Raw genomic sequence first — 287,277 nt, forward strand, 5'->3', positions numbered from 1 at the left:
TAAATTTTTATGCACCAACACGAGCCTTGCGAGTACGGAATTTGTTCAAACCAACTTCATTTCGAACTTTATATGTTATGAATGGTCCACTTAATAGAATGATGAGAACATACAATAAGTACAGTAATGTAATTGATATGACAATGACGAATAAATTATTGAAAGAGTCATTGACTAGAAGATCATTGTATTCGTGAATTACAGTTTTGTCATATATGTTTGCTGCGTCGTAATTCATTATTAATACAAAAGACATGATACCTTTAATAATTGATTTTCATAAATATAGCTATAAATTATTCATTAAGTATATTGTAATTGTAATATACAGTGTGTAATTATTGTCTACTATAGTTTGACGAAATAAAGAAATATAATGTTAAGTCAAATTAAAAATAATAAAATTGAAAATTTCTAGTTATTGATTGCAATAGGTTAAGAATTTCGTGAGCTAAATACCATGTTTATCATGTTTGGAAAATCACGCGTACAGTAGAAATAACGTATCGAAATTGTTTTGTATGCTCTACGGAAACCCCTTATTGCACCAAACTTCATGTTCGCGTTTTTCGAAATAATAAAAATGTCACATGGTCCGGTCTGCCTTCACGCCGACTAATATACCCTAAACATCTCAACAATCATTGATTTAATTTGATTTAATATGAACATTTTACTAATGTTTGCATTACCAAAGGTTTGGTATCTTCTTTTACCAAGGATTTATATAGGTGTGGCTATACATCTTGCGTTACGTGAGGGGGAATTGGTTCTGAAATCTACATTTTTAGCGTTACGTCATTTGTGCATGGCGCTTATGATGGACAGTAATAAGTATGTGATGGATTCACTTGGTTTATTCCTTAGATATACCTTGCGTCTCTGTATGGAATTACAATCAATTACTGGTCAATGATGAACTAGATGTAGTGGGAATGACGACTCATTCGAATTCTTTGGAAACCAGTAAGGATATAAATGTAAAGTGCATGGGTAATCATGGATGGCTTATTTCAACCAAATATGTTGAAAACGGGCAGAAACGAATGTATCAGTTGCTCCTTATTGACAGCTTTGTTCGAGAATGCACACAAATCGGTACAACAAATGTATGGGAAAATGAGAATCCAGTTAACATTAAATTAAACTGTGTACGCATTAGTGGATTGTACTGTATAGTATATCAAACGAATCTTAGAAAATTTCCGATTCCATTGGTGTACAAAGTATCAGAATCTGTTCGCTGTGAAAATAGTTATTGACGTTAACTTTATTTCACAAAAACGTGACTTGTTTTCTGATTTGGCACCCTTCCTGAAAGACGAAGTTCTACGTCGGAAAAACCGAATATGCTGCTTTGAAAAAGGCAATCAGCAAGAAGAAAACTGCCGCTACTATAAAAAGTTTTTCAACCATCCATCGGTGGACGACATGGTAATGGCCGTAATCAAAACGCTGAAGGAACACAACGATTCATCGCTGCAGGTCATTGAGCAACCTGCAAGGTTGATGTGGTGAAGCTAACTTCATTCAGCAAGCGGGTTTGTGCAAACGATGGGCTCTGGTATGTCGTGTTCATTCAAGTCGGCGATGAAGGCGACTAACAAGAAGAATGCTGTTGCTACTGCCGGTACAGCTGTACCGGTGCACAGAAGTCTAGAATGTCGGAGTCAAAGAAATCACCTACGTGAGAGATTTAGTTTTGTTTCGTTTTCAGCAAATCAAATATAAAATAGTTCTTCTCAGAATTCTAAATTTCTTCAAAGTGAAATCTTTTATCGAATACTATGATCAGATATATTCTTTTTGTAATTTCTTCAATCAAGTGCGAAAGACGTAAAATTATGTCTTTCGGAAACTCATTGAGAGAAAGACAATTGATTCCCGCTCGACACTCGCTGGCAAACGATGTTCACTCAACAATTTCTCAAACGGAAAGTGAGTGTTTTGAAGAAGGGCAGAGTAAGCGCAAAATTAATGTAGACTGATTGTAAGTGACATATATTTTGTCTATTGGAAATGGTAGCCTATACAACACACACAAAGGGAGGATTTTTTTTTAGAATTAGTGCCAAGCTTGTATAGGGCAAACATGAGAAAACGGAGAATAAATAATGCACCAGTCTTCTTCTGTTGGATATTTTGCCTTCGCTACACACAAATTAATCGTAGACGTTGTGCACAAAGCGAACGGCAGTCTTGCTTTTCTAGCCGTGTCTTCATCACCCGTATTTTAATCATGACTGAGATGAAATTTCAAGTAGAAATTTCAAAATTGTCTTCGTACGACTTTTAGAGCTTATCAAGACCAACATTTTGCGATACAGAACTTGTCAATATCTTAGGCCTACTCAATGTTATTGATGGTTTTTCACCCAATAACTCATGATTTATCTCAACTTTAATTTACTCTAACACAAAAAAATAACATAGTTTTAAAAAATCAACATTATGTAGAGTGAAATATGCAAACAGATGAAGAGAGTTAGATGGGAGGCGATTTGGCGTAGAGGTAACATCCATACCTCTCACGCAGAGATCACAAGTTCACTCGCTCCCGACATTCTTCAAAAAATACTAGAATCACTAGAATAGAGATAAAAATGAAGAGAGCGTATTTTTTCGGGAAGAAATATCAATAACTTTGAGTAGAGTTGAGATATTGACAAGTTCTGCATCGCAAAATGTTTGTATTAGTATTTTCTAAAAGTCTTTCGAAGACAGTTTGCATGCAAAATTTGAAACATAAAAGTTAGAGCTAAAACAGTTTTTTTTTCATGGTGAGCCTAATGAAACTTAAAAAAAGCGCTATATTGTTTATTCCGAGCGATAGAAAAACTTTGTTATACAAAGTTGTCTCAAATGACTAGGACTACAACATGGTCGTACTATGTTTACCCTTATCTATAAAGTTAGGAAAGTTATATTTTTTATTTGAACGAAATTTTTGGTCACCCTATTTTTGACAACATGAAAATGGGCGCTCTATCATATGTAACAACTTTGTCGAAGACAGTTTTTGTCTAGAGAAAAACTGACGAACTCTAGATGCTAATTTCCACTTAGATGTGCCTCCTGGGCCATTGTGCAATGATATTTCCGAGGGTTCAATATTGGTCAGTTTACCCTATTTTATCTTTTGGAAAGAACATGATTTCAATCATACAATCGTAGTTCTTCTCAACCTGTTTGTCTCACCTCCCTTTCACCTAATTTACACGCAAATTATGTTAAAAACATTCACCCATTCGGCGTTACTCAGCTACATATTGAGTGCTCCCTCCAGCGAAAATCTTCCCTCCTATCACTCGCTCTTCGCCCGTTGGGTACCCTGATTGTGTCATTCCGAAGAACTTACTCGAAACTCGAGCGGCGGCCAAAATCAACCGACCGTGAACTCGGGGCTGCAATTAAAAGCTCTTTTTGTCAGTAATCTCCTTCTCCCCTTTCGCGGTCGGCACCACATGGCTGCCGGGCGACGACGACGATCATTAGCAACACTCGGTCTAACCTCCGAGAGGGGTTAGTCGATCGTCGTTGCTGATGACGATGACGATCGTCACGTTGCTGCTACACACCGCCATCTCTCGCGGCGCCACTCTCTCCGGAACGCCGTCAGCGCGCGCTCAAATTTCACTGCTTTCTTCGGTCGATCTTGAGTTGGCTGGTTGGCTGGTTGACTGGTTGGCCCTCGCGTTCCACGTTCGCTGGTTTTATTTGGCTGGTGAAATCGTTCGAAGAAGCACGCGCGCGCGCATATCGACTACTACCGCAGGCCAACCGTATCGGGGCCATTGATGCTGCGAACTAGAAGGACTTGCTTCACCGCCAAGCGGACGTAAGAATTGGTGGGTTATCAACGTCTTCGTTGGATGCATATGTTGTGACTGAGGAACCGGAAGTGCATAGTGATTTTGATAGAACGTGACAGTTTCCGTTGAGCGGATTTCTTCCCAGCTATTGTGGATTGGCGAGGGGAAATTTTCATGGATAATTTCCGAGCTGGTGACGAGACGTCGGAATTTTGTGCATTTGGTGAAACTTGTGGTGCCCCTGTGATTAATACGATTGTTGTACGGAGGGCATTCGATCGATTGCATTGCTAATTGTGAGTGAAAGGATTGTGCGGCGGAGAAATTTCATTGCTAAATTCGTTTGTTGGTTGGCGGTGCGAAGAAAAGGTGAATGTACAAAACACAAAGTGAGCGAGGAACGAATTGATCGCTGCGTTGTAATTGATAGCTGGAAAGTCTGGTCAACAGCGTTGCGGTTCGGATATTTGATTCAAAAACTAATCCCATGTGTGGTTAAAGGTAATTTGGCATTAAGCGTATTGTTTAATTACATGAATTATTTCAACACGGGAAAGTGGATTTGCGGAAGTGTGGCGAACAAAGCCAAATGGGAGTAATAACATTTGAACAACATGCCTGACCTCTCATTGTGTATTACTTATTGGTGTATTTCGGTTACACTTTTACCTTGATTTTCCTTTCGGTTTCTAATCACTTCACGATTATAATAAGACACTAGCTGACCCGGCAAACGTTGTACTGTAATAAACATAATTTTTAGTGAATATTTTGATTATGAAATAAATAATAATCCTGACCCTAACTTAACTATTTTTTCTATACATCTGCTTGCATCCATAATATTAAATCATTACTAGAGATAGTTTTCGTTAGAGATTTCTCCCCACATGCAGAGAATGTGTTATTCTGTTACTCAGAATACATATTAGGGTAGAATACATCCAGAAACATATGGAACTGAATACGTGTAGCAGAGGTGGGGGTTAAACGGACATGTTAAAAAGAACTTCAATTATATCTTTGGAAACTCATGTTTCCCAAAACTGATGCAGTTTCTTCCAATTCAATATACTGTTTTTCTACCTAATTGGCTAAATATTTTACAAAAAAGTGCTTTTCAATGTTTTTTACTGAAATTAAAACAAACTAAAAAGTAAAACATTTTTTTCATTGCGGGTTAATATGGACAGATTTGTAATATATGAAGCGTAGAGGTTTATCGATCGCGAGGGGAATAATTTTATTCAGCCAAGATCCGAACTCATCACGAATGTCCGTTAAGTGATGAAAAAATCGAATCAATCCACCTAGAAGTGATATCGTGCTTTTCAGCAGGATGAACGGACAGACCCTCAACTATTTTGCTTTCGGTTCCAGTCAGCTTCTAAACAGTCAACATTTGACGAATTGATTTCCATTTATAGACGCAGGACATTCCATAGGAATATATTAAACAGACTTTTCACAGTCCATCTCACTCCCACTGGCAACTGTTCGTTTTACCCCACCAGTACAATTATTTCAATAATAATTTTCCACTCAAAAATGAATTTAATTTTCCGTACATACCTGATATCGCTTCTCTGTTAATCCATAAACCGAAATATAGAATATAGGTTTTAGGTTTTAGGAAATGAACGATTCTATGGTGGTTAGATATTTATCCCTCTCTTAGGGTGGGCTGTCATACAAATGAAAAACAAATTTCTGCATAACTCGAAAACTAATCAAGCAAATGGAGCCAAATTTGGCATATTAAGATTTTAGGGGGCACGAAACGTTGCTATGGTTAATAGACACTCCTCCCCTCTCTCTAAAAGGGAGAAGAGGGAGGGGTCTGTGTCTGAAAATAATCTGATATTATAATGATGAGTTTTGGTAGAAGTACTAGGAATTTTGTAGTAAAAGGTAAATTCAACGGGGTCGATTAGAAGATCAATCGATGAACAGTTCTGCGATTGGATTCATGAACTTGCGCTTAGTAAGAAAACCTGAATGTTTGAAGGTAGTGATAACAAATAACAAATTTTGGGCGGGACGAAGTTTGCCGGGTCAGCTAGTGTAACTATACAAATCAACCACCTGTCCATATTACCCCCACTGTCCGTATCACCCGCGGTTCCCCTAATGTTGTAATGAAGCTCTTTAAAAACTTATTTTTTTGTTTGAATACACGTACTGTAATATCATAACAAAATACGCGTTCTGGCCTGGAAGTAGCAAAGGCTGTGTCGTTGTTGCTCATGATAGCATCTCGCAAGTGAATGTATTCTTCCTCAAGTCGTTTCTGTTGATTGTGTCATAGAAATCACAGTCGTTCGCTCTCTACTTTTGCGTACATGTAAGCTATGAATTGTTGGCACGGTTTAAGATATCGTAGAATGACGTTATGCCGAACGCGTCGAATCACTAACGATACACATAGAAATCCATCGAGCGCACTATGTTGGTTGTTTTTCTTCTCTAACCATATGTTCATGAACATAGATTCAAAATTAGTAATGATGTTTACAGTGCCGGGATCTCGTTGCTTGATGTTTGTACACTATTCGTGTTATCTCTTCAGAACGGACGGGGGATTTTTGCACTGTGGTCGCAAATATTGTTGAGCTTGTCACTCAGAATACACTTGGCACAGAAATTTCCACTAAGTATTGATAAAAATGACGCAAATAATACTATGTTGAGACGGCGAACGTTGTAAACGTTAGGAACGTTAGTACAATTGAAGAAGAAGATAGAGGGCGTCGTTTGAACGGTGTGTGTCGACGATGAACTGCAGATTTATTTCTCGCGTCGCTGTACAGTCACCCAGCATGATTCCTGCAATGTATTTAATAACTTGCGCATTGGATCTACGAACGTGCTCTTCAGCTTGTGTTTTATCCTTGCAATTCGAGAATGTATGATTTGAAGAATGATCATTGTGTTCATTCGAAAAAACTTGAAGCTCGCCGGCGAGGTTATTGAGCTTATTTGTGCATGTGTGGATGAAAGCTCGATGAAGCAGTCGTATCAACATCTGTCACTTAACAACGTAAATAAATTCGTTCTGTTTGAAAAACGAACGACTGTTAGATTATTGGATATTATTGATAAAAAAAAAATACTAAAATCGCTAAGAAAAATAGAAGATGGGAGTAACAATTTGAGGTTATATGTATTTTTAAAACCAAATTTTAGAAAATATACAAAAAAGTAGAAGGGTCTGAGCCTAGGGGCACAGACGGAAGTTTGACGTAGGACTGTGATTGTTCAGAACAGTTGTTTTATCAAATGTAATTCTTTTCATTGTTCAGAAATCTGTTAGTTTAACTCCTTTAAAACTTGAGTTAAACTTGATGTTGTACGGGAAAGGGTTAAGGATCGCAAAGAAATCTGTAAGACATACACCTGGGACCGCACGTTTTGGGGTAAACTTGTACGCTCCATTTGATCGGATTCTACGAATGAAATCGTTTCCTTCGGTGTGGATGAGGCAAAGTCGAGCCATCGGTAGGCCTTGTTAGATTCTTGGCAGACCAAGTATTTACCCATCAAGTGTAGAAAACACGGGTTATTTTGTGGTACATCCGTAACGCGAGATAGAACGCAAAACACGAGAAAACTCGTGAGCAGTCCGCAACAGATGAGACAAGAGACACGAGAAAACTCGTGACCGGTCCTTATTGTTTAAGATGTTCGCCATTACGTTACTCACTTGTTTTATTATTTCCACTGCTGATGTTTCAGGTGAAAAAGTTGCTATATATTACAACATATATCATAAAAACGATTCTGCGTAATATGCATTTGAAAATTCATAATAAACGTTACGTTTTTCATAGAGTGACTCCCCTATATACGAGGGCCGTTCAAAGAATAAGTTTCAGTGCCTCAGAAATCGCGGAAAAATAAAGTTAGGACAAAAAACTAGAAGAGGGTAATATATTTGATATAACCGCAAAGTGGACGTGGAACTAACGTTGACTTAGCAATAAATAAGTAACAAGCATATAAATCTCAGACATTTCATCTCTTAGACATATCACTTCGTTTAGCCGGAAAAGAATTATTAACGCTAAAAGGGTGCATCGATTCCTCCTCGGAAATACCCAGCGCAAATAGTACCCAGTCCCCAAGCCCCGACAATTGGAATCATCGTTGATCCGGGGCAGGATTATTAACACCTGAGAAGGAATGGATTCCTCCTCGGAATTACATAGTAAAAATAAGACCCCCTTCCCAACAATTCCAACTTCTCAATAACGACGAACGTTTGCAGCATTCGTAAACAAATATTTATATGTAATATAATATCCACTACACCATATCATATCGTGTTCTTCACTATCAAATCCATAGTCAATGGCACCCATCGGTATCGAATTATCATCGAAACCTCAATTTTCGCTAAATGCTCTGTTAGGTCCAACTGCAGAGGAGAAACGGAATTGAAAAACGACAAACGGGAGAAAGAGATGTTGGAAGTTGAAAGGAGATTGGCAGAAAACTTTTGCATTTTATCTTTCGAATAATGTGATTCTCATACCACTTCGTTTTGCCAGAAAGAGATTATGAATGCTCAAAGGAGGAATCGAGTCCTCCGAGGAAATACCCAGCGCAAATTAGAATCGACTATCGTTTGTGGCATTCGTACACAAATAATTTTGTAACGCAGCTTTCATCAAAGTGATTTTTTCGATATGGTGAAATATCCACTATCACAAATTTCATATTCTTCATTATCAAATCCATAGTCAATGGCACCCATCTGTATCGAATTATAATCGACACCACGATTTTCGCTAAATTCTCCTTTCAGTTCGGCCTGCAAAAACTTTTCTGAACTCTAATCCATCAAATTTGGTGTCCCTGAAAAAGGCCGTTGAATATACGCTGAGGTAATAGCACGCTCTCCTCGGATACGATGGACCCGCTGGATGTCCTTGGGCATGATGTGACGTGTTCTGAGTGGCTTAGCACACAAATTGGTGTCTTCGAACAGGCCGACTAAATATGCCTCGCTTGCCTCCTGCATTGCCATAACCGCAGAACATTGAAGGGTAAATCAGTTTTGAAGTCCTGGGTAATTCTACGAACCAAACGCTGCAAAGGTAGCTTGCGTATCAGCAATTCGGTCGACTTCTGATAGCGACGAATTTCACGCAAAGCGACGGTTCCTGGTCGGTAGCGATGTGGTTTCTTCACACTTCCTGCGGCAGGTGCGCTTTTCCGAGCTGCTTTCGTGGTGCTTGGTCCCGATAAAACGAACTCTCGCGGTGCGAGTGTAGAGGTAGAAATGAACGAAAGCAAGGGAAGCGTCATGTTTTATAGCCAACCGTTCGATTCAAATGCCAAGGAGAAATTAATTTGGAAAAGAAGACCATAATGCATAGGCGTCTGAGTGCGACCGTCCTCTTCTCACATCGCGGCATCAACTGAATGGATTTCCAGAGCGTATGTGAGTTTATATACATTTATATACTAAACAAGTTTGAAGCTATTGAAATAAGTTTTCGGGTCAATAATTAACAATCATATAACTCGTGGACATTTTGTCTTTTGAATTAAATGATTATCATACCACTCCGTTCAGCCGGAAAAGAGATATTGACGTTTAAAACCTTGCAGTCCAGCGTCATTCTCTCGTTTTCGGAACCTGGAACTTACACCCCGGTACAGAAATGGAAGACGTAGTCCTACGTCAAAACAAGGTGATTTTTGTAATCTTCTTCTTCTTCTTCAATGGCACTAACGTTCCTAGAGGAACTTCACCGTCTCAACGTAGTATTACTTGCGTCATTTTTATTAGTACTTAGTTGAGATTTCTATGCCAAATAACACGCCTTGAATGCATTCTGAGTGGCAAGCTCTAGAATACGCGTGATCACAGTGCAAGTCGGAGGAAATTTCTTTGACGAAAAACTCCCCCGACCAGAACGGGAATCGAACCCGAACACCCGGCATGTTAGTTATGACGCTAACCACTCGGCCACGGGAGCACGTGGCCGAGTGGTTACGTTTATTTAATAAGAAATAAAACGTAATCTACGTTTTATTTCTTATTTTTCTACATAAATACCCAGCATAGCGTGGCACGAGTATTTTTCTATTCCGAGCGCGAATTGCGTAGCGTCCAACTTTTTGAAGTGCGGTGTAACTGGGTCACGAATTTCTTCAGTGTTATCGAATCGTTGACCGCCGAACGCCGAACGTTACATCGTACTTCAAAAAATTGGACGCTACGCAATTCGCGCTCGGAATAGAAAAAACTCGTGCCACGCTATGGAAAATGCCTCGAACGTTACGGCGATTATGTAGAAAAATAGAAAATAAAACGTAGAATATGAAAATCATCTTGTTTTTTGTACTAACTTTATTTTTCCGCGATTTCTGAGGCACTGAACTTATTTTTTGAACGACCCTCGTAGAAATCAAAAACCTAGTCCTACGTCAAAAAAATCAGGAAAATTATACTTTTCTACATAGAATAACACTGATAGGTATCAAACATAAGGTAATCTGTATCCTAGCTGTATATATATTCTTCAACCTAAATCCCTTCAAGGGCAATACACTTGGTATACCAAGTTTCTAAAATATCGTTTCTCTTTCTGTAGTACGAACGTCTAAGTCTTCGAAATATGCCTCAATTTCTGCAATGACTTCCTTATTTGATGTTAATTCCTTTCCCTGGAGCCACCGGTTGAGGTTTGGGAACATGTAGTAGTCGCTGAGCGTCAAGTCTGGAGGATATGGTGGGTGAGCAACCAATTGAAACCATAATTGGTTCAATTTGGCCATCGATTCAAGGGCGTCTGCGACGGTGCGTTGTCGTGACGGTACAGAACTCTTTTCTTCGTTATATGGGTCCTTTTTTTTTATTTCGTCGTTCGGTTTGTCCAAAAACGCTTTGGTAAATGTTTTTTTCCTACACCCAAACTAACTTTGGCAGAAATAATGCCATTTCGTGTGCTGGAGGGTCAAATGCGCAAGTAATGAGCTGTTTTAATAGCTTAAAAAAGGTTTGTATGTATGGGAGCAAACATCTCTTTCTTTTTTCTTTCTTCATTTCATTTGGAATTGTGCCAAAAAAAATCCACACGACGTCAATGGAGATCGAACGAAGGCTGGCTGGAATGCAAAGCTACTTGTGATGTTGCAATGCATGCAATATCTACTTGTGATGTTATATAAAAGCGTGATAATATTACACCTCATCATAAAATGATGTTGGAAAATGTTTACTAAGAGGAAAAAGAAAAGCATGAACGAGAATAGATATGTTTCTCTGCCTGGACCATGTATTTGGTAAACTATGTTTCGCCTGTGTCGCTCGCTCATATTGGCTCATATTGGGTCTAGCATATATATTATACAAATGATATACACGTATTGGGGAGTAGATCATTTTCTGTTATTTTTCGGCTCATTTAATGTAATAACATGTGCTAAAAATTAACTTTGGGTGTACCAAAATGAACCAATTACGATTCCAATCGGTTGCTCACCCACCATATCCTCCAGACTTGGCCCCCAGCGACTACTATGTTTCCAAGCCTCAACCGGTGACTCCAGCGAAAGTGATTCACATCGAATTAGAAAGTCATCGCAGACACTGAGGAATATTTCAAAAACTTAGACGTTTCGTATTACAGAAAGGGAATCTAAATGTTGGAAACAAGATATACCAAGTGCATTGCCCTGGAAGGAAAGTATGTTGAGGAATAAATACAACTTTGCCCAAAAAAAAAAAAGAAATGTTTTCATTAAAAATCCCGAAACTTCTCAGCCCATGTAGTATATGTCATAAAGTTAGAACTACTAATTTTATTTTAAATTTTCAGCTATATGTAAAAGCTTGGTTGAAATGGAGTATGTAGTGTAGCATATAATAACTACCTTCGTTTATAAGACTGGCCATTTGAATATTATTGTTTTGTTCAGGAGCGAAACATTCACAAAAAAACAAAGACGCAAGTGTTTCATAACTCTAGAACAAAAATGGAAAAACTCTCACTTCTTTACAAAGCTAACATCAACTTCGCATGAATTACAAAAAGTTTCTGATTCGCAGGTCATATTTAGTTCTCAATCAGTTCAAATAACCTATTCGGGGTGACTTCGACCAAGCTGCGGCAGCGATCCCGAACAAAACAATAAAGTTCAAATGGCCAGTCTGATAAACAAATATAGTTATTATATCCTACACTATGTGCTTCATTTTAACCGAGCTCTTACATATCTCTGGATACCTAAAACATTGAGTGGTTCTATCGGTATAACACGTAGTGTAGAACAAATGCGGGTCAAATGAACAGGGGGTGGTAAAATCAACCTGTGCTTAAATTTCGATAATTTAACTAAAAACAGGAAGTGGGTTATATCTATGGTATAACCTCAAGGGTGACGTAGGACTATCGTTGATTTAGAGATCATTTGTTTGAAGTTGAATCTAAATCCATTCTGAATAAATGAATAAATGAATATTTGGGGGACTTCGAAAACTAGAGCGTTACGGTGGAGGCACAAGGTTTTATGCATCCAATATAGGATACGAAAAACCTTGTTCTGAAGAATAGTCTTCAAAAGCTTCTCTGCTAACTGCACTTGATTGACAAATCACAAAACCAAAGGTATTATATGGATATTTTATGGATAGAAAACATTAAAATAAACTCTTTCATTTGAATGTAATTTTCAATTCCAAGGGGAACTGGCAGATTATTTTCCAGCAACGATTAGATATTTCCACATTTTCCTCGATACTGGAAGCCTACCAGTAGTTAATACTAACTCGATAACCACCTGTTAATAGCACTTTATTGAAAAATATTTGGTCAGTGTTACATGGATAGAAAACATTAAAATAAACTCTTTCACATGAATGTATTTTTAAATTCCCAGAGGAACTGGCAGATTATTTCCCAGCAATGATTAGATCTTTCCGGAACTTTCTCGATGCTGAATCACATACACGCGCGGAAAGAATTCCGCGCGTGTATGTGTCGATCCTTAGCCGTCCACCTCCTCCAGCACGTTAGGCAACGATGTTGTCTTGTCGATGTCCTCACGAAAAATAAATGCGTCTCACCACCATAATATCGCTTAAGTATGTTTTTTGTGTGTGATTGAATCGACAGAAGGTGTGGTTTACGATGGCAATTTGGAAGGCAAACTAGAGGGCGATGAACTCTCTGAGCTCGAAACTTTCGGCGACTGAGCAGTAATCGATTGCGTGCGCATACAATATTGGATACGGAAATATCCTACTGATGGGGAAGAATAATCTTCAGAAGCTTTCCTGCTAATTACACTTAGTTGAAAAATTACAAAATCAAATGTATTTGGTCGCTGTGTTATTTGGTTAGAAAACATTAAAATAAACTCTTTCACATGAATGTATTTTTAAATTCCCAGAGGAACTGGCAGATTATATTCCAGAAGTGATTAGATCTTTCCGGAACTTTCTCGATGCTGAATGGCATCCAAACGGAAAGAATTCCGCGCTTGTATGTGTGTGTGTGTAGCGATGTCTTCCCGGGGAACCGTTTGTGGCATCACTCTCCTCCTGATGGATTCCCTTCTGGCCTAAGGTGCACAAACAGGCTCTTGGTGACACCGTTCATCCGCGCTTTCATGATAAATGAAGAGCTTCACCACAACAGCGACAACATGCTCCAATCGCTGTTCAATTAGAACTGAGTGGATTTCCGAGCGGCGTTCGCTTATATACCGATTGGTGACTTCAATAGCCTGTTTTGAGAACAATTTTAAGGCTATTGAAACAAGTTTTTGGATCAAAAAGTAACAAGTATATAACGCGTAGACATTTTATCTTTCGAATGAAGTGTTTACCATACCATTTCGTTCAGTTGTTTAGGAGCTATTAACGCTCAAAATCTCGGTCTCCGGCGTAACGCTTTCGGTTTCGAAACTTTGATTTTACACCCCGGTATAGAAATGAAAGACGTAGTCCTACGTCAAAACCAATTGATACTTCATGACCACCCCATTCTTCGAACATATGAAGATATTCGAGACAGTTTGTTTTGAATGAAGCTGTCAAATGTTGAAAATAATAAAGATAACCAAAATGTGGGTCATATGCGTATTATTCTATACATGTACCTACCTACTATTTCAACATTGTTTTAAACAAATTTCGACAAGAAACAACGCATAAATGTATGCCATTTAAATAAATGTATCCCATGAAAGTGTTTTTTTTCCACCACCAGATGATGATTCTAACCTCGATTTCACAATATTACAACTTTTTTCTTTTAATAAAAAGCATACAATTTTTTTAATAAAAAATATACTATTTTTATTTTTTAATAAAAATGGTACAATATCTTGAGCAACAGTTAGTTAAGCTACTACATTCTACGACGAACGCGGATTAGAGCAGTATGTGGACGCTGTAAATGGGCTTATTCCTTAGGGTGTTCATTTTACCTCCCCTACCCCTATATAGTCACTAACTTATTTTTGTGTTTGTCATGGTGGGATAATTCCTTAAATAAGATATATGTTTTTTAAATTCCGAATGATATACGTAATCTGAAAGCCTATTCCTGGAGAAGAAACTTTTTCCAACGACTTAGCAGATTTTCTCACTGTATGAAAACAAAATCAATATAGAATGAAAAACAAACAAACATTGTTATTAAATTGTGAACCATTCTCGACATTAAGTGGGTGTGCTGTACAGAATCCAATCACCGGACGGTATTGGCCAGCGGCATCACATCGAACCAGATTTGCAGATCGCTTTTTGCGATGCCGATAACGCATCAAGTGTGAAATCGAGAACATTTCAGAAAACACAGAACAAAAATCCTATATACTTTCTTTCTTCCGCCTAACACGCTCAACTCTAGGGTGAGGGTTCCACAATTTACGCTTCTGTTCGTTTTCGAGCCATAGTCTGGGTGTAGCGATGGGCGTTTCGATTGCTCTGCGATCCAAATTCCTACACGAAGATAGTGAAGAGCAAAGTGACCATTCGAGCGTACAAAAACGTACACATTATGCGGCTAGAGTATGAAAGTCGTTGTTTGGCTTTGGCGCTGACTGTTTGCATTTCGAATGCTGCTTGGGGGGAAAAGTCAAACGCCTGTTGCATGGTAATCTGGGTCGAACTAGAAAACGAACAAGACTAATTCATCTAGGATTGTCATTTGAAGGAGCAATGATGCATGCATGCGTGTGCATGCGACACATGCAGATGAGCAGTAATCAGGTGGCGACGGATGCTTTCATTGGAAATCACAGGCATTAGTTCGGATGCCCTCAATCGTATCGATGATGGTGCATATGATTGAATTTGCTCCATAATCGATGTACAACATAGATCACGTATGTTTAACATACATCGGTTGGTTTAACATCATCAGAGGATTGTTCAAGCTTGAATTCATTCTGGGTTACAACGTGATCTTTCTCTGTTATATGGGATTATGATGGGGAGATATGATGAAGCAGACGAATTATGGGATTATTTCTATCGTTGCTGCTAACATGATTCAGGCAACAAATGCTGTATAATTTCCCCATCCCGATCTGCTTACCTATTCATTTTGGAGATAATTGAGTGAATTGTTCGTACATTGGTTTATTTATTTAAAACAACAGTACTGCCGTTCTACTCTACGCATAGTTGTCCCATGTTATTTTTTTTGTCAATTTTCTCTTTTCTCTATAAAACGATGTTTGCATGCCTAATCTTCCGGAAAAACACAAAAACAGTTAATGTTTGTTCCCAGCTTTAAAAAAAAACAACAGACGTTCAATTGTTCCATGTTGATATTCTAGGTTATACAGTCCCACCATGAATTGTTAAGCCCGTAATCAAGCTTGATTGATTCAAGTGAGGGGTATGGTTCCAGAGGTCGGTTCTGGAACCATACCATGAGATTGTCTTATTAAAATATTGACTCTAATCGAAATGGATATCGATATGGAGTTTCTTATTTTGCGGGAAAGACGTATTACCTAAATTCAATCTAATTAATTTATCTTATATCTATAAAAATGGATTTCTGTCTGTCTTTCTGATTCTTATGGATTCGGAAACTACTGAACCGATCGACATGAACATTGGTATGTAGGGGTTTTTGGGGTCGGGGAAGGTTCTTATGATAGTTCGAGACCCCTCCCCTCTCTCTAAGGGTGGGCTGCCATACAAATTAAACACAAATTTCTACATCACTTGAGAATTAATCAAGCTAATGAAACTAAATTTGGCATGTGGCATGGTGGTTAGATACTCCTCCCCCCCTCTCTTAGGGGGGCTGCCATGCAAATGAAACACAAATTTCTGCAAAACTCAAGAACTAATCGAGGCAAACGGAAATTTGTCATATGGAGGTTTTAGAGAGCACGATACTGTTCTATGGTGTTTCGATGCTTCTCCCTCCTCTCCAAGAGGGGGAGGTCACATGACTCGAGAAGTAAACAAGCAAACAGAGCCAAATTTGGCATATGTAGGTTTTAAGGGACAAGAAATATTTTTATTGTGGTGCGACACTCCTTTGCTCTCTTTAAGGGGAGGCTGTCATACAAATGAAACATAATTTTTTGCATATCCCGAGAACTTATCAAACAAAGGGGTAATCACAAAACTAGAAGAAACAATCGTCATATTTGAGATGTCATAATTTTAGTATATTTTCTGTATCAAATATGTATTCCATGTAAGATAGAAATATGTTATTTGCAAGTGATTGAAAAAAAGCGTTCAACGCTAATTGTGTCTGAAAATAATTTTATATTACAATGACGAGTTTTGGTAGAAGTACTAGGAAATTTAAAGTGAAAGGAAATTGTAAAGGGTCAATTTGAAGATCAATCAATCAAACGTTCACTTAGCAAGAAAACGTGAATGTTTGAAGGTATTGATAACAAAAAAATCCATTTTGAGCGGAATGAAGTTTGCCGTGTCAGCTAGTGAGATATAAAAGCAATTACCGAAATCGATTCAAATCTCTTCTGTCTGATTCTTATGGATTCGGAAACTACTGGACCGATCGACATGAAAATTTGTATGTAGGGGTTTTTGAGGTCGGGGAAGGTTCTTATGATAGTTCGAAAACTCTCCCCCCTCTCTAAGGGGGACTGCCATACAAATGAAACACAAATTTCTGCATTACGCGGCACTTAATCAAGCAAACGAAACCAAACTTGTGGTGATTTTAGGGTGCAATAAATGTTTCTAATGTAGTTAGACAGAATGTTTCTATGTTAGTTAGCCATACAAATGAAACACAAAGGGCCTGGCCGGGTAAGAGAGTAAAAAGTGCCCCAAACCAAATCACTAGCTGTATGGCAAATATTGTATAGGATATTAAATAAGAAATTTTGACGGTTTATTTGAACCCCTATGTGGTTTAACATAGGATCTATAGTGAAAAACGTACTTTTTATTTTATTTCACGCCATCCTCTAAAGCTTCGAGATAAAAATTTGAAAAAAAAATACTGAATGTGCATCTTACTACGGTGTATCAAGAAAAATTATCAAAAAAATTTCATCAAAAATTTAGGTACTAAAAAAAAATATTGAAATTTTGAATTTTTTTTTTTTGGATTTAGCGACTCAGTACTACTCTAATTCATATTTAAATGTGTTCCTATGGCTTTTCTAGATATTTGTGATTTTTTTTCAGACTTTTTTCGGAGTTGCGTGACACAAAAAATTTTTTATATATCTCCAAAGAGTCTGGCTGAGTAAGGGAGTAAAAAGTCCCCCAAACCAAATCGCCCACTGTATGGAAAATATTGTGTAGGGTACTAAATAAAACATTTTGGCAGTAGTACCATATATTTGAGTCCTTATATGGTACACCATAAGATCTATGGTGAAAACTGCTCCTTTTCGTTTTGACGTAGGACTACGTCTTTCATTTCTATACCGGGGTGTAAAATCAAAGTTTCGAAAATGAAAGCGTTACGCCGGAGACCGAGATTTTGAGTGTTAATAGCTCCTAAACAACTGAACGAAATGGTATGATAAACACTTCATTCGAAAGATAAAATGTCTACGCGTTCTATACTTGTTACTTTCTGATCCAAAAACTTGTTTCAATAGTCTTAAATTTTCTTTCAAAATAGGCTATTGAAATCACCAATCGGTATATAAGCGAGCGCCGCTCGGAAGTCCACTCAGTTCTAATTGAACAGCGATTGGAGCATGTTGTCGCTGTTGTGGTGAAGCTCTTCATTTATCATGAAAGCGCGGATGAACGGTGTCACCAAGAGCCTGTTTGTGCACCTTAGGCCAGAAGGGAATCCATCAGGAGGAGAGTGATGCTACAAACGGTTCCCCGGGAAGATCTCGAAGCAGCCGCTACACACACACACACATACACGCACGGAATTCTTTCCGTTTGGATCGAGAAAGATCCGGAAAATAATCTGCCAGTTCCTCTAGGAATTTAAAAATACATTCATGTGAAAGAGTTTATTTGAATGTTTTCTATCCATGTAACACTGTGACCAAATATGTTTCAATCAAGTGCTATTAACAGATGGTTATCGAGTTAGCATTAACCACTGGTGGGCTTCCAGTATCGAGGAAAATGTGGAAATATCTAATCGTTACTGAAAATAATCTGCCAGTTCCTCTGGGAATTTAAAATTACATTCATATGAAAGAGTTTATTTTAATGTTTTCTATCCATGTAACACTGTGACCAAATACATTAGGTTTTGTGATTTTTCAATCAATCGCAATCAACAGGATAGCTTCTGAAGATTATTCTTCCCCATCAGTAGGATATTTCCGTATCCAATGCATAAAACCTTGTGCCTCCAACGTAACGCTCTCGTTTTCGAAGTTCTCCAAATATTCATTCATTCAGAATGAATTCAGATTCAACTTCATACAAATGATCTCTAAATCAACGATAGTCCTACGTCACCCTTGCGGTTATACCATAGATATAACCCACTTCCTGTTTTTTTCACGCCATTCTCAATAGCTTTGAGACAAAAATATGAAAAAAAAACCGAAAGTACATCTTACTAAGGTGTATCGATCAATATTTTCAAACAAATTTTTCATCAGAAAATCAAACACTAGAACAATTTTAAATAATTTAAATTATTTTTTTTTATTTTGAGATTCAGTACTACTCTAGTTTATATTCAAATTACGTCTATTTTAGGTATATGTGAATTTTTTTTCAGATTTTTTAGAGCGTTTTTGGCGGTACAAAAAAAAATATATATTTATTGTTTTTTTTATCCCATTTATTTATTTATTAGGCTCATTAGCATTTTAGCTGTAACAGAGCCGGGTTTTAATCGTGTACATGTACATATGTTTATGTTTCTATAAACTGTAAATTACACTGTAGTTAGTAGTAGCCATTTAGGCGTTAAGTTTTCTGTTCCATTACATTATGGTAAATTACACAGTAGTAGCCATTTCGGCGTAAGGGTATTCTTTCTGTTCTTCCATTGTTCAGCAGACCGGACAGCGGAGACAGTTGATATTGATCATTGTTGGGTTATTTATAGAACAGCAGCCCGATGTTTCTTGCACAGCAGATCAGTTGTATGGATGAATCGATCTATTTTCGACCGTGGATCGATCTCCATCGATGATGATGTTTGAGTGGACGTAGTTATTCTATAACAACACAAAGATGGTCAATTGAGGGCCCTGAGTTTGAACTAACGACCGATCGCTTAGTAAGCGAACGCGTAACCAAGTGGCTACGAAGACCCCCAAATATATATATAAAAAAATATATATATAAAAAAAAGTTAAAAAAGTCCTGCGGTATTTTTTTTTAAATTTTCATTTGTTCATAAAATTAGTTACAATCATCTGTTTTAAGTCAAATATGCGCCGTTTTGTTCGATGACTTGTTCACAACGAGATGCCAACTTCATAATACCCCTGTTAGAAAAAAAGCTCGCTTCCTTATTGGCAAAAACTCGGATAGCCAATTTTCACAGGCCTCTTTTGTGGCTCAAAGATGGCCTCTTCTTCATGAGTGCTACCTTCAAGCGGTCCAGTTGTTGACAGTACAGGTCCGAATTGAGCGTTTGGCCATAGGGAAGCAGCTCATAATAGATTATTCCTTGACAATCCCACCAAACACACAGCAGAACCTTCCTGGCCGTTAATGAGGGCTTGGCCACCGTCTGAGCCGCTTCAGTGGGCTTCGACCACGACCGTTTGCGCTTCACGTTGTCGTAAGTGACCCACTTTTCATCGCCAGTCACCAGATTCACATGCGTCGATACGGTCAAAGATGTTTTTTTGCGTCAACGTGTGTGGCACCCATACATCGAGCTTCTTTGTGAATCCAAGCTTCTTCAAATGGTTAATAACGGTTTGATGACTTATCCCCAGCTCTTGGCCGATGCTACGGCTGCTACTATACCGGTCTTTCTCGGCTAATTCAGCGATTTTGTCGCAATTTTCGACGACATGCCTTCCGGAGCGTGGCGCATCTTCGACGACCTCTACACCAGAACGAAAACGTTGAAACCATCGTTGTGCGGTGGAAATGGAAACTGTATCGGGTCCATAAACTGCTTAAATTTAGAGACCCGTTACTGTTCAAATATTTTTTAGATTTTGTTTTTCATTTGTTCAAATTTTGTCGATATAGCGCTGTACAAAGATTTTTTTTTCTCGAATCTTAAAATATATGAAATTATCTTTACATTGGATTTAGATGGTTTTGCAAATTCATAGGAGTCAGCAGTACGATAGAGCTCTGTGAGAAAAAAATTAAGTCTTTGTGGAAAGTCATTCGAATTAATGACACTTTTAATTAATTAATAAACACTTGAAAAATCCAAATTATTTTTCTTTTTCTTATTTTAATCTTTCAATTGAAAACCACGAATACAATGAAATAATCTATTTCAAGAAAATAAAATTAAATGCCATACAAATGAAAGCAAATTTGGCATATTGAGGTTTTAGGGTGCAATAAATGTTTCTATGATGGTTAGACTCTCCACCTCCATCTCTAAGGGTGGCCTGTCATACAAATGGAACACAAATTTCTGCATAACTCGAAAGTTAATCAAGCACGATTTGGGATGTGAGGGTTTTTTAGTATGAGAAATGTTTCTATGGTGGTATGACCCTCCTCCCTCCTCTGGAATGGAGAGGGTGTCCCATAAAAATATTACACATATTTCAACCAAAAATATTCCAGCTAAACATGACAATTGAAAATTTTCGGAAAACTCTGCAGGAAAAAGGGGTAAATTCGGAAAATTAAATTCCCATATGTTCTACAATTACATATTGACAAGCGTTATTAGTCCATTTGATGCGCTAGCGAAATTGATCTTTGTTCGAAACTGGAAATGGATTTTAATGTGATGAAACGCACTCCTATATCTTCTCCTATCTATACAAAAAAAATGAATCGCCAGATGTGTTGACAAAAGCAGAACTCGAGGAAGAAATTGTCCGATTTAGGGCTATCTTTATTCTATAATATTTTCTGTATAAAAAAAATTATTCCATGTAACGGAGAAACATGTTATTTATAAGTGGTTGAAAAATCTTGAACGAGAGCTGTGTCTGGGAATAATCTGATATTATAATGATGAGTTTTGTTAGAAATACTAGGAATTTTATAGTAAAATATTAAATTCTACGGAGGCAAATAGAAGATCAATCAATGAACAGTTCTGCGATTAGACCCATGAACTTGCTCATAGTAAGAAAACGTGAATGTTTGAAGGTATTGATAACGAAAAACAAATTTTTGGCGGGACGAAGTTTGCCGGGTCAGCTGGTGATCTATATATATATATATATATATATATATATATATATATATATATATATATATATATATATATATATATATATATATATATATATATATATATATATATATATATATATATATATATATATATATATATATATAAATGGAGTGATGTCTGTCTGTCTGTCTGATTCTTATAGACTCGGAAACTACTGAACCGATCGACATGAAAATTGGTATGTAGGGGTTTTTGGGGCCGGGGAAGGTTTTCGTGATATTTTGAGACCCCTCCCCCCTCTCTAAGGGGGGGCTGCCATACAAATAAAACACAAATTTCTGCATTACTCGGAAATTAACCAAGCAAACGAAACCAAAGTTGGCATGTGAAAGTTTTAGGGTGCAATAAATGTTTCTATGATGGTTAGACAGTCCTTCCCCCACTCAAAGGGGGGGCTGCCATACAAATGAAACACAAATTTCTGCATTACTCGAGAATTAATCAAGCAAATGAAACCAAATTTGGCATGTGGAGGTTTTAGGATGCAATAAATGTTTCTATGGTGATAAGATACTCCTTCCCCCTCTCTTAGAGGGGGCTGCCATACAAATGAAACACAATTTTTTGCATTACTCGGAAATTAATCAATCAAACGAAACCAAAGTTGGCATGTGAAAGTTTTAGGGTGCAATAAATGTTTCTATGATGGTTAGACAGTCCTTCCCCCACTCAAAGGGGGGGCTGCCATACAAATGAAACACAAATTTCTGCATTACTCGAGAATTAATCAAGCAAATGAAACCAAATTTGGCATGTGGAGGTTTTAGGATGCAATAAATGTTTCTATGGTGTTAAGATACTCCTTCCCCCTCTCTTAGAGGGGGCTGCCGTACAAATGAAACACAGTTTTTGCATTACCCGAGAATTAATCAAGCAAATTAAACCAAATTAGGCATATGGAAACTTTAGGGTGCAATGAATGTTTCTATGGTGGTTAGATACCCCTCCCCCCTCTCTTAGGGGTGGCTGCCATACAAATAAAACACAAATTTCTGCATTACTCGAGAATTAATCAAGTAAATGGGCGGGACGAAGTTTGCCGGGTTAGCTAGTATATAAATAAAAATGGATCGCCAAATGTGTTGATAAGAGCAAAACTCGAGAAAGGAATTGTCCGATTCAAGGCTGTCTTTATTCTATCATATTTTTGGTATCAAACATTTATTCCATGTAACGGAGAAACATGTTATTTGCAAGTGGATGAAAAATCTTGAATTGTGTCTGAAAATAATTTGATATTATAATGAATAGTTTTGGTAGAAGTACTAGGAATTTTATAGTAAAAAATACCTTCAAAGGGTAGATTAGAAAATCAATCAATGAGCAGTTCTGCGATTGAATCCGTGAACGTGCGCTTAATAAGAAAACATGGATGTGAAACGAAAAAAAAAAATTGAGCGGACGAAGTTTGCTCAATGTAAAATTATTCTACGATATGAATCACTTCCGGACGAATAATAGCCGACTTTTTTGCGAGTCCAAGAACGCACATGAAATCTTTTGTTGAAATGAGCACATAAAAAAAGCATCACATCGACAAACAAACACGAATACACAAACAAAAATAAAGACTAACAGCCTCGTAACCTTCAAAAGACAATTTAGTTAATTTAATGTAACCCCTAAAGCCAAGATTCAACTGAGGGAACTTTTAAGCAGGTAACGTTCACTACCCACAGTCATTCCATCGAAACAACACGATGCGTTAATCCAATATTCCTAGACAATTGACGTCATGTTGTTTTCTTTCTGACAGCTAACGGTGCGGCTTGCCGTTCAGTGGAATCTTCGGCTTTAAACTCAACAAATTTTGTTGAATGAAAAGTGGAAAGCGGAGCCCAAGTTATGATTATTTCACTTAACATTCCTTTGCTGCTCTGTTTCTGCGCGCCTCTGCGCGCCTCTGCACTGAGCTGGCTTCGTGCATATTCTGAGACTACCTTCTACAGCAAACAACTTTGCACGTCCGTTCAGCATTATAGCCAACAATAAATTGTCGATTTGTCGCAGCAGTATTTATTAAATTATATTTTCTTTTTTTACCTTGGATAGAATGATGCACGATGGCTAGCTAAGATTGTTTTCGCAATGGTATTGATGTATTCATATTGTTCCACGCTGCTATGATCGTCTGTACTGTTTGAGGAGCACAGAAAGGATTAATCAGAACATGGAAATTTCGTTTATATAATGCTTGAAGTTTTCAACCCTGCAATAGTTTGTTTGCAACAAAGTTATAATTTTATTCATTGTTATAGATGTATAGAGATATTTCCAATCGATGGATGCAAATATATCTGATGTCTATCAAGAAATGGTTGAGTCATAATTTATCGAAATCTTTCACAATTTCGAGTCTCTTTTTATATTTTTATTGTACATTATACTCATTGTACAGAACTAAGTGAGAGAAATGAATCGAATTTATTGTCTTCCAAAGTCCAATCTGCAATTCTCCATGCAATCGAATTGCATTAATTTGATGGAAGGGTTATAAACTTTTTTAGTTTTATAGAATCAGAGAATCCTATTAGGAAATACTTTAAAAGTGGAACATTCACAATCAGATAGGATAATGAATCTATGAATCAATCATAATGAATCATCTTTTCAATATGAGAAGCGTTGACCGCAAACTGCACGCCATTTCCGAAAATATTCTAATGGAAAGACAGGAAAATGTTACCATTTCGTCCGGACAATGCAGTAAAATATTTCGGGAGGATCATTTCCTTTTTCGGAAGCATCCTAATTTGACTAGACAAAATACCCAAAAAATCTTCAGGTAAAAATTGGAAAATTGATTAAAACAAGGTAAAAGTTACAATGGGGGATATTTTGAATACATAGTTCTTTCAATTCATAGAAAAGCTACCGGAGTTCAATTCACAAATAATAATGGAATCATATTTGTACACCCGATATAAAACAACAAAACCTAAACTTGGTAGCAAACACAAAGCCACCCAGGTTGAAGCTGGGCCAAAGTGATTGGAACGTTTGCAATTTCCTGCCGATTAAAAAAAAAAGCATCTCAGCATGAATTTCCGATCATTGCAATGGTAGATTTTAGACAACTTCCAGCAAACTAGTCTAGTTTGCCATCTATCAGTTGCACCCATCATCCGGAACCAGTTGCAACGTAATACATTCGCCTTCAAGCATTTCAGTAGTCCACACGATTCCCACATTTGCTGTCTATCTTCATCGTGGGGTGGAATAGTTTTCGTTGCGAACTGATCCCCGGGCAGACGACAATACTTTTGTCCATCTGGCTGCTTGCATTTCATTCCACCCTACTGACCCACACCGTTGCGTTGAGTGAGCGCTACGGTCAATCAACACGAATGCAGCAGTAGATGCACCAACATAAAGTTCATGGTAGAGGGAAAAAAATATGAAGCTATGAGACCGTACCCCATTATGAGTAGCAAGGTAGAGCGTTGGTAAGACTCTGCTGGAGCAAACGCACAACGGAACATCTATTTCGACTGAGTGGTACTTGCGAGGGGGACGAAATGTAATTACATACTTCTCAACATCTTCCAACATTGCACAATGACAGTGTCATAAGAGCTCTGGTCGGATGGTGGATGATGTTGTAATTAGAGAAAAAAAGTTTATCGGAAATTTCTAGTTTCCGATTAGAAGTTCAGAAACTGTAGATCGAACCATATGATGCTTGTAGAGCATGTAATTCGCAAAACATTAGATCGAATATTTATGATGACCTGCCAAGTACATCTTCCACACCTTACAAGAAAAAAAAATCGATCCGATGAATGTCGTTTTTATCGATGACAAGTCCAGCGGTCATAACCAGTGCATGAAAAGGAAAGTCATCTCGAGGCCGTTGCTGCGACCATTTCGACACAAACATGCCCTTCGCCTATGACGTTCCACGCAGATACCGCAACAGATAATCCCCGCAGACGATTAGGATGCTATATAAAGTAAACGCATCTTGAACGAGGTTTAATTCATTGACGCTCGGATGCACGCTGCAAGCAAATAATACTACCGTTCGAACCATAACCAATGAATATAACCGGTCCTTCGCTTACACTTATAGGTTCCGAAAGAGAACATAAAAAAATGCAAACTTTCCTTTGCAGCAGGTTTTCATGCGGCTGCACAGATGAACCAACTTTTCAGCGTATTGGACGCCATACCGGGGAACGAGTTTGCTTCCGTTCCATCGCGGGGAGAAACTCAGTCAGTGTGTTTCGAACTCATCTCGTTCATCGTCAACAGCATACCGGAATGTTGCATACTGACTGCATATATGCATATATGTGTCTAGCATAAGTGTCAGTGTTTGTTCATTTTTTCCGCGAAATTGCCGAAGCAAGGTTGACCCAAACATTGAACCCTATTGCGTTATGTTTATAGCAATAAGTACAGCTATTCAACTAAGTATTATACGTTTCTCAAATTTGGATTTATTACATAAAAAATTTAATGACATGTTTCTAATCAGGTTTTGTCATTCGATAAAAGTAAAAAAGAAATCACTTTTATTATTCAATAAAATCCCCCTAATGCAAGCTATCTTCATATTCATTCATTCATTCAAATCATTGACCTTCGCGATGTTCTTTGTGCGGTGGAAGAGGGTGTGTGATTTTGTTAAAAACCTTAAAAACCGGATAGGGACTAGCCTAGCTATGACGCAGACCGCTTCTGTTGATATGGTTCTGTACGCACTCGCGACTCGCATCGCCATGAGCCGGTACGTACTATTCAGCCTTCTCGTGTTCCGCTGAGTTTCTAACGCCGCGATCCAGGCTGGACCCCCGTATCGTAATGTCGATGAGGAGACACTAGCCAAAAGGTGCCTCTTGCTGCTGCTTGGGCCAAAGTTGTTGGGCATGATTCGTGTCAGTGCATTGATTGTCTTCGTTGCTTTTTTACAAGCGTAGTCGACGTGACTGTTGAAGTTCAGTCGATCATCGATCTGCACCCCCAGGTATTTCAAATCTCGCTTCGAAGTTAGTGCTCTCCGATGGTGATTTCTGCACGTTGCACCGCCCTGCGGTTGCTGACAATCAACATTTCCGTCTTGTGGTGGGCTATCTGCAGTTTCACACTTTGCATCCACCTTCCGATCATGTCTATCGATTCGGTCGCGAGCATTTCGACCCGTTCCAAGGATTCTCCGGTCACGAGAATAACAATGTCATCCGCGAAGCCAATGATCTCCACACCTCTGGGCAGATTCAGTTTTAGTACGCCATCGTACATGCTGTTCCAGAGTGATGGACCCAGGATAGAGCCCTGCGGAACTCCAGCCGTAGTTTTAATCTGCGCCTGGCCCGTGTTTGTCTCGTACACCAGCACACGGTTCTCGAAGTAGCTTCTCAGTATTCTACACAGGTATTCAGGGACTCTCATCGTGTGGATCGCAGTCGCGATGGCTTCCCAGCTGGCACTATTGAACGCGTTCTTAACGTCGATCGTTATCACTGCGCAGTATCGATTTCCTCTGAGCTTCTGTTTGGATGCTCTGTTTGCTCTTTCGACCACTATGCGAATGGCATCTACCGTGGATCTCCCTTTCCGAAATCCGAATTGACTATCGGACAGTCCACGAACTCCCTCCGTGCATTCCGTCAGACTATTGAGGATGATTCTCTCCAAAAGTTTCCCCAGAGTGTCCAACAGGCATATGGGTCTATACGATGCTGGATCACCCGGCGTCTTTCTTGGTTTGGGCAGTAGTACTAGCTTTTGTACCTTCCATCGATCCGGAAAGTAGCATTCGTCTAGACACTTCTGCATTGCTGTCCTGAACATATCAGGAAATGATAGGACTGCCGCTTTTAAAGCTACGTTGGGGATTCCATCTGGGCCAGGCGCTTTCTTCGTTTTGAGGCGTTTCATAGCTGCAACTAGCTCGTCGTTCGTCACCTCTCTGCGTTCGATGTTATCCTCATCCTCTCCATATGGCATGGGTGGCCAGGTCGTTGGGTCGTGCTGCGGAAATAACCCTTCCACGATAGTTTTTAATTTTTCGGGACACATTTCGGAAGGTGTCGTTGGGCCCCTGAGCTTCGCCATCACCACTCGGTAAGCATTGCCCCATGGATTGACGTCCACGTCCCGACATAACTCCCTGAAGCAATTAGATTTGCTCCGCTTAATCGCCCGTTTAAGAGTGGATCTAGCCTCTCTAAATTCCACTCTCCGCTCTTCTCTGGTGTCTATGCTTGACCGTTGGAAGCGTCTTCTGGCGTTGAGGCAGTTGGCCCGAAGCACGCCAAGTGTCTCACTCCACCAGTAGGCTGGAGGTCGCTTATACCTGGGTTCCCTTTTTCTTGGCATTGTTAAATCGCATGCTTTGGCTAGCGTTTCCGTCAGTTCATCTGCGTTCATGTTCAAGACGCCACTCTGCACGCGTAGTGCTTCGATGAAAAGATCCTTGTCAAAGATTTTTGTCTTCCACCTGCGTGGGCATGTCCTAGTTATCCGTACTGCCACGGAGTGTCGTTGGCCAATAGTATAACGAATGGCTTGATGATCACTGTGTGTGTATCCTTCGCATACCCTCCATCTCATTTTTGTCATTAACGACGGACTGCAGAAAGTCAAGTCGATGATGGACTCTCGGCCATCTCGACGGAAGGTACTAGTGGTACCCTCGTTGCACAGGGTAACATCCAGCTTGGCCAGAGCTTCTAGTAAGCAAGTCCCTCTCGCGTTGGTGCATCTGCTTCCCCAATCTACTGCCCAGGCATTGAAATCCCCTCCTATAACGACTGGTTTTCGTTCGGCGAGCTCCTCGGTGAGGAAATCCAGCATATAGTGGAACTGGTCCATCGTCCATCTGGGAGGTGCGTAGCAACTGCAGATGAAAATTCCGTTGATCTTTGTGATCACGAAACCCTCGCGAGTCCTCGAGACTACCTCCTGAATGGGATATCGGCCCATGACCTGGATGGCGGCCATTCCCACTTTATCCGTCACCCAATTACCGTTACCGGGGGGAATGCGATACGGCTCCGCGATTATTGCGACATCACATTTTGTTTCTGTCGTTGACTGCCACAACAGTTGCTGTGCGGTGTCACAATGGTTCAGATTTATTTGGATTATCTCCATCACTGTTCGCTTGCCCTCGCCTGTTTGTACACAGGGCAATTAAAGCCTCCCGTCGTATGGTCATTACTGTCCTCGCAGAGCATACACCTTGGCTTTCCCTTGCAGTCGCTGGCAAAGTGTCCCTCTATTCCACATTTCCTGCACAGTTTGGATCTATCTGGCCCCAAGCAGCCTTTCGCCAGATGGCCGAAGTTTAAACACTTGAAACATCGCTCCAATTGCTTTGGGACAGGCGGAACAATTCTAAAACGACCCACAGCCCAGCAGACGTTTATACTCTCTAGCTTCAGCAACTTGTTCGCTGCGTCCGTTGGGAGACGAATCGTTGCGGTCTGCGTCCCGCGATACGCATTTCTTAATCGGATTTTCATCGGAACTTTGCCCACGATGTTTTCCTCCTCCAACTTCTGACGCAGGTCCATCTCGGTAGTGAACAGACTGAGGTTCCTGCATTCAATCGATGACTCGGAGGATAAGGCCCTTACGTTCGCTCCGTCACCGAGAGCCCTTTCGACAAGATCCTTAAATGCAGAGCTCCTGATTTCTGGGTCTCTCTTCAGCTCGAACAGCATTTCGCCATTCTGGGTGCGCCTAGACTTCACCACGCTCTCCTCCAGTTTCTTGAGGCCAGGGTCCTCTCGCATTTTTTTCAAGAGGTCAGCATATGATACGTCGCCCTTGGCTTCGACGATGAGTGCATCGCCTTTGCCTCTCGCCCGCCGAGGATTAGGCTTCTTGTCATTTGGCCCCTGTTTCTTTTCATCCTCTTTCTTCTTTTTTTTCACCGTTTTCTCTTTTCTCTCCCTCTCTTTTTGCTCGTTCACTAATTTTTTCTTGTTTCTTCTCGTGACCGTGCTCCAGTCGTTTCTTTTGCTATCGGTGCCGCTCTGGTCGTCGCTGTCACCCAGCTCTTCGCTGTCGCCCTGGGCGGCACTATCGCCTTGATCGTCGTTGTCGTGGTCGTCCTTGCGTTTTTTGAGCATTTCTTCTTCTGCTGGTGAATCTTTTTTTCTTTTTTCCGAACGGTTTCGAGGAATCTTTGGCGTCACCTGTCCAGCTGCAGCTTTTTGCAACGCTTCTGCGAGTGTTTTCTCGGCAGTTTTCGTCCTTTCGACGAGTCCATCGTGCTCCTTCATAGTTCGTCCCAAGAGAGATCTTATACCCGACACCCTGGTCTTGATCTCTTTATGCACGTTGGGTTTGTCCTGCACGAATGTGTCTAGTTCTTTGACCCTTATCATGATCGTGTTCAGTATGCTTTCTCCAGTCAACCCTCCTTCCTGGGTTAAACTACCGCTGGACTTTGGCAGGAACAGGGGATTGATCCCTCGACTTTGCTGGGTCTCGGGTATTCCTCCATTACTGCCACTAGGACCTGGTGGTACCACTTGTTTCAGTATTGGCGATCGCAGCAGCTTTTTACTACCAGCGAACGCGTTGGCTTGGTCTCCTGTATCCATCATACTGTTTCTTCGTTCTTCGTTTGTTTTGTCTCCATTTTGGTTGGGTCCCAACTCCGGGCCGCTATCTCCGCTCGTTGTACATAGTCGCCTTTTTGTGATCCCATGGTTATCTATGCAAGCAGTGAGGCCATGCAGGGGTTGACACGGTCCTTCATGGGGACCGTGTTCAGAGCCGGATCAGCGCAAGTCAGGAATGTGACATCTGATGCCTAGTACCTAGTGCCTGAGCCTAGACGAGCATCGAACGTACCCGAAGACTAGCCAAGTTGTTACCGGGACGGGGGCAATCGCACTATTACCCCACCCGCCGTTTCAAGAAGGTATCACCCTTCCTTACTCAGGGAGCAGAATAGCACGACTGTCAGCCTTTAGTGTCGCATGTTGTCCGTTTCCATGTCATATCCGTTTCCATGTCATACCAGTGTGTCGTAATCAGGATCTTACTGGCGTCGATCCTGATGTGCTCGGCACTCCTCTCGCTGCTCCTGTACACGGTATTTCCCCCGTGCATTCTCAATAGGCTTTACCGCGCCCTTACTCGCGTTGTCACCCGATTAGTCGCCTTCTACGACAGGGACGGGGACCTCGACCCGAAGTGCTATTCTAGGCCGGCAGCTCCACGGCAGATATTAAAATGATCACATTCATACATTAACTGGTATCTTAAAACTCATATATTGCGAGAGAGAGAGAGAGAAAGAGAGAGAGAGAGAGAGAGAGAGAGAGAGAGAGAGAGAAATGATGATGGTCCCGCCTCCTTCCTCTACAGAGGTTTGAGCAAGACGACTTATCTAAAAGATAATTTATTTATTTTTTCTCAACATTGAAATCAGTTTAGCAAACACAAAAAAACGCACTGGTTTTATTCACAGATATAAGTAAATTGCAATTTCCAAAGACAAGTCAATACTCAGTCATGTCCGCCACAGAGCCGATACGGTCCCGACGAGGCCCTTGCAGCCAAAGGGTTCACCAGAGCACAAGTCCAACCGCCAGCCTTGTTTTGGATTGACAATGAATATCCTCATTCAGAGAAACCAAGAAAGTTTTCTTTACGAAAATTTCCTAGACCGGCACTTAAAAATCTTTCAATTTAATATCCTTTATATCTGTGGCACGCACGCGACGCTCAAACTTTTGTTGATACTTTTATTTATTTTTTTCAACTAATACAACTATAAAAACAACAAAATAAGAATAAAAATGGTCCATCACCACCAGATCATGACAGACATAATAGAGATCAATACAAATTAAAAAAAAGATAATTTAAAAAATTCTCAAAAAAAAATAATTTTGTTAATAATCCTGATAATGTATTAAAATCAGTTGAACTCTACCCGACAGAGAAGCTCAATCATTTTGTGTACTTATTGAATCAACATATTAACGTTTGTTAAATCCAATTCAAATATTTAGAACGAAAAAAAAAATAAACACGAAGGAACAACTCAAGATTAAGATGAAAAAATATTTTTTTTGTTCACACGTATTAACGCCATCGCAGCGAATAATTTTTTTTGTAATGAAATTCATTTTGAGGTCAATGTACTGGGGGTGAAGTACCCATTTAACGAGAACAAGGAACCGAGGCGGATCCAAGCCACCGAGTTGGCCGCTGACCCGCCGTCGTCGTGTTCCACCGATTGCATACCTTTTTTAAGCATACCACATTTTTAGGCATAAGCGGACAGGGTGGGAAAGACGGATTCCTATGTATGATTGCTAAATTACATTTTTATTTCAAATTTGAATTTTTAATACTTGCAATACAGTGTATCTATACCTTTGACATCTACTGTATACACTTAGCACACCTTCTTTTGAAATTTTAAATAAAAACAAAAAAGTAATCTATAATGAGCAGCTTGATGTAAATTTTCGTCTACAGAAAGTAATTATTGTGTTGTCTACAGAAGTAATTCTTGTGGTATTTTTCGTTACGTGAATGTTTCTAATCCCTTCTCTTCCAGTTTATCGTATCAGCACTAAAGTTTTCTCAGTTTTGCCTCAGAAATATTGATGCAAAAAAATACTAATCAAGTCGGGTAAGACGGACACTCCACCGAAGGGAAAGGAATTTTGTTTTGGAAATAATTTGACTATCTCTATAACATATGCCCACTAACTACGTTTGCAAGTGCAACCAGATATCATGAACGAATCAGCAGAGCGGTTTTTAAAACGTAATCCGAATTTGTCATTCCGAATGGCGGAAGCTATTTTAGACATGAAAAAACGAGAAACGAATTACAAGCCCTTCTAGGTAACTTTAGTCTAGCCTTTTTGTTCGATCATTTTCAAGGCATATTTAAAGACCTCCTAAATTTATTGAGTACATAAACTTGAATTTTCAGTTAGTGTCCATTTTTCCCGTCAAGTGTCCGTCCCCCGTGTTACATTCATTTTTCAGAATTACTGCCTGAAAAACAAATTTTATTATAAAAAGAGACCTAGACTATCAATTTGTGATGAGAAAGCTATATATTTTTTTGTGAAATTCACGAAAAAAATCAACGTTTACTTGAAGTGCCCGTCTTTAACACCCTTCCCCTATATGAGTTATACACTGAGGCAAAAACAAACCCACTCCCATTCAAAATCAAAGTGTTCCAATATTAAAAGTTTTTTCGGTATTCCAGTCTATGCTACGTAAAAGTAGATCATTAGTGTCCGTTATTGCATCAGTCTTACGTATCGGTCCTCTTTCCAGTCGATCGGCCACACTACCGAGCATCTGGTGCTTTCGAATGACCAGCTGGACCACTCCACGGCTTACCCCATACTTCTCAGCAATTTTTCGTTGAACTTCTTACGCTGGAAGAGACGTTCAATCAAATTTCGGACCTTTGTTGAGGTTTGAATTCCATCCATTTTTCGGGAGCTTCCTCAGCGTCAAGAACACGTCACAAAGCACAAAAGGTTGACTAAACAGCTACGAACATTATGTTCGGGTCAGATGTAAGCAACCAGCTGTCAAACCGAGGGGTGCATCGATGAATAAAACACGGTAAAACAAATTTACGCAAGTGGATTTTTTATTTCATACCCTAAAAGTACCCATTTAGAACAAACATCAATTTTTTGTTTTTCTAAAAAAATCAATCAACGATACTGAAACGGCAAAATGGTCTGCTGATTGCCTACTTTTACGTAGTTTTTTTTCTTTATATAATGATGGTCCCACCTCATTCCCCTACAAAGGTTTGAGCTGGACGAGTTATCTTAAAGATAATCGAATGTTAGAATTTTCCTTTATAGTATCAAACTGAACCAGTAAGCAAGATAATAAAAAAAATAAATGAACAGAACATTTTGAGGCATTGCGTGAGCGCATTTCATCCATGGCATGTCAAGAAAATTTCCAACCCGAAAAAATCCTTGACCGATTGGGAATTGAACCCAATACCTATGTCCTCATCAGCCGTGAATTTACAAGGGTCTTCCCGCTTTACTAGATTCCCGATAACGGTCTGCTAATGCGATCGTTATCAAGTCCAGACAGATGAGCAAACATAAGCCTAATTCTAGCCGATAATTCAGGCCCAGCAGCAAAACTCAAGGCATGTTAAGAAAATTTCCAACCCGAAAAAATCCTTGACCGATCGATAATTAAACGCAGTACCTATGTCCTTATCAGCCGTGAATTTACAAGGGTCTTTCCGCTTTACTAGATTCTCGAGAACGGTCTGCTGATGCGATCGTTATCAAGCCCAGATAGCTGAGCAAACCCGAGCCAATTCTAACCAACACTTCAGGCCCTTCATAATTGGGGTACAAACAAGTATACTGGAACTCGCAATCAGATCTGCCACAACCCAGAAAAATCTCGTTATAACCATTTACTTAACAGATAAGTTTACGAGTATTCCGGTTGGGCTATCCCCAGCATCATCCCAGCTTCTTCATTAGGCCCTTCAAATGAGTTTTACTGACGCTTCAGGTTCTACATAATTTAGGGACAAACGTGTTTATCGGAATCTGCAATCAGATCTGCCACAACTTTGGAAAATCTCGTTGTAACCTTCTACTACACAGAAGAGTTTACGAGTATTCAGGTTTTGCTATCCCCAGCTTCATTCCAATTTTCACATTGGACCCTTCTAATTGAAGTTCATTACTCTTGGAAGTTATTTTTTTTTGCATTTGTTCAATCTCAATTTTCTATGCCCGGCAACGCGCGCGATGTTCAAACTTTTGTAGACTTCACAATATTTTCAAATTAATTAATAACTAAAAAAAAATAAAAATGAACTAAATACCATCATTATTATAGTCAGACAAAAAAACAAAAACACATGCACAAACAAATACAAAAGTAAGATTCTATACGTCATCACTTCGTCAATTTACACAATAACACTGACTATCGAACAGGTCACAATTCCAAATCATTCTTTAAAAACTCCTTACAAATATTTCGGAATATTCTGAGGTTTGTTGTTATTTTTGCTTCACGGGGCAGTGTATTATACGCACCAGCAGACCGTTATAAAATTAGCCTTTATAAAAAACAGTGTATTGCAAGACATCCGGAAGTTCATAGTTCTAAGGTCACTTGCTTGTCTAGTATTGTATTGGTGTATATCTCTTCCATATGTTATAGTATTCTGTAAATAATTCGGTGTCATTCCATTCGTCATTTTAAATATAAACGTAAGCGCGCAATATTTTATTCTCTGACCTATTGACATCCATTGTAGGCATTCTAACATAAATCTCCGTGGAGTTCTCCGATCACATTTTAATATCAAGCGCATGGCTTTGTTTTGTAGCATTTGCATTCGTTGCATTTGTCTCTTGTTTGCAAGGAACAAAACGGATGCACAATAATCAAAATGCGGAGCAATCAATGCTTTTTTTTTATCTTCGCTTATTTTTCGTCGGCCTATTTCCGCCACTTTAGTGCCAATCACCGACATCAGGGAAGCGACTCCACCTGTTCCTACCTATCAGACTCAACAACTCATGAGCCGGGCCAACTTCTTTTACTTCCTCCGTCGAGCACTTCTTGTGTGGTTGCCCGAAATTCGATGATCTACGAAACCTGCATGGAATCAGCGGGAGTGTAAGGGACATCTTGAAGGACGATCCAGCAAGAGTAGCAGCGCTTGTCTGCTACCTAAAAGATGCCGAACTATTTTTTAAGATCTAGCGTCTGAACAATGGATCAGTCAAGAAGATCCTTGTTCCTTCCCCTCCACGATGAAGGGGAATAAGAACACGCCGGCATCTTCAACGGCACGGCTTCCTCTCCACTGGCCTGGAGCCATGGTCCGAGGACATCCATGCCATCTGGTCCAACAAGCAAACAGCAAGTTCTTTGTTAAGTCATGTCTCGCAAAAGGATTTATATGTGTTAAATTTTTACGTCCAATTTTTATGTGATAATTTATGTGCAATCTGTTCCTAACGAAACCTTGCGGCAATGCCGTCGATAAAGAGGCGAACCAGCCCAGGAGGCTGAAAACCTCTCAAATAAAGAATAAAAAAAAAAAATCTTTTACTTCCCCTCCGAAGGAAGACGTAACCAGAGATTTTTCGCCTCAGAAAATCCCAACGACGCCAGCTGGGATTGAACCCAGACCGATCGGATTGTGAGGCTGTTACGCTAACCACACAACCACTGGCGCCGTCAATCATCAATGCTTTGTAGATCGTCATTTTACTTTCAAAGGTCAGAAATCGATTTATTCTACAAAGCACTCCGTATTTTTAAGCTGCTTTCTTTATTGTGTAGTTTATGTGTTCATTAAAGTGTAGTGTTTCATCTAAAATAACACCAAGATATTTTATTGATGACGCCCTCTCCACTGATTGTCCAACAATAGTTATATTAAAATTGTTACTTTCAACAACACGTGTCGAAACAACCATGTACTTAGTTTTATTAATGTTTAATTTTAGCTTCTTCCACTTCAACCAGTCATCTAGATATTGCAGTTCATGGTTCATTTTTGTGTAACAATCTTCCAAAGTATCTGCCACAACGAATATTACTGTGTCATCAGCAAACAAGTTCACGTCGCTATAGTTTAACACCTGTTTAATATCATTTATGTACAGCAAGAACAATAATGGCCCCAAAACACTTCCTTGAGGGACACCCAAATCAACTGGTTCCGCCGAAGACTTACAGTCTCTATACCTAGTGATCTGTGTTCGCCAGTAGAGGTAACTCTCAAACCAATTTAATGCAGATCCTACTACAAAATAACTGGAAAGCAAATCTATAAATTTTCGACGATCAATTGTATCGAATGCTCTTTTTAAATCAATAAAGACGGCCAGAACAACTTTCTTTTTCTCGATAGCTTGCTTCCATTTCAATAGCAACAAATTCAGAGCCGTTTCATACGAATGGTGCTTCCTTAATCCAGATTGTACATCAACCAAAATCCCGTTTCTCGTTATATGCTCCAAGAGCTGCTCTTTAACTACTATTTCTAGAGTTTTCTCGTATATTGGTAACATGTTAACTGGTCTACGGTCTTCTGGCTTAGATGAATTTGGGATTTTAGGAATAAAGGGTGTGTCAGATCAAATTGCATCACGGAAAAAACGTTGTAGAAATTCGCCCAGTAGACCGATCCTTTTGAAAATTTTAGACAGTAAAATAAAAACTATTAAACAACTTTTGGCATTTTCTTTTTATTCATACTTCGAGCCCAAGCCCGTATGCTCGCACCTTCCTCTTTACCCCGTCCATAAGGTTCTGTACAACGTCAGGTTGTAGTTTTTTTTGAACAGAAATCCATTTTCTCTTGAAGTCCGCCTCCGATTTGACAACTTTTGGGTTCTTCCGGAGGGCCTGCTTCATAATCGCCCAATATTTCTCTATTGGGTGATGCTCCGGCGCGTTGGGCGGGTTCATTTCCTTTGGCACGAAGGTTTTATTTTTTTTTATTATCTGTATTATAGTGATTTTCAACTCATTTGGCTGGTTCGTCACTTTTACTTCCATTTTTGGAAGAATGTCGGGAGTGAGAATTGAACTCGTGACCTTCAGCGTGAGAGGCATGGATGTTACCACTACGCCAGATCGCCTCCGACGGCACGAAGGTGACCCCGTTGGCTTCGTACCACTCCAACACGTCCTTTGAATAGTGGCACGAAGCGAGATCCGGTCGGGCCCTCGTGCTGCTTCAATAGTGGTAGTAAGCGCTTCTGTAGGCACTCCTTAAGGTAAACCTGCCCGTTTACCGTGCCGGTCATCCCGAAGAGGGCGCTCCGCTTTCCGCAAGAGCAGATCGCTTGCCACATCATGTACTTTTTGGCAAACTTGGATAGTTTCTGCTTGCGAATCTTCTCCGGAACGCTGAAATTGTCCTCTGCGGAGAAGAACAACAGGCCCGGCAGCTGACGAAAGTCCGCTTTGACGTAGGTTTCGTCGTCCATTACCAGGCAATGCGGCTTCGTCAGCATTTCGGTGTACAGCTTCCCGGCTCGCGTCTTCCCCACCATGTTTTGCTTTTCATCGCGGTTAGAAGCCTTCTGAACTTTGTATGTACGCAGGCCCTCCCGCTGCTTGGTCCGCTGGACGAATGAACTTGACAAATTCAGCTTATTGGCGACATCCCGGACCGAACTTCTCGGATCACGTCTAAACTGCTTAACTACGCGCTTGTGATCTTTTTCACTGACGGAGCATCCATTTTTGCCGTTCTTCGCCTTCCGGTCGATGGTTAGGTTCTCGAAGTATCGTTTTAGTACTCTGCTGACCGTGGATTGGACGATTCCCAGCATCTTACCGATGTCCCGATGTGACAACTCCGGATTCTCGAAATGAGTGCGCAGGATTAATTCACGACGATCTTTTTCGTTCGACGACATTTTTCCAAATTTACGAAAAATTGACAGTGAAGCATGGCCAACGTGCTCTATACACTCTTATCTGATTATAAGCGAAAGCTGAAGATATAATTCCTAAAAAATAAATTTCTACAACGCTTTATCCGTGTTGCAATTTGATGTGACACACCCTTTAGGTATGACGATAGAATTTTTCCACCTATGCGGACATTCGCCCCGGAACATTGATTCATTTACTATGTAAAGAAGATGCTCCTTGATAATATCAAAAGCATCTATCAACACTTTTTTGCTGACATCTTCAACTCCTGCACATTTTCTTAAATCCATCACCAACTTCCTTCAGTGCTTCCATGTCAATGGCTCTGAAACATCTCAACTGGGAAGACAGGCTAGGGAGTATTGACTGGGATACCGAAAAAATTGAAAAAACTTTTAATATTGGAATACTTTGATTTCAAATGAAGGTGGTTTTTCGTCCTTAAAGCTAAAATTTTCATTTCCAAAAGAGTAACTATATATATGTAGATACCAGATACCAGAGCACATGAAAGTATACGAAACAATAAAAATGTGATTTCAATTGTCATGTTTGGAATCCCGTCAGATTAAGAACCCTTGGATATATCTGATTTCATTTAAAGCTAGTGTAGTATCTAGAACTTTGGTATAGTTAACATACGTTGGACTCAAGAAAACTCTGAACGGAAGACAAAATACACACGATTCTTCAGAAAATCTCCATATATATAAAAATGTTGTGTTCGTTTGTGTACGCGTCAAAAACTCGAAAAGTACGGAACCGATTTGGACACAATATACATTTCACTCTGAGGAATGTGGTTACGGCATAAAACATTGGAAAAATGGAGGAAAATGATTTTTTATATGGCCATAGCGTGTTTCTGAAATTAAGCTTCTAATCAAAATCGACCATTCCGTATTAAAAATGAGTTCTATGTGAAGGAAACATCTTTTTTCCAAGTGTTTAACAAAATCGTGAATTGAAATTGTGTTTCGAAAAAAAATTTAAATTTATCGATTGCCCTCATCGATCTCTATATATTTAAAAATGTTCTGTTCGTTTGTGTACGCGTCAAAAACTAAAAAAGTTCGGAACCGATTAGGCTCGAACTATGATACAATATACAAAACAACCTACACATCTTGGATTGTTGTTACGACATGAAAAATTAAAAAAAAATATAGGAGGTTGTGTCCAAGATACGACCGCATTGTTTACGTAGAACTACGCTGTTATTTTATATAAGTCGCTTGTTTATACCTTCAGATATTATTCTATAATGCTGTGAAATTTTAGAAACAACTGCTTAGTAGAATAATATCTGATATGGTTTTTTCATTGTAGAATCAGTTGATGATAATTGATTGATGATTCATTCTTGCCCTCGCAAAACAATACAATGTATGTCGCAATGTCAATGCATTGAAAATTTACCTCGAACGCTATTCCGGTGGCCTTTTTCGCAATAGACATAGACTCGGCTACAGTCGATTATATGCATGCACCATTATTCCACATCTCATAACTACATCAATATATCTTTGGCACCGAATGGAAACAACAACAATGACAACACTTGCAAGTATCAAATATCATGCTACATGATATTTAGTATTGCCTCAGTGGAATCGCACCTCTAGGCATCGTTCGTACAACGTAAACCAAGTGCCAAACAAGCGTTCGTCATAGCATGCATACAAAGCCATTACATTGGTGGCTTGAAACTACTAGGAATATAAACACTTCTCATCATTTTGCGCTATTCTCAAATAAAATGCTGTTGTTAATATTACTGGCCTCGAAAAAAGTTGCATTACACCTCATGCTCGAGAGAAGCGCAGCTGTCACCATTAGTGGAGGAAGTTTTGCTACTGGTAAGCGAAACCTAATCACATAAAAAATTCCAGAACGATTTTTACTTTCTTCTTGACTAAACAAGTGGAATAAACTCTTTTGTTAATATCAACCACCTCGAAAACAGTAGCATTGCTTCATTATGATCAAGATTAGCGCAAATGCAAACCTAGTTGAAGGCATATTTGGGACTGGCACGCGAACCCAAATAACTTTTGACATTCCAATAAGACATTCAAAATGCTTGGTTTTCCCCAAATATTTTTGACGTAGAACTACGTCTTTCAGGAATGGTGCCAAATCAGAAAACAGGTCACGTTTTTGTGAAATAAAGTTAACGTTAATAACTATTTTCACAGCGTACGAATTCTGATACTTTGCACATCAACGGAATCGGAAATTCTATAAGATTCGTTTGATATACTATACAGTACAATTCACTAATGCCTAAACAGTTTAAATTAATGAAAACTGGAAACATTTTCATGTTCTCATACATTTGTTCTGTCGAATTGTGTGCAATCCCGAACAGAGCTGTCAATAACGAGCAACATATTTGGTTTAAATAAGCGATCCGCTATTTGAATCCACACCACTTCTCGTTTGTTGGTCATCGAAGCAACATGGTTACCGCAGAGCGTCGAGCGGGAGAAGATTGTTTTCTTGTCGGGTGGAGGAGGAGTATGGAATAGAGTTTCTTTCCACAAGGGCCTTTCTCAGGTCTAGAGGCGGAAACCAAAAATAGAATAGAATGAAAACACAGATGCGAGTGAGCTAGCATAACACATCTGCACCGATCCTTAGAATTACGAACGCACCCATACCTCGAAATATGACATTTAATTTGCATGTATGGGACTACTCGCAGCCGAGCTACTTCAAGTTTTTAAACGAACGAGTAGCCTCAAACATATAATTCAAATGTCAGATTTCGTGATATGAGTGCGTTCGTAAATCTTCAGATAGTTTGACGTTTACTCGCAACCGAGTAACTAACAACGTCTAAATCCGGCTGTAGTTTTTGGCATATAAATTTCAACTAAACACTCATTGAAAATGACGCAAGTAAAACAAAACGCTGAGACGGTGAAGCTCCTCTTGATTCTTTCAAGATTTTTGGTTAGTATAGTTTCTCTAACTACCAGTGGAAGTCATTGACATGTTGAGGCCTCCCAACCTTCCAGCGAACGTTAATTTAAATACCGGCGGAAGATGGTGCAATTATTGAACATCGAGATGTCTAGCTCTGATCTGCGCCCATCCGGTCGCATGCGTGCAATTATTCGACGAAGTCATCATACTCTCCCCTCGTCACCTCATATACCGATCACGACGGGAGGCGAAGTTTTTTGTCGTAGTGATTTCTTTTTCCTCGCCATTACTCGATGTAATGCGACAGCAGATGACAGGTGTGTGTCTCCGAGCTACATCCGGAGAAAATTTCCATTACGTGTTGGGTATTGGACACCGACAGGTGACCGATTGTGTCTAATTCTCGTGGCGTTTCTATTGTCATCTTCACTAATTTCACATTCAGGCTCGCTTGCGGTTCGCTCGATCGGTCAATGAACGAAAACAAACATTTTTTGACGCTATTCGGCGAACAGGAATTGAAAGTGAAAGCACCGAACATCGTTTGAACTTGAAATGGACAGGCAAAAAAAACAACAAACAACACAACGTCCATACAAACGGAGTGGGATGGAGTGAGTGAATATATCGGATTCGATCGGGCACCGGTACCGTACGAGAGTTTAACTTTCATTTTTCCCCAGAGTGGCAGTGTGGGAGAAGATGTTCGAGATCGGATGAGCTCATCGTGAGCGGGTTCGAGTGACTGGCTGGCATGATGAGAACAGGTTTTGCAGTGATCTTGAGTTGAATCTTGAGAATTTAATGGATGTGGCTAGACGAACAGATTATGAGGGCGTTTAATATATATTGAGGGAAGCCTCGCTAAAGATCTTTGAATATCGAATTTGGTCGTTGTTCATCCAGCATACACGACAGACTGTTCAGTTTATAAACACATGATCGAAAAGAGAAAATCTATCATTCGGTACGAAGAATAGCAAACAACGACAAGTTCACGGAGTAGAAACTCAAATATTCTGTTTTTAAATATTACTGGGTTGCACAATTCAGTGAATTGAAACTAATCATAGGTAACGAACGCCCAACATTGGTGTTCCGCTTAACGCTTATCAAGGCTCGGATATGGAGTATGTAAAAACGTGTGAATAGAGGAGATGTGTATAAAACGCGCCTACCGGGCAATTTGACCCGCCTGATTTTCTCGTAAACCAGCAAGAAAATGCAATGGATACAGGCAATCGTGCTAGTCAATGATAGAATCCTACCATGCAAGTTTCACATTTGTAACCTGCTTTAAGAAAATAAGAAAAATAATTTTCTTTGGAAGTGATTTTCGATGTAATTTTCTTCATCATTTCTATAAGGTTTTTGTTGCTTGAAACCGATTCGAGGGTAGTAACTGTGGGTCATATTTACTAATGAACAAAAATGAGCGAACCATCACGATCTTTCTAAATCATGTTCGATAAATCACACAAACAATTGCTTTCACATACTTTGGAATGGTCTCAGTATGTTTTCACTAAATTAAATGTCTTCAAAACGAAAACATGTCTTCACATTTGGCATCTATATTGTGTGCTCAGAGAATGCAGGAAAACAATAACGCGGACTGAAGAATTAATACACGAATACTGGGAGAACACGCTCACCGGAGAAACAGTTTCTTCTCTTCGCTGTTAGGCATGAAGGGAATGAATTGATGGAATCTCTCATTCATACAAACTGTTTCTCTGAGCTTTATAGTCTCTGAGACTAGCAACTCATGGGCATATTATACTTCTGCTGGGCCATTTAACACCGTATGATTGGAAATTCAGAATTCGGGCGCCTTACAAAATAAAATTCGTAGCGCTTTTGTTATTCAGTATCTGAAATACAGAACGATTACAGATGACTGAGGGTTAACTAATCTACGTACTGACGTAGTTGTTACCTTAATTTTCAAGAGCACGGTCAAGATAAATCCATTCTCGCTTAGGGGGTGCGTATTACACACTTCTCCTATATATGTATTTTTTTTTTACCTAGCCTTTATAATTCTGTATGGGTGTGTGTCGGTGTCTAGTGTGGTTTTCCGCTTGACTCCTAGTCGCCGGCTGAAGAAGTCCTCTGAACGCTGCTTGTCAAGTTTCCGGGGTTATTAATTACCCCTAAATTTCCGATACGATGATTACAATCGGTTTTAAACCGTAAATTAACGGGTCCTCTCACAGAGAAAGAGAGGAAGAAGCTCATCAATTCTCACAACAGAGCCCTTTACAATCGTCTAAATCTGTATTGAATACCTGACTGATCAGATCCTACGGCTTATCCGATGGTGAAATTAACAACGATAATTTTCGTAGAGCTTGTAAATTTTTTTTTCTCGGTGTACACTTTGAGTTCCTCTCACTACTTGCCCTGGGCAGGAAATGAACAATTTACTCAACGATCATTCCATCTACCTTCTCATGTCTTCACTCTTTTGATCTTCTCTACTGTTCCTTTCTCTCTATCTGGCCCACTATATAATGATGAATATCATTGTTCATCGCTAACCCCATCTCTATTTCCGCGCAACATTCATTCCCTTTTTTTCGTCTTTGATCTGTGAGTGTACTGTTGACCTAACCTATCCCTGACTATTGTGTACGTATTTTATGGCTCATTTTCTACACACTTAATTTAAGACACTGAAACATTCAATAAAAACATTGTCGACAATAGCAACGGTAACAACAATGGGCACATCAACAACATTCCCAAATGAACTCTCAACGTCAACACATCATGTTGGTTCATTGCTAACTAAAGTGAGGCTGAATTTTGTAGTTCAGTACAGTTGTTGAATTATAGGGACTTTAAACCTTTTCAGTTCATTCGTGTCTAGCCTTTAGGAAGGCCATTGGCGACAATGGCCTTCATTTGTTCTAAACCCCCTCACTCATGTCTTGAGAAAGACACAGAATCTTTCATTTTTTCCACTCGACCCATAGAAAGGTAAGAAGTAGTCCTACGTAAAAAAAAATTTTCACGAATAAAAGTCTGACGCGCCAAAAATTGAGGGAGCTTGGCTGAGAAGTTTTGATGTATCCACCATCTGTCTACCATTTATTCTGATCTCTGATGGAAAAACATTGGCCGACAAAAGGCACCTTGGTTTAGATGGTTGTGTGAAGGAACATACTTCGAGGGGAATAAACATGTATTTGCAAAGCGGGTTCCCCCATGTACCATGCACATTGATTTTGAAGTCTGTGTTGGGGAAACCGTAAATCGGACCAATCAAAACGTGCAAGTTAGGGCGTTTAGATAACGCCTAACATTTCACATTTGTTCAATTGTTTATCTCATAAAAAATAACATTTTATTCATTGTGATAGATGCGTAGGAATATTTCCTATCAATTGATGCAAACATCTTTCCGATCTATTGAGAAATGCTCGAGTTATTAGCATTCGAAATCTATGTTTTTTTCCTGCATGTTCTGTGTTTAGGTTTTCATTTCACTCTCATATATTCCGGATAGAGGTAGTCCCACATCAAAATTGAACTTTTTTGTTTACTTTTCTTTGTTTCATATAACAAATCATCACATGTGAACATCCCAGTGAATCCGGGAGGGTCCAATATGCTCATCCTCTCATGGACCTGCACATAGAAAAATGACAATGAATGACAAATAATTAAAAAAGAGCTATCGTACGACATATTTCAAATATTTGATAAAATTGTGCTCATTCAAAACCCTCCATCGGATCCTTGTTATGTATGGTTGTGTCCCATTCACCCGAAACACGTTAATCCGAAGCACTTTTACCCGAATGTAACACATACCCAAATGACATTCACCTGAATGAACATTTACTCGAATGCGACATTTATTCGAATGTAACGTTTACCCGAATGAAGGAGAAAAATTCCGAAATATCAGATTATTTTTTCTCTATAATAGTGACTTTCAACACATTTTGGTTGGTTCGTCACTTGAAGAATGTCGGGAGTGAGAATTGAACTCGTGATCTCTGCGTGAGAGGTATGAATGTTACCACTGCGCCAGATCGCCTCCTCAATATCAGATCATGAGTTTGGTCGAATCTCCTGTTGATAAATAAGATTGAATCAAAACAACATGTAAGAGAAACAAAAAAACGAAAAAAATGAAAAATTGTAATTTGAAAAAGATGCAGAAGACCCAATTAATATGCCGTCTTCTTTCCATTCCGTGTTACTATTAAAGACTAAGAGATCATTTACAAATGAACACTGGCTATGAAATTAGAAATGAACACTGGCTATGAAATATTTCGAAAATTGAACAGATAATTGCAACATAAAAATTATAAAGTACTAGCTGACCCGGCAAACTTTGTCCCGCCCAAAATATTTTTTTGTTATCAATACCTACAAACATTTACGTTTACTTACTAAGCGCAAGTTCATGAGTCCAATCGCAGTACTGTTCATTGATTGATCTTCTAATCGACCCCATTGGATTTATCTTTTACTAAAAAATTTCTAGGACTTCTACCAAAACTCATCATTATAATATCAGATTATTTTCAGAGACAATTCTCGTTCAATATTTTTCAACCACTTGCGAATAACATGTTTCTCCGTTACATGGAATAAATGTTTGATACAGAAAACATGGTAAAATACGGACAGACCCCTCTCCTCTTCTCCCCTTAGAGAGGGGGGAGGTGTCTATTCAGCATAGAAACGTTTCACGCCCCCTAGAATCCCCCCCCTTAGAGAGGAAGGAGAAGTATCTATCGACCATAGAATCATTTATTGCGCCCTAAAACCTCCACATGCCATATTTGGTTTCATTTGCTTGATTAATTCTCGAGTAATGCAGAAATCTGGGTTTCATTTGTATGTCAGCCACTCCTTAGAGAGGGGGTGGAGTGTCTAACCACCGTGAAAACATTTATTGCGCCCTAAAACCTCCATATACCTTATTGGTTTCGTGTACTCGAGTAATTCTCGAGTAATGCAGAAATTTCTGTTTCATTTGTATGGCAGACCACCTCCCCCCTCCCCCTATTAGAGATGGAGGTGGAGTGTTCAACCACCATAGAAACATCTATTGCACCCTAAAACCTCCACATGCCAAATTTGGTTTCGTTTGCTTGATTAATTCTCGAGTAATTCAGAAATTTGTGTTTCATTTGTATGACAGCCCCCCTTAGAGAGGAGGGGGGTGTCTAACCACCATAGAAACATTTTTTGCACCCTTCAACCTCCACATGCCAAATTTGGTTTCATTTGTTTGATTAATTCTTGAGTAATGCAGAAATTTGGGTTTCATTTGTATGGTAGCCCTCCCTAAGAGAGTGGGGAGGTGTATCTAACCACCATAGAAACATCTATTGCACTCTTAAACCTTCAGATATCTAATTTGGTTTCATTTGCTTGAATAATTCTCGAGTAACGCAGAAATTTGTGTTTCATTTGTATGGCAGCCCCTAACCACCATAGAAACATTTATTGCGCCCTTAAACCTTCAGATGCCTAATTTGGTTTCATTTGCTTGATACTTCTTGAGTAATGCAGAAATTTGCGTTTCATTTGTATGGTAAACCAACACCCCCCCCCCCTCTTTTAGAGAGGAGGGCGGAGAGTCTAACCACCATAGAGTCTAACCACCATAGAAACATTAAATTCAAGAGTAATGCAGAAATTTGTGTTTCATTTGTATGGCAGCCCCCCTCCCCCCTAGAGAGGGGGGAGGGGTCTCAAACTATCACGAAAACCTTCCCCGGCCCCAAAAACCCCTACATACCAATTTTCATGTTGATCGGTTAAGTAGTTTCCGAGTCCATAAGAATCAGACAGACAGACAGACAGACAGACAGATAGACAGAAATCCATTTTTATATATACGAGGGTCACTATATTTATTTCGGGAATACGAACAAAAACAAATAGTTAAGCTGCGAATATATTTTTATTGTTTTTCAAAGTACTCGCCACGATGATCGATACACTTTGCGCTTAAACCAATTTTCAAAGCATTTATTCCAATCGACACAAGCCTTTTTTTTGAGCGATTGTCAAATTATGTGGGATCCAACGTGAACATAATTTTCGCACAACTAAGTGTTCATGTAAAATCGCTGGTGGAACTAATGCTTAGGGATACCTCAATCTCACAATATGTTACATGACGATCTTGCTTAATCATTTCGTGCACAGCACCGATGTTTTCTGGCACTACAGTCGATTTTGGACGACCTTCACGAAACTCGTCGGACAGCGAACTACGACCACGATTGAATTCACTATACCAGCGATACACAGTGGTTTTTGATGGATCTTCATCGCTAAAAGTCAAATTAAGTTGATTGACGCACTCTTGTTGTGATAATCCACGTCGAAAGTCGTAAAAAATCATCGCACGAAAATGTTCACGATTCAGTTCCATTTTTTTGCCGAGACCAAACTTTCAACTAAATATAAAATAAACAAATAGCGTCCATATGACAAAATGTTCTGAGAACGTATATCGTCAAAAATGTCAAACTTTACGATGGAACCGTCAGATGGACTCACATGACATCAGTGTTGCCAATTCCCGAAATATAAATAGTGACCCTCGTATAGCCTTGAAAATGTGAAAAAATGGGACTTATGTATTAACGCCACTGCAGCGCAAATTTGAATATGAATTTATTTTTTCGTAATTAAATTTATTCAGAGGACATTGTAAAAAACGAGGATGAGGAGCAGTGGCCTGTCGCCAGCCAACCTGTGTTCCACCACCAAACCTGTGTTTGCCCGTTGAATTATGTTTTCCCTGTTAAGGTTTGCTTTGAAATATATCATTCATATTTCTATGCGAAAATTCACCGGGCAACCGCATGCCGTTCATCGTTCGCTAACGCTCAGTTAGACCATAATACAGGGCGGACCTTCCGGAGCGTGGCGCATCTTCGACGACTTCTACACCAGAACGAAAACGTTGAAACCATCGTTGTGCGGTGGAAATGGAAACTGTATCGGGTCCATAAACTGCACAAATTTTATTGGCAGTTTGAGATGCATTTTTGCCTTTGTCATAGTAGTACTGTTATATATGTCGGATTTTCTCTTTATTTTGCTCCATATTTGCGACACTATAACTCACGAACGACTTAACCAAACAAAACAATGTCAAGGACTATATTATAGCGCGCAAAAATACCTTTCCAACAAGCTATAGTATGCCTCGATACAATGAATATAACTAGAACTACGCGTTTACAACAACACCTCGCGTAAATACCGCAGGATTGTTTTGACAGCCTAATATAATCGAGTCAAAAAAAAAATTATTTGTTTTTTATACACATATTTTTCGTTTTTTTTAATATAAAAGAAGAATTTAATTTTTGGTTCATCCCCTCAAAGTTATAAAATACCTTTCGCATTTAAAAAATCTGAATTCTTGCAGGAGATGATAGAGGATCATATTTGATGGAAAAAATGTTTCTACAAATATGTTCGAACTTCAACAATGACCGAGTTATTGTACTTTTTCTCTGTTCCGGGCTCTGTTTACCTCAAAGTGGCTCTAGTTAAAAAAGTGCTTTGTCTAGGAAGATTCTGTTGCTTCCATTTGAAAGATGAGAAAATTTAGTACAGTATATAGTTGTGAAACATCTAAATTAGTGGGTTTAAATAACATTTTGGAAGATAACTTAACTTAAAAGATTGAGATTTTTATGGTGTTGTTCTTAATTTTATCCAAAACAAGTAGAAGGGTCTGAGCCTATGGGCACGGACGATAGTTTGACGTAGGATTGTGATTGTTCAGAACGGTTGTTTTTTTTAAATGTAATTCTTTTCAATGTTTCTGTTAGTTTCACTTAGACACATAACAGGGTGGAATGGTAGATGAAGTATATGTGGATCAGCAAACAAAAAAAATATCGTCATTGATTACAACGAATATGAATTTTATGGGGAAGAAACAAAAAACAATTTGAAAATACTTACGCTTGCGTTATATTTGAGGTAAAAAATACACATGAAACGATTTCGTTATATTTTGAGGTAAAATACACATGAAATTCGTTCGAATCAAATCTATCCATTCAAACTTTCGATAATTAAACAATTCAAACGAAACGCCTATACTAGTTTTCGTATAAATGAGTTTTTTCATCTGCCTACCAAACGCCACATTTTTTCTTGCGAATCCCGTTCTTTGTTAAATCAGTATTCACGTTTTTCGGATAATTCGAGCTCAAGTCGTACTGATTCTACTGCTCAATCTATCATAGAACGAATTGTGTCATTGAGAATTATGAATATGAGTCATAAAGATTATTAATGTTCCATTTCGTTTCATTGTTGTGATGCGATATAATGCCGGTCTCAAGAAGTCCTTGAATGATAATCGATGCCACCCTCCTAGTATTGATATCATTTTCGCTGTACAATTGCCCATGTTGCCGCAGCCCGGAAGACACTCGCTTAAGATGTTCGTCACCCCGTAATATACAGAAGTCATTCACTAACTGGACTATCTTCAACTGGACTTATCTATAACTGGGCGTACGTTAGCCCAGTTAGGGAAGCAGTTATGTATCAATAATAGATGTCATCTTCAATTTGAAATATAACTTTTGCTGTTTTTCAGTCCAGTTAGAGAGTGAAATTCGATAATTGTATTGATTTTCCGGCCCAATTAACACCTTCACGTATAACGTCGAACTACACTCGTTGCGATTAGACAGTGCCAGAACGTACAAAATCGAACCTCACTCGTGGTCTATCGATGTGAAATAGATACATGCTTCAGGCGTGTGATGATGCGGGACTGCTACGATCGTAAGTAAGATGCACACACTCAACAGAGTATCGGGACGATTCAATGTGCTCGTGTTTGGGCCCTGTTGTTGGAAATTAAATCATACGGCAAGGGTTAACTAACGATCACTGTATGGGCGACACTTTCCTCGTTGAATCGATGAAATCTTGCATGAAATTTGAGTGATGTATGAAATCTTGCATGTGATTTCTAATTAGGTTCAAAAAAGGTCTTGCTAACTTGTTTGATAGAACGAACTAAAGGGTGTGTCACATCAAATTGCATCACGGAAAAAACGCTGTAGAAATTCGCCCAGTAGACCGATCCTTTTGAAAATTTTAGACAGTAAAATAAAAACTATTAAACAACTTTTGGCATTTTCCATTTTTCATACTTCGAGCCCAAGCCCGTATGCTCGCACCTTCCTCTTTACCCCGTCAATAAGGTTCTGTACAACGTCAGGTTGTAGTTTTTTTTGAACAGAAATCCATTTTCTCTTGAAGTCCACCTCCGATTTGACAACTTTTGGGTTCTTCCGGAGGGCCTGCTTCATAATCGTCCAATATTTCTCTATTGGGCGAAGCTCCGGCGCGTTGGGCGAGTTCATTTCCTTTGGCACGAAGGTGACCCCGTTGGCTTCGTACCACTCCAACACGTCCTTTGAATAGTGGCACGAAGCGAGATCCGGCTACTTCAATAGTGGTAGTAAGCGCTTCTGTAGGCACTCCTTAAGGTAAACCTGCCCGTTTACCGTGCCGGTCATCACGAAGAGGGCGCTCCGCTTTCCGCAAGAGCAGATCGCTTGCCACACCATTTACTTTTTGGCAAACTTGGATAGTTTCTGCTTGCGAACCTCCTCCGGAACGCTGAATTTGTCCTCTGCGGAGAAGAACAACAGGCCCGGCAGCTGACGAAAGTCCGCTTTGACGTAGGTTTCGTCGTCCATTACCAGGCAATGCGGCTTCGTCAGCATTTCGGTGTACAGCTTCCGGGCTCGCGTCTTCCCCACCATGTTTTACCTTTCGTCGCGGTTAGGAGCCTTCTGAACCTTGTATGTACGCAGGCCCTTCCGCTGCTTGGTCCGCTGGACGAATGAACTTGACAAATTCAGCTTATTGGCGACATCCCGGACCGAACTTCTCGGATCACGTCTAAACTGCTTAACTACGCGCTTGTGATCTTTTTCACTGACGGAGCATCCATTTTTGCCGTTCTTCACCTTTCGGTCGATGGTTAGGTTCTCGAAGTATCGTTTTAGTACTCTGCTGACCGTGGATTGGACGATTCCCAGCATCTTACCGATGTCCCGATGTGACAACTCCGGATTCTCGAAATCAGTGCACAGGATTAATTCACGACGCTCTTTTTCGTTCGACGACATTTTTCCAAATTTACGAAAAATTTACAGTGAAGCATGGCCAACGTGATCTATACACTCTTATCTGATTATAAGCGAAAGCTGAAGATATAATTCCTAAAAATTAAATTTCTACAGCGTTTTTTCCGTGATGCAATTTGATGTGACACACCCTTTATTGCACACAATTTTATGTTGCATATAACATTCATGGGAACGAAAGAAAAGTTGAAAGAGGGATGCTGTTTTTTGAATAATGCTAATCACTAATGTTGGGCAAAGGCCCAACATGGATTTCGGATAAATGTACGGACACTTCGGCGGTTAGATTTAGACTGGTTATATTATTTCTTACTTTTACAGAGTTTGATGTGGTTCGAATGTTCTTGCCTTCGTGTGCATTTGATACTTGGTGCTTGGTAAGCACAAAATGTGCTCCTCCGCATGTGTGTCCTGCGCCGTCTGCTCAAACAGCGCTCGCATGGTCCAGGCGGTTTCTCCGCTGCGCCCCTTCCAGTTGTTGTAGTCGCTTGGCGTTCCTCCGCCAGTGGTAAATGATGATGGCGATTATTATCGCCACGATAAATGCGCCGTCCACGGAACAGGACGCGACATCGTGCATGGTGATTGAATTCTCCACTTTGTCACTGCCTAACATTGTGTGTTTAGATTACGGACGATTTCTTGGAACTCGCTTTGTTCCATACATTGTAGTGCGTTTTATTACTCCGCGGAGGCCGATAATCGCTGATGTAGGTCTCCATCGTGTGAACATTATTTCTTAGTCGTCAGCAGATGCCTACGTAGGCCATTGATTTATAGGGTCGTTTCCTATTCTGATTTTGTACACTTCCAGATGCATAAAGGCTGAAATCGACCTATTCAACATGATACATGCTACAAGTTAAACGTAAACAACAATGGATATGATACTTGCGCGTTTTTTTTTAAATTTTGTTTCCACCTCAGCCACTATACAGTAATGTGCGATCGCGCACTGCTCCAACATATGTCTTGATGTTATTGTTTTATAATCAATAATTTTGTTGCTCCATTATTCTGGTGAATTATGATAATCGTCAACAAATGACGTAGTTGCCCCAGCATTGTCGTGCTACACACGCCGCACCGATCCGCAAGCCATTGGGTAAGGGCAACATCGCTTAACAATACCAATTATGTCGTAAAATGACACACTCCAATAAACAAGAAGCATGGTCTTGTAGCATGCATCAAATCGAATAGGTGGAATCCCGCCTCAATACATTATTCACCTTCGCATTCGCTCGCAAAACATACCTCTCTTATTTGTTAAATTGCTCACTTGTTTAATTATTTCCACCGTTGATGCCTAAGGCGAAAAAAAATTTGGATAAATTTGCTGTCTAACGGTATATGTTATAACATATATCGTAAGAACGATCCTGCGTAATATGCATTTGAAAACACTTAATAAAACGTTACATTTTTCGTAGAGTGACCCCCCCTATATAGAAATCATAAACGTAGTCCTACGTCAAAATACATAATAAACTTGAATGTTTTATCAACCAAATTAAAGCTCTCTAACCGCTCTACAATTCGTTTTTTGACATCCATGACACACCCTATATTTTTTAATTTTCCCTGCAATATCATTTTACACAATTCCTGATGAATCTTCAACTAGAATCTACCAAATTCAAGATTTTTACTTCACTGTACTCACAATAGTCAACTTGCTTTCTAGTTAACGCTAAACATTTCATTTTCGCTTGAAATAACTCTTATTTATTTTTTTTTAACTACATACAATTTTGAACTCGATTATATACATAATTGAGTCTAAAATTGTATGTAATCGAATCAAATATATTCGAGTCAGTATATAATCGAGTATCGAATCCGACCTGTATAGGATCGTTTCCTTTCCGGGCAATCGGTGGAACACAGGTTTGTTTGCGATATTTAGGCCGCCGTTTCCGATGGCGGGTCGGCGGCCGACTCGAATTGTGTCATCTCGTCGGCTTGGAGCCGCCTCGCTTTCTTATCCTTGTTAGAAGAGGACTTCGTCCCTATTAATCCCTATAAGTCTATGGATCTCAGAATAAATTGCGCTGCTGTGGCGGTACCAAAATGTACCAAAAAGAACCGAATAAATATTAAATTTTAACCATTTTTTCATCTTGAACCCGAGCTGTTCTTTGGGGTTTATTTTTCTCGTTCAAAATATTTTTACTGGATTTAATAAACGTGAATAACTTCAATGATTCAATATTTATATAAATTATTCCTTCTTTGACAAATGAGCTTCTCTGTTGGGTGGTGTTCAACTGATTTCAATTTTTTATCAGGATTATTAATAAAAATTTTAATTTTTTGGATGCTTCTTTCGCTTTCGTAAAGCCGCTCCTAGTGTTTTTAATCTGCCCACGCAATATACGAAAAACTGAGTGATCATTTTAATAACGCTTATCAGGATAAAAATACCTTCTAATTAAATATAGCTCTAAACAGCACACTCGGATAAATGTTGCATTCGGGTAGGTGTTACATTCGAGTATATTATGCATTCGGGTGAATGTCGTATTCGGGTAAATGACGCATTCGGGTAAATGTTGCATTCGGGTAATTGTCCATTCGAGTAGATGTTACATTCGGGTGATTGGAATTCGAGTGAATGTATTTCGGGTAGCTGTCGTTTAGATAACTGTCTTTCGGGGAAAGGCAAACAATCGTTATGTATACTGTGAATCTTTTTGCGAGAACGGTCTGTCAGTAATCCCATTAAATAACCAACCGGCGGATACTGATCGGTGGGTGATAATCTCATCTATATCAATTAATAGTCATATTCATAGGTAATATCCAACAATGCAATGCTGAATGCATCGTAATCAATGAGTGTGTGCAAACAAGTGGCACCTGGTGTCAATTATCGACTTCTATCAATGATCTACCCATCGATAACGGCGATGACACACCTATCCAGCAGACGATAGGAAAAATAGGGTATAGGGAAGTAAATTACATTTACATACTCTGTGAATCCTTAATTGATTATACACCACCACGGGCTGACAGCAGAATGATTGATATGCAAACACCGGAAGTACAGCTGGATTTATGCTAATGAAGCTTTTATAGTAGGTATTGAAATACTTTGAATAAAAGCGATTGATAGTCCATCATCGACACAAGAGAAAGCACTTAAGGCCGGGGACAGGAATTTATCTGCTTCTCTCCAGAGCTATGCAGTGCAATGATGTCTTCACCTTTCAGAAAAGAGGTACCGTTCTGAGTCATATTTCGGACACTTTGTTCTAATATCTTGAAATGCTTAATGCTATCATCAGTAACTATAAAATTAATATCACAATTGCTTCTTTAGCGTAATCCCTTGGTTTCACTATCATTTCATATGAGAACTACATTTGAATTATAAAATAATCGGCAAAAATCTATCAACACTACTCGCTATCGTTTGTGTTTGACGTTTGTTTAGCGTGAGCACGTAGAATTTACCCGTTTATCAATATTTAAATTTCTCCCGTGTTTCATCAGTTCTAATCATCGTTAACAGTTTACTGTAATTGCTTGGTAAGTGTTTCGCAGTTGATTATAAAATATAATCAAGTGTAATGTAATTTTCGTCCAAAAAATTACAAAATAAAGTGTCCGAAATTTGAGTTCAATCTGTCCGAAATTTGATTTAGTGTCCGAAGTTTGATTTTTATTCGCTTCATTTGAAAAGTATTTTATTCGATGATTTTATTATGTTTTCAATCAAATAGGTACCAAAGTAGAAAGCTTAGAAGCATATTGAACTAATTTATTAGAAATATTAACCAAATAATACCTGTGCATAAAGTTTAGACCTGTTTTCTGCATCATATGATTCTGCATTCAATATGATTCAGAATGGTATGTAGGAAAACTGCTATTGCGACTTCATCAGTATTCATTCGTGGTTTTTGAATTCAAAATTTGATTCACTGGTGGTTATGTCCCGGAAGATAAGCTTCGAATCGACGTTAGAAATATACGAAAAACGTGAATGCATTTGGGAGAGAAAACTTGTGAATAATTCAAATTATTATAATAGTCAACTTGAGCCAACTGCAGTGAGGCAAGACGTACAGTGAGAAGTTAGTGATAGAAGAAGCATCCCACTCGCGCTCTCTATCTTTCTCCTTGTTTGTTTACATTTGAATGACTGAACAGGCTAACCGCCTGTTTGGTTATTCAAAGAGAGAGAGAGATAGAGAGAGAGAGAGTAATAGAGAGAGAGAAATAGAGAGAGAGAAATATAGAGAGAGAGTAATAGAGAGAAAGAGATAAAGAGAGAGAGATGAGAATTTTACTCTCGCGAGCGACACACTCCTACAATCGCGTATTACATTACAAGTCTTATCTTCACCACATGTCGGGTAACACGGGGTGAGTTGGACATACGGGGTGATTTGGACCACCCATTTCGAAGTTCTGTTCGCCTACAGAAGAGGAACAATTTGATGCAACGAAACTGTAAGCTTGATAACAGTAAATGAAATTAACTGGCTTTTAAATTTGCATGTTGTTTGTGGTGATATAAACACGTTTCTGTGGGGTGAATTGGTCCTACAGGTTTGAGGCTTTTCTTTGGTCTAATTGATTCCATTGAATCCGCTGAATTACAAAAAAAACGAAAGGGCAGACAAAGTTGGAAGAAGTAGGAGCTTGAAAGAGCAACACAGGCCATCAAGAACGGATTTTCTTTGACCAAGTATCGAAAGTGAAATACTCGAACAACAGTGAAAAGATCCATACAGAATTCGAGATGGTCTCAATCCAATTTGTCTGGTCTGGAATCTGGCCAAGACACCTGGTATCGATCCCAGAACACTGTTACTGATTGTAACATTATCCCTAAATACGTTACATAAACAAAAGTATGATTTTTTCGATGAAACACACACTGGACCAAATCACCCCACAGACGGTCCGGCATCAAGTTTTAATGTCCAAAAATCATCTCTCTTATGATGTATTTGGTAGTTTGAAGCTATTTATAATGATTAAACATTATTGATTGAGAGAAAACATGTGTCGCTCAGTGTTCAATGCGACATTTTTTGTTTAGACCGTATTGGTTTGGAAATGTTAGGCGATTTGCTTAGGGGGTCCAAATTCCTCCCATTTCCCCTACAGTTTATTCGCGCCAAAAAAATATTCAACTTGTCGGTCTGTTTTTGTTTCAGTAAAAATATTGGGAAACACCATTGACGAATTTCATGCCAATTCGACCGGCCGTTGGCAGCACCATCTCAGATAGCAGTGAAACGTTGAGGCTGTAAACACATGGGTCATTTAAGCAAATTTGCAATATTCAAAAAAAAATTGTGCTATTTTTGGAAAAGAACCAGAATTTTTTCATGATTTTTTTTACAAAAACGAAACTCAAAAAAAAAAAACACTGTAATACCTACAAAATTATGGTTCAAGAATAAAATGTAGGACATTGTATGGATTTTTATAAAAAAAACTAGCTGACCCGGCAAACTTCGTCCCGCCCAAAATTTGTGTTTCGTGATCACATTCACGTTTTCTTACTAAGCGCACGTTCATGGGTCCAATCGCAGAACTGTTCATTAATTGAACTTCTAATCTACCCTTTAAAATTATTTTTTTACTATAAAATTTCAGTACTTCTACCAAAACTCGACATTATAATATCAGATAAACACAATTCTCGTGCAAGATATTTCATGCACTTGCAATTTACATGTTTCTCTTTTACATGGAATAAATGTTTGATACAGAAAATATGATAGAATGAAGACAGCCCTACATCGGACAATTCGTTTCTCGAGTTTTGCTCTAATCAACACATTCGGCGATCCATTTTTATTTATATAGATAGAAGACGATATAGGAGTGCATTTTATCACATTAAAATCCATTCCCACTTTCGAACGAAGATCAATTTCGTTACCGCGAACATCAAACGGACTAACAACGCTTGTCAATATGTATAGTAGAACACATACGAATTGAATTTTTCGAATTTTCCCATTTTCCTTCAGAGTTTTCCGAAAATTTGAAATTGTCATGTTTGGTTGAAATATGTGCATTATTTTTATGGAACCCCCTCTCTTTTCCAGAGGAGGTAGGAGTGTCATACCATCATAGAAACATTACTTGTACCCAAAAACCCTTAAATCCCAAATTTGGCTCCATTTGCTTGTTTAGCTCTCGAGTTATACAGAAGTTTGTGTTTCATTTGTATGGCAGCTCCCCTTTAGAGAGGGGGGAGGAGTGTCAAACTACCATAGAAACGTTTATCGATTACTTAAACCTCTATATGCTATGTTTGATTTCATTTGTTTAATTAGTTCTCGAGTTGTTCAGCAACCACCCCTCCCTCTCTTTAGAGAGGGAAGGAAAGGAGTGTCAAACCACCATAAAACATTTATTGCATCCTAAAACCTCCACATGCCAAATTTGGTTTCATTTGCTTGATTCATTCTCGAGTAATGCAGAAAGTTAGAAATTTGTGTTTCATTTGTATGGTAGCTCCCCCCCTCCTCTAAGAGAGGGAGGAGAAGAATCTAACCACCATAGAATCATTTATTGCACCTTAAAATCTCCACATGCCAAATTTCGTTTCATTTGCTTGATTGATTCTCGAGTAATGCAGACATTTGTGTTTCATTTGTATGGGAGCTCCCCCTTAGAGAGGGGGGAGTGGTCTCGAACTAACATAAGAACCTTCTCCGACCCCAAAAACTCCTACATACCAATTTTCATGTCGATCGGTTCAGTAGTTACCGAGTCCATAACAATCAGACAGACAGACAGACAGAAATCCATTTTTATACATACAGTCATTTCATGCCAAACCGATACAGTGGTTCTCAGATTTTCGTGAAAAGTGGTAGTTTTGTTCTTTATCGCAAAACATTAGACCCGTATTTTTTTCAGTAGGGTGACCATTTCTTTTTCAGGGTTGTCCGAAAAATCAATTTTTTCCTCTTTTTTCCAAAAATGATTGTTTTTCAAAAATTCATAACTTTTGAACTACTAAACCGATTCAGATGATCGACATATCAAATTAAAGCCAATCACCTTTTTTGAAAAAATACTAAAACCGAAAATTTGAATTCTGTTCTCGCTATTATTGATTCTATTCGTCTTTTATTGTTTTCATGTTTGTTTTGTTGTTTGTTTTTATGTTGCTATGTTTTTTTTATTTTTTTTATCTAAGAATCTGAGGATTTTTCACATACCATATGTCGGAACCAAACACTGGCTCTTGTTGAATGATCAGTGGACTGCACAACCTTCGGCCCGTGTATCTGTAAAGAGTGTGTGTATGTATTGCAGCGACTAAGTAAAAGTTTATACATATATCGGATAGGAGGGATATAAAACAGGGACACAACGAAGGAAACATCATTAAACGTTGACATCGACATTTCTGAGGAACAGGTATAGATGGAGCAGAAGATCAGGATCACGGCTACCTAAGATATCCCGGACGGGGATATCCGATTGTCTGCCTTGTGCCCTCAATGCTCTGGAGAGCTGAGAGCGGGCAGCATGGAACCGGATACACGACCAGACAACATGCTCGATGTCGTGGTAGCCATCGCCACAATCACATAGATTGCTTGCTGCGAGCCCAATGCGATAGAGATGCGCGTTTAGGTTGTAGTGATTGGACATAAGCCGAGATATCACGCGAATGAAATCACGACCTACATTCAATCCCTTGAACCATGCACTCGTCGAGACCTTAGGGATAATCGTGTGTAACCAACGACCGAACTCATCTTCACTCCACATGCGCTGCCAACTTACGATTGTGTGCTGACGAGGAATGTGGAAAAATTCATTATAAGCAATTTGCCTTTCAAAAAGTGTGCCTTCTAAAGCGCCCACCTTAGCTAGCGAGTCCGCTTTCTCATTCCCCGGAATCGAGCAATGAGAGGGAACCCATGCTAAGGTAATCTTGAATAATTTTTCGACCAAAACACTCAATAGATGTCTTATTCTTGTCAGGAAATAAGATGAGCGTTTATCAACTTTCATTGAGCGGATTGCCTCTATTGAGCTGAGACTGTCTGAAAAAATAAAATAATGGTCGATGGGCAATGTTTCAATGATCCCTAGTGCATAGTATATCGCACCCATTTCTGCGACATACACGGAACAAGAATCTTTGAGTTTGAAAGAGGCACTGGAATTTTCATTGAAGATGCCGAAGCCAGTTGACCCGTTTATGTATGAACCGTCAGTAAAGAACATTTTATCAGATCTAACTTTCCCATATTCTGTAGAAAATATCGGCGGAATAGAATCGGAGCGTAGGTGATCTGGGATTCCATGGATTTTTGTCGCATGGACAGATCAAAAATGACAGAGGAATTGCAGAAGTATGGGAAGCAAACTTGGTTGGAGATGCCTGGTGAAGGGTGCACGTCGTGGGTAAGGTACTCATGGTATAAAGACATAAAACTTGACTGAGGAATCAGTTGGAGTAGATTTTCGAAGTTATCAATCACCAATGGATTCATGATCTAGCAACGGATGAAAAATCTGTAGGCTAATTCTGTAAACCGAAAAGTAAGCGGGGTTACTTCTGCCAAGACTATATATATCTGCCAAGCAACTATATGGTATCCTCTCCAGCTTGAGTATATGAATCCTGGCAGCTGATCGGAAGCAAAAACTGCCATATTCCAACACTGATAATATCGTTGTTTTGTACAACTTAATGAGGTCTCCTGGATGGGCACCCCACCATGTTCCGGTAATTGTTAGGAGAAAATTGATTCTTTGCTGGTATTTCTGTTTCAGATACGCAATGTGTCTTCCCCAGGTACATTTAGAATCAAAATATACACCCAGGTATTTAAGAAACTTAGAGTGCATGATCGTTTTGCCGGATAGGTGAAGCTGGAATTGGGCGGGTTCGTGCTTCCTAGAAAAAACTACCATTTCAGTTTTCTCCGTAGAGAATTCGATACGGAAAATTTTTACTGAAGAGTTATTAATGAAATTTCGACGTATTCGCAAATAATTTCCGAAATGACAAAGCAACAAATTAAAAAAAAAAAAAATTGGTGCTCCTATGTCCTAAGTGGTCGTGTCCCGGATACAACCCCTCGAACTTTTTTTTCAACAGCAACTTTTCCATGTTTTTTTTTAAATACAACCAATCCCATTTTTTCTAAAGTCAAGATAGCGATATAAAGTATTCGACAAAGTTTTAGATCTTATTAAAATATGAGCTTTCGTTGAATGCGTCAACTTTCCATCTTTTATAGTTACTGGAATATAAGGCATTATTGTATGAAGACCCCTGAAAACATAATGTTTTACTCGTAACATTGTTGTGTGTAAATTCTTGCGTTTGGCATGTTCTTGAGATGTTTCTAAATAGAAAAAAGTTAGCAGAGCATGTAAATCGTGATAATCTATATATATATATATATATATATATATATATATATATATATATATATATATATATATATATATATATATATATATATATATATATATATATATATATATATATATATATATATATATATATATATATATATATATATATAATATATATATATATATATATATATATATATATATAAATGGATTCCTGTCTGTCTGTCTGATTCTTATGGACTCGGAAACTACTGAACCGATCAACATGAAAATTGGTATGTATGGGTTTTTGGGGCCGGGGAAGGTTTTCGTGATAGTTTGGGAGCCCTCCCCCTCTCTGAGGGGGGCTGCCATACAAATGAAACACAAATTTCTGCATTACTCGAGAATTAATCAAGCAAACGAAACCAAATTTGGCATGTGGAGGTTTTAGGGTGCAATAAATGTTTCTATGGTGGTTAGATTATCCATCCCCCTCTCAAAAGGGGGGGGGGGTTTATTCTGTCATTCTGTCATACACACACAAATTTCTTCATTATTCGAGATTTTTTTTTATAAATCGTTTATTCTTACAGGCTCAGTTACATTAGTTGAAAGGAGCCGAATTCTTAAATATATTTTTTAAAACTATACATATACAATTTTCCTAACACTATGGTTAGTAAGGTGGAACACCGATTACTCGCGGTTTACTCGAGTTTAGAAGGGTGACATATTATTTCAGGAAAGGGATGGGATATAAGGGAATTGTTACAATGTTGATGATCACACTCAATTCTTAAATCTATTCGTATATCTATTGTATATTTACATTTCAACTTATTTTACTGTTTATACCAAGGGGGGCAATCGCTCGCAATGGATGAAAAGGAGGGTATAAAGACATAGGGACAATCACACACGAAGATCGATAGCTTTAAGGAAAACATATATTTGGCTCATGTAATCAAGGTCTAACCGAGCCAACACATCTCTCACCGGCACATTGGGCTGTCTTCCTCGGGCCCGAAGGGAGTTTTCTGAATTCGATCTGGCGACAAGATACACCTCGCACGACCAAACAACATGCTCGATGTCGTGATAACCTTGACCACCGACGCAGAGATTGTTGCTGGCAACATTGAAATGGAAGAGTAGTGCATCTAACGAACAATGATTGGACATGAGTCGGGAGAAGGTGCGAATAAAGTCCCGACTCAAGTCCAGACTTTTGAACCACGGTTTGAGGCTAACCTTAGGGATAATCGAGTAAAACCACCGGCCCAATTCATCTTCATTCCACTTGCGTTGCCAGTTAGCGATGGTATTTTTGCGGACTAAAGAATAAAATTCATTGAAGGCGATTTGACGCTGATAAATATCGCCTTCAATAGCACCTACCTTTGCTAATGAGTCAGCCCTCTCATTACCCGGAATTCGAGAATTTATCAAACGAATGAAACCTAAATTTGGCATGTGGATGTGTTAGGGTGCAATAAATGTTTCTATGGTGGTTAGACTCTTCACTCCCCTCCCTAAGGGGGAGGCTGCCATACAAATGAAACACAAATTTCTGCATAATTCGAAAACTAATCAAGCAAATGGAACCAAATTTATCATGCAAATGTTTTAAGTGACACGGAAGGTTTCTATGGTGGATAGATACACCTCCTCTCTCTCTGAGGGGGGGGGGGACTACCATGCAAATGAAGCATACATTTCTGCATAACTAATCGAACAAACTGAACCAAATTTGGCATGTGGAAGTTTTGCGGGGACATGAAACATTTCCAAAGTGGTTCAACACTCCTCCCACCTTTCTGAGGGGGAAAATTGTCCGATTTAGGGCTGCCTCTATTATATCATATTTTCTGTATAAAAAGTTTATTCCATGTAACGGAGAAACATGTTATTTGCAAGTGGTTGAAAAATCTTGAACGAGAATTGTGTCTGAAAATAAACTTATATTATAATGATGAGTTTTGTTAGAAATACTAGGAATTTTATAATAAAAGGTAAATTCAACAGGGTCGGTTAGAAATCAATCAATGAACAGTTCTGCGATTGGAATCATGAACTTGCTCATAGTAAGAAAACGTGAATGTTTCAAGGTATTTATAACAAAAAACAAATGTTGGGCGGGACAAAGTTTGCCGGGTCAGCTAGTTTATACATAAAAATGTTACGAATTAAACATTAATAATATTTTTTCGAAGAAAAGTATGGAAAAGTTATTGTTCGAAAAGCTTTTTCCGTGTAAAAGTGCCCATCTTCCGATGTATGGATGAATAGTTGTATGGACTATTCCTATCTATTTTTTCAGAAACAAAAAAAAACATGTTTTCGAGAAAAATATATTTTGATTTTCAGAATATTTTTTTTCTCAATGCTTTTTTTCAAGAATTTGTTTCATATTTTTTAATGAAAACATGAATAATTTCCTACATTTCATTCTTTGACTCACGTTTTGTAGGTCTGATAGATCTGAAGTTAAAAACTATAAGATCTACAAAATTTTGGTTAAAGAATTAAATGTAGGAAATTATTTCGGTTTTCATTAAAAAATATCAAACAAAATATTAAAAAAAATATTTCGTTACAATTTACAACAAGTCACCGATACATCGGAAGTTGGGCATTTCTCAGGGAAAAAGTTGTTGTTCGAAAAACGAACAACAACTTTTTCATGTATTTCTTTGAAAAATTACTATTGATGTTTGATTCGTAACATTTTTTAGATTAAATTATCGCGGTTTACATGCTCTGCTATTTTTTTGTGTTTAGAAACATGTCAAGAACATGTCAAACGCGATAATTTACACACAAAAAAATGGCTTTTATTTCAGAAACTATAAAAGATAGAAAGTCGACGTCTGTGACTAAATTTCATGTTTTAAGAATATCTTAAACTTTGTCGAATACACTATATCGCTATCTTGACTGCACACAAAATAAGGATTAGTTGAAATTCTTTCAAAGAAAACATGAAAAAGTTTGGGTTAGGAAAACTTTTTCCCTGGAAAAATGCCCATCTTCCGATGTATGGACAACTTGTTGGAAATTGTAGGGGCTATTCATATAATTTTTTGAGAATAAAAAATCACGTTTGAGATAAAAATCATTTTTAATTTTTAAAAATAAATTTTAATTTTTAATTGTTTTTTTTTAATTATTTGAACTATGCAAAGTTGCTTTACACTTTCGACGCCCCGTCACCCAGATATGGGTGACACTTTCCTCGCTCAAATTGATTAGGATTTTTGGAAGGAATTTGATAGAATAGGCACATAAATGTAACTATAGGATATGAAGAAAAATAATTAAATCTTAACCATAACCATACTGTTTATACTATACTTTTTTATTAATTTATAGTACGGATGGTTTGTACTGCAGTTTTTTTTTGCAAAACCCCTATGATATGACTTTGGCATGTGTTATTGTCAGCAATTCGTCTTAAATTGATAAAAAAACATTGCTAGATCATGTAAAAGTGGTCTATAAACTAAGTTTGATCTTCATTTAATAATTTAATCGCAAGTTGAGCTCTGCAAGAAACTCAAAAACGTCGCGTTGGGCGTCGAACGTGTTAAGAGACCCATGCGATTATACCCACTACCTTTCACATGAGTTGGCATGAAATCCGTCTATTATGTGGTTCATTTGGCTAATTAATTCGCACTACGCATAACCATGTTTTGAAAAACAAAGATGCCATCGGAGTTCTTCTCACCCGTCCGTTATACAAATTCCGTACTTCATTCAAGAGTATATTATTGAGATATGTTTGCAATCGGTTAAAACAAGGGGTGTATTTTTCAATGATTTACCCCACGGAAATTGCCGATAACCGATACATTCAATACCATTAGCATCTATAAAACAACCAATATGGCAAAGTTTCGCCGTCATATCAGGGCACCAATCAGTCAATATGCGTTGTACCACCGACTAGACAAACTTGGTTGTTTAATGAAGAAAGTTTCGCCGAATTGCGTCGTGGAAATCCATTCGAAATGGCGTGTGAGTGAGCGCTACTCGTTCGTAGGTGGTGCGCAATTAGAACAAATAGACTCATAAATTCTGGAATAACGTTTACAACCTAACGCTAGCTGTTTGATGAGCAAACACCGAAGGTAGCGGCAGATCGCAGTGATTATTCCCCCATAGTGTTGATTTTGGATCTACACATGGTTAGCAGTTGCTTCCCAATCGGCCCGGAAGCAAACTGGATCACATGGAGTTTAGCTTGTATGAAACCGTATCCGTTCACATAAATGAATTGACTCGAGAGCCCATTGTTGATTCACTTCAACAAGAGAACCATTTACACGCTGGTTCATCGCCAGCCTGTGCATATTCCCTTCGAATGGATCGATTGGAATCATGAAATAGCAAACAGGCATCATTACATCAGCACTTTTTCCTGTATCGGATGAATGTGGGATGCTTCTGGCCCTAGATTATGACGAGATGTGAACATCCGATATCCTGCCACGGAAACACATCCTATGTTTGAGGAGCAGCAACGGATTCGGATACTCGAATATCTCGTTAGCTGTATTCTAGACGCTGACCGACGAAACAGATGCTAGCGATTGTTTTGACGTAGAACTACGTCTGCCAAATCTGAAAACAGGTCACGTTTTTATGAAATGAAGGTAACGTTGAAAACTATTTTCACAGCGAACGAATTCTGATGATTTTTATCTCAATCGAACCGGAAATTCTCTAAGCTTTGTTGATATGATATACATTACAATTCCCCAATCCCTAAATGGTTTAAATTAATGAAAACTGAAAGTATTTACATTTTCCCATAGATTGGATCTGCCGATTTGTGTGCTTACCTTCCCGTACCGTCAATTACGAGCAACTCATACATTCGTTTCTGCTCGTTTACAACTTATTTGGTATAAATAAGCCATCCGCGATTTGTAACCACACCACTTCTCGTTTGATGTCGAACGGGAGACAATAGGCATATTATTTTTTGACGTAGGACTACGTCAAAACCGATATGTCATCATACCAAACGCAAAAGGACTGCCATTAAATTTACTTGTAACGGAACCATAATCTATCAGAATGCATGAACTGATCTTACATGGCATCATACAATCTTTTTACTCACAAAGCAAGTATATTGAATTCGGAAATTGTTTCATTCAATCAAAAATTTAATCAATACAAACAAATGATTGCTAAGCTAAGGTAGTCCCACGTCAACCTTTCGGTTATATCATCGATATAACCCACCCATTTTTTTATTTTTATTTTTATTTTGATATAAATTATGTTCTTTTCAAGTTTTGTCAATGTTGCGCTGGTAAAAAAAGAAAGTTTTTCTGATAGAAAAAAAAGGTTAATATTCAAAAAAAAAACAGGGGCAAAATAAAGTGTCCAGATCAGTACAGCTTCAATTAAATCAAACTGAAGGCAAACAAGAACGATTTAATAATGGGTATGGCCTCCTTTAGCCTTCAACACCTGCTGCAAGCACTTCGGCATACTTTCAACAAGGTTGTGCAAGTGTTGTGGGTCGAGCTCTTCCCACGCGCGCTCCAGGGCATCAAAATAAGTATTTTTATTTGTCACACCAGTCTTATAAATCCGTGCATCGAGGATGGCCCACAGATTTTCGATGGGGTTCAGATCAGGAGTTTGTGGGGGCCATTCAAGGGGTTTAATGCGGCAGGAACGGAAAAATGGCTTTGTCAGCTTGGCCGTATGCTTCGGATCGTTATCCTGCTGGAAAACGAAGCGCTCTTCGTGGCCCGTCTTGATGAGGGATACCTCGAGGTTTTCCCGCAGGATATTGCAATATGACTCAGCTGTCATGATTCCGTCAATTTTTACCAAATTGCCCACCCCACCCCAAGAAAAGCACCCCCACACCATCACGTTACCTCCTCCGTGCTTGACTGTTCCTTGGATATGGCGGCCTTGGAGCTCCTCATCCGACTTGCGCCACACACGATCCCGCTTCTTCCGGTTGAACAGCTCGAATTTGGATTCGTCGGTCCACAACACTGTTTTCCAGTATTCGAGCGGTTTATCAGCGTGTTCCTTGGCGAACTTGAGCCGTTTATCCTTATTCACCTGGCTGATGAAAGGCCTTCTCACTGCGATCTTGCTATGGTACTCCTTCGCTTGGATGCGGCGACGGACAGTACGACGCGATACCGAAAGTTAGAGCTCTTCCTGTATCTGCCGGATCGTAATTTTTGGGTTTTTCTTCAGCACACAAATGATTTTCTTGTCCGTTCTGGCATCTGTCTTGGGCTTCCGTCCTATTTCCGGGCGATCCACCACCGATCCGAACGTTTTCATCTTCTTCATGATTTTGACGTGGGACTACGTCTAACCGGAATATATGGAGGGTAAAATGAAAACCTAAACACAGAACATGCAGGAAAAAATGAAAGATTTCGAATGCTTATAGCTCGAACATTTCGTACTGGATAGGAGAGATGTTTGCATCACTTGATAGGGAATATTTCTACGCATCTATCGCAACTAACAAAATGTTGTTTTTCATTAGATAAACAATTGAATAACTGTAAAATATTAGGCGTTATCTAAACGCCCTAACTGCATCGTTTTGATTGGCCCGATTTACGGTTTCCCTAACACAGCCATCAAAACCAAGCAGCCTTGGGGAAATCGGCATTGCAAATACATGAAAGTAGGGGGACTTTTGTTCTCATCGAAAAATGTTCCCTAACACAGACTTTAAAACCAAGCAGCGAAATCGGCACACACGAAAGAGCCTACTAGAGGCGAATGAACTGAAAAGTTTAAACCCTCTTAAAGCCAAAAAGAAGAAGAAGAAGAAAGAGCCTAGAGGCGAGTGAACTGAAAAGTTTAAACCCTCTTAAAGCCAAAAAGAAGAAGAAGTACACACGAAAGTAGGGGGAGCTTTTGTTCCTACCGAAATGTGTTCCCTAATAGAGATTTCTAAACCAAGGTGCCTGGAGAAATCGGTATTTCAAATTCATACAAGTCGGGGGTATTTTTGTTCCGACTGGAATGTGTTTCCCTAACACAGACTTCAAATCCATGAAGCGTGGGGAAATCGGTATTGCGAATTCATACAAATCGGGGGTATTTTTGTTCCGATTGAAATGTGTTTCCCTAACACAGACTTCAAAACCGAGGTTTCTGGGGAAATCGGCTCTGCAAATAAATGCAAACTGCGAGTACTTCTGTCCTCGCTTGCCTTTGTGCAGAGTGGAATATGTCTGTCCTAACATGATCTTCTAAACTTAGGAACCTGGGAAAATCGTGCAGCCACTAGAAGCGAATGAACTTCCCAGTTTCAAGCAAATTCGAGATTCGAGAAGTATGTACACTTTTGGGATGTAAACTTCAGAGGGAAATGTAAAATAAAATAATCGTTTGATAATTTTTTTTTTTGTCTTTATTGGAAAGATTTTCAGCCTTAGGCTGGTTCATCAAACGTTAGATAATTCTTCCGTACATATATTTTGTTCTAGCCATCATACCAAACGTAAAAGGTCCGTCATTAAATTTACTTGTAACGAAGAACAATCAATCACAATAAATGAATTGACTTTACACGGCATTTGTTCATTTTTTTCACTCACAGAGTAAATATATTGAACTCAATTGAATTTGGAAACTGTTTCATTCAATCAAGAATTTAATCAATACAAACGAATGATTGCTAAGCTAAGGTAGTTCCACGTCAACCTTGCGGTTAAATCATAGATATAACCCACTCATTTTTTTGATACCGCTGTCTTGCTGATTTCGTAGTGCTTGGCCACTTCCCGGTGCGTTTGGCCGTTATTGACATCACTTTTTTTTTCTATCAGAAAAACTTTCTTTTGTACCAGCGTAACATTAACAAAACTTGAAAAGAACATAATAAATAATAAAATGATTACGATGTGTTTTCGTTGAATTTTAACCAGAAAAATGAAACAAATGGAAAAAAATAATTTGGACACTTTATTTTGCCCCTCACTGTATGTTCTCTTGAACAAACTTTTATACATTCTGTCAAATATATACCGGGAATTTGCGTTTGAAAAAATCATTTATTTATCATCTAAATTTATATAATCGCCTTCAAAATAGGTCCCTTTGCAGCAATACACTTTTTACAACGAACAGTCCAGTAATTGAAACATTTTCTATAACTGTATGCAGGAATTACCTTAAGTTCACGCAGCTAGTTCGTTTTTATGTTTCACTAGCTGACCCGGCAAACTTCGTCCCGCCCAAAATTTGTTTTTGTTATCAATACCTTCAAACATTCACGTTTTCTTACAAAGCGCAAGTTCATGAGTCCAATTGCAGAACTGTCCATTGATTGATCTTCCAATCGGTCTTCCAATTATAACATCAGATTATTTTTAGACACAATTCTCGTTCAAGATTTTTCAACCACTTGCAAATAACATGTTTCTCCGTTACATGGAATAAATGTTTGTTACAGAAAATAAGATATAATAAAGACAGATCCCTCCCCTCTTCACCCCTTAGAGAGAGGGGAGGAGTATTTAACCACCATAGAAACATTTATTGCATCCTAAAACCTTCACATGCCAAATTTGGTTTCGTTTGCTTGATTAGTCCTCGAGTTATGCAGAAATTTGTGTTTTATTTGTATGGGAACCACCCCTTAGAGAGGGGGGGTGGAATTTCTAACCACCGTGAAAACATTTATTGCGCCCTAAAACCTCCATATAACCTCCATATACAGATCGTTCCAAGATCAAAGAATGGAATGTAGCAAATTGTTTGAATTTTCATTAAAAGATATCAAACAAATTTCAATACAATATATACAGGGAAACTTCGATATAACGTACCCTCGTTATAACGTACCCTCGATATAACGTCACTCGATATAACGTACACATATCCAAAGTGTAAAGGACATTTTTCTTCAATATTTTTTTTCTGATAGAACAATGAATTACAATACAGATATGTGATGCTAAAACAAGTTTTGTACCTTCAATCAATCCCGAAATACAGCTGGTTTTGTGATTCCTGATTCTAAATGAATCAAGCTTTAATCAACAGTACGAAGGGAAACATCATGAGACAGGCTGGCTTCGTATTCTGATTGAAGTTATTCATAAAATTTACTAAAACAGCAACACAATTATGTATTATAGACTACGTTTGTGAGTACTTTATTATGCTTCGATATAACGTACAATTCGATACAACGTACAATGAAAGTGAAAGTGAAATGTACGTTATATCGAAGTTTACCTGTACTAAGAAAAACATTTTAGTGGATTGTGCCCAAGCCACGATCGCATTGTAAAGGTAGTGCTATGCTATCATTTTATTCAATTCAATTGTTCTGAAGTAACGGATATTATTTTAGAATCGAAGCATTTTAAAAATAAGTGTTAAGTAGAATTATTGGGTCGCCCTAAAGGGTTCTTTTTGTTAGAATCAGTTGACGATAATTGATTGATGATTCATACTTGCCCAACAACACACTAGCTGGTCATACATCGCAGCCCGTTTCTTTATGTCAATGCATTGAAAATTTATATCGAATGCTATTTCGGTGACCTTTTTCGCATTTGACATATACTCGGCTGCATACGATGATATACTTGTTGCACCAGCTCTATTATTCCACATCTTAAGACTACATTAATCTATCTTTTGCACTGCATGGAAATAACAACAATGGTGATATTTGCAACTATCAAATGTCATGCTACATGTTATTTAGTATTGCCTCAGTGGAATCGCATCTTCAGACATCACTCGTACAACACAACCCAACCAGCACCAAACAAGCGTTCAACGTAGCATGCATAAAGAGCCATACATTGGTGGTCTGAAGCAACTAAATACATAAACACTTCTCACCATTTTGCACTATTCTCAGAAGAAACGCTTTCTGTTAATATTACTGGCCTCTAAAGGAGTTGTATTACTTTCCCATGCTCGACATTAGCGTAGCTGTCATCCTTAGCGGAGAAGGTTTTGCTACTAGCAAGCGAAACCAAATCATATGCAAAATTCTAGAACGTCATTTATTTTCTTAGTGAGCCGATGGTGGCTTAATTGAACGATAACAAGCGATATTCGCTGCATTGAGTATAGAAAGAGCCCTTAGCGCAAATTTTACTTTCTCGTTATCTTCTTAATATAAACAATCGCGGCTGCATAAGTTGTCCCACCAAACAAGCATCCAACATAGCTTGCACACAGAGCCATATGCTGGAGCAGCGACATAGTGAACATGTGCTATTGATACTTACGGGCTATGAAGAACTGAAACATCACGAACACATCAATGTCCTGGAAAAAAGGTAATGAAGATGGTCGAGTTTCGGGTGACATAGCATGCTCTGACATAACTATTTCGCAAATAGTGACGTTAGTCGTTGTGTTTATCTTTGATTGCCCACCGCATCCATGTAAAAATGCTATTTTCAAGAGATAAAATGTCTACGCGTTCTATACTTGTTACTTTCTGATCCAAAAACTTGTTTCAATAGTCTTAAATTTGCTTTCAAAATAGGCTATTGAAATCACCAATCGGTATATAAGCGAGCGCCGCTCGGAAATCCACTCAGTTCTAATTGAACAGCGATTGGAGCATGTTGTCGCTGTTGTGGTGAAGCTCTTCATTTATCATGAAAGCGCGGATGAACGGTGTCACCAAGAGCCTGTTTGTGCACCTTAGGCCAGAAGGGAATCCATCAGGAGAAGAGTGATGCTACAAACGGTTCCCCGGGAAGATCTCGAAGCAGCCGCTACACACGCACGGAATTCTTTCCGTTTGGATCGAGAAAGATCCGGAGAATAATCTGCCAGTTCCTCTAGAAATTTAAAAATACATTCATGTGAAAGAGTTTATTTGAATGTTTTCTATCCATGTAACACTGTGACCGAATATGTTTCAATCAAGTGCTATTAACAGATGGTTATCGAGTTAGCATTAACCACTGGTGGGCTTCCAGTATCGAGGAAAATGTGGAAATATCTAATCGTTACTGAAAATAATCTGCCAGTTCCTCTGGGAATTTAAAATTACATTCATATGAAAGAGTTTATTTTAATGTTTTCTATCCATGTAACACTGTGACCAAATACATTAGGTTTTGTGATTTTTCAATCAATCGCAATCAACAGGATAGCTTCTGAAGATTATTCTTCCCCATCAGTAGGATATTTCCGTATCCAATATTGGATGTATAAAACCTTGTGCCTCCAACGTAACGCTCTCGTTTTCGAAGTTCTCCAAATATTCATTCATTCAGAATGAATTCAGATTCAACTTCATACAAATGATCTCTAAATCAACGATAGTCCTACGTCACCCTTGCGGTTATACCATAGATATAACCCACTTCCTGTTTTTTTGTTATTTTTTTCTCAATTTTGTTTATAGCAGCAAGAAAAATTTGAATATACAGTGACAGTGTCAGTATGTAGTATTGGTACTTACATATTAACGCCACCGGAGCGTAATTTTCATTATGAATTCATAAATTCTATAAAATTTTATTGTAAAAAAAAATCATAAAAAATTGCACTCCGATGTCGATCATACGTATGTACCGTAGCTTTTTTAATTTCTCTCATCCTGTTTCTGATCATATATTTCAACAATATACTTTTGTTTAACATTTTATACTACAATTCCTCGCACAATTTTTGATTCTGTTTTATTCCTTAGTTTTGTTTTGTTCTAATTGTATTCTTGAAACAATCGTTCAACCGTTGCTGAGGAATACGGCAGAATCAGAAATGTTGGAATTTTTTTTCTCAAATTGAGAAAAGCTAAGTTATTGTCATTCCCTTTTAGTGAGAAAATTTCATCCCAAAAGAAATGAGCAAACTTGCGTTCGTTTACAGTGAAGTCAGTAAAATCCAAGTTTCGGATCTCCCTGAATTTATTATCGATATCCTGAATATAATATCGATCGCAAATATTCGGAAGACTTAGTAGATGGGAATCATATTTTTCGTATAATCTACTTCTTTGATCAAATGTCAGTATACTCGACTGCTATTAGGGAATCCGTTTGAAGTGCTCACATAATTTTTCATGCTGTCCTGAAAAATGCCAAACAAATTTTTGAAAAAGTTGGAAAAAAAATCGGAAAAAACTGGAAAAAACTGGATATATAGATACAAATAGAGTAATAGAGAAATAATCGTCATAAAGATCTTCGATGTGAGTGGAGCAGAATAGGATTCTCTCAACTGGAATATAATTTTGGAGTGTAAAAACATGAAAATGCTGAAACAATAAAAAAAACTGGATAAAACTGTGAAAATTTGAAAAACCTGGAGATTTCTGCCTTTGGTTGTTTCACTGGCATGCTCTAAAAAACTTGCAAACAGGAAAAACTGGATGGTTGGCAACTTTGCATAACACAAATGGACTCACGATACCTACTACGATGTATATTGGAGTTCTATGTATTACATATTTTATTTATTTTCTCTTCATATCATTTGTTTTTTTTTAAGTTCTCATTTTTTTTTCATTCTGGTCTAGAAATTTGAAAAATATCTAAAAAAATTTCTTTCATATTTATGTAGTTTAGACATTCAATAACATAACCTAGAACGGACTTATAGAAAATCCTATTATTCACCGAGTTAGAGTAATTTTGGTGATGCGGTTTCTAACTTGCTCTGGCCATAACAATGAACTTCAAATGCGTTTTTCTCGAAACTAGTTTTTTAAAACTGGCGTACACGATAATTCAAGTTCTACTGAACAGATTAAGGTCAAATTTGTATGGATACAATCTGCAGCTATCTCTCTATCGCATGAACCTCTAAAAAGTGATATTTTTAAAATTTTAATATTTTTAAAAAATCGGGAAACGTAAGAAAAAAACGTTGTGAACGGCATTTTGTTTTTCAAACGGCCGACATTTTGTCAAAGAAGGTGTTTTCGACTTGTCCGAGGTTCATGCGATAGCGGCATCTTTACTGATTCCGAATCTGTTCGATTTTTGTTTTGTTTCAGATAACCAGAAGTGCTGGAATCGTGTACGCCATGATACAACTTTTTTTAACCCTCTCACTTCATCAGCTCTTAACTATTCTAGTTATGAATATTTTTTCTCCGTTCAATTTTTGTTTTATTGTTGAAAGATAGATGAACAAATAATTATCTAATGGATATTAAAGATATTCTTTGTTTTAGTTTTACGGAGCTCGTATAAACGTCCGAAATACGTGTCTTTACACTAGAATGAGGATTGAATAATCGCTACTGTACGCTTTAGAGAATACTCTTTATCCTATTGTAACCACATTTTAGCTAAATTTACCGTATAATTCCAGACCATCTCCAACCAGTGTTGCCACACGTACAGATTTATCTGGATAGGTACAGATTTTTTCGTCATTTTTGGTACAGATTCTGTACGGTACAGAGTACAGATTTTCGTCAAAACATACAGATTGGTATAGATTTTTTCCGCGTGTGAAATTTCTTACATTCGAACTAAGCAACATTAAGGTACATGACGACTTTTACGCCTCAGAAGCGCTTGGAGCGATTTTTCTAAATTCTAATACATGATAATACGCATTCTAAACTCAAAAAAAGCTATGTATAAGCATTATAAAACACACGAAGGACTTACAAATGTAAATGTAGTATTTGTAGTAAATAAATGAGTAGTTTTTCATGCTAAATTTCTACAACGAATATTTTCGATGGTGCAGATTTTTGGAACAGATTTTTGAACGAAAAAGTACAGATGAGAAAGATTTTTAACCCCCCTGGTACAGATTTAAATGTGGCAACACTGTCTCCAACTGGTTCTATGAAACCACCGGAACTATCGACCTTCTTCAGTGCCACAAAAACTTTCGACTAAAGAGTTATTTCAAGAACTTTTATACTTTCTACAATAATGTACGAATTGAACAAACAAGCGAATAGAATAAAATAATTTCGTAGTCCTATGTCCTACTGGAACAAAACCCTTTTTTTTATTATGCCCTTAAGGTTCACCATCCTAAATATAGGAAGTCTTCTTCTTCTTCTTCAATGGCATGGCACTAACGTTCCTAGAGGAACTTCGCCGTCTCAACGTAGTATTACTTGCGTCATTTTTATTAGTACTTAGTTGAGATTTCTATGCCAAATAACACGCCTTGAATGCATTCTGAGTGGCAAGCTCTAGAATACGCGTGATCACAGTGCAAGTCGGAGGAAATTTCTTTGACGAAAAATTCCCCCGACCAGAACGGGAATCGAACCCGAACACCCGGCATGTTAGTTATGACGCTAACCACTCGGCCAAGGGAGCACCCCATAGGAAGTCTATTTTTGTTTATAAATCATGTAAACAAGTTTGAACTTTCCACAAAAATATATCTCTTTGTTAACACATTTCAAAGAATGGGTACAGTCGGCGCAAAGTCGATTTTTCAGGTCACCCTAATCTAGAATGTTATACATACATACAGGACGTAATAAAACAAACAACGTGTCTCAAATTTTTCGATTGTATTGTTTGCGGTGGATCTTATTTCCATGGATTTCTGAGATTCGCTTGTGGAGATTTTGCAACTTTAAATGTTGTTTTTCTTAGACTTAGAACTCCGTTAACCCACTGAAAATACAGTACATTTTTTGGTAACAATTTCGTGGGCATTCAATTCATCCTTCAACTCATCTCTGCCGCATAGTTGGTTCCGCGATGTTTCATTTTATCTCATCCGGACGATGGCAAACCGAAATTGTTCATCTCTTCGGTTCGGATTTTCACATTCACTTTATCAACATCAAAAACGAGGGGAAAATATTTATTACTCTCTCAATCTCGAATGGCAGCCTCCGCCCCTATCTGTCCCGAAGCGATTGCTAAAAAATATTACCAATGATGATAACCCACGCGGACTGCGTACTTGAACCTAAAGTTCAACAAGATCACATCCATCAAGTATTTGGGTTGCGGGGCTCGTAGGCCTCCCAACAATGATATTTTTGTTTGCGCTGCAGGCTTCGGTTGGTGGTGGAAAGTTTCCAACAATGCGATAAAATGGAGTTCGCTGGCATAGCATAAATTTCTCTTTCTTTTATTGAAGGCAATGCAGATGATTCATCCAAACAAACCATCCGATAGCCCTCGCGGAAAAATACTTTAACAAAATCCAATCTGATCCTAAAACTCACTAAATTTAAAATGTTCATTATAACGACTCCCCACGGAGCCGAATAAATGGGTTGGGATTCAAATCCCTGCTGAGTCATACACCGCAGTGAGAAGAAGAAACTGAACAAATCACAACTCGGACAGTCTTCAGCTGGAAATGGCAGCGCCCACGAGAAGAACACGTGGGCCAAAAACACAGGAGGAAGGACATTGCTCTGGCGTGATGACAAAAAATAAACAAACCAGCCATCGTTGAAGTTCGCTGAGGATGAGAATGACCAAGTTGGTGGGTTTGCGTGCAGAAAAGTGAAAGTGATACCAGCAAGCATGCAAATTACTTCAGTATCGAACGAAAGTGAAGTGGGAAAGACATCAGTTGGGCTTTGAGTTTCGTGTCGTGATAATTAAACCAGTAAACAAAGCTCAATAAATTCCAACTTGAAAGAGTTTGGAAGACACGATGCTATCGGGTTCCATAGCATAGTTTTGTTTAGCATAGATAACGTAACGTATGCGGTCTTTCTCTCTCTTGTCTGTTACCGTGAGATTCGGATGTCATGAGTTAGATGATGTAAATCGTTGGGTAAACAGATGGATGAGAATGTGGTCAGCAGAGCGGAGGCATGACATGGCTAATCTCAAACGATTAGAATGGACAAGTTACGGTACTTAGGTGAAGCGCAGATTGGCAATGGGTATATATTAAGCCGACAATGATTATATCTAAAAATCTGTATGAATCGATATAACTCCTAAAGGTATGAATTGATAAGTATTAGAACTTTTAACATTCAATTCACATGAAAATGTGCAAAATTTTGTTTGTGGTGAGTCAAAACGTTAGGTCACATCACGCTGGAATGAGTCTTTTATTTGGTTGATATCATATGTCGCAATCCAAGGCAATATTAGCTATTCAAATTTGGGACTTTTTATAAATTAACCATGAAATTACTGCTCCTCAAATTTGCCGAGCTGCTATAATCACATTTCTTTGCTAAACTAGATCCAATCTCAATCGAATGCCAGCTATGCAACGCTTTGAACGCAACCCTTTCAAGGAAACATTAAATTTTCAGAAGCGCAAACGTCTAAGCTGCAAATACTCTCTCCGGCGGAAAATCCATACGATTCGCCGCGGCCATTGCAAAATACCAAAGTTCAAGGACTACACCAAAAGGGACCTTTTTTTCTGTTGCTGCCTTGCGGAAACCCGTTATGTTAAAGCCGAAAGAACGAGCCTAGAGCCGAAAGGCGAAATGTACCATTTAATGAGATTGCGGAGTGGCGTTTAGTGATGGCAAACAGCCACGTGAAGTCCGCCGTGAAAAACAACCTTTTACACTCAGTCCCCTCGGCAGCCCCCGAATGTGTTTGGTTTGGAAAATAGTGCAATTTCTTCCAATATTCGTCGCTACACAGGAGGATCCTTGGCATGTTCTACGGTTACATTTTATGGCTTGCGGAAGGAAAGTTCCTTCTGGGGATATCATTGCCGCTGTCATTGATAGCACGAAATGTAATTTCGAAAGCCAGGATTATTCGGTTTTCCCCCAGCGCACATCATTCGGAACTTCTTGTCGGCACGTGATGTCAGCAAAAGCGACGCTCGCTGCTGATATTCGATAAATAACATTTCCTAGAAACGGTATCGGCTCCCGATGTACTGGGAAACGCTCTATAATCCTACGTGGTTACGTGGAACCAACTTGCATTAGATTGAGCATATCACTTGAACACATAAACACGTATTTGCAAGGAACTATCAGAATTTTGTTGTTGTCCTATAAACATGGTAAATGGTAAGGAAATCATTTTTATTGCCGCCTCTAGCAGGTGTCGGTTATCGATAATGTTTTCTTAACAATAGAATATCATTTTTCAATTGATTTGTACCAATCCCGATAATGGAGGGTAAACGCCTGCAAAACTATTGGTATTGTAAAAATCTAGTTTATTTTTTTTTATTCTACATTGATCCCTCACATGTATTTGTTATCGATACCTTCAAACATTCACGTTTTCTTACTAAGCGAACGTTCAGTGGTTCAGTCGCAGAACTGTTCATTGATTGATCTTCTAATTGACTCTTTACAATTTCCTTTTACTATAAATTTCCCAGTACTTCTACCAAAACTTATTATATCAAATTATTTTCAGACACATCTCTCGTTCAAGATTTTTCAACCAGGAAAAAACAGAAAAAAAGAAAAAGAAACTTTCATAGTCATAAAACATAATCATAATACAGATGTTGTACTAAAAGCTAAAAAATAATTAGGCAAGAAGCATTTAGTAGTTGGAAGTACACGAAATCAGATTGGGTGACGACCCTATGAAAAAATTGACAATGCAAATTTCCGCTGATAATAGCGAGACCCGAAATTCCAAACGAAGTGGTTTCACACGCTCGAGTGCTTGGGTCAGCGATTAAGACCCTCCTCGATGCAATAAAATGCGCCACAATGTAGGGAACATTACGAGTTCCAAGAAAACGCGACAATTAAAAACAAGTATAATGTTCGGCAGCGATAAGATCGAGAATACCATATCGATGCACGACGTCGCATCATATTCCATAGACGGGGCATTCATCGTGGCGATGGTGATCGCCATCATTTACTACCATTGGAGGAGAAACACGAAACGACTGCGCGAACTGGAAGGGGCGCAGCGGAGGATCCGACTCGATAGTGTGAATGCTGTATAATCAAAATAATGCGAACGCTGTATAATCAAACGCACATTTTGTGCTGACATGGAGAAACAAGAAACACCCAAGTGACCTAAGCAATGTAAAATTTAAGGAAATACAGTTCAGTCTAAAACCGACCGTGAAGGAGTTAGTACTTAGTCCGAAAGCCGTGTTGGGCCACTATGGCCCAATACTAACATCTTAATTTTAACGAACAACATTTGGTGACCCCGACGTGATCGCACTTCGAGCGATCACGGACTCGCGAAAGTAATCAATTCTGATAAGTGAAGTGACATTCTCTCCGCGCGCGAAAAAGTGATGCCATTGCATGGCTGTATAATCGGAAAGTGAAGTGACATTGTCTCAGCGCACGGAAGATGTTGCGCCATTGAGTGGCTGAAACCAAGAAAATGAATCTCCCATTCGCGGGAAGTATGGTGTGCCACTGCGTGGCTAAAAATTAACAAAGTGAACTTCCTACTCGCGGGAAGTATGCTGCGCCACTGCATAGTTATTACAATGCGCCACTGTGTGGCTGAAAATTGACAACGTGAATTTCCCATTCGCGGGAATCATAACATGACACTGCGTGACTGTGTGATCAATAAGTAAACTTCGCCCGTGAGCGAAGCACGGTGTGCAACTGCGTGGAAGATGTGTGATAAACACGAATTATTGTGACTGATGTGAAAAATTTGTAAAGATGATTTCTCGACATTCCAACGACCTACTGTATTCCATGTGCTACATGTATATGAGGGATACGGAGGAGAATTTGAAACAGGACCCGCGTCGTACGCGGGAAGAAGCTGCAGCGATAAAACTGATAATATCGCACATGTTCAACTTGGCGGCAGGAGCCGCGGTTATAAACAAGATACGAAAGCAGATTTACCACTGAACTAAATAGATCGGCCGAAGCCATAGCCGACTATTTAGACTGGAGCATAATCAATGACCCAGCTAAGTATTTGAGTCAATCAAACAAGTAAAGCGGTTAGTAATTATCAAATCAAATAAACATGACGACAAACGAGGACGATGCCGTTGAAAGCTGGAAAAAGCAGCTAACGGCACTGGAGCAAAGCATTGCTCCGATTATCAAAGACGCATGCAAATTAGCAGAAGACGACGACGAAGTCGAAACATTACTAGTGCAACAAGAAGTACTAACAAGCTTGTACGATCAAGCTTGTGCAGTGATACTGAAAATTGAGGGCCAAACGGGGCCCTCCAAGAGACGGGATGCTCTCCTCCCCGCATATATCAAGTCCAGAGCCAGTTTGGCAAAGAGAATACGGCATGCGCAATCACAGACGAATGAACCGAGTCAGGATGAAGGTTCAAGGCAAGTACTGGATCAAACAATGATCACCGGCAATAGCAAGGCCGATTATTTACCCCGATTGGAGCTCCCGAAGTTCCGTGGGTCAGCCACCGAGTGGCTATCGTTTAAAGCCCGCTTTGAGAAGCGGATTGCGACCCTAAACGAGGATGCAAGCAAATACGCTTTCCTGGCGAAATGTTTAGAATACGAGCCCGCTCGTAACTCCTGCGAAGCACTCGAGAATTCAGGAGTGCCTTTCACTGAAGCCTGGGCCAAACTGGAAGCAAGATTCTACAAGAAACGAATCGCATATGAAGGTTACTTTTACACTCTGCTGAAAATTAAAAGGATACATAAGGCATCGCAAAGAGCGATACTAGGACTGATCGACGCTGTCGATACACTATTGTCCGCCACTCGACAAATAGCAAATGAACAACCTGGCGAACCAGATTGCATCGCCAATGGGTTACTAATATGCTTAGTGAAAGAACGATTGGATGAATCAACACTTTCTAAGATTGAAGAAAAGTTGGACCTCCAGCGCATTTATGTTTGGAGCGAATTCAAAATAGAATTAGAGCGGCTGGCTAACCAGATGACTTGCAAAGTGGCTGCCGAAACGGCACACTCTAGTCATCGACCCCAGCCGAAAGTCGTAGCAGCAATCGAAGGCAAAGCTGCGACCACCAAAGACAAAAGGGAAGCACATCGGTGCTACGTTTGTCACAATGAAGGACACACAGCATTTACGTGTCCTAAATTCACGAAAATGAGCATCCCAGAACGATGGGAAACTATCAAAGCAGGGAGGCACTGCTTTAATTGCCTCATACCTGGGCACTCAACGAAGGAGTGCAAATCACAACGGAAATGCCAAATATGCAGCACGAAGCATCATACACTACTTCATCGTGGAGACTCTCCCAAGGGGGACGAGATCCAACAATTGCATCCCGAGAAGGATGTCAATCAAGCACAAGCAAGTTCAACGAAATGACTAGCTCAGGAAGAATACGTCTTTCTGGGCACAGCCATAATTCATGTTAAGGGTGAGCAGAAATGGCACCCTCTTCGATGTCTACTTGATTCAGGGAGTCAAGTAGAAACAATCACAGAAAAGGCTGCTCGAAGCCTAGGAATTCCGCAACACTCGGTAAACGTAACCATTAAAGGAGTTAGCGGACAAGCACATGTTAAAAGGGGTATCAAAACTGTGATAGCCTCTCACGCAAGCAACTACAATGAAAGTTTAGAATTGATCATAGTGCCAAAGATATTGGACGATCAACCAAGCACAGCTATTGATGAAAAGGGTATACGGATACCAGAACAATTGCACCTTGCCGATCCCCAGTTTTACAGATCGAATGAAATCGACATTCTCCTCGGAGCGAGAATATTTTTCAAAATTCTAATGCCAGGCCGGCTTAGCGTAGCCAACGGTCTTACGTATCAAGAGTCCAGCTTGGGCTGGATTGCATGTGGGACGCTACGTCACAGCAGCCCATCAACCACTGTATTGTCTGCTACAAGGTGTAGCAGAAATGAATTCGAATTCCCACAGGACGAAATGGCCAAACTCATAGAGAAGTTTTGGCGTCTTGAAGAAGCGTGCTTTCAAGACTGGGAACCAAAGCAACATGACGAATGCGAGGCGGAAAGTCACTTCCGCACAACGTTAGAGATCGCTCCCGACGGGAGATACATTACACGAATGCCCCTACGGGGGGAGCCGTCATCGTTAGGCGACTCTTATCAACAAGCATATAGAAGATTCACATCGCTTGAGCAAAGGCTCAAGCGGAATGCAGACCTGTACAAAGAGTACAGGGCATTCATGAATGAATATGAAACACTGGGACATATGGTACCAGTCACCACAGAAGACTTTCACAAAGTAAAGTATTTCATCCCTCACTCGTGTGTGGTGAAACCAGATTCAACATCCACCAAGGTTAGGGTGGTGTTCGACGCAAGTGCAAAGACGTCAACCGGAGTATCCCTGAACGATATACAAATCGTGGGACCAACCATTCAAAAGGACTTATTTGATCTGCTAATTGATTTCAAGACGCACAACGACGTGCTAGTAGCAGATATTGCAAAGATGTACAGACAAATTCACATCGCATACACAGACACTTGGTTACAATGTATTTTGTGGCGCGACAGCCCCAATGATCAATTGAAAGCGTATAGACTGACGACTGTCACATATGGTGAAGCGTCTTCATCATTCTTGGCCTGTAGGGCACTACACGAAGCAGCTGAAGATTATCGGTCGGTAAATCCGAGAATTGCCGACACCATTCAACGATCGTTCTATGTTGACAATCTAATGATTGGAGCGTCCAACGCAGATGAACTGACGGAGACGAAACGAGAAATAGAGCATGCATTGTCACTTCATGGATTTCCACTTCGAAAGTGGGCATCAAACAACGCAAGCGTACTGGAAGGAATTCCAGAGAAAGACTTGGAACCATTGATCCAAGTTGGTGACCAAGAGGTCATAAAGACATTGGGGATAGCCTGGAACCCCAAAACAGACGTGTTCCAGTTCATCAGTACGAAAAACATAGGTGAAACATACGAAGCGCTCACAAAGCGACAGATGGTCTCGAAGATTTTGAGACTGTATGACCCAATCGGATTGATACAACCTGTAATCATTACAGCTAAAATATTGATGCAAGAATTGTGGACTTATAACGTCAGCTGGGACGATGATGTTCCAGATCAAGCACTAAGCTCATGGAAGAAGTTCGAAGCTTCATTAGTGGAGCTCAGCAAGATAGAAATACCTCGGATGTCGACTCCGAGTCATACGATCGCACTAGATTTACACGGATTCAGTGACGCCTCCGAAAAGGCTTATGGATGCGTCATTTACTTACATGCAATCAACTTAAAAGGAGAAGAGAGTACGAATCTCTTATGTTCGAAATCGAGAGTGGCGCCTTTGAAGAAGGTCACTCTGCCCCGTCTGGAACTCTTGGCGGCGGCACTTCTAGCAGAACTAACTGCTAAAATAAAGAGCATTCTGGCCGGTCGAATCTCGTCGGAATATTACTACAGTGATTCACAAGTAGCGCTAAGTTGGATCAAATCTTCAAATACACGTTGGGGAACCTTCATTAGAAATAGAGTGCAGAAGATACACTCCACCACGAATCCAGAGCATTGGAAATATATATCTACGAAAGAAAATCCGGCTGATATGGTTTCGAGAGGAATTCCAGTCAGAAAATTACGCGAAGCAAAACTAGAATTTTGGTTACACGGACCGGAATGTATACGAAGAAGACAATATTATCTGCAGAGCGGCTACGAATACACTGCTGCTGCAGAACAGGAAGAGATTAAAGAACCAATAACACGATTGGTAGCAGCAACAGGAAAGGCATGCGAAGACTTAATCGCAAAATACCCGCACCATCACACTCATGACAAAACAGTAAGACACTTTGCATGGCTGTGTAGAGCCATAAACAATATGAAGAAGGTCAATAAAGACACAGGCATCAGAAACGAAAAGAGATCGGGCCCACTCACCACCACTGAATTGAATGAAGGACTAACACTCGTAGTCCGAATTATGCAAGCCACTATTTATCCAAATGAAGTAGCGGAATTACGAAAAACTGGGAAGGTGCCTACGAAAGGACCTTTCCAGCATCTCAACGCAATCGTCAGAAATGGAGTCATACATGTCACAGGGAGACTCCACAATGCAGAAATGCCCATCTCACAAAAGAATCCAATATTGATTCCCAAATCGCACCCATTTTCGAGGGTAATAATTCAAAAAATACATGAGGATAGATTTCACGCCGGAACAGATCTGGTAATAAACGAATTTCGACAAAGATTTTGGATGAGGGATCTCCGAAGGACCGTACAAGGAGTCATTCAACGATGCATCTTATGTGCCAAAGCGCGGCCCAGACGTTTACAGCAACGAATGGGACAACTGCCCTCGCCCAGGGTAAATGAATCAGTAGCGTTCACTCACACGGGAGTGGACTTATGTGGGCCATTCGAAGTATATCTCAATCAAAAATCGAAATGCAAGACCACAGCATATGCTTGCATCTTCATATGTTTTGCGACCAAAGCAGTTCACCTAGAAGTCGTCGAAGATCAGTCGACGGCAGCGTTCATATCAGCACTTCTCCGTTTCACATCAGTGAGGGGAATACCCGAGGTTATTTACTCCGACAATGGGCGGAACTTTGTCGGGGCCAGCAGAGAACTCAATCGTTTACGAAGAATATATAACAATGAAGTTTTTCAAAACAAATTAGTTGATATTGCGGCAACTCACAGAATAAGATTTTCATTCATTCCACCCCGAAGCCCCAGCTTTGGAGGACTTTGGGAAGCGAACATAAAGGTAGCCAAGCGGCTCTTTAGTGCAGCGGCCAGAGGAGCACAGCTAAACATCATGGAATTGCAGACACTGTTCTACCAAGTGGCCGCAATAATGAATTCGCGACCACTCACACCTGTTTACACGACGCCAGATTCACCGACCGCGATCACACCCGGTCATTTTTTGATAGCACGCCCAATGCTAGCCGTGCCCATCCCTACGCAGAGTGAGGATGGAAGCAATCTCACAACCAGATGGAAACGAGTACAATCGCAGCTCGAACAATTTTGGAGAAGATGGAGAGACGAGTATCTCCACCAGTTACGTGATTATGCAAAATGGACCAAGCAACAAGCCAACGTTAAGGTAGGCCAAATCGTATTGATCGGAGACGATCACCTTCCCGTAGCAAGGTGGCCTATGGGAATTGTCACACAAATACACCCTGGAAATGATGGAGTAGTCCGAGTGGCAGTAGTGCGAACCGCTACCGGAATTTACAAACGCAACGTGCGAACACTTGCTCCTCTACCAGTCGAGGAGCACACCATTCAACCCATTATAGAAGAGTATGACAACACAGCTGATAACGAACAGCAATCTCAAGCCGAAGCAATCGAACTAGAAGACGATCCCCCTCCCCAAGCACCCCAAATGATTTGGGACGGTAGACTACGCCCTCGTCCCAAAGGGGGGAGAAAATGGAAGTACACGAAATCAGATTGGGTGACGACCCTATGAAAAAATTGACAATGCAAATTTCCGCTGATAATAGCGAGACCCGAAATTCCAAACGAAGTGGTTTCACACGCTCGAGTGCTTGGGTCAGCGATTAAGACCCTCCTCGATGCAATAAAATGCGCCACAATGTAGGGAACATTACGAGTTCCAAGAAAACGCGACAATTAAAAACAAGTATAATGTTCGGCAGCGATAAGATCGAGAATACCATATCGATGCACGACGTCGCATCATATTCCATAGACGGGGCATTCATCGTGGCGATGGTGATCGCCATCATTTACTACCATTGGAGGAGAAACACGAAACGACTGCGCGAACTGGAAGGGGCGCAGCGGAGGATCCGACTCGATAGTGTGAATGCTGTATAATCAAAATAATGCGAACGCTGTATAATCAAACGCACATTTTGTGCTGACATGGAGAAACAAGAAACACCCAAGTGACCTAAGCAATGTAAAATTTAAGGAAATACAGTTCAGTCTAAAACCGACCGTGAAGGAGTTAGTACTTAGTCCGAAAGCCGTGTTGGGCCACTATGGCCCAATACTAACATCTTAATTTTAACGAACAACAGTAGTTATCGCACCCCTTCCCTTAATCTAGGGCATTGATGAGACTAAAATAAAATCATGGTACATATGATGAAACTATTAACTGTGGATAACGGAGATCCAACGTGCCCCAGGATTTTTGTTTTAGTCCAATCAATGCCCTAGATTAAAGGAAGGGGTGCGATAACTACTAAATGCTTCTTGCCTAATTATTTTTTAGCTTTTAATACATTATCTGTATTGACGTAGGACTACGTCTTTCATTTCTATACCTGGGTGTAAAATCAAAATTTCGTAAACGAAAGCATTACGCCGGAGAACAAGATTTTGAGCAATAAAAGCTTCTAAACAACTGAACGAAATGGTATGATAAACACTTCATTCGAAAGATAAAATGTCTACGCGATATATACTTGTTACTTTTTGATCAAAAAACTTGTTTCAATAGCCTTAAAATTGCTATCAAAACAGATTATTGAAATCACCAATCATTGTATAAACGAGCACCGCTCGGAAATCCACTCAGGCAGGGACGAATGACCTTTGGGTTGAAGTCCCCTCAAAAACAAGAACCGAAATCAACTCAGTTTTAATTGAACAGCGATTGGAGAATGTTGTCGCTGTTGTGGTGAAGCTAACTTCGTTCATCATTAAAGCGCTGATGAATGGTGTCACGAAAAGCCTGTTTTTGCACCTTAGGCCAGACGGGAATCTATCATGAGGAGAGTGATGTCACTGAAAAGTCGACCGAGAAAGTACCAGCATCGAAAATTGGTTCCGCTTGAGGCATCGGAGCAGCCGCCACACACACACACATACGCGCGCGCAACTCTTTCCGTTTGATGGTATCGAGTTAGCATTAACCACTGGTGGACTACGAAAAAAATCGAAAAGAATCCGGAAAGATGTCATCGATGCTGAAAAATAATCAGCCAGTTCCCCTTGGAATTGAAAATCACAATCAAGCGAAAGAGTTTATTTTAATGTTTTCTGTTCATATAATACTGCAATCAAATGCATTTCGTTTTTTGATTTTTCAATCAAGTGCAATTAACAAGAAAGCTTCTGAAGATTATTCTTCCCCATTAGAAGAATATTTTCGTATCGAATATTGGATGCATAAAACCTTGTGCCTCCAATGTAACGCTCTCGTTTTCGAAGTCCCCCAAATATTCATTTATTCATTCATTCAGAATGGATTCAGATTCAACTTCAAACAAATGATCACTAAATCAACGATAGTCCTACGTCAACCTTGCGGCTATATCACATATATAACCAGATATGGGCAAAATCGCATCGAAATTCGTTCAACCACACTCATTCACAGATAAAACTCACCCTTCTATTCTCCGTTTATGCCTCACTTTATTTGAGTAAGAAAATATTCATCTATCATCTCTGCAAAATTCATTCTCGAGTTAAACGGAAAAACACTGTCTCGATTCCGCTCATCAATTCTCAGAGAATTTTGCATTCTCTCATTTGCCTCACGGAATGACGTTAGATGGTGAGAGAATCAAATTGGAAACCTTTGTTTGAGGCAGCGAGTGTCTCTGTAAAATCATTCGTTTTTCACTTAAATAGCAATCATTGAGCCTCGATCGCGACCAACGTTCATTCTTTGTGTGGACACCGACTGGACAACATCGTTGCTGGACGAGCTGGACAGCGAGGGATCGAGTGCCTTTCTCAAGGCAAGAGGGCGGAGGTGGTAGCGCTGGAGTAGAGTAGAGTAGAGTTTTCAAAGGGCCTTCCTCAAGGCTAGAGACGAATGAACTGCAAAAGTTTAAAGTCTCTATAATACAAGACCTTCCTTCCTTTGATCGTGACAGTACAATATAGGTAGATAATTGCAATAGAGTTGTTTCCTGTGCACTATTGCAATGACATTTTTGACGTAGAACTACGTCTTTCAGGAAGGGTCCCAAATCAGAAAACAGGTCACGTTTTTATGAAATAAAGTTAACGTCAATAACTATGTTCACTGTGAAAGAATTCTCATGATTCGCATACCAATCGAATCGGAAATTCTCCAAGACTTGTTTGATATGCTATATATTACAATTCGCCAATCTCTAAACGGTTTAAATTCATGAAAACTGGAAGATCTTCCTTTTTCCCATACATTTGTTCTGCCGATTTGTGTGCTAAACCTACTCGTATTTCGAATGCTTATAACTCGAACATTTCTTAATAAATCGGAAAGATGTTTGCATCAATTGATAGGAAATATTTCTACGCGTCTATCACAATTAATAAAATATTATTTTTCATGAGATGAACAATCGAATAACTGTAAAATGTAGAGCGTTATTTAAACGCCCTAACTGTTAAGTTTTGATTGGCCCGATTTATGGTTTCCCCAATACAGACTTCAAAATCGATGTACCTGTGGAATTCCGCTCTGCAAACATACATGCAAGTCGCAGGTATTTTTGTTCCCACCGAGCCCTGTTTCCCTAACACGGACTTCAAAATTAATGTGCCTGGGGGAATCCCCTTTGCAAATACATACATGCAAGTCGAGGGTGGTGTTAAGTACTTTTATATTCGCTTGTCGTTGTGCAGACCGGAATATGTTTCCCTAAAACGTACTTTTAAACTGAGAAGCCTGCGAAAATCGTCATTTCAGATACTAGAGGTGAATGAACTTTCACGGTTCGAGAACTACGTAAACATGAGATGTGCAAGAATTTCAGAGGGAAATGTAAAATACAATGACCGTTTGACAATTCTTCCGTTCACATATTTTGGTAGTCCTAGGCATCATATCAAACGTAAAAGGACGTTCATCAAATTGTAACGAAGAACATAATCTATTACAAAAATTTCGATGCATTTTAAAATAATATTCGAAGTGGTAAACAAGTGGATATTACCCACTTCCTGTTTTATTATTATGTTTTCTCTCATAATGAAACCGTTTAACTTAAAAAGTTTGTTTTTACTTTTTTTTTATTTTCTATTTTTTAGTACATTAACTGTATTATTAGTATATTTCTCTACAATAAAAACATTCCACAATTTTGAAAAATGTTTGATTTTTGCCTACTTTTTTTAGGAATGTTTTCATGATGTATAGTATTCTATTAGTCAAATCATTTCATTTGATATTGATAATGACGTGAATGCAAAAAATACATAGCCGACCATTTTGTGCGGGCGACCTTTCTGAATTTATATGTTCATAATGTAGGTTGTTCTCCATGTCATGTCCATTGATTTGTTACACATATCCCAATTTATTTAAACTAATATGAAATCAACCATTTTCTAACGGTGGCCAAATTGGATTTTATAAGATAATGGAATACACCGTATTATAATGACAGCAGAGATAAAGGTGTGTTCCAAGTTTCAGATCAATGATCTGACAGATGAAGTATTGTCTCGGGAACTTCGATAGTTTGATGGTTTTGAAAATTTTGGCCACCTTCTATTTTCCTGATGCGGTATCAGGGTGCCAATGAATGTATGGGAAAAAACGACCCTAAAATTTCAAAAAGTTACGCTATACAAAATGTTCACCAGCTCGAAAAAACACCCTATACCGAATTTCAACTCAATTGGACTTAAGGGAGAGTGGCGCAAAGCGGTCAAGGTTTGAGCTTTTTGAAAATCGAAAAATCACCCAAGGGGGGAGTAAAGGAAATCGGGGTTTTCGAAAAAAAAATTGTTGATACTAGATGTCTTAAAATTGCATAAAACGTCGAGATCTAGTGTCATCTCGAAAATTTTTCTCTTGTCAAAAATAAGCATTCTGGGACTTTTTTTCGGAGTACGAAACGAAAAGTATGGTTTTTGGGTGCCAATAAAAATAGTTATCTCGATTTTTCATTCGGAACTTGCTATGAAATGTTGATTTGCACGATAATATACCCTTATGCAAAATATTAGCTCATTCGGGCTTCACTTACTGGTGTCACAAACGCAAAATTGGATTTACAATTACATAAAAAAATATCAAAAATAGATTTTTCAGGCGTAAAAACGACCAAGTACCAAAAACATTTGTTTTGACAAAAAAAAATTTAAGTCCGATAAACTGAAATTCGGCATAGGGTGTTTTATGAGGTGGTGAAATTTTTTATTTGAAGTATCTTTTTGAAATTAGAGATGACCATTTTCATTGGCACCCTAATCTTTATATATAAAAATGGATTTCTGTCTGTCTGTCTGTCTGATTCTTATGGAATCGGAAACTACTGAACCGATCAACATGAGAATTGGTATATAGGGGTTTTTGGGGCCGGGGAAGGTTTTCATGATAGTAAGAGACCCCTTCCCTTTCTTAGGGGGGACTGCCATACAAATGAAACACCAATTTCTGCATTACTCGAGAATTAATCAAGCAAATGGAATCAAATTTTGCATGTGGAGGTTTTAGGGTGCAATAAATGATCCTATGGTGGTTAGACACTCCAAGAAATGTTTCTATGATGGTATGACACCCTCTCTCCTCAGGAATAGAGAGGAGGTCCCATAAAAATATTACACATATTTCAACCATAAATATTCCAACCAAACTTGATAATTGAAAATGGTCGGAAAACTCTGATGGAAAAAGGGATAATTCGGAAAATTGAATTCCCATGTTTTCTACAATTACATAGTGACAAGTGCTGTTAGTCCATTTGTTGTTTGCGTTAGTCCATGTGATCTTTTTCGAAACTGGAAATGGATTTCAATGTAATGAAACGCACTCCTATATCTTCTTTTATCTATTCCAATAAAAGAGTATCTCCGAATGTGTTGATGAGAGCAACTCGAGGAAGGAATTGTCCGATTTAGGACTGTCTATATTCTATCATATTTTCTGTATGAAACATTTATTCCATGTAACGGAGAAACATGTTATTTGCAAGTGGTTGAAAAATCTTGAACGAGAATTGTGTCTGAAAATAATCTTATATTATAATGATGAGTTTTGTTAGAAAAACTAGGAAATTAATGGTAAAAGGTAAATTCAACGGGGTCGATTAGAAGATCAATCAATGAACAGTTCTGCGATTGGACCCATTGGACCACTTGCTCATAGTAAGAAAACGTGAATGTTTGAAGGTATTAATAACAAAAAAAAATTATAGGAGGTTGTGTCCAAGATACGACCGCATTGTTGACGTAGAACTACGCTGTTATTTTATATAAGTCGCTTGTTTATATCTTCGGATATTATTCTATAATGCTGTGACCAACGAAACCCTTATGATGACGGAAAACAAACAATGTTAACTGCTTGGAAAAGACTGAATTATGCCACACAGCTTGTACTCTGCTCTAACACCCATCGATGCGAATTTGCTGATGAGTTTGTCACGAGCGACCGCCTTCACCACCAGCGGGGGGAGCTTGATTTTGGTTGCTGCCTGGGTAACGGCGTTTACATTTTCGACCGACGCGCCGAAATCGCCTGCTTCGCTGTTGTTCGATGCGGTGTCACACTCGCGAAGGCTCGGTTCAGTGCGAGCGCTTTTCACTGCACATCGCGTGCATCATTAGATGACGCTTGCCTCGAAATTTTATTGCCCCTGGCAATGCATTCGTTTTTTGCAGGGCTCGAGCCTGCCTTCCACTGCTTCTTGTTCATCACACACTACGCGAAGCGTCCAATTTATGACGCGGAAAGATAAACACACGATACGCATAACGCGAAAAATGAACTCAAAACACCACACGACGATATCCAACTTGGATTACCACTGGTGGGGTCCAATCTTAGATCGAAGCGCAGCGAAAGCAAAGTGAACTGGATTGCTCAACAGTCCGATGCCGAATGAAAGTTTGCCTTCTTCTTCTTTCTTTGTTTTTAAGAGGCTTTAAACTTTGCAGTTCATTCGCCTCTAGAGTTTGCCTCAGCGAGATCCACTGTTTATACTCTAGGCAAGTATTCCCCTTCATTCTTCTACTTTTCCTTTGTTTACGGAGACTTTAAATCCTACGATTTCCCCTTCGTTGGTCGTCAATAAGTTGCTCGTTCTTGACAGCTCTGTTCGGGAAAGCACACAAATGGACAGAACAAATGAATGGGAACATGGAAACGCTTAAAGTTTTCATGAATTTTAAACATTTACAAACAAGGGATTCTAATACATAGCATATTAAACAAATGTTAGGGTATGTAAATCGCCAAAATCCGTTCGCGGCAACAAAAGTTATTAACATTAACTTTATTTCATGAAAACGTGACCTGTTTTCTGATTTGGCACCCTTCATGAAAGACGTAGTTCTACGTCAACAAATGTTGGGCGGGACGAAGTTTGCCGGGTCAGCTAGTGACCTATAAATTAGAAACTAATCGTAATCCATGTGAAATTGACGTTAATTTTATAAAGGAGTGAGAGTTTTTCCATCTGGTTCTATAGTTACGAAACACTGGAATTTTTGTTTTTTGGATGTTTCGCGCCTGAACACAACAATAAAGTTCAAATGGCCAATCTTTTAAATGAAGATAGTTATTGTATTCTACACTATATACTTCGATTCAACCGACTTCTTATATATCTTTGTAAACTCAGAAAAATGGAGTGGTTCTGTAGGTGTGAAACGCAGTGTAGTAGAGCTCTCTTCTCTTGAGCTATTTATTATTAGTCCGAATATGTGCAGTTGACTCAGAACAAATTCACATGTCTTCAATAATGTTCTTTCCAACGTTCGGCACACTCAAACGACAAAAGAAAATACACTCACATGGTTATGACCTTGGTATCATGGTAAATAGCAATGAACATAAATTACCCGTTTAATGTTCGGTCGATGCAAGTACTTGGCATGGCATGGACATACTACATACGGGAGTACCTACAAATAATTTGCAAACCATGCTCAACCCGCAAATAACACAACACAAATAACATGGTTGTTCGTATCGGAAATGCGCGCTTGAACTTTCAGCCGCTGTCTGGTCGCTGTCCCGTGTGGAATTCAAACCCTTCGTTGTTACGTCGATGGCCGATTTCATCACCGATGCCCATTTGCTGACCGTAGTTTACTGTTTTACGTCCGCTCCACGTTAGATTGGATCTGGTCGGAGAGGCAAAATCTCTGATGATAAAGTGGTCCCTGGGTGGACTCAGTAAATCTACGCAAGACACGAGGCGGGAAGCTATACTGTTATACAGCGGATGCGCTTGGGTTGAAAACGAAACAAAATCCATTTGCCACAAAAATTGTTTGACATCTTTTGAGTATTTCTAATAAAGTTTTCAAACAAGAAAATGAAATCCGCTCCCTTGAAATTTTCTGCGAATGGCAGTGCAAACACATGGCTACATTCGCGGAAACATTGGAAACTCCGTGATGATGATGATGCTGACGATGATGGAACACTCGAGATAAACGTTGGTATGATTATAGATTCAAATCATAATTATACATCGCTTTGATGAGTTCATACCTCTTCTACGATTTCTGGCAAGGCGTCAAAATCGGGACAAGATGACATGGCAAGATAGCAAGAGCGTTCGCGATCTAGCGTATATTTTCGGGGCATCGTACCATCCAAGCCGAAATTTGTTGCGTAAGGTGATCTGATTATATGCCACAAATCTGGGCCAGCAGTGGGAATGGCGGTTATAATAACCTGGCGAGGCGTCAGAAATGGGAATCGTGATGTAATGATATAGAATGATTTTGTATTTCCTTGGAAATGTAGGTCGCTAGATTGCATTTCGTTATTGTTTGATTGCAGAATGTGTACTTTAACTCAAGTATTGACATAATTTGATGAAATTAGATTGATGAAAAGAGAGAATTTATTTGATATGAAGGTACGTGTGAGCTTTTACGATTCATATTGATTGATGTAATATTTCTTGATGTTTTTCACGTTTAACAGGAAGGTACAAGTTGCAAAATGAAAATCTAAAATTGACTTCTAAATGTAAATTTACTAAACGTTAATGTTATGCATAATTGAATAATGAAAACCCTGTCATTATTTGGGATTTAGGCTTCATTTCAACATCATTTACAGGTATCGATACAGCTTATAAGCTTGATTTTGAGCTTGAGCTTGGGTAAACTGTACATTTCGTAGTTGCTCTCCAGGTATCGACACAGCCTATGATTTGTAATACAAAGCATTTGCAAAAAAAGTGACTGTCGAAACCAGTAATGAAATGTTTGTGTTGACAAATTGTATGAAAATCATCTATTTTTTTTTCTTTTGCTGTTTTCATGTTAAGTGATATAAAAGGTAAGAATCAACTATAAATGGATGAACGAATAATATTCTATGCTGATAATATCATTAAAATGGTACAGGTCGTACTCGATTATCCGGAGTATTGATTTTTTTTCACTCCGGATAATCGAATCCTCCGGACAATCGAGTCAAAAAAATTTTTTTTCTTCATTTTTTTTTCACTTGTATTTTTCGTTTTTGAAAATAAAAGAGGAATTTGATTTTTGATTCATCCCCTTGAAGTCAGAAAACACCTTTCTCACATGAAAAAAAAATATTTATCCAGATTCTCTCAGGAGGTGATAGACGATCATATTTGATGAAAAAAATCCTCCTACGCATATGTTCGAATTTCAACAATGACAGAGTTAAAGACCTTTTTTATGTTCCGGACTCTGTTGCTTCAAACTGGCTCTACATTAAAAAGTAAGCTACGAAGACGATTCTGATGCTTTCATTTGAAAGATGAGAAAATTTAGTACAGGATATAGCAGTGGAACAACTGAATTAGGGAATTTTAACATTTTGTAAGTGAAGCACTTAAAAGTTGATAATTTTTAATGTGTTATTATTACTTTTATCCAAAAAATTCATATTAGACTAGATTGTTTTTATCAATTAAAATGAAGTTCTTCAACCGCTCCACAATTTGTTCTTTGACGCACAACTTCTATCTTTCTTAATTTGGCTGCAATATCGATATAAACAATTCCTGGTGAAAATTTAAGCAAAATCTTCAAAAATCACGATTTTTACCCCACTGTACATGTAATAGCCACTTAAACTTCACCTTAACGTTGAAAGGTTACATTTCTTCATGAAATAAGCGATATTAGAAATATAAAAAAAAATTCCAAACTGAATATAATCGAGTCCAAAATTGTATATAATCGAATCACATATAATCGAGTCCGACCTATACTGTATTCTATTAGTCAAATCATTTAATTTGATACCAATATTGAGGGGATTGCAAAAAATACATAGTCGACCATTTTGTGGCGGCGACCTTTTCGAATTTATGTTGTTCATCGTGTAGTGTATTCTAAAAATCAAGCCATTCAGCCATGTTCCAAATTTCAGATTGATCATTCAACAGGAACGGGGTCAATTTTCTATTAATGTGGGACAACCCAACAAACATTCAAACATACATTGAAACAGGTCAAGCTGAATGAAACCATTCAAAAAGTAATTAGTTGTTTGGGGACTGCGGCTATCTTGAAATTGGATTTTTCATTATCTGCTATGTTCTACTACTCGAAAACTTTGTTTTGATACATTTTTGGGCATTTTTCATAAATAACTATGTTCTATTAGTCAAGCCTTTTCATTTGATACCCATATTGATGGGGTTATGAGAAAATAAGAAAATCGCCATTTTGTAGTGGCCGCCATCTTAGATTTGCATTTTTCATAAATAACTGTATTCTACTAGTTAAGCCTTTTCATTTGATACCCATCATTGTGAAAAAAATATATATGGCGCCATTTTGTGGTGGTGGTCATTTTAGATTTGAATTTTTCATAAATAACTGTATTCTACTAGTCAAGCCCTTTCATTTGATACCCATATTGATGGAGTTCAGAGAAAATATGAAATCCGCCATTTTGTAGTGACCGCCATCTTGGATTTGTATTTTTCATAAATAATTGTGTTCTACTAGTCAAGCCCTTTCGTTTGATACCCATATTGATGGGGTTCTGAGAAAATATGAAATCCGCCATTTTGTAGTAGCCGCCATGTTGGATTTGCATTTTTCATAAATAACTGCATTCTACTAGTCAAGCCCTTTCTTTTGATACCCATGTTAGCTATTCAATAAAGAATTATTATACAAATTATTCAAAATTTCCGAAAATCAAAAATAAAATACTCCGGATAATCGAGTCAAAAATTCCGGATAATCGAATCCCGGATAATCGAGTCTCCGGATAATCGAGTCCGACCTGTATTTGAATAGTGTTCGAAATTTGAGTCAGTGACAAAAATGGTGTTCGGAATTTTAGACAAATGTGATTGAACATATTTTTAGTTTTTTTATCGTGAATATGTATTTGTAAATCAATGTTATTGTAGGGAAGTGAAAAAAGGCTCTATTGTATCTTCACATCAAATCAATTTCGCGAAACAGTGCCATTTCGAATAACGAGACAATGTTTAATGGCCAACAAAACTTAAGTGTACTTGGTACGGATAGTACGGATCAGGGCTCTTCGTAGTCATGATTAACTGGATAGTCAGCTGACTATCTGACTGACTGTATCCGTAATCAGTTAGTAATGACTTTTGGCTTCTTCACGCAGTTTCCTCGCCAAAACGACTAAACAGTCAGTCGGGCGTTTAGTCGCTATCTCCCTCTACCGACTCGACTATATCATTTCATTTTTCCCAGTCAAATTGTCCTCATTGCATTTTGAAGTGACTTCCCCCAAAATGAATTCGTTACTCTCTTTATTTCTTCCATGTACGTGTGCATGCATTGATGTTCGAGTTCAACGTGATAAGACATACGCTACAGGTGAGCTAGATTATTTTGTATCGTACATGAAAAGTACTCACACGTATAAAATAGTGTGCAGTGTGTGTGCGCTATTTTGCACGCTATTTACTAATACTAGCGCGAGGACTTTAATAGTATACTTGATTATTGTCTAAGTTCTTTGGTTTGAGTTTACGACGGGTAGACAATAAACCATCCATTGATGGTGTAACTACTTTGTTGCATCAGAAATCAAGTTTTGAAGTCAAGGCAGATTTGTATTCATTAGTCGCGTCAGTTAAAATCACCACTGACTGGACTAGTTCACCAGTCATCCTCGCTAATCAACGCTAGTCAATTCATTTTCTAGTGAGGTCACTGTTTTGTTGGCGGTGACTGCCAAAGCAGTTCTAGTCGAAGTGAAGCTACGAAGAGTAGAGTCGGTCTTTATTTTTCACCTTCGAAGATTTCAGGCCCTGGTGCAGATGGTTCATTTGGTACGAATGGTCTGTTTTGGTTCACATAGTCAAATTCTTATTTTTTGTGGATAAAAAAGACAACAAATTTGTACAGAACAAAAACAGTGTTCATTATTTGGTCAAATATTATTTCACAGTTTCTATGTGAACATTTTATTCATTGGAAATTTAATAGTTATATATTCTTCGAACTAAAATTTGAGTGATCTTTACATTAACGATGGATTAATATGATTAATATATCTTAAAACTTGGTAATTATAAAAAGTGCAGAAAAATGGCTTCGGTATTCAATATCAATTGTTAGTAATTGTTTCTTTATGAAGATTCTTAAATTAATGCATAACTGAAACTGGGTTTTGTTTCGTAAATTCTCCTGATACATAGCTACATAGCCATACATAGCCAGATGTAAATCGACTGAACAAACCTTTTCAGAGTGAAAATCTTGAATTATCTTCACTAAGCACAACTATCTCAAAGCTTTTCAAAACAGTGCTTAATAATTTCATGAAACCAGAATATCTGACGAATTCAAGAAATTATGACGAGATTAAGTTTGAGGAACAACATTACCTTGTATGATGTGTATGTACGAGTAACTGCAGAGTTGTTGATGAAGGAACACGTTTCAGAGTGCAGTTATTACTCAACTATATTGTTCACAACTAGACAAATAAAAAAACAGCGATCCAGGACGAACTTTCAAAATTAGTCAGTATGAAAGGCGTCAGTGTTGCCACATTTTAATCTGTACCAGAGGGGTCAAAAATCTTTCTCATCTGTACTATCTGCCCAAAAATCTGCACCATCGAAAATATTCGTATAAATACTACATTTACATTTGCAAGTCCTTCGTGTGTTTTATAATGCTCACATATAGTTTTTTTGAATCTAAATTGCGTACCACCATGAATTAAAATTTTAGAAAATCGCTCCAAGAGAAGTCGTCATGTACCTCAATTTTGCTTTGTTCGAATGTAAGAAATTTCACAAGCGGAAAAAAATGTGTGCCAATCAGTACTTTTTGACTTAAAAACAGGAAGTGAGTTATATCTATGGTATAACCGCAAGGGTGACGTAGGACTATCGTTGATTTAGAGATCATTTGTATGAAGTTGAATTTGAATTCATTCTGAATGAATGAATATTTGGAGAACTTCGAAAACGAGAGCGTTACGTTGGAGGCACAAGGTTTTATACATCCAATATTGGATACGGAAATATCCTACTGATGGGGAAGAATAATCTTCAGAAGCTATCCTGTTGATTGCGATTGATTGAAAAATCACAAAACCTAATGTATTTGGTCACAGTGTTACATGGATAGAAAACATTAAAATAAACTCTTTCATATGAATGTAATTTTAAATTCCGAGAGGAACTGGCAGATTATTTTCAGTAACGATTAGATATTTCCACATTTTCCTCGATACTGGAAGCCCACCAGTGGTTAATGCTAACTCGATAACCATCTGTTAATAGCACTTGATTGAAACATATTTGGTCACAGTGTTACATGGATAGAAAACATTCAAATAAACTCTTTCACATGAATGTATTTTTAAATTCCTAGAGGAACTGACAGATTATTTTCCGGATCTTTCTCGATCCAAACGGAAAGAATTCCGTGCGTGTATGTGTGTGTGTGTGTAGCGGCTGCTTCGAGATCTTCCCGGGGAACCGTTTGTAGCATCACTCTCCTCCTGATGGATTCCCTTCTGACCTAAGGTGCACAAACAGGCTCTTGGTGACACCGTTCATCCGCGCTTTCATGATAAATGAAGAGCTTCACCACAACAGCGACAACATGCTCCAATCGCTGTTCAATTAGAACTGAATGGATTTCCGAGCGGCGCTCGCTTATATACCGATTGGTGATTTCAATAGCCTATTTTGAAAGCAAATTTAAGACTATTGAAACAAGTTTTTGGATCAGAAAGTAACAAGTATAGAACGCGTAGACATTTTATCTTTCGAATGAAGTGTTTATCATACCATTTCGTTCAGTTGTTTAGGAGCTATTAATACTCAAAATCTCGGTCTCCGGCGTAACGCTTTCGTTTTCGAAACTTTAATTTTACACCCCGGTATTGAAATGAAAGACGTAGTCCTACGTCAATATGTACTCTGTACCGTACAGAATCTGTACCAAAAATAACGAAACAATCTGTACCTTTCCAGATAAATCTGTACGTGTGGCAACACTGGGTGCCGTGTTCCATCAGGGCAACGCCAAATTTCGATTGTCAACTTTTTCAGAGTCTAGCTGGAATGTGCTGCCTCATCAGCTGAACAAATGTTGCACCTTCATATTACTACAGGTTCAGTTCCCTGCAAAAGTCTCTCAAACGCAAAACTTCATCTCTAAGGCCTTCATAAAAAATACCTCGGACAGCTTCCGACGAAAAATGTAGGATTTTAAACTGCGTGAAGGACGTTTTTGTTTTTCCAAGAATCGACATGAATTTTCCGGACAAACCAATACGAGCTATTCTGATTTCTTCTTGATTTTTATTTATACTCTTCCTGATTTTTGAAAATTATAGTTGGCAACCCTGGTTGTTAATATGGTTGATTGACATATGTGTAATATTTTTATGGGACCCTCCTTCTCCTTCCAAAGGAGAGGAGAGGTTCCCTCCCTTTCAAAGGAGGGAGGTATGTCAAACCATCATAGAAACATTTCTCGAACCCAAAAACCCTCACATGCCAAGTTTGACTCCTTTAGCTTCATTAAAGCCTGTCCACGTTAAATTTCGGACATCAAAATGATGCCAATAAAACAAAAATTCACGTAATACAAAAAAAAAACGATTTTGTTTATTGTTTATTTCAGTAAAATAGACTTATATCTAAAACAAGGAAAGCTTACTTCGATGTTAATTACGTTGTCTGTAAAATTCACGAACTTTCTTGGGAACATCTGCCATTAGGTTCCGTACAGTATCCTCGGATATGCTCGCGGCGGCGCTTTTCCATCTCCTCTTTAAATCATTAATGCTATTCGCTCTCTTCTTAGTTTCGAATAGTTTTCGCTTAATCAGAGCCCTGTACTTTTCCACTGGGCGAAGTTCTGGACAGTTCGGTGGATTTGCTGTTTCATGTGCATTATACCATTCCAGGATGGATTGTGCATTGTTTTTTTTTTTTTTTTTTTCTTCTGTATTATAGTGATTTTCAACTCATTTGGCTGGTTCGTCACTTTTGCTTCCATTTTTGGAAGAATGTCGGGAGTGAGAATTGAACTCGTGACCTTCAGCGTGACAGGCATGGATGTTACCACTACGCCAGATCGCCTCCACATTGTGCATTGTGACAAGAGACCAAATCTGGCCTAAACAACGCTGGAGAGTTGTGGCTTCTTATGAATGGTAGCAACCGCTTCTGGAGACATTCCTTCTCGTAGACATCTTTGTAGATAGTGCCGGTAGAGACGAAAGATTTGGATTTTCGGCCACAACTGCATATGGCCTGCCAAACCAAGTACTTTTTGGGGAATTTAGACTGCTTCTTGGTCCTACACTCGGCTACGGCATTCCTTCGCATTGCAGCGAGACCCGGAAGCTGTTTGAAGTCTTCAAGAACATAAGTTTCATCGTCCATTATGGTGCAAGAACATTTTTGCAAAAACTGGGTGTAGAGCACCTTTGCACGGATTTTTGCAGTGAAATTTTGCTTATCATCACGATTAGGTACCTTTTTCACTTTGTACGCCTGCAGTCCATGCCTTTGTTTCACTTTTTGTACATATGATTTTGATTTTCCAACCTTTCGAGCCACATTTCTAACTGAAAGGTTGGGATGTTTCACGATAATGGCAACCACCTTTCGGTTCACTTTTCGATTTGTTCTGCTATCAACCTTCCGATTCACAGCTAAGCGCTGGTCAAACGATTTGCATACACTAAACACGGTACTTTTCGGTCGTTTTAGCTTTTTGGCGAAACCGAAAAGTACCGAAAGTGTTGGATTTTGCTGCCGTTCGCGCAAAATGCGTTTGCGTACTTCCACTTGATTCGACGCCATTTTACCAAACTGAAGAAGAATTCAAACATGTTAGACATCGAAATAAAGAGGAGGGTTTCAGCTGTCATGTAAGAACTGTAAGAAAAGTGTCCGAAATTTAACGTGAACAGGCTTTAGTTATTGACTTATGCAGCAATTTGTGTTTTACATGAATAGCAACCCCCCTTTAGAGAGGGGGAGCAATTCTCGAACCATCATAAGAGCCTTCCCCGACCCCGAAACCCTTACATACAAATTTTCACACCGATCGGTTCAGTAATTTCCAATTCTAAAAGAATCAGACAGACGGAACTATGATTTTTTATATATACAGCCATTTCATGCCAAACCGATAAAACCAACATAAAATGGTAATTTTGTTTTTTTTATCGCAAAACATTAGACCTGTATTTTAAAAAAATTTTTATTAGGATGACCATTTTTGTTTTGGGGTGGTCCGAAAAATCACTATTTTCCACTTTTTTTGAAAAATTACTTTTTTTCAAAAATTCATAACTTTTGAACTACTGCATTTAGATGATCGACATGTCAACTTAACAGTTTTGTCTTCCCTTCACTCAGATATGGGTGATACTTTCCTCGTTCCAATTGAATAGGATTTTTGAAAGGATTTTGATAGAATAGGTACCTAAGTGTAACTATAGGATATGCTGAAAAATATTAAAATTCAAACCATCTCATTATAATGTTTATACTATACTTTTTTTGATTTATAGTGCGGATGGCTTGTACTGCAGCTATTCGCGAGATCCATATAATATGACTTTGGCATGTGTTATTGTTGTCAATTCATCTTCAAATTAAATAAAATATTGCTAGATCATGTAAAAGTTGCCTACTAACTGAGTTTGATTTTAATTTATTAATTTATCCGCAAGTTGGGCTCCACAAGAAACTCAGTCATTGGGGCGATTCAAATGATCAATATATCAATTTAAAGCCAATGAGTTGATCTTTTTTCATTTACCACACTTGCGTGAAAATTGGATTCCAGTCGAATAGATGTAGTCTAGTCGCATTAATATATTAATATTAAATATTAAACGAAAACTGAAAACATGTTAACATTGAAAAATCATAAACTCAAAACCGAAGAAAGACACCTCTCTGATTTTGTGAAAAATCGTCAGCTCAGCTCAGGGAAGAAAGTTGATTTTTCGGATCACCCTAAAATGGAAATGGTCACTATATCGGGTTGGCATGGAATGGTCGTATATAGATATAGAATAATCGTAAAATCAAAACAATGAAAAAATATAATGTTTATTTTATATTTTTTATTAATTTATATGACGGATGGTTTGTACTACTCATACAAAATTCATAATATATGTCATTGGCATGTGTTATTGGTGCAAGTTCATCTTCAAATTAAAAAAGATCGTAGTCTAGATCGTAAAAAAATTACATTAAAATGATGAAACATAAAAAAACAATGAAAATTATTTAAAAAGAAATTGTAAAGGGTCAATTAGAAAATCAATCAATGGAGAGTTCTGTGATTGGCACAGTTAATAATTTTCGGACTAATTTACTTAAAAATTAATTTCACTTTCGGAGTGAAGCTCCTTCTTTATTCACTGATTGAATATAACTATCTCTTCACAAATATTATCCCTGCCTTTTATACTGAATGAAATGGTTTACAATATTTAATCTTATCCTAACTAAGCATATTTGGTGGGTACGATCTGGGTGGCATGATGTTTATGTTTATGTTATCGGGAACGGTCCAGATGGCGTGATCGTCGATGTAGCGTGTGTATGTTTATGTTTACCGTTCGCTGATTGATATTCTGATGACTCGCATTTTGTTTATCACGAGTGGCTGACTTGTGTTGCAATAACTGAATCTCGAACGTTTGCGTAGTAAGAAAACGTGAATGTTTGAATGTAAAGGGTGTGTCACATCAAATTGCATCACGGAAAAAATGCTGTAGAAATTCACCCAGTAGACCGATCCTTTTGAAAATTTTAGACAGTAAAATAAAAACTATTAAACAACTTTTGGCATTTTCTTTTTATTCATACTTCGAGCCCAAGCCCGTATGCTCGCACCTTCCTCTTTACCCCGTCCATAAGGTTCTGTACAACGTCAGGTTGTAGTTTTTTTTTGAACAGAAATCCATTTTCTCTTGAAGTCCGCCTCCGATTTGACAACTTTTGGGTTCTTCCGGAGGGCCTGCTTCATAATCGCCCAATATTTCTCTATTGGGCGAAGCTCCGGCGCGTTGGGCGGGTTCATTTCCTTTGGCACGAAGGTGACCCCGTTGGCTTCGTACCACTCCAACACGTCCTTTGAATAGTGGCACGAAGCGAGATCCGGCCAGAAGATGGTCGGGCCCTCGTGCTGCTTCAATAGTGGTAGTAAGCGCTTCTGGAGGCACTCCTTAAGGTAAACCTGCCCGTTTACTGTGCCGGTCATCACTAAGGAGGCGCTCCGCTTTCCGCAAGAGCAGATCGCTTGCCACACCATGTACTTTTTGGCAAACTTGGATGATTTCTGCTTGCGAATCTCTTCCGGAACGCTGAATTTGTCCTCTGCGGAGAAGAACAACAGGCCCGGCAGCTAACGAAAGTCCGCTTTGACGTAGGTTTCGTCGTCCATTACCAGGCAATGCGGCTTCGTCAGCATTTCGGTGTACAGCTTCCGGGCTCGCGTCTTCCCCACCATGTTTTGCCTTTCGTCGCGGTTAGGAGCCTTCTGAACCTTGTATGTACGCAGGCCCTCCCGCTGCTTGGTCCGTTGGACGAATGAACTTGACAAATTCAGCTTATTGGCGACATCCCGGCCCGAACTTCTCGGATCACGTCTAAACTGCTTAACTACGCGCTTGTGATCTTTTTCACTGACGGAGCATCCATTTTTGCCGTTCTTCACCTTCCGGTCGATGGTTAGGTTCTCGAAGTATCGTTTTAGTAATCTGCTGACCGTGGATTGGACGATTCCCAGCATCTTACCGATGTCCCGATGTGACAACTCCGGATTCTCGAAATGAGTGCACAGGATTAATTCACGACGCTCTTTTTCGTTCGACGACATTTTTCCAAATTTACGAAAAATTGAGAGTGAAGCATGGCCAACGTGATCTATACACTCTTATCTGATTATAAGCGAAAGCAGAAGATATAATTCCTAAAAAATAAATTTCTACAGCGTTTCTTCCGTGATGCAATTTGATGTGACACACCCTTTATTCATAACAAAACACTCATTCTGGGCGGAACGAAGTTTGACGGGTCAGCTAGTAAATTAATAAAAAAATTAATATACTTTGGACTGTAAAGTATAAAAAGTTAGTTTTGTTTATAGTAACTTAGTAAGAGATTAAACAACTTTTCCGAAGACACTTAACCGCTAAAATGTAAGGCAAGATGAGCAATGATTTTGAACCTTCTTTTTTCAGAACAACTCCACTGTGCGTTGTAGTGAATAACCTCTAAATTTGTCGCTCTAACTTTGTGAAGGAACCTAATAAAGAGCGGACTCTATTATATACAGTCTCCTATTTTTTTCATTTATTCGATTCGCGTAATTTTTTTTATAATAGTGTGAGATGAAAATCTTATTAGATTTGCAGGAGGAAAAAATGCACCTTCAAAATAAGAATACAATTTTGAATAAAATCGCGTCAATTTTTTCTGTTTTTCGATTAATTTGGCGTGGAATTGCTCAATATATTTTTATGCGGTACCAGAGCGTCCCGCCGTGCAACGACCAAACGAGTTGGCGCAATTCGAAACCCTTCTTGTAAGCTTGTAAGAATACTGGCTGATTATCTAAAATTTGATGACTAACGTGTATGTGTGCCGAAAATTAGCCAAATCTTTCCACATTTGTCAATTACAGTACAGAAACCTACTTATTACCTGTCCAAGTTTACAGTTTCGCAAACAAACAATCCTATTAAACAATTTCCCTCTTGTGTAATTCCAGATTCACAAACCAAAACAGTGAAGGCACTTCTGGGAAACAACAGAGAAAGTTTACACTCGAATCGACGCTCACCATAAGTCCATTTTTCGATGCTACCACAAGTCGGCGAAGAGGACGAGTTCAGTTCAATCCATGAACTGATTGCAGTATCCTCCGGCTTGCGTTTGGGATTAAGAAGATAATACAGTAGTTCAAAATAGGCTGCTGTCTACAAACATCGTTAGTTATTAGAAAATTTTATAAGTCGTTATAAGCCACTACGCAACATTAGCAGGATGGAAACGAGACCGCGGAAATGGATGATGCTTTGGTTAGCTAACATAGTTAGCGTATTGTTTGTGGCAGTCATCATTCCACTAGCGCTGGGCGAAACCACAGCGGATCCTCATAGGATAGCCAACGCGACTTGTTTCAACAGTAGTAGCAGCTCCAGCAGCAGCAGCGGAAGCTGTGATGCGGTACCAAAGCGTCCCGCCGTGCAACGACCAAACGAGTTGGCGCAATTCGAAACCCTTCTTGTAAGCTACGTGAATGACGCGTTGGATCGTAATATGAATGAAATTATAGCTGGCATCACGTCTGTCCCAGTCGGGGGCGGAAATCGGACGCTTGCGAGGAATGCTGACGTCGGTTTGTCGGAGTTTGATTTGAGGGTCGTCAACGGTGTCGCCCGGTTTATTGAGAGGCGTTTTTTCAAAGACGGAAAATCATCGCGGGCAGTTGAAACGGGGCGATTGTTTTTCTTCAAAGGTAAACGAAAGGATTCTGCTGAGCAGACCCGAAACTGTCACGAAAATTTGACACGGCAATATTCATTTGATTCCCCGTAAATTGTTTGCCTGAAACGCAATGTTTTACGAGGCGAGCTTATCCTCATTCCTTTGTAGGTTTCTTTTGGGAATTTTCATTTTACTGCCATTTTCGGTGCATGTGAGCTTGAGGTAGTAATTTTGTAACAGCCGACACTGATACCTTTTTGCTTATTTATTTTCGTTTAAGGACTGAAGAAACTCGTGTGGCCTCTGCTGTTTGGGCTGCAGATAGTGAAAACAGTTTTACTGGTTCTGTTCCTGCCCAGCATTATTGGGTCGCTAGGAAAAATCGTCGGAAAAGGTAACGTACATTTGGAAGCTGTCGGTTGGTTGGGGACTTTTATGATTTATGCTTCCAGGACTGTCATCGGTGTCAACATTGTCCCATCCTGCCACGACGGTTGAAGATCTAGACTTCAAGGACAATTCATACAACTCGGATCAGGACTTCCACATGGATCCGAATGGTTACCTTCCGGCGATGGGTAAACAGTGATTGAATGTTGCAATTCGTAATAAACTGTGTGCTTGTGTTTTAGATTCTCAACCATCCGGGACGAGTTACAGCCTGATGTACGACACCAACAACGCGAATGCGGCCCTCTCGAGGCTGGGCATTGGCGGTGGACGGGTAACGTACGTAAATTCCGCGAACGATTACAATCGTCAGCAGAAGCGGAATGATTTCAAGATCTTCCATGACATCCCCAGTAGTAGCTTGTTGCTGACTAATTACGACCCGTTCTACAGCCCACTACTGTCCCGGCTGGACGCCGTATTTGCCCAGATGGGACCATCCAGCACGGAGGAGGCGTGCCGGGAGAAACTGGTCTGTCTCATGTACGCCAATCCGGCCAAGTATGCGCCCTATAGCAATTTGATTTCGGCGCAGCTCAGTAGGTAAGGTATAATATTTGTATATATACGGAGATGGATGAATCAAATGATTTGAAGTCTCCCTTAGCAAAGAAACAAAGAAAAAAATGTAGTATACTTAGTAGTTGAAGGTTTATTAAAAATCAATCAAAGTTGTGTGGTTGTGTAGCCATTTCATAATGGAAAGAACTAAAAACGACGCTTCATAAGCATTGGGTTCTATCATCAGAATCAATGCTCTGTTTCAATTTATTTATTTATTTATTTAACTATTTATCAACAGGTTGATATTGAACCCTAATGATACTAACTACTTAACTAATTGTCTTAACCTAATAACGTTTGAGCTTTTTGGCAGACTTATCTCACTTCTTAACTAGGCGAACCTAGCCAGAATTTTCACCTGCCCCCGGGCTTCTGAATGCCAAAGGGGGACTAGGCTCTGCGGAATGCACGTATCTGCATGCTCGTGCTGTTTTAGTCCTGACCGAGAAATTGTCGGACAATCGCGCAGGTGCTAAGGATGACCGACTTTTGGATGCCGGCCAATTCCTTCTCGATGTTCAACACCTTTAGCGCTTCCAGAAGTGTCTTCGGGATAATTCCAGTTCCAGAGAGAACGACTGGAACAATTCTTGGGACCTCCCTTAGCCCCCACAGTTCCTTGAGCTCCACGGCCAATGGTCGGTACTTGCAGATTTTGCGACCGTGGGTCTCCTCCAGATTCTGGTTTAGTGGAATAGCGACATCGATGATGGTGACTTTGCGGTCGCTCTTGTCGTAAACCATTATATCTGGGCGGTTGTGGTGGATCGAGAGGTCGGTCAGAACAGTGCGATCCCAGTACAGCTTGAAACGGTCATTTTCCAGGACAGGTGCAGGCAGGTACCGGTAGTTTGGTACGTTGTCTTCCAGTAGAGCACATTGGAGCGCCAGTTGTCGATGAACAATACGGGCCACGTTGTTGTGGCGCTCGGTGTAGGCTGCGTTGGCCAAAACGGGACAGCCTCCCATAATGTGCTCTATGTTTTCACCTGGTTGATGGCACATCCGGCAAATGTCATCAACGTCTTGATGCCAGACGTACCGCCTGCGGTTCCCGGAATAAATCGCCACAGAAAACGACTGCAACAGAAACCACCGCTTATAAAATGTGTAGTAGGCTATAAATATTGTGGCGCGGTATTGTATTTCAAAACAAGAATTAACCGGGCAAACGTATCGCCCCAGGCAAACGTAACGCCCCGGGCAGACGTATACCGTCCGACGCTCGCTAGAGCTCGGTCGGACATTGCTAAAGGATCGTATCCTATGTTTCAAACTAACCGGGCAATCAGTGGATCCCAGGTTTGCGTGCGAGACACCGCCGCTTCCGACGGCGGGTCGGCGGTGGACTCGGATTGCGTCATCTTGGCGGCATGGGCCGCCTCGATTCCTTATCCTCGCCAAATGGGGACTTCGTCCCCATTACATTGTCCTCAGAATAAATTTCGAAAAACGAGAACAAGAGAATAAATTTATAATAGAAATGTGAGGCACATGATGTTTTTCCCGCGCCAAATATTTCTAGCCTACTACACTTTTTCTAAGCGGTTGTTTCTGTTGCAGTTGTTTACTGTGGCGATTTATTCCGGTCACCACCGCCTGCAGTTTCTCGTCGGCATTATCCTGTCCTGGATGGCTATCATGTCGGCTTCTACTACTGAAGAGAGTTCACCACGCGTTAGCCACAGATTAGATGCGGCCTTGTCGACGTGTGGCCGGTCCAGTTGATGGGGGTGGGCACCATGCACTGCCTTCTGCTTCCAAGCTGCAATCTTCTCCTCCACTGTCTGCAGATTGCAGTTGAGTTGGTACTCCGCTTGCGACAAGTGCAGAGCGCTGTATCCTCTGTCGGCGGCGCAGACAGCCCGGTATAGCGCGTTTTGGTTGGCGCGTTCTGCGAAGTACTCGCGCAGTTGTCGTACCTGGGCAACACACAGTGCAGAAATGTCGACGATTCCAAGTCCCCCTTCTTTGCGTGGTAGTGAAACTCTCTCCAGTGCCGATTGAGGATGGTGCATTCCGGCCTCTTTGAATGCTTTCCTCATCCTCCTCTCAAGGTCCTCTAGGTTAGTTTTGCTCCATTTGACTACACCAAAACTGAAGGTCAGCAGGGGAACCGCGAATGTGTTGATCGCGCGTACCTTGTTCCCCGCGTTGAGGAAAGTCCTCAGGACACAGTTCACTCGACTCAAGAACTTGTCTCGCAGCTCCGTCTTGATGTCGGAGTGGCGAATCCCGGTGAGCTGTCGGAATCCAAGATATTTATAGGATTCGCCACGAACCATGTCTCTTATAAACTCGCCGTCATAGACCTCGTAGCCTCCGGATTCGGTAAGTTGTCCTTTCAGCAGGTGGACACAGCGACACTTGTCGAGGCCGAACTCCATACAGATGTCCCTGCTTATGTCTTCGACAACCCGGATAGCTACACCTAGACGCTGACGTGAATCAGCGTAGACCTTGAGATCGTCCATGTAAAAGGTATGGGTCACTTCTTCGTGGGCGCCGTCGCCATACCTTATTTTATAGCCATGACCGTTTCTATTGAGCGTCCTACTGAGGGGGTTCAGTGCCAGACAAAACCAAAGCGGGCTGAAAGAGTCGCCTTGGAATATCCCCCTCTTTATCTGCAGCGTTCTAGACTGCAACACATTTTCCCCATCACTGAGGTGCAGAGACGTACTCCACTGCCTCATCGCATGCTGCAGGAACCTAACGACGACGGGATCAATTTTGTAGAGCTCCAATACCCGGACGAGAAACGAGTGAGGTATGGAGTCATAAGCCTTCCTGTAATCGATGTAGGCCATACTTAGGTTCCGCTGGTTATATACCGCCTGGCCGACTATGGCTGCGTCGATGATGGCCTGGTCTTTGCAGCCATGCGTATTTTTCCTGCATCCTTTCTGCTCTTCTGCGATGATGTGATGCTGTTCGCAGTGAGCAGAAACTTTGGCGGTAATTATGCTGCTTTGAGCTTTTTTTTTTATTAAATTTATTTTATTTTTTTATTTATTTTTTTATTAAAATTTTTACAGGCTCAGTTACATATATTTAAAGGAGTCAAACTCCTATCTGTATAGTCACAAGTATACATAAACATTTTTTATTAATTCTAATGTTAATGAAGTAAAGAACCGATTACTCGCGGCTTGCTCGAGTTTAGAAGGATGACATTTTGTTTCAGGAAAAGGATGGGATATAAGGATATGTTGACAATGTTCACACTCACATTCGCACTCACATTCATCATACTCAATTCTTAAGCCTATCTTATATCTAACATGTATTTACATTTCACCTTATTCTATTGTTAGTAAGAAGGGATTTGATTTCTCGCGAAGGAAAAGGAAAAGGAGAATATAAGGATATAAGGACAATCACACACGAAGATCGATAGCTTTTAGGAAGACATATATTTGGGACATGTAATCAAGGTCTAACCGAGCCAACACATCTCTCACCGGCACATTGGGCTGCCTTCCTCTAGCCCGAAGAGAGTTTTCTAAATTCGATCTGGCAACAAGATACTCCTCGCTCGACCAAACAACGTGTTCGATGTCGTGGTAACCTTGGCCACAAGCACAGATATTGCCATCGGCAAGATTAAAACGAAAGAGTAGCGCGTCTAACGAACAGTGATTGGACATGAGTCGGGAGAAGGTGCGAATAAAGTCCCGACTTAAGTCCAGACTTTTGAACCATGGTTTGAGGCTAACCTTAGGGATAATCGAGTGAAGCCACCGACCCAATTCATCTTCGTTCCACTTACGTTGCCAGTTAGCGATGGTATTTTTACAGACTAAAGAATAAAATTCATTGAAAGCGATTTGACGCTGATAAATATCGCCTTCAATTGCACCTACCTTTGCTAATGAGTCAGCCCTCTCATTACCCGGAATTGAGCAATGTGAAGGGACCCAGACAAAGGTAATGACATAACAGCGTCTGGTTAAAGCACTCAAATTTTCTCGTATTCTCTCAAGGAAGTACGGCGAGTGCTTTTCCGGCCTCACTGAACGGATAGCTTCGACAGAGCTAAGACTATCCGTTACAATGTAATAGTGTTCAACAGGTCGTGAGGCGACGCTGTCCAGCGCCCAATGTATTGCTGCCAATTCAGCAATATACACAGAGCAAGGATTCTGAAGACTGTGGGAGGTGCTAAAAATTTCGTTGAACACTCCAAATCCTGTGGACTCGTTTATAGTGGACCCATCAGTAAAGTACATATTATCACAATTGACACGCCCATACTTTGCATTGAAGATCGTAGGAACGATCCCCGATCGATGATAATCTGGAATTCCATGGATTTTCTCCTTCATGAACAGATCAAAATGTACAGAGGAATTGATGTAGTCAGGAAAACAAACACGGTTGGGAGTATACGAAGAAGGATCAACCTGCATGGAGATGAATTCATGATATGAGCTCATGAATCCGGAGTGAAAATTTAGCTCGATAAGCTGCTCAAAATTTCCGATCACCAATGGGTTCATAACCTTACACCGGATGAGGAACCGAAGAGATAATAAATTGAAGCGATCTTTTAGTGGGAGTAGGCCTGCCAAAACCTCGAGACTCATGGTATGCGTTGAGGGCATACATCCCAACGCAATACGGAGACAAAGATACTGAATTCGCTCGAGTTTAATGAGATGTGTTTTGGCAGCTGATTGAAAACAGAAACTGCCATACTCCATCACTGAGAGAATAGTTGTTCGATACAACATTATATGATCTTCGGGATTGGCTCCCCACCATGTGCCGGTAATTGTACGGAGAAAGTTTATTCTTTGTTGGCATTTTTTACTCAGATACCTAATATGGGCCCCCCAAGTACATTTGGAGTCGAACCAGACCCCAAGATACTTGAATGACATAGCATGAGTGATCGGTTTACCCAAAAGTTGAAGCTTTGGTTTTGCTGGTCTATGCTTCCTAGAAAAAACCACCATCTCTGTTTTCTCCGTGGAGAATTCGATCCCTAGCCCAATGGCCCAGGTTGAAAAATTGTTCAAAGTATCTTGTAAGGGTCCTTGCAGGTCGGATTCGATTGATCCTACGACAGACACCACTCCGTCATCTGCAAGTTGTCTTAGGCTGCAATTTTGTGTAAGACAATTGTCGATGTCGCTTACATAGAAGTTGTACAAAAGGGGGCTTAAACATGAGCCCTGGGGGAGGCCCATGTAGGAGACCCGATTTACTGTCGAATCCCCGTGAGAAAAGTTCAACTGTTTCTCACAAAGCAAGTTATATAACATATTATTCAACAGAGGCGGCAGACCCCGAGAGTGTAATTTGTCTGACAAAACCTCTATTGAAACAGAATCAAAGGCCCCCTTTATGTCCAAGAATACTGAAGCCATTTGTTTTTTTTCGGCGTAAGCCATTTGAATTTCTGAAGAAAGCAACGCAAGACAATCATTCGTCCCCTTGCCCCTGCGGAACCCATATTGTGTATCTGAGAGTAGGCCATTCGTTTCAACCCATCGATCAAGGCGAAACAAGATCATTTTCTCCAACAATTTCCGTATACAAGACAGCATTGCTATTGGGCGGTACGAATTGAAGTCGGACGCGGGTTTTCCGGGTTTTTGAATAGCTATTATTCGCACTTGTCTCCAATCATCTGGAACAATATTATGCTCCAGAAACCGATTGAATAAATTCAACAAGCGATGTTTCGCCACATCAGGGAGGTTTTTTAACAAGTTGAACTTAATTCTATCCGTTCTTGGAGCCGAATTGTTACAAGAAAGGAGAGCAAGAGAGAATTCTACCATCGAAAACTCGGAATCAAGATCGCACCTATCTTGTGGTATATCTCGAACAATTTTTTGCACAGGAACGGAATCGGGACAAACCTTCCGTGCAAAATTAAAAATCCATCGATGTGAATATTCTTCGCTTTCATTCGATGAAGAGCGATTTCTCATGTTTCGAGCCACTTTCCATAATTTTTTCATTGACGTTTCTCGTGACAAACCTCCCACGAAATTTCGCCAATAAGCACGTTTTTTCCCTTTGATCAAGTTTTTAAATTGATTTTCAAGGTCCAAATACGTTTGAAAATTCTCAATGGTTCCTCGTTTCCGAAAAGCTTTAAATGCGTTCGATTTATCCTGATAAAGCTTGGAACATTGGCTATCCCACCATGGATTGGGAGGCCTTTGACGAAAAGTGGAGCCTGGGATGGGTTTCGTTTGAGCGCGAACCGCGCTGTCATATATCAAACGAGAAAGGAAGTTATACTCCTCCAATGGAGGCAAACCATCTCTGGAATTGATGGCTAGAGCATATTTTTTCCAGTCAATGTGTCTTGTGAGGTCATATGCCATGTTTATAGATTCAGAAGAATTCGAACCAATGGTGATGGAAATTTTGATTGGCAAGTGGTCACTGCCGTTGGGGTCCTGGATTACATTCCACTTGCAATCTAACGATAGTGTATTCGAGCAAAGCGAGAGGTCAAGAGCACTTGGGTTAGCAGGAGGTTTAGGTACACGTGTTGTTTCCCCAGTGTTCAAAACGGTCATATTGAAGCTGTTACAAAGGTCATATATCAACAATGAACGATTGTCGTCGTACTGTCCCCCCCAGGCAGTTCCGTGAGAGTTGAAGTCTCCCAAGATCAATCGTGGCTCAGGAAGGAGTGAGCACATGTCAACAAGTTGCTTGCGGCTAACCGCAGCTCTCGGAGGCCAATACAAGCTGACAATACAAAGGTTTTTGCCTCTGATGTTTGCATGACAAGCAACAGCTTCGATCCCCCCAATAGGTGGAAGGTCAATTCTAAAAAATGAGTGGCACTTATTGATCCCCAATAGCACCCCTCCGTATCTGTCAACACGGTCCAAGCGTATAATAATAAAATCGTGGAAAGAGATATCATCTCGCGAAGAAAGCCAAGTTTCGGACAGAGCAAAAACGTCACAATTGAAGTTATGAATTAAAAATTTGAATGTATCCAATTTAGGGATAAGACTACGACAATTCCACTGTAAAACAGTGATATCTCCGACCTCTCTATTTGAATTAGACATCAAGAGAGATAATCATTGCAAGGAGGGGCCATGTTTGCATCAATTGTTGCAAAATTGTCTTTAATACTGGAAGCATTGAAATGACAATGGTTCTGATGGAGTCGGAAACATTAAAGCATGTGAAGATTTGAGCCAGAAGGTCAGTCAACTTTATAAATCCCGATTGGGGAGTTGAGCTGGACGGAAAAATAGGGACAGTTGGGGTTTTTGATGTCCCTTCGAGTGCTGGGTCGTTCGAAGGTGAATTATTCCCACGGAAGCCAGGAGGAACCTGATTTTGCTTGTCCGCTGCACTCGATTTTTTAGGCATGCTAACAGAGGGTATAACCGGAGGGGCTTGTCCTTGAACTTTGGGAGTGGTCACATTTTTGCGCCGGGGATTCCCTTGGAAAATGAACGGTGTGCCCCCGTTAGCTGTGTCCGCTTCCATTTCGTCAACGGGCAACGTGGCGAAGATATTTTGTGTGATGATTGGTTGTTGTTGTTGGGCCAGTGGAGAAGCGCCCTTTAAAATATCCGCAAAAGTGCGTTTCGAGCGTTCCTTCAAAGAGCGCTTCTGTTTCTCCCAGCGACTCTTGTAAGTTTCACAAACTGAGAGCTCGTGTGGGGATCCCCCGCAATATGGACATTTATGCTCAGTCGCACTGCAGGATTGCCCCTCATGTTGCTCTCCGCAAGTGGCACAGCGCTCCTTGTTGGCACAATAATCTGAAGTGTGACCAACTGACTTGCATTTTTGGCAAGTCATGGGCTTTGGCACGAAGAGTCGCACAGGCAGTCTTAATTTGCCCACCATGACGTAGTCAGGGAGAGCGGAACCAGCAAAAGTTACTCGAAACGAGTCTGACGGCGTGAATTTAGTTTTTCCCTTTTCTTGGGATACTTTCCCTAGTTGGCGGCTGTCCAAAATTTTAACGTCCACCAACGGGAGTCTTTTAAATTTACCAACTCCTTCCTTTATCATTTCACACGTCAGACCCGTTTCAGTTATCACCCCCGAGATTTCTACGTCATGGGACGGCACGTAGACACGATACTCTAGGGAGAATCTCTCGTCGATCACAACTGCATTTGCGTGTTTCCGATCACTCACGACAACACGCAGTTTGTTCGGTCTAACCTTAGAGATTTCGACCACGGAGGAATAATATCTTGCCAGATCTTTCGAAACCTGAATGACATTGATGGATTTTCCGTTCGGTTTGGGCCGGAAAAAAACAACCCATGGGCCAGCTCCAGGTGAATCTTCTGGATAGACCTTGACACGAGGAGAGGAAGCAACTGAGGGGGAGGTCGAGGTCGATTGTTGAGCGGGAGCGGGATCAGTAGGGCTGGGAGGCAAGTTCGGGAGTTGAGGGAAACGGAAGCGGGAGAATGAGGGGGTGAAGAGGAAAGGTTTGCAAATTTTCTTGAGGGAGGCTTGTTGAGGTGAGTTAACTCTTCCTGTGAAGAGACATCTTCTGAGGGGGGAACGCGTTTAATCGACTTCCCAGCACCCGTAGCTGGGGAGGGGGAGACAGTGGATTCGATATCCATGTCAACGCTTTCTTCCCCTTCTGCCATTTAAAATGGCAGATGTACACTTTCTTAAAATTTTTGCATATTTTTTTAATATTAACCTTAACCTAATAACCTTAACCTATTAATTTATATACTTATTATGCAGACCTGTGCGGATTGTTTATAACGGTGCTGCGTGTTGATCGTTCGGTACAGCTGAACCCGTGTATCGCACCACGCGGTGATGATGTCGAAGACGGTGCTACGGCGATAACACACCAGCACACAGCGCTCGCGTGCAGGGTTTCTTCCTCTCGTATGTTGTGTCTGCTTCAATGAATCACAGGGAATCCCGTTAGTGTCCAACACTCACTTCACCAGCTACGAAAATAACGGTATCACTTCAACGATGGACGATAACGATATAAAACCGTCCGGCGGCTTCGAGCTTAGGAAGACGAATGACGTTTGAGCTTGTCTAAGACGATTTTTTATTCTGTTCCTTGATATATGAACATCGATGTTTTCAAAATGGCGATTGAATGTTCGAGCCATGCTAGCAACAGGCTCATGGTGAGAGTAATTAGTTCGTGCAGTTGGAAGGCGAAGAAATTCGTGGTTACGCAGATTTCTCCTTCTGACGTTGAAAGTAATGCAACTTAACAATCCAGAACAGTCGATGTTGGCTTGGATGAGATCGTAAACGAAAACAACTCTAGCTGTGTTACGTCGTACGCATAGCTGATCCAAACCCAGGAGCTTACAACGATCTTCATATCTTGGAAGGTTTTGAGGGTCATTCCAATGGAGACGACGCAGTGGATAACGGACAAATTTACGCTGCACAGACTCCACTCTTTGTATGTTATTGTGGTAATATGGAGCCCAGACGACCGAAGCGTACTCCAAAATCGAGCGAACCAGAGAGCAGTATAAAACCTTAAGGCATTGTATGTCCGTAAAGTGTTTAGTAGTGCGGAAAATGAATCCAAGAGCCTTGGAAGCCTTTGAGACTGCGTATGCGATATGTTCGCTGAAAATAATTCCCAGGTCTTTTATACATGTGACTCTGTTGAGTACCGATCCGAAAAGCTCATAATCGTACTGTATCGTTGTGTGTTTGCGAGAAAAAGAGATGACAGAGCATTTTGATGAGTTCAGCGACATACAATTTGCTTCACACCAGCTGGCAAAGATTTCTAACTGTCGCTGTAGAAAAGTCGCATCATCACGGTTATTTACACGCACGAAGAGTTTGAAGTCATCAGCATATGAAAGCTTCATACATTTGAGAACAGAATTGACATCGTTCAAATATAGTACGAAAATCAATGGTCCTAGATGACTTCCTTGTGAAACGCCTGATGTTACGTCGAAAGGGGAGGATATGAAGTCACCTATTTTGACGCTCATTGTTCGACCAGTCAAATATGATTCCAACCAATGCAGTAGTGGTCCATTGAACCCGATGCGATGCAGCTTAGCAATTGTAATTTGGTGATTGATCTTGTCAAAAGCAGCTGAGAAGTCCGTGTATATAGCGTCGAATTGGGATCTGGATTCTAGCGTTTTTGAAATGAATGATGTATAAAGCAACAAATTCGTGGACGTGGAACGTCTAGGTACGAATCCATTTTGCTCCTCTGCTATGTCATTTTTACATGCATGGTGCATGAAATCGAGTAAATTGCCTCAAACAGCTTGGACATAGCACATAAGCAAGCAATTCCACGATAATTTTTCACATTCCTCTTGCAGCCTTTTTTATATACAGGGAATACAAATGATTGTTTCCATGTTTTGGGAAAAATTCCGGATTGAATAGAGGTGTTGAATAAAGTTGATAATGGCAGAGAAAGACTAGCAGAGCAGCGTTTCAAGATTATGGATGGAATTCCATCAGGCCCACAGTTTGATGATGCTTTTAGTTTTGAGCAAACGTTGAGAACAGTCATTGCATCAATGATTGGATGAGGACCAATTTCAAGTAAAACTGGCGTGTTTTCAACTGCCCTTTGGATGAGAATGTCGCTGATTGAATTATCAACAAAAACACGGCTAAATTGCCGACGGAATAAATCACTAATGCTAGGAATCGTAGAGGCTTCTTCCTGTTCATAAGTCATAACAGATGGCAACCCTGACTCGTTTCTCTGTAGATTTATGTGTTTCCAGAAGCATTTTGGATTAAGCTTCAGTTTACGTTGTACTCGACTTTGGTGTTCGCCGAAGAGCCTCTTATTCAAGATTCTATAGTTTTTACTTGCGGTAACATAGCGAGATTTCCACAAATCATTGCGGTATCTCGAGAATCTTCTTAATACAGCTTTCTTAATAGTCTTCAGGCGTCGTAGGCTGGAATTGGACCATGGTGGGTGGACAGGAACTTTCTTTCGTTTCTTCGGAACAAATTGGTCTATAGCATATAAAAGTACATGAGAAAGATTCGCAGCAGTTGCATCAACATCCTGTTGAATCAATAGTTCATCCCAGTTCAAAGCGTTGAGGAAATGGTTCATCGATGTGAAGTCGGCGTACTGATAACTATAATAGAATGATTCTGCAGTATTCGTGAAATTGGTTGTATTGGACTTGATGAACGACACGAGAAGTGGAGGATGATGCCGACACGTTTTTACAAGTGCGGCGGGAGCTCTAGCAACAATTATTTTGGATAACAATTCATTACTTACGAAGCACAGATCAAGAAATCGGTTATTATCTTTGGAAATATCATTAATTTGACATAACCCTGCAGTAGAATACTCATCAAGCAATTTCGTAGCTGTCGCGCTAATTGTGGAACGAGATAAATCAGGAAATAAATCAGCTCGTGTTCCTTTAGACCAAGCAATACCTGGCAGATTAAAATCTCCAAGTATGATAATGTATTCAGTCAGTTTCATGCGGGATGTAATCCAGGTGAGTGAAGTCATATGACGGTTGATAATTTCAGGATCATTGATCAGATTCGGTGGGAAGTAAACGACACAGATGAAAGTAGTTTGATTTGCGGATGATACTTCAACCCATATCTGCTCTAAATTTGAATAATTTGGAGGTTGTAATTCACGAGATTTTAAATCCGAACGAATGGCAAGAAGCACACCATCACCTATGCGTTTGTTGCTATTCGTTAACGACCTGTCACGTCGGTATACATCATAGGTCGGTCCAAAAATTTGCTGCGATATAGTGTTTTCGTTGAGCCAGGTTTCAGTGAAAGCATAAGCATCATAAGATATATCTGAGCATGCAAGATGATACTCGATGATTCATGTGTTCTTCCCACCAACATTTTGGTAATACACTAGTAGTGGCTTATTTACACGAACGAGGTTCACACTCGTCTCGGCGGAGCTCTTTGATAGTGGCTGCTTATTTGTAACGACTCTTGTATGACAGGAGGTTGCATTTGAATTGGAGTGTTGGTTCGGATATCTTTGAGATTCGTTGGGTTGTTGTTGCAATTGGGGAGTGGTGAAGTTGCGGCGGGCTCGCACTGGTGGTCGATCTAAAAAAGAAGATATCGAAACACCGTTCGGCCAGAAGTTTTTTGAATTAACCGGGCCTTCCAATGACTCATGTACATTCAGTTTGAATGATACAAAAGATATTGGTCTATTATCCTGGTTCTGGCGCATTAATTTATGGCACTTGATGAGGGAGGAATCGCAATTGCATTTTCCAGAAATGTATCGTACGATGATCTCGGATTCTTCGTTAGGCAGGAAACGTGTTACGTAAAACCATTTAGCTGGTTTTGCTGGAGGAGCGATGGACAGCATTGGAATGGATGGCGAAAAAGCGTTGCGAACGAAGTAAATCCTATCTTTTTGTGAGTTTACTTGCGATTGATGATGGAATAACTGAGCAAGCAGTCGTTGACTGAGACAGTGGAAATGTTGTTTCTGCGCTTATAATGTCAGGATGATGGTCGAGTACAGGTCCTCTATTGAAATTTCTTTGCCGTGAAGGTGTGGGGCGAGCTGCTGATGTTGTTGATGTCTGCAGTTGTGAATCACTATTCAGTGGTGTAGTAACATAACCGGCTTCGGCCGGACATATACTTGTATGAACATTACCTGTGAGAAAAGATGATGTAACTGGCACAGGTGGATAACTTCCGAGATTGCTAGTGGTGTCGCGAACTGTAGAACCGCTAGCTGAAGGTGTAGGTGGCGATGTTCTTTGTAATTGAGGCGATGCAATTTCAGGATTCATAGCATTATTTTGACTCGTCTGATTGTTATCAGCAGCGTAAGATGATGAAGAAGGATGACACAGTGAGTCTGAAGTGCCAGACCGAGTAATCGGAACAAGTTGAGTCAGGTTGATTAAATCGGATGTATCCACAGACGCATCGACTCTAGTTTTTTTCTCGATTCTACCAGATGCCACGCGTGAAGAGGAGAAACTGCTAGTACGGTTCCTTTTTTTATTGTTGTTCGTCTGGACAAGATTATTTGTATCGTCGACGAAGGAGTTGAAAACTTTGCTAAACTCAAGTTGCATATCGTTTATTTCTTCTTCGAATGTGCGTGCATCATTCGAAGCACCAATTCTGGGAGCGTGGTTGCAGCAACTTGAACGAGGAATGTTTTGACCATAAGCGCGGCACAATGAGCGAGTCACATCGATCTGGGCGTTGATAAGTCGAACGATAGAAGAAAGGCGTTCGGAAATAAGTTCAAATGCTGAGGCTAGTTGATCTGCACAGTCCTTGGTGTTATGGCAAGACGGACACAGTCATACAGCACCAAAGCAGTCACGGATCATTTTGATTTGATTCCCCGAGACACCAGCACACATCGCGTGGAACGATTTATCGCATTTCCAGCATGCGATTTTACTGCTGCGAGCAGATGCCGTAAAACACGGGTTAGCTTCACATCTTCTAGCCATAGTCGCAAAAGAGGTTCAAAGGTTGATGTGGAGAACAGATCACAAAGGGAACCTTTATTATTGTTCTCGACTCGAGTGCGTTAATGGCACTGTGTATTGAACAAAGTTGAGCAGATGATATTCCACAAAAACGATAATTTGCAGGATTCAGAACATAGATCACAGCAATATATCACTATCGTCGCATTCGCGATCGTCGAGTTGTTAAATTGCACAGCGAGTGTATCAATATGTAGTTGTTTACACGGTAGAAATAATTTTGAAAACGGGAGCGTAATAAAAACAAATCAAACTCGGTGAAAGAGAATTTATGTTAAACATTAAACTGTTAAACATTTGTTTAGCGTACTTCGACCATTGCGTAGTCTCCATCAGAGCTCGCCAACATCAGGAGACTGTGGAGCCACCGACCTTCGCATTCCATTGGAAATGAATTTTTGCTTTTTCCAGAAGTTTTTGACGTAGAACTACGTATTTCATTAAAGAGTGCCAAATCTGAAAACAGGTCACGTTTTTATGAAATAAGGGAATCGATTTATTTAGATTTTTTTATCTAAGACAAACTTTTTGTAAATTTGGTAAACATCGGTTTTAATCTCACCAAAGATCGCTTGACAAATTTTATAAACATAATGACAACGTTTTACCGCTTTGAAGCACTTCATTTCGCTTGCTAACAAAGTCAGTTTGATCACTCTTCAATTTAATTCCGTACAAATTCTGACAAGATCAGAACTAGCGAGAGCTACTAAGGGTTGTTGTTGAGTTTCTAATTATGCTTTTCCAATTAATTTATTCTATTTAATGATTCCATGATGGTACAAGATGAATGCTGTGGGAAAACACTACACTTTTTTGGAGATAATTTTTTTTCTGTGTTCATGTTGAGAAGCAAATCAAACTGCTTTTGATTTTTAAATAGAATCATGAATTTGTTTTATTCCATGTTTAGAGAAAAAGACGATACTCACATAAAATAAGCAGATAAATTTGAAAAAATACTTTCGATTTTTCAAATATCGATTCTTTTGTACCGATTTAATCAGTGAATCGATCCCTACGCTGCTTAGAATGTCGATTCGTCAAGATCGATCTTTCTATAAAGATCGCCCAATCCTAATTTGAAGACTCAACAACTGTTAGGCTTGGTGGAGAAGTGCGTTGAGTTTTCATATATTCGAGATACTTTCGCATGTTGCTGTATCAAAAAAGTATTTGGATAAGGGCGAGACTGCACAGAGAACACCGAACTTACTTCGTATGAGAACATCTTTCAACGCTGGAGAGGTCGTTTTAACTACCTAGAAGAAGCTCAAAATTATCTGATTGCAACCTTTTTAGACCCGAGGTTCAAGTCAGACCATTTAGGAGTTCTAGAAACGTAAACAAACAGACAAAAAATCGTCAAAATTAAAATCATCATACACCCATACCTCGCTATACGGCCGCTCTTTATACGGCATTTCGTTATAACGGCCCACTTAAATTTAGGCACGTTTTCGATTTATGCCCTAAAATGTTTCGTTTTAACGGCAAAAAAAAAATTAAGGATTGGTTCAAAAATCATTTTTGTACAGAAGTGAAAAACAATAACTTGAGCAACAACAAAATTAGGTATATATACATACACACATTCCATGTAAGATGAAGTTTTTTTCATTTTCGTTTATAGATTATTGTTGATTTTTATGTATGTATGTTGTATATATTGCATGTTTTATGTTTATATTAACTACACACATTTGATTGAAATTTAAATTAATTTAATTATTGTTTCAAATGAAATAAAAATAAAATGATAAAATGCATTTTGAATGATAAACCATGTTACATATTTAACAAATTTGGAACCGATCTGATTGAATTTGTATTAGAATAATTGATTCTTCGGGTTTTCACTTTGCGGCCAAATTTCGTGGAACGTATCTAGGCCGCAAAGCGAGGTATGGGTGTACAACAAATATCTTGAGACAAATCTTCTGAGAACAACAGCTCATTGCAGCTCTTCAACAGCTGTTAAACGAAACGAAAGCGATGAAGCTAAATAAATCGTTGATGATATGAGTTGATAATAATTCAATTTCAATAACAATTTTGATATGTCAGTAATAATACCTTCGTTTTAATCACGTGTGAATGATGTTATAATTTATCTAACGCTAATAACAAATAATTTTATTATTCACATATCCGGTATCCGACCGGATAGCAATTATTGGCCGGATAGGCCGGATACCGGATAGTTACCGGGTATCCGTTTCATCTCTAGTTGTTACTGCCTCTAACCCCAAAGCACTATTTGCCGCTGCCTTTCAAATTCACTTTATTGCGCCTTTGGATATGCAAATATTAAAACAACAATTCTAGCGAAAATTCTGTTTAAATTCGTTGAATTGCAACAAGTTGATAAGTTTTCCACTGTAAACGTACTATTTAGGATCTAATGTGTAAGATCGTGCAGTTTGTTCAATCAATTAAATAGTGTATTTGATGAAAAATTAAGGCTTTAAATTTTGTCTTTGAAACTCTATATAAATAACAGTTTTTTTCGCTGCACTCGAAACATTGTTTTGATTTTTGCATAACCAAAGGCGTCCAAAAGTGAATTTACAAGGCAGTGACAAACAGTGTTTTTGAGGTTCACAGGCATTTAAGCTATTTCAATAGTTAATTTTTTACCAATGGTAAATATTTGTTATTTCTCATGTAAGGATTATGTTCTCTTATGTTCTCAGGGACGATCTAGTGATTTAGGATTGCCATTTTTCCACCGGCGAGAACAGCTCGTTTTTGGGTTATCGCTCCCATTGATCTCTAGGTTAAACTTTTTGGGATCAGCTTACGATTGACACTTTCGTCTCGCAAGGAACAAGCATCGCTTTCTTTGTCATTAGCGTTACATTAACGTTCTTTTTGCGTTCAATTTGGCATTCTTTGTGTGGACACCGACTGGACAACATCGTTGCTGGAAGGGCTGGACGGCGAGGGATCGAGTGCCTTTCTCAAGGCAAGAGGGCGGAGGTGGTAGCGCTGGAGTTGAATAGAGTAGAGTTTTCAGAGGGCCTTTCTCAAGGCTAGAGACGAATGAACTGCAAATGTTTAAAGTCTCTATAATACAATACCTTCCTTCCTTCCTTCAATTTGGATCTATTTCACTCGCGTTTACTTTTAATTATGCGCATAAGCCTAACAATGTGGCGTTTATCCGGCGGTAACAGTACACGCGTTGATTCGTTTGATTTCGTACGGTTTGGAGTTGGCACAGTAGAGGGCACAAAAGAGGGAGCCCTCTTTTCGGAGCTCGCCAGGAAGCCTCCAAGTCTCATCATCGAAAGCTTTGTCAGCGTTTTAAAGCGACGGCCTTAACGCATTTGCTTCTTGTGAGCGTTAGGTAGCGCGCGGTGTTTCGATGAGCGATTTTTTAAAGAGAACCTCCACTTTCCCTATCTCCTATTTTTCTATTTACTAGCTGACCCGGCGAACTTCGTCCTGCCTATTTTTTTTGGGTCAAATCGCAGAACTGTTTATTGATTGATCTTATAATCGACCCCGTTGAATTTACCTTTTACTATGACATTCCCAGTACTTCTACAAAAACTCATCATTATAATATCAGATTATTTTCAGGCACAATTCTCGTTCAAGATTTTTCAACCACTTGCAAATAGCATCTTTCTTCGTTACATGGAATGAATGTTTGATACAGAAAATATGATAGAATAAAGACAGACTCCTCCCCTATTCTCCCCTTAGAGAGGGGAGAGGAGTGTCTATTCATCACAGAAACGTTTCGTGTCCCCTAAAATCTTCACATGCCAAATTTGGCAACTTTTGCTTGATTAGTTTTCGAGTTATGCAAAAATTTGTTTTTCGATTGATCCGCATTTTGATTATTGTGCATCCGTTTTGTTCCTTGCAAACAAGAGACAAATGCAACGAATGCAAATGCTACAAAACAAAGCCATGAGCTTGATATTAAAATGTGATCGACGAACTCCTCGGAAATTTATGTTAGAATGCCTACAATGGATGTCAATAGGTCAGAGAATAAAATATTGCACGCTTACGTTTATATTTAAAATGACGAATGGAATGACACCGAATTTACAGAATATACACTAATACAATACAAGACAAGCAAGTGACCTCAGAACTATGAACTTCCAGATGTCTGGTACCACAAACTCAATTTTTTATAAAGGGTACCGATTGTTTAATACACTCCTCCGTGAAGCAAACATAACAACAAACCTCAGAATATTCCGAAATATTTGTAAGGAGTTTTTAAAGAATGATTTGAAATTGTGACCTGTTCGATAGTCAGTGTTATTGTGTAAATTGACGAAGTGATGACGGATAGAATATTTCTTTTGTATTTGTTTGTGCATGTGTTTTTGTTTTTTTTGACGTAGGATTACGTCTTTCGGGAACATATTGGGGTACAAATTGAAAATCGAAAATCGAGCACATCGTGAAAATTGTCCAATGTCAAACCCTTATTGCTCAGTCATTTCATGATGGATTGATGAGATTTTTGCGTCAATCAATTTCGGCACTCCATAAAATTTTTTTACATTGAATCAAATAATATATGTCGTGAAACTGACTATCGAATAATTGGAAAATCTCAACCCCTATCCTAACGGAAATACCCATTTCTAATTGGTCGAAATTGACAACACATGCGGCGGCTCATGTACTTATAATTATTGGTCAGTTATTTCCTGAGGGATTTACGAGATATTTGCATCAGTCGATCTGAGCACTCCATAACAATCCATCACAATTGATAAAATAATATATTATATGAAACTAAATAGCAAACAATTAAAAAATCTCCAAACGGAAATATCTCGTTTTGATTGGTCGAAATTGAAGATACGGAGAAATCGACACATCAAAGTAGAGGGAACTTTTGTTCCCACCGAAGTGTATTCCCTAACAGAGACATTAAAACCAAGCTGCCAGAGGGAAATCGGCATTGCAACTACACATTCTTTGTGTGGACACCGACTGGACAACATCGTTGCTGGACGGGCTGGACGGCGAGGGATCGAGTGCCTTTCTCAAGGCAAGAGGACGGAGGTGGTAGCGCTGGAGTAAAGTAGAGTAGAGTTTTCAAAGGGCCTTTCTCAAGGCTAGAGACGAATGAACTGCAAAAGTTTAAAGTCTCTATAATTCAAGACCTTCCTTCCTTCCATTGCAACTACATGAAAGTAGGGGTAGCTTTTGTTTCCACCGACATGTATTCCCTAATAGCGAATTCGTTTTTAAAACTGAGTCAGTGCCAAACTGACTCTGTAATAAAAAAACGTTTTCAGTTTCACGAATGCGTTGGTTTGTTGGTGTACGTTATATAGTCTGATTTGTTTATATTTACGACGGCAAATGTACAGTGTCGACGTCTGGTCTGATATTAGTGCTTGGGAGGTAAATTGTTCTCCATCAGATCAGAAGGGCCAAGTGCAGTGTAAACATATAAAAGTTTGAATGAAAATTTGTACTTCATATTGTTCGATTACCTAACACATGTAGTTCTGACACTCACTTAACCATTTGTCGATGCATTTCCTGTTTGTTCCACAAATAATTACTATTATAATATAAAATCATCATTAGACACAGTTTTCGTTCAATATGTTTCTGCGATATCGGAAAAATCCTCTTATTTAATCACATAAAATAAATATTCGATACGTTAAAGTAAATTTTCATTCATAATTTTGATTTTGAAATTTATTCCACCTGAATATCCATCATTATTTTCACCTCCCAATGAAAGCACACGTAGCTTAGTGCCGTCTACTTGAATATACTCTTCAAAATCAGAATCCGAATTGGATTACGCTTCCAATAATACAAAAGCAAAAGCAGCAGGTTTTCCATTTTCATAGTCTATTTTTAGATTTTCCAAAATAATATTCGGAACTTGACATTTCAGTATAGTTGTATTGGTGAACCCGAGTGCCAACCCGTGAAACATCTCAGTGCGAAACTAACAGTTTTCGGGGCGAACTAGTGCGACACTGAGTGCGAAACTGAGTGAATAAAAAAACGTTTTGACAGCAGTTAGTGCCTCACTGGGGTTGAAACTGAACAAAAACGAATTCGCTATAACAGAGATTTCAAATCCGAGGTGTCTGGGGGAAATCAGCATGTAAATACCCTCGTGGTCGATAGTTTAACTAACGACGCGCACAAATGGATAGTGCTCATTGTATCTAGCGTGGGCATTGCTGATTGCATACGTGCTGGCGAATAAGTAGGGAGCGATGAATGAGTGTTTTTTTTTATTTTCGTTCCAATAAGAATCTTTCGATGGATTAATTGAAGAATGATATTTCAATGAACTGAATAGAACTTTCTTTTCCAATTGAAATTCACATTGAGGCTTGTAGCATAGTATTCTGTTGGGTTTAAAGCGAAAATGGAAATGGGTTGAGCAAACACTCAGAAAGTAAAAGTTATAAATGAAATTACCTTTTCTATTTCAAATACATTTTCTCTATAATAAAATAACACTTTTTTTCTGGTGAGAAAACTTGATAATTGTGTTCGATAATGATAATTGTCTTATATTACATTGATGAGTTTTTTTTTTCTTTATTTCATCCATAAATAACACAGGAGTCAGCTCGTCCAGGGCCACAGGGGGCAGCTTTCATCATATCTCATTCCACTTAGACATTTTTTATCGTGATACGCACCATCAAATGACTAATCACCATATTTCTATCATTATCACTCGGTTATGGACATTGGTGGAGTGAACAAACAATACCTAACAACCGGACAAAACGGCCCTTTTCAGAGCCACCAAACCACTATCGAAGAGTTTAACAATGTAATTCTTCAAACATATCCAAAATCAGCATGTAACAGATAACCTAACGGAATCCTACGTCAACTATGCGGTCGTGTCTAGGACACCACCCTCCTGTGACTTTTTTTGTCTGACTAAAATAATGAGGGCATTTAGTTTACTTTTAGTTTTTTTTAGTTATTAGTTAATTTGAAAGTATTGTGAAGTTTACAAAAGTTTGAGAATCGCGCGCGTTGACAGGTATAGAAAATTGAGATTGAAAAAATGCAAAAGAAAATTAACTTCCAAGAGTAATGAACTTCATTTAGAAGGGTCCATTGTGAAAATTGGAATGAAGCTGGGGATAGCCAATCCTCAATACTCGTAAACTCTTCTGTGTAGTAGAAGGTTACAACGAGATTTTTCAAGGTTGTGGAAGACTTGATTACAGATTCCGATAAACACGTTTGTCCCTAAATTATGCAGAACTCGAAGCGTCAGTAAAACTCATTTGAAGGGTCCAATGAAGAAGCTGGGATGATGCTGGGGATAGCCCAACCGGAATACTCGTAAACTTATCTGTTAAGGGGCTGTCCACATACCACGTGGACAACTTTAGGGAGGGTAGTGGGTATTAGAATGTCCACGCTTGTCCACGGAGAGGGGGAGGGGGTATAGACTATGTCCACGTGGACACGAAGAATAAATATTTTTTCAAATATAATCACCGATACACTCGAAATTAAATAAAAATCGTTCCGTATTCAAGAATTTCAAAACTCCGCCCAACCTGAGTATTCCATAATTATCAATAAACTGATTGAGATGAGAGTCAGATATTTACTGAGAGTGCTCGATATATATTTACTAAATCATTGGACTTCATTAAAATCCATATTCTGAAAATAACCCACGTAAACTGTGAACAACCGGGCTATTTCCTATGATCCTATGACTTTTATAGATACGGGATATACATAGACGTTCACAATCAAAAACTATAAAAATTAAATAATTCCATAGTGGTTGAGTTTTCATGATATTACGCATATGGTTTATTCATCAAATATAATTTTCTATAGATTTTTTTTCTAACTCGAGAACAGTTAGTTTTAGAATGAAAATGTCTGTATAGTTTTTCATGCGAAATTACGTGTAAAACCATTTTTTGTATTACTTTTCTTGAAAAGTAATAATTTTTCAAAGTATTGGAATTTTTCAATTTCTAGGATATACTTACATTTACGAAAGATGATTTATGCACCATTACAGTGTGAGAAATTCCTATAAGCGCACATGTATATTTTGGCTGTAAGATTAACTAGATATATATTTCCAAAATATTTTCATGGGATTTAAATGACCTTCGAACATCAAGTTTATCTTGCCAAGAAAAGTCCCAATCCTATTCTCAACAGTTATTCAGAATGAGAAAAACGTGTTTTCAAGGTAGAAATTCTTATAAGCGCACATCAGACTTTATTCTCAAAGAACGATTTATACATGAAAATGACAGCTTTCAATATTTGGTTGGTTTACCATTTTTCAGAATAGTTTCATAGACATGGTTTGGCATTGACTCAATCAGATTATCCAACATTTTATGTGGAATTTTATTCCACTCGTCCCTTACGCATCTCTCCAACTCACGAACTGTTGCAAATTACCGTCCACCACTGTAGACTCGCCTTGCCAGGATTCCCCAGAGATTCTCGATGGGATTGAGATCCGGGCTACGAGCTGGCCAGTCCATAACCTGAATGTTTCATTCGGAAAACCATGACAATGATTTCTTGCTTACGTGAATGACAGCATTATCCTGCTGGAAGATGAAGTTGTCGTCCATAATGTTTTCTGTAATATGCACCAAAACACTGTCCAGTTGCTCTACATAGTTGTCGGAGTTCATCTTTGTCGAAATAGTGGCGATAGGAGTCTTCCCTTTTCTTGAAAACGCAGCCCACACCATGAGACTTCCACCACCAAAATTCCTGCTCAACTTCACTTCGGGATTTTTTCGTAGATCATGCCAATAATACGCGCAGCAGTCGGGACCATCAAGATTGAACTTTTTTCTCGTCGGAAAAGATCACTTCATCCTACTCTGCCTTCCAATCCATGTGCTGTTTAGCGAAATCCAATCTTGCTTTAATGTGCCTTGGGGTGAGGTTTGGTTTCTTTGCCTTCTTCGTGTAAACCAGATGTCCAGATTCTCGCAAAATTTGGGAAACACGTCGTTTGGATATGGGAAGGTCCAGTTCTTGCTTCATTTCCGAAACATTAAATTTTCCAGTCTCCCCAAGCTGAATGATGCGGTTCCGGTCGCGGTTTGAAATTTTGCAGTTACCTTTATTCTTCCTTCTGATGTCATATTTTGGGCCTTTCTTGAAAAAATTCCGGACCACTGTTACTCCTCTATCGATCCTCTTTGCTATCTCCCGGTTGCTTAAACCAATATCCTTCAATTCGGTTATTAATCTCCGCTCAGTTTCGTCCAAGAACTTTCCTTTCGGCATCGTGCTTCAAATTCAATTGCGCTAATTCACTGCTTAGCTGATTATGGTTAACTCGTTCTCACGTTACAACCTTACCAGGATGTGTTGAAAATGGCCAAGATGTTTACATATTGGTGGGAAAATATTTAAAATGCCAGTTGCGCTTATGAGAATTTCGCACCATAATTTAAAAAATGTTTTAGTAAAAAATTATAGGAGGTAGTGTCTAAGATACGACCGCATTGTTGACGTAGAACTACGCTGTTATTCTATATAAGTCGCTTATTTATACCTTCGGATATTATTCTATAATGCTGTGAAATTTTAGAAACAACTGCTTAGTAGAATAATCTTTGAAATGGTTTTTTCATTGTAGAATTTGTTGACGATAATTGATTGATGATTCATTCTTGCCCTCGCAAAACAATACACTAGCTGATCGTAAGTCGCAATTTATTTCATGTCAATGCAATGAAAATTTACCTCGAATTTTTAATTTTTTTTTTGCCCTTTTTCGCAATTGACATAGACTCGGCTAGAGTCGATTATATACATGTTGCACCAGCACCATTATTCCACATCTCATAACTACATAAATATATCTTTGGCGCCGCATAGAAACAACAACAATGACAACACTTGCAAGTATCAAATATCATGCTACATGTTGTTTAGCATTTCCTTAAAGGAATCGCACCTCTAGGCATCGTTCGTACCACGTAAACCAAGCGACAAACAAGCGTTCGCCATAGCATGCATACAGAGCCATACATTGGTGGCTTGAAACTACTAGGAATATAAAACACTTCTCATCATTTTGCGCTATTCTCAAAAGAAACGCTTCTGTTAATATTACTGGCCTCGAAAAAAAGTTGTATTTCTTTCTCATGCTCGAGAGAAGCGCAGCTATCACCCTTAGTGGAGGAAGTTTTGCTACTGGCAAGCGAAATCACATACAAAATTCCAGAACGACATTTACTTCCTCGGTGACTAAACAAGCGAAATAAACTATTTTTGTTAATAACAACCTCGAAAACAGTAGCAATGCTTCATAGCGCTAATGCAATCCTAGCTGAAGGCAGTTTTGCAACTGGCACGCGAACCCAAATATGTTATAACATTCCAGTAAGACATTCAAGATGCTTGGTATTCCCCAAACATTTTTGACGCACAACCTTAACGGCTGCTTCGCCATAACGTCAGTTTAATGCATTGATGCATTCCAAAGGCACCAACGAAGCCCTTATGATGACGGAAAAGACGGGTGGGTAATGTCGGGGACATAACTCCGTAGGACTATACAAAGGGGACAGCTTTTGTTAAATATATATTTTAAATATATTGTTTTATTTTCTTCTCCTACGTGAATACCTACCTATATACCTGAAAAATGGATTAGTTTACTGTTTAATCACTCGATATCCCCATCTTGTTCGGTTAAACCTTCCTGTTTAGCTATTGCGTTTTCCACTCGCCACAGCTTTCACAGTTGGAAAATTTCTTCCCATCCAGCTTGTGACATGTTGTTCAGTAAATTACATTTAATGCGACGAGCCGGAGAAACACTCAGTGTCGCATTTGAGGCGATTTAAACCTGTAATTGAACATTTCCGATGACAGTGGTACAGTGTCGACTTTCAATGTGGAGTCATAATTTGGACCCCGAACTCTATGTATACAAAAATGACGCATTACAGATCCATCCAATTAGCTCAATGTCGAGCTAAATATAAATTACTGTACTTTCAATCTAGAAGCAATTTAAGAATTGGTGAAAATTGAATAATCGGGAAAGTCCCCAACCATCAATAAGCTCAGAACAACTGCCAAATTCACATACTCATCATATCCTGGCAAACAAATTATAAAAAAATCAATTTGTGTTTTATTATTATTTTGAATATTATTTTAGAATGCATTGAACTGTATTTCGTAACTCTTTTTTGAAAGGTTTAATGGCCCTGATAAGCGCCGTGTTTTATGGAATGGTTCCAACTTAAAAAAAACTTAGTACTCGTGGTTTAAAAAAAACTATTTCGAACGCCCTCGATGCCGCCTTGTTCTGGTTTTGCCACTAAAGCAGATTGTATAAAGAACAAACTTTTTTCTTCTACTACCTGCTGTCGTTTTGCGATTGCGTTTGCCACTCGCCACTTGCTGCAACTGCCTGTTGTGTTGTCTTGATGTCCACCGAACCGAATGTGGTCTGTTCTGAATGCGGGTTTTCTTATCGTCGCGAGCAGCTTTGCCAGCTAACTCGATCACTTCGGCGGCCGAAACTATAGATCGCCGGCTAGGTGGACTGGTGCACTGGTTCTAACGCGCTCGGTCTAGCTACCCTTGCGGGGAACTCCAGATCAACACGGTTCGGGCGGGATTTTGCCTTTCCCTTTACTTTTCCTCCTCTGCCATATCCAACCATGGATGCTTGTGTTGGTTTGTTGATGTGATGTCATGCGAAACGATGTGGTGTACGGTTCGGATGAGAATGATCGTTACGGTGGTGGTGGTGGTGGTTTTGTATTATAGAGACTTTAAACTTTTTAGTTCATTCGTCTCTAGCCTTGAGAAAGGCCCTTAAAACTCTACTCTAACTCCTTCATTACACCTCCGCCCCCATTGCCTTGAGAAAGGCACTCGATCCCTCGCCATCCAGCTCGTCCAGCAACGATGTTGTCCAGCCGGTGTCCATATAAAGAATGATCGTTGCGGCAGCAGAGCGGGGATTTTTAAGCTGACTGGCTGGCTCGAGAATTACGCATGTGTGGGACTGCGACAATTGTTTCGTTCATATTTTTTCTTTTTCCTTTCCAATCGTGCTTCTTTGTATTTCGCTGCTGCTCTGGTTGACCGTTTTGGTCGGTACGATTTGAGGAGCACAAAATGGACCAATCAAAAATGGGCACATAGTGCATTTGGACAATGCTTGATATTTCACAATTATTCAATTATTTATCTCAAGAAAAATGAAATGTTATTCGTTATGATAGATGCGTAGATATATTTCCTATCAATTGATGCAAAAACCTTTGCGATCTATTGAGAAATGCTCGAGTTATAATCTTGCATTTTTTCCTACTTGTTCAGTGCCTAGATTTTCATTTCACCCCCTATATCTTCCGGTTAGACGTAGTCCTACGTCAAAACAAACAATGTTAACTGCTTGGAAAAAGACTGAATTATGCCACGCAGCTTGTACTCTGCTGTAACACCCATCGATGCGAATTCGCTGTTGAGTTTGTCAAGAGCGACCGCCTTCACCACCAGCGGGGGAGCTTGATTTTGGTTGCTGCCTGGGAAACGGCGTTTACATTTTCGACCGACGCGCCGAAATCGCCTACTTCGCTGTTGTGCGATGCGGTGTCACACTCGCGAAGGCTCGGTTCAGTGCGAGCGCTTTTCACTGCACCAACATCGCGTACATCATTGGATGACGCTTGCCTCGAAATATTATTGCTCCTAGCAATGTGTTTGTTTTTTGCAGGGCTCGAGCCTGCCTTCCTCTTCTTCTTGCTCATCATACACTACGCGAAGCGTCCAATTTATGACGCGGAAAGAAAAACACACGATACGAATAACAGAAAAATCAAACGACGATATCCAAGTTGGATTACCACTGGTGGGGTTCAATCTTAGATCGAAGCGCAGCGAAAGCAAAGTGAACTGGATTGCTCAACAGTCCGATGCCGAATGAAAGTTTGCCACAGCGAGATCCACTGTTTATACTCTAGGCAAGTATTCCCCTTCATTCTTCTACTTTTCCTTTGTTTATGGGGACTTTGAATCCTACGATCTCCCCTCCGTTGGTCGTCGATAAGTTGCTCGTTATTGACAGGTCTGTTCGGGAAAGCACACAAATGGACAGAACAAATGTATGGGAAAATGGAAACGTCTCAAGTTTTCATGAATTTTAACCATTTACAAACCAGTGGATTCTAATGTATAGCATATTAAACAAATCTTGCGAAATTTCCGATTCGTTTAGTATGTGAATCGCCAAAATCCGTTCGCGGCAAAAATAGTTATTAACGTAAACTTTATTTCATAAAAACGTGACCTGTTTTCTGATTTGGCACCCTTAATGAAAGACGTAGTTCTACGTCAAAAAATATGTTTGCACCAATGATGACTTAAACAACAATGTTAGTACACATTTAGTCATTAGGAAATCATTACGTAAAAAAGGAATGGTTTTATCTACTATGTATCTAGAATTTTCAGAAAACCCCGGTGTGCTTATAGGATTTTCCCCCACTGTAGTTGACATAATTTCCTATGATCCTCTTATCTCTCCACGCTAATAATCTTTTGTTTACACCGAGTACCGTTATCTATTATCCATAGAAAACTGCGTTTTAATGCATGATCAAATTCACAAGACATTAAAATTCGCACAAAAGTAGTGTAAATTATTGCATGCGGTTGGATATAGTATTATGTATGATTCCTCGCTGTGGTGGCTGAAAACAGTCATACGACCGCAAAAGGTTAATGAATTGCAGAATGGTCGATAAGGATTTGAAAAATAATAAAATATTTTGATACGCTTTCAATACCCTAATTTTCCGAACTATGGCGGAAAAGGTTTCGTATTGCGCTACAGACTAAAGGTGAATCGGAAATTCAGAGTGATGGTGAATCGGCATTTGCTGTGATCGATCATATTCCGGAGTGGGCAAAGATCTGCACTCAATAAAAAAAATAAAGGACCAGAATGCAACATCGAAAATGTTGAGTGGGTTTTGGAACGCTGTAACTGTCATAAAACGATGCATTTGTCAAAGCAATAACTGGGTCTTGTATAGAACATTTCAAAACTGTCCATCGGTTTGCTGTACGATCGTTATGTCATTAAATGTTTATAATCCAAAATGAAAAAAATAATTTTTCGTTAGATCGAGAATATCTCTGTGAAAAAAAATCTACTGGAATTCCATTTGAATCGAATGAAAACGAATCAACCAGGTTAATTGGATTATTACTGGATTTTCAGATGGAATAAGTACACTTCTGAAATAAAGCTGTGAATTTAAATTAAGAAAAAGTATACATTTTTGTACCCCGATTATGAAGGGCCTGAAGTGTTGGCTAGAATAAGGCTCGGGTTTGCTCAGCTGCCTGGGATTGATAACGATCGCATCAGCAGACCGTTATCGAGAATCTAGTAAAGCGGGAAGACCCTTGTAAATTCACGGTTGATACGGATATTGGGTTCAATTCCCGATCGGTCAAGGATTTTTTCGGGTTGGAAATTTTCTTAACATGCCATGGATGAAATGCGCTCACACAATACCTCAAAATGTTCATTTGGTAAAATTTCTATGTCTGTGACAAAACCAGTCCGTTCTTTTATTTTTTCATCATATTGTTCCTGGTTCAGTTTGATGCTATAAAGGAAAATTCTAACATTTAATTATCTATAAGATAACTCGTCCAGCTCAAACCTTTGAAGGGGAATGAGGTGGGACCATCATTATTTAAAAAAAAAGTTTCTTCCCCATAAAAGCTCCACATGTCATATTTAGTTCCGTTTGCTTGATTAGTTCTTGAATTATGCGGAGATGCATGCTTCATTTGTTTGGCAGCCCCCCTCCCCCTTAGAGAGATGGAAGGAGTGTCTATTTACCATAGAAACGTTTTGTGTCTCCTAAAAGCTGCGCATGCCAAATTTGGCAGTTTCTTGATTAGTTTTCGAGTTATGCAGAAATTTGTCTTTCATTTGTTTGGCAGCTCCCCCTTAAAGAATGGGGTGGAGTGTCTAACCACCGTAAAAACATTTATTGCACCCTAAAACCTCCACATTTCGGTTGCTAGATTAATTCTCGAGTAATGCAGAAATTTGTGTTCCAGTTGTATGGCAGCCACCAACTCCCCCCTCCCCCTCGGAGATGAGTGTGGAGTGTCTAACCACGGTAAACACATTTATTTCACCCTAAATCCTCCACATGCCTAATTTGATTTCGGTTACTTGTGTAATACTCAAGTAATGCAAAAATTTATGTTCCATTTGTATGGCAGCCACCAACTTACCACCCTACACCACCCCCCTCCCCTCTTAGTGACGTCCTTCCTGTGAGATTGGATCGAATGAGTTCTATAGCTGAGTACTGGAACTGAAACCGGGATTCCGGTTTGAAACACAAATGACGATGCGAAATTGTATCGAAGGCTTTTCAAAAATCGAGCAAGAGTATCAACGCATTCTGTTTCTTATTGACTATAACAGCAACATCGTCGTACACTCTAAATAATGCGATGTTCATTCCATCTCCTTCTCTGAAACCTGCTCGACGACCAGACAGTAATTTACATTATTTCAGGTAAGCACTCATCTGTCCTTTCAAGAGTTTCTCAAATGCTTCCGATAGTCCGCTTAAAAGACTTATTGGTCGCAGGCTGTCTGTAGAATTGAGATTCTTCTTCTTTTGCAATGGTCTTATCTTGGCATCCTTCCAAGGAGTTGGAAAAACCGATGACGAAAAAATTCGAAGGGTTGTATCCGAGACACGACCGCTTAGGATGTAGGACTACGCCATTTTTTTGAAATCTGTTGGTTCATCATATCGGATATTATTTGCGAATCGTAATTTCATAAATAAATCTTTAGTAAAAAAAGTTCTGGGGACCCTGAAAAGGTCTAATGGCTTGCGTGGTTTTTGTAGAATAATTTAAAGAAGCAATGAATCTTTCTTTCCTTTGCGAGAACAACACACTAATTGGTCATATGTCGCAATTTGTTTCTTTATATCAATGCACGCATTGCACTGAGTATTTAACGAGAGACATCTTCCGGGCATCTCCATTCAACAAGCATCAAACACGCGTCTAACAGATGCACGCAGTTGCAGCGATGAAAAAGAAACATCGCGAGAATGATAGTTTATGAGAAATCGTTTCTCGACTCTCGGTCAAAACCGTCAACAAAGCTAGGAGCTTGTTGCTTCACAACAGAGCCGATGCGCACGAGAGCAAATACGAATGGCAACTAGAAGTATCGAAGGTGTGCTATTCACATGTACATAATATAAATGAATATAAAACACAAAACGAGCAGAATAAGCGACCTTTGTTGTTCCGGGCACAGAATGATTCTGAGAATTTTCCTCAGAGGAGATGCAATATGTACACGCTAGCGACAGCTTACTCACTATCTGCCTTCGTTGTTACTATTCTAGCGGCTGCATAAGTTGCCCGTTATCGACAGCTCTGTTCGGGAAAGCACACAAATGGAAAGAATTAATGTATGGGGAAATGGGAATGCTTCCAATTTGTTGGAAAGCACAAGTCTCTAGTTTTCAATAATACCATAAGGCGTTCAAATTATCCATATTTTTAAGTTTTTCGACTATTTTCTTTAAATCGATATTATAATCATGGTTTGTCCGAAAAATTATCATGGTTTGTCCAGTTTTAGAAATCACTATTTTTGAATGAATAAAATCGAATTTTCAAGTAGATGTTGCAGGTCTCATTGCTTGAGTTTACTGTCATCATATTGATCCATTCATAATTTAGGCTTTCTCCAGAATATTGTCTTTTTGGGCAAAGATGAACATCACTCAACACAAAGAAACTTTATCTCACTACGCACGGAGAACAACATAAACAAACTGCAGCGCGCCAAGCGGGGAGATTGCATTTGCGCTAATCTTGATCATAATGAAGTAATGCTACTTTTTTCGAGGTTGTTGAGATTAACAGAAAGAGTTTATATCGTTTATTTAGTCACCAAAAGAGAATAAATGTCGCGACAGGTGAAACCGAATTTTGTATGTAATTCGGTTTCGCCTGTAGCCGAGTCAATGTCAATTGTGAAAAAGGCTACCGGAATAGCCTTCGAGGTAAATTTTCATAGCATTGACATGGAACGAATTGCGCCATACGATGAGCTTGTGTATTGTTCTGCGAGGGCAAGAATGAATCATCAATCAATTATCGTCAACTGATTCTACAATAAAAAAAATTGTAAGAAGTTGTATCTAGGACACGACTGCATTTTTGACGTAGAACTACGTAATTATATTATGCAATTCACTTGTTTACCACTTCGAATATTATGTTAGAATGCATCGAAATTTTTGAAATAACTTTTCAGTTTTTTTTATTGTTACTAAAAAAATTAAAAGTAAAAACTGGAAGTGGGTTATATCTATGGTATAACCGCAACGGTGACGTAGGACTTTCGTTGATTTAGTGATCATTTGTTTGAAGTCAAATCTGAATCCATTCCGAATGAATGAATAAATGAATATTTGGGGGACTTCGAAAACGAGAGCTTTACGTTGGAGGTACAATGTTTTATGCATCCAATATTGGATATGAAAATATCCTACTGATGGGGAAGAATAATCTTCAGAAGCTTTCCTGCTAATTGCACTTGATTGAAAAATCACAGAACCAAATGTAATTGGTCACAGTGTTATATGGATAGAAAACGTTAAAATAAACTCTTTCGCTTGAATGTAATTTTCAATTCCAAGGGGATTATTTTGCAGCAACGATTACTTCTTTCCGGATTCTTCTCGATAACCAGCAAACGTAAAGAGTTGCGCGCGTGTATGTGTGTGTGATGTCTCAAGTGGAACAAATTTTCGATGCTGGTATTCTCTCGGTCGTCTTCTCTTCTCTTTCTGATGGATCGGCTTTTCTGCGCTCCGTCACAGTCTCAAACAAACTGAATGCGTTTCAGGTTAGGTCAGGCCAGGTAATGAATCCCTTGATCCCTCACCATCCAGCTCGTTCAACTCGTTCAGTAACGATGTTGTCTTGTCGATGTCCTCACGAAAAATGATTCCGTTTCACCACCAGCTTAAGTATGCTTTTTGTCCGTGATTGAATAGAACGAAGGTGTGTTTACGATGGCAATTTGGAAGGCAAACTAGAGGGGAATGAACTCTCTGAGTTTGAAACTTTTAGCGACTGAGCAATAATTTTGAGGATTATGTTTTTCGCGATGCGAAACATTTTCCGTTGCGCGCGCATACAATATTGGGTACGAAAATTTTCTGAAGCTTTCCTGTTAATTGCGATTGATTGAAAAACCACAAAACCAAATGTATTTGGTTGCAGTGTTATATGGATAGAAAACATTGGACAACAATTTGGCATCAATGTATTTTTCAATTCCCAGGGGAGCTGGCAGAGTATTTTTCAGTAACGATTAGTTCTTTCCAGATTTTCCTCGATACTCGAAGCCCACCAGTGGTTAATGCTAACTCGATAACCAGCTGTTTTTTTTTATAAATCGTTTATTTTTACAGGCTCAGTTACATTAGTTTAAAGGAGCCGAATTCTTAAATATATTTTTTAAAACTATATATATACAATTTTCCTAACACTATGGTTAGTAAGATGGAAAACCGATTACTCGCGGTTTACTCGAGTTTAGAAGGGTGACATATTCTTTCAGGAAAGGGATGGGATATAAGGGAATTGTTACAATGTTGATGATCACACTCAATTCTTAAATCTATTCCTATATCTATTGTATATTTACATTTCAACTTATTTTACTGTTTATACCAAGGGGGGCAATCGCTCGCAATGGATGAAAAGGAGGGTATAAAGACATAGGGACAATCACACACGAAGATCGATAGCTTTAAGGAAAACATATATTTGGGTCATGTAATCAAGATCTAACCGAACCAACACATCTCTCACCGGCACATTGGGCTGTCTTCCTCGGGCCCGAAGGGAGTTTTCTAAATTCGATCTGGCGACAAGATACACCTCGCACGACCAAACAACATGCTCGATGTCGTGATAACCTTGACCACAGACGCAGAGATTGTTGCTGGCAAGATTGAAACGAAAGAGTAGCGTATCTAACGAACAGTGATAGGCCAACCACTTGTTAATAGCACTTAATTGAAAAATATTTGGTCGCAGTGTTACATGGATAGAAAACATTCAAATAAACTCTTTCACATGAATGTATTTTTCAATTCCCAGGGGAACTGGCAGATTATTTTTCAGCAACAATTGAATCTTTCCGGATTTTTCTCGATGCTGAATGGCATCCAAACGAAGAGTTCCACGCGTGTATGTGTGTGTGTGGCGGCTGCTCCGATCTCTTCCCGGGGAACCGTTTGTGGCATCACTCTCCTCCTGATGGCCTAAGGTGCACAAACAGGCTCTTGGTGACACCGTTCATCCGCGCTTTCATGATAAACAAAGAGCTTCACCACAACAGCGACAACATGCTCCAATCGCTGTTTAATTAGAACTGAGTGGATTTCCGAGCGCCGCTCGCTTATATACCGATTGGTGATTTCAATAGCCTGTTTTGAAGGCAATTTTAAGACTATTGAAACAAGTTTTTGGATCAAAAAGTAACAAGTATAGAACGCGTAGACATTTTATCTTTCGAATGAAGTGTTTATCATACCATTTCGTTCAGTTGTTTAGGAGCTATTAACGCTCAAAATCTCGGTCTCCGGCGTAACGCTTTCGTTTTAGAAGCTTTGATTTTACACCCCGGTATAGAAATGAAAGACGTAGTCCTACGTCAAAATTTTCATTTGAATTTTGAACAAACTGGAAGGCCTGGCCTGGTAAACTGGTAGAGAATAATATGGATACCGCTATCAGACTGTAGATTACCATATATTAGATATATAATATATTAATATATCACATTAACGATTGAACAGCGCTGCCAAACCGCACCAGGATTTTTCATATACATATACCGTTCTGAATCATATTTCGGACACTTTGTTCTAATATCTTGAAATGCTTAATGCACTGATGATATAACTATAAAATTAATATTACAATTGCTTCTTTAGAGTAATTCCTTGGTTTCACTATCATTTCACACGAGAACTACATTTGAATTATAACATAATCGGCAAAAATCTTACAACACTGCTCATTATCGTTTGTGTTTGACGTTTCCTTAGCGTGAGCACGTAGAATTTACCCGTTCATAAATATTTAAATTTCTCCCGTGTTTCATCAGTTCTAATCATCGTTAACAGTTTACTGTGATTGCTTGGTAAGTGTTTCACAGTTGACTATAAAACATAACCAAGTGTAATGTAATTTTCGTCCAAAAAATTACAAAATAAAGTGTCCGAAATTTGAATTCAATCTGTCCGAAATTTGATTTAGTGTCCGAAGTTTGATTCTTATTCGCTTCATTTGAAAAGCTTTTTAATTAGACAATTTTTTATGTTTTGACGTAGGACTACGTCTAACCGGAAGATATAGAGGGTGAAATGGAAATCTAGGCACTGAACAAGTAGGAAAAAATGCAAGATTTGGAACGCTTATAACTCGAGCATTTCTCAATAGATCGCAAAGGTTTTTGCATCAATTGATAGGAAATATATCTACGCATCTATCATAACGAATAACATTTCATTTTTCTTGAGATAAATAATTGAATAATTGTGAAATATCAAGCATTGTCAAAGTGCACTATGTGCCCATTTTTGATTGGTCCATTTTGTGCTCCTCAAATCGTACCGACCAAAACGGGCAACCAGAGCAGCAGCGAAATAGAATGAAGCACGATTGGAACACAAAAAGAAAAAAATGAACGAAACATTGGTCGCAGTCTCACATATGCGTAATTCTCGAGCCAACCAGTCAGCTTAAAAATCCCCGCTCCGCTGCCGTAACGATCATTCTTTGTGTGGACACCGACTGGACAACATCGTTGCTGGACGGGCTGGACGGCGAGGGATCGAGTGCCTTTCTCAAGGCAAGAGGGCGGAGGTGGAAGCGCTGGAGTAGAGTAGAGTAGAGTTTTCAAAGGGCCTTTCTCAAGGCTAGAGACGAATGAATTGCAAAAGTTTAAAGTCTCTATAATACAATACCTTCCTTCCTTCCTTCCGTAACGATCATTCGCATTCAAACCGTACACCACATCGGATTGGTGGCAAATCCAGAACAAGGCGGCATCGAGGGCATTCGAAATGGTTTTTTTCAAAACCACGAGTACTAAGTTTTCTAAATTGGAACCATTCCATAAAACAAGGCGCTTTTCAGGGCCATTAAACCTTCCAAAAAAGAGTTTACGAAATACAGTTCAATGCTTTCTAAAACATTATCCAAAATAATAATAAAACACAAATTGATTTTTTCATAATTTGTTTGCCAGGATCTGATGAGTATGTGAATTTGGCAGTTGTTCTGAGCTTATTGATAGTTGGGGACTTTCCTGATTATTCAATTTTCACCAATTCTTAAATTGTTTCCAGATTGGAAGTACAGTAATTTACAATTAGTTCGACATTTAGCTAATTGGACGGACATGTAATGCGACTTATTTAGTTGGGCATTTTTGTAAACATAGAGATCCAAATTATGACCCCACATTGAAAGTCGACACTGTACCACTGTCATCGCAAATGTTCAATTACAGCTTAATATCGCCTCCAATCCGACACTGAGTGGCGCTTCGACACGTCGCATTGAATGTAATTTACTGTACAACATGTCACAAAGCTGGATGGGATGAAATTTTCCATCTGAAAGCTGTGGCGAGTGGCAAACACAATCGCTAAACAGAAAGGTTTAGCCGAAGAAGATGGGAATATCGAGTGATAACAAAACAATAAACTCTTTAGATTGAAGATAATTTTGTGATCCTGAAAAGGACACTTTTTATCACGCATGTGAATCCAACGAGCGAACAAATCGTAATGAATGTAATTTTTTGCCATCGCTCCCATTTAACGCTCATTCGTTCGTCTCGTTGGACTCGCCCCTCTGGCTGAGTCTGCCGATTTGTCTCTATCCTATTCAAACCGTAAACCCGTGTGGTTGTACGGCATCGGCATCGTGGACGTAACAAAAGAGGACAAGTTAAGGGAAAGGCAAAGTCTCACTCGAGCCGTGCAGGTCTCCAGTTCCCTGTTGGTCGCATTCACTGATTGCTCCGCAAGGGTAACTAGGCCGAACGGATTGGTGCCGGAGCACCAATATACCTAACAGCGATTATAGAGATTCGGCCGTCGGAGTGCTCGAGTTGGCTTGCAAAGCTGCTCACGACAATCAGAAAACTTCGCAGCTTCGGTTCGGCGCTCATCAAGGCAATAATTAGTTTCAGTGAGTGGCAAAGTGTTTCTCCGGCACGTCGCATTAAATGTAATTTACTGAACAACATGTTCAAGCTGGATGGGAAGAAATTTTCCAACTGTGAAAGCTGTGGCGAGTGGCAAACGCAATAGCTAAACAGGAAGGTTTAACCGAACAAGATGGGAATATCGAGTGATAACAAAAACACAACACCAAAGGTTCTTTTCAGAACCACCAACATGTTCATAAAGAGTAAACAGTAAACTAATCCATTTTTCAGGTAGATAGGTAGGTATTCACGTAGGAGAAGAAAATAAAACAATATATTTAAAATATATATTTAACAAAAGCTGTCCCCTTTGTATAGTCCTACGTCACTCCGGTTATGTCCCCGACATTACCCACCCGTCTTTTTAATCAAATAGGTACCAAAGTAGAAAGCTTAGAAGTATATTGAACTAATTTATTAAAAATATCAACCAAATAATACCTGTGCATAAAGTTTAGATCTGTTTTCTGCATCATATGCCTTAAGCGTCCGAAATATGATTCAGAACGGTACGTTGTAGCTTAATGAATGCAGTGTATATCTATATTCCAAAATTCTGGATACTCTTCCATATCCGCACTAGCACAAACATTTCCCGTATGCATCTTTTTTGTCGTAGCACACTTTGATACAGAGGGCTTCCTCTTCTTATATCGAGCTGTGTGTGTATATGTGCTTGAAATCAGCATTAGGCATGAATGACATCCGCTCACTCGCAACTGTGGTTTCATTCTAAACATATTCCGGTCTGCACAACGACAAGCGAGTAAAAAGTACACAAACACCAAAAATCACACACCCGGTTTGCATGTTTTGACAAAGCGGATTCCCATAAGCACATTGATTTTGAAGTACGTGTTAGGGAAACAGAGCTCGGTGGGAACAAAAATACCCCCGACTTGCATGTATATTTGCAAAGCGGATTTCCACAGGCACATCGATTTTGAAGTCTGTATTGGGGAAACCGTAAATCGGGACAATTAAAACTTGACAGTTAGGGCATTTAGATAATGCTTGACATTTTACAGTTATTCAATTGTTCATCTCATGAAAAATAATATTTTATTAATTGTGATAGAAGCGTAGAAATATTTCCTATCAATTGATGCAAACATCTTTCCGATCTATTAAGAAATGTTCGAGTTATAAGCATTCGAAATACGGATAGGGTTAGCACACACCCCGGCAGAACAAATGTATGGGGAAAAGGAAATTATTCCAGTTTTCATGAAATTAAACCGTCTAGAGATTAGCGAATTGTAATGTATAGCATATAAAACAAATCTTAGAGAATTTTCGATTCGATTGGTAGGAAAATCATGAGAATTCGTTCAAAGTGAAAATAGTTATTAACGTTAACTTTATTTCATAGAAACGTGACCTGTTTTCTGATTTGGCACCCTTCCTGAAAGACGTAGCTCTACGTCAAAGAACCATTTCAGGGCGATCATGCCATTCTACTCAACAGTCATTTCTAAAATTTCACAGCATTTTGAAATAATCTTCTTCTTCTTCTTTAATGGCACTAACGTTCCTAGAGGAACTTCGCCGTCTCAACGTAGTATTACTTGCGTCATTTTTATTAGTACTTAGTTGAGATTTCTATGCCAAATGACACGCCTTGCAATGCATTCTGAGTGGCAAGCTCTAGAATACGTGGATCACAGTGCAAGTCGGAGGAAATTTCTTTGACGAAAAATTCCCCCAACCAGAACGGGAATCGAACCCGAACACCCGGCATGTTAGTTATGACGCTAACCACTCGGCCACGGGAGCACAATTTTGAAATAATATCCGAAGTTATAAACAAGCTACTTATGTAAAATAACAGTGTAGCTCTACGTCAACAATGTGGTCGTGTCCTGGACACAACCTCTTATAAATTTTTTTTATCCATATAAATCAAAAGTCATTCTTGCGCTTTCGTTGTTATCTGCACTACGTCTAACCGGAAGATATAGGGGGTGAAATGGAAATCTAGGCAATGAACAAGTAGGAAAAAATGCAAGATTTGGAACGCTTATAACTCGAGCATTTCTCAATAGATCGCAAAGGTTTTTGCATCAATTGATAGGAAATATATCTACGCATCTATCATAACGAATAACATTTCATTTTTCTTGAGATAAATAATTGAATAATTGTGAAATATCAAGCATTGTCAAAATGCACTTTGTGCCCATTTTTGATTGGTCCATTTTGTGCTCCTCAAATCGAACCGACCAAAACGGGTAACCAGAGCAGCAGCGAAATAGAATGAACCACGATTGGAAAGGAAAAAGAACAAAATGAACGAAACATTGGTCGCAGTCTCACACATGCGTAATTCTCGAGCCAGCCAGTCAGCTTAAAAATCCCCGCTCCGCTGCCGTAACGATCATTCTCATTCAAACCGTACACATCGGTTCGCATCACAACACATCAACAAACCAACCCAAGCAGCCATGTCTGGACATGGTAAAGGAGGAAAAGTGAAGGGAAAGGCAAAATCCGGCTCGAACCGTGTTGATCTGGAGTTCCCCGCAAGGGTAGCTAGGCCGAGCGCGTTAGTACCAGTGCACCAGTCCACCTAGCCGGCGTTATATAGTTTCGGCCGCCGAAGTGATCGAGTTAGCTGGCAAAGCTGCTTGCGACGATAAGAAAACCCGCATTCGGAACAGAACACATTCGGTTCTGTGGACATCAAGACAACAGGCAGTTGCAGCGAGTGGCGAGTGGCAAACGCAATCGCAAAACGGCATCAGGTAGCAGAACGGTAACGGTATTGAATTAAAGAGACTTTAAACTCAGAGAGTTCATTCGTCTCTAGGTAGCAGAAGAAAAAAGTTTGTTCTTTATACAAACTGCTTTGGTGGCAAATCCAGAACAAGGCGGCATCGAGGGCGTTCGAAATGGTTTTTTTCAAAACCACGAGTACTAAGTTTTCTAAATTTGAAAAATTCCATAAAACAAGGCGCTTTTCAGGGCCATTAAACCTTCCAAAAAAGAGTTTAGGAAATACAGTTCAATGCTTTCTAAAACAATATCCAAAATAATAATAAAACGCAAATTGATTTTTTCATAATTTGTTTGCCAGGATATGATGAGTATGTGAATTTGGCAGTTGTTCTGAGCTTATTGATTTTCACCAATTCTTAAATTGCTTCTAGATTGAAAGTACAGTAATTTACACTTATCTCGACATTTAGCTAATTGGTCGGACCAGTAATGCGACATATTTAGTTGGACATTTTTGTAAACATAGAGTTCGGGGTCCAAATTATGACCCCACATTGAAGGTCGACACTGTACCACTGTCATCGCAAATGTTCAATTACAGGTTAAAATTACCTCCAATCCGATACTGAGTGGTGGTAATGCGCCGTGCCATTGAATGTAATTTACTGTAAAATATGTCACAAGCTGGATGGGAATAAATTTTCCAACTGTGAAAGCTGTGGCGAGTGGCAAATGCAATCGTTAAACAGCAAGGTTTAGCCGAACAAGATGGGGATATCGAGTGATAACAAAACAATAAACTCTTTAGATTGAAGATAATTTTGTGATCCTGAAAAGGACCCTTTTTAGCCTGCATGTGAATCCAACGAGCGAACAAATCGTAATGAATGTATCACTCAAAGTCTCACTCGAACCGTGCAAGTCTCCAGTTCCCTGTTGGTCGCATTCACTGATTGCTCGGCAAGGGTAACTAGGCCGAACGGATTGGTGCCGGAGCACCAGTATACCTAACAACGATTATAGAGTTTCGGCCGTCGGAGTGCTCGAGTTGGCTTGCAAAGCTGCTCACGACAATCAGAAAACCCGCATCAAGAACAGAGCAGCTTCGGTTCGGCGCTCATCAAGGCAACAATTAGTTTCAGTGAGTGGCAAAGTGTTTCTCCGGCACGTCGCATCAAATGTAATTTACTGAACAACATGTCACAAGCTGGATGGGAAGAAATTTTCTCTAGAGGCCTTAAACCCTCTTAAAGCCAAAAAGAAGAAGAAGAAGAAGAAGAAATTTTCCAACTGTGAAAGCTGTGGCGAGTGGCAAAAGCAATAGCTAAACAGGAAGGTTTAACCGAACAAGATGGGAATATCGAGTGATAACAAAAACACAACACCAAAGGCTCTTTTCAGAACCATCAACATATTCATGAAGAGTAAACAGTAAACTAATCCATTTTTAAGGTAGATAGGTAGGTATTCACGTAGGAGAAGAAAATAAAACAATATATTTAAAATATATACTTAACAAAAGCTGTCCCCTTTGTATAGTCCTACGTCACTCCGGTTATGTCCCCGACATTACCCACCCTTCTTTTTGATGTAGGACTACGTCTAACCGAAATATATACGGGGTCAAATGAAAATCGTTTATCGATCCCTAAAACCTTCATATGTCAAGTTTGAATCCATTTGCTTTTTTAGTTTTCGAGTTATTCAGCCCCCTCCTCCCTCATCTAGAGAAGGGGGAGAAGTGTCAAACCAACATAGAAACATTTGTTGCCCCCCAAATCCTCCATATGGCAAATTTGGTTTCGTTTGCTTGATTAGTTCTTAAGTTATCCAGAAATTTATGCTTCATTTGCAAGACACCCCCCCCCCCTTAGAGAGGAGTGAGGTGTGTTAATTCACCATAGAAACGTGTCTTGCCCCCTTAAACTTCATTTGCCAAATTTGGTTCCATTTTCATAATTAGTTTTCGAGTTATGCAGAAATTTGTGTTTCATTTGTATGGCAGCTCCACACCCCCCTCCCCACCCCATTGGGAAGGGTGGAGGGGTCTCATACTATCATAAGAACCTTCCCCGGCCCCAAAAACCCTTACATACAAATTTTCACGTCGATGTAATTTCCGAGTCCATAAGAATCAGACAGGCAGACAGAAATCCATTTTATATATATATATATATATATATATATATATATATATATATATATATATATATATATATATATATATATATATATATATATATATATATATATATATATATATATATATATATATATATATATATATATATATATATATATATATATAGATTGATATAGATTGTTCTGTATGAGAAATATCTTTACTCTCATCCATCACCACTGAATAAAACTCATAGTCGGCAGCTCGTTCTTTCAAACTTCCAAACAAATAATTTTCTTTCCCAACTCAAAAAATTTTGAAAAATGAAAAAAGGTTGGCTAGTAGAACACAATTATTTAAAAAAATACTAATGATACTGATAGTGTACTAAAAACTAGAAAATAAAAAAAAAGGAAAAAACTTTTCAAGTTAAACGTTAAAAATAATGGATAACTTTTTCCCTAACTCAATCACTTAGCAACAATTGATTTATTGATTTTCCATATTGTATTCCATTTATTTATTGCCATTGATTTTGAGACATATGTTTCCACCTCTAAATAAACCCATGTTTCCGTCTATTGCAGGGAACTCAACGAGCTGCGCAAGCCCGCAAGCGACAACCCGGACATCCTGCGGTTCTTCAAGTATATGCGGGCGGCCAAGGATGGCCAGGATGGTGTGGACTGCGCTAGGGCGCACAAGGGTTGCACCGGTTACAACGACCTCACGAACCCGGCGATGGTGACGACTTTCAATGACATCAACAAGTTGGTTCAGGCGAGAAAATTTTAACGAATGGATGGAACGCGGAAGACAGGATTTCAATTTGCGAACAAAAGCGGTGACGATTCGCTAGTCTGCAGCCTCAACAGGAAGACTCCACAGTTTTCAACCTCAATCTGCAAACAGTCATAATGATGAAGAAGAAGCGTGAGAGAAAGTGATAGCGCGAATGCTGGATGTGATGATGGTTTTTCGAAAGGGTCCAGTCGTGCATAATGTAATGTGGAAAAAATGCAACGAAGGATTTTCTTGAAAAACTTTCATTTCTCCGCTGACATTGTCTAATGTTTGTCTCAACGGGAGGAATCCATATCGCGAAATTGAAATGTTTCGCACTCCAAGGAAGACAACTGCCAGCGGAATTAATGTTAGAATGAAATGTGCCTGTAACTTATTTATTTTGTTTTTAAGTACGCTTTTGCTCGGGTTAAATTATTTATTTATTTATCTGTTTTCGTAACTTGTTCTCACAGGACATAAAAGATTCATGTTCGCCGGATCCTGAGTGCTTTTCGAAACTTGACTCTGAAACTACCTGTATTGATCTAGCTAATTGATCAGTTCAATCTAGGTTAGAGTTAATCGTATCATCTAGCTTGATTGTTAGATGTGATGATAGAAGTTAGGGTAATCACATTAGCTGTAAATCGATAGGATATTAGCACCGATCAAAATGAATGTGAAGCTTAGTATAAGATTAGTTCCAATAAATGATAAAAATACGTAAACTGTGTGGTATGCACTTACTGCACAAATAGCATAGTGTTGCACCAACTTAATGGTCAAGGCACATGTTACAAAGCTCACCATCGACAAGCGGTAGTCCACTGCTTCAGCTAAAACCCATTTGGCATCGAGCCCTCCTTGGATTATTGGCTTCGACAAGGTAAGGCGTGTTTCGGGTCAATGGTTTTCGAGAAGTTTGCCGGTTGATTCCTGCCTTGGTATGAAATTCTCAGTATGAACAAGCAAGTGAAAAATCCCCGCAATTTTATATACATCGATTGGCAAAATGAAGAGCCCACTCAATTTTTTTCATTACTTTTAAAGTTAATAAAAACATAAAAAGTAAACTGGTTAAAATAGCAAGTAAACACGTCGTAATCGTTCTTAAAATCTTATTTATTATGTTCCTTTCAAGTTTCATTTATGTTGCACAGAAAAAAACAGTGGTATCCCAAAAAAAAAGTGACATAATAAAGTGCCCACCTTGAAAATGGATATATTTTTGATAAGTATCCTTCGTTGGACCCCTCGATTGCTTATGTTTTGAGAATATTGACGTTTAGAAACAACTGGCTTGATTCTGGAGCATTTGTACACGTGTTCGCACTTGGTGATGTCTAGAAAAATGGAGAACGCAGTTATTTCAAAAACGATTCATTTGTGCATCCAAAAATTTGTTGTTCGAGATGTCGCGAATGCGTCGGGCAGTTTCCATGAAGTACGACCTCAGCAAGGCAGCGGTCTGAAAATTCTTTCAATGTTCTTGTTTGCCTTCAGTTAAGCCTATCTGAATCTTTTCTGATCTGGACATTTTTGTAGCTGTTTTTGACGTAGCACTACGTCTTTCAGGAAGGGTGCCAAATCAGAAAACAGGTCACGTTTTTATGAAATAAAGTTAACGTTAATAACTATTTTCACTGTGAACGAATTCTCATGATTTGCATACCAATCGAATCGGAAATTCTCTAAGATTGGTTTGATATGATATACATTACAAATCGCTGTGATATTCCCACAGTCAACAACACACAACACTATCAATTGTTCAACTACCGACGTCCATTTCTCTCTAAATGTAATAAACAACACACTCGTGCTGTCATACCAATTACACTCTAAATCTAGAATACCACATCCTCCCCACACATTAAAAATAACGATACCAGAAAACACTGTACAAGAAACCTTATTATATTAAAGAATCTCTGGGATTTTCTGATCTGCTGCGTTTCAAGGCGCTTCGTGATTGATTCTCCGTTATCTGGTAATGTACCTTCAGACGAACAGGACTTTTTAGGATCTTTTGTTAGTGATTCATGTGTTGTCAAAATGACTGCGATATCTTTATGTTGATTCAGGAACTTCCTCCCGCGCTGTTTGAATAAAAATGAGGGTAAATTTAGAGAAAAAAACAAAAAAAACTTCGCTCGCATGTTTTCTTTAAAAAAATCTTTTTTTTTTAATTAACCTAATCCGCCGAATCGCTTGATTTCTTTCGTTAACTTCTATCCGAATATAATAAAAGTTGTTACCATTCGCCGAAATCCGTTCCAAATCATTCTTAACTATATCGCTCATCTTAAAGTTTCGTCGCGATCTCCCATGAATTTATTTTTAATGTTTGTTCATTTCTTTTATCTATTCACTTGTATATGCTGCTATTGTGCATTACCCGACTCAGCTGTTTTGTTGTAAAAAAGTTGGCCTTGGGCTTGACCCGACTCAACTGTAACCGAGACACAATGTATAATTTTTCTGTACAAGTTGGTCTTGGGCTCAACCCGACTCAACTGTTTTGGCCTAGAGCTATACTCGACTCAAAACTTTTAGAAAAAGTTGGCCTTGAGCTTGACCCGACTCAACTGTTTTGACCGTGATTTATATTCAGTGTGATACTGTTTTTTTTCAAGATGGCCTTGGGCTTGACCCGACTCAACTGTTTTGATCTCAGTAAAATCATTTTTCTGGCATCCCTTCTCGTCAGTTTCATTTCTAAACACTGGAAATGAAGGTGATAAAGATAGTGGAGTAACGAGCGATATCGCATGCACTGCCATAACAACCTTTCACATCGCAACGTCAATACTTGTGTCTGTTTCTTCCATATTCATATAGAATGCCACATTCACAATGACGCCATCACATTTTGCTTACCAATACTGATATACTTCTTCTACTACTCCACCACGATTTCTAACTCATTGTTTTCATCTGTTTCCCCGTCCAATCTAGAAACAAAATTATTGTTTATCGTTTCTATTTTTTATCACTGACCAATCTGAGAATTTGAATAAAATCATTCTCCTATCCAGCGAATCTAGTATGGCAGGATTGCCAATGTGATATTCCCACAGTCAACAACACACAACACTATCAATTGTTCAAAAACCGACATCCATTTCTCTCTAAATGTAATAATCAACATACTCGTGCTGTCATACCAATTACACTCTAAATCTAGAATACCACAATCGCGAATCTTTCATGAAAATTCATGAAAAGTGGAAGAATTTCTCTTTTCCCATACATTTGTTCTGCCGATTTGTGTGCTAACCCTACCCGTATTTCGAATGCATATAACTCGAACAGTCCTTAATAGATCGGAAAGATGTTTGCATCAATTGATAGGAAATATTTCTACGCGTCTATCACAATCAATAAAATGTTATTCTTCATGAGATAAACAATTGAATAACTGTAAAATGTCAAGCGTTATCTAAACGCTAAATTCTAAATTTACGGTTTCCCCAACATAGACTTCAAAATCGATGTACCCGTGGAAATCCGCTTTGCAAATACATGCAAGTTGGGGGTATTTTTGTTCCCACCGAACTGTGTTTCCCTAACATGGACTTTAAAATTAATGTGCCTGGGGGAATCCGCTTTGCAAATAAATGCAAGTCGGGAGTATTTTTTGGTGTTGAGTACTTTTGTAGTCGTTTGTCGTTGTGTAGACCGGAATATGTTTCTCTAAAACATACTTTTAAACTGAGAAGCCTGGGAAAATCGCCATTTCAGATACTAGAGGTGAATGAACTTTCGCGGTTCGAGAACTACGTAAACATGAGATGTGCAATAATTTCAGAGAGAAATGTAAAATACAATGATCGTTTGACAATTCTTCCGTTCATATATTTTGGTAGTCCTAGGCATCATATCAAACGTAAAAGGACGTTCATCAAATATACTTGTAACGAATAACATAATCTATTACAAAAAATTCGATGTGTACTACAATAATATTTGAAGTGGCGAACAAGTGGATTGCATAATATGATTGCGTAGTTCTACGTGGAAAATGCGGTCGTGTCTTTGATACAACCCCTTTAAATTTTTTTTCATGGAACACAATTTTTTTCTAAGAAAATCTTTTGTTTTTCTTAGTATAACATGAATGAAATTCAAAAAGAACATAATCAATGAGATTTTAAGAATGATTACGATGTGTTTACTTCTTTTAATCCCAGTTGTTTATTTTAAGCTCATTAGCATTTCAGCTGTAACAGAGCCAAATTTGAATCATGTACATGTCACATGTTTATCATATATGTAAATAGCACATTACATAGTTGCCATTTTTCGGCGTTAGGGTATTCCTTCTGTTCTTCCATTATCCTGTTAGACCACCGGACAGCTTAGACAGTTGATATGATCATATTAAAAGAACAGCAGCCCAATGTTTCTAGCAGAGCAGAGCGGTTGTATGGATGAATCGATCTTCATTCGACCGTGGATCGATCTCCATCGTTGATGATTGTTGTGTGGGCGTAGTTGTTCTGTAACAACACAAAGATGAACAATTAGCGCCTTGAGTTCCCATATTGCGTGGGAACCGCAATCCGATTCAGTTGTTAATCTGAACCCCTCTTTGACCTCTACGGCGAGTGCTGTTCTAGTGGACGGAGTCGTCTTTTTCGGAGTCGCCAGCATAACTTCATTTGCAATTCTCGGGGCCGTACATTGGATCTGGTTTTTTGCGCAGCCGACATCAACATAATTATCTCCGAATCCGTTTCGCCGCTGCTAGCAGTAGATCTGCACCATCCTCCGTTAGTGCTGTCTTTAGCGGCTAAAGGTGGGTCTCTGTCGACTGCTGAAGATCTAAGCAAAAGCGAACGACCGCTGGATTACGCTAAAATTTATTTCGCTACAGTTGGAGTTCCCTTGGCCAGGACGTTAATGGCATGGCGACACGTTTTTGCGAAATAGTTCGCAGCTGGCTCGTAACGAATACTCCACGGAAAAAAACTAAGATGTCACCACCATGAAGCACTCCACTTCGCGTCTTACGGGGCAATAAAAATTCTTGTCAACGCAAACTGCGATGTCGACGAACTGTTGAAACTAAACATAACTTTCAACTTGCGAGCAATGCATACCGCAGCCTTTACGCTTCTCTTTATAAATCATACGTGCTTCGTGTGCAGACAAACTTACGTAGGAATCCATGGAGTGTCTGGAATTTTGTCAATTCAAAGCGTAAAATTATAGACATTCCATCCAAGATGTTTTTGGGTGATTCGGAGTCGTAGTCTGTCCCGGAAACGTGTCATTCTAAACATTTTGCTTCAGTGTTTGTCGCTGATGCAGCCACCTCATCTGAAGCCGAGAGGGCTGCTGCTAACGTTCTAGAATATCCAATAGACTTGCGGTCATTCGTTGTTACTCCACAGATAGTAGAGAAGTCCGTAAAAAGGTTGAAACGTTCAACGGAATTCCAGCAAAAGTTTTCTGCCGCTGTGCTACAGCTTTGGCGTCACCACTCTCCCGCATATACACAGCTTCGCTGGGTCAAGGAGTCTTTCCGGATGTGTGGAAGCACTCATTTGTGTTTCCCGTCTTCAAAAAAGGAGACAAGTGTAACGTGAGCAACTATCGCGGGATAACCAGCTTATCAGCCGCCTCTAAGCTATTTGAGATGATTGTGAACGATGTTGTCTTTTTCGATGTTAAGAGCTATATCTCACCAGTACAACATGGTTTTATGCCAGGACGCTCGCTAAGCACCAATCTTCTCGAGTTCTCATCGTTCTGTGTCTAGAAGAACGTGCTCAGGTTGATGCTATTTATACCGACATAAAAGCCGCTTTCGACCGAATTGACCACCGCATCCTGCTGAGGAAGCTATCCCGTCTTGGTGCTTCTGATAGATTCATCAACTGGGTGAGGTCATACCTTTCTGGAAGAACACTCCGTGTTAAGCTCCAATATTAAACTTCGTCTCCGTTTGCTGTTCGTTCGGGAGTTCCACAAGGCAGTAATCTAGGACCACTGCTGTTCACGATATTCTACAATGATGTGTCCCTTATTCTAGCATCCGGCTGTGTGTCGATCTACGCAGACGCCTTGAAGATTTATTTGGCTATCAGAACTCTTGAGGATTGTCGTCGACTACAGAGCTTGCTTGACCAGTTCGTCAGTTGAATAACTAACCATAAGCATCGCCAAGTGTGTGATCATGAGCTTTCACCAAAAAAAAACAGCCAATTATATTCAACTACACGATCGACGATTTTATTTTAGAGAGAGTCAGTCAGGTTAACGACTTGGGCGTTGTTCTCGATCATAAACTGACTTTCGATGCACACCGATCTGCATTAATCACTAAGACTAACCGTCAGCTTGGATTCATATCGAGAGTCGCTAGGGACTTCACTGATCCCTATTGCCTGAAATCGCTGTACTGTTCTCTTGTTCGGCCGATTCTCGAGACTGCATCGGTAGTATGGATCCCTTACCAGCATATGTGGAGCATCAGGATTGAGCGGATTCAAAAATGTTTTATTCGAAGAGCGCTCAGGCATCTGCCATGGCGTGATCCCCGGAACCTGCCGCCATATGTAGCCAGATGTCGCTTGCTGAATCTGGATACACTCGAGAGAAGAAGGCGTATTCAACAAGCTTCTTTGTGGTGAAATTGATGCGCCTCACCTGCTCGAGGGAGAACTTTCGTGCTCCCAGCAGAATTCTACGATCCTCGTATTTGCTGCAACCGCTCCAACATCGATCATCGTTTGGGCAACATGAGCCGATCTCGGGAATGATCCGTACGTTCTCATCAGTAGAGCAGTTTTTTTTGTTTTTGGAGAACCATCACTACGCTTCAAAAACAGAATTGTGAAATCCGATGTGTTGTTTTAGTTTTAAGTTTTAATTCATTCAGACTATGTCAGATGAGTTTTTATCCAAACAACAATAAACAATAAACAATAAACTAGAGGCGAATGAACTTTCGCGGTTCGAGAACCACGTAAACATGAGATGTGCAAAATTGTCAGAGGGAAATGTAAAATACAATGATCGTTTGACAATTTTTCCGCTCACATATTTTGGTAGTCCTAGGCATCATAGCAAACGTAAAAGGACGTTCGTCAAATTTATTTGTATCGAAGAACATAATTCGATGCATTTTAAAATAATATTCGAAGTGGTAAACGAGTGGACGTAGTTCTACGTCGAAAATATGCGGTTGTGTCCTAGATACAACCCCTTACAATTTTTTTGAACATAATTTAGTGTTTCTTGTTTGTTTGTGGACTATGTGATTTGTTTCCATGCGGCCTCTGTCTCAACCCACTTCGATTTTTCTGTTACTTTGGAGCTACCAAAAATGTCAATTTTCATTACCAGATGACGAATTTTAGTTACAACTGATTTTTACAAAAGCGCTGCGTTGACCTTTTTTTGCATAAAATTTAAACTCGAAATCCTGATGTCTGATTGTATGATGATGTACAGCAAAGCTGTAGGGAAATCAATGAACTATTTAGGAAAAAAATACATGTAACATACAGCGTTAAAAATCTTACTCAAAAGTTGAGTTTGAAGTTAAAAATGTGTATAGCCCAAACCATGACCTCTCCGACATTTTTGAAAATATGTTTATTAGAAACCTCAAAGATTGACGTCCATTCATCAAAACAAAGATATGAATTTTTTAAAATTTATAAACTTTAAATACTCGGCATAAACGTGATTATTCAAGAGAAGTAATATACAATAAATTGAATCTGCATGCGATTTTAAATAAAAAACTGTATGTGAAGTTTTATCCAAGGACTAAACGTTCTCGAGATATAACAAGTTTCAAGGAATGAAAACAATGTTTGTGAAATTTCTACCCGACGCCTTTTGCGGGAAGTTTTATTTTTGCTTTTTGAAGAAAAGACAATTGTTCGTCCATTTTCGCAGCTTTTGTGAAGGATTTCTTGTAAATTCAGCATACTCTATTTTTATTTTTATCAGCCATTCTGACACAGCATTGCCTTTGGCAGAGCCTTTTCTATTTCCATCAATCTTCCGACGGGCGAACTCAACGTTATCATCTCAATCCAACAGTAGGATGCGTAATCATTCGTAAGTTTCCATCACATCAGATCTCTGAGCTGCCAACTTCATGTCCCTTCTTCCATTTGGGATAAGAACAAATAATTCGGATAATGAAACTCGACAGATTGTACCTCGAGAAAGAAGGAAAACTCGTGGCTCTAGTGGAAGTCAAACAAAAATAGGAACAATATCGTTTGGGCACAAAAAGAACATGGTAGGGCGCCCAGTACCTGGAACAGATAAAAAAAACCTTTCGTTTTCCGTTTGAAAATTTCTCCCCAATAAAGTTCTGCCGAGTGAATCCAGCGAAAACTGCAGCTGCTCTCTTTAATGGTGAAGGAAGAAAATATCAGCAAAAATAAATAAATAAATAACAATGTAACAGATACATCCCTCTGTGAAAATTTCACAAAATAAACCATTGTTGGTAAATATGAACAGTTGTTTGTTTTTCTTACGTTCCAACGAAAGCCCAGAGGAAACGCTTCCAAGAGAGGGTGGTTTAAAATGTTGTGACATATTTCGAGATGCTACAGTATATATTTTATGCCAACGAGGATCGTCCTCAGCAGCACGAACCGATGAATTCCGAAACACAAGAACTTCATCACTGTCGAGCTGTCCACAGCTTTTGGCGAGTGATTAACATGGAGATTTACAGCGCTTGTTTCCGTATTCCTGAGTACTGCACGGACCACCAATTGTGCTTTAAGGTTGTGTCACATCCACCCGAATACTATTCACCCGAATTTCATTCACTTGAAACACGTTTAGCCGAATCACATTCACCCGAATGTAACAAAACCCCGAATGCAACATTCATCCGAATGAACATTTACCCGAATGCAACAGGCACTTACTCTTTTGTTTTGGTCATGGTTTTCACATTATCTGACCACTACTGGTGTGCACGGTCTTACATATGGATAGTTTAATGATTTCTGTATTGATCAAGCAAAGACACCATGGGCAGCGAGGATCTTCGATAACGCAATAAAGGATTAAAAATGAGGAGAAAATGCGGAAAAAAGATATAAGATGAAAACTACGTTTTATTTAATTTTTAGTACAAGATGTATGTGAAAGCAATGTCCCAAACGAAGGAGCAAGAACCTACACCCAAAATTTATTTTTAGCTAATTTTTTGACATCCTCATATACTACATGAGCTGCAAATGAGCTGCATGCAAAAAATTTTCAACAGATGGCGCCACTTAAAAATGAACAGTATTCATTTCGAGGGGTTCATTTGTCGCTAGCTTATGTGTGAAGTTTCATGACATTTCGGCCATGAAAAAGCTATCCGCGGGGTGGGTGCCGCGTTTGCTTGATAAATGTCTAAGTTCGTTGGTTTGAGTTTACGATGGGTAGACATTTAACCGTCCATTGATGGTGTTATTACTTTTTGACGTAGGACTACGTGTTTCATTTCTATACCGGGGTGTAAAATCAAAGTTTCGAAAACGAAAGCGGTACGCCGGAGACCGAGATTTTGAGTGTTAATAGCTCCTAAACAACTGAACGAAATGGTATGATAAACACTTCATTCGAAAGATAAAATGTCTACGCGTTCTATACTTGTTACTTTCTGATCCAAAAACTTGTTTCAATAGTCTTAAATTTGCTTTCAAAATAGGCTATTGAAATCACCAATCGGTATATAAGCGAGCGCCGCTCGGAAATCCACTCAGTTCTAATTGAACAGCGATTGGAGCATGTTGTCGCTGTTGTGGTGAAGCTCTTCATTTATCATGAAAGCGCGGATGAACGGTGTCACCAAGAGCCTGTTTGTGCACCTTAGGCCAGAAGGGAATCCATCAGGAGGAGAGTGATGCTACAAACGGTTCCCCGGGAAGATCTCGAAGCAGCCGCTACACACACACACACATACACGCACGGAATTCTTTCCGTTTGGATCGAGAAAGATCCGGAAAATAATCTGCCAGTTCCTCTAGGAATTTAAAAATACATTCATGTGAAAGAGTTTTTTTGAATGTTTTCTATCCATGTAACACTGTGACCAAATATGTTTCAATCAAGTGCTATTAACAGATGGTTATCGAGTTAGCATTAACCACTGGTGGGCTTCCAGTATCGAGGAAAATGTGGAAATATCTAATCGTTACTGAAAATAATCTGCCAGTTCCTCTGGGAATTTAAAATTACATTCATATGAAAGAGTTTATTTTAATGTTTTCTATCCATGTAACACTGTGACCAAATACATTAGGTTTTGTGATTTTTCAATCAATCGCAATCAACAGGATAGCTTCTGAAGATTATTCTTCCCCATCAGTAGGATATTTCCGTATCCAATATTGGATGCATAAAACCTTGTGCCTCCAACGTAACGCTCTCGTTTTTGAAGTTCTCCAAATATTCATTCATTCAGAATGAATTCAGATTCAACTTCATACAAATGATCTCTAAATCAACGATAGTCCTACGTCACCCTTGCGGTTATACCATAGATATAACCCACTTCCTGTTTTTGCATCAGAAATCAAGTTTTCTTTCTTCTTTATATGGACGTTAAAATAAGATTGAGTGCGCGGATATAAATTTCGTTCCTAGGGGGGTAGAAATGTGGATGTCAGTTGAATGAAGAGGCAGATATGTATTCATTAGTCGCGTCAGTTAGAATAACCACTTCATTCGCACTTGATAGGGGAAAGTTTGTCGGTCGCTTTGATCTAAGCAATCCGTCCAAATATCATCCATCGTGTATAGATGTGTGAGTGACGAGGTGGATGTATGTGAGCGGCTACGCTTGAATGCAGAATAGAGAGAGAAAAACAGGAAGTGGGTTATATCTATGATACAACCGCAATCGTGACGTAGGACTATTGTTGATTTAGTGATTTGTTTGAAGTTGAATCTGAATCCATTCTGAGTGAATGAATAAATAAATATTTGGGGAACTTCGAAAACGAGAGCGTTACGTTGGAAGTACAAGGTTTTATGCATCCAATATTGGATACGAAAATATCCTACTAATGGGGAAGAATAATCTTCAGCTTTTCTGCTAATTGCACTTGATTGAAAAATCACAGAACCAAATGTATTTGGTCGCAGTGTTATATGGTTAGAAAACATTAAAATAAACGCTTTCGCTTGCATGTTATGTTCAATGCCAAGGGGAACTGGCAGATTATTTTGCAGCAGCGATATCTGTCCGGATTCTTCTCGAAGTCCACCACCAGTGGTTAATGCTAACTCTATAACCACCTGTTAATTGCACTTGATTGAAAAATCACAAAACCAATTGTATTTGGTCGCAGTATTATATGGATAGAAAACGTTAAAATAAACTATTTCGCTTGAATGTAATTTTCAATTCCAAGGGGAACTGGCAGATTATTTTGCAGCAACGATCACTTCTTTCCGGATTCTTCTCGATAACCAGCAAACGTAAAGAGTTGCGCGCGTGTATGTGTGTGTGTGGCGGTTGCTCCGATGTCTCAAGCGGAACCAATTTTCGATGCTGGTATTCTCTCGGTCGCCTTCTCTTCTCTTTCTGATGGATCGGCTTTTCTGCGCTCCGTCACAGTCCCCAACAAACTGAATGAGTTTTAGGTTAGGTCAGGCCAGATAATGAATCCCTTGATCCCTCACCATCATGCTCGTCCAGCTCGTTCAGTAACGATGTTGTCTTGTCGATGTCCTCACGAAAAATGAATGCGTTTAACCACCAGAATATCGCTTAAGTATGCTTTTTGTCCGTGACTGAATCTAAAGAACATTTTCCGTTGCGCGCGCATACAATATTGGATACGAAAATGTTTTACTGATGGGGAAGAATAATCTTCAGAAGCTTTCCTGCTAATTACACTTGATTGAAAAATTACAAAATTAAATGTATTTGGTCGCTGTGTTATATGGTTAGAAAACATTAAAATAAACTCTTTCGCATGAATGTATTTTTAAATTCCCAGGGAACTGGCAGATTATTTTTCAACATCGATTAGATTTTTCCAGATTTTCCTCGATACTCGAAGCATACCAGTGGTTAATGCTAACTCGATAACCACCTGTTAATATCACTTGATTGAAAAATATTTGGTCGCAGTGTTACATGGATAGAAAACATTAAAATGAACTCTTTAGCATGAATGTATTTTTCAGTTCCCAGGGGAACTGGCAGATTATTTTTCAGCAACGATGGAATCTTTCCGAAATTTTCTCGATGTTGAATGGCATCCAAACGAAGAGTTCCGCGCGTGTATGTGTGTGCGTGGCGGCTGCTCCGATCTCTTGCCGGAGAACCGTTTGTGGCATCACTCTCCTCCTGATGGATTCTCTTTTGGCCTAAGGTGCACAAACAGGCTCTTGGTGACACCGTTCATCCGCGCTTTCATGATAAACGAAGTTAGCTTCATCAGAACAGCGACAACATGCTCCAATTGATGTTCAATTATAACTGAGTGGATTTCCGAGCGGCGCTCGCTTATATACCGATTGGTGATTTCAATAGCCTTTTTTGAAAGCAATTTTAAGACTATTGAAACATGTTTTTGGATCAAAAAGTAACAAACATATAACGCGTAGACATTTTATCTTTCGAATAAAGTGTTTATCATACCATTTCGTTCAGTTGTTTAGGAGCTATTAACGCTTCAAATCTCGGTCTTCGGACGCTTTCGTTTTCGAAACATTGATTTTACATCCCGGTATAGAAATGAAAGACGTCCTACGTCAAAAGAATGCATACCACTGCAGTTTTAATGTCAAATGACATTAAAACTACAGTCATATTAGCCGGAAATAAAAGATGGTTATGAGCACGAATGGTAGAATGGAAATAGAATATTTTCACCGCTCTTCTGGGTACGTTCGGCAGAAAAAGAGAATATATAAACGTTCAATTGATGGTCGTGTTTACGGCTATTCGTTTATTTCTGAGGTGAATGTTGGAACCGAGCAATCCACTTGTTTATCACTTCGAATATTATTTTAGAATGCATCGAAGTTTTTGTAATAGATTATGTTCTTCGTTACAAATAAATTTGATGAAGGTCCTTTTACGTTTGATATGATGCCTGGGACTACCAAAATATGTGAACGGAAGAATTGTCAAACGATCATTGTATTTTACATTTCCCTCTGAAATTATTGCACATCTCATGTTTACGTTGCTCTCGAGCCGCGAAAGTTCATTTACCTCTAGTATCTGAAATGACCATTTCCCCAGGTTTCTCAGTTTTAAAGTACGTTTTAGGGAGACATATTCGGGTCTGTATAACGACAAGCGAGTACAAAAGTACTTAACATCAAAAAATACCCCCGGCTTGCATGTTTTGACAAAGCGGATTTCCCCAGGCACATTGATTTTGAAGTTGAGATTTTTCAATTGTTCGATAGTTAGTTTCATGGAGTACCGAAAATTTATCAATCCATCTTAAAATGACTGAGCAATGAGCGTTTGAAATTGGATAATTTCCGCGATGTGCTCGATTTTTGATTTTCAATTTGTACCCCAATATGTTCCCGAAAGACGTAATCCTACGTCAAAAGTTATTTCAAAAATTTCGATGCATTCTAAAAAAGTATTCGAAATGGTAAACAAGTGAATTGCATATTATAATTGCGTAGTTCTAGGTCGAAAATACGGTCGTGTCCTAGATACAATCCCTTAAACTTTTTTTGTGACGAGTTTTTATGGAAGAATGCATCGGATTGATAGGAATTTGTTTCACAATCTTTCGTGAAAAGTGATCACCAGCCAGAAAGAAATTTTTTGAATTAGGCACTGCATTGTTGCGTTATTTTACGTTATGATCGATGTGTTAAACCGATAAATCTAACGGACACACGAATATTCCACCTTTTGTCCAATTATGTAACGCATTAATCAGTACCCAAAGAGCACTGTGTGTGCCTTCGGCGGGTTACCGTGCCCTCTCCACCCAAATTAATTTTGTTTGTGAGAAGTTCTCTTCGAAGGCAAATCACCGATAGCGCCGGCAAAAACCAAAGTTGCAAAGTTTTCCTTTCCATTGGTGTGCCTTACCTTGGCTTGCTATTTCTCTAGGTCTGGGGAATTCCCAAGTGCGCAGTGCTGCAATCACGGATCTCGTGCAGAACTTATGGTTCGTTTAAAGGTGCTCGAAAATGTTTGCAGCCTAGTGCAGCCCCAGCTTTAGGCTGTGAATGTTTCACGCCTTCCGAACAGTCGATTGAGCCGGGTCGCGGTGTGGGTGCAGCATGAAAGCGGATTTATGCAAAGAATAGCCTTTTTCTCTGCTCGCATGGTGCGGAGACTTTCTTGGGAGGGTTATTCCGAAGCTTTTGGGAAATTTGTGTTATGCAATTTAGTCGTGAGTGGGTTGATTACGCATTAATATGTTGTTCGACGTAAGCGGTGCTGACACGCTCATAACATAGGGCGTTAAACGAAGCGAAATTCTAAGTGAAAATCCGCACAAAGTGTGTGTGTGTGTGTGTGTGTCTGTATTGTGTTTCGAAACTTCGATGTAATCTTGTAGATTAGGGGGAACATTCTAACCTAAAATTAATTTTCGAGATGGGAATCAGCTAAAGTAGCTTAAGTCTCCAACGTAATATTTAAACAAATCCCAATTTGGATTAATAAAAATAACTACATCTTCTTGAAGTCTGGTGAACACTGCATGCTTTGGAGTATAGGTGAAATTGCCCGAATCTCACGAATCAGATACAACAGTTTACTCCTTCATGCTCCAAAAACGAGTGTTAGGATGGTGCCAAAGAACTATGCTGAGTGATAATTTTCATCTATATATCAGCAATTTTTGAATGCAATTTTAAAGGGTACTAGCTGACCCGGCAAATTTTACGTAACCAAAATTTGTGTTTTGTTATAAATACCTTCAAACATTCACGTTTCCTTACTATGAGCAAGTTCATGGGTCCAATCGCAGAACTGTTCATTACTGTAAAATTCCTAGTATTTCTAACACAACTCATCATTATAATATCAGATTATTTTCAGACACAATTCTCGTCCAGGATTTTTCAACCACTTGCAAATAACATGTTTCTCCGTTACATGGAATAAATGTTTCACACAGAAAATATAATAGAACTAGCTGACCCGACAAACTTCGTCCCGCCCAAAATTTGTTTTTTGTTATCAATACTTTGAAACATTCACGTTTTCTTACTAAGCGCAGGTTCATAAGTCCAATCGCAGAACTGTTCTTTGATTGATTTTCTAATCGACCCCGTTGAATTTATCTTTTGCTAAAAAAATCCTAGTACTTCTACCAAAACTCATCATTATAATATCCGATTATTTTTGGACACAGACTCCTCTGTCTTCTCTCTTTAGAGAGGAGGGAGGAGTGTCTATTGACCATAGAAACGTTTCGTGCCCCCTAAAATCTTCACATGCCAAATTTGGCTCCATTTGCTTGATTAGTTTTCAAGTTATGTAGAAATTTGTTTTTCATTTGTATGACAGCCCACCCTAAGAGAGGGAGAAGTATCTAACCACCATAGAATCATTTATTGCACCCTAAAACCTCCACATGCCAAATTTGTTTTCGTTTGCTGGATTAATTCTCGGGTAATGTAGAAATTTGTGTTTCATTTGTATGGCAGCCCCCCTTTAGAGAGGGGGTGGAGTGTCCAACCACCATAGAAGCATTTATTGCACCCTAAAACCTCCAGATGCGTTCGGTTGCATTTGCTTGATTAATTCATGAGTGATGTAGAAATTCGTGTTTCATTTGTATTGTAGCCCCCCTTAGAGAGGGGCGGTGGAGTGTCTAACCACCATAGAAACATTTATTGCACCCTAAAACCTCAATATGCCTAATTTGGTTTAATTTGCCTGATTAATTCCCGAGTAATGAAGAAACTTGTGTTTAATTTGCATGGCAGCCCCCCCCCCCCTAGAAAGGGGGAAGGGGTCTCAAACTATCAGGAAAACCTTCCCCGGCCCCAAAAAGCCCTACATACCAATTTTCATGTCGATCGTTTCAGTAGTGTCCGAGTAAGACATAAGAGTCAGAAGAATAAGAATAAGAATCAGACAGACAGACAGAAATCCATTTATATATATATATTCCTCGAGTTCATCCGGCGATCCTTTTTTTGTATAGATAGAAGAAGATATAAGAGTGCGTTTCATAACATTAAAATCCATTTCCAGTTTCGAGAAATTGTTTCAATTGTTTAAAAATCGTTTTGAAAACAGGCTCATAAGATCACAAATCTGTATATAAACTGGAGCCCGCTCGGAAATCCACTCCACTGAATCATTCAATGTTTGATGAAACGGACACGGTTTGCTGAGGAGCGTCGAACGACAATGAAGTGTCTTTGTCAAGGCAGGTGAAAAAAAGTTTGGATTGGGTTGTCCCCAACAACCATTCTCAGGGCTAGAGATGAATGGACTGGAAACGTATCTTTATAACTCAACAACAAGAAAAAGAAGATGCAGAAATCCATTTAGCTGTGATGGCGAAGTGACATGAGAATGGTCTCACTAGCTTGCCAAGCACTATGTTCTTTTCTCCCAAACCCATTTCTTTTTCGCCGCAGGATCGAACGGAACTACATTTTTGGTAAAAAATGAGGCCAACTTAGTATCACCAAGAGCGTTTTGCATGGATCGGAAGAGATGATAATCACTTGGAGCCAGGTCCGGAGCTCCCGTAGCTTCTGGCGGGTCATCAAAGATGTGTGAGGCCGAGCGTTGTCCTGGTGGAAAACAACACCATTCCTATTGATCATTTCTGACCGCTTCTGCACAATCGCCTGCTTCAAACGGTCAATCTGCTCACAGTAGATAACCGAGTTGAGGGTCTGGCCATAGTTGAGCAGCTCATAGTGGATGATTCCCTTCCAATTGCACCAAACACACAGCAAAACCTTCCTGGCCGTCAATCCGGGCTTGGCGATGGTTTGGGTCGGCTCACCGCGCTTCGACCACGACTTTTTTCGCTTTAGGTTGTCGTACGTGATCCACTTTTCATCACCAGTCACCATCTTCTTCAAAAATGGGTCGAGTTCGTTCCGTTGTAATGCATCGCAGGCGTTGATTCGGTCTAAAAGATTTTTTTTGCGTCAACTCGTGTGGCACCTATACATCCAGCTTTTTTTGGAATCCAATCTTCAGCAAATGGTTCCAAACGGTTTTATGGTCTATACCCAGTTCCTGGCCAATCGAGCTTGAGACTGAAAAGGACAATCACAAACTCTCAAAACGACACTTGTAGCACATATTGTCGTCTTTAAATAACCGTATAGTATGACTGGGTGAAAATGAACACAACAAAACAGACAGCTTAAACCAAACGATCCGTTCTCCAGCGGGAGCAAACCTGAGTTTATATTTATGAAAATTGAAATAAATCGTTTCATATATCAAGTCATTTTTAACACAACTGCTACCATACACTATTTTACACTTACACTTATGCCAAATTTTTCACAATACACGATCGTTCATTGATATGAAATTTCACGAGGCAATCAACATTAAAGTTCTAAATTTAAATTGTATTTGCTAGAATTAATAGTACACTCACCTTATATTTGCAATGTCGATTTCCCCCGATAGCTTGGTTTAGATGTCTCTGTTAGGGAATACATTTCGGTAGGAACAAAAGTTCCCCCTACTTTCATGTATTTGCAATGCCGATTTCTCCCAGGCAGCTTGGTTTTGATGTCTCTGTTAGGGACCCGCCGCATGTGTCGTCGATTTCGACCAATCAGAAGTGGGTATTTCCGTTAGGATAGGGATTGAGATTTTTCAATTGTTCGATAGTTAGTTTTATGACATATATTATTTTCTTCAATATAAAAAAATGTTATGGAGTGCCGGAACCGATTGACGTAAAAATTTCATCAATCCATCATGAAATGATTGAGCAATAAGCGTTTGAAATTGGACAATTTTTACGATGTGCTGGATTTTCGATATTCAATTTGTACCCCAATATGTTCCCGAAAGACGTAATCTAACGTCAAAACTGCAGTTCTATTATCGAATGCTCACGAATGTCGCTATCGAACGATGATTCCAACTGTCGGGGGTTAGAGAGGGAGTATTATTTTCGCTGGATATTTTCATGGAGGAATCGATTCCTCCTTTGACCGTCAATAATTCTTTTCCGGGCAAACGAAGTGGTATGATAATCACTTTATTCCTAAGATTAAATGTCTAAGAGTTACACGATTGTTACTTATTGATTGCTAAGCCAACGGTAGTCCACTTTGCGGTTATATCACATATATAACCCACTTCTAGTTTTTTTTGCTAAATAATATCGAATCGGATTTTTTAACTAAATAATAATAAACTCTCGAAATATAATAATGGATTGCGTTTCCCCTATCTAAAAATTCAGTAGCTTCTATCATCAAAAAACTGCTTCATTTCATGTCGAGCACAGTTGGTCCTTCGTATAATCGAATCAAACTACGCATCAGACTGCACTCGTCTCACGTGTATGCTGATTGCATTACTTTCACTAATTTGCTCGCCATTTGCATTCATGGTGATAAGGTTGATGATGATGTTTCACCTCGCCCTGATTCCACCCTACACCAAATTGATTCCACGATAATTGCGGTAACCAACATCACATCTCTCTGTCGGTCGCCTCGGTGCAACGGTAAGATCAACACAAACGTTTGAAGCTGTGAGCTTCGTTCATTACCCTCCCGGACAGTTCGAACCGGATTGTGATAAAACAAATCTGTTGGTTGCGGTGAGGAAACAGGGACAGGGAAACTCAAAGAGACATGACACGGTTCAGGTTATTATGCAATCTGCTGCATGTAGTGGGGCTTTTGACGCAGAGCATCGAGTGTAGAAGGAAACCAGAAGGAAAATTGGCTTCGTTGTCCGTGTCCATGGACAACGTTGCAAATGAGTCATTTGGTGTGCTTGTTTCACAGGTCACCGGTTACACGTAATGAGTGTAATGTGGCCAACGGTTAGTTTGCTCTTGTTTGCAGTCCATATGCAATTGATCCTTATGGCAATCGTGTATGGGTGCTGGAACTTCAGAGAATCAGAGATTGACTTTAGAGCAATGCAATTGTACTGCATCCTAGAGGGAAAAAAACCCGGACTCTAACGTCCTAGTCCCTGAGACGCTTTAAAAAGAACAGCGATGTACAGGTATGTTACGGCATAACTAGTTTAACTCAAGGTAAATTTAATTCGAATCGGTTGGTTTTTCCAGACCGGCGTTTCATTCAATATTATGATTCATTCGAAACGCGATTACCAAATCGTTTACTCCACTCCATTCCACGAATCCGAGGCGTCACAAGCCGCTATCATTCACTAAGGCATCCAAAACAAGTCCACGCTCTCATCGGGGCAGGATAAGGCTAGATGGAATTAGCCGAGAGCGATGACGTTTTTAGTCATGGTGGCAATTCTATTTTTTATCCGCTTCATTGAATTTGATTCAATTGGGATTGTTTACTTTTTTGTTTTGTTCGTTTGTTATTTCTGCACCATTTGGTTTTTTTTGTGAGAGCTGCACTCAGGAGTGTTGAAAAATTTTAATAAATTTCCCGTTTGGATATGTTTTGGGTGAATCTCCATCTTTGCTATCAGATTCTCTTTAGTGATTTCGAATTTTAAAATAAGCTTCTTGTTCAATGTTTTATCTGTGGCTGACAGGCTTGACTTTGTGTGTTGCAACTGCAACTACAAGTAAGTTTTAAAGGATTTCTAGTCTAGACGTTAGTGTCACTGAACGTATCAGGCAATGTTTTAACTGTTTTCTTGTTCAAGCGCCAGCGTTGTTATTTTATTTTCAACGTGCTGACCCGACGAACTTCATCCCGCCCAAAATAGATTTTTTGATTTGAACATTTTCGAACATCCACGTTTTCTTACTAAGTCAACGTTAGTGAGTCCAATCACTGAACTCTTCATTGATTGATTACCCTTTGACCCTTTACAATTTCCATTTAGTATAAATTGTCTAGTACTTCTACAAAAATTCGTAATTATAATATAAAACTATTTTCAGACACAATTCTCGCTCAAGATTCTTCAATCATTTGGAGATAACATGTTTCTCCGTTGAATGAAATACCTGTTTGATACAGAGAATATTACAGAATAAAGACAGCTCAAATCAGACCATTCCTTCCTCGGGTTTAGCACAACACATTTGGCCTTCCGTTTTTGTTTATATAGATAGAAGATATAGGAATGCGTCATTCCGTCTGAAAATCCTTTTCATCTTTCGAACAAAAAACAATTTCGTTAGCGCCAACATCAAATGGGCTAACAACGCTTAGTTAATTGTACAGGGTTTTCCAACTTTAAATTCCGAAAGTAAATTGAAATAAAACACACTTAGAATTTGAATTTCGATGAAACTTTTATTTCAAATTAAAGTTTGGTTTATGCCATTATGTGTGAAATACAACATCATTCAAATTGCCACCTAGGGCTTCCTCGCACACCTTGATCCGGAACAGGTAATTTTCGATGACTTTTCGGCACATATGGGGCGGTATCTCGGTCATAACTTCACGAATGTGGTCTTTCAAATGTTCAAGAGTTTGCGGAGAGTTGGCATAGACACGGTCTTTCGCATAACCCAACAAAAAAAAAGTCTAGCGGGTTCAAATCGCATGATCTGGACGGCCAATTGGCATCACCAAAACGCGAAATTATGCGTCCCTCAAGTTTCTTTCGCAATATGGCCATGTTCGATCGTGTTGTGTGGCACGTGGCGCCGTCCTGCTGAAACCACATGTCATCCGTATCCATATCTTCAATTTGTGGCAAAAAAAAATCGGTTAACATGTGGCCATAGCGCTCACCATTCACAGTTACCGTCTCGCCGTCCTCATTTTCAAAGAAATACGGCCCGATGACTCCACCAGACCATAATGCGCACCAAACAGTGACTTTTGGCGGATGCAATGGCCTCTCAATAATCACGTGTGGATTTTCTGAGCCCCATATACGGAAATTTTGGGTGTTCACATAGCCACCGAGCTCGAAATGTGCCTCATCGCTGCTGTTGTTCGTTCACCCAATCGACGTATGCCCGACGCATTCCATGGTCACCACGCTCTAATTTTTGTACCAGTTGGACTTTATATGGATGTAGGTGCAAGTCCAAATGCAAAATTCGCCACAATGATGTGTTTGACAAGTCCAATTGCTGAGCACGCCGTGGAATCGAAACATTCGGGTCATCCTCCACACTGGCAGCAACAGCAGCAATATTTTCGACCGAACGCACATTACGATGATGCACAGGTTTCACAATATCCGCTACGGATCCAGTTTGTTCGAATTTACGCACTACATTAGCGATTGTGTGCTCTGTAGGCCGTCAATGACGACCAAAATCCGTCCGTAATGCTCGAAAAACATTTGCCGGTTTTTCATCATTTTTATAGTATAATTTAACAAAATTAACACGTTGTGCGTGCTTAAACGATCCATATTGTAAAATGGCAGACATCCAACTAACGATATGACGCTTTGGTTGACAGCTATGTCAAACGGTTGTCAGCGCAGGGCTGTATACTTTCGGAAGCCCGAAATGGAAAACCCTGTATAACATATGGGAATTCAATTTTCCGAATTTTCCGATTTTTCTCTCCACTATATTGATCTACGGGAAGAGACAAATACAACGAAATATAGATGACTGAAATTAAACCATTCTTTCCTCAGGTTTTGCTCTTACCAACATATTTGGCCTTCCATTTTTATTTATAGATACGTATCATTTTTCGGAAGTGTATACAACGTTTCTATTTTTGATCCGAACAAAGAGTATGAAGGAAGACCTGCCACGGTTGAAGACAATGAATTGGAGGTCATTATCTACCAAGATCCGTGTCAGCCTTAAACCTGTCAAATGTTTGGCAGTGACTCAACAAGGCATATCATTGCGTTTGAAAGCAATTAGCTGTTGATTTTTAAATTAGATCCTTTAAAACTTACTTGGACACGTAATAATGTACATTACATATTTTATGTTGTAAATTACAAACATATTTCTATAACTACAGATTTTACAGAAATATTTTTCAGAATAAATACAAATACTGGGTAGAGTCTTGAACACTCAATGGGTGTAAGTACAGTGTTGCCAATTTTTGATTCGGAATGTTAAGTAAATACTCGTATTATAAAGAAAACTATAAAGCACGGAAGTACGCTGGTTTTCTTTTTTAAAACGGTTTTATTCAGCTTGCCCTGTTTGTATGTTTGTATGTTTGTAACATGTCTGTAGCGCTGTCCCACATTGATAGAAATTTGACTCCCTTCCTGTTGACAGATTGATCTGAAATTTGGAACACGCCTTGATCTCTGCAGTCACTATAAAACTGCGTATTTCATGACCAGCGTAAATTCGAAAGTCGCAATACTTTTTGAACAGACCTAGTATAAACAATTTTATTAATTCTGTGGTTAGTATGGTAGAAAACCATATTCTTTATTCTTTGACAGAATATCAAGTTTTCTGCTTGAACAAATTTTTTTTTGATAAGGATTTTGTATTCATAGGAAAACTGATAAGTATCCTGGTTTTTTTTTTCAAAAAATAATGCTTCATTCTGCAAAAATGGTTACAAATTTAATATTCAAAGCATTGCCCATCGCTAGTCACAATTTTTTCCCATCTATCTGGAAATTCACGGATCCATTTGCGGGAATAATCGGCCGGTTTATCGGCTAACCACGAATCGATCCAATTTTTGACTTCATCAAAATTGAAGAAGTGCTGGTCAACCAGGCCATGTTGCATCGATCTAAAAAGGTTCTAATCGGACGAAGCAATGTCTGGAGAATACAGCGGGTGGTATTGTTTTGATCGGTTTCACGACATGCGACCGAGCATTGCCGTGCTGCAAAATAACTTTGTCGTGTCTTTGCTCGTATTGTGGCTTTTTTCCTCCATTGCACGGCTCAAAAGCATCAATTGTCGTCGGCAGAGTTCCCCCGTAATGGTTTCATTCGGGTTTAGCAGCTCATAGTACACCACACCCAGCTGGTCCCACCAAATAGATAGCATAACCTTCTGGCCGTGAATATTCCGTGCGGAAGTCGATGTTGATGCATGGGCGGGTTATCCATACATTGCCCGACGTTTAGGATTGTCGTAATGGACTCACTTTTCATCACCAGTAACGATTAGATGCAAAAAAAACCCTTCCTGATATGCCGTTGGAGCAGTTGTTCGCACGTGAAAAAACGGCGTTCGACATCTCATGCCTTCAATTCATACGGAACCCAATGTCCTATCTTTCGGATAGTTCCCATTACTTTTAGGCGATCGGATATGGTTTGCTGAGTCAGTCCAAGTGTATCTGCAAGTTCTTGTTGCGTTTGTGACGGATCTTGATCGAGTAAAGCCTACAATTCTTCGTCTTCAACCTTTTTTGGCGGTCCGGGACGTTTTTCGTCTTCCAAGTCAAATTTACCACTTTTAAACCTTGCAAACCACGTCTGACAAATTCGCTCAGTTGGAGAAATGCGATGACTTTCCGCAGCTTTATTTTCATATTGAAGTAATGAAGTAACACTCCCCGCAAAAACATTCTCGTTGGTACGAAGTTCGACCTATTCAAAGTGGCAAAAAACTATGTTGTTTACGCTATAACTTTTTGCCATATGCTGAAAAAGATGCACAATGACAGTAACTTTTCAACGAATGCCTGGAGATTTGATTCACTGGAACATTAATCAAGTTGCGCCATCTGTTGTAAAACCGAAGAAACTTACCGGTACACCCAATAGTTTATTTGATGTTTGCACTAACGAAAAATTCCTCTATCTATATAAATTAAAATGGATCGTCAGATGTGTTGGTAAACGCAAAACGCGATGAAAGAATTGTCCAATTTGAGTTGTCTTTATTTCGTTATATTTTCTGTATCAAACATGTATTCCATGTTACGGCGAAACATGCTATTTGCAAATGATTCAAAAATCTTGATAGAGTATTGTGTCTTAAAATAATTTGATTTTCTAATGACGAGTTGTGGTAGAAGTACTACGAAATCTAGAGTAAAAGAAAATTATGAAGGGTCGAAAGATAATCAATCAATGAAGAGTTCTGCGATTGGACCCACGAATGTTCGCTTTGTAAGAAAACGTGAATATTTGAGAGTATTCATAAAGCCTGTCCACGTTAAATTTTCGACACCAAGATGATGGCAGTAAAACAAAAATTCACGTAATACAACAAAACCGATTGTTGCGAACTTATATCTAAAACAAGGAAAGCTTACTTCTTTGTTAATTACGTTGTCTGTAAAATTCACGAACTTTCTTGGGAACATCTGACATTAGGTTCTGTACAGTATCCTCAGATATGCTGGCGGCGGCGCTTTTCCATCTCCTTTTGAGATTCTTAATGCCATTTGCTTTCTTCTTAGTTTCGAATAGTTTTCGCTTAATCAGAGCCCAGTACTTTTCCACTGGTCAATGTTCTGGACAGTTAGGTGGATTTGCTGTTTTTGGCACATATTTGACCTCATGTGAATTATATCACTCCAGGATGGATTTTGCATAGTGACAAGTGGCCAAATTTGGCCAAAACAACGCTGAAGAGTCGTGGCTTCTTATGAATGGTAGCAACCGCTTCTGGAGACATTCCTTCTCGTACACATCTTTGTTGATAGTGCCGGTAGAGACGAAAGATTTGGATTTTCGGCCACAACTGCATATGGCCTGCCGAACCAAGTACTTTTTGGAGAATTTGGACTGCTTGTTGGCCGGAAACACTCGGCTACGGCATTCCTTTTTTGCAAAACTGGGTGTAGAGCACCTTAGCACGGATTTTTGCAGTGATTTTGCTTATCATCACGATTGGGTACCTTTTTCACTTTGTACGCCTGCAGTCCATGCCTCTGCTTCACTTTTTGTACATATGATTTTGATTTTCCAACCTTTCGAGCCACATTTCTAACTCAAAGGATAGGATATTTCTCAATAATGGCAAACACCTTTCAGTCCATCTGTCGGGATCACACTTTTCGATTTGTTCCGCTTCCAACCTTCTGATTCACAGTTTAGTGCTAGTCAAACGATTTGCACACACTAAACACGGTACTCTTCGGCAGTTTTAGCTTTTTTTTTTTTTTTAGTACCGACAGTGTTGGATTTTGCTACCGTTCGCGCAAAATGCGTTTGCGTACTTCCACTTGATTCGAAGCCATTTTACCAAACTGAAGAAGAATGTAAACATGTTTGACATCGAAATAAAGAGGAGGGTTTCAGCTGTTAAAAAATATTTCATTGATTAGTGAAATATTTCATAAACTACACTGAAAGAAAAGTGTCCGAAATTTAACGTGGATAGGCTTTACTGGAAAATTAATTTTGGGCGGGACCAAGTTCACCGGGTCAGTTAGCGCTAAATAACAGCCATTTTATATCGATATAGTGGTACTTAGATGTTTGTGAAAAGTGGTAGATTTGTTCTTTATTTAGACTTTTTTTAAATTTCCGTTAGGGTAACCATTTCCATTTAAGGGTGACTTTTTTCACATTTTCTTTTTTTTCCAAAATGTTTTTTTTTCACAAATTCATAACTTTGAACTACTGTACTGATTCAGACGATCGACGTATCAGACTAAAGGCATTAGATAAAAATATTATAGTTGTAGAAAATTTGAATTTTGTTTTCGTTGTTATTGATTGTATCTGTGTTTTTTATGGTTTTCATGGTCTCGGAACCGAGGGCGATATAGGTTAACTTTGAAAAAATCATAGCTTAAAAACGATTTTTTTTGACGTAGTACTACGTCTTTCAGGAAGGGTGCCAAATCAGAAAACAGGTCACGTTTTTATGAAATAAAGTTTTTTTTATAAATTCGTTTATTTTTACAGGCTCAATTACATAAGTTTAAAGGAGCCGAAATCTTAAATATATTTTTAAAACTATATATATGAACAATTTTCTTAAATCTATGGTTAGTAATGTGGGAAACCGATAACTCGCGGTGGACTCGAGATTAAAAGGGTGACATATTTTTCTCAGGAAAAGGATGGGGTATAAGGAAATTATTACAATGTTGATAATCACACACACTCAATTCTTAAATCTATTCGTATATCTGTTGTGAATTTACATTTCATTCTCCTGTTTATAGCAAGCGGACCAATTACTCACAAAGGAAGAAATGGAGGGTATAAGGATATAAGGATAATCTCACACGAACATCGATAGAAACATATATTTGGGACATGTAATCAAGGTCTAACCGAGCCAACACATCTCTCACCGGCACATTGGGCTGCCTTCCTCTAGCCCGAAGGGAGTTCTCTAAATTCGATCTGGCAACAAGATACACCTCACACGATCAAACAACTTGTTCGATGTCGTGGTAACCTCGGCCACAAACGCAGATATTGCTGCCGGCCAGATTGAAACGAAAGAGTAGCGCGTCTAACGAACAATGATTGGACATGAGTCGGGAGAAGGTGCGAATAAAGTCCCGACTCAAGTCCAGACCTTTGAACCATGGTTTGAGGCTAACCTTAGGGATAATCGAGTGAAGCCACCGGCCCAATTCATCTGCGTTCCATTTGCGTTGCCAGTTAGCGATGGTATTTTTACGGACTAAAGAGTAAAATTCATTGAAGGCGATTTGACGCTGATAAATATCGCCTTCAATCGCACCTAGTCAGCCCTCTCATTACCCGGAATTGAGCAATGAGAAGGGACCCACACAAAGGTAATGACATAACAGCGTCTGGATAAAGTACTCAAAATTTTTCGTATTCTCTCAAGGAAGTACGGCGAGTGCTGTTCCGGCCTCACTGAACGGATAGCTTCGACAGAGCTAAGACTATCCGTTACAATGTAATAGTGTTCAACAGGTCGTGAGGCGACGCTGTCCAGCGCCCAGTATATCGCTGCCAATTCAGCAATATATACCGAGCAAGGATTCTGAAGACTGTGTGAGGTGCTAAAAAATTCGTTGAACACTCCAAATCCTGTGGACTCATTTATAGTGGACCCATCAGTAAAATACATATTATCACAATTGATACCCCTATATTTTTCATCGAAGATCGTTGGAGCGATCCTCGATCGTTGGTAATCTGAATATCCATGGATATCTTGCTTCATGAACAGATCAAAATGCACAGAGGAATTGATGTAGTCAGGGAAACAAACACGGTTGGGAATATACGAAGAAGGATCAACCTGTATGGAGATGAATTCATGATATGAACTCATGAATCCGGAGTGAAAATTTAGCTCGATCAGCCGCTCAAAATTTCCGATCACCAATGGATTCATGACCTTACACCGGATGAAGAACCGAAGAGATAATAAATTGAAGCGATCTTTTAGTGGGAGTAGGCCTGCCAAAACCTCGAGGCTCATGGTATGCGTTGAGGGCATACATCCCAACGCAATACGGAGACAAAGATACTGAATTCGCTCGAGTTTAATTAGGTGTGTTTTGGCAGCTGATTGAAAACAGAAACTGCCATACTCCATCACTGAGAGAATAGTTGTTCTATACAACATTATAAGATCTTCGGGATGGGCTCCCCACCAGGTGCCGGTAATTGTACGGAGAAAGTTTATTCTTTGTTGACATTTTTTACTCAGATACCTAATATGGGCCCCCCAAGTACATTTGGAGTCGAACCAGACCCCAAGATACTTGAATGACATAGCATGAGTGATCGGTTTACCCAAAAGTTGAAGCTTTGGTTATCTGGTCTATGCTTCCTAGAAAAAAACACCATCTCTGTTTTCTCCGTGGAGAATTCGATCCCTAGCCCAATGGCCCAGGTTGAAAAATTGTTCAAAGTATCTTGTAAGGGTCCTTGCAGGTCGGATTCGTTTGATCCTACGACAGACACCACTCCATCATCTGCAAGTTGTCTTAGGCTGCAATTTTGTGTAAGGCAATTGTCGATGTCGCTTACATAGAAGTTGTACAAAAGGGGGCTTAAACATGAGCCCTGGGGGAGGCCCATGTAAGAGACCCGACTTACTGCCGAATCTCCGTGAGAAAAGTTCAAATGTTTCTCACAAAGCAAGTTATATAACATATTATTCAATAGAGGCGGCAGACCCGAGAGTGTAATTTGTCTGACAAAACCTCTATTGAAACAGAATCAAAGGCCCCCTTTATGTCCAAGAAAACTGAAGCCATTTGTTTTTTTTCGGCGTAAGCCATTTGAATTTCTGAAGAAAGCAACGCAAGACAATCATTCGTCCCCTTGCCCCTGCGGAACCCATATTGTGTATCTGAGAGTAAGCCATTCGTTTCAACCCATCGATCAAGGCGAAACAAGATAATTTTCTCCAACAATTTCCGTATACAAGACAGCATTGCTATTGGGCGGTACGAATTGAAGTCGGACGCGAGTTTTCCGGGTTTTTGAATAGCTATAACTCGTACTTGTCTCCAATCATCTGGAACAATATTATTCTCCAGAAACCGATTGAATAAATTCAACAAGCGATGTTTCGCCACATCAGGGAGGTTTTTCAGCAAGTTGAACTTAATTCTATCCGATCCCGGAGCAGAATTGTTACATGAAAGGAGAGCAAGAGAGAATTCTACCATCGAAAACTCGGAATCAAGATCGCACCTATCTTGTGGTATATCTCGAACAATTTTTTGCACAGGAGCGGAATCAGGACAAACCTTCCGTGCAAAATTAAAAATCCATCGATGTCAATATTCTTCGCTTTCATTCGTTAAAGAGGGATTTCTCATGTTTTGAGCCACTTTCCATAATTTTTTCATTGACGTTTCTCGTGACAAACCTCCCACGAAATTTCGCCAATAAGCACGTTTTTTCCCTTTGATCAAGTTTTTAAATTGATTTTCAAGGTCCAAATACGATTGAAAATTTTCAATGGTTCCACGTTTCCGAAAAGCTTTGAATACGTTCGATTTATCCTGATAAAGCTGGGAACATTGGCTATCCCACCATGGAATGGGAGGCCTTCGACGAATAGTGGAACCTGGGATGGGTTTCGTTTGAACGCGAACTGCGCTATCATAGATCAAACGAGAAAGGAAGTTATACTCCTCCAATGGAGGTAAACCATCTCTGGAATTGATGGCTAGAGCAATCGCGTCCGCATATTTTTTCCAGTCAATGTGTCTTGTGAGGTCATATGCCATGTTTATAGATTCAGAAGAATTCGACCCAATGGTGATGGAAATTTTGATTGGCAAGTGATCACTACCGTTGGGGTCCTGGATTACATTCCACTTGCAATCTAACGATAGTGAATTCGAGCAAAGCGAGAGGTCAAGAGCACTTGGGTTAGCAGGAGGTTTAGGTACACGTGTTGTTTCCCCAGTATTCAAAACGGTCATATTGAAGCTGTTACAAAGGTCATATATCAACGATGAACGATTGTCGTCGTACTGTTCCCCCCAGGCAGTTCCGTGAGAGTTGAAGTCTCCCAAGATCAATCGTGGCTCAGGAAGAAGTGAGCACATGTCAACAAGTTGCTTGCGGCTAACCGCAGCTCTCGGAGGCCAATACAAGCTGACAATACAGAGGTCTTTGCCTCTGATGTTTGCATGACAAACAACAGCTTCAATCCCTCCAATAGGTGGAAGGTCAATTCGAAAAAATGAGTGGCACTTATTGATCCCCAATAGCACCCCTCCGTATCTGTCATCACGGTCCAAGCGTATAATATTAAAATCGTGGAAAGAGAGATCATCTCGCGAAGAAAGCCAAGTTTCGGACAGAGCAAAAACATCACAATTGAACTTATGAATTAAAAATTTGAATGTATCCAATTTAGGGATAAGACTACGACAATTCCACTGTAAAACAGTGATATCTCCGACCTCTCTATTTGAATTAGACATCAAGAGAGATAATCATTGCAAGGAGGGGCCATGTTTGCATCAATTGTTGCAAAATTGTAATTAATACTGGAAGCATTGAAATGACAATGGTTCTGATGGAGTCGGAAACATTAAAGCATGTGAAGATTTGAGCCACAAGGTCAGTCAACTTTATAAATCCCGATTGGGAAGTTGAACTTGGCGGTAAAATAGGGACAGTTGGGGTTTTTGATGTCCCTTCGAGTGCTGGGTCGTTCGAAGGTGAATTATTCCCACGGTAGCCAGGAGGAACCTGATTTTGCTTGTCCGCTGCACTCGATTTTTTAGGCATGCTAACAGAGGGTATAACCGGAGGGGCTTGTCCTTGAACTTTGGGAGTGGTCACATTTTTGCGCCGGGGATTCCCTTGGAAGATGTACGGTGTGCCCTCGTTAGCTGTATCCGCTTCCATTTCGTCAACTGGCAGCGAAGCGAAGACATTGTTTGCGGTTAAAGGTTGTTGCTGTTGGGCCAATGGAGAAGCGCCCTTCAAAATTTCCGCAAAAGTGCGCTTCGAGCGTTCCTTTAAAGAGCGCTTCTGCTTCTCCCAGCGACTCTTGTAAGTTTCACAAGCCGAGAGCACGTGCGGAGTTCCTCCGCAATATGGACACTTTTGCTCAATCGCACTGCAGGATTTGTCCACATGTTGCTCTCCGCAAGTGGCACAGCGCTCCTTGTTGGCGCAGTAAGCTGCTGTGTGACCAACTGACTTGCATTTCAGGCAAGTCATGGGCTTTGGCACGAAGAATCGCAGCGGTAGCCTCAATCTGTCCACCATAACGTAGTCAGGGAGGGCGGAGCCAGCAAAAGTGACTCTAAACGAGTCGGACGGCGTAAATTTCGATTCTTTCCCTTCCTGGGAGACTTTGCCGAGTTGTCGGCATTCTAAGATTTTAACCTTAATCAAAGGCAGCTTTTTAAATCTGCCATCTCCTTCCATAATTGATTTGCACGTCAGACCCGTTTCGGTTATCACCCCCGAGATTTCTACGTCATGGGAAGGCACGTAGACACGATATTCCAGGGTAAACCTCTGGTCGACGACAATACCGTTTGCGTCTTTCCGATCAGCCACGACAACACGCAGTTTGGTCGGTCCAACCTTCGTAATTTCTGTCACGGAGGAGTATCTTGCCAGATCTTTCATGATCTGAATAACATTAAGTGCTTTTCCGTTTGGCTTAGGCCTGAAGAAAACAACCCACGGACCAGTTCCAGGTGCATCTTCAGGATAGACCTTGACACGTGGAGAGAAGACAACAGGAGGAGAAGGAGATGACGAGGATTGAAGGGGATCGGGGACAACAGGATGGGGAGGCGAAATCTGAGCTGGAGTAGGAGCGAGGGGGGTTGGAGAGGAGATATTTGCAGGTTTTTTAGAGGGGGGCTTGCTAGAGTTAGCAGACTCGTCCCCGGACGAAACATCCTCTGATGTAGGAACGCGTTTAAGTGTCTTCGCTGTTCCTTTATTAGTTTTTTCAACCAGAGGGGAGTCATCATCAGAGATCTCCATATCTGGAGATCCTCCCCCTCCTTCTGCCATTCACAATGCACCCCAGTGCTGATGAACTGGCAACCGCTGCTTGCTTCTCAATCGGAGCGCTTGAGCGCTCGGCACTATCACACACCACTAAGAAGTGATGCTCTCCTTCACACTGATGTAAGTGAGCAGCGAATCGCGCTGGTATTGTGTGCGTGCAACTGAGCACCGATGTCCGACTTCGATTGCGATGGCGACAAATCGGCGAAAACTGAAAGCCGGCTGGCCTTGCCAGGCTTTGATGATTCTGCCTTTCTCACTAATTCCGAGTTCACACTGCGTTTTACGATATCTCGAACAGTTCGAAAACGCGCGAAAAAAGCACACCCGGGCGATAAAAAAAACAGCCAACGGTAACCGAAAACAATGCTTTAACGGAGACGCTCACAGCACATGACCGGTTACTCGAAGCTTATGCCGAAGAATGATGAAATAAAGTTAACGTCAATAACTATTTTTGCCGCGAACAGATTTTGGCGATTTACATACCAAACGAATCGGAAATTCCCTAAGATTTGTTTGATATGCTATACATTAAAGTAAAGTTTTCCAAGGGCCTTTTTGAAGGTTATAGACGAATGCCAGTCGCGTGCCAATCACAAAACTGCTTTGAACTAGGATTGCATTTGCGCTAATCTTGATCATACTGAAGCAGTGCTACACTTTTCGAGGTTGTTGAGATTGACAGATAGAGTTTATTTCATTTATTTTGTCACCAAGAAATTAAATGAAATGTTGTATGTGATCTGATTTCGCTTGCCAGTAGCAAAACTTTCTCCACTAAGGATGACAGTTGCGCTTATCTCGAGCATATATTGTTCTGCGAGCACAAGAATGAATCATCAAACAATTATCGTCAAATAATTCTACAATAAAAAAACCATTTCAGGGCGACCAAATTGGTAGAATGGTTATTTCAAAATAATATCCGCAGTTATAAACAAGAATTAAACTACAGCGTAGTTCTATGTCAACAATGCGGTCGTGTCTTGAACACAACCTCCTATATTTTTTTGTATTTTTTATGGTTTTCAAGGGCGGTATATTTTTCTTAAAAGCTGAGGATTTCTCGCGCAACATGTTCGAAAATCAGAGCACCTAATAATAAAGTTTTCTTGAAGAAAACTGTGTTTCCCTTAGTCCACCTCTGGCTCAGCCACCCCCAACGATGTGACCCGGTAACGCGACGTCGTGGCGGCGGGAGAAAGAACCTTGGAAGAAGGATCTGGCGCTTCGAAAAGCCCCGCCAAATCAGTTTCACCAGTGTTGACCCGGAGTTTGAGTCATTGTAGACTTGAGAAGAGTCGAAAAAAAAGGCAAACAAAATTTGAACAATCTCAACAACTAACCTAGTACCGCCGCATTCGCACATATTCAATGTATAAAACCGAACGGGGTAAACTTTCGACAATTCATTTCACTTTCGCTCTCGTTGCAAGTCGGAGCTTTTTCGCCGTTTTTTGTTTGTTTGTTTGTTTTTCGGTGCGTGTGTGTGCCTGCAAGCCGCAAGGTAAGTGCCGCTACTCGCGATTATGGGAGGACTCAACGGACCAACTCATATCAAATCTGCAGCATCTATTCGAGATGAAAGAGCTCGCGGAGTGCATTTCGTTCGTTTCGTGGTTTCATGTGCAGCAATTGTGGTCTCACGCTTATGCAATTGCTAGAGTCGATACATTTGGTGAAACGCTGCGGCTCGGGAACTAAAGGACAACCGAACACGTTCGCATGATTATGCAATCGCGGGGATAAACAAGCAAGAAGATTGAATGACAGTGTGTGAATTCGAGGCGTGTTCGGGCGGAGTTTAATATAATTGAAAAAAAAAAAGAAGGAAAAAGTTCGTAATATGTTTTTCAAGACACAGTCTGCGCGGTCCGATAGCATAACACAACAGCTGACGAGAAAGCAGAAAGTATAGTAGTGAGCAAGCAGTGTGTGACGGTGTGAGAGACGCGGGGGTGGGGGATGATGGAAAACTTTACTGAAGACGTGACCTTCGTTTGAAAATTGCCAGCCGCTAACCATTGGATAATGAATTTTGGGATATAGCGAAGAAGTAAAATCGGCTGCCTTTTTGCTGTAGACGTGCGATTATGGTCAATTGATGGGATATGTTATCTGTGTTGCGATCTTCCTATCGGAACTTCGAAAAAGTGTTGAAAACATTCACATTAGTGCTCACGATTTTGTGTCATCCTTAATCTCCATTTCCGCGGAGTAGCTAAAACGAATTGCCGGAACCATTCTTAGCGGATTAACGTAACCTATGAATCATACGAACGGGAAATAATCAAGGTATCACCATGAGGCTATTACAAATCGTTCCGCGGCCAACCAACATTTCTTCACGAAGCTCCCCGTTTCCCCCGAGCGATCCACAGTGATGGAACGTGAGGTGAATGTATTATCACCACTATTCCATATTTTTTCTCGCCGGGGTGGGGTCGATCGCTCGAAATCCCTACCATGACGATTTCGATTGTGGGTCTCCGTGTCAGTAGCGCCAGGTTTTTATACATATACTGACCGTGACCGACAGTGCACAATGAGCAGACCAAACGGTGGCTGAAATCTGGGTCACCTTTGTCGGAGGGAAGATGCGTCTGCGACATGACTGTCCACGCACCCCTCCTCAAGCATAGTATAAATTTATGTAAATGATAAACACACAAACCTACCTCAGGTTGGCAAATAGTTTTAATTGCTGCTTCGGCAGAGTCAAACGGTTACGAAATTGGTTCATTGAGGCGGTCATAATTCCAATTGGGTATAATTTGATGGCTTTGGGAAATATGACTGAATGTCTGGCAGAGATGTCAGAGAATTTTCAATAAACGGTGTTTTTAGTTTTTTCAATGCTCCATTCGTTTATTCACAGAAGTTGTAAATAAGAATATGAAATCTCAAAGAGAGGTAATTCTTCGGAATACAGAGCTATTTGCTTGGAATTTATCAAGAGGCGCTAAAAAGATTGGCAACGCTTGTGGTGAATCATGAATATTGCCAACAAAATAACATCGCGAAAGATAGTTTAAAACGATGGATTTTTCCTTTGAATTGTAATACTAAATAAATAACGCTTCGGCTCGAAATATGGTTGAATTTGGTTGAAAATTTTACAAATGTGATTAGAATTTGGCTATAATTTCGCTGATATTTTAATAAACTTCACTCTCACTGATAGAAAATTTGCAACTGAGGTGAAATTGAACTGAAATTTGGTCGTTGATTTTTTTTGTCGATTTTTGACATTTTACTAAGGTTTTGTAAATATTTTAACGATTTTTTTTCGAAAATGTTATTCAATTTCAAGTTCGCAATGATACTACATGGGCTGAAAAGTCCCGGGATTTTTCAACAGATGGCGCCACTAAAAATGAACAAGATTCATTTCGAGAGGTTCATCTGTCACTAGCTTATGTGTGAAGTTGCATGACGTTTCGTTTATTGGTTCACAAATTACAGATGTTTAAGTGGCACTACCTGAGCATTCGTATAGATAATGGAAAAAGAGGAATATCGTATTTTGTTATATTAATTCGTTTATTTTTACAGGCTCAGTTACATAAGTTTAAAGGAGCCGAAATCTTAAATATAATTTTAAAACTATATATAAACAATTTTCTTGCATCTATGGTTAGTAAGGTGGAAAACCGATTACTCGCGGTGTACTCGAGTTTAGAAGGGTGACATATTTTTAGAAGAAGAATGGGATATAAGGAAATTGTAACAATGTTGATGAACACTCAATTCTTAAATCTATTCGTATATCTATAGTGTATTTACGTTTCAACTTATTCTGGCAACTTATTTATAGCAAGTAGACGAATTACTCACAAAGGAAGGAATAGAGGGTATAATGATATAGGGACAATCACACACGAAGATCGATAGCTTTAAGGAAAACATATATATGGGACATGTAATCAAAGTCATACCGAGCCAACACATCTCTCACCGGCACATTGGGCTGTCTTCCTCGGGCCCGAAGGGGGAATATCGCATTTTGATCAAACATAGTTTCTTGATGGGAAAAACTCCTGAACAATCAATGCAGTGGTCGACGAGATGTTATTCCACTTCGAGACCTTCGAGAACAAAAGTTTATTGGTGGTTTAGTGAATTTAAAATGGACCATATAAGCACCGCAGATGCACCTCGCTCTGGAATGCCAAAAGAAGCTACGAATCCAGAAATCGTAAAAGAAGTGCATCGACTCGTTATGAACGATCGTGAAGTTACCGTTTTGTCTCATATTCCGAACAGTCTCAAACTCCGAAAATTTCATTTCTAAATGTAAATTTACTAAACTTTTATGTTATGAATAATTGAATAATCAAAACACAGACATTCCTTAATTCTTTTAAAACCAATGATAAAATGTTTGCGTTAACAAATTCCGTAAAAAACAAGCATCGTTCATTTTTCAGTTTTTGTAGTTGTTTCAAATATTTTGTTTGTTGTTTTCATCTTAAGTGCTAGAGAATGTAAGAACCTACAATAAATGGGTGAACAAAAATGATATTTTATGCAGAAATCTTCATTAAAATGAATATTGAAGTAGTGTTCGGACCATGAATCAAGTTTCTATGCATGATTCGAATTCCGAACCTTTCATTTTAAAATGTAAATTTACTGAACTTTAATGTTTTAAATAATTGAACAATCAAAACCCTGAAATTCTTTAGGATATAGCCTTCATTTTAACATCATTAACAGGTATCGATACAGTCTGTAATTTATAATATTAAAATTTTGCAAAAAAGTGACACTCAAAACCAATGATAAAATGTTTGCGTTAGCAAATTCTGTAAAAAAAAAAACAAGCACCGTTAATTGTTTTTCAGTTCTTGTAGTTTTTTCAACTATTTTGTTTGTTGTTTTCATGTTAAGTGCTAGAAATGGTAAGAATCTACAAAAAATAGATCAAATTAAATTATATTTTATGCAGAAATCTTCATTAAAATTAGTGTTTAGTGTTCATTTTTAAATGTGAATTTACTGAACTGTAATGTTATAAATAATTTAATATTCAAACCCTGACATTCTTTGGGCTTTGAGACTTCATTTGAACATCATTTACAGGAATCTATACCGATATAGGGCCCTTGATCCCAAAACCATGTAAACTTTAAGAAACAAATACTATCAATAATTACAAAAGCAAAATCAAGATTTTTTGCGAGCATAACATTTTTCCAGTTTAATAGTTATGATTTTTTTTAAATTGCATTTTTGCTGTTCGCAATTTGAAGCAAAAGTGATTAAACATATTTTTAGTTTTTCACCATGAATATGAATTTGTAAATCAATTTTCTTGTGTTCAAATGAAAAAGAAGGCTCTCTTCTTCTTCAATGGCACTTACGTTCCTACAGGAACTTCGCCGTCTCAACGTAGTATTACTTGCGTCATTCTTATTAGTACTTAGTTGAGATTTCTATGCCAAATAACACGCCTTGAATGCATTCTGAGTGGCAAGCTCTAGAATACGCGTGATCTCAGTGCAAGTCGGAGGAAATTTCTTTAACGAAAAATTCCCCCGACCAGAACGGGAATCGAACCCGAACACCCGGCATGTTAGTTATGACGCTAACCACTCGGTCACGGGAGCACAAAAGAAGGCTCTATGGTATCCAAAAATCAAATCAATTTCGCGAAAGAGTACCATTTTGAGTAATGAGACACTGTTTAATGGTCATCAAAGCTTAAGTATTCGGAATATGAGGCAAAACGGTACGCGAGTTGGCTGAGGCCGTAAGCAATTCAAAAGAACGAGTGGGATACGAAAGGACATTTTCGACATAAAAAATTTACCCGCGCGATGGGTGCCGCGTTTGCTGACCGTCGACCAAAAACAGCGGCCCGTTGATGTTTCAACAGCCGGTTTGGCATTGTCGAAGCGTAATCGAGAGGACTTCTTTCGACGTTTTGTGACAATGGATGAAACGTGAATCCATTACCACACTCCTGAGTCCAATAGGTAGTCTGCAGAGAGGCACTCGGCTAAAATTTCATTGAGCTCCTGTCTGAATTTGAATCCAATTGTATGGCTTTGAATGAATAGGTTCTGTGTGTGGTTCATTGGCCGAATACCATGAAACGTGTAGGATTATATTCCAATAATTGTGTCGCCTAGTTGCAAAACCGGCCAACTTCACAAGTTTAAGAAATACGTTTTCTCGGTTTTTTAGACCTTAGATACATTTTCCACGTATTGGTAGTGAGAAACAGCACCAATATCGATCAATTCTCTATAAAACACGCGTTTGAAAATCATGATGTGCTGCAAAACCGGTGGCGTGATATTATTAGGATATGATTCAATGTGGCGGACCCACCATATTACCAGAGTGATGCCCAGAATTTCCCTTTTTATGAGTACTACGTCTTTCATTTCTATACTGAGGTGCTAGTTCAAAGTTTCGAAAACGGGAGCGTTATGTCGGAGCACTTCATTCGAAAGATAAAATGTCTAAAACATGTTTCAATAGAATGAAAAATACTTTTAAAACAGGCTATTGAAACCATACAAATATGTATATAAGCTGGCGCCCGCTCGGGAATCTATTTAATCTATTTAATTACGATTTTTTAGTTGTAATTTCGATGTGACATTAGGATGGTCTTACTCACACGTCTACTAATCTGTATAAAACCTGTTTCAGTTATAATTTAGTCGCATAAAGTAGGACATTCCTCAGAATAAGAATATCGTACAAAAAAGGAAGCATGTTATTTTGTAGGTTTTTTAATGAACTAATATAGTTCAGCTGTTCGAACATTTCGTGCGATACCATTTCGTTTCGAGTATTTCGTGCGATTCCACCCACCATTTTCTGCACTTTACTGCTGGTAACCGTGTTTGCTATCTTGTTCCACCACTTTTCCGTTTGAGCTTGTAAAAACCCAAGCGTAAAGGGATTGTTGCGGGTAGGTCGGGTTAAAGTCCCTTGAAAGCAAGAACAGAACATCATTGGGAATTGATTCAGCTACAACTTCAAACAAAGGATCACAGATACAACCCATTGCTTGTTTTATGGTATTTCCTTGCTTTCAACGCTTTACAATGCTATTGAGTCTTCTGTTCCAACTTCTATGCGGAACAGCGGAACTCTGATGTAGTCTTTATACTATGAATCCTATAATCAGAGATGCCAACCTTCCTGATTTGTTTCCTGATAACCTGACAAAAGCTCAATTTCGCTTGATTTTTCTGAAATGATCCTGATTTCTCTTGATGTTTGTACTTTATCAAAATAGAAATAATAATACAAAAATATATAGGGATAACTGTCAAAGTTTTTCTACATCCAAACTAGCGTTGGCAGATAACATGCCATCTTTGGCAGAAAAGATGCCATTTCCTGGTCATGAGAGTCAAATGCGCCGAAAATGAGCTATTCTGAAGCTTAAAAATGGTTTGTATGTATGCGTGCAGACATCTCTTTCTGTTTTCTTTTCTCTTTTCATTTGGGATTGTGCAAAAAAAAAGTCCATACGACATCAATGGGGATCGAACCAAGGCCGGCTGGAATGCGAAGTTAGTTTACACGACCACGCTATCCATATAGCTGCCAGCGCTATTATAAAGGAGCGTGATAATATTACACCTCATCATAAAATGAAGTTGGAAGGTGTTTTCTAAGCCGATAAAGAAGAACATGAGAATATATCTTTCTCTATCTGGGCCGTGTATTTGGCAAACTATACGAAAAGCTTTCATTTAAATGTGTCTCCTGTTTCGCTCCCTCATATTGGCTCTAGCATATATCTCATACAAATGATATACATGTATTGGGGAGTAGAACATTTTATGTTATCTTTCAGCTCATTTAATGTAATAAATCGGGATGCCAGAAAATGTACTAAAAATTAACTTTGGGTGTAGTTGGAAATTAGAACTGTAATTAAAGCCTACATAAGAAGCACTTTTATTAATTTTGACGTATCTTTGATTTCTATATATTTTCTACGAAAAGTGTAACGAAAATTGAAGGATTTCAAATGTATTTTACGCAAAATCGTTATTGCGAAATATGTCATACTATACACCATTGGATAAGAAACTTATTCAACCTTTTTTTTCATTAAAACACAAACGGTAGATTTAGTAAAACAAGTAAACAATTCAACGGATGCGGAGGGTATGTTTTTTTTTAATTTTACTCGCAGCCCGCACCCTAGGGGAAGAGTTACAAACAACATGTTTGCATGCTATTCGGGTGTTTGCCTTCATGGTAGACATGGGCAAACCATCCGCGAACTGTTTAGGAACGAATGAAGTGCAGCTCAACACGTTGAGCTCCGATTTTTTCTTGATGTGCTTTCCATTCAACCTGCATCAAGAGCGTTTGCATAATATCAGTGTCGGTTCCAGATCTCGAAGATACCTGTTGAATAGATAGAAAATGGTCATAAATTCGACTACAAATTAGTCACATCCATGTAAAACATCCAAAAAAAAAAAACGTTTATAATTTTATTTACTTTTTTTTGTAACTGTCGGTCCCAGTCAATCAGTGATTTCCTACCAAAAACCTCAACGTCGGCCCCTAGGGAGTTTGGGAGTTCCTGGTCCCTGCATAGGTCAAGAACTTTGACTATCTCTTTTACCAGATATCATGGACTAATCATCAGAGCGGTACGTAATCCAAATCTGTCATTCCGAATGCTGGAAGCTATTTTAGACATGAAAAAAATAGAAAAATTACAAGCCCTACCAGGTGATTTTAGTCAAGTCTTTTTGTTCGCTCATTTTTAAAGATTATTTGAAAAAAACTTTCTGCACAAACCGATGTGGGCTATACTGATCTCTTCCTGATTTTTATTTTCATGCTTCCTGATTTTTGTAAATTATAGTTGGCAATCCTGCCTATAATACATTACTGTTTGGAAAATGATATTGATGAGTAACAAGATCAAGAACGTCGTTTGAAGTTGTAGTGGAAGCAGAGTTTTTTCACAAGGGTCCTTCTCAGGACTAGAGATGAATGAACTTTGAACAGATAAATGATTAGTGTATTTTTTGTTTTTTTTAATTTTTTTTTTCATATAAAATAGAAGTCATGTAGAAAATTCAAAAAAGTTAGTCATCGCTATGGTAAAAATATATGTTTAGGAGTTACGTTGAAAAACATTTAAATACATGTGGGTTAATACAACATGTAGCGATATTAAAAAATCTGTTTTATCTTAATACTAACTTTTAACATATTATTCGTGTTGCATAATCAAAACACGAACAATTTTTAAAATGGAATTGAAGGATGACAGTATAACATAAATATAAATTTAAAAAATACGTATTTAGATATTGCAAATTAAAGTTTTTTCGTAAATAAAAAAACAAGAGTACTATTTTTTCTCAGTGTATATTTTTTTCACGTTCAACATGATTACTCTATAACTCTTTCTAAGACACTATTTGGATACGACTCATAGTTTTTGACATATATATTACCAAAGATTACTCGTACTAAAATCGATACGCCCTATTGAAATGTTACAATTGAGTCAAAATATTCCCAATTGCTGTGGAAAACTCATATTTCCTCCAACCCAAATGGATTACAAGCTTCCATTCGAATTAAAAAAAAAGTAATGTTTTGTCATTTGTCGATTTCATTTGGATTTTCTCTACAGTGAAAAAAAATTGGAGACTGTATATAATCGAGTCCGCCCTGTGGTGTAAACGATATTGTTCTGTTATCTTCTGCTCTCCCCAAAATCACATTACACTTTTCACTCCGGAGGGAGCGAAACAACATGCAATGAAATTATATATTTTTTCATAGATCTGGCATCTCTGAAGCCTGAAGCCTGAAGCCGTAAGTAGGTCATAGGGAATTTGAGTGTAAAAGCTCCCACAGCAATTCCAGTAACTGCCGATCGGAGCACCCACTCAAAACATCCACGGATTTTCTTGGAAACAATACCAACAGGACAAAATCAATCTCCGCCGCGAAGAAGTTTGAAGCTCGAAAATTCGAGGTAAACAGAGATTATTTCCACAGTATCGGAAGGAAAAGTTTCCTGAAATCGGAAACGGTCGGGCAAAATTCAAGCGCGACGTCTCGAGGCTGTTGGAAGCAACAAAGCACCTGGAAAAGTGGTTTCCAATTTTGTTTTCTTTTTTGAGCAAAGCTCCGAAATTTCTTCGAAAAGTTTTGCGTGACCTGTTTCACTGCCACCGATGATGGTTCATGAACACTAAGTTTGCATATTCTCACAATCTTCCCCTTCAGAATGTTTAGGGAAACTTCACGCCATGGTTGTGTGCCTTCAATCGTCTATTCATGATTTCAGCAAAATAGGCAACTTCAATGCGTGATTGGGTTCAATACAGCATTGAGAATTCGATGATGAGACTCCATTACCATTTCATCTCAATTATGGCAATTGTTATAATGAATCTACTTGTGGTTCAAATATTCGCAAAGTGTTATTGTTGAGAAAAGTTTATCAAATGGCGAACGGAAAATTGGGAAGGTAAAATGATAAACTTTCTGTTGACATTCTGTACCTTATCGTGAGCCGTCTAATTGACTTACTTGTGCTGAAAACTTTTTATTATTGCTTGAATGAAAAACGAATTCAAAGTCAAATTCCACGCAGTTCAAGTGAGCTAACAACGATTGGTCGAAACTTTTTTCGTATTTGCAGTGTCAATTCCAAATAACGGGTTGTATTCGGCTCACAACCTTTTTCCCAGAATTAAATCAGGAACCACTGAACCTAAGTCATCCTCCAGTCACAAAATTCATTTGAGCCTACCCACACCTAGCCACATACACAAACACATCTTTCATCATCGTGCTTACCATGGCTAACTAACTGAAAACAACATGGAATGCAGAAAAAATGGCGTGGGAGAGATTACGTTTTCTCCGCTAGCTGCCAATGTGCAATGTTGTGCTGTTTGTCGATATCGTTTGCGAATTGCTACAGGAGTTTCAGTGGAGCTGACTCAGCTATCTGCCCCAAGCGGGGGAGAAAACTCACGACATCAGTCTATTCGCCATCTGCTACGGAAGAGATAACTCAAATTGCAAAAGTAATGCACCCGCCGATTGTTTTAGGCTGGGCGAAAATGTGTCTGTGAACGCACGAATTTGCTGCTTGGAACAATTCTGTTCGTAATTTGAAGAAGTATTCATTCGAAGCATGTTCCAACGGTGACTACAAACGTTGTCCACCTCCAAGCAATTTGAGATTAATTGTTTGGAGAAGTGATGGTCGTTTGAGGCAATCGAACTATCGTTACAACCTGACTAATCTTCTCGAATGGATGGATGGCAACTAAAATTTTGGAATTTCTTTCTCAAGCTTTCACCGCTTTCAAGACAAACATATTTGAAGAAGATCTCATTCATTGAAGTTAAAGATACATTGCACATTGTTGAAAAAATTGAACATTTGAAAACGGTCCGTATTCGGCTGTTCGGAGAAGCTTCCGTTTGATGTTGGTACAGTTGAACGGCCTGCATGTCAACTTTACGTGTGCCTGACTCCTAGCTTTATTGTTGCTAGTATATAAATTATCGGATATAACTATTTTTCGGATAAATTCAATTTGAAGTAAGGTGAAATACGTTTGAATTTTGCGCGTTTGTTGAAAGTACTACCGAACTCGACACTGTTACGACAAAGGCTGAAACATTGAACTGTTCGGAGGAACTGTGCAAGGAACTTCTTCGGCTCTGCACCTGTACTCCTATACTTGATTCCTCTTTTATCTACACCCAAAGTTAATTTTTAGCACATGTTATGGCATCCCAAATTATTACATTAAATGAGCTGAAAAATAACAGAAAATGTTCTACTCCCCAATACATGTATATCTTTTGTATAATATATATGCTAGAGCCAATATGAGTGAGCGAAACAGGAGACACATTTAAATGAAAGCATATGAAAGCTTTTCGTATAGTTTGTCAAATACACGGCCCAGACAGAGAAAGATATATTCTCGTTCATGTTCTTCTTTATCCTCTTAAAAAACACTTTCCGACTTCATATTATGATGAGGTGTAATATTATCACACTTCTTGATAACAACACTGGCAGCCGGCCTTGGTTCGTTCCCTTTTGACGTTGTATGGACTTTTTTTTTGGCACAAATGAAATGAGAAAAGAAAACAGAAAGAGATGTCTGCTCGCATACATACAAACCATTTTTAAGCTTTTAAATTATTTGCGAATTTGATGCTCCAGCACACGAAATGGCATCTTTTCTGCCAAAGATGAAATGTTTCAGCCAACGCTAGTTTGATGGTAGATTTATGTGAGTGCCTGATTCTTCATGTTATTACTGTAGACATTCATCAAGGTTAAGTTCTCTGGATATTTTAATGTTTAACTATTAACTACTATCTATTTACAATTAGGAGTTAACTTATATAAACATGTTTCCTTAATTCTGATGTTAATAGTTTACAAAACCGATTACTCGCGGTCGATTCGAGTTTAGAAGGGTGACATTTTTTTTTTTTAAAAAGGATGGGATAAAAGGATTTTGGAACAATGTTCAGACTCACACTCATCAATTCTTAAACCTATTCTTATATCTATTATGTATTTACATTTCACCTTATTCTATTGTTAGTAAGAAACGATCCGATTCCACGCGAAGGAAAAGGAAAATGAGAATATAACGATATAAGGACAATCACAAACGAAGATCGATAACTAAACAAATAAATAAATAAACAAATAAGCAAAATAAACTTTTAGAAAGACATATATTTGCGACATGGTACATTGGGCTATCTTCCTCTGGCCCGAAAAGAGTTTTCTAAATTCGATCCGGCGACAAGATACAACTCGCAGGACCAAACAACGTGTTCGATGCCTCGGTAACCTTGGCCACAAACACAAATATTGTTGCCGGCAAGATTATTGCGAAAGAGTAGCGCATCTAACGTGATTGGGCATGAGCCAAGAGAAGGTGCGAATAAAGTCCCGACTCAAGTCCAGACTTTTGAACCATGGATTGAGGCTAACCTTAGGGATAATCGAGTGAAGCCACCGGCCCAATTAATCTTCGTTTCATTTGCGTCAGCCTTCTCAAAACCCGGAATTGAGCAATGTGAAGGGACCCAGACAAAGGTGATGACATAACAGCGTCTGGATAAAGCACTTAAAATTTCTCATTTTCTCTCAAAGAAGTACGGCGAGTGCTTTTCCGGTCTCACTGAGCGGATAGCTTCGACAGAGCTAAGACTATCCGTTACAATGTAATAGTGTTCAACAGGTCGTGAGGCGACGCTGTCCAGCGCCCAGTGTATTACTGCCAATTCAGAAATATACACTGTGCAAGGATTCTGAAGACTATGGGAGGTTCTAAAAAATTCGTTGAACACTCCAAATACTGTGGACTCATTCATAGAGGACCCATCGGTAAAGGACAAATTATTACAATTGGGCATACTTTGCATTAAAGATCGTTGGAATGAACTCCGATTTTCTGCTTCATGGACATATCAAAAAGCCCAGAGGATTTGATGTAGTCAGGAAAACAAACACGGTTGGGAATATACGAAGAAAGAACAACCTGCATTGAGATGAATTCATGATATGAACTCATGAATCCGGAGCGAAAATTTAGTTCGATGAGCTGCTCAAAATTTCCGATCACCAATGGGTAACCTTACACCGGATGAGGAACTGAAGAGATAACAAACTGAAGCGATCTTTTACTGGGAGTACGACTACCAAAACCTCGAGACTCGTGGTGTGTGTTGAGGGCATACATCCCAACGCATTGCGGAGACAAAGATACTGGATTCGCACGAGTTTAATGAGGTGTGTTTTGGAAGCTGATTGAAAACAGAAACTGCCATACTCCATCACTGGGAGAATAGTTGTTTAATACAACATTATAAGATCTTCGGGATGGGCTCCCCACCAGGTGCCGGTATTTGTACGGCGAAAGTTTATTCTTTGTTGGCATTTTTTACCTATATACCTCATATGGGCACCTCAAGTACATTTGGAGTCGAACCAGACCCCAAGATACTTGAATGATATAGCATGAGTGATCGGTTTACCCAAAAGCTGAAGCTTTGGTTTTGCTGGTCTATGCTTCCTAGAAAAGACTACCATCTCGGTTTTCTCCGTGGAGAGCTCAATCCCTAGTTCAATGGCCCAGGTTGTAAATTGTTCAAAGTTTTTTGTAAGGGTCTTTGCAAGTCGGATTGTTATGACCCTACGACAGATACCACTCCATCATCCACAAGTTGTTTTAGACTGCAATTTTGTGTAAGACAGTTGTCAATGTCGCTTACGTAGAAGTTGTACAAAAGGGGGCTTTAACATGAGCCCTGAGGAAGGGCGATGTAAGAGACCCGACTTACTGTCGATTCACCGTGAGAAAAAATTCAAATCTCATAAAGCAAGTTAAATAACGTGGAATTCAATAGAGGTGGCAGACCCCGAGAGTATAATTTGTCTGATTGGACCTCTATTTAAACTGAATCAAAGGAGCCCTTTATGTCCAAGAACACTGAAGCAATTAGATTTTTTTTCGGCATAAGCCATTTGAGTTTCTGAAGAAAGCAACTTAAGGCAACCATTCGTCCCCTTGCCCATGCGGAACGCATATTGTGTATCTGAGAGTAGGTGAAGTTGAACGCGGGCTGTCTGGGTTTTTGAATAGCTATAACTCGTACTTGTCTCCAATCGTCGGGAACCATATTATGCTCCAGAAACTGATTAAATAAATTCAACAAGCGATGTTTCGCTATATCAGGGAGGTTTTTCAGCAAGTTGATCTTAATTCTATCCGATCCTAGAGAAGAATTGTTACATGAAAAGAGAGCAAGAGAGAATTCTACCATCGAAAACTCGGGACCAAGATCGCACCCATTTTGTGGTATATCTGGAAAAAAAAATTTGCACGGGAACGAAATCGGGACAAACCTTCCGCGTAAAATTAAAAATCCACCAACGTCCAATATCCATAATTTTTTTCATTGACGTTTCTCGTGACAACCTCCTCGAAATTTCACCAAATAAGCACGTTTTTTCCCTTTGGTTGATATGATTTTTGAGGGCTAAAAACGTTTGAAAATTCCCAATGGTTCCACGTTTCCGAAAAACTTTAAATGCATTCGATTTATCCTGATAAAGCTTGGAACATTGGCTATCCCATCATGGATTGGGAGGTCTTCAACAAATAGTGGAACCTAAGAATGGGTTTCGCTTGGAGTGTCTTGTGAGGTCGTATGCCATGTTTATTGATTCAGAAGAATTCTACCCATTGATGATAGAAATTTTGATCACTACCGTTACGATCCTAGATTACAATCCACTTGCAATCAAACGATAGTGAATGCGAGCAAAGCGAGAGGTCAAGAGCACTTTGGTTAGCAGGAGGTTTCGATACACGTGTTATGCAAGGTCGTGCGAAGGTGAACCATTCCTACGGAAGCCAGGAGGAACCTGATTCTGGTTGTCCGCTGTACTCGATAATTTAGGTAAGCTAACAGGGGGTATCACCGATGGGACCTGTCGTTGAATTTTGGGAGTGGAGTGGCGATAGTCCAAGATTTTTACATCCATTTAGGGGAGCTTCTTGAACTTGCCTACTCCTTTTTTTATTTATTCGTCAGTCCCGTTTCAGCTTTCAACCCATGTCATATCATATCTTTTACATATCTGGAGATCCTCCACTATACAAAAAAATTCTGTCTTATTGTCTAATTTTCACACACCCCAAACAGATATCTAAAACTAAAAATAACACAATTATTTTCAGTTGAAATTCTAATAAAAATAACTCAAACTAATAAACTAAATAGTCCTCTACAACCCTATTCTGGAAAAGATACCAAAACATATATCATTGTATGGTACACATAGGAAATATCACAACAATTGGCGATCTAACGCAAAACGTAAACGATCGGTGAGACATCTGGATTTTGTTTTTGAACTAAGAAAATGATGATAATGGCACCTAAAACTTAAAAACAAATCACGTATATTTTACTTCCAGGCTTTCCAAGGTAGTAACAGAAGCATGCATTTTTCTACCTGTTTTTGATTGTGCTCTAGAATTTCTTTCTTGGATTCAACAATTATCAATATTTATACAGTCTTCACTACTAGGTAAGGTAAGAAAATAACATGTTATATATATATATATATATATATATATATATATATATATATATATATATATATATATATATATATATATATATATATATATATATATATATATATATATATATATATATATATATATATAATATATATATATATATATATATATATATATATATATATATATATATATATATATATATATATATATATATATATATATATATATATATATATATATATATATATATAAAATTGCGCGGAAACTCATCGCAGTCAAAAAATCTTTTATGATTATAACATTGTAATTTATGGAAAGAATTACAAACCATAAACTCACATTGCAAAATTCAAAATCATCATCACTTTCACCGCAGCGCTGCCTAGGAGTAGATTTGTACGTTAGATCGCCAATAGCTAAGGCCGTCCGCACACGGGTCAACTGAAACTCGATTTCAACTTGTCTTAATCTCAGCTGTCAAACTTGAGCTCAACTTCGATCCGCACACGAAGCAACTCGAAACTGACAGTTATCGTTAAGCTTTGTCTGTCATTTTTAAATCGCAGAACCTGACTCTGGAACTTTTGTGAAGCGACAAAGGCAATGGATTTTCATATGGAATGAACACACTTTCAAAATAAAAATTATGAATAAAAATTTTTTTTTTCCTAGCAAATATGCATTCTGTGTAATTGAAAATCACATTTTTCACTGCCGGTGAAACAATCTTGATCGTAAATGGTGTCTGGAGATAATTTTATATAATAAAAATTAGTTTTTATGGGATTGCCGAGCAAAATAAAGAAAAAGGATTCAATTAGGGTCAACACCACGTATTTAAAATTATATAATAATCTATATATATAAAAATGGATTTCTGTCTGTCTGATTCTTATGGACTCGGAAACTACTGAACCGATCGACATGAAAATTGGTATGTAGGGGTTTTTGGGGCCGGGGAAGGTTTTAATTAATAACTGCCAATCTGATAGAGATTGTAATTTGTCATTTAAACACCAATGTCGCCACAGTTGTCGACACCGTGAAATTTCTTCGACGAATCAGTTGAACGAACCAGGGATGTCAGGCTTGGAAATTAATCTGTTTACATTGTTTTTCAATTTGTAGATATTTGATATTATGTTCATGTGGTTGAACGTATGAATTTATGTCGAAACTCATATTCATAGAACTTATTCATCTGATATTAAACTTTGATCCATACTAAAAGCATTTTAATAATAATATTAAAATACATGTATAGATTACTTAACCCTTTCACGTACAACATCGAGTCTCTCTCGTTGTACACTTGCATATCACGAGGCGCTAAGACGCTAAGCAGAGTAGTGAAATTATTCGATACGTGACTCATCGAAGGGTTTGCATTTGGTTCGCTCTTTCGAAAATCAAATCGTACACGAAGGGGTTAATATAGAAATAAAGTATTGGAGCAGAAACAGACTAAGAAATTATCAAAGTAAATTGCTCATAAGAAAAATGTGTAAAATTTTTAACAATTGAGGGACTTAGAATGCAAGGGGTGTAAGTGACTTGATAGATTTCTCTTCATCAACTTTTTCTTTAGTTAATAACTCAATTGCAAAAATGTTCCAATTTAAGTTTGCAATAGAATCTGATAGGTGAGGTTCTGACCTATCTTCCACATTGTCAAATACAGCTGAGAATGTATTTGAGGCTAAGCTATGACCAAAGAGAGAGTCGATGTAGAGAAATCGATCAAATCACTTACTCCCCTTTCATTCTAAGCCCCTCAATTGAAAGTTGTGGTTACAAAATATAAAATATATTCTATGAGTCGAATAACCATTTGCGGTCGTATGACAGCTCTCAGTCGCCACAGCAAAGAGCCGTACTAATATTATATTTTATGCAACCAGTTTACACTTTTTCTGAACAAATCATAATGTCTCGTAAACCTGTTCACGAATCAATACGGAGCTCTTATGAATAGAAGATAATGGTACAAAACAAAAAAAAAATTTAACCTGGAAGCATGAGAGAATAGTCACGATGCTGGGATTCTCCTTCGTGAATTATATTATTCTATAAAACATCAGATTAAAACACACTAAAACATTAGATTGAAGCACACTGTTCACCAAATAGTTTACAGAGAAAATATTTTTTTTAATTTTCATAATCTTACATGTTATGCTTCATTGCTATTTCAAGGGATGGGTGTTGTACTGGTCGGGAAAGGATTTCCCTTCCCGACCAGTACAACACCCATATAAAAATTTATTACGATCGCAAAGGGTTTATATGTGTAGGCAAATAAAATATGTAAAAAAATCTTTTTAAGTTTAACGGTTTCGTTGTGATTGAACGTAATAATGATACAGGCTTGCCATTTTGTAGCGGTGACCATTCATTTGGTACACATATCCCAATCAATATTTTTTTTAGAATATATGATATCAGTAATTTTGTATCAGCAGACAAACTGTATTTTTCATATTAGTGAGGAAATCTTTCATTTGATTCCTATATGCGGGAGTTGCATAAAAATAAAAATAAAAATAAACTAGCCTTTTTATGACTGGTGTCATCCTGAATTTAGATTTCTCACAATAACTGTGTTTTACTAGTCAAGCTCTTTCATTTGATACCCATACTGATGAGGTTTTGAAAAAAAAATATATATATATAACGCCATGTAGAGGCGACTATTTCAGATTTAGATTTCTCAAAAACAACTGCTAGTCAACATTGATACTGCTTTCATTTGATACCCATATTGATGGAGTTTTGAGAAAAAAAAATAGTTAGCTTATTAGCTCTTTTGTAGAGGACGCTATTTTGGAAGATCATGAAATACGCAGTTTTTTTTTCAAAATACATTTACATACATTTAGTATACCACAAGTTCTACTGTTTACCATGAATTCAAAAATATTTGTAAAATACTATTGAGTGTACGAACCGCCTCTTTACCGATTTACCACGAGCTTCGATCTCACGAACCCAGGAGATTGTCTTGATTTCATCGCCAAATTATTCCACGTTATCCCTTCCTACAGGCTAGAGTATGGACCCTAGGAAAGCCGCCACCCACGAGGCTATTGAACGCAACACCTCGACGCAAACAACGAGCTTCCAATCTTGCGCGTGCATTTGAGCGTCTCGGCGGCGACGGCGCGCGCATTTTGCTCAGTTTCGGGTTGCGGTAAATCGATGCCCCCGTGAGTGGAAAAAAAAGTGTTAGTGTTAGCCTCCGATGATTACCTGTTTATGTTCGCTTTTAGTTCAGGCCAATTACGTCGCTACGCGCAGTCGCGACGGCCAATCTGGCGGCAGCGACGTGTGTCTCACTAGCATCGTATCTCGTGGTAGTTTTATTTATTTTATTTTATTGGCTGCGGTTTTATGACTGATCATACCAAAAATAAATAAAACAAAAACTGAAAACGGGTAGGATGCAAGAGAAGGAAAGTTTCTGCGGCAATCGGCGGCATGCCGTTCAACCGCACGATCAGTAAGTGCGTGGTTTCGGCGAGTGACAGTTGAGCAGATCGGGACAAATTTTGACGACAACATTGGCGACTTTCACGCGGTGACCACGCAGAGAATACTCATTTGGTGCATACAAATGATAACCTCCGTTGTGCCCTAAAACGCCGGTGTAGTGTAATATGTAAAAGGCATCTGTTGCTTTTTTTTTCACTTTCCGATTAGGACCGTTTGCGCGTAGGTTCGTTAAAGCCCTAACGGAGTGAACCGGTGCTGCATAAGTAACATTGCTGTATCTACACGCTTAAATCTTTTGTGCGAGAGTGGATGAGGAAAAACCGGGCGGCGGTTTCACTTTCATTGGAAAACACTGTGCGGCGAGGGACGAACGGAAAGCGTTGTGAAGAAGGTGGTGGTGAAGATTGAATGTGTCCCCGGGAGAATCGATAATGATAAATTATTGGAAGGCATTCATCCGGATAAACGAAACGACTTTGATTCCGCGAGTACGCGTGTACCATTTTCCGGCCAGCAGAAGATCATCGAACTGTCTGTGATGCGATGTTTCAGGAAGAGGAATTGGTAAATTTAGCAGCCTTCTGTTCAAGATAAAGTTAGTTTTTCCTCCAAACGATCTGGTAACTGAAACTGAATTTATGAATAAGTGATTCACCATTGTGGAAATCGGTGAAACCGGGTGGAATCCGAGAGGTGGTTGGCTTGCTCACGTCTCCGTTACGAGGCAAAACGGCAACGAAAAGAGAAAACTACATACGGCCATATCACGTCGTCATATTGCTCAGACCAACTTTCGTTGTATGAGTTTTTTTGTTGTTGTTGTTGTTGTTGAATAGTTTGCTGTTTGTTCAACAAGCGCAAGATTACATGCTGGAAAGTTAAATTCCGGGGTAAAATTAATTGATAACAAGTTTACATGTAAACATGAATATCTAATTGAGGACGGGTGTAGCATGGATGGTCACAGGTCTGTCTGATGAATCAAGCGTCAAAATAGATACAGCATATTTTTGTTTCTGGTGAACTGTAATTGAACCCGAATTATTTTTGACGTAGGATTACGTCTTTCGGGAACATATTGGGGTACAAATTGAAAAACGAATATCGATCGCATCGTGAAAAATGTCCAATTTCAAACGCTTATTGCTCAGTCATTTCATGACGGATTGATGAGATTTTTACATCAAAACATTGCGGCACTCTATAACAATTTTTCACCTTGAATAAAATAATATATATATCATGTAATTAACTATCGAACAATTGAAAAATCTCAACCCCTATTCAAACGGTACTGATTGGTCGAAATTGACGTCATTTCTTTTTCGCCTGCTTCGCTTCTTGCGTTCCTCGATAAGTCAAAGATTTGCATGTCGAGCGAGTGGAGGGCGCCTATTTCTCACATACCAACTGATATAAAAGGACGGTAGCATTTTTGGATTTCTTAAGAGACGAATGAACTCTCAGAGTTTAAAGTCTCTCTAATTCAATACCTTCCTTCCTTCCTTGGATTTCTTTTAGAGACGAATGAACTCTCAGAGTTTAAAGTCTCTCTAATTCAATACCTTCCTTCCTTCCTTGGATTTCTCATTCTCGTTCAACGCTCAGATCGGCAAACATCTGGGCTTCTAGTGTGCAGTGCTCTACAAATCAACCAACACCATACGGTGCGGCAAAGGAAAGGAAGCCATCGGCAACCAACGATGGATGCGGTGCGGCAAAGGGAGCAAAGAAGAGGAAGCAGCGGAGAGCATCAAATTAAATCTAGTGTGCATTGCTGGTGCGCTCCTCTTCACATCAACAATTGGATGCGGCAAAGGAGGCAGAGGAGCGAAGAGCATTGCATCGCATCGTATCACACCCGCTATCCGTCGTTTAGCTCGTCGTGGTGGTGCCAATCAAACCCTCGCAAATCGACGCACAGAAGCCGATGGCGCCAAAGTCAAGGAAAGCATCAACGTATCCGTAAAAGCTACCGCTCCCAAAACTAAACTGCTACATCCGACTGAAACGCAGCAGATTCCGTACAACCCATTGAATCATTCCAGTCCTTCTCAGGACACATGCCGCGGGTCCCTAACAGAGACATCAAAACCAAGCTGCCTGGGGGGAATCGACATTGAAAATACATGAAAGTAGAGGGTAGTGATCTCCGATTTATGAAATTAATCGTTCATCCGCTAATCGAATACTTTTCAGCAGTTTGATATTCGATACGATTAATCGCCCCAATTAATCGATTAATCGATTAATCGTCACACTGAGAGGAATAATTAGTTAGACTAATATTTCTCATTTGCTAGAAAGCCATCTAGAATCAAAAAAGTGTTCATTCCGCCTGATAATCAATTATTATCTTTTACGCTAAACTCGTAAACGAAGCTCAATTCGCGTTGACGGCATTGAGCTTCCTCGACGAGTTCAGGGGAGCGTCAAAGATAATAATTGAAGTTCAGGATGTAACTGCAGCGGCCGTACGTTTTTTTTTGACGTAGGATTACGTCTTTCGGGAACATATTGGGGTACAAATCGGAAATTGAAAATCGAGCACATCGTGAAAATTGTTCAATTTCAAACGCTTATTGCTCAGTCGTTTCATGATGGATTGATGAAATTTTTGCGTCAATCGATTTCGGCACTCCATAAAAAATTTTTATATTGAAGAAAATAATTTATGTCATGGAACTAACTATCGAACAATTGAAAAATTTCAACCCCTACCCTAACGGAAATACCCACTTCTGATTGATCGAAATTGACGACACATGCGGCGGGTCCCTATCAGAGATATCAAAACCAAGCTGCATGGGGGAAATTGGCATTGCAAATACATGAAAGTAGGGGGAACTTTTGTTCCTACCGAAATGTATTCCCTAACAGTGACATCTAAACCAAGCTACCTGGGGGAATTAAGCAATCCGCGTTGACGGCATTGAGCTTCGTGTTACGGAATGGGGGAGTAGGCATGACAATATGGGTTTGCAGAAGAAATGAACACGCTTTTAGAATAAAAATCATGAATGAAAATTATTTTCCCAAATCAAATTATCATTCTATGTAAATGAAAATCACTTTTGCTTGCAAGTAGTGAACAAAAAATCATACAAAAATTGTGTCTAAAGATAATTTTATGTTGTAATGGTAAGTTTTGGCGAGAATATCTGAAAATTCATAGAAAATACTTTAAATTAGGGTTAGAACAACGTACTTCTAGTAGGTAAACAACGCAAAAAAAAATATTTTCATACATATTTCACCAATTTGAAACTGCCTTAGGGCCGACTAATCTGATAGAGAATTGTTGGCCTCATATAAACTAATATCGTACCCAAATGTCGACACCATTCCGCCGTCAAAGCGAATGCAAATACATAAAAGTAGGGGGAGCTTTTGCTCCCACTGGAATGTGTTCCCTAACAGAGACTTCAAAACCAAGCTGCCTGGGGGAAATTGGCATTGCAAATACATGAAATTATGGAGAACTTTTGTTCCTACCGAAAATTGTTCCCTAACAGAAACATCAAAACTAAAGTGCCCGGAGGAAATCGGCATTGCAAATATATGCAAGTCGGGGGCATTTTTGTGTTGCAAGTAAAGTGAGTGATACGATTAATTTTAGCAAATAAAATGTAAATTTGGAACTTTAATGTTGATTACTTCGTGAATTTATTATTTATTTCACTGATCGTGTATTGTGAAAAATTTACCACAAGTGTAAGTGTAAAATTGTATATGGTAGCAGTTGTATTAAAAATGATTTGATATATAAAACGTTTAATTTCAATTTTCATAAATGAAAAACCAAATTATATTCCCGCTCGAGAACGGGTCGTTTGGTTTAAGCTGTCTGTTTTGTTGTGTTCAGTTTCACCCAAGGAAAGTTTACACAGCGACAAAACTTGGAAATGTGAAGAAATATTAGAAAAAGAGATTGCTCTACATATAGTAGTAGGTGTTGTTAGTCCAGTTAAAATTCGCATTGGGTTGAATAAACACAGAGAAAGTAAAAGTTCTAAAGGAAAATTACCTTTTCCATTTCAAATATGTTTTCTCTATATTAACGTAACATGTTTTTACTGATGAGAAAAATTGATAATTATGTTCGGTATTGGTAATTATCTTCTATTACATTGGTGAGTTTTTTTGCTTTATTTATTCCATACATAACACAGGAGGCATCTCGCCTAGGATCACAGAGGGCGATTTTCATCATATCTCGTTCCACTTCGGTATCTTTTATCTGATTCGCACTATCCAACGACTGTTTACCACCCTTCTGTCATCATCACTCGATAAACACTGGTGGAGTGACCAAACAATACTCAACAACCAAACAAAACGGAGTTTAACGATGTAATTCTTCAAACATATCCAAAATCAACAGATAGCCTAACGGAATCCTACGTCAACTATGCGGTCGTGTCTTGGACACAACCCTACTGTGACTTTTTTTCAAATATCTCTGCATGGCACGAATAAATGTCTTCAAATGTAATCATAATGAACAAAAATGAGCAAACCATCACGATATTACTAAATCATATTCGATAAATCACACAAACAATTTTTTTAGCATACTTTGAAATGACTTCAGTATGTTTTCACAAAATAAAATGTCTTCAAAACGAAAACATGTCTTCACATCTGGCATCTATATTATGTGCTCAGAGAATGCCGGAAAACAAGAGCGCGGACTGGAGAATTAATGCACGAATACTGGGAGAACACGCTCACCGGAGAAACGGTTTCTTCTCTTCGCTGGTGGGCATGAAGGGAATAGATTGATGGAATCTCTCATTCATACAAGCTGTTTCTCTGAGCTTCTCAGTCTCTGAGAGAAACAGCTTATAGGCATATTACACTTCTGCTGGGCCATTTAACACCGTATGATTAGAAATGTACAATTTGGGCGCCTTGTAAAATAAAATACGTAGCGCTTTTGTTATTCAGTATTTAAAATACAGAGCGATTACAGATGACTGAGGATTAACTAATATACGCACTGCCGTAGTAGTTACTTAAAATTTTAAGAGCACGGTCAAGATAAATCCATTCTCGCTTAGGGGGTGCGTATTACACACTTCTCCTATATGTTAACGGGATCGGCGCTTGTATTGTGATATATGTCCCTGTGTTCTGCGTTGCCCCCTCAGAGCCTTCCCTCTTGGGCGATTTTTAGGAATCAGCTAAATATAGTCGAATTATTGTTACCTACGCCTGAACAATATACATCTTTTTTGTCAATGCATCTTCCATTATTATCCATTATTACCTTTCAACAGCGGAGTTTACATTGAAATATTTTGCTTATCCTGCACGGCATTTCGAGCGAGTGATTTATGGTCGACTGAATAGCACATCAGGCTTCGTAATGGTAGTAGCAACTTACATCGTTGTCATGGTTTTCAAGTAATATTCGTTCCCATGGCAGACTATCATGTGTAGGCAACGTTGTCAAATTAATCCTCGGTATTCACAAGCTCTGCTCGCTGTCTAGAGTGACACTGAAACAGTAAAATTACGGAAATCGTCGGAAATCAATCGCCGTTTTCTCCTTTTAGACTTATTGAACAACTGGGAGAGTACAGATTGCTTGTGACAATCACCCAATTGAAACGCGGGCTTTTCGTTTAAAAAGTTAGTGTCATAAAACATATAATGTTATTCATTGTTAGTTTATGGGCAGTTTTCCAAAGATGGAGATGGCCGCCATCGGTCGATGATTGTGAACGTTATGCAAGAAATAAAAGCATTGAATCTAGCAGATGCTTGGTTTCAACATAACGGTGCTACTTGTCACACAGCACGCGAAATAATGGACCAATTTAGAGTCAAGTTTGATGAGCTATTATTATCCCGTTTTCTGCCTGTAAATTGAACGCCTAGTTCGTGTGACTTCAGATCTCCAGACTCATTTTTATGTGCCTCTCGTCTACACGGTTAAACCAGCGACTGTCGAGGCCATGAAGGCAATAGTACACGGGCCATTGGTTTAAGCTCTAATTCTTGAAAAATTTGTGCAATATTGAACCTATTTGATGGACTACATCAAGAGTAGTCACGGCCGGATTTGCGTGAAATATTCTTCAAAAACTAAATAATAAGATATGAATCTCATTGAATTTCGGCGATTTTTGCAATTAACCTTCATATGAGCAAACTATGCGGGCTTTTCAGATATCAAAGCCATTTACCATTTTTAAAACATCCATGTGGCTTCTGAACCGTGTTATCGTAGGGGTTACCAGACCGAATCAACAGAAACTTGGCGATGGCTGTTCGATGGTATTCGCTTTTATTTATCAGTCAAAATGTGCATTGATCAAAACAGTTCCGTGAATCGGAACTGGATATTGTTAATTAAGAGAACTTGATTGTGTGAGAATCTCAATGGTTCGCTTGTAAAATCCGATACACGAACAAATTATTGTATTTCATTAATTGAAATGACCGATCTGAAATGCGCACAGTTAATTATGTTAATCACCAGCATCGGTTCATGTGGGAATTGGTAAACTTCGATTCCCACAAATAACCGATATGAATAATTTTCACCAATAGCATCAAATAATGGGTAAATGTTAACAAGAACAATGATGAGCCTGAATATAACGATAGACTTTTATTTGCTGACGAATTATGATTATTTGGAATTGGTAATTATTTCAAATATTGAAGGGACTTAATGACTTGCTTTCTTTGTATCTGAATGGCTACTTCAAATCGGTAAAATAATATGCCGGTGTCAATCGAATAATTTTATCACGAACCAACAGAAAGAGTCGGTTGTTGGAAGAAACCAACATCGTATGGTTGTCAAATCAACTTCCTCATTTTCCACGAGTTAAACGAACGAAAACTATTCCAAAATTTATTCGCTGCGTTTACCGGTGTGAGATGAAAAGTGCTTCATAACTCATTCAATTTTTTTTTACAATTTTTTGATTCATCGTGGTATACAAAACGTCGTTGTTGGTTTATTGTACTCACTCTGATAGTTTTCGTTCGAAGGCTGTGCAATCAATCTAGGCAAACAATAACGATGCTGTTGCCGGACGGTTTGAGTTGCTGAGACTCACCATTCAATTATTAATGAATCCATCAAATCCCAACGGATAGGAACTTGATACGAAGAATCAACTTCTGCTGTCCGAAAATAGAAAACTTCTCCCCGGAATATGACACTAGCCTCGAATAAGAACCGGGAGCATCCGAAGTATTCAATATCATTGCCACCAACATCCGGAAAACATCCGGCTCCTCCTGGGTATCAACAGACGATCCCAAACAAAGGGAAAAGTGCTCCTTCCGTATATCATATCGCCTTCCGGTGGTGACGGATTTTTCGTCCCTGCCAAGCAGGACAAACACAAGCAAATTAAGTTTGGTGCGGAAACTTTTTCTCCACACGGAAAAATTTCCCCCTTCGCTTTTGTTTGCGGACCAGGGTGTCCCCAAATGATGTTACCGATCACGAACGCTTCTTGGATGAAATTTGCTATTTTTGTTTATTTTGTTTCGATTGCTATTTTTCTTATAGCGCCCTCGCACACACGACCGGATGTTGCACGGGACACTGTGCAAGCCAAGCACAGGAATTAGGAGAGCTGCTTTTGCCGTATTTGATGTTTGTTCCGTATAACTAGAACGCTTGATATGACTAACAAGGTACGCAAAGGTATTAGCTTTCTTTGGAAATGTTTTCGCAGAAAGGATTCTGTTTGTGAAAGGCATTATTTTATTTACAAACACTTGGTACTAATTGGAAATTGCGTGTATTCATTGAAAGAATGTAGGAGAAAAAAAATTGTACAAATTTGCAAATAGGTTTTGAGGGGTTTACAAGAGATGGCATAACTAGCACGTAAATCGAATCGTACTAGATTGAAACTATATTGATGTTTAAGTGGCATCATGTTGTTGTTTACACGTCATTTTTTTCAAGTAGCAACAAAAGAAAGTTTTCAGGAAGCGTTGCTTTAGAAATTTAGTTTGGGGAAAAAGTGCAGTTGATGGGCATCTATTGTTACGTGGAAAATGCTCCATCAATGAGAACCACCTGTCTTCTGGTGTCGTATCGATTCTCGTGGCGTCTGAATGCGAAATCCTATCAGCCATTTCATGCCAAACCGATATAGTGATTCTCAGATTTTTGTGCAAACTTTTAGTTTTGTTCCTTATCGTAAAATATCAGACCCATTTTTTTTTCATTTGTTCATTAGGTTACCCATTTCCATTTGAGGGTGGTCCGAAAAATCATCTTTTCCTTTTTTTTTGTAAACTTGCTTCAAAAGCTTAAAAAATAACTTTGAAAACAGGCTACAATCTATATACAAATTAATTCCCGATCGGAAATCCAGTCAGTTATGATTGCGCAGCGGTTGATGTAAGATTGCTGGAATCTGTGTGCTCCCTAACACAGATTTCTAAACCAATGATCCTGGGGAAATCAACATCGTAAAATAGAAACAAGTACACTTGGAAGATGCAATAACTTCAGAGGGAAATGTAAAATACATTGATCGTTCAGTCTTTCTTCGGTTCACATATTATGGAAGTCCACGAGAAATGAATGACATGAACAAGGCATCATGCCTTACGCCAGACTTGTAACGAAGAACGTTATCTATCACAATGCATGAATTGACCTAAATAGGGATTTGTTCGCAATGGAATTCGGAAATTGTTACATTTCAATCACTGGTTTAATCAATAATTTAATCAATACACTAAAGAAATTAGTAAGCCAACGGTAATCCTACGTCAACCCTGCAATTATATCATAGGTGTAACCCACCTATAGTTTTTTTTTGAATTGTGGAGGCTTTGAATTATAAAAGTCATTCGTCTCTAGCTTAGCATAGATGACGCAATCTACAGAATGATAAACGAATGAATCGTTCAAATTACAATTATTCTTATTGTATAGATTCTAATCTAGAGTGCACATCGACCTCTATGTACGTGGCCACACCCAAGAAAAGGGTTCATGTATCCATTTCAATGCAGTAAGACTAGCGGTTAAAAATGTTTCGAGTTTTAAAATGAACAGCGAGTCGTGGTTCGTTATACGGGCCAAGTTGATTCTTACTGCTTTGGTTCTGCGCAGTTCTGTACTGTACTTGCTTCGTACATACTCTAAAGCGAAAAACTTTGCACGTCATTTCGGCACAGTAGCAAGATAGAAATATAAAAACACTAGCTAACCCGGCAAACGTTGTTCAGTCATATAAATTTACTTCTAGTGAATATTTTGACAGTTGAATAAAAAATGACTAATGTATTGCAATACATGTTCAATGTATTGCAATACATGTGTGTTCAAATGTTTTAACGATCTATAAAATTAATTGATTATGATCGATGAAGGATAGATTCCACGTGGATATCGAGCAGATACATGAAGATTTGACCGTGTATTGCATTGGACCGTAGGAAAATGGACTTCCCGAACCTGAGTATGATGTGGAGATGGAGATGAGATCTATAATGTACAGAGAAATGGACCGGATCGTACGGATCTCAGGATTCGTCTTTTGCATTCAGAATTCTGATCATTCGTGCTATGAAATGTAGCAACCTTGCCTCGGCGTAGAATAAACTTCAAAATAAGTAATCCGTATTCGTGGAGCAATCTAAGCTGTATCAGATTAGCAGACACGAAAACAATTTTAAATTGCTTAAATTTGGATGAAAATCATTACTCGATGTTGTTTAAAAACTTAGAAAACAGTCCGAACTTAACGATTCTTCTATAAATCTCTTTGCATTTCCGTCAAAACTTTATCCATAATATAAAATTAGTATCAGAGACAATTTTCGTTAAATATTTTTCCCCACTTGCAGAGAATGTGTTATCTTGTTCACAAAACACATATTAGAGACTACTTGCATGTTTTTCCATAGAATCTCTTTTTCATTCATAATTTTTGTCCTAAGAGCGTGTTCATTTCACCCGAAAATTCATTACCATTATCGCTTCACAGAAACAGTTCAATGTCGAATTGCACGGCAAGGCTGTAAGATTTGCTCAACTCGATTGAACTTGAGTTGCGATTCGTTCGGGTAGTTTTGATTAGATCGGATTTCAGAATCAGGGAAATAGTTGATCAGTAGATACATCTTGAATTTTCCGAGGAAATTACTCTATCCTTTTGTTCAGAGTGTATTTTGTCGACTAACAAAGCTAAAAATGTGCGTATAAGGCCATCCTCGCTTTAGTCATTCAATTGTATACATCCAGCAACATGTTGGACGAAATACGTGTAATTTTGAAATAGAGTCCATTAAAGACTGCATTTCTTTTGTTTGAACACACGTGCTGTCGTTTGAATAAAGGCTGTGTAGGTGTTACTCATGATAGCGTCTCGCTATCATACCACGAACCGCTTCTGTTGATTGTGTCATAGAAATCGCAGTCGTTCGCTCTCTACCTTTGCGAATATGTTGCCCATGGATTATTGACACAGCTCAAGACATCCTAGAATGACGTTGTCCTGACTGCGCCAATTCATCAAACGACACACATAAGAATCCATCGAGGACACTTTTTTTTGTTTGTTTCGTCTCCTCCAACCACATAATATTACAATATTAATTCAAAATGAGTAATGATGTTCCTAATAATTAAAGTAACTGTGGCGCATTGGATTTACACACGTGCTCTTCAATCGGTTTTTTTATCAGGATTGACGACAATAGCGTGACTGTTATTTTGCATTCCGAGCATGTGTGTGATAAGAATAATTTCAATAATTAATTGTGCTCATCCAAAAAGGCTTCCAGCTCGCCGGCGATATTCCTAGTTTTAGTCGAATTGAGGTTACTTGCGTGTGTGTAAGGTGAAATTCGATGAAGAGGACGAAGTGCCATCTGGCATTAAACAACGTAAATAAATTCGGTCTGTTTAAAAAACGAACGATGAATCAATTATTTGGTATCGTTTATATAAAAATACAAATATCGCGATAAAAAAAGCAGATGAGGGTGAAAATTGGTTATATATGGTTATAAGTTTTTTTTACGCCAAATTTATGCAAAAAAAAAATACGAAAACTAAGTTATTCAGATTTTATTTGCATGGGACCACCCTAACCGGTGTCAAATATAAAGTAATCGGTATCCTAGCGGTATCATATATAGTTTACGACCTATGCTCATGCCTACCAAGTTTTTTGAGTATAATATCATTAAAATCGGTCGAGCCGTTTCGGAGAAGTTCGACCACGAACATCGTGACACGAGAAATTTATATATATTTTATATATATAAAAAATCGTGTACGGAAATTGTGCCTGACAATGTTTTTTTATTATAGTAATAAGGAATACACAAAATTATTAGGAAATTCGCATTCATATTATATTAATATTACCAATAATCTAGAAGTGTTTGTCTAGGGTGCTCATCTAGATAGTACCCCCTGATTAATTAATTCCAACTCGAAACTATTGTTTTAGGATGCAATAAATGTTTCTATGGTGGTTAGGCACTTAACCCCCTCTCTAAGGGGGAGCTGCCATACAAATAAAAAACAAATTTCTGCATAACTCGAAGACTAATCAAGTAAATGGAGCCAAATTTGGCTAACTCGGAAACTATTCAATCGAATGGAGCCAAATTTGGCATGTGAAAGTTTTTGAATACGAGAAATGTTTCTATGATGGTATGACACTTGATGCCAGAACAAATAAACATAATTTGTTTATTTGTTCTGGCATCAACAGACTACAGTGGTCCAAATGATATAATTATCTAACTCTAAATAATTCTAAAAACCGTAGTTTCAATGTAACACGTGAAACGTTAAAATCAAACGCCGAAGAAACTGTGTTGAATGCACGCTGAAGGCTTGCTATTGCTGTGTACATGCCATAATTCGTACGCCGAAGTATGGCCCGCAGAAAAGGAACTCTCCGCAACCGTCAAGGTGGTACGTTGAGATTTAAGTGGCTTAAAATTTCTGGCGAATCGACGCGACCAGTGAGTGTATCCGCTACAAGCAAAGACTTAGCTAGCGTTCTTCTGCAGTGCAGTGAATCCAGATGGATCAACAAGTATCGGGTTTCGTAACTAGGAAGCTGATGAGGATTGCGCCACGGAAGCAGGCGAAGTGCGTACCGAATGAATCTTCTCTGAACGGATTCGATTCTCGTAATGCCAGTTTGATAGTGCGGATTCCAAACGATACTGCAGTATTCCAGAACAGGCCGAACTAGAGCGCAATACAGAGACTTGAGACAATATACGTCCGTGGAAGTTTTCGAAACCCGCATAATGAATCCCATGTTTCTAGATGCTTTATCTACAACATACGATACATGTTCTTTGTACGACAGTCTCGAATCTAGTATCACTCCAAGATCTTTAACCTTCAAAACTCGTGGAATGGGGACACCAGAGAGAACGTATTCGAACGTGATCGGTTCTTTTTTTCCTAGAGAAGGATATCGTGGAACATTTTGATGGATTTATAACCATACAGTTAATGGCGCACCATTCGGCAATAATATCCAGTTGTCGTTGAAGAAACCAGCAGTCGGCTACAAAACTAATACGGCAATAGATTTTTTAATCATCCGCAAACGAAACGCGAGGTCCTTCTAATGCCAAGGTGGTTGGGGTGGTTGGTGTGCCATACAATTGAAACACAAATTTCTGCATCACTCGAGAATTAATCAAGCAAATGAAACCAAGTTTGGCATGTAGAGGTTTCAGGGTGCAATCAATGATTCTATGGTGGTTAGATACTCCTTCCTTCTCTTTTTTGTGGGACTGTCCTACAAATGAAACACAAATTTCTGCATAACTCGAGATTTAATCAAGCAAATGAAACCAAATTTGGCATGTGGAGGTTTTAGGGTGCAATAAATGTTTTTAAGGGGGTTAGACATTCCACCCCCTCTGTAAGGGGGAGCTGCCATACAAATGAAAGACGAATTTCTGCATAATTCGAAAACTAATCAAGCAAAAGGAGCCAAATTTGTCATGCGAATGTTTTAGGGGACACGAAACGTTTCCATGGTGAATAGACACTCCTTCCCTCTCTCTGAGGGGGGGTGGGCTGCCATACAAATGAAACTCAAATTTCTGCATTACTCGAGAATTAATCAAGCAAATGGACCAAATTTTGCACGTGGAGGTTTTAGGGTGCAATAAATGTTTTTACGGTGGTTAGACTAACACCCCCCTCTTTAAGGGGGAGCTGCCATACGAATGAAACTCAAATTTCTGCATTACTCGAGAATTAATCAAGCGAATGGAACCAAATTTTGCATGTGGAGGTTTTAGGGTGCAATTTTTTATACTCCTGCTGTCTTGTTTCAATATTTAGCTTTTCTTCGAAGATTTCCTATAGCTGAATTCCAATAGCGAAATTCTTGATTTCATTGTCTCATTTTTTTTTTTGAAAACTCAAACAGTTCAGCTAGCTTACATCGGTTAAAATCGGTGAAACGAAAATGAAATTTAGAAGAAACCAAACAGCGATACAAATAATTTCAGGGGCTGGGGAACAAATCAAAGAATTAATATTAATCCTCTACTATTGATGAAGCTAAAATTTCTATCAAGGTGAGAACATAGAATAACAAACACAAAATGGGATTTAAGTTCAATTCAACCATTTTCCCGATTTTTGTTCACAAAAAAAGAATAAATTCCCCGTGGACAACAGGAAAGATAAGGATAAACCAAAGCCAAACTTCATTAAACAAAATGATTTTATAGGATTCTCCTGTAGGAGTACTGAAATTATGAATCGCAGTGGTACAGCGATTCAGAATTTCAGTTTTCTTCCAGTTTTTTGAGAACAATTCCAGTTTTTTGAAAAATATTATTGGTTAGACTTTTGAATTTGTACTTCTGAGTTTACATTTTTGCTCCAAGGTCTGCACAAATCTTCCGTGTTTCACATTAAACACTGGATACGAGACGAACAATGTTCTCCCTACTCTCGCAGTTCTATGTTTGCAGACAAACATTTTTTTTGTACCCGTTGTTTAAAAATGTGACATGTTTGTTTCACATGATGTTCAAACATGATGTTCAGTTTCTCACTACTGTAACAGCAGTTTGTAGAGTAAAAGAAGCGAATCGGACACCACACCACCACCACTTTAGACACGGTGTGTTGGTGTGTTGATATGAAAAGGGAAGTGAAGCATTTATCATGATAATGGGTGCTTCATCTAAAATTTTGGGCAAATAAAATACACCTCTTTATCTGCTCTGAACAGAATAAGCGTCAATTGATTCAGAGTTCTTCATAATTAATATCATCATTTAGTCCACGCATCAATTTATAAATTGAATTTATGTAACATCGGCAGCCATCAGTACTAAAATTGCATAGAGCGAAACGAAGACGTTTAGTTACCCACATCAAAATACCAAGAGTAGGTGTGAACTTTCCTGAAACTGCATCTAAAATTTATTTTTGAGTATTTATTTATTTGTTCAAGATTTCTCAACCTCTTGCAAATAACATGTTTCTCCGTTACATGGAATGAATGTTTTATACAGAAAATATGATAGAATAAAAACAGCCCTAAATCGGACAATTCCTTCCTCGAGTTCTGCTCTTATCAACACATTCGGCGACACTTTTTTATTGACATAGATAGAAGAAGATATAGGAGTGCGTTTCATCACATTGAAATCCATTTCCACATTCGAACAAAGATCAATTTCGCTAGCACAAACATCAAATGGACTAACAGCACTTGTCACTATGTAATTGTAGAATATATGGGAATTTAATTTCCCGAATTTTCCCTATTTTCCTTCAGAATTTTTCGAAAATTTTCAATTGTCATGTTTGGTTGTAATATTTGTGGTTGAAATATTTGTAATATTTTTATGGGACCCCCTCTCCATTCCAGAGGAAGGAGTGGTGTCGGACCATCGTACAAACATTTCTTATACCCAAAAACCCTCATATCCCAAAATGTGCTTGATTCGTTCTCAAGTTATGCGGAAGTTTGTGTTTATGTGCCCCGTGTAATTTGTGTTTCAATTGTATGACAGCCCCACCTTAGAGGGGATGTTTAACCTCCACAGAAACATTTATTGTACTCTAAAACCTTCATATGCCTAATGTGGTTCCATTTGCTTGATTAGTTCTCGAGTTATGCAGAAATTTGTGCTTCATTTCTATGACAGACCCTCCCACCCTTAGAGAAAGACGGGAGGAGTGTTGAACTACTTTAGAAATGTTTATTGCCCCCTAAAACCTCCACATGTCAAATTTGGTTCAGTTTGCTTGATTAGTTCTTGAATTATACAGAAATGTATGCTTTATTTGTATGGCAGTCCACCAAATGCCCCCCTCCCCCCTTCAGAGAGAGGGGAGGAGTGTCTATTCACCATGGAAACGTTTCGTGTCCCCTTAAATATTCGCATGACAAATTTGGCTTCATTTGCTTGATTAGTTTTCGAATTATGCAGAAATTTGTCTTTCATTTGTATGGCAGCTTCCCCTTAGATAAGGGGGTGGAGTGTCTAACCACCGTAAAAACATTTGTTGCATCCTAAAGCCTCCACATGCCCGGTCCCAAAAACCCCTACATACCAATTTTCATGTTGATCGGTTCAGTAGTTTCCGAGTCCATAAGAATCAGACAGACAGACAAACTGACAGACAGAAATCCATTTTTATATATATAGAAGATAGAAGAAGAAGATAGATATTAATAACAGGTAACAGAAATGATTATATGTATTTCAAAATTCTGCATAGGCAGAATTATGTTGCGAAAATGTATGTGAGTGTAAAATCAGTAACACTGACAGTAAACTACAGTCAACTCTCCCTAACTCGATGTTCTGTGTCTCGATATTTTCCCTAACTCGATGGATTTCATGGCGTCTTTGATAGATTTTACAAGCATTCTTCTCTTCATAACTCGATACCTCCCCAACTCGATGGTCCCTTGGATATCCATTTAGGGAGAGTTGACTGTATTTTTTTGTTGAAAAGTCGTATGACTGAAGTTGCATGCAATCATGCAGTTTTTATCAATTAATCACAATTTTTGTGGGGTAAGACGAGATACATCAGGTTATATTTACAATCGAAAATAAAGCTATTAGCACGGAAAATCCATGTCAGCTTGTTTTCGCTTGTTATCATGTTGGCGCGTTCGCTCCGTCTTTCCTTACATATAACAGTAAACACGCGACCAGATGCATCGGCCCCGATCAGATGAATATTAAATTGACTCCACTTTAATAGTGATGAATGGCGCATACTTTTCATGTGCCACTCCATCCATCCATGTATGCAGCCGATGGCGGATTCCTCGCGCTTGAGTAAATAGATTCGGTTAGCTTGTAGTGAGTGACGGGACAACAGATGCCCGTGTGACGTTGGTACTGCATCAGGGTGCATCTGAGCGCGACATTTTGATTGACTTCATAAACCCCCTGGCGCCCTGGGGAAGAATCACGAACACATTGCAGCGAAATTGTGCGATGCGCCAATATGGTAGGGGAAAGTGGACTCGTTTGTGTAATAATCGCCCACTCGCGACCACACCTTGAAAAACTATTTTCTCCTCCGCGCTGCTCAAATTTTCCTCCCCAGGTATGAGTTGGTCCGAGATGAGCTTGTTCGGTAAAATGCGAACTTTTTCTTAACTCTTTCAATCTATGTTGTTCAGAGCTAATGGAGGCACTTTTTACTAACGATATTATTTTTCCACAGAAATGGGTTTCTTGGTTAATCGTTCGCGAGTGCTCGACTTACGGTGGTCGCTAGTGGCATTTCTGGTGGTGTTCGTTGGACTGGTCAATTGTGATGGGATAAAATTGCCCGACCAAACGGATGCAGCTCTGGCGAAGCCGGTTTTCGAAAATTATTCGGAACCAGGAATACCACCACCGGCGGTTGGAGAGGGTCGTCGCCAGGGAAAACATTTGCTTGACTTCATCGGTCTTGGAACGGGTGCAAACGTCGATCCTTACCTCGCCCGGACCAACGCACAGTGTTTGAATGGAGACCTCGCCGATTGTTTCAAATCACAGGCGCTCAATACCTTCACTGAGTTTTTCGCCAGAGATGAGTATCAGTGAGTATGAATGTGACAAACCCAAAATTCCCAATATTTTCAACAAGCAATTTTCTTCCAGATTAACCACCGACGCCCGACTCATCCGTCTTCCCGAACCCCAGGTGCGCTCGCTGCAGTACGAAGGATTCGAATACTCCGAGGAGCCCCGCCAGCTGGACTCCGAATGGGATCAGCTGTACAAATTCGCCCTTCGTCAGCTGGAACGCTTTGTGAAGTCGGCAGCACTCGAGTTTCAAATACCGGACGAGATCACCGAGGGTGGCCGCTACTCGGCGCGCTTCATCGATGAAATCTCCGACGAAATCGACGTTATCGAGGACAAGAAAGCACCACTCTTCAAGCGCCATCGGCTGAAGAAGATCTTCATCCCGCTGCTAATTATCCTAAAAATCTTCAAGCTCAAGCTATTGCTGTTCCTACCGCTGATTTTGGGACTTGTTAGTTTCAAGAAACTTCTTGGCTTCGCTGCCATCATCATACCCGGTATCATCGGATACCTGAAAGTGTTCCGGCCAAACCAGAGCTGCTGCAATAACGAAATATTCTCCAGTGGTTACCAACCCCAGTATTCGCCTCAGGGTGTCGGATCGGTCGGCGTTGGCTACAACCCGTTCAAGCCCTTCCAGCATCAGTACTCGCGACCCGAACCGAACTTTGCTGCTCCCTATGGTAACTACTATCGGGACACGGTTGATCTCAAGAATAGCGGTGGTGGCGGCGGCGGCGGCGTGAAATTTGGCGACGATCAAGCCTACCAGGGTTACTCCGAGTACCGAAGCAGCAACAAAGATGTCAACGCGGAAAACTAACGGCCGCCAACCGTGCTGAAAGTGTTGTGAAATTATTTGTCCATACGCTTCGAAAGTGGGAGTGTGGGTGAAGATTCCCAGTAGGGTGTTAAAAAGTAGGTTTTAGTTTGTTTTAGGTCCCGATGGCGTGGAAAGTGTGGTCTGTGGAAATATTGTTGCATGGCTGAACGAGTGCGGTTATATATTTGTACGTGTGGTTATAATATACCTGCAGTGAGCAGAATAGGAATAGTGTAAATATTTGAATAGATAATTAAAACGTTCCCCGCAAAACTAATTAAACACACAATGTTTTATTTACTTTCTTCGTTTGCAAAAAACACCGTTTTATTTATTTTATATGCATTAGCAGTTCTTGCACGCTACTCGTATTATCATATTTGAACGGGTTTCACGTTGATTGTTTGTTTGAATCTAATTTAATTATAAGCATGTGACGCATAAACAGTACTTATGGGAAGCGGATAAAACAGCTATTGCACTTGTATGGACAATATAATTTTATTTGTAACACATTAGCAAAACAAAATTATAGCTACCGGTTTTTATTGCTAATGAAACCTCGGTGAAACATGGATTGTTTTCCAAATATATCCTTTGATATATGTTTCCAAACACTGTAAATGCAACATTTGATCATCCATTTATGTCAACACTAGCTGACCCGGCAAATGTTGGTGGTTAGGTACTCCTCCGCCCTCTCTAAGGGGGGGGGGGGCCTGCCATACAAATGAAACACAATTTTCTGCATAACTCGAAAACATGGCATGGCATGAGGAGGTTTCAGGGGGCACGAAACGTTTCTATGGTGACTCGAGACTCCTCCTCCTCTCCAAGAGATGGAGGGCTGCCATACAAATGAAACATAATTTGTTTCATAACTCGAGGAATGTGTCAAAATAATCAATGAACAGCTCTGCGATTGAGCTCATGGACGTTCGCTTAGTAAGAAAACGTGAATATTTGAAAGTATTTATTACAAAAAACCATTTTGGGCGAGACGAAGTTTGCCGTGTCAGCTCTTTAATCAAATGAAAAATGCACTAGATGATATAAATTTTGTGATATTCATGATTTTTTCACCAATTGCAAAGAATCGTGTTATCCTATCACGTAGAAAATATGTTCAATACGAAAAAGTTAACTTCGATTCATACACAGTAAGTTACCTCTAATTCGACATCTAGCTAATCGGACAGACCTGTAATGCGACAACAATAATTGGACATTTTTGTCGCCAATAAGTCATTTTTGTTAGGAACCCAATTTATGACTCCAAATTGAAAGTCGCCAGCAGACGTCGACACTGTGCCACTGTCATCGCGAGTGTCCAATTACAGATCACAATTGTTGGTTGCACGATGCATAGCTTGTTTTCATTTTAAAGCTGATGAAGAAATGTTACAAACACGTTGGTACACTAAACTACTAGTAACAAAACTAACTACAAATGCAATCAATTGTAACGGCAAAAAAATTATAACAAATAAGTAAAATCAGTCTATCCAATTATTTCTCTTAGTGGTGCGATTAATCGATTAATCAAATATTTTGGACGATTTATCCTATCGAATAATGAACAGCTGAAAAATATTCGATTAGTTGATAAACGATTAATTTCAAAAATCGGGGACCACTATCAACATCATTTTATTTTGAAATGTTCCAAACACTCTTTTTTACCCGAATTGCGTTACAACCAATTTTTACTTCGTGTAATTCTAACATCAGGAGACACTCCTCTTAGGGGCCGACGCTGCGCTCAACGTGTTAAGCACGCGATATTGTTCTCGAACAATCTTTTCTTTTCTAGAAATCATGAAAACATGAAAAAATGCGGTTAGAATTTTTGTTTCATAAAGTATTCAAGTGTAATTCTATTGAACGAAACTCCGTTCCTGGGATGAAAAAATGTCATCATATGTTCTTTATAGCTTTCCACCTTCATTGAAGACCATCGAATCCAAATCGATTCTCATTTGCTATACGCAAATCCTCTATCACCATGGATCTATTACAATATCCGCATTACACACATTTACTCTTGTGTTGATTCCTCCGATTTAATTACCATCAATATGGAGGCGTCGGAATGAATTTGTAATCATTAATCAAGGGAACGACGGCAATCATCGCTTAGAACCTATTTGATACCCATCATAAATTATGATTATGCTGAGATTGCTTATATCTCAGTAAATCAATCTGCTCGCGTATAAATAAGGCATCAGTAGCCAACGGCATATCTATTCGGCCGAATGATGCGAGATCAGAACGATGATTATGGTCTGGAGTATTAAATGGTAAATGAACATCCGGGCATACGAGATGAGATGCTGGAGCACAAAATTGATTTCCAAGGTGCGTTAAGTTATTAATCGATTCCAGCACCTGAAGCCCTCAGGCTCACAATGCGTAGGTCACTGTCCCGCAGCAGATAACGTTCAACAATTGATTGGTGGCTACCGCCGGGCAGGGAATGGACAGGATTCCCCTTCAGGAAACGGAAATCGTGATTTATCAATGAAAGTTATCTTCATCGCTCCAGTGCTCGTGCCGACGCCAACAGATGCCGAAGTGTATCCCCTCCGGATATAACCATCAGTGGTCCGTTGCTCATGGGAAAAAATGTGGAGTAAAATTCATAAACGAAGATAAAAAGCGCCATTTGGGAAGGACAAGGATGCCACATCAAGATACTGCGAGTGGAAAAGCGGAGAAAAATCATTATACTTGTGACAACAATACGTCGTAAACAGCAGCTGCTGGAAAGGAAGAAAACTGCCAGTCGAGTCGAACTGATAAAAATGGAGTGAAAACACCAATCTTCCCCTTTCCTCTCGTTCGTGTCAATATGTCGTTTCTGTACATAATGTTGAGCATATCAAACCTATCAATGTGGGTTTTTAGAAAGCTGATGGAGCGAAAAATTTCCTACAATGTTAGCTTCAGCCGTTGATAAACATATCGTACACATCACGGCGGAGATTGAGTCACTTTGTGTCCAAAAGAACATGATGGAGTAAAGCTCTTATCAACTGGAATGCGTCTCTCGGAATTGCCATAAAGGGTGAGGTTTTGCCAGACCCCTAGGGTTGTCATAGATATTGATGTGAAATTTTCATTGCCGATATGTCGCGATTGGCCCCACTTTGTCACTTTGACTACCCTCACATATTATCACTTTCCCGTCGGAATGTAATACAGCAGACAATTTGATCTCCGACGGAGCGAACCGGTTCATCCGCTTTTATTTTCCGAGCAGATCCATCCGTTTGTTCAGGTTTGCTCCTCTAGTCATGCTCTTTAATAGCACTCCGGGCAGCGTTTAAAGGGTGATAGTGAAAAGTGATTTCTCTTCACTTCCTTTCAGAGCTGACGGAGCGGTCGTCCCCGGGCACCGGATCCATGCTATAAATTTTCAAACAAGATTGGGCTGTTATCGGCCGCCACCAATGGCTGTTATCCCACCCGACCCCACCAAAACCGAGGCTTCTTGAATTTCGACTGGGAGTTGATTTTCATTCCATTGAAAACAGGGGCCGTCTCGGTAATGGTTATTCGATAAACAGACCATTTTGTTTTTCGTTACTTACATTGTCCGGTTGTTATTTTAGGTCGTCATGTATCGTGTGCTGTGTTCACACGCACGTAAACACATACACACACACACACTTCGATTGGTTTTACGACCCACTACGACTTGTTGGCCCATATTGTTGAGGATCGTAGCAATTTGTTTTTGTGGCCCGTGCGTGTGGGACTGTGAACATGGCCTTACTGCAATAATCACTTTTTGTCGCCCGGAGAAAGTGCTTTCCTTTGCCATTGGGTTCGAAGAAGAATTCGCCTCATCTCCAATAAGTAGGTGTTCGTACTAAGGCCCACAGACGCAATAATCTGAACAACCGGAATAAAACCCCAATGAAGACTTATGTTCCTAATGTTACTGTTCATTCTATAAGCATGGGCTATGGTTTTCAAATTCACACGTTCGATGCACACATTCCCGAGTTTCGCGCATCCTTTCAATCATAACAGCGTTTTCACACAGTGCGAAATGCTGTCCGAATTGGCTGAATCGATTATAAAGGTATGTGAATCGGTTCGGAAAATGTTTGGCATTTGAATATTTAACTTCTTTCTGGAAAACCAAACTGGCCAAAAGAGTGGTCTATCATTGTTGCTTCCTATGAGTAACCGCCACAGTCTTTACAGGCAGTCCTACTAAGAAAATTTCCTTCTTGATTGTACCTGTGGCGATATGTGCGGAAACGGGAACTTCCACGCTGCTCCAACAGGCAAGTACCCATTCCATATGGTCAATTCACTGCCGGAATCGCCAGTCGATTTCAGCGCTTCTACGTTAGAGCCATCCGGTAACTTAAACCGATGCCGCAACGAACGATGCGCATTATCTCACAACACCATCGAATGCTTCTATTTCACCGGGATGCACTCCTGAAAACCCCATGGAAGTCCCTAATCCTTTCGTCACAGTTGAGACATTCCAGCCGGTACTGTGTACGAAAGTAGTAAGGGTGTCTTCCAACTCCTTCCAGCATGCAAATATGAATTTGATTTGCACGTATTACCTCCGGTAATGCACCTTGCCTCCAGCTATCGAACACAGAGAATTTCCGATACACTCAGTCGAGTGAATCAATGTGTATAAGATGCAAATCCAGCCGTCGCCTTCAAATCAGTTTCCAACGTAACGACTATCCTTCGGTCGCTTCTGGATATGAATCATACACTGTATCTTCGAGCCAGATACTGGGACGCAATTCCACAAGCACCATGGAAGCCCCTAATCCGCCCAGCACAATCCTCGCCCTCGCTACTAGCAACCAGCAGTCGTCCCGGTCCTGTGTTTGGTATCGGAGAAGGAGTCTTCCACCGTGCTACTCCAGGCAAGTACCATTGTGTTTGCAATTGTTCGTGCCTTGAAGTGTCCCCCAATCACAGTTGCGATACGCTGCCTCTCAACGATAACCACGACCTCGCAGAAAGACCTCACGTCATCAAGCCGGAATGTACACCATTGATGATAGATGGAGATACTAGATCACGGGGACGCACTATCATGACACCATGGTCGCCCCTGTCCCGCCCAACTTAGACGAATCATACAGTCAGCATCAGCAAAGCCATCTGGGACATATTGTTCAGTCTTCAAAAGGAGACTGGCAACATGTGACACGTGACTCAAACCGGCTACTGATTTACTATCAGAACGTTCGGGGACTGCGCACCAAAATCGACGATTTCATCGTTGTAGTCGCTGAGTCACATTACGATTCTCACGGAGACCTCGCTAGACGACCGTATTTTTTGCCACAACCAGGGCCCGAAATCTTCGAGGGTGAAAAATGAAGACCGACTCTACTCTCAGTAGATTCGCTTCGATTAGAACTGCTTCGGCAGTCACCCACAACAAAAATTGACTTGAATAGAAAATTAATTGTCTAGCGTTGACTAGCGAGGATGACTGGTGAACTAGTCCAGTCAGTGGTGATTTTAACTGACTCGACTAATGAATACAAATCTGCCTCTTCATTCAACTGACTTCAATCAACATTTCTACTCCCCTAGGAAAGAAATTTATACCCGCGTACGCAATCTTATTTTTACGTCCATATAAAGAGGAACGAAAACATGACTTCTGATGCTAAAAAGTAGTTACCCCATCAATGGACGGTTTATTGTCTACCCATCGTGAACTCAAACCAACAAACATAGACATTTATCAAGTATGCTATAAAAATCCTCGCGTGCAAAATAGCGCACACTCACTGCACGCCATTTTATACGTGTGAGTAATTTTCGTGTACGATACAAAAGAATCTAGCTCGCTTGTAGCGTATGTCAAACCACGTTGAACTCAAACATCGATTTAATTGTTTTGGCGGAGAAACTGCGTGAAGCAGCCAAAAGTCATTACTAACTGAATACGGATATAGTCAGTCAGATCCTCAGTTGACTATGACTATTCAGAGCCCTGCCCACAACTGCTTGGAAACACATTCACCGTATATCGCAATGACCGTACTACGCGTAACAGCTCCAAATCAATCGACGGCGGTGTTTTGATAGTTGTCGCATCAAGGTTAGGCAGTTTTATTGATGCCACTCCAGTATGTGATACACTCGAACAGCTTTGGGTTAAAATCCAGATGGAAGGTCTAGTCGTTAAAATCGGCGTAACCTATTTACCACCCGATAAGAGAGAGAGCTGATCTCAACAGTGTAGAAAAGCGGTACTCAACCATTTTGACGTATAATTACCTTTTCCAGGAAGGGTGCCAAATCAGAAAACAGGTCACGTTTTTGTGACATAAAGTCAAAGCTAATAACTATTTTCACAGCAAACAAATTCTGATACTTTGCACACCAATGGAATCGGAAATTCTCTAAGATTCGTTTGATATACTATACAGTACAATCCACTAATGCCTAAACAGTTCAAATCAATGAAAACTGGAAGCATTCTCATTTTCCCATACATTTGTTCTGCCGATTTGTGTGCATTCCCGAACAGAGCTGTCAATAACGAGCAACTGATACATTCGTTTCTGCTCGTTTTCAACATATTTGATTTAAATAAGCCATCCGTGATTTGGAGCCACATCATTCCATTCGTTGCGTGGACACCGACTGGACAACATCGTTGCTGGATGGGCTGGACAGCGAGGAATTGAGTGCCTTTCTCAAGGCAATGAGGGTGGAGGTGTAGTGCAGGAGTAGAGTAAAGTTTTCCAAGGGCCTTTCTCAAGGCTAGAGACGAATGAACTGAAAAAGTTTAAAGTCTCTATAATACAAAACCTATCCTAACCTGAAGCCACATTAATTCTCGTTTGATGGTCTTCGAAGCAACATGGTTGACGCAGAGCGTCGAGCGGGAGAGGATTATTTTCTTGACGGGTGAAGGAGGAGTATGGAATAGAGCTTCTTTCCACAAGGGCCCTTCTCAGGGCTAGAGTCGGAAACTAAAAATAGAATACAATGAAAACACAGATGCGAGTGAGCTAGAATAACTCAACGATACAAGGAGAGGGAGTCCTCTGTATCGAGGTGTGCTACGACAGAGAAGAGCAGCATACGAGAATTTTTTGTGCTAGTGCGGATATGGAAGAGTATCCAGAATTTTGGAATATAGATATACACTGCATTTATTTAGATAAACGTATATTTCATGAAAGTATGCTTTCAAATTCCAGCAGGGAAACCTTACTGTTGTATCTTGTGAGGTTCGATCACATCTCAAGCGGAATATAGGAGCAAAAGTCTGATGCGAGTTGAACCAAATAAACGAGAAGTGCTGATAGCTTTCTACTCTACTCGACTCTTTCGAGTCTACTGAAGTAACTGAAATAGCTAAAAAAATAACAAAAATATCGATGTATTCTAAAATAATATCCGATATGATAGGCAAATGGATTGAATAATCTAATTCCGTAGTTCTACGTCGAAAACAGCGGTCGTGTCCTAGATACAACCCATCACAATTTTTTTTCATAGGGGCCACAAACACGTGTTAGTCAAGGAGCCGCGGGCCGCAAAGAAAAAAAGATGAGTGAAGAAGTATTGAAGAAGGCTTCGCGAAGTATTTTGAGAACATTGTCAAAATAATTGTAAGTTTCATTAATTAATTAATCCTAGTTTTTCAGTACCTCCAACGCAGAACGACACATCTCAGCAGACGCAATCCGAACCGAATCTATTGTGTGGTCGCGGCGGAGTCGAATGCAATAGCATCGCAACAAATTCCCACCGAAGAACAAAACTTTCAACGTCGAAAAACACCTTACGTCACTTTTAACCCGGAAACAACTATTGAAAGCACGAACATTGAATGATCGATTAAAAAAATCAGTCACAATTTACCAGTAATCCAAGCAGCGAGGCTTTCCAAATAGTATTTCTCGAGGCCGGGTTATTTAGTTTGGTATTTTAAATTGGTCTTTTTTAAAGCTAGAGGTGAATAAAAGGAGAATGTTTAAACCCTCTCCAATTCAAAACAACATCATTACACCGATAAATCCAAACACACTCCTGAAGCTCTGTTCAGGCAAACATAAATATTAAATAGATTTTAGAATGCATCGAAAAATCATAAATAATTTTTTTATTCGAAAGTTTTGGTGGCCCTGAAAAGGAACGATGATAACGCTCTTGTTTTAAAAATTTTAAACTTACACCCCAGTTCAGATTCAAATATGATGTGATGCAAACATACAGAAGCACTCTTCATCATGCCGCCTGGTGTCGACGTGGTGCCCTCACCGTACAAAATTGCACCATGCAGAGCGATATCTCGATATCTATCTTTCTTTCTTCCTTAAAATCGAGCGAAACCATTGTGTGTGACATCAGCATTGAGAAAAACTGCTGTTTGATAACTGAAGCGAGACGACTTGAATGATGATGATAATGATGATGTTTTGAATTATAGATGCTTTTAAATTCATCAGTTCATTCGCCCCCTAGTCTTGAAAAAGACCAATTCGGAAAACTCAACTGAACACTCGGCCTTGGGAAAGGTTATTCGAAAGACTCGCTGCCATCTGGGCGCTAGCTGGATGACTGATGAAATGTGAATACTGTGTTTTGAAATCGCGAATGACTTGTTTATACTCAATGAAAAGAATACGGGGTAGCTAAGATTGCAATTGTGTCTCTATTTACATTATCCTCAAAACGAATGCTCATTTATGGGTTAGGTAATCGTAATGTATAAATTACTGAAAAAAAAAATTAAAGAACTTCCGATTCGATTGGAATGCAAGCCATCCAAATTTATTCATAGCTAAAATAAATATTAACGGGAAAACTATTTCATAGAAAACCGAAAACCGTAGTTTTATGATTTAGTAGGGTAAATGATCTTGGTTTGTCCGATTTGGGGGGTTTTTACGCAACTAGTAAATGCAAATCGATTTTTCTTCATGAAAATCACATATAATCGATACGAGTTTGGGTTTGTTGAAAAGCACCAAGTCTCTAGTTGCTAATGCTACCATAAGGCGTTGACATTATTCACATTTTTATGTTTTTTAACGATTTTCCTCAAAGAGGAACTATGATCATGGTTTGACCATCTCTGATCATGGTTTGACCAAAAAAAGATCATGGTTTGTCCGGCTTTAGAAATCACCATTTTTGAATGAAAACATTCGAATTCTCAAGTAGTTGTTGCATTTATCATTGCATGAGTTTACTGTCATCATATTGATCCATTCATAATTTAGGCTTTCTTCAGAATATTGCATTTTCTTGGGCATTTGAAAAGTGTTACCCTCAACACACTCATCACATTGAAACTTTATTCCAGCTAGGCGCGGAGGACACCATAAACAAACTGCAACGCGCCAAGCGGTTGCCATAGAAATCATTTGGACAAAACAACATTATTCAATTGGACATTTAATGGTTTAGATATGTAAATATGATACAAATGGTGTGCAAGAATGATGTTTACAATATTTGTAAGCGTTATAATCCAGAAAAGGTCTGAATACGTGCGAAATAATCATCTGGTGATCGATTAAAAAGTAAGCTCGAAGGAGGGGCGCATTGACACTAATAGATGATGTATTTTATAATCCTTTAAAACATGTGATTCTGTAAAAATATACTCTAAAACTACTGAAAATCATTAAAAACGACAATTTTATTTATATGTTCTGAAACATTCGAGTACCTGATTTGACAAAGGTGTGCTGAATTAGAGCTTTCAAAAAGTGCACAAACCATGATCATATTTTCGACTGGATAAACCAAAATCATTTACCTTACCATTACTGAAAGGCGTAGTCTTCTGTCAAAAAAAGGTAATGATTTCACACAGGAGCTATCATTTTTCAGCTTGGAACACAGGATGTTACATTTGCGTTCGGTGACTACAATCAATCTGGCTTAGTGTGGAACATCCCGTCAAACGCTCCACCGTCCATTGACTGTTTGACGATCTCGTCTTTTGGCCGCTTCCTCAGGCTTACTCGGTGGATTCTGTTTCCATGAACTAACGCAGATCAATTCAGTGCTGCATTATTAAGGTGCTCGATTGCCGAGGCCACTGATCCTGTTATCCCGCTCGAAATCGATCATCCAGCATTAGACAATCTACCGTCGTCAATCGAATTTGGAGTTGTAGCAGATCTAAGTTGCCTCAACTTCCCGAAAACTGATTTCGCCGGATTGTGTCGAGCAATAGTTCAGGTTGACTGGAAATTTCTGGAGACAATCGAGGATATGGATGCTGCCAGGTTTACCGATATCATATCTCGTATCATCGCTGATAGCGTACCAGCACGGAGACCTGCACAGAAACCAATCTGGGGCAATCGGGAGAACTCAAGAGATTGAGATCCTCTGCTCTCCTGCGTTTCTGCAGGCGCAGATGGCGTGAAAATTTATATGGCAATCAGGAACGCTCTTGATTGCTTTATGATTCAAAATATAGTCGACAGTTTTGAAGAATGGTGCTCGAGAAATATAATGTCGATCAGTATCTCGAAATTCAGTACTATTTCGTTCCATCGGAAGCTGAAGCCAATGGCGTTTGGCTACTACATCTCTGGTTAAGTTATATCGCAAGTTTTCGACTTATTCGATTTCCAAATCTCCTCGGACACCTATTATAGACGACTCGCTCGTAGATGATTTATTGTTTTGATTTTGCATTTTTTTAATTTTGTATGAATAACGTATGAGATGAAATAGTGGTGTTTAGTATTAAATAATCATTCAGACCAAATGAGTTTCAGATGGTTAACACTTTGACGGCCATGGTGTTTTGGCCAAAAAGTTCGTAAAAACCTGGAGGGTCCAATGGTTGATTCTTATACTAGATGGTGCCAGGAACCCATCTAGCATAAAATTTCATCCCCATCTGCCATATAGGGGTAAAAATTACTCGTGTGTAGTACTACACACGCGGCCACAACTCAAGGTAAACGAGTAAAATATCGATAAAAATCATTATAACACAATTTTTTTTCTAGAAATTACATTTTTTATAACATTATTTCAAACTCGTAAAATGTCTTCTATTGAAACAATCCAGACATAAAAACTTTTCCGAGCATTTCGGGCAGTGATAAGTTGTAATTGGTAGAATAATACTAGCAGTGATGCCAAACTATGAGATCGAAGTGTCCTACTATGTATTGAGGCCAGTAGAAAACGAAAAACACATTAGTTTTAACGTGAAACGTGTCTTGTAGCGCAAACGTTTGAAACTTTGGCTTCCATTTTTCCTGCATGTTTTGTGTTTAGATTTTCATTTCACTCCCATATATTCCGGGTAGACCTAGTCCCACGTTAAAAATGAAAACGCTATTGTTGCGTTTGAAACGCTTTCGATGCTTCTAATTGTGATGTATATACAGCACTTCATCCCTGACAGTGATTTACACGAGTGTTGCTTCTACTTTTTCGGCCCGCAAGAAGCGACCGGATTTTCTTCTCGCGTCATACTCATCTAGAAAAAGCAGGTTCCTACCTACTGTGTGTTGTGGTTGACAGCCCTGTTTGTGGTGGCCCCAAACGAGATGAAAATTATTGGCTCCATTGATGGCCATGCATGCGATGTTCGCGACCGGTCCAGCATCAACAGCATCAACAGCAGAAGACGCGAGAAAGCGCCGATGTTGTTGTGGATGTCGCGTGGTTTTCCCGCATCTGGTCACCATACGGCAACCCCGCTTTCAGCCCCCCCCCCCGGGAACATCACAAGGCGTGTAGTGACGATAGGACACATGGGAACAAGCCATCCGGCCTTATAAATACGACAGTTCATCCGTTTGGCTCAGTTTTGCTTCGGAAAGTTCAAGATCAGCATGTGATCGCGGGATTGTCGTGACAAATTTGTACTTGCAAACTGTGAGCCGGACGGTGGAGATAAGATCTAGGCCAAATTAACTGTTTTAGCGTGTGTTAAGTTGTGTGTTGTTCTCTGACAATCGCATTATTAATGGTGACTTGAGCTCATATTTTGGATACTGATCGAAAAAGTAGTGATGGAAGTTATTCGATTTGCCTTGCTATGCTTGCTGGTGGTGATTTCGTGCGCAAATCCTGCGGTGGATAACGGTGGCCCCATCAACCATGTGGTACGGACTGTATGGAAAACAGAACAAATCATTATTCTTCGAACGTGAAAAAAATATTATACTAATGTCTAATGGTGTTCGTGTGTATGTTTATTTTCTGTTGTTACTCATTTCATGGACTTTCGGCTGACCCGAAGGCACCGATGACGGCGAGCAAGACCGCCCTCGAGGAAGCGTTCGTGAAGCGGCTGGGGTCAAAGTGCACCCAGAAGGATAACAGCTCCTGCGTTATGCTGAAACTGGTGAACTACATGAACCGGATGCTGAAAAAATCGAACATCGCTCTGGGCGATACGATCGAGCTGACGAAGACCAGGTACGCGAGTGTAATGACAGTGTTTCCAACGATATTCTATTGGATTCGTGCTTCATGAGCTTTGTGAAAGGATGTGTCATCTTGATAGAAAGTTATTTTTCTGTCTTCCAGAGGTTTCGAAGAATATTCTGAGTTCATTTTCGATCAGTTTGAAGGGAATTCAAGAACAAAATTTCTGTTGAATCACAGAAACATATGCAAACAATTTCTTGGTCGATTTATGGACCCTATCATATGTATATTGATCTTTATCTGCTCCCGTGATCGAGTGGTTAGCGTCACACCTAACATGCCGGTGGTTCGGGTTCGATTCCCGTTCTGGTCGGGGAAATTTTTCGTCAAAGAAATTTCCTCCGATTTGCACTGTGGTCACGCGTATTCTAGAGCTTGCCACTCAGAATGCATTCAAGGCGTGTTATTGGGCATAGAGGTTTCAAATAAGTACTAATAAAAATGACGCAAGTAATACTACATTGAGACGGCGAAGTTCCTGTAGGAACATGAGTGCCAATTAAGAAGAAGAAGAAGATATATTGATCTTGAGCATTGGCCTCTTGTTTTAATCCAGGATGATGAAACGAGACACACAATTATTTTTCCTTCGTAAAACGCTTCTAATGTTGCGTATAATGTGGCATATGTTTTCATTCTACCGATAACGAGTGCGACAATTAAAATCCCAGACTATCCGTTCGTGAGTTTGCCGAACTGTTGAATTATCACGAATCAACGGCATTTGATGTCCTGTGCTTCGAGCAGGTTCATTTCCTTAAACCTTTTACTCTCTCCTGTTATCGGGTCGCAATGAATGCATTCGCTGTCAAACATTACTCTTTCATCAGTTATTTCAGCTCTAAACATTCGTTAATTTATTTTTAGTGGAAGCAAATGGTTGTTTCAATTGGCGTGGCGAATGATTGTAAATATGACTTTTAATTCATTTTGACTTCACTGCATTTTTGTGTCAAATCGACCTAACATCCGTCAAGCCGTTTTAGAATTTTTACTTCTTATTTGTTATCTTTAAGCGGTGAATCGGCAAAATAGATAATCCTGGTTTGGCACTCTGGATATTTTTACCATTTCAATAAGGGAAATAAGTCACAATACAAAATTTTCGTTGACCGCATGTATAATCTTATTTTAATGCCCATGTAAAGTGAAACGAAAACATGATTTGTGATGCAAAAAAGTAGTTACACCATCAATGGGTGGCTACATTATTTACCTACTGTGAACTCATCTACAATTTGTCGATAAGAGAGAGAAATGAATTAAGTTTGAGAGGGGATTTATTTTACTATGTTGTGAAATTTATTTGACGATGAAAAATGGAATGGACACGGACGAAATAGAAGCATATACAGTGGTGGAAAAATATATGAAGGCATCGTTTTTTTCAATAATTGACTAGTTAATTCAATGTTTTTTCAAACTCAAGCATCTACGAGTTCTTCTTCTTCTTGAATGGCGTTAACGTTCTCTGTGGAACTTTTGCCGTCTCAACGAATGCATTAACTAGCGTCATTTATTAATACTTAGTTGAGATTTCTTAAGCCAAATAACACGCCTTCAATGTATTCCGTGGGGCAAGCTCTAGAATACGCGTGACCACAGTGCAAGCCGAAGGAAATTTCTCTGACGAAAAATCCTCCGGCCAGAACGGGAATCTAACCCGAACACCCGGCATGATAATGTGAGACGCTAACCACTCGGCCACGGGTGCATCTACGAGTTATGGCTATTAAATAACGAGACTACGCGCCTGGTGGGCGCCCTAGAGGGGTGGGGGGAAAAACGAATAGTGTGTTTGGTAGCTTGAAGTGTCTACTACAAACGTACGAAAACACGTTTTTGTCACTATAGTACTTTGCGAGCAACTGTGGTTTGAATGGAACGTGGTTTGTAGTGCGCGTCGGGAATCATGTGTGACGAAAAACACGAACAAAAACGCACCTGCCCATAACGCGCTGTTGGTGAAGCAATTTTTAGCCGATAAGGGTATTCGAACATGCCCCGTACTCGCCAGATCTAGTTCCATGCGACTTTTTTCTATTCCGCAAGATCAAATCCATGTTGAAAGGTACCCGATTTCAGTCCGTAGAAGAGGAGAAGGAAAAAGCGACGCGGCTTTTGAACGCCATCACAAAAGAAGAGTATCAGCACTGCTTCGAACAATGGAAAAAACGTATGGAAAGGTGTATGAGGAGCCAAGGGGAGTATATTGAAGGGGAGCATATCGTTATATCGTAATTTTTAAAATATAACCCTTTTTCGTAACCAGTCTCGTTATTTAATAGCCATACCTCGTACACTGCGTTTTGTTTATAAATCGATGATAGTTCCAGAATAACGAAATATAATGGGGAAACATGATGGAACTAATTATAAAAGCACCTTTATTATAATAAGTATATGCCCTATAGGGTTTTTTTTTGACGTAGGACTACGTCTTTCATTTCTATACCGGGGTGTAAAATCAAAGTTTCGAAAACGAAAGCGTTACGCCGGAGACCGAGATTTTTAGCGTTAATAGCTCCTAAACAACTGAACGAAATGGTATGATAAACACTTCATTCGAAAGATAAAATGTCTACGCGTTCTATACTTGTTACTTTCTGATCCAAAAACTTGTTTCAATAGTCTTAAATTAGCTTTCAAAATAGGCTATTGAAATCACCAATCGGTATATAAGCGAGCGCCGCTCGGAAATCCACTCAGTTCTCAGTTCTCAGTTCTGTTGTGGTGAAGCTCTTCGTTTATCATGAAAGCGCGGATGAACGGTGTCACCAAGAGACTGTTTGTGCACCTTAGGCCAGAAGGGAATCCATCAGGAGGAGAGTGATGCCACAAATGGTTCCCCGGGAAGATCTCGAAGCAGCCGCTACACACACACACATACACGCGTGGAACTCTTCGTTTGGATGCCATTCAGCATCGAGAAAATTCCGGAAAGATCTAATCGTTGCTGAAAAATAATCTGCCAGTTCCCCTGAAAATTGAAAAATACATTCATGCGAAAGAGTTTATTTTAACGTTTTCTATCCATGCAACACTTTATTCCCCTCTAGTTTGCCTTCCAAATTTCCATCGTAAATCACACCTTCTCTTGACTCAATCACGCACAAAAAGCATACTTAAGCGATATTCTGTTGGTGAAACGCATTCATTTTTCGTGAGGACATCGACAAGGCAAAATCGTAATTAAACGAGCTGGACGGGATCGAGGATCGAGGGATTTATTACCTGGCCTGACCTGACCTGAAACGCAATCAGTTTGTGTTAACTGTGAGGAAGCGCAGAAAAGCCGATCGATCAGAAGGAGAAGAGAAGGTGACCAAGAGAGTATTAGCATCGAAAAACGGTTCCCCGGGAAGACATTGAAGTAGCCGCGACACACACACATACACGCGCGCAACTCTTTTCTTTGCTGGTTATCGAGAAGAAACCTGGAAAGAAGTGATCGTTGCTGAAAAATAATCTGCCAGTTCCCTTGAAATTGAAAATTACATTCAAGTGAAAGAGTTTATTTTAATGTTTTCTATTCATATAATGCTGCGACCAAATACGATTGGTTTTGTGATTTTTCAATCAAGTGCAATCAACAGGTGGTTATCGAGTTAGCATTAACCACTAGTGGACTTCGAGAAGAATCGAGAAGTATCCGGAAAGATGTCATCGTTGCTGAAAAATAATCTGCCAGTTCCACTTGGAATTGAAAATTACATTCAAGTGCAAGAGTTTATTTTAATGTTTTCTATCTATATAATACTGCGACCACATACATTTGGTTTTGTGATTTGTCAATCAAGTACAGTTAGCAGGAAAGTTTCTGAAGATTATTCTTCAGAACAAGGTTTTTTGTATCAAATATTGGATACATAAAACCTTGTGCAGAATGGATTTAGATTCAAAATCAAACATATGATCACTAAATCAACGATAGTCCTACGTCACCCTTGCGGTAATACTATAGATATAACCCACTTCCAGTTTTTGTAAAACATCAATATTTTGTACTTCCTTCAGGTTTTTTGTCAAAATTTCAATCAATCGATTTTGCACTGAATTTACAAGACTTCTTAGGACTCCTTCGTCGATTTTCGCCCATTCTTCCTTTATGGCTTGTTCCAGTTGGGAGACATTCTAAAATTGACGTCCCTTTCGATTAACGTTTCGGGACATAATTCCCCAGAGGTGAAATAGGAGATCAATCCAAAAACAACGATATTATGATCGGATATCCATTACGTCGATTGAAGCATTGGCTTGCTAAAAATTGAATTTTCACCAACATGTTCTTCTGCAGCATCAATGAGAACGTTTTCCAGTACGTCTGTGTAATATTTTGAGTTTATCTTGTACGAAACAAATACAAATGGTAGGTTACTGTTATAGCAAAATGCGCTCCAAACCATTACCGATCCTCCTCCGAAATTCAAACCTTAGTGCGATTACGCAAATCATGCCAATAATTCTGAAACCCATCTGTACCATCCAAATCGAATTTCTTCTCGTCACTAAAAACAACGGATTGCCATTTTGTACCAAACGAGATATGTTCCCGAGAGAATTTTTATCGATTTTTTTTATGATGTTCGGTCAAATGAGGTTTTGATTGTCTTTCCCAGCAAACTTACTCTCCAGCAAAATCCGACCTACACGTCTTGCAGTTACGGGAGGCTGTTGTTTGACCTTCATTTCTGTAGAATTCATTTTCTGTCCGGTTGCTTTTCACAGAATTTCTCTAGGATCTCGTTTTGAGATGATAGCTCTTTGTTGCCATACAGCAATTCCAAATGAAATCGTCCTAAAAATGCAGATTTTAAAAACTTGTATTTTTGATTCCAATGAAAGTGTGTATTCCGTTTGGGTTGGAGGAAATATGAGTTTCATTTTTTTTTGTTTTATTTACAAAATAAAATTTTAATTTGCGATATCAAAAAATATGTATTTTCTTATATTTTTTAATTTCTTTCATTTAAAATAGAAGTCATGTAAAAAATTCAAAAAAAATGGGCCCAAGATGGTAAAACTATTTGTGGAACTTTGTGGAACATCGAATTTTTAGGAATTTTCGAAACTTCGAGTTTTTGTATGTTGGCAGTCTTTTTTAATCACAAATTATGAATCCTGATGTTGTTTAAAACAAAAAAGGTTTTTATCAATCTCCTTCTAAATGTAGCCATTCTCGAGATATTTAAAAACATATTTGTAATTCATTGTCTTTTTAATAGTAAATAGGCCCTTTAAATATGTTTGTCGTGTTGTACCATCATATTCATGAGATTTTATGAATTCGCTCATAATTTCTAACAGCCTTTCCAAATACATCGTTATGGTAAAGACATATGTTTAGGAGTTACTTTACGAAACATTCGAAGACATGTGGGTTAATACAAAACGTAGCGAAACTAAAAAATCTTTTTTATCTTAATACAAACTTCAATCAATCGAAAAAATTGTTGGAAATTATAAGAAAATTCATAAAATTTCATGAACATGACGGTATAACACGACAAACATATTAAAAAAGATTATTTACTATAAAAAAGATAATAAATTAGAAATATGAAGACTGCAACATACCAATTATGAGAACACTTGTAATACTAACCTCGAGCCAACCGCGAGTAATCGGTTACATATTACTAACATAGTTGTAAGACAAAAATTGTCAAAATATTGGACTCCCGGCCCCGTCAGGCTAACGCCACATGTGCCTTAATAAAAAATATATTTTGGGAAAAAAAAAGAAATATTTTTTTAAATATCTCGAGAATGGTTTAGAAGGAGATTGATAATAACCATTTTTGTTTTAAATCACATCAGAATTCATAATTTGTGGCTAAGAATGATTGCTAACATACAAAAATTCGAAAATTCCTAAAAATTCAATGTTCCACAAATTTCGTCAAAAATAGTATAACCATCTTGGGCCCATTTTTTATATTTTCTACATGACTTCTATTTTATATGAAAAAAATTAAAAAAATATTAAAAAATACATATTTTTTGATATCGCAAATAAAAATTTTATTTTGTAAATAAAAAAAAGAGTACTAATTTTTCTTCTCAGTGTATATTTTTTTCAAATTAAGCCAATAATACTCTATAACTCTTTCTAACACACTATTTTGATGATGTATTTGGAAAAGTTGTTGGAAATTATAAGCAAATTCATAAAATTACATAAACATGACGGTATAACACGACAAACATATTAAAAGGGATTATTTACTATAAAAAAGACAATAAATTAGAAATATATTTTTAAATATTTCGAGAATGGCTACATTTAGAAGGAGATTGATAATAACATTGTTTGTTTTAAATCATATCATAATTCATAATTTGTGGCTAAAAATTATTGTTAACATACAAAAATTCGAAGTTTCGAAAATTCCTAAAAATTCGATGTTCCACAACGTTCGTCAAAAATAGTTTTATTATCTTGGGCCCATTTTTTAAATTTTCTGCATGACTTCTATTTTGTATGAAAAAATAAAAAAAAAAGTATTTTGGATATTGCAAATTGAATTTTTGTTTTGTAAATAAAAAAAAGAGTACTAATTTTTTTCTCAGTGTACATATTTCCTCTAATTCAAACGGAATACACACTTTCGTTCGAATCAAAAATACTCATGTTTTGTCATTTGTCGATTTCATTTGGAATTACTCCATATTCTCTTGAAATGTTCCATGCAGCCTTGTCATCCTTGCGAAAAATTCCGCCATGTTTTTGGTGCCAACATCTCAAAAGTACTTGTTTTCTTCAAAACAGCGATCCGCGTTGGCGGCATTGAGCTTCGTTTACTAGTTTAGGGGAGCGTCAAAGAATAGCTGATTTTCAGTCGGAATAAACACGTTTTCAAAATAAAAATTATGAATGAAAATTAGCTTCTCCATATCAAATTAGTATTCTAATTAAATTAAAAACATTTTTGTTTGCAGGTGGTGAAAAAGTTTCATAGAGAAATTGTTTATGAAGACAACTTTATATTATAACGAAAAAATTCAGTAACAATGTTGGAATTGTATAACTATATGGTTGAATGAAAGTTATAAATAAGTGTTTCAAGTAATTAATTTAAAAACCGACTTCGTGTCTTCTAATCTGATAGAGATTACACTAACGAGTTTGGGACCCAAATTATAGCCCTAATTTGAAGTCGCTACCAGACGTCGACACTATTTTTCTGTCATCGCGAATAACTAATTTACCACCATCTGACATATCGTGATGATGAACTTTTATAGCAGAGGGATAGTGAGATAGGCGGAGACGGTAGGTAGAGTAAGATAGCGAAAATCGTGCCATACACCTGGAAAAATTACTTCAACAATCGCCCAATAAAGGCGGCATTCCATCTATTCAACATGCTACATGCTACAAGTCAATGGTAAACAACAATGGATATGATACTTGCGCATTTTTTTATTTTTTTTTTCAACCTCAGCCACTACACAGCAGTATGCAAACGCTCACTACTCCAACATATCTGTTCTGCTGTTTTTGTTTCTATGATCAAACATTCTGTTGTTCCATTAGGCTAGGCGCAAATTGAGAAGCGTATAGCGCTCGTCAACACGACTCATACGTGCCACAAACGTAGCGTGGTGGAGCGCATATTGAGTCGCAGTTTGGTGTAAATGTCTTGCCACTCGCGTACAATGTCTGATTCACACAGAGTTGTGCGATATTTTTATTTACTAACACAACCTTCCGACCGGTACAACCATACAGTGTCAGATTCACGGCGCTATATGATTGTTCACCAACACAACCAACACAACCAGCATGAGCAGCACGAGAAACTGTGGCTCAGCCACAGCGTCGAGCGAGTCGTGTCTCTCGAGCGCTCCTCCATCTCGCGTCATCTGACCAATTTGCGCCATTCCATCTGTTTTCATTAGCCACAAAGACAGGCGCTATATCGCGCCAAGTTACTCGCGAACGCGTCTCAATTTGCGCCTACCCTTATAGTCGTGAGTTATAATCGTCAACAAATGACGTAGTTGCTCCAAAATTGTCGTGCTACACACGCCGCACCGATCCGCAGGCCATTGGATAAGGCCAACATTGCTCGACAAGACCAATAATAGCGTGAAAAGAGACTCTCAAATGAGCAAGAACCATTGACTTGTAGCATGTAGCATGTTGAATAGATGTAATTCCGCCTTAACGCTCAATTGGGCTCAAAATGGCTTGCCAATAATCACCTTTTGCCCGAATTTCTCCACCCGAATGAACTTCTCTGAGTTGGCAATGTCCTCTCCAACAGCTTTTATAGAGCACCTGGGGCCCAGGAAGAGCTCTAGAGTCCTCCTTGACACAGGTTTTATCAGCCATCAAAATGCATTGCTGTTCTGCGATCTGCGATCTGAGTTTGGCGGTTAACTTTCGTTCGTCACTTTGTTTAGCAATGTTCTGTTCCTTATACGTCTTCAGGTTATGTCTAGCTTTGATTCGTTGAATCATTCCATGTAAGGTTCCAGCCTTTTCGGCCAAATCACGTATAGACATCGATTTATGTTTGTTGATCAAATTCACAACATATTTGTCCAATTTAGATTCACTGGCACCTGATTTTCATTAGGATCGTGGCAAGTCTTCAAGCGTATTATGTATCCCAAATTTCACAACAATTGCTTTCACACTTGCCGGTGCAACTCCTACGCGTTTGGCTATTTGATTATAAGTAATACCCTTTGAATTGGTGTACTTCACCAATTGTATGTGCAATATTTGTTTTCTCACAAAATTTGACACGTGAACAAACCAAAAGAAGCTATGTCCATGCATAAGCGTATGTGTATACAAGTAAGAGAACGTTACAAATGTTTGAAGTTACTTTTCGATCAACTCTTTATAACGTATCACTAAAACGGATATAACTCGGTAAATAATGAATTTTTCGAAAAGTCTTTTCTATGGTACATTTTTGAAATACTAAACCTCCGAAATATGAAGATTTTTTAAAATTTTTTTCTCAATTTGCAGACTACAATACTGCCTTAAAACAAATCTTACCTCTGCAGTGATGACCGCTGTGGTCAGTCTCTGGCTACTAAGGCTGAGCATTGACTTTGTCTCAATTGTCTCAAAGATCGTAAAGATGTCCTCCTAGTACTGAGAGCAAATTGACTACTGTACTAGGGCGGTCTTGGATCGATATTTAGAAAATCTTTTCATTGTCATAGATTTCAGTTTCATCATATACCACCTAACAAATTTTGTAAACATAATGTCACCGTTTGGATTGCTTCTTTTCTCTGAAAAAAAAACCGTAACAGTGTGCTGGGATCGATACCAGGTGTCTTGGCCAGAACCAGAACGGAAAAAATACATTGAAATCGTGTAATTCCTTTTTCAGCAACGAAATTTTATGATACAAAAGGGTGGCGTTATTCAACATGTAGCAAACCCTAGACATTCGATGACAGTGATTGTTGAATGTGACATTTTAGGCGCTTTGAGAATCCGCCAAATCCATCTATTCCGGCTAGGCGAGTTTTGAGATGAAACGGATCAGAAAAATTATCCGCGGCATCTGGAATCAATTAGACCAAGGAAAAAATTCAAATTTGTATGACCAATTTAACCCACAGAAACGTGTCCATAGCACCCCACACAGCATACAAAAACTTAAATGCAATTTATTCCATTTATTGTTTTTAAACTTACAGTTTCCCTGCATCAAATGGCTCCTCTTCGATCAGAACTACACAATACACGAAAAATTTGTGTAATCAGCGGAAAAATTATTAAAACCACGATCGAAAAACTTACATTTTCTTATAAAGAAAGAGCTTTCTTTGTTCATGCCACTGTTTTCTTCCATCTGTCAAACTTTACTAGGGCTTTTCACGTTAGGTACATACGGTTCAACAATAGAAGGAGATGACATTACAAAAAAACCAAGTTGAGTCGTACCGTTCCGAATCATATTTCGGACGCTTAGGGCATATGGTACAGTAAACAGATCTAAACTTTATGCACAGGTATTATTTGGTTGATATTTTCAATAAATTAGTTAAATATGCATTTAAGCTTTCTCCTTTGGTACCTATTTGATTGAAAACATAAAAAAAATCATCGAATAAAATGCTTTTCAAATGAAGCGAATAAAAATCAAACTTCGGACACATAATCAAATTTCGGACAGATTAAATTCAAATTTCGGACACTTCATTTTGTAATTTTTTTGGACGAAAATTACATTAAACTTGATTATATTTTATAATCAACTGCGAAACACTTACCATGCAATCGCAGTAAACTGTTAACGATGGTGAAAACTGAAGAAACACGGGAGAAATTAAAATACACTCGTGTGAAGTCGGAAATTTTAACTGGTTTTTGACATGCTGTATCTTCGTGAAAAATCAACACATATCGATGGTAGGCGCATAATTTTGAAGCTAAAACCTTCAGATATTAGAATATTATACGTACATATTTTTATATTTGTGTGTGTAGGTGTAGTGGGCAAAAAAATCGGGAAGATAAATCGATTTTTCTTTATTTTTTCAAGAATATTTTGGACTAACCCAATTCTTTTCCAACCAACCCAACAGCAAATCTAATTAACCTCATCAATCAGCTTTTTTTTTTGGTTTTCAAAACTGCCTTTCGATTTGCGGTGCGATTTATTTTTATTGGATTATACATCATCAAAGACAAAGGGGTATTTTTTTCATTCAAACTAAAATAAAGGGTGTGTCACATCAAATTGCATCACGGAAAAAACGCTGTAGAAATTCGCCCAGTAGACCGATCCGATTGAAAATTTTAGACAGTAAAATAAAAACTATTAAACAACTTTTGACATTTTCTTTTTATTCATACTTCGAGCCCAAGCCCGTATGCTCGCACCTTCCTCTTTACCCCGTCCATAAGGTTCTGTACAACGTCAGGTTGTAGTTTTTTTTAACAGAAATCCATTTTCTCTTGAAGTCCGCCTCCGATTTGACAACTTTTGGGTTCTTCCGGAGGGCCTGCTTCATAATCGCCCAATATTTCTCTATTGGGCGAAGCTCCGGCGCGTTGGGCGGGTTCATTTCCTTTGGCACGAAGGTGACCCCGTTGGCTTCGTACCACTCCAACACGTCCTTTGAATAGTGGCACGAAGCGAGATCCGGCCAGAAGATGGTCGGGCCGTCGTGCTGCTTCAATAGTGGTAGTAAGCGCTTCTGTAGGCACTCCTTAAGGTAAACCTGCCCGTTTACCGTGCCGGTCATCACGAAGGGGGCGCTCCGCTTTCCGCAAGAGCAGATCGCTTGTCACACCCAAGGATGGTTCCAATCGTATCAACGAGCGCTCGTTCAATTCTCTTATTTGATTCATTCAACGCACACAATAATATGTTTTAAATCACTCATGAAAAAGAAAACTGAAGTGTCAACGAAAACACTGAATGAACGCAGCGTGAGAGTCATCGTTTGGTATTTGTGCGCGTGTTCATCGATGCTTGCTTGTATCATTTTATGATTCGTTCGTTAGTTTCTGCCGTCGCTTTACTTTCGTTTCCTGATCCGATTGGGTGCTTAGCCTCGGAGCTTTGGATCGAATCGCTTTGTGATAGAGTGGTGTCGCTCTCAGAAAAGAATTGAATCGCAAGGCAAAAATGCGATGCGATGAAAATATAACTTTTCGATGTGCTAATGCTCGCAGGTGCGCAGTTGTCGTCTAATAACTTTTAAAAGGAAAGCCAATAGGGTTCAGTTTGCTTACTAAATAGTAACTATATATAACCTTCGAAACGCAATCTATAAATGCTTCGAATTTTTCTTGTCTAATATTTATTATAATACAAATTGTCAAAAGCGGATTTTTGTCCAATAGTGGAGGCACAAGTTCGCAGCCTATGGGGCAAACGATCGCACTTATTGAAATAAACTTTTGAGATAACTTGTATCAAAAATCAATGATGTATCATTGGTAGCGTGTGAAAAAATCATTAATAGCGTGTGTAGGCATCATCCAAGAGGGGATGGGTAGTTTATTACTTGCTGGTTAGACTGATTTGTTGTAAATTTCGAAAAGGCATACGATGCATCCTCATGAAGTTAGATCTCGTCCCTCTAGTTTTGTAACCTGGTTGTATCCGCGCTGGACTTTGATGGCTTTCGCAAAAACACCAAATCTTTGAAGAAATCGTTTTGTCCAATGGTCTGCAATGGTTGATCAGTTTCTCAGACTGCTCACTCTCGACTAGAGATGAAACGGGATGTTGATTTTATTTTCACTCCGGATGATCGAATTTTCCGGATAATCGAATCATATGAAAATTAAAAGGAAATCTCTCGGTAAACGTAAAATAACTATGATTTGCACTGATTATTTGTACAATGCAGTATCTTAGCCACAAATTGACTAGCGCCCCATGGGGGAGGAATAATGTTTTGAAATTCGAAAAAAACACATTGCCTTGTTACAGCTCATGAACCAAAATATTATTCAAATGATCAAGTCCAAATACAAGCAAAAGCTTGACATCCAGGAGCCAAGGAGAGTTCCATGAGATGGTTAAGCGAATCAACATTAGGGATGCTATGTTTTGGGTGGCCGAGGCTTGGGACGAGGTACCGAATGATTCCATTGATCCCGTTGTCGGCTGTAGCAGAACGCATGAACGCATGAACGCATGAACGGTGATTCTATGGTTTTCGGAAGACTCAAACTTTGGCGTCTTTTCGACAACAGTAAGTAAAGTCTGAATGAGCTAAAATGTTGTATGGTGTATTTTTTCGAGGTAATCATTTTTTTTCAGGAAGTCCCATTCGTAAATTTGAGATGACCATTCTCATTCATTCACTCTAATGCACATCGTTACTCATGAATTTATTTTTAAACCAAAATAAACAATAATTTGCAAGAAAAAAATTAAATTAAATTAAATCTATTCTGCGATAATATCGTAACATATGAAGACGCGAAATAGACATCTTTTGAGAATCCAATAAATCGAAGGACTATCCAAGCGGATTCAAAGATTAATCACTTATTTTGTATTCTTTGCAACAATCTCAACACTCCTACCCCAACAACCGAATTAAAACATACTAAACAGACACTGCTCATCCTAACTACATCCATGTTTCATTAAATTATCATATTAGGTATGTTTAAATATTAAATCGATGTTCATTTAAATTTGGAATTGCCAACGTATATAAATTTACTGCAGATAATCGAAACTAGTTGTATAGACCAACCCCTTTTTTTTGGTCGGTAAAAGTTACTTGCTGGCGGTTTTCCAATGTCCTTTCTGCTGCTATTCTTCGGAAGCAAACTACTGTACCACAAGCATTTACAAATCATAACAGCCCACATTAATCTAAAATATGTATTACACCTGATAAATTTTAAGAATAAGTAGGGGACATTCAAAAACAACTGATCGAATAAAAATCGCCGCTTTGTTCCCTGCTTATAAATATTTGTACGGTATGCATCACAATATACAGACATTTGCTGCATTGGCCCTTAAAACGCTTGCTGTCGGTATGATAATTGTTCAAATGAGTACAATCACGGGAAAATTATCGCTTGGCGATCCTTCTCTGTCTCATCCGCACACAAATCCGATCGACGGAGAGCGAATCATTGGTCGACAGACCTGCTGTTCTTTCTACTTACGAGACAGAATGAACTTGTCTACCACATGTTTGGATTCGCTCACTCACTGAGTGGTATCGTATGATGCGAGACGAACACATTGATTGAAGAAGTTGTTTTCACATGCTGAAAAAAGTTGGATGCTTTCGTCGATTCTCTCGTCAATCACCAACATTGGCCACACCATGTACTTTTTGGCAAACTTGGATAGTTTCTGCTTGCGAATCTCCTCCGGAACGCTGAATTTGTCCTCTGCGGAGAAAAACAACAGGCCCGGCAGCTGACGAAAGTCCGCTTTGACGTAGGTTTCGTCGTCCATTACCAGGCAATGCGGCTTCGTCAGCATTTCGGTGTACAGCTTCCGGGATCGCGTCTTCCCCACCATGTTTTGCCTTTCGTCGCGGTTAGGAGCCTTCTGAACCTTGTATGTACGCAGGCCCTCTCGCTGCTTGGTCCACTGGACGAATGAACTTGACAAATTCAGCTTATTGACGACATCCCGGACCGAACTTCTCGGATCACGTCTAAACTGCTTAACTACGCGCTTGTGATCATTTTCACTGACGGAGCATCCATTTTTGCCGTTCTTCACCTTTCGGTCGATGGTTAGGTTCTCGAAGTATCGTTTTAGTACTCTGCTGACCGTGGATTGGACGATTCCCAGCATCTTACCGATGTCCCGATGTGACAACTCCGGATTCTCGAAATGAGTGCACAGGATTAATTCACGACGCTCTTTTTCGTTCGACGACATTTTTCCATATTTACGAAAAATTGACAGTGAAGCATGGCCAACGTGATCTATACACTCTTATCTGATTATAAGCGAAAGCTGAAGATATAATTCCTAAAAATTAAATTTCTACAGCGTTTTTTCCGTGATGAAATTCGATGTGACATACCCTTTATCTCTGCGTGAGAAGGTCCTACAGAAACGTTGTTGGAACTAAAAAAAGCTGATTGATTATAAAAATAAACCACCAAGATAAAAATATGTACGTAAAATATTCTAATACCTGAAAGTTGTAGCTTCAAAATGATGCGCCTTCCATCGATATGCGTTTCACGAAGATACAGCATGCCAAAAAATCACTTAAAATTTCCAACTTCGCATTCTGTTCCTCTAATTTTTTGATGAGTGTATTTATGAACGGGTAAATTCCACGTTCTCACGCTAAGCAAACGTCAAACACAAACGATAATGAGTACTGTTGTCAGATTTTTGCCGATTATGTGAAAATTCATATGTAGTTCTCATATGGAATGATAGTGAAACCAAGGGATTACTCCAAAGAAGCAATCGTGATATTAATTTTATAGTTATGTCATCAGTGCATTAAGCATTTCAAGATATTAGAAGAAAGTATCCAAAATATGATTTTGTCCGAAATATGATTCAGAACAGTACTTCTCGAGATAAATGGGTAGGCCAAATCACCTCAACTTATCCTACTGTAACCCGTGGCTCATACGATAGCTCAAGTTTCAGCCGAGATGTGTTTTGGAAGATACTAGTTGTTGAATTTATAATAATGTTGTTTCAATTAACTTATACGGGAAAACCTGTTTTTGTGCGGTTTTTTTATGCGATTTTTTGTTTGTGCGGTTGTTGTTCTTGTGCGTTTTTTTTATGCGGAAAAGAAGCATATGTGACGAAGTTATCGTCCATTTTTTTATTTTTGCGAATAAAGCATATTTGCGTCTGAATTATCCACTTCTGAAATCACCCATCATTCCATCAAATGCTCTAAGTTGCGCATGACATGATTTTTGACAGCAACAAGTTTCGACATGCAACTAAAAGCACAACACAGCCACGTGCAACCGAAAAGGCAAACTGTCCCATCGCAAAGCAGGGAAACAAAGGGAAATCGAACGGCGTGGATTTGAGTTATTTTCTTTAGGGAAACTTTTCTTATGCGGTCCCTATCTACCGCACAAAAAAAGGTTTTATTTAAATTGTGTTCCGAACACGATTTTTTAAAGCTACCGGTGAAGTTTCGCACAATTTTTTGTGCGATCCCTATACTGCCGTTCTATGCATAGTTGTCCCATGTTACTTTTTGACGATTTTCACTTTTTTTTATACAACTTTGTTTTTATGCATAGTCTTACGGAAAAATACAAAAAAAAACATATAGTTTGTTCCCAGCTTTCAAAAAAAAAATGCATAATCTTTCGGAAAAAGTCACAGGAGGGTTGTGTCCAAGACACGACCGCATAGTTCACGTAGGATTCCGTTAGGCTATCTGAATATTCGGAATACTTATAACTTGAACATTTCTTACTGGATCGGAGAGATGTTTGCATCAATTGATAGGGAATGTTTCTACGCTTCTATCGCAATTAATAAAATGTAATTTTTCATTAGATGAACAATTGAATAACTGTAAAATGTTAAGCGTTATCTAAACGCCCTAACTGCATCGTTTCGATTGGCCCGATTTACGGTTTCCCTAACACAGCCATCAAAACCAAGCAGCTTTGGGGAAATCAGCGTTGCAAATACATGAAAGTATGAGGGATTTTGTTCTCACCGAAATGTATTCCCTAACACAGACTTCAAAACCAAGCAGCGTTGGAGAGATCGGCATTGCAAATACATGAAAGTCGGGGGTATTTTTGCTCCGACTGAAAAGTGTTTCCCTAACACTGACTTCAAATACATGGAACGTGGGGAAATTGGCATTCCAAATACATGTAAATCGGGGGCTTTTTTGTTCCGACTGAAATGTGATTCCCCAACACAGACTTTAGAACTAAGGTGAGGAAATTGACATTGCAAATTCATGCAAGTCTGGGGCATTTTTGTTCCGACTGAAATGTGTTTACACAAGATGTCTGGGGAAATCGGCTCTGCAAATAAATGCAAACTGCGAGTACTTTTGTACTCGCTTGCCTTTGTGTAAACTAGAATATTTTTCCTTAACACGGTCTTCCGAAGTTACTTCTGCACTCGCATGTTTTTTTTTGCACTCCGAAAAGTGTTTTCCTAACACGGATTACAAAAGTGGGTACGAACACCACGCTTTGGCTCGGTTATTCGAGATTGCATTGAAGGACATGCCTTCATATCTTCTGCTCACTGAATTCCTACGCATACTATTTGATGATTAGGCAAGATGTTGATAACCAATTGCTGCGATGACGCCTATTGATTAAACAATATGCGTTCGACGTATAATGTCAAAATCGAAACTGAGTGCCTGAAGTTCATCAAATCAAGCAAATTCGCGGTTCAAGAAGTAGAAGAAGAAGCACTTGAGAGATGCAAACTTCAGAAGGAAACGTAAAATGAAATAATCGTTTGATAATTCTTCCGTTCGCATATTTTGTCCTAGGCATCATACCAAACGTAGAAGGACTGTCATTAAATTTACTTGTAACGAAGAACATAATCTATCACAATGGATGAATTGACGTTACATGGAATTACACAATCTTTTTACTCATAAAGTAAATATATTGAATTCAATTGAATTCGAGAATTGTTTCATTCAATCAAAAATTCAATCAATACAAACAAATGATTGGTACGATAAGATAGTCCCACGTGAACCTTGCGGTTATATCATAGATATAGCCCACCCATTTTTTTTTGCTAGAATTAATCGTATCACTCACCTTACAATGTAAAAATGGCTCTGACTTGCATATACAGTAGAACCTCGATTATCCGCGGTATAGTCCGGCTAGATCACCGCGAATAACGAAAATCGTGGATATCGCAATAAAGTACTAAAATGAGTTCCAAACACGAAAAAAAAGATAATTCAGCAGAAAATTATGTTTTATCAATACAGAAATCGTTAAACTATTCATCGGTAAGGACGTGTACACCAGTGGTCAGATAATGTGAAAGCCATGATCAAAACAAAAGTGCATGAGCATGCAGTGCATTTACTGACAAATTCCGGGAAGGCCCATTGATTTACTATGGAACTCGCTGTCGCGAATAATCCGCACCGCGGATCATCCACTCGCGGATAATCGGGGTTCCACTGTATTTGCAATGTCAATTTCCCCCGGGCAGCTTGGTTTTGATGTCTCTTTTTTTTTCCAAAATATATTTTTTATTAAGGCACATGTGGCGTTAGCCTGACGGGGCCGGGAGTCCAATATTTTGACAAATTTTGTCTTACAACTATGTTAGTAATATGTAACCGATTACTCGCGGTTGGCTCGAGGTTAGTATTACAAGTGTTCTCATAATTGGTATGTTGCGTCTTCGATGCTCTATACGTGTGCCCGACATGGGCTACTTCCTATTGGGATGCAGTTGACCATTAATCAGCAACGCTCCCTAGTCTGTACCCCATATCTAGCGTGGTGCGTCTTTCTCGACTCGAGGAATCCAGGATAGAATGGTCACTAGCCGGCGCAATCATCAGTTCGTGTAGAGTTGTCATGAGCGGTACAACCTTTGGCTCTTGTTGAATGATCAGTGGACTGCACAACATTTGGCCCGTGTATCTGTAAAGAGTGTGTGTATGTATTGCCGCGACTAAGTAAAAGTTTATAGATCGGATGAAACAGGGACACAACGAAGGAAACATCATTAAACGTTGACATCGGCGTTTCTGAGGAACAGGTATAGATGAAGCAGAAGATCAGGATCCCGGCTACCTAAGATATCCCGGACGGGGATATCCGATTGTCTGCCTTGTGCTCTCAGTGCTCTAGAGAGCTGAGAGCGAGCAGCATGGAACCGGATACACGACCAGACAACATGCTCGATATCGTGGTAGCCATCGCCACAATCACAAAGATTGTTTGCTGCGAGCCCAATGCGATAGAGATGCGCGTTTAGGTTGTAGTGATTGGACATAAGCCGAGATATCACGCGAATGAAATCACGACTTACATTCAATCCCTTAAACCATGCACTCGTCGAGACCTTAGGGATAATCGTGTGTAACCAACGACAGAACTCATCTTCACTCCACATGCGCTGCCAACTAACGAGTGTGTCCTGACGAGGAATGTGAAAAAATTCATTATAGGCAATTTGCCTTTCAAAAAGTGTGCCTTCTGAAGCGCCCACCTTAGCTAGCGAGTCCGCTTTCTCATTCCCCGGAATCGAGCAATGAGAGGGAACCCATGCTAAGGTAAGCTTGAATAATTTTTCGACCAAAACACTCAATAGATGTCTTATTCTTGTTAGGAAATAAGATGAGCGTTTATCAACTTTCATTGAGCGGATTGCCTCTATTGAGCTGAGACTGTCTGAAAAAATAAAATAATGGTCGATGGGCAATGTTTCAATGATCCCTAGTGCGTAGTATATCGCACCCAGTTCAGCGACATACACGGAACAAGGATCTTTGAGTTTGAAAGAGGCACTGGAATTTTCATTGAAGATGCCGAAGCCAGTGGACCCATTTATGTATGAACCGTCAGTAAAGAACATTTTATCAGATCCAACTTTCCCATATTTTTCCGAAAATATCGACGGAATAACATTGGAGCGTAGGTGATCTGGTATTCCATGGATTTTTTGTCGCATGGACAGATCAAAAATGACAGAGGAATTGCAAAAGTATGGGAAGCAAACTTGGTTGGAGATGCCTGGTGAAGGGTGCACGTCGTGGGTAAGGTACTCATGGTATAAAGACATAACACTTGACTGAGGAGTCAGTTGGAGTAGATTTTCGAAGTTATCAATCACCAATGGATTCATGATCTTACAACGGATGAGAAATCTGTAGGATAATTCTGTGAACCGAAGAGTAAGCGGGGGTACTCCTGCCAAAACTTCGAGACTCATCGTATGTGTCGAATGCAAACACCCCATGGCTATACGCAAGCAACGATATTGTATTCTCTCCAGCTTGAGAATATGAATCCTGGCAGCTGATCGGAAGCAAAAACTGCCATATTCTAACACTGACAATATCGTTGTTTTGTACAACTGAATGAGGTCTCCTGGATGGGCACTCCACCATGTTCCGGTTATTGTTTGGAGAAAATTGATTCTTTGCTGGCATTTCTGTTTCAAATACGCAATGTGTCTCCCCCAGGTACATTTAGAATCAAAATATACACCCAGGTATTTGAAAAACATAGAGTGTTGGATCGTTTTGCCGGATAGGTAAAGCTGGAATTGGGCGGGTTCGTGCTTCCTAGAAAAAACGACCATTTCAGTTTTCTCCGTAGAGAATTCGATACCCAGCTTGAGGGCCCACGTGAACAGATTGTTCAGATTGTTGATGTCTCTGTTAGGGAATAAATTTCGGTAGGAACAAAAGTTCCCCCTACTTTCATGTATTTGCAATGCCGATTTCTCCCAGGCAGCTTGGTTTTGATGTCTCTGTTAGAGACCCGCTGCATGTGTCGTCAATTTCGACCAATCAGAAGTCGATATTTCTGTTGGTATAGGAGTTGAGATTTTTCAATTGTTCGATAGTTAGTTTCATGACATATATTATTTTCTTCAATATAAAAAATTGTTATGGAGTGCCGGAATCGATTGACGCAAAAATTTCATCAATCCATCATGAAATAACTGAGTAATAAGCGTTTGAAATTGGACAATTTTCACGATGTGCTCGTTTTTCGATTTTCAATTTGTTCCCCTAATATGTTCCCGAAAGACGTAATCCTACGTCAAAACACACAAAAAGTATTGTTTGTTCCCAGTATATGAAAAAACAACATTAAGTTCAATTGTCCCATGTTGATATTCTAGGCATAACAGTCCCACCATGAATTTTTAAACCCGTAATCAAGCTTGATTGACTTAGTGAGGGGATCTCATCACTTTTCATTAAACAATAGTATAGTGCCTCTAAAAAACCCGGTGTGTTGCTAAATTGAAATGCTTAAAGCTTTTGGTAGACAAATATGCGAGAAAACTTTGATTGCGTTTTTCTCAGTTGTTGATTTTGGAACATGGGACAACTATGCGTAGAACGGCAGTATACCCGGCACAAAATAAAAGTTTTGGCTGTATAATGAAATGATTCCATGAAGGCACAAAATGAATGCTCTGGAAAAGGTTTCTCATGTGCTTTAATGTTTTTTTTGTGACATTTATGCTGAAGATCAAAAAAGAATCTTTTGTCATCTGGAGTAGGAACATTGAGACAATTATAAGTATGCTGTTTGAAGCGTGTGTTCTTTGGGTGGCTCTTGATTTTTGCCCAACAGGGGGTAAAAAATAATTCAATAATGTGTACAAACATTTTCTAATCAATGATTCTAATCAGCCTTTTTTGGGAAAAGCAAGGTTAAGGTCATAACATTTCTACCAAATCTGGACCAGAGCTACTAACAATGCTTTATAGTTCTTTGTGGTTCAGATGATTGCTTGGGAAAGCAAATTGTATAATAGCTCATGCAATTTTGCTGAGACAATGATTCAAGAAATCTATAGAAGTATTGTTTCATCGGAAACAATATTGCCCAAATGGTGTGTGCACTTGAGCAATATTGTTTTCAGTCAGTTTATATGAAGAATATCCGCGAAAAAGTCATTTCCGGGCAGCTAACCGTTTATGCGTAAGCGAACGAGGGCATCTATTACAGGGTCTTTCAGATTAAACGCTCACGCAAAAAAAAATCGAATAGCTCCTTATAATATTTTTTTTCGCTCCGTCGATGGTAACACTGCATTCCCCACTTCGGGACGATAATATTCGGCTACTCGTTCAGTCTGTTCGGATTGTTTTCAGTGCCAAGATGTACAGGGTTTTCCATTTCGGGCTTCCGAAAGTATACAGCCCTGCGCTGACAACCGTTTGACATAGCTGTCAACCAAAGCGTTAAATCGTTAGTTGAATGTCTGCCATTTTACAATATGGATCGTTTTAGCATCGCACAACGTGTTAATTTTGTTAAATTTTTATAGTATAATTGATGAAAAACCGGCAAATGTTTTTCGAGCATTACGGACGGATTTTGGTCGTCATGGACGGCCTACAGAGCACACAATCGCTAATGTAGTGCGTAAATTCGAACAAACTGGATCCGTAGCGGATATTGCGAAACCTGTGCATCATCGTAATGTGCGTTCGGTCGAAAATATTGCTGCTGTTGCTGCCAGTGTGGAGGATGACCCGAATGTTTCGATTCCACGGCGTGCTCAGAAATTGGGCTAGTCAAACACATCATTGTGGCGAATTTTGCATTTGGACTTGCACCTACATCCATATAAAGTCCAACTGGTACAAAAATTAGAGCGTGGTGACCATGGAATGCGTCGGGCATACGTCGATTGGGTGAACGAACAACAGCAGCGATGAGGCACATTTCGAGCTCGGTGGCTATGTGAACACCCAAAATTTCCGTATATGGAGCTCAGAAAATCCCACGTGATTGTTGAGAGGCCATTGCATCCGCCAAAAGTCACTGTTTGGTGCGCATTATGGTCTGGTGGAGTCATCGGGCCGTATTTCTTTGAAAATGAGGATGGCGAGACGGTAACTGTGAATGGTGAGCGCTATGGCCGCATGTTAACCGATTTTTTGACGTAGAACTACGTCTTTCATTAAGGGTACCAAATCAGAAAACAGGTCACGTTTTTATGAAATAAAGTTAAAGTTAATAACTATTTTTGCCGCGAACGGATTTTGTCGATTTACATACTAAACGAATCGGAAATTCCGTAAGATTTGTTTAATATGCCATACATTAGAATCCCCTGGTTAGAAAATGGTTAAAATTCATGAAAACTTTAAGTGTTTCTATTTTCCCATACATTTGTTCTGTCCATTTGTGTGCTTTCCCGAACAGAGCCGTCAATAACGAGCAACTTATCGACGACCAACGGAGGGGAAATCGTAGGATTTAAAGTCTCCGTGAACAAAGGAAAAGAAGAAGAATGAAGGGGAATACTTGCCTAGACTATAAACAGTGGATCTCGCTGAGGCAAACTTTTATTCGGCATCGGACTGTTGAGTAATCCAGTTCACTTTGCTTTCGCTGCGCTTCGATCTAAGATTGGAACCCACCAGTTCTTCTTTCCGCGTCATAAATTGGACGCTTCGCGTAGTGTGCGATGAACAAGAAGAATAGGAAGACAGGCTCGAGCCCTGCAAAAAACGAACGCATTGCCAGGGGCAATAAAATTACGAGGTAAGCGTCATCTAATGATGTACGCGGTGTTGGTGCAGTGAAAAGCGCTCGAACTGAACCGAGCCTTCGCGAATGTGACACCGCACCGAACAACAGGCTCGCAGCAAACAATCTTTGTGATTGTGGCGATGGCTACCACGACATCGAGCATGTTGTCTGGTCGTGTATCCGGTTCCATGCTGCTCGCTCTCAGCTCTCTAGAGCACTGAGAGCACAAGGCAGACAATCGGATATCCCCGTCCGGGATATCTTAGGTAGCCGGGATCCTGATCTTCTGCTTCATCTATACCTGTTCCTCAGAAACGCCGATGTCAACGTTTAATGATGTTTCCTTCGTTGTGTCCCCGTTTCATATCCCTCCTATCCGATCGATAAACTTTTACTTAGTCGCGGCAATACATACACACACTCTTTACAGACACACGGGCCAAAGGTTGTGCAGTCCACTGATCATTCAACAAGAGCCAAAGGTTGTACCGATCATGACAACTCTACACGAACTGATGATTGCGCCGGCTAGTGACCATTCTATCCTGGATTCCTCGAGTCGAGAAAGACGCACCACGCTAGATATGGGGTACATACAAGGGGGGCGTTGCTGATTAATGGTCAGCTGCATCCCAATAGGAGGTATCCCGTGTCGGGCACACGTACAGAGCATCAAAGACTGCAACATACCAATTATGAGAACACTTGTAATACTAACCTCGAGCCAACCGCGAGTAATCGGTTACATATTACTAACATAGTTGTAAGCAAACATTGTCGAAATATTGAACTCCCGGCCCCGTTAGGCTGACGCCATATGAGCCTTAATAAAAATATATATTTTGGATAAAAAAAAAACAGCGAAGTAGGCGATTTCGGCGCGTCGGTCGAAAATGTAAACGCACAGGCAGCAACCAAAATCAAGCTCCCCCCGCTGGTGGCGAAGGCGGTCGCTCTTGACAAACTCATCAGCGAATTCGCATCGATGGGTGTTACAGCAGAGTACAAGCTGTGTGGTATAATTCAGTCTTTTTCCAAGCAGTTAACATTGTTTATTTTCCGTCTTCATAAGGGCTTCGTTGGTGCCTTTGAGAATGCATCAATGCATTAAACTTACGTTATGGCGAAGCAGACGTTAAGGTTGTGCACCAGAAAATTATTTGGGAATACCAAGCATCTTGAATGTCTTACTGGAATGTTATAAGTTATTTGGATTCGCGTGCCAGTCGCAAAACTGCCTTCAACTAGGATTGCATTTGCCCTAATATTGATCATAATGAAGCATTGCTACTGTTTTCGAGGTTGTTATTAACAAAAAGAGTTTATTTCTCTTGTTTAGTCATCGAGAAAGTAAATGTTCTCGAATTTTGTATGTGATTAGGTTTTGCTTGCCAGTAGCAAAACTTCCTCCACTAAGGGTGACGGCTGCGCTTCTCTCGAGCATGAGAAAGTAATGCAACTCTTTTCGAGGCCAGTAATGTTAACAGAAGCGTTTCTTTTGAGAATAGCGCAAAATGATGAGAAATGTTTATATTGCTAGTAGTTTCAAGCCACCAATGTATGGCTCTGTATGCATGCTATGGTGAACGCTTGTTTGGCCCTTGGTTTACGCTTAGTTTGTACGAACGATATCTAGAGGTGCGATTTCTTTCAGGCAATACTAAATAACATCTAGCATAATATTTGATGCTTGCAAGTGTTGTCATTGTTGTTGTTTACATGCGGTGCCAAAGATATATTGATGTAGTTATGAGATATGGAATAATGGTGCTGCTGCAACATGTATATAATCGACTGTAGCCGAGTCAATGTCAATTTCAAAAAAGGCCACCGGAATAGCCTTCGAGGTAAATTTTCAATGCATTGACATGAAATAAATTGCGACATACGATTGTTTTGCGAGGGCAAGAATGAATCATAAATCAATTATCGTCAACTGATTCTACAATGAAAAAATCATTTCAGAGCTTATTCTACAAAGCAGTTGTTTCTAAAATTTATCAGCATTATAGAATAATATCCGAAGGTATAAACAAGCGACTTATATAAAATAACAGCTTAGTTCTACGTCAACAATGCGGTCGTATCTTGGACACAACCTCCTATAATTTTTTGCCACAAATTGAAGATATGGATACGGATGACATGTGGTTTCAGCAGGACGGCGCCACGTGTCACACAACACGACCGAACATGGCCATATTGCGAACGAAATTTGAGGGACGCATAATTTCGCGTTTTGGTGATGCCAATTGGCCGTCCAGATCATGCGATTTGAACCCGCTAGACTTGTTTATGTGGGGTTATGCGAAAGACCGTGTCTATGCCAACTCTCCGCAAACTCTTGAACATTTGAAAGACAACATTCGTAAAGTTATGACCGAGATACCGCCCCATATGTGCCGAAACGTCATCGAAAATTACCTGCTCCGGATCAAGGTGTGTGAGGAAGCCCTAGGTGGAAATTTGAATGATGTTGTATTTCACACATAATGGCAAAACCAAACTTTAATTTGAAATAAAAGTTTCATCGAAATTCGAATTCTAAGTGTGTTTTATTTCAATTTACTTTCGGAATTTATAGTTGGAAAACCCTGTACAATTTACAAGAACGTGTATTTTGAGTGAAATCATACTAAGGGCGATTTACATACAACATCCACGCCACGTTCACGTTCCGTTACGTCACGTTACGTCAGTTATTCTACCATGCATTTCTTATGAAAACATTAACATACACCGGCAACGTAACGACCCGTCAACATACGTTCAACGAAAACGACCGGCAAGATTTGTACACTGAGAGGAAAATTTAGTAAATATGACGAATTTGTTGGTACATGTTATCAATTCTCTAGTCATTTTCTACCCTACTAATCATTGGTACATGTTACAGTTAAAGAATGGTGGGCACAAATGCCAAACAAACTACGAATTGTTGGTCCAACATTTGTGCAATATCAGTGAAAATTTTGCTTCATATTTGTGAGAGGTAATCATCAGGGATAATGACAATACTTTTTGATAATTATTTTTAATTTAAAATATTGTGTTTAATTACATTTAATTCTACATACTTAAAATACTTTATACTAATAACTTATCCTATAAACAACATCAATAATTCTCGTTGCAATTATTTTATAAACTGCATACAAGAGGCAAGTTTGAATCGCAGCCTCAACCACATTAATTTCATACGCATTTCCAAAATCTCGAGTACTCGAACAAGTTCCCGTTCCTCTTCCTGCTGCATCGCTCTGTTTTGCATTATTTAGAGACGGGGGTAGCCGATTAGCAGAGTCTCGGTAGATTTAGCACGTTTCATCCGTATTTTGTTCTATCGTGTCCCTATGAAGAAAAGAAATACATATGTTAATGATATTAAACATGCAATAAATTATGTATGTTCACCTCAATTTTTGACGTAGGACTACGTCTAACCGGAAGATATAGGGGTGAAATGGAAACCTAGGCACTGAACAAGTAGGAAAAAATGCAAGATTTGGAACGCTTATAACTCGAGCATTTCTCAATAGATCGCAAAGGTTTTTGCATCAATAGATAGGAAATATATCTACGCATCTATCATAATGAATAACATTTCATTTTTCTTGAGATAAATAATTGAATAATTGTGAAATATCAAGCATTGTCCAAATGCACTATGTGCTCATTTTTTTTTTCATCTGTATTATAGTGATTTTCAACTCATTTGGTTGGTTCGTCACTTTTACTTCCATTTTTGGAAGAATGTCGGGAGTGAGAATTGAACTCGTGACCTTCAGCGTGAGAGGCATGGATGTTACCACTACGCCAGATCGCCTCCACACGATCGTTCATTCTTTGTGTGGACAACGACTGGACAACATCGTTGCTGGACGAGCTGGACGGCGAGGGATCGAGTGCCTTTCTCAAGGCAAGAGGGCGGAGGTGGTAGCGCTGGAGTAGAGTAGTAGAGTAGAGTAGAGTTTTCAAAGGGCCTTTCTCAAGGCTAGAGACGAATGAACTGCAAAAGTTTAAAGTCTCTATAATACAAGACCTTCCTTCCTTCCGTAACGATCATGCTCATCGAAACCGTACACCATATCATTTCGCATCACATCACATTAACAAACCAACACAAGCAGCCATGTCTGGATATGACAAAGAAGAAAAAGTGAAGGGAAAGGCAAAATCCCGCTCGAACCGTGTTAGCCTGCGATTCCCCGTAGGTGAATTCGCCAATTACTCCGCAAGGGTAGCTAGGCCGAGCGCGTTAGTTCCAGTACACCAGTCCACCTAGCCGGCGTTATATAGTTTCGGCCGCCGAAGTGATCGAGTTAGCTGGCAAAGCTGCTCGCGACGATAAGAAAACCCGCATTTAGAACAGAACACATTCGGTTCGGTGGACATCAAGACAACAGGCAGTTGCAGCGAGTGGCGAGTGGCAAACGCAATCGCAAAACGGCATCAGGTAGCAGAAGAAAAAAGTTTGTTCTTTATACAATCTGCTTTGGTGGCAAATCCAGAACAAGGCGGCATCGAGTGCGTTCGAAATGGTTTTTTTCAAAACCACGAGTACTAAGTTTTCTAAAATTCCATAAATCACGGCGCTTATCAGGGCCATTAAACCTTTCAAAAAAGAGTTTACGAAATATAGTTCAATGCTTTCTATAATAATATCCAAAATAATAATAAAACACAAATTGATTTTTTCATAATTTGTTTGCCAGGATCTGATGAGTATGTGGATTTGGCAGTTGTTGTGAGCTTATTGATAGTTGGGGACTTTCCTGATTATTCAATTTTCACCAATTCTTAAATTGTTTCCAGATTGAAAATACAGTAATTTACAATTAGTTCGACATTTAGCTAATTGGACGGTTATGTAATGCGACATATTTAGTTGGACATTTTTGTAAACATAGATCCAAATCATGACCCCACATTGAAAGTCGACACTGTACCACTGTCATCGCAAATGTTCAATTGCAGGTTAAAATCGCCTCCATTGCGACACTGAGTGGTGTTTCGGCACGTCGCATTAAATATAATTTACTGTACAACATGTCACAAGCTGGATGGGAAGAAATTTTCCAACTGTGAAAGCTGTGGCGAGTGGCAAACACAATCGCTAAACAGGAAGGTTTAGCCGAACAAGATGGGGATATCGAGTGATAACAAAACAATAAACTCTTTAGATTAAAGATAATTTTGTGATCCTGAAAAGGACCCTTTTTAGCCTGCATGTGAATCCAACGAGCGAACAAATCGTAATGAATGTATTTTTTTTGCCATCGCTGCCTTTTAACGCTCATTCGTTCGTCTCGTTGGACTCGCCCCTTTGGCTGAGTCTGCCGATTTGTCTCTATCCTACTCTAGCGGTGTACAAAAGGCGCGGATCCGCTGAAAAATATATCATTCTCTTTCAAACCGTAAATCAGTGTGGTTGTATGGCATCGTTTCACATCACATCGCATCAACGGATTGGTGCCGGAGCACCAGTATACCTAATAGCGGTTATAGAATTTCGGCCGCCGGAGTGCTCGAGTTGGCTTGCAAAGCTGCTCACAACAATAAGAAAACCCGCCTACAGAACAGAGCACATTCGGTTCGGAGGCAACAATTAGTTTCAGCAAGTGGCAAACGCAATCGCAAAACGGAAGCAGGTAGAAAAAGGAAAAAGTTTGTTTATACAGACTGCTTTGGTGGCAAAACCAGCCACCGTAAAACACGGCGCTTTTCAGGGCCATTAAACCTTTCAAAGAAGAGTTATTGAAAGTTTTTCACAATACCAATGCATTCTAAAGTTACATAATATGACATATAATATAAACTGATTTATTTTGTTTATGCTTGTTCTTGAACTTATTGGTGGTTGGGGTCTATTAAATTGATCATTCAGTTTACACAAACCCATGCATGGTTCCCGAATTGAAAGTGGCTTCAAATTACAACACATTGTGTGCAGGATGGCATTCACGAATTTTCTCGGTAGCAAGAACTGCTTTCTTTGGTTGATAACTGATGTTGAAAATTGACTGACGTTACATCTGCATTGTATAGAAACATAACTAAGGAGCAACATGATGAGCTATGTATTTCCTGCTGCTCTGTTCTTATTTTAAAGGACTTTAATCCGAAGGTCATCCGTCCCTGTATTTACTGTTGGTTTTTCAGAACGCTTATAGCTCGCTTATTTCTCGACGGATCGTAGAGTTCGTCTCCAAAACCTCGGTTCTTTTTCATGTTTTATTTACTTTGTTTGCGGAGACTACAAATCTTACAATTCATTCGTCTCCGAAACACGGAAACAGTTTAAGGTACGGTAATGTGCTCAATAGTGAAATATATGATAGTGAATGAGCTGATGACCACCTATGCAGCCATCATTTTGATTGTACGATATGTGCATACGCCGAAAGATGCCCGGCGTTGAACATTTAATAAGTACAAAGTCTTCGGAAAAAAATCAAGAATCAACTATAAGACAGTGAGAAAAAATTGAGAAAGTTTGTAAAAAAAACGCAAAAACACAACACCAAAGATTCTTTTCAGAACCCCCAACATGTTCATAAAGAGTAAACAGTAAACTAATCCATTTTTCAGGTAGATAGGTAGGTATTCATGTAGGTGAAGAAAATAAAACAATATATTTAAAATATATATTTAGCAAAAGCTGTCCCTTTTGTACAGTCCTACGTCACTCCGGTTATGTCCCCGATATTACCCACCCGTCTTTTTTACGGTCGATGATGTGTTGAAGAAAGATTCCAATCTTAGCGACAAACTTACCGTTGCCTTCAATCCCATAGCTTGGATGGTTTTTGATAAACAAGAATTACGAGTCTGGGATGATGCCAGCTGTACAGACAAGGAAAAAGGTCAATTGTGTTGTAATGTATGGAATATTACTGATGTTTATCCCCGGCGGGAATATGAAAATAGTTACCCGGCCGAGGTGACTGATGAAATGATGTAAAAAAACCAATACTTATCTCCGATCTGTTTATGGTAAATAATGGTACTGCATATAATTTTCAAGGCCAGCTAAAAAAGAAAAAAATGGTATCAGGTTAATTATGTTAATATTTTTTTTTTTATCCAAAATATATATTTTATTAAGGCTCATATGGCGTTTGCCTAACGGGGCCGGGAGTTCAATATTTTGACAATGTTTGCTTAGACTATGTTAGTAATATGTAACCGATTACTCGCGGTTGACTCGAGGTTAGTATTACAAGTGTTCTCATAATTGGTATGTCGCAGTCTTCGATGCTCTGTACGTGTGCCCGACACGGGATACCTCCTATTGGGATGCAGCTGACCATTAATCAGCAACGCCCCCCTAGTCTGTACCCCATAGCGTGGTGCGTCTTTCTCGAGGAATCCAGGATAGAATGGTCACTAGCCGGCGCAATCATCAGCTCGTGTAGAGTTGTCATGAGCGGTACAACCTTTGGCTCTTGTTGAATGATCAGTGGACTGCACAACCTTTGGCCCGTGTATCTGTAAAGAGTGTGTGTATGTATTGCCGCGACTAAGTAAAAGTTTATCGTTTGGATAGGAGGGATATGAAACGGGGACACAACGAAGGAAACATCATTAAACGTTGACATCGGCGTTTCTGAGGAACAGGTATAGATGAAGCAGAAGATCAGGATCCCGGCTACCTAAGATATCCCGGACGGGGATATCCGATTGTCTGCCTTGTGCTCTCAGTGCTCTAGAGAGCTGAGAGCGAGCAGCATGGAACCGGATACACGACCAGACAACATGCTCGATATCGTGGTAGCCATCGCCACAATCACAAAGATTGTTTGCTGCGAGCCCAATGCGATAGAGATGCGCGTTTAGGTTGTAGTGATTGGACATAAACCGAGATATCACACGAATGAAATCACGACCTACATTCAATCCCTTGAACCATACACTCGTCGAGACCTTAGGGATAATCGTGTGTAACCAACGACCGAACTCATCACCACTCCAAATGCGCTGCCAACTTACCAGCGTATACTGACGAGGAATGTGGAAAAACTCATTATAAGCAATTTGCCTTTCAAAAAGTGTGCCTTCTAAAGCGCCCACCTTAGCTAGCGAGTCCGCTTTCTCATTCCCCAATTATGTTAATATGAATCAAAATTTCTTGCAATATTTTCGCCGCCGAAAATATGAAAACAAATTCTCTACCGGGGGAGATGAATACATATTCAAATTCAATAAAAACAAAACGCTTACCTCCGCATCGCTTCGTCTCCAAATTACAAATGACAGTTGTTAGGTATGACAATAAAAACAAGCTTACTAATGGTATGAAGTAAAATATACGAATTTCTGGTAGGAATATTCATTGCGTCTGACATCATTTTTACGCGATTTTGGTAATGTTTACAAAAAATGTGTATATTTTACCAAAGTTTTTGCTACTAAAAATTTGGTAGCTGCTTTTACTAAACTATTTCTTCAGTGTAGAAAATAATAATTGACGGAGACGGACGGCTCGTTGGGTTTTTGTCTGGACTTTGTGTCTCGGCTTTTGTTTTGATTTTGGTTAGAATCAAAATAGAGAATGCCAATGTTAGAGGCGAATGAACTGCAAAATTTAAAGCCTCTTAAAAACAAAGAAGAAGAAGAAGAATGCCAATATATCTCCCAGATAAAATTTTCTCAGTGAAAATCATTCGCTACTAGCTGGGAAATATATAATAGTATAATTCAATATAATTCAATGATTTTAATTGTTTTTTTTTTAAACTTCGAACTGATTTCAGGCATGCTGATTCGGAAGAGGGCATTGCAATTTAAAACTGTTGTAGGTGTCGACACTATAAATAACATTAAATAAATCATTCCTATGACATTTGACGCGACGGTGCTGCTGCAAGCATAGACTGCATGTGTGAATTGATAGAGACGCTGACGGAACGTGGACGTTCTTTTTGTAACGTTCTAAGTGAATCGCACATTACTCGAGCAACCGTCAAGTGAGCAAGCGTCACTGACGCTACCTGTCGGGAAATGTTGGAAGATGAAGTCTTCCCTGTCATGATGACCATGTCCAATTTCAAACGTTGTTGTATCTGCGTTTCAGAGGTCGCGTCTTCTCCAATCGCTTCCCTGCTTTGTTTTGGATGGAATTGGCCGCCGTATAGTCCGGATTTAAGTCCGTTCGATTACCTCCTCTGGGGGTACGTGAAGAACCGTTGCTACGTTAACAAATTAAGGACCGCACGTTTTGGGGCAAACTTGAACGCTTCATTTGTTTGGATTCCACGAATGAGATCGTTTCCTTCGATGTGGATGAGACGAAGGCGAGCCATCGTTACTGCCCATGTTTGTATAGGAGACGTAAACGATAAAATGAACAAAATCGATTTTTTCGCTGTTTTGTATTCTACACAATGTAATACGTTTGCTCAACATGCAAACAAACATTTTTTGTTCGAAAACATTTGAGCAATTTTTAAGAAGAAAATTTCCGAAAAATCACTGTTTGTCCACATAACAGACGTAGTTCCATACAGCTTTCATACATCGTTCAAAAATCTATAATTGTCAGTATTATGTGCTATAAGCAACATTTACATTTGAATCACATTCTTTGTAGAGTTCAAACATGTCTGACATTTCACTAAATTTCTTTGAAACCTTTTTGATTTTATCCGATAACAACTGATAACAACTGACGGAGACGTTTTGACTATTATCGGAATTGTAAATACTACGCTACAAACAGAGCAACCTGGTGATTACGTCTAGCCATGCGGACAAATGGTCATTGGAACGATTAATTGTCCGCATAAATAGACGCAAGCGCAAATGGAAAAAAATATGTTATAATCCGCAAAATTACCTAGGTCCTCTTTTTGCCGATAATATCCTTCAACTGGACAGATAATTTCATCGGAAATTTGCATGGTTATTGGTTGTAGACCAAAAACAACAAAAATGCGTTTTCCCAACACTAATGGTGTTGTCGATTACGTCTCCTATGCAATCATGGGCAGGGTAGGCCTTGTTAGATTCTTGGCAAACCAAGGATTTAACCTTCAAGTGTAGAACACTCTGGTTACAGACGAAACGCGAAACACGAGAAAACTCGTAAGCGGTCCGCAATGTGTTAATAAGCCACACAATTTGGAGGAACTGAAATAAGAAATAAGTTGGATTTTCAACAGCATGGAAGTCGTAATGTTAGAGTTCTGCATGAAGAATTTGGATCACCGTTTAAAACACGTTATCGAAAAAAGGGATGGTCACATCGAAAATGTCCTAAAGTAAGCCTTATTTTCGTTTTTTTTTTGCAAATATAAATTGGTCCACTTTTGTAGAAGTTATTAAAATTTCTTGCGTGAGCGTATAAACTGAAAGACCCTGCATTATCGAAAAAAAATGAATAAATGAAAATTTCATGGCAGTCGTTTGTGGCAACTGCGCATAAATTCGATACCATTCGAAGAAAACTCATATTTTGATCATTAACTTTCCACAGGGCGGACGACGCAATGGACGACACGGAAGAGCTGTCAGTGCTGAGCCGATCCACCAGCTCCGATGATCACAAGCTGAGCGTCATTGTGGCGGACAAAATATGGCGCTTCATCCAAAGTCGAAGCGTCAAGTGGAAGGCTTTCCGAGTGGCGGACATGGTGGTTGCATCCGGCGAGGGTGGAAAGCTCAATTTCGGACTCTCGGTGGACACCAAACGAGCGCTCGAGGAGGGTCGTGGCAAGATGAAAAACTACGCACCCATTTTAGTGGCCTTCGTGATGAAGGCTGGTCTCGTCGGGGCGCTGGTGCTGAAGGGAGTGGCTCTGCTGGTGGGAAAGGCACTGCTTGTGAGCAAACTGGCCCTGCTACTGGCTGCCGTTATTGGTATCAAGAAATTGCTGCATAAAAAGCATGTAACGTACGAAGTGCTTTCCCATCCGCCGGTCGATGCCCACCACCCTCTGGACACGTACAGTGCGGGGTGGGCACGAGCCTTCGATGGATTTATCGAAAGTTTTTCCAGTGGGCTGGAGGGAAATCTCATGAAGGATGTTAATCAGATGGCCTATGGCGGGCAAAACCCGTCGCCATAAGCAGTGTCACGATAACGAATAGGTTAGATTCATAGTCCTTTCTTATATCTGTGTCGATCAAAGATTACATTTTAGAACCTTGTACCTGACAAGTCTGTCGTGTCTGTCCTGTGATACAATCTACTTAACTTTGCACTTGTATTATTTATAAATGATATTATTTAATTATTTATTTAATGTCCTTTACATTTAATGTTACTTTACATATTTACATGGAAATAAAATCAACTTTGAAGACAGTCCGTAATCATTTTGAGTCATAAAAGTATGCGAACATTGTAAATAGGGGAGTGTGTGGTTTGAAAGTGTCAACTCTTGCAATTCGGTCTTGAAATGTTTCAGCTAACTTTTTTATGTCGTCGTATCACCTTATGTCTCTTTGACAACCCGATATTTTTTCGAAATTTAACTGTTAATGTTAAGTTTGAGAGTTAATTTGCAAATTTTCAATATGTATGTTTTTTCATGGCTGATGTATCACAGTTTTGTCCGTTCGATGTTCGAGAGCGAAATCGTTCGGATAGTAAGTTAATTTTTTTTCAATTTTCACATAAATCATTTATTTGTACAGGCTCATTTACATAAGTTTAAAGTAGCTAAATTCTTTTCTACCTTAGTAACCATAGAATTAAGAAAACCTATATATATATATATATATATATATATATATATATATATATATATATATATATATATATAAATGGATTTCTGTCTGTCTGTCTGTCTGCCTGTGTGATTCTTATGGACTCGGAAACTACTGTGTTTTTGTGATAGTTTGAGACCCCTTCCCCCTCTCTAAAGGGGGAGAACTATTCAAGCAAATGGAACCAAATTTGGCAAATGGAGGTTTTAGGGAGCAATAAATGTTTTTATGGTGGTTTGACACTAATTTCCCTTCTATAAAGAGGGGGAGGGGGAGTGTGCTGAACAACTCGAGAATTAATCAAACAAATGGAATCAAACTTAGCAGGTAGAGGTTTTAGGGATCGATAAACGTTTCTATGGTACACTTCTATGGACACTTCTCCCCCTCTCTGAAGGGGGGCTCCCAAACAAATGAAACACAAACTTCTGCATAACTCGAGAACTAATCAAGCAAATGGAGCCAAATTTGGGATGTGAGGGTTTTTGGGTACGAGAAATGTTTCTATGATGGTATGACACCCTTTCCTCCTCTGGAAAGGAGAGAAGGCCCCATAAAAATAATGCACAATTGAAAATTTTCGGAAAACTCTGAAGGAAAATGGAATAATTCGAAAAATTCATTTCGCATGTGTTCTACAATTACCCATTGACAAGCGTTGTTGGTCCATTTGATGTTTCCTGTAACGAAATTGATCTTCTTTCGTAAGTGGAAATGGATTTTATTGTGATAAAACGCACTTCTATATCTTCTTCTATCTACAAAAATAAAAATGGATCGCCGAATGTGTTGATAAGAGCAAAACTCGAGAAAGGAGTTGTCCGATTTAGGGCTGTATTCATTCTATTATATTTCCTGTATCAAACATATATTCCATGTAACGGAGAAATATGTTATTTGCAAGTGGATGAAAAATCTTGCTCGAAAATTCGGTCTGAAAATAATCTGATATTATAATGTCGAGTTTTGGTAGAAATACTGAAATTTTATACTAAAAAATAATTGCGATTGGACCCACGAACGTGCGCGTAGTAGGAAAACTTGGATGTGATAACAAAAGATAAATTTTGGGCGGGACGAAGTCTGCCGGGTCAACTAGTTGTTTATATATACAGCCATTCCATGCCAAACCGATATAGTGGTTCTCAGATTTTCGTGAAAAGTGGTAGTCTTGTTCTTTATCGCACAACATTAGACCCGCATTTTTTTTATTTTTTCAGTAGGGTGACCATTTCCATTTCAAGGTTGTCCGAAAAATCAACATTTTCCTCTTTTTTCCAAAAATGATTTTTTTTCAAAAATTCATAACTTTTGATCTACTGGACCGATTGAGATGATCGATACATAAAATTTAAGAAATCTAATTGTCTTTTTTTGAAAAATATTAGACTTGCGCAAAAAATGGATTTTGATTTCGTAAATATTTATTGTATTTTTTTTTTTTTTGTAGTTTACATGGTTTCGGGACCAAGGATGCTATATTCTTTTATATTTATATTATATTGAAAAGTTAGGCGTGAATTCATGATTCGCATCAACTCACATTGTGAGCTAACGCCGAATTGTAGGCAAAAAATTGCTCGTTGCGTCGGGATGGAAAGCGAGTGGTTAGTGCAATTGAAAGAAAACATTCCCCTTTTAATCGTCAAATTGTTAACTTTTTACTATTATCACTGTCCTAAGCAAAAAAAAGGTTTCCTGTCTAATAGTATATAACACAATATATGTCGCAATAACGATTTTAAGTAATATGCGTTTGAAAAATCTTAATCCCCCCTATATAGAAATCAAAGACATAGTTCTATGTCAAAACAAAAACACTTATTGAACATTTCATAGGTGGAAAAATTGTTCGGTAAGTTTACCGTTCTGAATCATATTTCGGTTAAGGCATATGATGCAGAAAACAGATCTCATCTTTATGCACAGGTGTTATTTGGTTGATATTTTTTAATAAATTAGTTCAATATGCTTTTAAGCTTTCTACTTTGGTACAATACTACTAAAGGGTGTGTCACATCAAATTGCATCACGGAAAAAACGCTGTAGAAATTTAATTTTTAGGAATTATATCTTCAGCATTCGCTTATAATCAGATAAGAGTGTATAGATCACGTTGGTCATGCTTCACTGTCAATTTTTCGTAAATTTGGAAAAATGTCGTCGAACGAAAAAGAGCGTCGTGAATCAATCCTGTGCACTCATTTCGAGAATCCGGAGTTGTCACATCGGGACATCGGTAAGATGCTGGGAATCGTCCAATCCACGGTCAGCAGAGTACTAAAACGATACTTCGAGAACCTAACCATCGACCGAAAGGTGAAGAACGGCAAAAATGGATGCTCCGTCAGTGAAAAAGATCACAAGCGCGTAGTTAAGCAGTTTAGACGTGATCCGAGAAGTTCGGTCCGGGATGTCGCCAATAAGCTGAATTTGTCAAGTTCATTCGTCCAGCGGACCAAGCAGCGGGAGGGCCTGCGTACATACAAGGCTCAGAAGGCTCCTAACCGCGACGAAAGGCAAAACATGGTGGGGAAGACGCGAGCCCGGAAGCTGTACACCGAAATGATGACGAAGCCGCATTGCCTGGTAATGGACGACGAAACCTACGTCAAAGCGGACTTTCGTCAGCTGCCAGGCCTGTTGTTCTTCTCCGCAGAGGACAAATTCAGCGTTCCGGAGGAGATTCGCAAGCAGAAACTATCCAAGTTTGCCAAAAAGTACATGGCGTGGCAAGCGATCTGCTCTTGCGGAAAGCGGAGCGCCCCCTTCGTGATGACCGACACGGTAAACGGGCAGGTTTACCTTAAGGAGTGTCTACAGAAGCGCTTACTACCACTTTTGAAGCAGCACGAGGGCCCGACCATCGTCTGGCCGGATCTCGCTTCGTGCCACTATTCAAAGGACGTGTTGGAGTGGTACGAAGCCAACGGGGTCACCTTCGTGCCAAAGGAAATGAACCCGCCCAACGCGCCGGAGCTTCGTCCAATAGAGAAATATTGGGCGATTATGAAGCAGGCCCTCCGGAGGAACCCAAAAGTTGTCAAATCGGAGGCGGACTTCAAGAGAAAATGGATTTCTGTTCAAAAAAAACTACAACCTGACGTTGTACAGAACCTTAAAAGTAAAGAGGAAGGTGCGAGCATACGGGCTTGGGCTCGAAGTATGAGTAAAAAGAAAATGCCAGAAGTTGTTTAATAGTTTTTATTTTACTGTCTAAAATTTTCAAAAGGATCGGTCTACTGGGCGAATTTCTACAGCGTTTTTTCCGTGATGCAATTTGATGTGACACACCCTTTAGAGTGGTCCTCTCTATCCCATTCCATTAAGTATTTCCATAGCCATAGCCGATTTCGCTTCAGTACTACACCCAAAGTTTATTTTTAGCACATGTTATAGCATCCCCATTTATTACATTGAATGAGCTCAAAAATAACAGAAAATGTTATACAGTAAAACCGGATTTTGTGCGGTTTTTTTTTGTGCGAATTTTCTTTTGTTCGATTTTTTTTTGTGCTGTTTCTGTCCTTGTGCGGTATATGAAAAAAAGCATATTTGACGTCCATTTAGTTTTTTTTCCATGGTTTATATGCATTTCAGTGCGAAAAAAGCATATTTGCGTCTCAATTATCCACTTCTAAAATAATTCCCCTTCTCCCATCAAATGCTCTAAGTTGTTCTGTTTGTTCTAACAGCATCACGTTTCGGCATGCAACTAAAAGCACAAAACAGCCACACGCAACCGAAGAAGCAAAGTGTCCCATCGCAAAGCAGGGAAACAAAAGGAAATTGAACGGTGAACTGCGTGGATTTGAGTTATTTTCTTGGGGGAAACTTTTTTATGCGGTCCCTATCTACCGCACAAAAAAAAATTTCTAATTGTATACCGAACACGGTTCTTTGAAGCTACTGGCGAAGTTTTGCACGATTTTTTAATGCGATTTTTTTATGGGGTCCCTATCTCCCGCACAAAAAAAAAAGGTTTACCTCTACTCCCCAATACATGCATATCATTTGTATAATATATTAGGCTGTCAAAAAAGTCCTGCGGTATTTCCGCGAAGTGTCGTTGTAAGCGCGTAGTTCTAGTTGTATTCATTGTATCGAGGCATACTATAGCTTGTTGGAAATTGGTATTTTTGGTATTTTTGGCATTTTTGCGCGCTATAATATAGTTCTTGACAGTGTTTTGTTTGGTTAAGCCGTTCGTGAGTTATAGTGTCGCAAATATGGAGCAAAATAAAGAGAAAATCCGACATATTTTACAGTACTACTATGACAACAGCAAAAATGCATCTCAAGCTGCCAATAAAATTTGTGCAGTTTATGGACCCGATACAGTTTCCATTTCCACCGCACAACGATGGTTTCAACGTTTTGGTTCTGGTGTAGAGGTCGTCGAAGATGCGCCACGCTCCGGAAGGCCTGTCGTCGAAAATTGCGACAAAATCGCTGAATTAGCCGAGAAAGACCGGCATAGTAGCAGCCGTAGCATCGGCCAAGAGCTGGGGATAAGTCATCAAACCGTTATTAACCATTTGAAGAAGCTTGGATTCACAAAGAAGCTCGATGTATGGTGCCACACACGTTGACGCAAAAAAACATCTTTGACCGTATCGACGCATGTGAATCGCTGTTGAATCGCAACAAAATCGATCCGTTTCTGAAGCGGATGGTGACTGGCGATGAAAAGTGGGTCACTTACGACAACGTGAAGCGCAAACGGTCGTGGTCGAAGCCCGCTGAAGCGGCTCAGACGGTGGCCAAGCCCTCATTAACGGCCAGGAAGGTTCTGCTGTGTGTTTGGGGGGATTATCAAGGAATAATCTATTATGAGCTGCTTCCCTATGGCCAAACGCTCAATTTGGACCTGTACTGCCAACAACTGGACCGCATGAAGGTAGCACTCATGAAGAAGAGGTCATCTTTGATAAACAGAGGCCGCATTGTTTTCCATCAGGACAACGCCAGGCCACACACTTCTTTGGTGACGCGCCAGAAGCTCCGGGAGCTCGGATGGGAGGTTCTTTTGCATCCGCCGTATAGTCCGGACCTTGCACCAAGTGACTACCACCTGTTTTTGTCCATGGCGAACGAGCTAGGTAGTCAGAAGTTAGCCACAAAAGAGGCCTGTGAAAATTGGCTATCCGAGTTTTTTGCCAATAAGGAAGCGAGCTTCTATAACAGGGGTATTATGAAGTTGGCTTGTAACTAATTTTATGAACAATTGAAAATTAAAAAAAAATACCGCAGGACTTTTTTGACAGCCTAATATATGCTAGAACCAATATGAGTGAGCGAAATTGGAGACACATTTCAATAAAAGCAAATGAAAGCTTTTCGTATAGTTTGCCGAATACACGGCCCAGACAGAGAAAGATTTCTTGTTCATGTTTTCCTTTATCCTTTAGAAAACACTTCGCATCTTCATGTCATGATGAGGTGTAATATTATCACGCTTCTTTGTAACAGCACTGGTAGCTATATGGATAGCATGGTCGTGTGAAATAGCTTTGCTTTCGTCGACGTCGTATGGACTTTTTTTTATTGGCACAAATGAAATGAGGAAGGAAAGCAGAATAAGATATTTACTCGCATACATACAAACCTTTTATAAGCTTTTAAAACAGCTCATTATTCGCGTATTTGACCTTCCAGCACACGAAATGGCATCTTTTCTGCTAAAGATGAAGTGTTTTAGCCAACGCTAGTTTGGGTGTACGAAGGGATTTCTCTAGAGATAGGCAATAGGCAAAAATCGACGATGAACCAAAACACGTGTAAGAAAAGCAGTTGTCAAAAATTAACTGAACATTCAAAATAGCCGTTCTTGTCAGCATAAGTGAGAGACATGAGTACCAACATAATGCCACAAAAAATCTAGAATCGGATATACGTAACCCGCGTCATTCCGAAAGTCGCGATACTTTGTGAACAAACCTCGTATGGTCATTTTTTTGTATTGTCCAAGCGAGAACGAGACGATTGAATCAACCTTCTTAAGCCGCTTCTACGAAGTCACGCCAGCCATTGGACCGCCATTAAAAAAACTACTAAAGAGTGAATTCTCAAATATTGTTTCATTATGAAATGATATCCGATAAACCCACCCTTCTGATTTATTTATAAACATGAACTCTAATGTTCACATTTGTTTGTGTTGGATTTGCGAATAATTAGCATTAATTCGATTGAAAAGCGGGAAACTGATATACTCAATTGAGTAGGTTTCAGTTATAACTGGCTTTATATTTGTAATTGATACAATTTGTTAGTCCTGTTTCGGCGAAATAGAAACCTCAAAAGTATGCTTTGTGTTTGATTCCATGTGAGCAAATTTCACCCTACAATCAATTTAATCAATATTACCGGGTGGTCCATAGTTTATTCACAATTCTCCGAAAGTATTTGCTCGAGCTCGAGGCTGATTGCTAATAAGCATTGCATGAGAAACATTTCATGGTCATCCTCCGGAGCAGATATTCCGTGCAATATAATAAACTAGATTCAATTTCATGCTAAAGTGATTTGAAAGCGTGGGTGGGGCTGTAGGATAGCTATTCACTAATTTGCTATGGAAGAGCACACGATTATATAAATGCCGAGGCCGCATTTGTATGTAGCTGCAATGAGCTTAGTTTCGATCCGGTGATTATCTGCTGGAAAATATCGGATATCGAGTGGAGGAATGTCTTCCAACCGTCTGTATTCATACGTCAATTTGTGAGAGGACCATTTTGTTCAGCAGATGATCGGATATAGAGTATGAACGAGATATAAATAAAACACATGGTTTTAGATTTTCATTCTCCCAGTTCTTTTAATAAATAAATAAATATTAGATTATAACAACACTTCACAGAAGGGGGCGATGGAAAACAATTTTACAACAGTTTGGGAAGGTTTCTCTCGCTCACACCGTAGTTGCAGGTGTGGAAACTGATCGAATACCATCGGGTAAATACTATGGTTACATGCTAAACAGTTTTATCAGCAGCTACCGAGTGGGAATCATACTCTCCAGAAGGCATCATTTGGTCATATGGTTGTGTTACGAGTCTGGGGCTTTTTTACGTTTCTTTTTTTCGGGGGGAAGGATCTTGGGACTGATTGTGGCAGCGCAAACTTGGACTTGGAGGTAGTGAACTGTCTCACAACGGACAAGGGGTGGTGGTGGCTTTGGCATTATCTCGTTCTGCTGTCCTCTCGCTCAGTAGTAGTATTTGCCGGTGTGTGCCACCGGATAGAAGTCCTGCCGTTTGATTTTGCCGCCGGGGAAGTGATGACGATCGTTGGAACTCGCAGCCGAAGAGGTGACACCGCCATTGCCGGCAACCGAAGCTGACTTGTCTGCGGCGGCCTGGTTAGTATCGACGACAGGGTTCAGGTTGCTGGCGGCGCCAAGTCCACCCTCAGCAGCGTGCAGTCCGGACGGGCCGTCGTGATGTCCCAGGTGCGCGCCAAGTCCCCCCATTGGGTACATGTCGTGTCCGGAGCCAGGGAAGCCGTGGTGGAAGTCCATGCCGTACGGCATCAGGAAGGGCTCCTGATGATCGAAGTACGGTGGTGGCATGACTCTGTTATAAAAAGAGATCATTGGGAGGTATTAGTATTTCAATATTTGTATCATATACATTTAGCGTATTTTTTTCAAATTGTAGATCTCAAACTTTTGTATTTTCTTGAAGTCCAAACTGTTAGTTATGTTTACAAGTGAGTATTTTCCTGGCAGCGTGTTCTACTACCGTCAAACTTTGAATTCGGACTTGTACTGTCAAAATTGGACTATCCGAGGGAAAGCAATCGCCCAACCTTGGCTAATAGAAGACGAATTATGTTTCGTCAAGAAAACACGCGTTGATAATGACCAGATGCTCTGAAAGCTTTATTGGTTAAGAACTTAAGAACATTCACACCTGGCAGTAAGTAGACCATTCATTCAATTGTCAGAAATAATAACTACAAAAAACAGTTTCACGGATGTTTATCATATTTCAACACAAACTTTAGTATTTTGTTTGGTTTATTTTAATTTTTATTGATTATTTGATTTATTTGATATTCCAGCATTAATCTTCATCATCAGGAACCGTAATATCAGCTAAACAGGAATGCGGTGCGAATACATTGAATACATTACCAATAGTTCCCATTAAGTATTGCTATAGCGTCATCGTACTTTTGTTCGAAAAGTAATTCTCCAGGTAGCCCCCAAAACTGTATGTCAAATATACTTTGGGAACGGTTCGCAAAGTAGTAAAACGCCAATATTGTCAACATATTGTCAAATTAACTCTAAGCATTAACATGCACTGCTGGTTGTTCGCTTTCTGAAGTGACACTGAAACATCAATATCCAAGTTGTTTTTGCAGTATCTTTTAGCAATACTACATCTTCTACGCTCCCAAAAACCATTTTCCGACAAAATATCCACAAATCCACAATTTATACTATATACTTTGCAGCACCTTTAGCCAAACAGCAGCAGAAAATCCGAACCAAATCGGCTCTAACAGATGAAGAATACCTTCTTTTTGACCCGGAAACAGTGCTCGAGTACATAGAAATTTAATTATCGTTCGAAAATTTCACTAATAAGCCCAAAAACTCCTCAGTTCGCACAAGCAAAAATATCAATTCGCTTGCAAATTTAGCGAATTGATATTTTTGCTTGTGCGAACTGAGGAGTTTTTGGGCTTATTAGTGAAATTTTCGAACGATAATTAAATTTCTATTTTATTATCTCTTTAGTAGGATGTTTTGGAGGTCCTGGAAAGAACTGATAGTTTGTGTGGTATTAAGAACCGTTTGTCTTTGGAATGAGATAGCGATAAAATTACTTGATTTCAATGTTTTGATCGTTTGTCATGCAAAGCACTCGAAAGCTCCAAGCAAGGTCTATCGAAAGCAAGCAATGGGAGTTTAATATACACATATAAGAGGTGATACCAACGAAACATTAAATTCACAATAGTTGACTAGCTTTGGAGCGTATCACAAACGAAATCATGTTCCGGATTTCTCCCTGATACCAGATTCATGGGAGTTTGAGGGGTCAGATACTGATTTGAATTGCCATATGGCACCGTACTTCCTTTGGCGGTAGGAATCAAACAAATCTGTTTATCTAACATTTTACCAACACGTTTGCGCCTATCTTCAGTTTGAGGTAGGATTCAACCTCAGCACATGCAACAGTAATGCTTTGAAAACATATATCCACGGAAGGTACGTTGTATCTAAATGAATGTTGTATCTTCCATATCTGCACTGGTCTGAAAATATATCGCATTTAAAATATTTTTACTTGCTTGCGATTTGTAGTGGGTGTGCGTAATACCACGTGATGCACGTGACATGAAATCGACGCTGTGGTTCCACCGAACAAAACTGCACTGCTGTTTTGCAATATTTTCCATTCTTTCCATTCTTTCATCGAGTTATGTGTTTGTGTGTCCACACACCAGCATTAGAAATGAATTTTACCTGCTCGCTAGCTGCATTGAGACTGTGATTTCAAATAATTAATGGCTTATTTACATGAAATAAGTTTTAAACGGGAAGAATCGAATGCATTAGTTTCCCGTTATTGACGGTACTGGTAAGCAATGGGAATGCTACATTTTCTGTTAATTTTAAACGTTTACGGATTAGGGAATCGTAATGTATAACATTTCGAACAAATTTTAGAGAATTTCCAATTTGATTGGTACGTAAATCATCAGAATTCATTCATAGGGGGCAAAAGTTATTAACGTTAGATTAATTTCATAGATGTAAATGTAATATAATGTAAAAATGTGTTTTCTGATTTGGCACCTCCACTGAAAAGCGTAGTTATACGACAAAAAAGATATTTCAGTATTAAAACTATGTCTTTTCAATACAGAAATAAATACACATCTATCTGTGCTATCGTGAACACCAGTGGTCAGATAATGTGAAAGCCACGATCAAGATAATAGTATACAGAAATCACGGAATCGATGCTTGCGAATGATCTGCTACAGAGCAAATATTAATGAACGGTACACCCAAACTAGCGTTGACAGAAAACAATTCATCTTCGGCTAACAAATAAAAGCGCCTTTGTCAAAAGCTTAAAACAGACATCTCTTTCTCTCAGACTGAACGTTAACTTGGAATTGTACCCGAAAAAAAGCCCAAACGATGTCAACGACGATCAAACCAAGGTCGACTGAATGCAGAGCTGTTTTACACGATCACGCTATCCACATAGCCACTGGTGATGTTACCTAAATGTGTGATAATATTATACTTCATTATAAAATGAGATTGAGAAGTGTTTTCTAAGAATAAAAAGGAGAGCATAAACGTGAATCTATACCAGTCTCGGTCTGGGCTGGGAATGTGCTTGCAGCTAAGTTATGACCAAAAGAGAGAGTAGTTATGACCAATGAGAGAAATCGATGATGTCACTGACACCCCTTTCATTTTGAGCCCCTCATATGTTATAAGTGCTATCAATAAACTTCGAGACAATTCTTTGAACACTCGGTTATTAGCTCAGCTATATGAGTAAAACGACGAAATCTTTACTCGGTTACTTCTACACACTGGAGTTCGCTGACCACCAGAAGGCTCTTGTATGACAAGATTTTTAGCTTTTTCGAATTTGTGTTTCAACTGCAGGGATATATGACTGTGGGATATATAGCTGACATGTATTGGATCAGAATATTTACATGAACATCCTGAAGGAAAATATGAAGCAAAGTGTCAACAGAATGTGATAGAATCGAGGATTCATGTCTTGTCAAGACAATGATCTAGACATATAAAGTTCGCACACGGTTACATTACAATTACTCAAAAGTTGTTGATATTCCTCCATAATCTCCCGACATCAGTTCCAGTAAAAAACTGAGGGAGTTATCTGTGTAGGAAATTAAGAAACCATTAAATTTCTAAAAATAACGATTTTAAAAACAGAAAGTGGGTTATATCTATGGTATAACCGCAATGGTGACGTAGGACTATCGTTGATTCAGTGATCCTTTGTTTGAAGTTGAATCTGAATCCATTCTGAATGAATGAATAAATGAATATTTGGGGGACTTCGAAAACGAGAGCGTTACGTTGGAGGTACAAGGTTTTATGCATCCAATATTGGATACGAAAATATCCTACTGATGGGGAAGAATAATCTTCAGAAGCTATCCTGTAAATTGCGATTAATTGAAAAATCACAAAACTAAATGTATTTGGTCATAGTGTTACATGGATAGAAAACATTCAAATGAACTCTTTCACATGAATGTATTTTTAAATTCCCAGAGGAACTGGCAGATTATTTTCCGGATCTTTCTCGATGCTGAATGGCATCCAAACGGAAAGAATTCCGCGCGTGTATGTGTGTGTGTGTAGCGGCTGCTTCGAGATCTTCCCGGGGAACCGTTTGTGGCATCACTCTCCTCCTAATGGATTCATGTCTGGCCTAAGGTGCACAAACAGGCTCTTGGTGACACCGTTCATCCGCGCTTTCATGATAAACGAAGAGCTTCACCACAACAGCGACAACATGCTCCAATCGCTGTTCAATTAGAACTGAGTGGATTTCCGAGCGACGCTCGCTTATATACCGATTGGTGATTTCAATAGCCTGTTTTGAAAGCAATTTTAAGCCTATTGAAACAAGTTTTTGGGTCAAAAAGTAACAAGTATAGAACGCGTAGACATTTTATCTTTCGAATGAAGTGTTTATCATACCATTTCGTTCAGTTGTTTAGGAGCTATTAACGCTCAAAATCTCGGTCTCCGGCGTAACGCTTTCGTTTTCGAAACTTTGATTTTACACCCGGTATAGAAATGAAAGACGTAGTCCTACGTCAAAACCATATAATAAAAAAACTGATAAAAAACCAAACCAAAAACCAAAAAACTCGTAGATAAGGATAAAACTAGATAAAACAACTAAAGATGGTTGCAATGAACAAGGAATACCATACTAATGATGGAATTCGGAATTGGCCAACGTCTTCGAAATCGAGTAGAGATTTCAACCATCGTACGATTATGGATTTGAGTAAATTGTCATACATTAGCACATACATTCGCCATTTTAGAGCAATAAAAATAATTATTCTGAAAACAGATAGCAAACCTTTTAACTCTCATATAACACTATGATTTTATCTAAATAGAATGTTCTGAAAGCTTGTTATCGATTTTCGAAAGAAGGGAAAGGAGATCTGCATTGTGGAGTATGATTACGGATTTGAGTCACTGTATATAAAAATGGAATGTTGTCTGTCTGTCTGATTCTTATAGACTCGAAAACTACTGAACCGATCGACATGAAAATTGGTATGTAGGGGTTTTTGGAGTCGGGGAAGGTTCTCATGATAGTTCGAGACCCATCCCCCCTCTTTAAGGGGGGGGGCTGCCATACAAATGAAACACAAATTTCTACATTATTTGAGAATTAATCAAGCAATCGAAACCATATTTGGCATGTGGAGATTTTGGGGTGCAATGAATGTTTCTATGGTGGTGAAACACTCCTCCCCCATTCTCTAAGGGTGGTGAAACACTCCTCCCCCATGATATCTTGGTGGTTGCGGATAGATTGGTTTGCGATTTAAATGTTTTTATAGTTTGTGTGTAACTTGTATTAATGATCATTAGTTATACTTGATATTTACTAAATTTTATGTCTATGTATTATAGTGACAAACACTGACTGGTTTGCCACATTACTTCCATTTTTAGGAAGAATGTCGGTAGGGAGAATTGAGTTCGTGACCTTTTGGGTGAGAGGTACGGATGTTACCACTACGCCAGATCGCCTCCATGATAAAATAATGTCATATTTACCCATTTAACCAACTTCAATGTTTTGAAATTAACAATTATTCGGTAAGAAAAAAAAACTAAAAATAGGATTCTCAAAGAAAATTGGCTATAGGAGTATGAGGTATGACTTCATTCTAGAATTGCCGTCGACTTCCATCTCCAATGCAACTCTTCATAGATGACCTTAAATTTTTGTCGAGTACTATCCTTAGCATTGGACTGTATGATAGCATCAGAGAAAAACATTGACGAATTCTTGCTTTGGTAAGTTAAATACGAGCAAATGCAGAGTAGTATCTTCTACTCGCACTCAGTGCTCCATACACTGTACACATGCTGCTGGGGAAGTTACTCTGGGCTGAACTATTCCGATATTCGACGTAGGAGTAACCACAGATTCTAAACACCGCTGATATGAGCACATATCAACTGTGGCAGCCAGTCAAAGCTATATTCAAGTGAGGATAGTCAGCGGACTATGAAGAAAGTCGCCTTGGTATTCAATCTTCCATACAAATTAAACACAAATTTCTACATTACTCGGGAGTTAATCACGCAAATTGGCCGAAATATGACATATTGAGGTTTTAGAGAGCAATAAATGTTTTTATTGTGGTTAGAATCTCCACCCCCTCTCTGAGAGGGGCTGCCATACAAATAGAACACAAATTTCTGCATTACTCGAGAACTAATCAAGCAAATGAAACCAAACTTGGCATGTGGAGGTTTTAGGGTGTAAAAAATGTTTTTACGGTGGTTAGATACTCCTCCCCCTCTCTTAGGGGGTGCTGCCATACAAATGAAATACTAATTTTTGCATTACTCGAGAATTAATCAAGCAAATGAAACCAAATTTGGCATATTGAGGAACTGCTTCTTCCAGCAGTTCCTCCGTCAATATGACTCAACGGTCATTCGGGCGTTTAGTTGCGATCTCAGTCTACGACTCGACTTTCACATTGCATTTTTGCCCCGTCAAATGGACTTCAATGCATATTGAAGTGACTCCCCCCAAATGAATTCGTTTCTCTCTCTTGTGTATCACGTATGCATATAGCGATGATTGAGTTCAACGAGGTTTGACATATACTGCAGGTGAGCTAGATTCTTTTGTATCGTACACGAAAATAACTCATACATAGAAATAGCGTGCAGTGTTGTGTTCAGAAACACTAACAAATTTGTGTGTTTTTATATGTTCTGGACTAAAATTTTGTTTAGAATTCCTCCCAAACTGCACGCTTTTTTGCATGCTATATACCAATACTAACGCGAGGACCTTTATAGCAAGTAAACAATGAAACCGCCCATTAATGGTTTCTTGCATCAGAAATCGAGTTTTCGTTTCACTTTATATGGACGTGAGAATAAGACTGCGGGTAACAAGATTCATATCATGGGGAGTAGAAGTGTGGATTGAAGTCAGGTTGAATGAAGAGGAAGATTTGTATTCATTAGTCACGTCACTTAGAATAACCATTGACTAGAATAGTTCATCAGTCATTCTTGCTCTCAATGCTCATCAAATCATTGACAAGTCAATTCAAATCATGTAGACGGTGAATGCCAAAGTAGATCTAGTCGAAGCGAAGCGAAGAAAGGAGAGTCGATTTTCATTTTTCATCTCCGAAGATTTCGGGCTCTGGTTTTTGACATGGCTTTGCAATGGTATAGTTTTATAAATATCGTGCCTCGCCGCTACGTGAGTTGCTTGTTATTGACAAATATGTTAGAAAATCAATGAAAAAATGTACGAAAACACGGAATTGTATCTATTTTTTTCAAATTTTATCTATTTACGAGGTGGGAAATCGTAATGTAAAACAAATGAAATTTTTGATGAAATAAAAAATATTACTTTCTTATCTGTATAGTTCGAAATATAAAAGTTATAGCAACCAAACAGTTTTTTTAATGGTGACCTCCACGCAAATAAGGAAAAACGCGCTATATCTGTTTTTTCAAGAGACAGAAAAAAACTTAGTTTTACAAAGATGTTTTAAATAACTGGGACTACAACATTGTCGAACTATATTCACTTCTATCTACAGAGATAAGAAAGTTAGATTTTTTATTTCATCGAAAATGTTGGTCACCCTATTTTGGGAAACTTTAAAATGAGCGCTCTATCATATGTAACAACTTTGTCAGTTTTTATCTAGAGAATAACTGTCGAGCTAATTTCCACTTAAATGCATCTCCTGGACCATTGTACAATGGGCAAATTTCCGAAACTTTCAGTTCGAAGAGCAAAAATATTCGTTTTCTGAAACTCTAATCAATGAACCGCCCCAATAATCTGCAAAAAGGAAAAGCATGGATCAATTGATCCCCAGAACGGAAACATAGTGACTCCAATCAGCCAATCCAAGTATTGTCCTGATGCCTTCTATGGAGATTTGAAATAAACGACTTGAAGAAGTACTTTAAAATAGAGCTATTTCTGATAATGCATTTTCTACAGGCTCACCAAATGCAACAATTAGCATTTTAAGGGGGGACCCCTGTTTGGAAGGTCGAAAACCAATCAATTTTCGTGACTTCTTTTTCGGATGTTAGGAATAGAATTGCTTAAAGGTATATTTGAAGATGTATTTTCCATTTTTGATTGCACGAATAATGATTATTATGCTATTGACAGCTGGATGCGTAGATGCTGCCTGAAAATCGATACCTTGCTGGTGGTTTTGACACTTTAGGACACAAACAGGTTTTTTGAAAATTCGAAAAACTGCCAAAATGGCGGCCATTTTTGTTAAAAATGAGTCATATTTCATGAAAAATCGCTGTTTAGAAGCTCATAAAAAATCGAAAAAACCGTTATGTAACGCATTAGATGATTTCTTTTTTACAAGGTGATAAAAAACTTGAGCCAAATCGGTCGAGTAGATCCTGAGATACCACCAGCTGAAAAAACATGATTTCGAGAAAAACGTGTTTAAAAATTCGTACAGAAATACTATATCCCTTAAGGTGACCCCATACTTTTGGCTGTAACTTTCCAGCGAAATGACATTCCCGAATATGCAAAAAAATACCATGTTTTCGACTTTCCAGATCAGGGTCCCTTCTTAAGTGCTATAGTTTATTCAATTTCAAGACGACTTTTATCCAATGTTTTTAGACGTGAGCTGTCAGATAAAAAAAAATGTCGAGCAGACAAACCCAATTTAAATGTATCATTTTTAAACAACAAACCAAACATTCTTTGCGATGAATAAAAAGCACAACAAACGAAAAAAAAAATTACTATAATGCTCAGACATTGGAAAAAATCGAGCATCATAATAATATCATATGTTTGTGCATGTGCATTTTATGTGCATATAAACATGTAATTTATCATGATAAACCGTTGATTGATTTGTACATTATAAGTAAACAAGGGACACTATCAAAAAAAATTTAGAATGGTTCTGAGAGAAAAATCGATTGATTCACTTTATTGCCTTGAAATTTTACAAAAAAAAAAAGCTAAAATCTTAACAAATTTACGAGTAAACTGAGAGTTGAAGAAAACTAAATTTGAAATATCTAGAAAGTTCATCCTGCTATTGACTTGAAACGGTACGTTTTTTGCCATTTTGAGAAATTAATAAAAGTTAACATTGTCTCACAATATTTACTTCATTATTTTTTAAATACTTCTTATTTATTATTTTGTTCTTGGTGAATAAAGATGAAGTTATCATAAATACTCTTCAACGCTTTAGAATAAACACCCATTGAAAAGTTCGGTTGAACAAATGAAGCGCACCAAGAATCGCTATCAAAATATTCACCAACAAACATTCCACAGTTTCAGGAAAGCTAATTCAAGATATTGAATCGTCACCAATCACCTACGAGTAAATATCAGCTCTTAGTTCTGCTTCCGCTTGAGAAATCAGTGTTTACTCATTACCGATGGTTACCTAGCGTAACCATTTGATTGGATAAAATAAACCCATCGCTATCTAAATCAGAGGCGTGGAAACTATTTCCACCTAATGTGCCGCGAAGTAATTATCGAATGATGAAACGATATGTTTGGCCCAGGGGAAACTGATGCTGCGGGAGTTAAGATGAGGCGGGAGAAGCAACAAATACTCACGCGACAGGTTCCAATAGTTTCTTGAAAGTCATCAATGCTACAACAATTAGGGCAATTTTGGCGACTAAAAAGGCCTTAATCGCTAGCAGCTTGACTCCGGCAATGGCGAGCGCATACCAGCCGATTTGGCTGAAGACCAGGAATGCTGGCACGAAGAAGCGCATATGCCTGCGGTTTCTGCCGCGGGCTCCTGTAGAAGTGAAAAGATAGTGCCACGATTAGGATCGATATCATTGTATTCCCCCACGTCAAATCTCACCATCGGCCTTTCTGAGCAGGGAGACCTCAATATAGTTGGGATAGTCGGTGGAGCGTTCGATGTTGAACACCATCGGTCCGATCGGGAATTGTAGCGCGTGCCCGCTTAGGAAGTCCATGGCACGAGACGAGCTTCCGTCGACGGTGAGCGGGACCCGCTCGACCGGAGCGATACTGAACACTCCAAAATTGACCGGTTTGTGTGCCTTCAGCTTGTGCACCACGTCCCGGGCGATTCGTTTCACACAGGACGCGTTGTTAGCGCAGGACCAGCTCAGCTCGCTTAGAACGTTCTCCGGGGCAGCATCCTGTTTGGTTTCTTTGACCAGCGCACTCTGGGCCACTTTGCAGATGATCAGAATCGAGATCACTTTCTTGAAATACATTTTGCTCCTGACTTTGATTCACGGGTGCGCACAGAACACAAACACTCACACGCACTCTCTGTCTCTCCCCGTGCTTCACAAAAAATTGGACTGGATACACCGCACTGCCCAAGAACACACACTCGCACTGCTTCCACTAGATTAGGAGCGGCCCAACTGAAGTCCTCGAACAGTGGATGGGAACTGTTCAAACTGGGAATGGTAGGCACACACTTTTTATCTGCTGCTGCTCATCTGTAGCCAATGCCTTGTTCTCTCTGTCTTATCGAATGTTATCACTAAACACTAAGAAGCAATAAAATGATAGATTTTAGAAAATTACAACGAGTTTTATCCATTTCACACTTGGTGAGCACCGGAATCCCCCACTCCGAAAAAGGCTCATCAGGGCAGCAGCGAAAGCAAAACAAAAAAAAAAACACCACAAAAAAACGAAAAATGATAAGACACACGTACTGAGCGGGGGAGGGGGAGACGAGAACGAGACGGTCTTCGCCTTCGGATGGAGGAAAAACGGAAAATCACTCGAGCTCGCATTACAACCACCCATCGAAACTCACCGCCCGCCATGGCGGTACAAGCAGCCTCTCGGTGTCTTCCGTGCGGAGAGGATACTGCCCGGGCGCGCGCCGTCCAAGAAAATGCTTTCAAATTAGATTAATTACCAGCACGATTCCGACACGCGAGATGCAACAAAAAAAATGCTTTTTCTTTTAAAATTTTCGACATCGCTGGCCCGACGTGCCAATGGACGAGATCTCATTGGCTGGTTCTCGGGTTTTGTTTTTAGTTCAAGTTTAGGGCTAATGATTTCTCATACTGTTACAAGTGTAAAACGATATCGCTCGACACATGGGTGTTATCACGTCTGTAGACTATGGACGGAAGTCGAGTAAGAAGGATGAGGTGTCTGTACACTATGAAGTAATTCAACTAAATTTATTGTGTTTCTCAAAATTTGGGTTGACCTATGTTAATGCATCGTCGGTAATTACTGAATTGGATAGTTAATTGAAATCAGAGCGATCTATTTCTTGTTGTATTATTTTCTTCGGAAAATGAACGAAATTTTGAATGAATGAGCACCTATTTGTGTGAATATGCAGCCTTTCCATGCCAATCCGATATAGTGGTTCTCGGATTTACATGCAAAGTGATAGATTTGTTCCTTATCGCAAAATATTAGACCCGTATTTTTTCATTTTTTCACTAGGGTGCTCATTTCTATATTAGGGTGGTCCGAAAAATAAATTTTGTCGCCTTTTTTCCAAAAAAACTACTTTTTTCAAAAATTCATAACTTTTGAACTAGTGCACCGATTCAGATGACTATCATACCAAATTGAAGTGAATTAGCTAGCCTTTTTTAAAGAAATATCACATTTGTGGAAGAATTAAATTCTAATGGAATAGATCTAGTCAAGTCGCATAGAAATATTGGAGGAAGACTGAAATCATGTCAACTTTAAAAAATCAAAACTTAACCTAGAGATGGGCGAGCGTTCACGAGTCGCTCATTTGAGCCGGTTCATCAGAAAGAGCGCACGATCCACGGTTCTTTAAAAATGAGCCGCGGCTTTTTGGGTTTCCAGAAAAAATAAATAATACCGATTTACTTCGAGAATTCTATTTATTGAAAACGAATAAAAACGCGTTTAGTCCAGGACAATTTGTTTGTGACAACATGATGTTTAACACATCGAAAAGACATGAGTCAGATCAAACAATACATGTTCATAGATATAAATACAGATAAAGTTCTCTATATATTCCTTATATTCGATCAGTTGGAAAGTTTTTCTTTTACACTCCTCCTCTTACCAACTTCATGGCTTTACAGAACCTTTCGACAGCCTCTCGTGATAAAGGCTTAGTCAAAATATCAACTAGCTGATTCTTAGACGAAGCATAGACCAACCCGACCTCCTTGCTCCAAACTTTTTCACGTACAAAATGATACTTGACGTCATCATGTTTAGTTCTCTTTGATTCGGGATTCTTGGTAATGAAGAAACATCCTTGATTGTCTTCTTGGATTGGTATTGGTTGTTCCAACGGTAGTTGAACATCAGCAAAAAGTTTCTTCAACCACATAGCCTCAGCTACTACATTGGCAGCCTCCGCCTCAGTAGTCGATGCTGCAACAAGACTCCACTTGTTGAGTGTCTGTCGTCTAAATCGTTCGCTCAGTCGGCGTCTTCATAACCCCTCCACGATATCGCATCTGGATTCCTTGTATAGAACAACTCATAGTTGGTGGTTCCTCGAAGATAACGTAACACTCTTTTCAAATTATTCCAATGCACTCGTTCGGCAGAGTCTTGGAAACTACTAAAGTAGCTCACTGCAAAGCAGAGATCAGGGCCACTACCAAGGTACATCAAACTTCCAATAAGTTGCCTGTATTGGTTGTCTTCACCTGTCTGATTCAACGATCGCTGGAGATTCGTACTTGACTCAATAGGCGTCGCGACAGGATTACAGGACTGCATGTTGAATCGTGATAAAATCCTTTCTGCAAATGCTGATTGACTGATGGAAACTGTACCATCACTCCTATCAATCTTGATTTGCATTCCCATAAAATGCACAGTCCCCAAATCTTTCATCCTAAACTCCGAACACACTTTTGCTTTTAGATCCACAGTTACTGCTTCGTTATTTCCAACAATCAGAAGATCATTTACGTAAAGCAATACGTAGATTCTGTCAGAAGTATCGCCTTTCACATACGTACAAAAGCGTACAAAACCCAATCTAATAATATATTGGTGAAAACAATTGTTCCAGCACTTGGGAGACTGCTTTCATCCGTAAAGTGAACGTTTAAGCTTGAAGATTATTCCATTCGAAACGTGTACTCCTTCAGGTGGTCACATATAAACAGGATCTTCCAAATGGCAATATAAGAAAGCTGTCGTAACATCCATGTGATATAAATAATAATTCAATTGTATTCCGACTGCTAGCAGACACCGTGTTGTGGCAAGCCTTGCCACTGGTGCATATGTTTCTAGGAAATCAATTCCTTGTCGTTGCATGAAACCACGTGCCACAAGACGCGCTTTATATCTCTCTAAACTACCATTCTTGTCCAGCTTCTTACGAAATACCCATTTAGACGAAATCACCTTTGCACCAACAGGTTACTCGACTATCTCCAATGTATCGTTTTCACGAAGAGATGACAACTCCTCCTGAATTGCTTGTCTCCAACATTGCTCATCATCGCGATCTTCGATCTCCTTGTATGACGCAGGCACATCATCATTTGACGTATTTGCCAGTAATGCTGAAGATTCCACGAAGTAGTCGTTCATCCACACAGGGGGTCTTCTTATTCTGTCGTTTCGATGCTGGTTTGGCAATGGATCATCACTACCAATACTCTCCATAGGAACGCTGTGGTAATTCGTACACGGTAAATCGAGCCCTGCATCCTGAACTTGATTACCACTGGATGGTACCTCATAGTATTCATCGCTTGTACTGTCTCCGTTGTCACTATCCGAACCTTGGTCAGCCTGTTGCATCTGAATCTGCGATTCATCCTCCATTGGAACACGAGCATCAGTTCCAACAACCGAAGACAATATCGCTGTGAAATTTCCTTCGTCGAAAATCACATCACGAGATAATTCAATTTTCCTTTTTAATGGGTTCCATAGACGATATCCATTAATCGAACAGCCAACCATTATGCACGCTTTGCTTTTGGGTTCAAATTTATCACGTCTGTGTTTTGGTACATGGACAAACGCTTTACAGCCAAACACGCGGAGCTTCGATAAGTCTGGCTTCCAGGGCTAGTTATTTTCGAAGCTAATAAATGTGATTGATTTTTATTCATACAGCTCTCACTTCCACTACAGTCATTTTCGGTGGATTAATTTCAGTTTATCGGTGTGAAGTGGGAACGAAATATTCTCTACGCATACTAAAACATTGATTCTTTTGTTTCGTTCCTTTCCTCTTTCGTTCTCTTACAAGTATAAAAGCAGAAGCTTTCACTGACGATTAAAACTGCTTGAACGGGTTATATTTATTTTCATTTCGCATGTTAGAGGATGCTTGATGCTTTCAAACGTAAGTTTTATTTTACCAAAATGGATCGTCGCGGACCGTGTCCAAAATTCTTCAATCACTTGTAAATAAAATGTTTCTCTGTTGTTTGGAATACATGTTTGTTACAGAAAATAAAATAAAATGAAAGACGGCACAGATCGGACTATTCCTTTCTCGAGTTTTAGGGGGCAAGAAATATTTCTACGTTTTCTACCCTCTCTAAGGGTGAAAGGAATAGTCCGATTTGAGCTGTCTTCATTTTATTATATTTCCTGTATCAAACATGTAGTCCATGTTACGAAGAAGCATGTTATTTGCTAGTACACTGGATTCTTTTTTATGCGTTTTTTTGCTCGAAATTACGCGATTTTCGACTAGGTCTGTGCTTTCAGCGTATAGAATATAGCATAAATTTCGAGAATTGCGAGTGCACGCACAAACGCATACACAACGCCGGAAGCACGCGCACGCATATACCAAATGTGTGCACAAACATACGCACACACACGCGCAAACATGCACAAACATACAAATGGACACACAGATGCGCACAAACGCGCACACGCACAGACGCACGCACGGAAAGAAACGAGCTCGCACGTACACACACTCCCACACATGCCCACGCACAAAAAATACGCGCACACCTGTACGCAAGCAAGAAAAAAAAACACCTGCAAACGGACGTGCACACGCGCACACAAACACGCACAAGTGCGCGCAAACACGCCTACACATGTACGCGCACAAAAAAAGCGCACACCTGCATGCAAGCAAAAATAACACGCGCAAACGCACGCGCACACACGAACACAAACATCCAAAAAACGCGCGAACATACACAAACATACAAATACACGTGCACGGACAAACACACCCATACCTGCGCGCACACAAACAAGCACAAACATATTCATCGGGCTGTTGAATACTCGGCTATCCGGACTCGAAGCTGACCGGTATCCAGTATCCGACCAATCCACTATCCGTTTCATCACTAATTTCACGCTTATAACTAGCGCCGGTAAATAATTACTCCTGCAGGCATACTACCAACTCTCACTGCACCGTTTCCATTAGTTTCAGTGAATAGGTTTCGAATGCAGCAAGGAAACATTCATTTCTATACAAACTGCCAGAATACATGGATGCTTCAAATTAATTTCCAAGTGACGATTTCTAACGTCGCTTTTGTTTGCAGAATGAAAGGAATCAACGTGAAATGAGAGGAATATGTACGAAAGAGACGAGATATTTTTCTTATTGAGCGTGAAGAGAGAATAGATATATTTTTAGCCTGCATGGTTCTGGTTCTGTTCTGAGAAGCGATAGACACATTATTGAGTGACGATGTGCTAATTGAAGTGAAATTGACAGACCCTGCTGGCCTCTCACCAAACCATTCTTCAGCAGGGGTTGTATCACCGTTCAATGAGGATGTAGGGCTCCGTTACAAACCGACGTCATAATTGCTTCGCCCCACGTCTCCTTATCTAAACCGCTTTCGAAGATCATCGCCCTAGCCTTCTTCACTAACGTACGGTTCATCCTCTCAGCGATTCCGTTCTGCTGAGGGGTGTATGTCATCGTGAATTCCGTTACCACACCGCTTTCTCGACAAAACCGTTGCATTTCCTTCGATATATATTCACCTCCATTGTCGCTCCGCAGTCTAGCCAGAGGAAGGTCGAATCCGGCTTCTACCATTGACTTATATTCCTTGAATCGGTGAACGACCTGGAAACAATAAAGTATACTACCGTGAAGTGAGCGCAATCGTCGATAAATGTGATAAAATACCTCTTTCCATCCCATGTTGCTGGAGTGATTGGTCCGCATATATCTGTGTGCACTCGCTCTAATGGCCGACTCGCTCGTTTCTCACGACTATGAAACGGTGGTCTGAAGTGCTTACCCATAACGCAAGCTTCGCATAGACCCAATGTATCTGAAATGGTAGAATCGATGCCTGTAGCTAAATTTACATTTTGCCAGATGTTGCACACTTTTCATACCCAGATGTCCCAACCGCCTGTGCCACAGTGTGTTTCTATCGATAACTTGCTGCACATTGTTCACTTCACACCGACTCAGCTCAAACGAAATCTCGTACAGGTCCTGAGAACGATTTCCGACAGCGAATAAAGTGTTTTCCGACCATAACTGCACAGTTCTATCTTTAAAGACGACGGTGAAGCCAGCTGTCTCCAAACTACTTACCGATAACAGATTGTGTCTGAGTCCGGGGGCATAAAGAACGTCAAATATTTCACAAGGATA

General features: G+C 39.3%; 5 protein-coding genes across 13 annotated transcripts; 4 read left to right on the forward strand and 1 right to left on the reverse strand.

The window, feature by feature from the left end:
• The first annotated feature begins 3,730 nt into the window (after window positions 1-3,730).
• LOC129761884 (uncharacterized) lies at window positions 3,731-148,315 on the forward strand. The gene is made up of 6 exons (XM_055759714.1): window positions 3,731-4,313; window positions 104,450-105,199; window positions 105,449-105,562; window positions 105,621-105,746; window positions 105,801-106,161; window positions 147,445-148,315. Exons 2-6 carry the CDS (start codon window positions 104,725-104,727, stop codon window positions 147,650-147,652), a joined length of 1,284 nt encoding a protein of 427 aa, XP_055615689.1. The 5' UTR covers window positions 3,731-4,313; window positions 104,450-104,724; the 3' UTR covers window positions 147,653-148,315.
• LOC129781940 (uncharacterized) lies at window positions 81,237-84,782 on the forward strand. The gene has a single exon (XM_055789442.1). It carries the CDS (start codon window positions 81,237-81,239, stop codon window positions 84,780-84,782), a length of 3,546 nt encoding a protein of 1,181 aa, XP_055645417.1.
• Window positions 148,316-180,425: 32,110 nt separating the features above from the next.
• Window positions 180,426-216,804, forward strand: LOC129777469 (uncharacterized). Of its 9 annotated transcripts, none has more exons than XM_055783793.1 (4): window positions 198,443-198,528; window positions 198,875-199,231; window positions 215,373-215,736; window positions 215,798-216,803. In XM_055783793.1, the coding sequence occupies exons 3-4, from the start codon at window positions 215,375-215,377 to the stop codon at window positions 216,546-216,548; spliced, it is 1,113 nt and encodes a 370-aa protein (XP_055639768.1). In that variant the 5' UTR covers window positions 198,443-198,528; window positions 198,875-199,231; window positions 215,373-215,374; the 3' UTR covers window positions 216,549-216,803. The 9 variants fall into 9 exon arrangements, with proteins under 9 accessions (XP_055639718.1, XP_055639784.1, XP_055639727.1 ...); XM_055783770.1 differs by lacking the exon at window positions 198,443-198,528 and adding an exon at window positions 198,553-198,833; XM_055783786.1 differs by lacking the exon at window positions 198,443-198,528 and adding an exon at window positions 198,553-198,819.
• An 11,575-nt stretch (window positions 216,805-228,379) lies between these two features.
• On the forward strand, window positions 228,380-262,983 carry LOC129761799 (uncharacterized). The gene is made up of 3 exons (XM_055759572.1): window positions 228,380-228,664; window positions 228,802-228,980; window positions 262,145-262,983. Exons 1-3 carry the CDS (start codon window positions 228,572-228,574, stop codon window positions 262,734-262,736), a joined length of 864 nt encoding a protein of 287 aa, XP_055615547.1. The 5' UTR covers window positions 228,380-228,571; the 3' UTR covers window positions 262,737-262,983.
• Window positions 262,984-270,172: 7,189 nt separating this feature from the next.
• LOC129763238 (uncharacterized) lies at window positions 270,173-281,223 on the reverse strand. The gene is made up of 3 exons (XM_055762112.1): window positions 280,549-281,223; window positions 280,290-280,479; window positions 270,173-270,956 (listed from the first exon to the last, which is right to left on the reverse strand). Exons 1-3 carry the CDS (start codon window positions 280,931-280,933, stop codon window positions 270,590-270,592), a joined length of 942 nt encoding a protein of 313 aa, XP_055618087.1. The 5' UTR covers window positions 280,934-281,223; the 3' UTR covers window positions 270,173-270,589.
• Window positions 281,224-287,277: the final 6,054 nt, after the last annotated feature.

The sequence above is a fragment of the Toxorhynchites rutilus genome, chromosome 1, assembly GCF_029784135.1.
Source record: "Toxorhynchites rutilus septentrionalis strain SRP chromosome 1, ASM2978413v1, whole genome shotgun sequence".
Classification (NCBI taxonomy): Eukaryota; Metazoa; Arthropoda; class Insecta; order Diptera; family Culicidae; genus Toxorhynchites; species Toxorhynchites rutilus.

Bases quoted from the DNA above. Each gene is read 5' to 3' on its own strand.
- LOC129781940 (XM_055789442.1), top strand. From the start codon at position 81,237: ATGGCCAAACTCATAGAGAAGTTTTGGCGTCTTGAAGAAGCGTGCTTT.
- LOC129761884 (XM_055759714.1), top strand. From the start codon at position 104,725: ATGGAAACGAGACCGCGGAAATGGATGATGCTTTGGTTAGCTAACATA. The intron at 105,747-105,800 runs GTAAACAGTGAT...CTTGTGTTTTAG, and splicing joins TGGTTACCTTCCGGCGATGG to ATTCTCAACCATCCGGGACG. The intron at 106,162-147,444 runs GTAAGGTATAAT...CGTCTATTGCAG, and splicing joins ATTTCGGCGCAGCTCAGTAG to GGAACTCAACGAGCTGCGCA.
- LOC129777469 (XM_055783743.1), top strand. From the start codon at position 180,441: ATGTATAAAACCGAACGGGGTAAACTTTCGACAATTCATTTCACTTTC. The intron at 180,574-215,372 runs GTAAGTGCCGCT...ATTTTTCCACAG, and splicing joins GTGTGCCTGCAAGCCGCAAG to AAATGGGTTTCTTGGTTAAT. The intron at 215,737-215,797 runs GTGAGTATGAAT...ATTTTCTTCCAG, and splicing joins TTCGCCAGAGATGAGTATCA to ATTAACCACCGACGCCCGAC.
- LOC129761799 (XM_055759572.1), top strand. From the start codon at position 228,572: ATGGAAGTTATTCGATTTGCCTTGCTATGCTTGCTGGTGGTGATTTCG. The intron at 228,665-228,801 runs GTACGGACTGTA...GCTGACCCGAAG, and splicing joins GTGGCCCCATCAACCATGTG to GCACCGATGACGGCGAGCAA. The intron at 228,981-262,144 runs GTACGCGAGTGT...AACTTTCCACAG, and splicing joins ATCGAGCTGACGAAGACCAG to GGCGGACGACGCAATGGACG.
- LOC129763238 (XM_055762112.1), bottom strand. From the start codon at position 280,933: ATGTATTTCAAGAAAGTGATCTCGATTCTGATCATCTGCAAAGTGGCC. The intron at 280,480-280,548 runs GTGAGATTTGAC...TCACTTCTACAG, and splicing joins CCTGCTCAGAAAGGCCGATG to GAGCCCGCGGCAGAAACCGC. The intron at 270,957-280,289 runs GTGAGTATTTGT...TTTTTATAACAG, and splicing joins AAACTATTGGAACCTGTCGC to AGTCATGCCACCACCGTACT.